General features: G+C 42.2%; 5 protein-coding genes across 14 annotated transcripts; 3 read left to right on the top strand and 2 right to left on the bottom strand.

Annotated features, from left to right (window-relative positions):
* The first annotated feature begins 4,913 nt into the window (after window positions 1-4,913).
* On the top strand, window positions 4,914-24,450 carry LOC141766075 (1-phosphatidylinositol 4,5-bisphosphate phosphodiesterase zeta-1-like). Of its 3 annotated transcripts, none has more exons than XM_074632559.1 (12): window positions 4,914-5,030; window positions 6,067-6,262; window positions 8,163-8,364; window positions 10,813-10,957; window positions 11,250-11,402; window positions 12,972-13,154; window positions 13,273-13,429; window positions 14,992-15,108; window positions 17,442-17,614; window positions 19,929-20,055; window positions 23,839-23,988; window positions 24,229-24,450. In XM_074632559.1, the coding sequence occupies exons 2-12, from the start codon at window positions 6,073-6,075 to the stop codon at window positions 24,309-24,311; spliced, it is 1,680 nt and encodes a 559-aa protein (XP_074488660.1). In that variant the 5' UTR covers window positions 4,914-5,030; window positions 6,067-6,072; the 3' UTR covers window positions 24,312-24,450. The 3 variants fall into 3 exon arrangements, with proteins under 3 accessions (XP_074488660.1, XP_074488659.1, XP_074488661.1); XM_074632558.1 differs by having other exon boundaries at window positions 14,992-15,153; XM_074632560.1 differs by lacking the exon at window positions 4,914-5,030 and having other exon boundaries at window positions 6,129-6,262; window positions 8,167-8,364; window positions 14,992-15,153.
* pik3c2g (phosphatidylinositol-4-phosphate 3-kinase catalytic subunit type 2 gamma) lies at window positions 24,429-46,949 on the bottom strand. 2 transcript variants are annotated; one of them, XM_074632524.1, is made up of 33 exons: window positions 46,875-46,949; window positions 43,326-43,850; window positions 43,131-43,210; window positions 42,552-42,709; window positions 41,392-41,506; window positions 41,173-41,284; window positions 40,130-40,200; window positions 39,907-39,970; window positions 39,568-39,693; window positions 39,237-39,267; window positions 38,042-38,225; window positions 37,780-37,902; window positions 37,354-37,482; window positions 36,741-36,855; window positions 36,519-36,652; window positions 35,897-36,085; window positions 34,097-34,190; window positions 33,819-33,913; window positions 33,401-33,581; window positions 33,181-33,288; window positions 32,989-33,081; window positions 32,237-32,366; window positions 32,000-32,136; window positions 31,733-31,902; window positions 30,933-31,089; window positions 30,710-30,819; window positions 30,434-30,602; window positions 28,395-28,513; window positions 28,188-28,284; window positions 28,036-28,099; window positions 27,763-27,842; window positions 27,496-27,621; window positions 24,429-25,918 (listed from the first exon to the last, which is right to left on the bottom strand). In XM_074632524.1, exons 2-33 carry the CDS (start codon window positions 43,776-43,778, stop codon window positions 25,766-25,768), a joined length of 4,167 nt encoding a protein of 1,388 aa, XP_074488625.1. In that variant the 5' UTR covers window positions 43,779-43,850; window positions 46,875-46,949; the 3' UTR covers window positions 24,429-25,765. The 2 variants fall into 2 exon arrangements, with proteins under 2 accessions (XP_074488625.1, XP_074488623.1); XM_074632522.1 differs by lacking the exon at window positions 46,875-46,949 and adding an exon at window positions 44,240-44,441.
* Window positions 40,083-46,799, top strand: LOC141766077 (small integral membrane protein 29-like). 4 transcript variants are annotated; one of them, XM_074632566.1, is made up of 5 exons: window positions 40,083-40,238; window positions 45,064-45,251; window positions 45,334-45,359; window positions 45,444-45,549; window positions 45,654-46,311. In XM_074632566.1, exons 2-5 carry the CDS (start codon window positions 45,129-45,131, stop codon window positions 45,705-45,707), a joined length of 309 nt encoding a protein of 102 aa, XP_074488667.1. In that variant the 5' UTR covers window positions 40,083-40,238; window positions 45,064-45,128; the 3' UTR covers window positions 45,708-46,311. The 4 variants fall into 4 exon arrangements, with proteins under 4 accessions (XP_074488667.1, XP_074488663.1, XP_074488665.1 ...); XM_074632562.1 differs by having other exon boundaries at window positions 44,724-45,251; window positions 45,654-46,310; XM_074632564.1 differs by lacking the exon at window positions 40,083-40,238 and adding an exon at window positions 44,415-44,833 and having other exon boundaries at window positions 45,654-46,799.
* Window positions 46,833-47,810, top strand: LOC141766076 (protein Bouncer-like). Its single transcript, XM_074632561.1, has 2 exons — window positions 46,833-46,985; window positions 47,087-47,810. The coding sequence occupies exons 1-2, from the start codon at window positions 46,963-46,965 to the stop codon at window positions 47,547-47,549; spliced, it is 486 nt and encodes a 161-aa protein (XP_074488662.1). The 5' UTR covers window positions 46,833-46,962; the 3' UTR covers window positions 47,550-47,810.
* Window positions 47,811-50,145: 2,335 nt separating this feature from the next.
* Window positions 50,146-168,423, bottom strand: reln (reelin). Of its 4 annotated transcripts, none has more exons than XM_074632567.1 (65): window positions 167,450-168,423; window positions 142,119-142,226; window positions 122,733-122,871; window positions 108,378-108,448; window positions 99,247-99,279; window positions 98,980-99,058; window positions 98,722-98,818; window positions 96,356-96,407; window positions 95,091-95,199; window positions 94,354-94,594; window positions 93,908-94,053; window positions 91,843-91,994; window positions 91,576-91,691; window positions 90,436-90,644; window positions 89,806-89,934; window positions 88,861-88,970; window positions 88,555-88,621; window positions 88,064-88,297; window positions 86,277-86,438; window positions 84,581-84,817; window positions 83,478-83,670; window positions 82,566-82,678; window positions 79,462-79,599; window positions 79,126-79,312; window positions 78,087-78,292; window positions 77,762-77,933; window positions 77,321-77,527; window positions 76,991-77,226; window positions 76,015-76,172; window positions 75,698-75,905; window positions 75,512-75,588; window positions 74,194-74,352; window positions 73,879-74,073; window positions 71,645-71,918; window positions 71,404-71,544; window positions 71,110-71,287; window positions 70,897-70,981; window positions 70,615-70,797; window positions 69,537-69,705; window positions 69,274-69,379; window positions 68,926-69,152; window positions 68,603-68,826; window positions 67,642-67,792; window positions 67,286-67,544; window positions 66,898-67,147; window positions 66,056-66,224; window positions 65,727-65,867; window positions 65,037-65,214; window positions 63,425-63,618; window positions 63,079-63,329; window positions 62,836-62,990; window positions 62,289-62,503; window positions 61,912-62,089; window positions 60,796-60,971; window positions 60,607-60,713; window positions 60,271-60,513; window positions 59,987-60,162; window positions 59,808-59,881; window positions 58,949-59,110; window positions 58,628-58,785; window positions 58,122-58,347; window positions 57,783-57,980; window positions 57,407-57,505; window positions 54,777-54,903; window positions 50,146-51,556 (listed from the first exon to the last, which is right to left on the bottom strand). In XM_074632567.1, exons 1-64 carry the CDS (start codon window positions 167,700-167,702, stop codon window positions 54,783-54,785), a joined length of 10,461 nt encoding a protein of 3,486 aa, XP_074488668.1. In that variant the 5' UTR covers window positions 167,703-168,423; the 3' UTR covers window positions 50,146-51,556; window positions 54,777-54,782. The 4 variants fall into 4 exon arrangements, with proteins under 4 accessions (XP_074488668.1, XP_074488669.1, XP_074488670.1 ...); XM_074632568.1 differs by having other exon boundaries at window positions 58,128-58,347; XM_074632569.1 differs by lacking the exon at window positions 54,777-54,903 and having other exon boundaries at window positions 167,450-168,422.
* Between the last annotated feature and the right edge of the window lie 39,329 nt (window positions 168,424-207,752).

Below are 207,752 nucleotides of genomic sequence, written 5' to 3'. Positions count from 1 at the left end.
GCAACACACCAGCACTGTCAGAGAATGACGACTCTGATGCCTCAACAACATGCATGCTGCTAGATGGTGATTTTCACCAACAGATGGCCATTTGCTCAGGGCTACAGCAATATCTCTGGAATGGAATAGCAAGAATACTAAGCAGCCATGAATTTTGATTCATCTTCTGGAAAGAGCAGATTTCACAGCCTTCTTATTATGTATTATTTATTTATTATTATTATTTTACAGTTAGAAACATTTTCCCCTTTTTTTGCTGGTTGTGCTTTCATCAGTTTGGGATTTCCTGATGACAAAGTTGTGCTAGAACCCAAAGGAAGAGGGAAGTGGAGGGATCCAAATAAAGCAATTGTTCATAATAATGAGCCCATCACTATTATCTTCCTCACCCAGCTGGCAATTAACTCTGCCAGCATGCAATTTCTGTGTGTGTGTGTGTTAGTGTGTTGGCGTGTCTCTGTGGTGGAGATTGTGTATGTTTGTTTTTGTGGATTATATGGGAATTAGGGCCGCCAATCGATTAAAATATTTAATCGTCATTAATCGCATAATTGTCGATAATTAATCGTGATTAAGCGCAAATAAATCACACATTTTTTTATCTGTTCAAAATATACCTTCAAGGGAGATTTGTATTTATAGTATAGTATTTAATACTCTTATCAAACATGGAATTAGGCAAATGTGCTTTATGCAAATGTATGTATATATTCATTCTTGGAAATCAATTAACAACACAAAACAAGGCAAATATTATCCAGAAATAGGCAACAACAGCTGTCAGTGTGTCAGTGTGCTGACTTGACTATGACTTGCCCCAAACTGCATGTGATTATCATAAAGTGGGCATATCTGTAAAGGGGAGACTCGTGGGTATCCATAGAACCTATTTTCATTCACATATCTTGAGGTCAGAGGTCAAGGGACCCCTTTGAAAATGGCCATGACAGTTTTTCCTCGCTAAAATTTAGCATAAGTTTGGAGAGTTACTTAGCCTCCTTCACGACAAGCTAACATCAAAATGGTATCCTTAGGTTTTCTAGTTTCATATGATACCAGTATCTTCACTCTAGCTTTAAAACTGAGCCCGCTATAGCTCCAAAAGATCGAATAGCGGCTGGGCTAAATCACAAGTTGCGTTAATGCGCTACAGAAATTAGTCGGGTTAAAAGTCATTTGTGTTAAGGCATTATTATCGCGTAAACTTTGACAGCCCTAATGAGAATCCATTCAACTTTACGGCTGCTACACTATTTTAAACTTGACTAAAACTACAGGTGATGAACAGACTGGTTGCAACCCATTCTTCTAACATTCAAGTTAATTATGCACCATATTTGCTGTGGCAAATTAGCTTAGTAGGAACTGTGAAACTACTGCAAATACTGAACATATCTGCAAAAGACTGCCTTGGAGACAGTGTACGCTTTCCCTAACCAAGTGCGTTAGTGGTTTAAACAACATATTGGAAACAGGATGTCTCGGGTCTCAGGTTTCAAAGTCCTGTGCTTTATATGCCTAACCACCCACCTTGACCTCCTCCCACTTCTCTGTGGGATTTCCTCCAAAACATATTCGGCCAAGCCTAGTTACCAGTAAATGAATATATCTTTTTAGTACACAGCAGGGTTGCTAGATGATATGCTATGCTGAAGTGCATATACACATACTGTATGCCAGAGCTCCTCTCCTCTCTAGTTATCCCCTGAAATCAAGCATTACCCCTGGCATTCTGCAGCATGACTCAAAGCTCCAACGGGCCAATGAATACCAAATGAGCCGGTGGAAATCCAGCTGGGAATACATTGTCAAAAGGAAACATGGTCTGCCCCCCACTCCCTTCATTCAAGCACAGAGTCATATTTCAAAAAGGTGCACAAGACTCAGCTCTTCTCGTCTTAAGAATCTGAACAGGTGCGGTTTTGACTCGGCATTAAACCTGATCCTTGGGTTAAAGATAAAACCTTGATCTCTGCACATCGCAATGAAACAAAGTGATTTGATTTTCCCACAATGAGCAGCATGGACGGTGCCGCAGCGTGCTAGTGCATCTGAGCTGCACATGTGTAATGTTGCATCCCCCCCACTCACACACCCACACACGCGAACATGCGTATGGACTGCTGATCTTTTTATTCACCATCGACCCTCCAATATGCACAGATGCACATAAGCACAGAGGCTGACAGCTACATACACAAGCGCACTCTGCTCCCAGATGAGTCCAGCTAACCGACCGTGGAGAGGGAGGTGCAGTGATGCAGAGACGGGGGCCATATACAGGGCTTCATGTTCACTGCCTGTGAATTATCACATCAAACTCGTGTGCCCAATGGTTCTGACATGCCCAAGGCCGAGCCATTACAGTCTGGTGTAGACAGGAATGACTCTGCGGGACTATGACTATTGTTGTGCACCAGTGATTCACACCACACCAATAACATTCAGATTTACACAGACAACCAGGGAGGAAGTTCCTGTCAAACTTGCTAAAACAACCATCACAGAATCAGTGGAAATGTCCTCCATGATGCGTTCACACTTTCATCCACTGTGGTTTTTGACATTTTGGGGAATGTGGACTTTATTCCATGAAATTATTACCCCTGAAATCAATCTCTGGTGCTCTGCAAACTTTCAACATATATTTGCATGATGTATTCAGACAGCAGCTCAGTGCAAACATTGGAGATGCAAGTGCTTCAATTTACCATGCTGTAGCAGGAAATCACAAGCAAGAAGTCATTTTGACCAGATAATATTAAAACAAATTTGCATTTTCATCAAAACAATAATGCTGATTGACCAATGGTGGCCAAGATTTTTGGAAATACCTTCATCCTGTCCAGAATAAAAGGGCATTGGACAAATATGCCTTGTACTAAATTTCAGTTTATGGGCATTTCATTTATCATATTCTAGTCACAACATTTACAGAAGAAACACCGTCAAATTGTGTGTACTACTCTCATTATAATTTGGTAGAAATCACACGGTGCATTTAAGAGTTAAGGCAGTTTATGTCAAATTGGCCACACCTGACAATCAAAATCAGGAAACATTAGAAATGAAAATTAGTTTAGCATGTTAGCATTTGCACTATAAAACAAAATACAGCTGAGGCTGATGGAAATGTCATGAAGTTTACAGGTATTTGGTCATGAACCAAAGTAGTGAGCAGATTGGGATTTTGACCTGTTGATGGTGCTGGATAAAAAGTTACGGGATCACCAAAGTCATCAGGATTCATCCTCTGGGAACCATGGTATCATGGCAACCCATCCAATAGTTGTCAAGACATTTCACTCTGGACCAAAGTGGTGGATCGACCGCCTGCCAGAGCGTCAAACGCCGTCGCCATGTGATACCGCCAGACAAGGCACCCTTTAGCGTCAGTATGAGATGCACCGGGCTTTCCATTAACTACAATGTAAACCCATCCACGACAACATTAAACGCACAGAGAAAGTGCGCCGGGAGTGACTGTGGTGACGTAGTTTAAAGCGCGAAAAGCCACACAGGGAGAGCGGTGGGGGGGCGGATGTTTCCAACAAGGCTTTCATCCCGGAGGCCGCTGTTCGTGTCCCGTGTGCTAAGTTTCACTTTCACGATACAATCAGTTGTTCATTCGTGTCCCGTGTTTTCAATGTTCATTTTCACTTTACAAACAGTAGTTTTAAGCCAAACCATGTTGATTTTTCCTAGACCTAACTATAGTGGTTTTGGTGCCAAAACCTAAAATGACACCAAGGGGCGTGACAAAGTGGCAGGATGTGATGAGTTGAGATGAGAACATGTTGGGCATTGCCATCCCTAGACCCCACCTAGCGTGGCTAACCACCAAATTATAGAAATTAATCTTGGTCATCCAAATATTTTATGTACCAAGTTTGGTAAGGATGGGATGTTGGGAAAAAAAATGTTTTGCAAAATATTCAAAATGGCAGAATATAGCTTTTACACTTTTCAGTTCAGGATTTTTGAGCCAAAATTAGTTTTCAAACATAAAGCAATCAAATTTCACTGAGATCTGTTAAAGCTGCTATTGATAACATTCAGCCACTAATGTCACACTCTCCTTCCTTCGTTCCATTGCATTCACTTCACAACAAGTGGTTGCCAGTTCGTTGCACAACATGCGTCTTATATGGTTGAATGACACTCAGACAGACAGTAATGTAAAGTGATGAATTGCAACATCAGCTATAGTTTTTTCCACACTAACTAGTAACCTGATGACACAGAGATACCACGTGATACCAACGTTGTTTTACTATTGGTTCACAAGCCTTGTTGAAGGTGGGAACCAAACCAAAAGTCTGATATCTTCCATACAGATAAACAAAAACATTCATTTGGACCCATCAACATTTTTTAAATGATTAATTCACAATCATACTATTTTTTTTTTAAGGAAAAATCATACTTTTAATTGGCACGTTTCTAAAAGCTCCGCGGATGTATTTTTTCTTTTTGTAATTATTCTTCTACATAAAAAATGTTATCAATAAGACATTTAAGTCCTTTTTGAGAACAATCAAACAGAATGAAAACACAACCTCCATAGTGGAAATAACTAGTGTTTGTTGACTGGACTTCTGTATATGACTGAGCACTGTGTTATTCTGTAGGTTTACACTTCTAATCACAGTGAGATATAATGTCTTTGTCCAAAAATGTGAAAGGGAAAGACTCTTCACTCCCCCCAGACAGTGTTTTCACCTGGCTGGAACATGAAGGCAACGGTTCTTTCTTCACATACTCTATTCTGTCTGTGTTTTACCAAGTCCACCGCTCATATCTGAAATAATTAGAGACAGACAGACACAGGATAAGTTTCAATCTTCCTCTGCCACATATTATATCATCTTAACTGTTCATGTCCTTAGAATCAGAATGTTTTGTCACTATGGCAACGACTTTGTGTACTTCCCCAGAAACCTGCTGAAAAATCAGATAGTTTTGAGTGTTTTTACATCCTGTTCCTCAATATCTATACTACAGGGACCCAGAGACCATCGATATCTGAGGTAAGCTGTTGTTTACATGATCTCTTATTGAGTTTCCAGGAAACATTTGACTCAGTGCCACTGGAGTTACATGTACTGTAGCTGAATCTCTCCTCGGTGACAAATGGCAAATATTAGAGTCGTGAGAAAGGTTTATCCACATCTTTATGTAAGATTGGTTACTTTTCTTGGGTTAAAAGCCAATTATTAGACATAATACAACACTTTACAGGATCTTCTGATTTAGATACAGTTGCTGCAAATTCATAAAAGCTTAATGAAGATGATAGCAGAGCTGGTTGCTTTGTGTTGCTCACGCTGAGGCAACAGATGCAACGGGAGGCCGGCCCCACTGCAGGGAGCCCAGTGACAACACTGGCTTAGGCATAATGTCTGAACTGTCAAGGGCTGCAGAACAGAGAGATGAAAAGGTATGGAAGGGAGAGAGAGACTCACACAAAGCCAGGGAAAGTCACAGTAACTTTGGTCTCAGTGACGGAGAGGAATGACAAGGAGAGGAGAGGGACTGAAATGAGAAAGTCACACAGACGTTGCCTCAGTATTTGATGGATGTAAGAGATACAGAGAGGAAAGGGAGGGTGCAGCGTGAGAACTTTGTGCAGAGTGAAGACCCTGACTTCTCTTTTATTCTCTCTCATGCTGAGTTTGAAAAAGTAGTATTTCAACAGTGAGCTCAGGTAAAAGCTGGGATACATCTCCGAGTTGACATTTTATTCACTATTTCCTGCATATTTTTAGAGAGCGAGTGATGTGCCGCGTCTTTGAAACAAGTGTTTGAAATATCTACAAGATGACAACGTAAAGAATAATCTGAAGCATTAAAAGGACCTAAATTCATCTCTTTCTTCCTTCTAACACTATCATGACGGATATTCAGCCTTGCAGTGAACACAAGCCTTTAATAAATTATTAGCAGCCACGTACTCCTCTCAGAATTGCATGTTGATTTCATAAAAGTTGGAAGTTTCACAAAGAAACTTAATAACTTCCTAGGGTCGACAACAGGGGATTAAGAGGCTATAATGATTGTGTGCAGGGCGAGATGAAAAGAGGCAAGGCCCCCTCCTCCAGGAGAGCTGAGATCCAGTATCTGCACCAATGCTACGCCTCAGGGCAGACCATTTTGCCGGCCTGCGCCCTCCTCAGGTTCCTCCACAAAGAGCAGATGGAGCTCACAGCAAATGAAGAGACGGCAGAGAGTTTGATTGATAGATATGAGATTGAAGAGACAGGTAAGTGAAGGGAGAGCTGTGTACCATGTCAGGCTGCTTGCTGCTCATTACTATGGGTAAAAACACCCCACTCTACTCTTTAAGGACTAAGGCTTTGTCATGTAATGATGCTAATTTAGTTAAAACAGAAGTCAAGGCTTAAGCTCCAGTGGTGCCAGGCTGACAAAGTGATTTGCTGTAAGCCCACGGGCAGGGGGGGTTGAAATGACAGAAGGAAAATGGAAGAGTCAGGCACGTCAGTGGACTAGTAGGCCAGATGTTGTCTAGGGCTCATTGTACTGCTGGCTAATTCACAGCATCACAAACAACAAGACTGGGAAAACAACACTGCTAGTCTGTCCTCACTTTTTCACTTTATGGAATCAATCTTTGAGAATGAGAGAAGTTTAGAGGAGCAGGTTTTAGCTTTTCTAGCACCTGTAACTACGCAACTCTAATTATAATGCATACTGTACATTTACTTCACCAAATAAATGACCTGAATACAAAAGGTTTTTTATAGGGACAGTGTGTAGGATTTGGCAACATCTAGTGGTGTGGTTGCAGATTGCAACCAACTGAGTACCCCTCCGCTCACTCCACTCCATTTCCAAGAAGTGAGCCGCCGAGGGAAAAACCGTGGTAACGCCATTCGCCTAGCTCAGAGGCCATCCTTATTATAATAACACTACTTTAGGAGCAACGGAAGTCAGACGGCGACTGGCGGTACCACAGTTTTGCACTGCGGCTCACGCTAACGCAGTTTCCTGCGTTTAACACAGTGACCTTCAGGTAACGTAAAAACGTGAAAGTCTCTCTCTAGAGCCAGTGTTTGGTTTGTCCGTTCTGGGCTACTGTAGAAACATGGCGGAGCAACATGGCGGACTCCATGAAGAGGACCCGCTCCCTATTTAGATATAAAGGGCTCAATGTAAGCTAACGAAAACACAACGATTCTTAGTTTCAGGTGATTATACACTGATGAAAATACAGTTATGAATATTATACTCCATTTCTGTGAATAGATCTCAAAATGTTACACACTGCTCCTTTAAATCGTGCCATACTTGCTGAATTCATCCATTATTTAACCAGAATCTGAAAGTTGAATTGTGACAGCAGACAAGGCACAGGTGAAACTGTGTCAACCTGTGCTTTTTCCTGCTATGACAAGCCGAAATGTCTGCTGTGAAAAAGACAAGGTATGAGTCCAGGAAACTGAAGAATGATCCAATTAACACTAGGAAAAAAATCACAAGGAACTTACAGCTGGAACACTCACTGAGACAGGGAAAACAAACCAGACAAAGGAGAGCACACAGACTAAATACACAATGAAAGGAGGGTGATAATGAGGGACAGGGGACAGCAGGGCTAATGAGGAAGAGGTGAAAACAATCAGGGTGGGGCAGACAATCATACAGGTGGGAAACACACAAGGGCAGGATGTGAAGTATCTGAAATGAGAGGCAAAGGTGAGTATACTATTTGTTTTATTTGTATAAAACACAAAATAATAACTGGAAACAAGGACAACATTACCATAGAGGAGAGCCGGGCATGGCAATAATAATAGTAACTCGGTAACCTTTACTAAGTAGCTATATTGTGAGGGAGCTAGTTTACGTTAGGGACTATAATAATATCTCAACAAATGTTGGATGGACTCCATTGACTTTGGTAATCCCCTGACTTTTCATCTGGCATCATCATCACGGTTTATTATAATAAATACCACTAGCATGGCTGTAGACTCATAGCTTTGATTTTAATTTGATTTATTTGAATGTTTTAACACTAGGAACAGTGCTTTTGCTTGAGCTGGATAGTGTAGTCCTCTTTTTTTTGCACTTGGTAGAGTAGGCGATGCAGATTTTGACTGCCACTGACGGTGTTCCTCTGCTCCTTCCTCCTCTTCCAGCCAGAGAAAGCAGGTCCATGACATTTCAAGGATTCCTCCGGTACATGGAGTCCAAAGACTGCTGCGTGTTCGACCAGGCCCACACATCTGTCTATCAATACATGGACCAGCCTCTCACCCATTACTTCATCTCCTCATCCCACAACACTTATCTGACTGGAGATCAGCTAGTGGGAAAGAGCCACCTGGATGCCTATGTTTGGTAGGGAAACAGCTTGTGGTCTGCTTCAGAAAACCACCCCTACTTCCAGAGAAAAATCCCCTATACGTGACGGGAGCATGACGTTTTTACATAACCTGTACGTGCACAGACATAGACGAACTTATACTTGCAAATGAATCAACGTAAACTAATCTTCTGAATCCTTTCTAGTTAATTAATCTGCTGATAAGACCAATTTAAACTTTAAAATTGGGCTCTGATAGAGATCTAAAATGCCCCTCAATACGCTATGACCCTCTCCTCAAGATCTATACAGTACATGTGTGTTATCAGGATTCTCTCATTTCATTGACCCACTCATGTGCTGAGGCACAGTGAAATTGCCGTGGTCCCTTTATGGGACAATGGATGTGATTACAAAAGGGGCTGATGGCAGCAGAAGTGCTGTATTTATGGTCTCTGTGAAGGTGCTGAGCACCCTGGCAGGCTGATAGAGAGAGGGAACCCTCCACACCAGCGGCCTGAATGCTCTGGTTTACTTAGATAATGAAGGAATCATATAGAGAGGAGAACATATAGTGGCCTTTTTGAAATCTAAATACTTCACAGATGGAAGGGAGAAGAAAAGAAAATGACCAAATGTATTTGTTGGAGGGAGAAATAAAAGATTTACCAGAGCCCAAATGTTGTGAGACAAGCACAAAGGATGGGGAAATTTGAAGATGCAATTGATTGATTATAATTTACCACTGACACTTTTAGTTGTAAATGTTTTAGCTTTAAAAATACTTGTATTTATGCTGTGTATTTATGGAAATAATGAACAGCACCAACATATTCATAACGCACACTTGAGAAAAAACTGTGTGAAATGATTGTCTAATTGTGTCCTGGCGGCATAGAGGTGGTAAAGAAATTGTTCAAAATTATTTTTCTTTGCTTTCATTATGAGGGTCGGATTTAAAGATCAATACCGCTCTCATGTCTGTGCGTGAAGGATGGAGCGGGTTGTTGCCGTTGTTAGCTAGCTTAGTATGAAGACACAAGGGATAAACCTACCAAAACACTTAAAAGTCACATATTAACACACTGTTTTGTATCTTGTGTGTTTAAACCATACACAAACAAAAAATACTCTTAAAAAAAGTATTTATGGTAAGCTAATTACAATTATTTGCACCGTCAGAGTGAGAATAAACTCATTTTATACCTTGTAACCACATGTTCTGGATTTAAATCTTACTGATAACCTTTCTTACATGATATTCCCTATCTCTTGCTCCGCATGCTGTTGCTCTCCACAGTCAGCTGTACAATTAAACACTATCATAAAAAAAGATAACGAAACAGACAAAATATAATGATTTTTTAAAAATGAAGTAGTTAAAAATGAATTTACCAGATGATATGCTGTAGATCCTCCAGTCGTATCTTCTCTGAAATGTGGGAGGCAATCACAAAGTGGCTTCATATATGATGCTACATTGCTCACAATGGCAGTGTTTTTACAAAGCAACTCTTACTCTGCAATGCACAACACAAGAGAAAGACATCTGAGAACTGAGGTAAAATGACAACATGCACAGACTCCAGCTGTTGATAAACACACAGCAGGCGCATGCACATTTGTACCATCATAAAACAGCATTAAAGCGGTGGAAAAGGCTGATTTCCCAACAAGCAGAACCATTCCACAGTTAAAATGTCTGGGCTAAGAGGGTGATATAACTTTGCATCAGGGTTGCAAGAGCATGTATCATTGCCTCACCACTGCTGTGAAAATTATATAATTTTTGTCCACTACCAACCAAATATAAAAGTGAACTTTTAGCTAACTATTTTAACTGTTTATCCATAATGTTTTTGGATTCTTGTACCATATTCTTGAATTGTTTCTGAACATCTTTAACGGTTCTAACAACTATTTGATTCATGCTGTTTATCTTTTCTGTTATTTTCTCCCTTACTTGTTGTTGTGTCGCTGTTGCATTTGCCATTTTTTCTCTTCTGTGAAGTGTCTTATTTAACCCATTATGCATGGTGCAACAGGCTATCTAAGTCAGTCTTACATTAGTCACTCATAGGGAAGCTTTATGTAACAGGTACATTTACGTGTCTATAGCAAGTCTGATTTAAAGTTATATTTAAGAAAAAAAACTAGGTCTATTTTTATTCAACTGGCCCCAGATCCACCAGGTAGAAGAAGCTGTTGGAATAAATTATTAGATTAGAATGATACATTATTCACATGTATTATATACATTATATATATACAGTAATTTGTTACATGTCTGGGAGTAGCTATGATAGCTTGATCTTGTGCTTGAAAAGGGAATCTCTCAGTTTGCGCCTCAACGCTTCTCTTCTAATTTCTCACGCAGTACATTATAAGTGCTGATCACAGCCTTGCCACAGCTCAGTGTGTGTGTGTGCATGTGTCTCTGTATGCATACATGTGCTTATGTGTGTGTAATTTGTGTGGTACAGTGCTTTGAGGAAAGGCTGTCGCTGTCTGGAGATTGACTGCTGGGATGGGCCAGATATGGAGCCTGTAGTCTACCATGGCTACACCCTGACCACCAAGATATTATTCAAGGACGTCATCACCACTGTGGAGCAACATGCCTTCGAGGTAACAGCGTATAGTATGTTACATGACGTATATTTCCTCAGGCATCAGTGTTTGCTTCTGCCTCTGTAGCCTCCAGGAGTCCCTACTTCACTGCATTTGCTCTAATTAACAGCATCTCTGATCGTAACGCTTTGCATGCAAGTTGTCTTTGATTCAGGCCATTCTCTGTGATGTGTCGGGAGAATGTAGAGCCTGCAGAGATAGCAGCAGATCCAGGTTGATGCTAATTGCTGGAAATAGGGTTCAAATCATGATTTATTTAATTTTTTTTGATATGATTATTTCTTGACAGGTGTCTGCTTACCCAGTGATCCTGTCGTTAGAAAACCATTGCTCCCAGGAGCAGCAGGAAGTCATAGCCCAGTACCTCGTCTCTATCCTGGGGGAAAAGCTGCTGAGAACTCCCTTGGATCACCCAACCGCTGGAGACCTACCGAGCCCAAATGTAAGCGTGAGAAAAGCGAGTGCTCGACTCTCTGAGGGGTAAATCAGAAGCAGAATCTGTGTTTCACATTGCAGGCAGAGGCATGATGGTAGTGTTTGTATGTATAAATCCTCATCGCCTGTCACAGCAAAGCAAAACAAGGAGAAAATGAGACCTTTTGGTCGTCACAGAGGGCCTCATTAGTCTCTTTCTGAGGCTTCTCGTGCCTCTCTCCTCCGCTGGGACGCTGGGGTAAATGGACGTCCGCTTTCACAAGCCTCTTTAATCTCTCGGAGATTCGCAAAATCGAACGGGATGTTGTTAACCCCGAGAAGTGTCCATCATTTGAAGCATGCTGAGGCACTTGAACTGATTGTTCGTTTTAGATTACCCTGTTTGGGTTCTCCACTGAAAGCCTTGACTGAGCGACTGGCCTGAAAGATGCCGGCACAGTCGCTCCAGTCTATTGGATATGACGAGGAGGATGAAGGCTTTTCTCTCTGAGTGGATGAATATGTGCCGTCTCGCTGGTGTTTCTCTGCCGCCTCAGACTTCTACCGCTTTGGAATTTACTGCAAGAAATGAGTTGTGTTTTATCCTGAGTGTGCATATAAGATTTTCTTCCCCATATCGTTCTTTATCTTTATGACTCAAGAAGTGGGGGCTTACTGTAGATAGGAGCCTCAGCACTAAATGGTTTCATCTTGACTATTAACCCTCAGCAATTCCAACACTCGATCAAGAGTCAAATTCATGCAGCTTCACACCCAAGTTACCATCCAGTTATGAAAGTGTAACCAATATGTGATTCTCGGAACTGTTCATTACCATATACTCCACTCCGACCACTTGGATCGAAGGTTTTAAATCAGTTATTATCTATTTTTACCATAAACATGGGCAAACGTATATACTAAATGACATCAACATAAGCAAAGCCTCAGTTCTAGCTCTGCAGACTGTATCATTTTGCAGTGCCAAAGGAAGCTCTGAAGCTTATAATTTTCATACTATATGGACTCTTATGGGTTGTTAATGTCGGCAGATCTGTAATTATTTTGCATATTTTGCCTGTGCACACAGTGAAGCTGACAGGGTGACTTCCTGCCGTGTGGCTTACCAAGGAGCTGCTTCCAAGTCCAGACCATAATGTTTTCACTTTTAGCATATTGCTGCTCATCTGCATAAAGAGTCCTATAGAGTATTAACAGATTTGGAGCCAGGGCGGTGAAATGTAGCAGCATGTGTGTGATTCAGTACACCTGCTGCTTCTTTATCCTATACCAAACGTGGCTGTGTGTATGTACTGATGAGGCTACTGAGGGAGTCTTTGAAGAATAGAATAATCTTTTTGACAAATCAGGGACAGAGGGGGCGGTTTGTGCAAAGTAAACGTTTTGATGTTTGTTTCCAAAGTTTGAGGATGCAGGAACGGGGACAATTCAGAGTTTGTTTGACTGATGAAACTGTGTGATGGTGCGTGGTGAATGTAGGTGCCCATGATTAAGGTACCTTTGCATTTGTTCTTGTGTGAATTCATACCATGTGTGTGTGTGTGTGTGTGTGTGTGTGTGTTTGTGGGGATGCCAGGACCTGAAGTATAAGATCCTGATCAAGAATAAAAAGCTAAAGCCTCGCGTTAAGATGGAGGGCGGAGCAAGGATAGAGGCGGAGGACAGTGCAGATGAGGGCGACGATGAGGAGGAGGATGATGAGGAGGACGAGGGTCATTCTAAGTTCTGGTCTCCCAGAAAGGCAAGGTCAAAGATGAAAGTAAGTCGGTTAGATTTAAGAGCAGATTCTTGAAAATAGAGACAGATATAAACACTGTACAGGAGCAGTTGTGCTCTCTTTGGTTTGTCTTTCTCTCTACCCTAAATGTAATGAGTAGAAGAGGAAGGTGGCGGTGGCAGAGGCTTTATCTGACCTGATCGTATACACCAGGTCTGTCAAGTTCATCAGCTTCAGTCACTCCAGGGACAATCAGAACTGCTATGAGAACACATCAATGGGAGAGACGAAAGCTCGCAAGCTAGCCAAAGCCTCAGGTAAAATGAAGTAATAAAGAATGTATAATTAATTGCAACTATCACAAAAAAATTTAATTGTGATGAGCCCAGCAGATTCACATGATTTATAATCACATTGAGAAGTCTCTGTAGGCCGTCTTTGCATGAGAAATGCAATTACATCTGGCACCATAAACCTCCATAATAACAAAAGCATATTGAACATGACATATACGACATAGGGGAGTACTTTATAGGGAATAAAGCACAACAGCACAAGCCCAGAAATGTGCCTCCTACTCTCGTTGTTGGGGAAGTGGAAAGAGCCCGCCGAGGTTCGAATCAACTGATAATCAGTTAAACTGTCATCGCGCTGCGGTGCGGCAGTATATTGGAGAAACAGAGTGATGTGGAGAAATGAAATCTGCTTCTGCTGAGGAGGAGTGACACTTTCCAGACGCACACGGCTACATTATGAGCTGGTTGGCTCGAACTGGCAGGGACCGTGAACGGTCTCGGCTATGCTGGAGCTGTAAAAAATTGTGTAGTCTCTTGTCATCCTCGAGCCCTGCAGGGAAACTACACAGCTACTGGATGGTACGAACACACACAGGCTGAAGCTGTGTGCCTTTTTTTTTTAGATACGGGCTTCAAAACCTGATCAGGACACACAGTTTCCAGCTTTTCAGGTTTTAACATTTAACATTAAGCTAAAATAACATAGAAATTGGTGAATAAATGCAACTCATCGATAAAAAGACAAGAATCATATTTGTTAACACTTCATTTTACAGGTCTGCAAATTTCATGGTAATTAGGTGATAATTAGCAAGTAATCTATTTGAAATTTCTTTGGAATTACTGCCAATTACCCCAATACTTACCTCAAAATTGATCAAAAATTACCTAATTATAAGCATTATTTAATAATTATATGCTAAAATAGCATATTATTGTTAAAATAGGGCCCTTAGGCTTGAAAAGCGGCTGTGCACTGCTCTTCATCGGAGGTGGAAAACCAAAACTAATAGAAGACACTTCTGATCAGTTACAAATCTCACCATTGTGTGACTTATTGTCTACATAAATGTAACCTGGTAATGATTTTTTAAGAAATTTCAAAGAAATTATTTGCTGATAAATTAAATGTACTATTATATTATTAAATGTATTAAATAAATTATCAGCTATTGGGAAATAGCAGAATATAATTATTAAATAATGCTTACAATAAAGTCATTTTTGATAAATTTTGAAATAAATATTGCAGTAATTCCAAAGAAATTTCAGATAGGTTACTTGCTAATTATCACCTAATTACCATGACATTTGCGTACCTGTAAAATGAAGTGTTACCCATATATGTAATGTCTAGAACATTGAAAAATTTCATTTTTATAACTGATATTATTAAAAAGTGACCCTGTGGATAAACCTAAATGCTTTCCTGAATCACTGCATCAAACAGCCATTGTGACTAACTCAGACTTAAATGTACAGGATCATAGGAATGACATCTGTGAAGTCTGAATCAGTAATGTGTGTGTGTGTGTCAGAGGAGTTATTTGACCTGCTCTCGGTGCGTCCATCCTCTCACCCAGGTACAGACTTTGTTCACCACACCCAGAGGTTCCTCAGCAGGATTTACCCAGCAGGCTCGAGGACGGCTTCCTCCAACTACAACCCTCAGGAGTTCTGGATCGTCGGCTCACAGCTCGGTGAGTCGCAGAGGGCGAGTATATACCTGTCTGTGTGCACACAAGGTATGCAGTTAAGTCAGACATATGCCCACACGCATACACACTTATTTAGACACGGGAATCTTTATAACTTGGCAAACAATGTTGATTTTCACATCTTTTTTTGAACTGCAAAAATGTATTTACATACAGTACATGCAGTGTTAATCTGGAGTCATGGAAATGATCATAAAGCATTCTATTATTTGGACCAATCTGATACAATCTGAAATACAGGAATTAATAATTTTTTTTTTTTTTTTAAGTGAATAAATTAAATCATTAAATTGATTCAATTATAAGTTATTGAATTTATTCAGATACAATACAATATCAGAGCATTAATATAGCAGCAAACAACTATTTGCTATGTAAAGATATAGAGGAGTAATGTCTACCTGAGCAGAGAATGAAGTCATTCTCCATTTCTCCATGCTTTGTTGACATAGATGGGCCTTTAAGTGCATGTTCGTGCATGTGAGCGGGCCCCACTGGCTAGCTCACAGCCGTTGCTCTGCACTGCTCTAATACGGCGGTTACAGTTAATAACGCCATCCTGACCGACAACGCCGTTGCGGAAGCGTAGTGCTTACCCTCTTTTTCCCCTGCAGGTTAACACTGTTAGCTCTGCCAGCACTGTTGCTGTTGTTTTCACGGTTAGCGCTGTTAGCAAGCCCCCAGGAAGAGCGCCGGTCGTTAATGCCAATTTTTGTAATGGCCAAACGGGGGTACTACAACTTCCGAGTCGAGCCATTTTGGCTTCACACGCCACTGAGCAGCTTTCATAGGAATAAACGGGGCCCTGCCTCCCAATGCTGTATCCAGTTCTCTTAATACATACATGGCTGCAAGCACCATTAGCCGTCGCCGTGTTGAGAGCTGTGCGGAGGCAACAGAAATGCTCCCAATCTCGCATTTAGCACCTTTAAATGGAAAATAAAAAAATGATTATAAACAAAAATAAGGGTAATAAAATCCCCCTGACGTTATTAGTACTTTGTTGCCAATAATGTTTCTAATTTGGTCGAGATTAAAAGACCTGAAAACATCAATTAAAAAAAAGACACGAAAAGAGAATTTATTTGATTCAACAGGAATAAAAAAGTTTTCTCGACACACACTGAGAAACCGCCACAATCAATTACCAGCTTTTGAAAGCGAAGAGAAATGCAATCCGGAAACTGAAACTGTCAAACTTCAAAGGGAACAACCTGGCCAAGTGTCCTGTCGATTAGCAGTGAAAAGAACATTTCATTCCAGTCCACAGCCTGACCACCTCATCTGTGTTTTCCCCAGAGCAAGTCCTCGCCCGGCCCTTATCACACATTTTCTAAATCGATTTGCTCCCCCCCTAAATGTGTTTTTTTTCTCTCTCTTTAAACTACATCCTTGTCTGGGTCACAGCTCAGTTTTATTTTTTTCATTATCATTTCTTTGGAGCCAAGCCAAAGCTCATTATTGAACTTGACTCCATATCACATACCTTTGCTCTGGAGAGTATATGCTTAAAAAAATCATTCATAAACTTTACATCCTCACGCCTTCTGGTAATGATTACCCATGAGTTTAAAGTCACAACCCCGATCTGTCTGGCGCTGTCTCGGCCGGTGGGCCTGTCACTTCTTCTGTCTTTACACATCCTCCTCATCCGTCTCCATCGCTCAGCCAGCCAGCCACTGATTCTGACACGACTCGCTGGCTGAGCAGACGGTCTACGTGCTTCGGTGGCAGCTGTGCGGATGGTGAGTGGCGCTTTTCACAGTTGCAGGAGACTGCGGTACAAAGCAGCAGCCTGGACGGATCAATTACAGTTAGATGAGCAGAACATTCACTGGGACCCTGTGACATACAAGATGCAGAAGGATGCACTGCACCAGTGTTTACAACCCAACCCAGCACAGATGTAGCTCAAACCTGTCAGCAGGATTAAATCTGCTGCTTTCTTTATCTGACAATCTATTCACATGTCTGAAATGTCACCGGAGACATGGTATATATGCAGTACACATGCCAAACACAGAGCTTTGCACTACAGATGCACTGATTGCACAGTTGGAGATTTCCAATGTGTCCCTGATGCAATGTACGCTATTGTTGGGGAAACATTTCAAGTCAATGTATAATTTAGCTCCCTCCTGCAGAATGAACAAGAGCCTTAGAGAACAGAAGGTACGCAGGAGATCATCTCATGCTGCTCGTTTTATTTTAACAAGCTTCAGGCATTCTCAATTTTGTTCCTATAAAAGAAAAAATTGCCACCGCTATAGCTCCTCATTTTCATTGTTCCAACATTGTCCCACGGTTTCTTGCAGTGGCTCTCAATTTCCAGTCTCTTGGCTTGCCTATGGACCTTAATGATGGCCGTTTCCAGGACAACGGGGGCTGTGGATACATCCTGAAGCCGGCGGTGCTCATGTCCAGTCACAGATGCTTCGATCCCGGCTACAGCCATCACGGCCTCAAACCCACACACCTGCTGCTCAAGGTAAGGCTACGGAGCACCTAACGCTGAATAATCCACTCAGGGTGGATTTATGGATTAAGGTGTAATGTTACAGGACTGTGTGTGTGCGTGTGTGTGTCTGTGTATGCGAGAGATTGTGTGGCAGAGCTCGTCTTGCTCTTAGCCTCCAGATAAAAGCTTTCCTGTTGGATGCTGTGAACCAACAATGATGTAAATCTCCCTGAGAGTGTCTCCGTTTAATTAGATTATCTCCTTCAGAAAGTCGAGGGGAAGGAGAGAGAGAGAGGGATGATCTAATGCAATCACACCCGGGGTCCAATTAATAAATCATCCCCTTTTCCATTATTTTAAGCATGTTAGGGGACAGTAATAGCAGTAATGTACTGTATCTAAACCACATGGCAAAGCATGAATGAAGCTGTAGAGAACGCAGTCTTTAGTGTGCCGTCAGGACGACTGGCGCACACTAACTCTTCCAAGTCCAATTACAGAGATACAACAGTTTGCTCTTATGTAGAACATAATGGTGGGACTCTGATAATCTGAGGGCTTTGTACTGCAAAGACAATATGTGGAATTGGCCGGGACCACATGGGACTCACACAGATTTACTGTACTGCGGAGGAGGTAGACGAGGGAACATCATAGTACTATGAACAGCTATGAATCATAATGGAAATCCCTCTTAAAGGGTCGGTTCACCCAAATTACAATAGCTGACCTTTAAACTGGAGTAGGCAGGTTGGAGCAAATATTATTAAAAAAAAGTTGTTTTTATAAAGAACACTATATACTGTATATATACTAGAAAATTTGTGAACCGGCAGCCATGTTGTGATCAATTGAGGAAATACCCATCACCGCCCACTAGTGCACTTTACGAACGATTCTTTTCTCACACACTATGAACATTTTTTAACGTTTATATGCAAACTTTCTCATTTTACAGCTAAACAGTACACAACAAGATGATTCTGAAAACATTTAAGGAGAGAAATAGGCATTACAGTAACAGAATATTGATTCATATTTGATCAGCGCTGCCTAGTTTGACCGTTTAATCAGAGTTCACGCGTGATTGACAGCTGCCTCCGTTGAATGAACAACCAATAGGAACTCAGATTTTTTAAAGTCTGAAAACAGAGCCATGAGGAGGTGCAGAAGTCTAGTTATCTCTCAGAACAATTGAATTACAATATGCTGAAAGGTTATTATGGAATTTTTTGCCAAATGATGCCAAAAATATTCTGAATACTGCCGCTTTAAACTGACTGCAAATGTGTTTTTCAAATGGACCCAGTCGTGGATCTTGGACTATTTTCTCAGTTGATGTAGCTCAGCCAGTATTGTAGCTGATCTAAATATAATCTGTTACAGGTGTAACAGATTATATTTAGATCATAATTAAATTAAAATTGCTAATTAAAGTCCTATCATACAGTTATACTAAAATTCTTTGCTGTTGTCTGATGAAGGAAAATTAATGTTCGTGAGGATGCATAGATTATAGGTTAAAAAAAAGCACACCAGACATTGTCTTCTCAAGGAGTACACACATACACACACACACACTGTACACCTTCCGAGCACAGAGCATGAAATATAAATGTGTTGCGCTCTGTTTTTTTTGGATGCCCTGGGAGAAACCCCTACCTATATTTATTCACATCATCATTCTGTACTATTTGATCACTTCAGGGAAAATCCTTCAATCTTGACTCAGCTCTCAACTCAGTGGAAATCAGAGTCATGAGTAGCATTCAGTGGTGTAACTAAGGTAGGGTTGAGTTTTCAATCAGTAAATTATTCATCTGCTCAGGAAAACAATATTTCCCCTTGAGCTCTCATGAGTCTGTTTAGCATAAAGCTGTCAACTACAAGCAACGGTGTGTTTTTCAATAGTACATCTTTATGAAATGATAAAACTGTTGTATATGTATGGACCGTTGTAACTGTGAACGGGCATAATGCAGGGCGTTTTGTAGCGTGACTTTCGGAGAGGAAAGGGACTGTAATTTTGGGCCGGACACTGTAAAGCTCCATCAGTGCCAAGCGGGGCATGTCGTGATAAGTACATGCAGGTTTGTCTTTGATCAGAGCCGGGGAAGGGAAGGCTCAGTGTGAGCGGACTGCAGATAAGCCTGCCTCTCTCCAGACTAGTGTAATTACAGCCCTCTCCGCCTCTCCCCTCTCTCTTCACGTCTTTTCTCTACTCTTACTAGCTCTCCTGTTTTCTCCTCTATTTTATATTTACCGTTTAACCCTGTTATTAATTACATTCTCATACACCCCCTTTGTGACCATCAGTACTGCATCTGTGTGTGTCTATCTACAGGTGATCAGTGGGTCCAACCTGCCCACCCCCAGGAGTGGCAGAGCTCTGGACCCCTTTGTCAGAGTGGAGATTCATGGGATCCCATCGGACTCCCGCAAAAAAAACACACATACTGTCAAAAACAACTGTAAGTATAATGCAAGACCAACTGGCCTTGTTGAGACATCTGAAGACCCAGCTTTACTTTGTAGCTCTACTTTATCAATCCAAGATGTATTTTGTCAGACAACTCAGCAGTGTTTAACTTTCAATTTTCTAGAAATGAAGAATGACGGAGAAGATTAATTTCTGAGATCTTATCAGAAGCTGAAATGAGTTTTGTGGGCTCGTGGGCTGCATTTGTTCTTTCTGTATTTGGATATTATGACATCTCTTGCATTAAAATGGGGCTGTTGTGGCAATAGCCAAATGCTGTAGAACAAAGTCATCAATATTCAGATAGTACCATAGGAGTAAAAAAGACCAGAGTCTACAACCATGTGAGGCTGACCTTAGGCACAGCGGTGCTCTAAGCTAAATGCTTAATGGATGGTTTGAGTGTTTTGAAGTGGGGTTTGTATGAGGTACTTATCCACAGTAGGTGTATTACTTACAGTGGATGACGGTCGGCACGCCCCCAGTTTGTAGAAACAGGCAGGAGTTAACGCACAGAAGCAAAGCAATATAGTGCTGTGGACGGGGCCGGCAGCAAAAAGCATTTTAGCCACCTAAAAGAAAATCAATATCCGTTTCAGTCTACGCTATATTTGGAATATTTTCCGACGGGGAACTGAACTGAAAGTTTAACTTGTCTATACTGTTTTTGTCAACGGAGTCTGGAGGCTTTGAACAGAGCATAGATAAGTTTCACTGTCAGTTCAGTTCCCCGTCGAAAAGGGCTGTCTGACGGCAATGTAAAGCGGTGAAAATGCATTTCTTTTAGGTGGCTAAAATGTATTTTATTTTTTAACATTGGCATACTAACATGCTCAAAATGACAATGCCTACATTTGCTTGTTAGCACTAGCATTGGGAATGTCATTAGTTTAGCAGATATTTGGTCATAAACCAAAGTATTGGACGAATTAACACTTGAACCCGATCATGGCGTGAAATCAAAAGTGGTCATAATTCATCCTGAGGGCGACATGAATGTCTGTAGGCTACTAAAGTTCATGGTAAATACATTCAAAAGTTGTGAAGACATTTATCTCAAAACCACAGACGTCAACCTCCTGAAAACCATGAATACCTAAACCAATTCCATCCATCCAGGACCAAAGTGGTGGACATGTCGCATTGCCATCCCTACAACCATGTCGCGAGCATGGCTAAAAACATGCCCACCTCTGGTTTTCTACTAACAAATACAGATACAAAGACAAACAACATCTGAGAACATGCCTAGCATCTGTGTACTGTAGGGCAGGGTAAACCTTCAAGTGAAAACATGGAAACCACCTAAACTGGAGGAGTTCTCTATGACAGGAATATTTCATGGTTTCGGGTTTTTTTTTTCTTCTTCCTTTTAAATCTATTTCCCGGTAAGCTGCTGTTGGGCTTCTGAGGAGAAGTGTGCTGATGACTTCCTTCAAAATGTAGACGTGGATTTGCTTTGAAGAGAAGTCTGTCATGCACTATTGCTATGAGTGGAAACATGGAGCTGACAGTCACATCATACAGGATGAAGTGCTACAGTGATTTTAAGCATCAGTTGGATCCTCACACACAGATTTGTGTGTGTTCAGAAGTAGGACTGTGCCATACCACCAATTCATTCATAATAACTAAAGCTAGTTTATTATTGTTTAGAATGAAATATATAAAAATGACTGCTCTTTAATTTACTGCCCAAAACTGTCATCAGACTTTCAAGTGTGGAAGTAAATCCCACAGCTGTCGAGGTCTCTGACAGACCTCTCATATTTCAGCTGGTGTTCACCACAGGACATACAGTATGTCGCATTTGGCTCGGAGCTTTCGTTTTTTTTTTAAATGGCACTATGAAAATTAACTTAATATCAATAACATTGATGGGATACAACACTGTATTGCTGCTGCCGAGATGAGACAAAAAGGGAGAGAAGGAGAAAGAGAGGGAGGGTGGGAGGGATCGTAAGATTCCTGGAGGGAGCTGAGCACTTATGCATGGGCATAAATCATCATTTCGTACGATGAAACCGATAAGGTCACCGTTGAATACTAATTAATGTGGACATAGATGAAAACTTGGATGCAACAGAGGAACTTGAGAAAATGGTTTTGAATCAGAAATGGTTTGAGAACTGCAGCAGAGGTGACTCTTTAGTTATCTACGTGTGCTCTCCTCATTTGTCACTGTGAAACTGCAACAAATAACACTTCATGTCATCATGATAGGGATGCTATTGTGGGTCTGATAATCTTTTATTTACTCTCTACATGGCAATGTCAGTTGTCGGTCAGCTCGCCACTTTGGTACAGACTGATCTGTAAACATTCAGTCCCCGACGGGATGAATTGTTATAACTTTGAAGATTCCCTGACTTCTCTTCTCGTGCCACCAGCAGCTCTTTGAATTTAAATACCTGCAAAACTAATGACATTACCATCAGCCTCAGTTGTGCTTTGTGTTTAGCAATAAGCGGATGTTAGCATGCCAACATACTAAACTAAGATGGTGAACATGGTAAACATTATACGTGGTTAACATCGGCATGTTAGCATTGTCTTTGTGAGCATGTTAGCATGTGGCTCCAAGCACCAAGCCTCACGCGGCTGCTAGCATGGCTGTGGACTGATGGTCTTGTTTAACAATAAGCTGAATGAATGAGTTTTTCAAAGCACAACCTCTCTATTCTGGTGAACATCACTTTACTGTCTTCTGCTGAATGTAGAAGAATGTATTATTTTGAATATCACTTCTCAAAGCAAGTTCTTGCAGAAAGGCTTTTCTAAATACGGGATTGGGAGTATTTCTATTGCCTCTGCAGGGCTCTCAACATGGCGACGACAAGCCGGCGGCTCGCAGCTAACGGTGCTAACGGCTCTAACAGTGGAAAACAACAGCGAAAGTGCTGACAGAGCTAGCAGTGTAAAAATGAGGGGGAACCATAGACTGTATATGTTTTTTTGCAACCATAAGTGACACGAGAGGCTGGAGCCAAGTACAACCAAATGCTGAATAAGACGTTTTTTAGGCAACCAAAATGTTACAATTAACTTTCATGAACTGAAAACACACTGTGAAAGGGTTAAAGGTTGTAAGAAGAAAACACAGACAACTCCCAGACCGGACAACGCCGTGGTAGCGACCTGACAATCACAAAGTAGCCACGCCCTAAAGCATACCCTGCTTTATGGTCTATGTGACTCTAAATGGGACCATAATTTACTCAATGAACATCATGCTGTATTGAAGAAGACTTGAAACTAGCGATTGAGACCATAAACTCATGTTTACAATGTTTACTGAGGTAATAAATCAAGTGAGAAGTAGGGTCATTTTCTCATAGACTTCTATACAATCAGACTTCTTTTTGCAACCAGAGGAGTCGCCCCCTGCTGGCTATTAGAGAGAATACAAGTTTAAGGCTCTTCAGCATTGGCTTCACTTTATAGACCCCAAGGTTGCCCACTGGTCTGAAGTTTGATGCTGAGCTGTTAGCGTAAAGTGGATATTTAAAGCGGTTTTACTGAAAACAGGTGCCTGTCATGGCCGAAAACAATGCTGTGAGAGTGGTGAGAGTGAGCCAAAGGAGTAAATTTGCGGGTCCGTAAAATCAAAACAATGAGTTAAAAGGTGTTTAACGCTCCATAGAGCTGAGGGGAAAAGCAGAGACGAGTAATAATTCTCTGTGGGTTCATCACTGAGATGATATCTTTCGCTTTACCTAAACCTATTGATGCTTATTGATTCTAATGAACTGGTTCATTCTAATTACCTTTACAGTTCTGAATCCTCACTGGGATGCTGACATGAACTTCAGCATCCTCGTCCCCGAGCTCTGCCTCATCCGCTTCTGTGTCCGAGATCAGACGGGCCTCCTCAGCAGCGATTTTGTGGGCCAGTACACGCTGCCCTTCACCAGCCTGAAGAAAGGTGAGCCACAGAGGCAGAAAGAGTGAGAGAGGGTGGGAGTCAGACAAAGGGCTAAATTACATCAGGTGACATTGTGTGACCATCATTGTATTTCCCTTCATTCGCAGTGTCAGCATTACTGAAGGTCGCTCTCTCCTCGAGTTTTTAACAGAAATGCTTCCGTGTATCTATGATGCTCCTGTATTTAGCCTCTATATACATACATTTCTTTTGACGCCCCCCTTCCTTCTCCACCTCCAGGCTACCGCTGGGTGCCTCTCCGGTCCCGAGACGGATGCAGCCTGGATCCAGCCTCCCTCTTCGTCTTTGTTTGGTATTCCTAAAAACAGCTCTCCATATCAGACTCACACACACACACCTCTGCCAACAGATAGAGTAGCGTGGCTGATGCAGCAACAACAACAACAGAAATATATAAATAAATCAAAAGCACCATTTCCTCAGATATAAATACCAGTTTTATTGTCAGAAAATAGACGTGCCTTCTCTCTACTGCGGAGGAAAAAAAGACCAGAAAGTTCCAGCAGGGCTGAAAAAGAACGAAGAATAACTCTCTGCTGGCATCACTCAAGTAGTGGAGAAATCCCTGGAGTGGGATATTAGGTTCTTATCATAGAATTAATAATTGATGCAAAGTGCGATTATTGTGGTAGAGTTGATCACACATAAGACGAACCACGAGACACAGTGTTGTTTTTGGATTAATCATCTATTCCAAAACAATAGATGTAATTCCCCTATTAAGCCTGAACGGGATGAGTGATGCCAGGATGCATTAATAGTCCATGAGCACTACTATGAAAGAGTAGCAGCCAACATTTTCTTCCAAGCCAACCTCCCTGTGATAGACCCAGCAGGGAATAATATAAATAGCATTCACAGAGGTATACATTATTGAACCAAATCCAGCGCAGAGAAGGCTATTTCTATCTTCGTTCATCACTAAATCCTATGAATGAGGCGGAGGAGAGTGCGGGTCAGCAGGCCTGTCAGGAGGAGGATGGCATTAAGATAACATGAAGACCTGAAAGAGAGAGAGTGTGTGTGTGTGTAGGTGCTTTTCAGGGGTATTTGTGAGCCTGTGTTTGAATGCCACTGATGGATGAGACAAAGGATGGAGTGATGGAGAGAGTGTTAACTCAGCGCCTCAGGCCGGAGAGGCAGAGTTGTCATCCTGCTCACACACTCCCCCTCTCCCCCTTCTCCCTCGCCGTCCTGCCTCCCGCCTCCCAATTCCACTGGTCAAGGACATCCAGCTGACACAGCCCAAAGGGACAAACACACTCAGTCTGAGCAGGTATCAGACAGGCAGCCCCTAACAGCACTGCATCCCCCCCTCTTTAATCCGTCACATCGACAGTCTCGACCACACGCACACTTGCAAGGACTGTTTTGAAGTTTAAGTACTAACAAAAGTGCAAGTTTGATAATAAAAGTACTTTCCTTCATCCGTCACCGAAGCCACATCCAAAAATCTGACTAATTAGCAAAATGTCCTTCACTTGATTGACATTTTAAAAATAAAAGGTAAAATGACGCTTCACACAGTAAACAGTCTCCTTCCCTGAGTCTTTAAATCAGGCTTGTAACGTCATTCACTGCCAGCTTATGTAGCTCTGCAGCGAGGTTAAGTTGCATCTGATAAATAGGTATAAATGAGAGTGCACAGTTCCTCTTGTCTCATTCATACAGTCTGAAAAAATCTTTGGATTGATTGTTTCCCTCAGTGTGGCTGCACCCCCTGCTGGCAGCAGACTCACAGTGCAGCTCTGTGAGGTCAGATTGCACAGTTCCCGAGGGGAAACCAGGTCTCCTTGTCAAGCAGCACCTCCTCCAGTCTTATGTTGGTCGCAGCCACAAACGTCTTCTTGCTCTTCACTGTCACTTCCAGCACCATCCCATACAGCAGCGGGACATAATTGTACTCCAGCTGTGAATACGAGGCAGATATTTTAGCAATCAAACAGCTCGACATTCAGAACATCCAGTAATTTGAGGACATTTCTGCCGTACAGTTTGGCTTTTTTATCTGAAATTTCTGTCATTCCCAGCCTCCCCCTTCCCGTTTCCTTCCATTTGGCTCTGCAAAGGTTTCACATTGCAACATAAAAAGATTGTAAGAGGCTGTGAAATATGTGAGAGGCTACTGGTCAGAGTCTTCAGGGTTCAACACTCAAAGATCAGACTCATAGGCTCCCCGCGGTGTGTGAGGAGCAGTGCCGCAGGCAGAGCGCATATTAAATATTCACTCTAACTTGTGAGTAATAATGACTTTTGAAACTTTGACTGACAGCACTTCATCTCAAGAGGGACTGGATGTACGAAAAAAGGGGGAACAAAATCCACATTCTTAGATTATAATGAAAGAGCATTAATAAATGTGATTAATGTTTTAAGTTATGTTGGGCTATTGTGAGGATCCCTCCTCCCTCCTTCCTCTGTTGCTCGTCCTGAGGGGAATTTTTCCTCCTCCGATATCAGGGGTCTGTTGGAGGGTATGCTGTAGGAAAAGTTTGTAAATCCTTTTGAGGCAAACTTGTGATTTTGGGCTATATAAATACAACGGACTTCACAATGTCAGTATATACGACAGAAAGTATTTGTTTTACAACAACCTAATTGTTACATTTTGTATTATTTACTGCACTACTGTAGTAGGCTACTGGGGCAGATTCATTTTAGTACAAGATAACATGTTTTCTCATTTCATTTACTAAATACTAAAAGGAAGTAGTCGGTATCACTTCACCAGCTGTGTGTCTCAAATACTCGCTGTCTTGATAACCAGCTGTACACGGATCACAGAGAGATGTGCCGAGGCTTTTCAGGTCAGGTAGAATCTAATGTCAACATTATCTCTGTTGATCCGGTTGATTTGTTTGCTTCCTTGGCTGCAGAAGGCTGTTTGGATGCCAGTTTGTTTCATATGTGGCAACGGGTTGTCGAAACGGGCCGTGGACGGGATCACACCGGCAAAAACCAAAACAGACGTTCTGGACCGGAAAGGAAATTTCAAAAGGAGAACATGCTGGCTGTAGCGTTGTTGTCGGAGAAGCCAGTATTTCAATTCAGCATGTTTCCTTAATCTCTGATGACAAATCATGGTCATTTTATGATTTATTACAGTAAATATATTACATATTGGTCCTTTAAAGTTGCTAAATGCAAGATTGGGAGCATTTCTATTGCCTCCACACGGCTCTCAACATGGCGACGGTTGAACTGGCGGCTCATAGCTAACAGTGAAAACAAAGGCAACACTTCTAACAGTGTTATCCTGGGGGAACCGGAGAGTGGGTGTTATGCTCTTCTAGATAGCGTATAGAGCACCTTTAAGTTTGAAACTTACTGCATGTGCTAAATAGCCTATCTGAAATCTACATGACCTGGCCCATTAACAAGCATATGAACACATTACCGTCTTTAACCAGTAATCTAATGGAAAACCAGAGGATGTTGTGACTGTGCTAAATCATGAATAGAGGTTAGAAAGGATGGAAGTTGTACCAGTTCATTGAAGGTGGGGTTGTCATGATTGCGGACCACCTTCGTCCTCTTCTTGTAGAGCTGCTGAGGGTCCGGTCTCAGACGCGTGACCACGTAGGCATCAGGGTGCGAGCCGTTTGGATGCTTCTGTTGAAAAGAGAAAGAGGGCCAGAAGGGACCGCCCTGCACTTGAGCACACAGCATACAGTATTTATAAAAGAGAACACATTTTCTATGTATGATTTTAATTCTAGAAACAATGCAATAATAAGAGTGAAGCAAACTCACGACGTTCTTCAGGTGTTTTACCAAGACCGAGAGCTTGCTGTTAGAGTAAGAGATGTTGAGCTGGATCTGAGGACGGTTTCCTGTAATAAATCAGCTCATCAGTGCCAGCAAATCACCGCATAACAGGTCTTATATATGGACTATCATCAGAAGTTTCTCAAGACATAGCACAAAGTCAGTCTTCACATTCTAAATACTGCCTTTAGCATGACATTTATTTTCCTACATAATCTTTTTTTTAATTCACCCATTTATCTTAGAGCAGGAAATTACCTGTCACCACACTTTCTTGGACTGTGGCGGGGCCATCCAGGAACAAGCTGCACACAAATTCATTCTGCAAGTGACAGAGCGAGGCAAGTTATAGCCAGGTATAAGACGAGATCACAGAGAGAAATCTACCAGTGACAAGAAGAGGAACTTACTCCCTTGCATGGTCCCTCAAAAAGCTGCTTCAGGTATTTATTCAGCAGAGACATCTTCCTGCCGTTGGTGAATGACATATTATACCACCGAGGAAACCTATATTAAGACATGCATCAAATTATGTCATTATTGTGGAAGACAAAAAGCAGTGTTTCAAAATAAAAGAGCCATGTGATTGGAGTTGTATGTGTTTTTTCTTCACTCACTGAGGCAGCATAGTTTCAATGAAATGTTTCTGCAGTTCCTTATGGATCATCTCAAACTGCGCAAATGTCTTCTCACTGTTCAGAAAACCGTCATGAATGTTTACTCTCAGGTCGTAGATCTGCAAATCAAACAAAACTAATTCATTAGTTTGTCGTGTGAATATGTGAGGAGACACTGTTGATAAAGCAGGGTTCCACATTGAAGCGCCCGGGCAGGTGGGAGCGTCTTCGCACACTTAAAATCACTTGGAAGAAGGCAGCTGAAGGGAAAGTTTACCCTTAAGGATCGGTAAAGCATCCCATTATTACAGTTTTCATGGACTGTCTTGAGTTAAGAACGTTAGATATACACAAGTGAATTAAACTCTAACAGCGTGATAACCCAGGAATATTTACCAGCCGCGACAGTGACGCTAGTATTGTTTTCACCTTGTGAGTCTGTGTGTGTGTGTCATCATGGCAAAATGTGGTCCTGGAGACACCTACTGTAGTGTGAACTACCACAGAAGACGTTTTGTGTACTTTACCAGGTGTTTCTATCTGTGGACAGATTTTGTCACGTCATGAAACATTCACGAAACTTTACAGGTGTGCAGTTGAGATCAAAATGAAGGCTGAATTCGAAGATGGGTGTGTTCCAAGCAAATGAGCCCCTGCTTTAAGCCCCTGGCCCAACTTGGCGTCGCGGCTGGTGTAATTCCATTGCAAGATGGTCTCTATTTAATTAGAATTTTATTTTTTTACCTGTGAAAATGTTCCCTCAGGTCTCTCTCAAGGTGTTTGATTGCCATAACCATGAGCTTTTACAGTGCTTTCTATTATAGAAGTCAATCCTAAACAAGTAACTCCTTTAACATAGTTTTACTGTTAAATACTTCCTCTGTCTGATGTTTTTTATTTCTGAAATGTATGTAGAACGTGGGAAATAATGAATTTGTGTGCTTATATGAAAATAAATGAATTCAAATTTCATACTTTGAATGTAAATAAGGTGCCAGAGTGCATAAAAAAGCATCAAAATAGACTAATAGAGCTTCTTTATTAAAAAAAAGAAAATGCCAGGTAGGATCCTTGAACCCCTTGACTGAGATCTGGGCTAAGCCCCGAATGTCCTCAAATACTAGAAACGCCCCTGCATGATTTATGGGCCTTTTAATGTTTATTCATTTTATCTGAGAAATATTATTGTTGTGTTTGTTACCTTATTATTAATATTACACAACTACATAATTTAAGAAACAGTCAGAGACGGCGGGACTATTGCAGTTATATTTGGTGCGGAACTTGACCTGAGCACACTGAGTTTTAAATAGATCCATACACGCCTCTCAGGTGTGCAAACAACTACAGAGTAAAATTAGTCACTGATTTGTTCAATATATTACAATTATTAATGTTTGTTCATTAACTGGCCCCAGGCCTCCTGTCATTTAGCATCCCTGGCTTATACTGTGCTAACAAAACAAGCTCTACTAACACTTAGAAGCAGTGGAAACTTTCCCACATGTTTATATTTAATGTTTACTGATCAACTGGGAAATCTTTTATTTATACTACCTTTATGTAAATACCTGAGTGCATGATACTTGTGAATTTGAGGAACTGGGCAAATCTCTGTGCTTCTGCTGACTGACAAGGCGCTCTATCTCTGCCTCAAAATAGTTAAAGCTGACATCAGGAAGCCTAATCTGATCAAAGAGCAGCGAAATGCCAACAAACATCAGTAACGCTCTTCACTCGACTCTGGGGAGTAAAGGAAAGACTTTCCAAACACAGCACTGCTGCCTCGGAGGCCATAAGTGACAGCAGACCCAACACAGTCAGATGAGTGCCAGAGGTTATTCCTCTTAGAATAATATGTGTGAACCTGCCGTCAGCTCCAGGTGTTTCATCAGCTCCCCTGGCTACTAGGATCTAACACAAAGCTCTGTGGTGCATAAAGCAACATTTCTCAGCGGCGTTTCATTATGAAAAAGAACACTGAGGCTGACATTTTCTGTCTGAATAAGCACAGCACAAAGAGCAACATGCAGCCTCACCACATCTTTTCCCCTGACGGTGTATCCCTGAATGACAGCTTCTTGGATGTTGGTGCTGGGAGCGGGGATGCCGTCCCGTGTTCGTGGATCTTGTTTCTTCCCTTGAGCCATGCTGTGTGTCAGGAAGTTAAACTTGACTGCAACACAGCCCATGCTTTCCTTGATCTTCCTACATCAGGAAGGATACGAGCCGTTACGACAGGAATCAGATTAATAGAGCGGAAGGAAGTTTAGTTAGAGAGAGATTGTGTGTTTGTGTGTTGCACATTCAATTACTTTGTAAAGTAGGATGTGGCCTCCAGGTCTGTGTCATGAGGTCTGAGGTTTTTCTGGACGTACTGCAGGTCATTACAGTCCTTCAGTTCTGGCATTCTTGCATTTAACATCTGAAAAACACATGCACACCATGAATGTAAGGGTGTTTTATATAACATTATCTATTCTCAGATATAGCTAGGAGGTTTTTACTGTGATGATGTTATTCAGTAAAAAGTCTTACCAGCTCCAGCAAGCTGAGTATCAGTGCAGAGCGCTTTCTGATGATGTTGTAAGCTTCACAGCAGAGCTCCACAAAGCGATGCAAGCGCTGAGGCTTCTGCCCCCCGCCTGTGATGAAGTGCTGCATCTCAGATGTAAAGATGAATGGTGATCGGTCCCTATTGCAAGAAAAGAGAGGGGGAAGGATCTTGTTAATTCACAGTATTGTCGTTGACTTTATAATTCTCATTATAGCTCAAGTTGTTGATGTACAATTTATTATTTTAATAATAAATAATTATTTATTTGTTACATTTTGTTTTACAAAGTTAGGGAAGCAATGTTTAAGTAAAGCTAGATGTTGTCTTACACATAAAGGAATGATCCCAGTCACTTATACACAGTGAGGCATGCAGCTTATTAATTAAACACTGGTATCGGATCAGTATTTCATATCGGACAAAATGAAAAGTCCAGGTATCGCTATTGGTATCGGGACCAAAAAAGTCGGATCGGTGCATCCCTAATCAAAGTTAGAAATGACAGTATCATGACAACATTAGATGCTTTTTCTTCCCGGTTAAAATATTTTTGCTTTAAATTGAGGTAAAAAAATTACAATAATAAATAAAAAAATATAATATATATATATCGATACTGGACTGTATATGTTCAGTATCGTATATGTACAGAACCAATTTTTTCATAGTTTTTGAACAACCTTAACAATACACAACACAAAAACAGCGGAGGTCACAACTTTACAAACATGATACAAAAAAGAAAAACAACACTGAAATATATATTTTTTTATTGACTTGCCTTTTAAAGCTTCCGAACTTCTGTGCGTTGCCCATAATCTTGCCAAAGTCGATGTGAAACATGTGTCCGCTGTGTTTCAACATGATGTTGTCATTGTGGCGGTCACAGATCCCCAGGATGAAGGTGGCCACACACCACCCTGCACACGAGTGTATGAAGTTCAACACAGCCTGCGTGTACACAGTAGGAGAGTGTTACACAATGCAACAAGCAAAAGTGAATGTTCAAGCATGATAAGTTATCAAACGATTTTGCAGTGGTCGTCACCTTCTCATAGTCCTCCTTGGTTTTGTTCCACATGTGGAACCATTTCTCCAGCGTGTCTTCTCGAAGGGTGCCACCCAGACCCCACTCCTGCTGAATCTTCCCGAGGGTCACTGCCTCTGGAACCACTTCCACCAGGCCTGACAACCACATAGAATATATGTGGAAAAACATGAATTCACAGCTGCAGAGATATAAAACAATGGAAATATGAATGTGCATTCAGAAACACAAACTGACCCTGATCTTTGCCCGTAGAGAGACACCTGTAGGTGATCATTTGCAGGTCCAGCCCCTCCTGGAGCCAAACCCTGTCCATCTCACGGACTATCTGAAGCACCAGCATGTCCTGACGCAGGTTATCTCCTGTCTGAACAACACATTAATGAAACGGTTTACTAAAAAGGTTGCTTAATGACCCAGCAAGGCAGCCTAATGTCACAAGTATTGTCTTTGTGTGGAGCCATTTGTGCTTGCTGTTCTGTAACTGAGCTTTTATTTCCCCTTGTAGTTGGCCTCTAACTTCATCTCAAACCATTCCCTGTCATGTCTGTCGCAGTATAGCGCTGCTCTGATAGCATGTTGTCGGCAGCTGTGTTGTTAATATTTGTATTTGCTTTGCAACAAAGTGCTCCTCTAATGCAACTACTGACACTGCAAAATGTATTGTTATTTTCTGCTGATTTCTGACAGCCGGACATTTTTGAGAATGAAACCTACCTAAACAGAGCAGAACAGATAACAGCCTTATATGGTAATTGATTATGCTGATGATGAAATCTCACGTATAAGCACCTCCTTATGAACAGGTGACATTTATCAGGCTGAAACAAACACTTTATGAGTTTGTCCAGTTTGGTGAATCTGACTTGGAAAACCTGTGAGAGCATACCTCAAAGATAAAAGTAAGAGACATTGAGGATAATAATAATGTTTAAATGTTCTTGCACAAGGCCCAGTGTGGATCAATAAAGCAACATATTATTACCAACCTTGCAGATGACGCTGATGTTCTTGGCCAGAGGGTCAGAGCAGATGAACGAGATCCCCAGAGGAGCAGCATTGGAGTTGTAGAACTTACAGGCCTGTAGGTGACATATCAGAGGAGTAAACACTACTAAATGGTACACAACTAGCGTGCATATTAGACTACAGTGATGATATAAAACGTGTAATGTTCTTACATCCACGTCCAACGCCTTCACACGGACTGCAGGATCCAGTGGCAGACAACAGCTGACCCCATCACTGAAGAACTCCTCAATCTTCAACTTTTCTATGTTCAAAACATTCTGCAGAGAAACGCATGAAATGAAAGAAAGAAAATAAAATACATGACTTGCAGTTAGTTATAACAACGGAGGATTACGAATACATGGGCAGATGAGAGATGCGTTTACAGACCTTACGTCGAGCCTTATCGGCAGTGCGGACCTTCTCAGCCACCTGTACGAGCACAGATACCAGGCGGGTTTCGAGCTCCAGCTCCTGCCTCAGCGCCCGGCCACAACAGTGCCGCAGGGCAGCCTGAACCTTACTGAACCAACTCTGATAGTATTGGTCAGTGAGGGAATCTTCCAGCAGCCTGCCAGCATGCAAAACATCAAGAAATGATGCAACTTTACTGTGCACACTTCAGTGAAAACACTGAGCATCAAAACACACAACACAACCTCACAGTCATTCCTTTTTGCAACATTACTGCTGTTTACATCATCACGAACAACTCTTCTTTATTTGTAAAACGAGAGATATGCTTCCATGCAAACTGTTGTTATGTTATCAACATTTTCAAGTGAATGAAACAACAGTAGTGTCTCACCAGTAGAGTTGCTGGGCGATCCGTATGTTCTTCAGTGATCTCTCCAGCAGCATCATCACCAGAGGTCCATCCAGCTCCCACTCACTCTTCAGAGCCTGCAGGACCGAACGACTAATCAAACTAACATCCAACCACTGAGGAATCTACAGAGTGTGCCACCTATTCTCATATTTACACGCTTTAAACCATTTAAAATAATAGTTTGGTCACAGATTCAGTAAGGATGATGAACAGTACAGTGTACAGTAATGGTTAGTGATGTGTGTTATTGTGCTCACCTGGACCAACTGTGGCAGAAACACCTCCAGCTCTCTGTCTGGTATCTGTTCAAAGTACTGAACTGCAGCCCGCCGCACAGTCTGATCATGAAAACTGAAAAAGATAAATTATAAATCACCAAACCAGACTAATGGATGCCTGAATGATGGTCGTCATCACAGATGTAATGTTGGGTTACTGGTTCTGCTTGTCTTGTCGAGTTTATGGTCCCTACAAAACCACATTCAAAGAATGAACTATTACAAGAAAACATCACAGAGAGCATCATACAGTACTTTATGAGAGTGTTTAAGTAGCTAAAAAAAGTACTTGAGTACTGTGTTTGATGCATGTATATAAAACGCAGAAATGATTGTTGAGTGTGGCCAGCAAAGAGTGCACCTTCTCCGAAAACTGAACTCCTTTTTAAAAAAAATTCTATTGTGATTTTTAACAAGTGGTACAATACTGTATGATATATTCTGTGACATATTATGTACACAAAAAAAAACAAGAAAAATAGAATGGAACATAGTGATAATAGAACAACATACAAAAGCATTTGGTTATCAATAACTGCAGTTATCCAGCTAACTTTGCTTCTTCTGTACTTGTGTTTACTTGCTTTGTTTTGTCTTGTCTCACTACCTCCATGTAAAGTGTTCTTGGGTTTCTTGAATGGTGCTATATAAATGCAAGTTCTTATTATTTAAAAATGTTCAAATACATGAAAAGACTATATAAAAAGGAAAAGAATAGTAGGCTATTGGATATGTATTTGTAAAAAATATATTTTTTTAAAAACTTTAACCTTTTTACAGATCAGATGGCAAATTGGATTTTTTCTCTTTAATATAGTGAAAAAAAGGTATTAGAAGTCTTTGTGGAGCCCCTTAATGAGTATTTTATATTCTCTAACTTAAGAAAGTACAGTATGTCTTTGATCCAGTGAGTAAAGGTAGGTGAGTGCACATCTTTCCATTTAAGAAAAATGAGGCATCTGGCAAGTAAAGGTAGCACCAGCGATACAGTCAGCTTCAGTCTTACATGGTACGCAGGGGTCTGGAGGGGCACCAAAGACTATGACTAGACTAGAATATGAATGGGCACAGGTCAATAGTTTTATTCTGGCATTCTGAGATTGTTTGAAAGATGAGACCAACATTCTTGAAGCACAGGACCAGAACATTTGGGCATTAGTAGTGGGAGATAAGTTGCAATGATTACACGTCCGGGAAGAATTTATATACATTTTCTGTTTTGTCCAGTGGGTGCAATGCAGGATTCAGTTTGTCTATTTTAATATTTTTTTAATCAATCTTTTATTGAGTCTTTTTTTTTTTAATTAGTCGGTTTCCCAGCTTGTCAGTGAAGGACATAAACAGCTGGAGGGAAACTCTGTTCCTTTTGTGGGAAATCAATGATCATATTCTGCTGCCTTCAGGACGTACTGTAGCTGTGCTCTACCTGCCTGTAAAACTAATCATCCTTTACCCCCTTTTGCCATCAGCCTCCTCTGTTCTTTATAGGTATTTTATGCCCTTGTACAGCTTTCTTCTGTTTAATTTGAGATATTTATTAATATAGTTATTACTAATTCCACACATAGCTTTTTAAGCTTATAACCTGATAGTGTGTTGAAAACATCACACAATATTCTGCATTAACTCCTTACAGGATGCAGATATCCTGCTGCAATAATGGCAAGGTTATAATTGTACCAAAACGCATAACAAGCCTTTCTCCATGTGTTGTGTGTTATCTATTTCTGTTGCAGCTTTGCATAATGACTGTGTCCATGTTTCTGTATGTGAACCTACCTGTCACTGAGCAGGAAGAGGGCCTCCTCGGGTAGATGGATGGGCCAGTTCTCTACAACAGTGTAGATTTCTGTCAGGTCTTCAGGCTGCCACTGGAGGGCTCCACCAAGAAGCAAGTGGAGGAAAGTACTTTGTTTGTCACTGCAGTGACGCTTACTCCAGAGGAAAGCCCTCTCATTTTTATCTAGTCTGAGAAAATATCAGGAATGTGTTCAGGGATACAGAGGAAACAAGGGAATAGAAATCTCTGTTCAGAAATGAAAAGATTATTCATGTCCAAAACTTTAAACACAGCACATAAACATATAACAGTTCATAATATTAGGGCGGCTGTGGCTCAGAGGGTAGAGCAGGTCGTCCACCAATCGGAAGGGCGGTGGTTCGATACAGGTTCGTCACATGTTGATGTGTCCTTGAGCAAGATACTTAACCCGAAGGCATAGCCATCGGTGTGTGAATGTGTATTTAGATTAGACCCTGATGGGCAAAGTTGGCACCTTAGCAGCCTCTGGCATCAGTGTGTGAATGCTGACATGTAGTGTAAAGCGCTTTGAGTGGTCGGAAGACTAGAAAAGCGCTATATAAATGCAAGTCCATTTACCATAATGTGTGTTCTACTCACAAGCAGAGGCAGTGCTTCTTAGAGACTATCAACATTTTCTTCTGCAGCTCCTCACAAGGCTCAGTGAACATGATCGAACCGGGGAGGGCGATGGGCCTCTCATACTTCCACTCTATCTGCTCTTGAAACTCGAGCTGGAGAAAGATGGGAAGATGAATGATTGAGCGGGTTAATGTGGTGTCTTTTGGTCAACAGGGGGCAGAGTTGTCCAGCGTTACTGACCTGCAGTATGACCCCGATGGCTTGTCTGTGGCTGTCATACAGAGCCGGGGAGGGAGGAGCAGGCAGCTCGTTCATTGCGGACAAACTGAGCAGAACAGTCCCCATTACCAGGGTCCTAGACACACACAGAGTGCACATGCAGTACATCATGTTACTAATTATAGCATTTTGCCTAAGAGTTCAGGAAATTGTCAAAAAGATTTTTTTTTTATAAAATGTACATGAAGTACTGTAAAATAAACTAATATATTAGAAGTGGGGTTGATGCATGCAGTGATGCATTTCTCTTTTTATAAACGCTTTAAACACTCAAAAAATGAATTAAAGGAGCACTTCACAAATTTTTCAAATGGAGCCTTGCGGTATTTCAGGCAGGCACGGGTGTAATTTTATAATCACATGTTTCAGACAACCTCCAATCATTTATGTCCACGACTTGTTGTCTCACAACAGGTTGTCCATAATTAACATTTGGTATTCATTCAGCGAGCAAGCAACAACAACACTGAGCTATTATTAGGATTTTAACTGCCTCCGCCTGTATTATCATATAGTCAAATGTGATTTTTGAATTTTAATCCAGTCGATGGTGTAAACGTTGTGGACAACCTACCGGTCGTTGTAGAGAGGTAGAACAGCCCAGCCTAAAAGCTCGGAGCTTTTTCCTCGCTTGGAGCCCTTGAGGCGAAATGTCAACATGCTCTCATACGGCAGCTGATTTACTGGAACAGGGAACACCATCCTTAAATCAAAAACATACAGGCATAAACATGTTTTTTTTTTCTGTTATCTCTTTTTACTTTACTCTTTTTTTTTCTGTATTTCATGTATTGAAATGAACTGATATAGATTATTTCTCATACACACACTTATGATGGAACAAAAAGTACACAGAAACAGCCTGGATCAGACGGATATTAAAGAAGTGAGGACGGTAAGCAGTCTTAAAGATAACTCTGCTGAATCCACTTTCACTTCTTTATCAATGATAATTCTTGTGAACCAGGAAAGAGGAAGTTTTGGGGGATTTTGCCCTTACATGCGGTTACACTGGATCTTGTTTCCGTATGACAAGGCGGTGCTGATGTTTTCAGAAACGCCAGTGTCACAGATATTTGTTAGTCCGTACGTCAGCTCACAAGAAACAGAGAAGGACTCATAACTAAATGGAGAGGGAAGAGAAAGCAGTAAAACCCGATGTTCTTATCAGGGATGTGGTCAACATTTGTATCTGTGTGCACATGTATCATGTATCAAAATGTGTGTGTGTTTGTGAGCGACTATAAATGCACAACACATACTTGTTCATCCAGTCGAGTGGTAATTGGTAGAGAGCAGAAATATTGAACTGGAGGATTTCTGAGTTGTTCTCGACGTCGAGTACTTGCAGGTCTCTGGTTACCTCCTGACCTCTGAAGTCTGACTGGAAGTTGGCGTAAAAGATCTGCAGCACTTTGAGCAGTGCCTTGTTGAGCATGAGCATGGCTGCAATACAGAGAATAAACATCCAGCTTTACAATAGATATTACGATAATATCGTTAACGTAAATTATTTTGGCCACAAAAATCATGTTGTGAAAATTGGATATTACAGCCTTATGGTACACAAACACTTAATAAATAGTTTATAACACTATAAGGACACATATATAGAAATAAGGAGATTTTTAATTGTATTATTGATGTACTGTATTTGTCAACAACTTTTCCTATGAAGACATTTCAAATGATTACAACTGGGCTTTACTATATTGCTATTCATGATCTGTTTATACACCAGCCTCCTCTTATGGTCACCCACAGGAGGAGCTAAAGTTTTTGACAAATATGTTAATAAACACTTTTATCTGCTTACAACGACATTAGAGTGTTTCATAAACCATTTATTAAATGTTAAAATTAAGTGTTAATTTTTGAGGGCAACATATAGTGGATATTTCACAATCAAAATCTTAAAAGGTCCCATATTGTAGAAAGATCTCCATGTCTTTTTTTATTATAACGCAGGTGTAGGTGCTATTGAAAGTATTAAAACGCTCAGTCCACGGAGAAATGCACACAGCCTGTATTCAGAAACTTTGTTTTTAAATGAGCCGTCAGGACTTCCGTAAGGTTGTGATGTCACAACTGTACAGTCACCGGTAGACGTGCCGCTAAACTTTACCAAACGCTGACCAATCAGAGCAGACTGGGCTTTTTCGGGAGGGGGGCTTAAAGAGAAAGGCACTAAAATGGAGCGTTTCAGACAGAGGGTGAATACAGTTATATTCAGACAGATAATATGAAAAATATGTGGTTTTTGAACATTAAAGCAAGTAAACATGTTCTAGTAGAAACCCAAAAAACAAGTCTGAACCTGAAAACGAGCATGATAGGTCTCCTTTAAAATACAATGGGTAACCCAGTTTGGTTATCAAATAAAAAAGCCGGAAGTACCACGAATAATCTAAAACACACTCACAACAATGGCATTGTAGTTGAGTATCAGTTACTCACCAGATTCACACTCAGACATCTCATCATGACTCTGTAAAAAAGAGATGAGGAAACACAGCTTTGTATTGTTGATCAGAGGTGTGAGGATTGAACATTTTTTGGTGCACTGTGTCACAATACCTCAGCAAAGGCATGCAGGGCTCAACAATAATAACAATAAGCTTGCACAGAGCAAATGAAATGCCACGTCATGCTAGTAAATCTAGCAACTCACCTGCCCTAAAAATAATTAAACACATTGTTTTTTTCCGGAGCTGATGATGGAGGTAGCTAAGGAGTAAGCCTTCTTATACTGTATATTGTATTGTTGTTTTTTAATGTGACATCCTACCAGAGGTATGGGGTTGATTCTGTTGAGCCTGCCAATGGCATCCTCCAGCTCCTGACACGAGAGCCCACACAGGAGATTGCTGATGGTGCGAACATGACCCACGAGCACATTAACGCTCATCCCCGACTGCAGACACGATGAGATCAGATCCAAATAATAAGATAATTATCACAAAATCAGCTTAGGATACATCACTCTTACTGATGCATCTAAATCAGGGTATCCTGAGGAGATGAACCCCTCAGTATACAGTTAAAACAAATGCAATGAATCACAATCAAATACTGTTATATATATATGATATGTGTGTGAGAGAAATAAATGTCCCAGTTTACTGACCTTACTTCTCATTAACTGCGTCACCTCTCTGTTGTAGCCATCGAGGACATTGTGCTGGCTCAACCTGAGAGAGGAGGAAAGGTTAAATACACACACACACACACAGATGCCAAACTGGTTGGGAACCATAAAGCAAAGCTACCTTTCCGTATGTTTTCTACAAACAGACACCGGCTGACACATGACGCACTGGACACTTTACAAAGCTGATGAGGGAACTTACTTGCAGGTGTTGAAGACGCAGACAGGACGCAGGAGCTGGTAGAGTTCGCATGAGCTTCTGTCGTCCTCCACCTCAGAGGAGAAACACAGGTCGAAATACTCATTGCTGGGTAGGATTGTGGCAATTTATTGTGTAAAGTTTTTTTTTAATAACTATTAGGGCTGTCAAAGTTAACGTGATAAGAACACGTTAATGCAAAATTGTTGCAATCTTTAGGTTGTGGTGGGCTCAGTTTTAAAGCTAGAGAGCTAAGAGATATTGGAATCATATTAAACTAGAAAACCTAAGGGATCTATTGGTACGAGGAAAAAACTGGCATGGCCATTTTCAAAGGGGTCGCTTGACATGAAAATGGGTTCTATGGGTACACACAAGTCTCCCCTTTACAGACATGCCCACTGACACACTGACAGCTGTTGTTGCCTGTTGGGCTTGAGTTATCCATGTTATGATTTGAGCATATTTCTTATGCTAAATGCAGTACCTGTGAGGGTTTCTGGACAATATTTGTCATTGTTTTGTGTTGTTAATTGATTTCCAATAATAAATATATACATACATTTGCATAAAGCAGCATATTGGCCCACTTCCATGTTGAAAAGAGTATTAAATACTTGACAAATCTCCCTTTATTTTGAACAGATAAACAATGAGCTATTCGTTTGTGAATAATCACGATTAACTATGGAGAATCATGTGTTTAATCACCCTAATAACTATATAATATAAATGAATAATATAAAGCATGTAGAATCATTAAATGGCAGTGAAAATGACTATAAATCTAAGGAAGCCTCAGGTTCACCTTTAATCTATTTCTGCTAAATGCCAGCAGCCATGACGTGATGTGTAAACAGAACAAAGTCAAGAAGTCAGGGTGGAGGTTTTTACAGCTACAATAACCCTGATGATAACAAGCTGGCCAGCAGCCAGGGCACAGGTGTATGTGAAAGCAGCATTTCAAGAGTGAAGACAGGCCACCCCTTCTTGGTAAATAATCTACAGCGTAGGTGGGGACAGAGAAGGAGTTTGAACTGACTTACATCCCGGCACAGACGGTGTCTGAGGTTGTTCTTGTGGAGCAGTCGGAGGGGGATGACTCGTTTTAACACGTAGTAGATCTGAATAGTCTCGTGCATACCCAGCAGTTCGTCACTAAGGACAGATCACAACATTAAAACAATGAATGTGGAAACACACCCCGTTTGAATAGAACACCACGGCTCAGAGATAAAATGTTAATTACAGCATGAGTGACTTACTTTTGGAGATACTCATCAGAGTCGCACAGTTTTAAATAAGGCTGCCCACTTGTGCTGGGAGGGAGGTCCAGCAGCTGGAAGATTTCATCTATCAGACTCTTCACTGTCCTGTTCACTGGATGAAAGGGTCAGAGGTCAGAGTCCACACACTTCTGCCAACAACTGCAGTGATTGAAGAATGAGCGAGTATTTCCCTTTTCTTTTTTTTTTACTTTATGTTTTAAGATTTAAAAAAATAGTTTCAGGACCTTGGAAGCTCCAGAAATGAAGGGACATTTCCCCCAATAGGTATTTCTACTTAAGATACTTTAAAGGGCCAGTGTGTAACATTTAGGGAAATCTATTGGCAGAAATGGAATATAATATTAATAAGTATGTTTTCTTTAGTGTATAATCACCTGAAAATAAGAATCGTGGTGTTTTCGTTACCTTAGAATGAGATGTTTATATCTACATACGGAGCGGGTCCTCTTCATGGAGCCGGCCGCCATGTTTCTATAATAGCCCAGAACGGACAAACCAAACAGTGGCTTGAGATAGGGCCATTCATGTTTTCGCATTAACCACCGTAGTTCTCCTACACGCTTGGCACATGGGAGAGGTTTCTGTTGGTTGCAATCTGCAACCTCACTGCTAGATGCTGCCAAATCCAACACACTGCACCTTTAAGTAAACTTTGCCAGCAATAATATGTGTTTTTTACATTGTGGTATTGCTACCTATTTACTTAAACGACCAGTGTGTAGGATTTAGTGGCATCTAGAGGTGAGGTTGCAGATTGCATCGCTAGAGCCAGTGTTTGGTTTGTCCGTTCTGGGCTACTGTAGAAATATGGAGGAGCCATGAAGAGGACCCGCTCCCTTGATATGAAGGGCTCATTCTAAGCTAACAAAAACACGATTCTTTCAGGTGATTATACACTAATGAAAACATTAAGAATATTATATTCCATTTCTGCTAACAGGTCTCCCTAAATCTTACACACTGGACCTTTAAGTAAATAATCTGAATTCTTGTGCAACCACTGCAAACATCAATGAAAAAGCGCAACTACAAACAACACACACTGTACAGTAGTAGAGGGGCTAATGGGGCTTAAATCTCCTAATTCTCATCAAATGTATTGTAAGTGATTGTAGTAGTGTGTTGGTTAATGTTACCTGTGGTGGGGAAAGGGAGCTGGTGGTTGCCCCACTCAGTGGCCACGCTGACAGTCACCTCCACCTGCTGCAGCAGGGCAGGGTGGATCTGTAACACTCGACTCCATACCACACCTGAGTTATTAACGCTGTCTGCATGCCTGTACCGTGACATCAGCCTGCCACAGATGGTAAAGAAAAACAGGTTACCAGAGTGAAAATGAAAGTATGATCACAAATATGTTCTATACTTAAACTTCATGTGAACGTGAACTCATCGTGAAATCGCATTTCTGTCAGTTCATGAAAATAAGTCACCATGTGAAGATTATTTTTAACTACAACTGCAAATGACCCAGCAGTAAAAAGCTACATATACATACATACATACATACATACATGCATACATATATACAGTGTATATACAGTATATACACTGTATATATATATGTTTTATCTGTCATTTTGAGAGTTATGGTGTCCTAAGGGTGGATTCTTTTAACAAAACCTTTCAAATTCATTACACAGTATTATATAGTTAAAGTCATATTGAAAGATTAACTACTGTAAATCTGCAGGAACTAATTTTCATGCTCTCACTTGGACGTTGCATCACAAAAAGAAGTCAGCGTCTTGGTGCTGCCTTGTGGAGTGTCTGTTAGTTCGATGGTAAATGGGTCCTGATGTGAAAAAAAGAAGACAAATTGCACGCTAAAGCGTTTCCTCTGACTTTTCCCATTTTAATTTGGGTCATTTGATTCAATCACAAAGGAGCTTCTTGTCTTTGATACTCACATGATTGTCTGTTTCTGTGGCGGAACGCATCAGTCTGTAAGTGGGTTGAATGAGGTCAGTGGAAAACTGCTTCATGCTGCTTCTGAGGGGTTTTCGTGGCCTGGGGGGAACCGGAGGGGGTATGATACCTTCTCTACCTGAGAAACTCGCACTGGGAACCCTGGGTCTGCGTGGAGGCGGAGGGTGACGGGGTGGGGGAGGCCCATTTGTGCTTTGGTGATCTGTATTCCCAGGATCTCCTCCCACTTGACCCCAGAGGTGACCTTGGGGTTTGGGTTCAGTTGGGGATATGATCCCAGCCAAGCTGGTCTCGTACACATTTTCTTCAGTAGAGGGGTCAATGGTCTCGTAAAGGTTCATTCCAGACAGATCCTCAGTGAAAGGCGAGGGGAGGTCAGAGATGATTGCATCTTGTCTCTGGATTGTTCCATTTCTCCTCTGAGTGGGATCCATCACATTTTAGAAAGTCATACACCTCCTGTTTCAGCACGTCCTCACTTCATAGCAGAATGGAAGAATGCAGACCTGTTAACAAAATAAACAGAATTAGGATAACATTAGTGTATGAGACTTACTGCAGGCAGGACAAGTGAGCTGTTTTATGTCTGGAGTCTAACTGAACCGGTCTGTTAACGCTGGTCTAATAATTAACAAGCTTTCAAATCTTAACAGGAAATCCACCGGTGCGCGCCACTAGAACTATGACACACTTGTGTAAAGTGAATCATAAGACATAAGTCTTCAAAACCACCATTATCTTAACATTAGTTAACCGAAATTAAAATTCTCTGCCAAAACTGTATACCTCAATAAAAAAAATAGACTTTTCACATTACTAAGGATCTCACATTCACAGTTGACAAACTTTATCTTATTGCAAACTATTCTGAGCTTTTCTTTTGTTGACAACTTACCATCAGAGCTCTGTAAACTGTGTCCCTGTTCACCCATCCTGTGGTGACGAGGCGAATGAGACCATGCACAGCTAGTTAGACCTGTACAAGGTTTGGAAAGCTTCCCATCTGTGTTTCCTCACCCCTCCCACTGTCCCTCCTGTCCTCCACTTCCTCCTCCTCCTCCTCCTCCTCCCCTTCCTCCTGCAGCCCACAACAACTTTCCCTCTGCTGGAAGAAAGACAACATTACATGTGTGTACTGTATATTATGTAGTTTGTTAAATTCACAAAACAATCCAGATACATTTAAAGCTTTTCTTACATATTTTGACCCTCATTAAAGCAATAACCACAATAAATCTTACCATACCAGTGTGCAGTATCTACTCCTACTGGGAAATGACAATGCATTTTTGATTAAAAACAACTGCTGGACTACTTATAATGTATGTAATAAACACATCTATCCAGTTCAACCAAAACAACATCCACTCCTCACTCAGGAATGCCAGTGGGCAGGTTGAGGTATGCGAGCACCGTGTTTTCTCGTGAAGGGAAACGAAAGCAGCTATTAGGAAATGTGTGTTCACGTACTCTACATATGACACATAAGGTAAGATTGTTTCTTTATATCTGAGGATTGTTTAGGACGTTATTCTTTTTACTATCAGGTCATTTGAAACACTCCTCTGTACTGATTCTCAGATTATAAATCTCTCAGTAAACTGTGCATGCTGTTTGACTCTCTAGCAATAATTAGGAGTCTTCCTAGGGTTTAGAAAGCCCAACATGGCCTTTCAGTGGGAATGACAGCAACGGCCCTCCCCTGAATGTGTCACAAAGGTGTCAGCTGAGGTGCACAGAGCAGAGGGGTGTACCATGTGAGGGACGAGATCAAGCAGAAAGAAATGCTTTCCAACAACACAACTCCCCACATTTCACCCTTGAAACCCAAACCTGCTGGATCTCCTGGTTTCTACGCTCTCATCCCCATTGTGTTACTCATACTGATTGGATGTGCGGTGGCAGTGGTAAGAACAGCTTTGTATATTTCATTTCACATGACTGCATCTTAGGTTTATCTTTAAGTTGTTATCTTTGTGTTCTCTTCAGGTTTGTTATTTCAGGAGGAGGTCAAGGTGAGTTCTGTGGTTTATGCATCACTTTCAGATCCATTTGGTGTCTTTTATGCTCTGTCATCATTTGGTTTCTTATGTATGCAGATTAGACGAGCTGCGCCATCGGCTGATTCCTCTGTACAACTACGACCCCGCAGAGGAACAAGATGAGTGGGTCGACACCAGCAGGGAGGAGGAGGAGGAGCTGGCTGTGAGCAAACCACTAAAACTTACACAATATACCTACATTTTTATATCATATACATGGGTAGTAAGGAACATTTTAATTTATCGAGAATATGTTTTTCTTTACAGGAACCTTTGTTTAAAGTGGGAAAGCTCTCCTTTTCATCAGTCTATGGAACATGAACAGAAAGCCAAGAAAGAAAAAAAGATGTGGCCGATTAGAGGATGATTTCTCCCTTTAGATTTTGATGCTTTACAAATAGAAACTGGCCACTTCATAGAGTGTAAATCCAACATATGGGTGGCTTTCAACAGCTACTAGGACCACAATTTCTTTCCTCATGACATCCCCCAGGTTGGGATCGCCAAAGCTTCAGAGGGGATCGCAAGGCCTTCTTGATTTTCCTCAAAAAGTAGTCCCGGCACTAAAATGACCAGGAACTTCTTGGTGGAAACTTGGCTTGGCTTATATCTCAGCATTTCGTTTATTTCTGTGAATAAAACTAAATTAAATTGTTATTTTTAATGTTTGGATTATTATGTAAGATATAAACTTAAAAATTCGAAAAAGCATGTTGAAAAAAATCCTGTGCCTCTGTGTCCTCCGGTGTTCTCAATGGCATCTGCAAGATCTCACAGAGGAGATTTCTGAAGAGAAGAGATTTTCTGCAAGATTTCAGAGATTGTGATTGGCCAAAGTCTTTTTTATCAAAGATTTTCTAAAGCCTGAAAACAGAGCCATGAGGAGGTGCAGAAGTCGAGTTTTCTCTCAGAACACTTGAATTACAAATGCTGGAAGGTTTTGCCCAATGATGCCAAAAACATTCTGCCTACTGCAGGTTTAAGTATGTATGATTGTTAAAAAAATAATTAAATAATACATACAGAGAATTGTATTGAAAGTTCTTATCCATCTCTGATATAATATTCACAGGAAATAATCTGCTCAAAGTTCACCCAAATTGCTCGTTTAACACAAACCTCCTGCAGTTATTATGTTCACTATTTGGGGTAATTGTACAGTTTACCAGTTGTTCTGTACTGTTATTGTTATGCATTGAATATAATATGAAACATAAATGAAATGTGTCACTTAGTCAGTTTACTTAATGATAGAAAATGGGTCTCTTAAGGTCCCTTAACTACTGATCTATGCAGAGCAGCAGACAGTCTTTTGCCTCAGTTAAGATTTTATTTTTAAAGAGTGTACAAAGTGTTTTGAAGGATAAAGCAAGATGTTATTTTTGAGCAATAAACTGAAAGCTAAAATCCAATTCAAAAGCTATTTATTTTGTGTGTGTATTTCTAAAGTTATTCATGGGTTAAGCTAAACGAGCTTCAGAGACGCACCTGTTTCTGCTTGGTAATCAGTAGGATTGCTTTTATTTGGCGGTTCCTCAGGTCAACACATCTTCTTGTTCTCTTCACATACGGAAAGATGGGAACACAAAGAAAGAACAGGTGAACATTTTGAACCCCCCCCAAAAAAACTTCTGAATGTGACTAATTATATGAAAGTATGTTTTCAGTCTGTTTCATTTGTGTGTTTGGATTTACATTAGTCTGGACGTCCATCTGTTGAGGTTCCTGTTGGCCACAGCTCTGGTCCTCCCCGCTCTGAGTCTGGACAGCCTGCTGTGTTACTTCTGTCCTCTGAACCACTTAAGAAGGTCCTACAACATCACCACCAACTGTCTGCCTGGTGAGCGCTGCGCCATCTCCAGAGGCTACTACGGCTCCTTCCAGGCCCTGTCTTCTCAGGGCTGCTTGGACGCTGAACTCTGTGACTCCTATAAGATCACCTCTTATTGGGGGCTCAAGTTCAACGTCAGCCATACCTGCTGCTGCACAGACAAATGTAACGGCCAGCCAAAGTCTGACACCAGCCTGAAGAGGCTACTGGGGATGATTAAAGGCAAAATAGATCGCACTAACATCACTAATACTCTCAGTGAGGAGCCTTGGGATTCATGTGCAAATTACACATCATCAACGAGCACCGTATCACCTGCCACTGCATCATAGAAGAGCTTGTAGGAGGCTGGGGAGAGGCCTGTTAGCCACAGGCACTTTAACTCAGTCTCCAAAAGGTCAACATTTGGTCAAATGTTTGTGATTATTAGTATTTTTGCTAAATGAATGCATCATGGTCAGTGTTTTGTGTGATTCCATTTTTGCTGCAGAGAGAAAAAGGTGGATTTATCAGCCATCCTTCTGGTATAATAGAGTATTTCTGTGGTTACTGATGAATGCAGCAAAATAAAAGCACCATGATTAAGCCTCCCACTTGGGTGTAGTTCCTTTGTGTAGATTTTACAAGCAGGTGTGCTGGGAGGTGTGGCCTGTGCAGGAAGATCTGGGGTCGGTGGTGAGATTAGAGTTCGGATCAGGTTAAACTCTGAAAAGTTTTGACTGGAATTAAAATCTTTAATGCGCAGGTGAGTCTTCATAATACTTTTTTTTGTAAGTTGCATGCTGAAATTGTTTCTGCCATCACTTCCTCACTTTGAATTTGGCAATCAGTGGAGATCACTGACACCTGTTTATAAGAAGTTAACTTTCTGAATTTGTCTGGCTTCAGTGAACAGAAAGATGACGAGTGATAAAAGACGACATTGATTTTACATGTCAAAGTTAATATATTATTCATGTGGAGTTATGCAAAGCCAATCAAAACTGAACATCTTTTGTGACTCTGGAGGAGCTTTGAGAAGTGATGTGACTTAGTCTTGGCTCTGAGACCACAAATGTTTAACGTCTGCAGACTGGGGAAGTGTAAAATGAAATACTGGCATTTACAAGGCAGAAAGGGTCTAGATGAGTTGCATTATGGGAAGTGTAGAACCCAGTGTCTTTTAAATCCCTGTCTTTGTGGAAGTGCATTACTAAACCGCTGTTCTCTTTAAGTTTTGTGATTTTTAATTTGCTGTTATTGCCACAATATGAGGTCATTAAAGGTCAGTAAAACGCCTCTCTTCAACTTGCAGGCCGAATGTGTTGCAGCTCCTTCACGTTGCCGTGTTGTGGCTCTACCTTCTCCTCCCCTCGGTGCTCTGTGACAACCTGCGCTGCTTCTTCAGCCCCGTCCGGGAGAATGAGAAAACAGATAAGCTCGGTGTGACACTGTGCCCGATCGGTGAGCTGTGCTTCAAGGGAGAAGGTCGCCACGGCAACCACAGCACCCTGTCGGCCAGGGGCTGCATGGCGCAGAAGGACTGCAGCCAGGTGCACCAAATCCACAACAAAGGAGCCATCTACCACATGAGCTATGACTGCTGTGCTTGGCCGTACTGTAACTCCTGCCCAGGACTCACAGCCAAATACCTCTACATCATGGTAACACTTGTGACTGTAGCTGTGATGGCCGGCAGCTTGTGACTAAAGACACCTGATGTTGCGAGCATCTTTAAGGGTTCATGTCAAAAGGAAGATTTTAGATATTTTAAGTTTCTATCCTAAGTGAGCAGTGCTCAGCGGCATCTCTGCAGCCTCAGCATGGAGTAATGCAGATGGCCTGTAGCAGTATGTGGTGAACGCCCAGTCTGAAGACACTGAGGTGTGCACCAAGATGATGCCAGAGATTTCAACATGTTCTTTTACAATATCTTTAAAAAAAGTGTTTTATAATGTTTTAATGTTTATAAATAAAAAATTGAATAATAAGTTATATTAGTCTCTTTTGGATATTTTCAGGCACTTTTCTTTGTCACACCAACACACACAAGACAGAGCTGGTGATATGTTTCTTATTGTCAACAAATATGTTTCCATATCCCTATGAAGCCTTGAGTTTGGCCTTTTGGCCGACGCCATCTTGGTTATTTGCAACCAGAAGTGAAACAAGAGGGTGGAGCTAAGTACACTAACTAACCAAATGCTGAAAAAGACATTTTTAGGATGGTTATAACTAACTTTCATGAACTGAAAACACACTGTGAAAGGGTTAAAGTTGTAAGACGAAAACACAGACAACTCCCAGACCAGACAACGCTGTGGTAGCGATCTGTCAATCACAAGGTAGCCACGCCCTAAAGCATCCCCTGCTTTATGGTCTATTTGACTAAATGGGACCATAATTTACTAAATGAACATCATGCTGTATTGAAGAAGACTTGAAACTAGCGATTGAGACCATAAACTCATGTTTACAATGTTTACTGAGGTAATAAATCAAGTGAGAAGTAGGTTCATATCTCATAGACTTCTATACAATCAGACTTCTTTTTGTAACCAGAGGAGTCGCCCCCTGCTGGTTGTTACAAAGAATGCAAGTTTAAGGCACTTTCTGGGTGACGATCCTTTATCACACTGAACACAGGCACTGTAGTTTATTTTGAGTTGATCCCACATACAACTATCCTGCTGCTGTAAATACTCACTAGAGCACCAAATGTGTATTAATTTGTGGCTGAAAATAGTCCTTAAATTCAATGAAATGGTGCACATCTTCGGTAGAATCCAATGGGCTTGTGGCTGAGAGCCACGGACAGGTAAGAGAAGTCGGAAAGTATCGAGAGACAGACCAACTCATTGAGATTTGTTGACAATAAGCAAAGTAATAAGAAATACCAGGCTTGTCTTTTAAGAGTAAAAGAGAGCAGCTCAAGCAATGTGTACAGTATGAGGTTTGGACAGTTCTTTATTTCCCTTTTATAAGGCTGCTGGGTCTCCCCATAGTGGATATACATATATATACAGGAGATTGCTATACTGGAGTTACACTGAGGGCAGAGGGTCCATATTACACAGACTTCAAAAAACAACACTAATAGAGCCTCACCTCCAGGTATCAGAAATCAGCAGAGAGAGAGAGAGAGGGGGGGGGGGATGGGAACGGGGGGGAAACAGCACATGAGAAGAGGGAAGAGAAAGAAGAGGGGAGATGATGCAGTCTGACTCGACTGCCTAATAACTTAACACTAGAAAATAACATACAGATTTCACGCACAGTGCATCTTAAATAGGTTACGTGAAGAACCATTTACCATAAATATCTGTATTTTCGGGAACCAACATATATAAAAAATGATTTAAAAAAAAAAAAAAAAAAAATGTTCAGTCTTTAATTTTTTTTCTCCTTTTCCCGTCGTGCAAATCGTTCTTTCGTTCCTTCTTCCTGTGGAGGCCGGGCGCTTTTTTTCCACCCTGCCCACATCCGTTCCAGATAAACGAGGAAAAGGAAACAGAACCCAGCACCCCCCCTCCCCCTTAAAAGCATATGAATTAGTAGAAAACGAACAAACGAATGAACAGAACACCACAGTCAACTCATCACAAAAAGAACCCACAGACACACAGAACAGCAAGAACACAGTACTCGTTTTTTTTTTTCTTTTTTGAGCTTCTTCATCACCGCTATTCCTTTTTAATGGTCAGTATCATCGTCGCGGTCTTTCTCCTGGCCTACTGGTTCGGCGGCAGCGGAGTGGTCCTCCCCCCGACGGCTCAGTGGAACTGGGAGGCAACTCTCCAATCGGCTGGTCAGTTCAGCAGTGATATATTATCTCTCAATTTCACAGTGTGGTAGGAAAAAGGAGGATGAGGAGGAGGAGGAAGGGGAGTGACGGGGAGGTAAGCCAGAGGGAGGGTTATCGGAGGGGAACAGGAACCACAGCAACAATTAGAAAACAACTAGAAACCCCGACCGTCCATGAAAAAAAGTAAACAAATGGCCGCTTCACTCCTTTTCTTCTGAGTTTCATTCCCGCCGACCCGTGTGGTTGGGAAGGCCATGATTGGCTGGCGTAAGCTTGATTGGATGGCCTGTGTTTGTGGCGGAGGGTAAGGAGAGATGAGTGAGGGAAGTCTAAGGCTGACTGGAATCCGCTGGTGGACGGGACTCGACAGGGCGATATGTCGTCAGGAGCAAAAGGATGGGCGTGGCGGGTCAATGTGTGATTGGCAGGTCAGAGGGCGAATCCCTTCTTGGTGGGGTTCAGGCACGCTGTTGCAGTGCCCGCCTCTTGCGGCTGTAGTAGTGACGCGCGCCGGTCTGTCTGGCAAAGTTCATCATGTAGTTTTGTTTACGGGTGCTGCAGGGATACAAAGACAGTGAAAGAGGAGGGGGGAGGAAGAGGAGGAGCGTAAACGTTAGTGACCGAGTAAAGAGCACTACAAATCCACACATCCACATGCACACACTCTCATCCATGCACGCAAACGCACAAATGGCTGAATGCAGCGTTCGTACTCACTCACATCCACGGTCATGCTGGCGTTTTCTAGCCATAACCTCAAACACTCAACACCTCATGGCTCGGAGAGAATGGGTGGCGCTACTCTACACAACTGGATTTGATTACGATCTGCACGAATGAGATGCAGCTAGATGGTGAACATGGCGGTAGAACTATCGAAGACCAAATGTCACAGGACAAGACATGGGACACAGAGTCTACAAACATACTACCACAGACGCTACGGGGGGAGGAGGGGAACTCTGACACTGAGTGTTTGAGGTCAGAGATATCAGCCGTCACTGAGAGAAAAGAAAAATAAGTAAACCAAGGCCATACAAGTGCAGGGTTGTGAGCAGAGAAGGGGGGTTGGTTTTTGAAACTAAGAGACACAGAGGAAAGCTGCGGAAGATCGCTGTTGCTTAGCCTGTTCATTGCCTCTTCCATCCAGCAGGGCGGTGCCAGTGAGCCAGGAGTGCAGCCAGGGCAGGCAGGGGCCTCTGCGAAGCGGGGGGTGATCGGGAGGGGTGGGGGAGGGGAGGGTGTGTGTGTGTGTGATGGTTGATGCTGTGGAGGTGGATTGCGAAGGCGGATGGGAGGGATGGCTGCTAAACTGCATGTGTTTGAGAGTTTGTGTATTTGTTCTGGTTTCTCATCAGAAACCAGAGGGTAGTGGTGAGGAGGAGGGAGCTCCTGGCTCAGTCATGTTGTTGTTGTTGTCCACAGACAGACAGCCATGAGTGAAATAGGGATGGAGAGCTGTCGCAACAGTCGATCCGTAAAGCCATGCAAGGAGCTGGATGGAGGAGGTTAGTCAGATGAAACTCTCCCACCAAAATGGGCCTTCATTTGAAATGTGAGATGCCCTGCATTGAAACTGATGTTGGTAGATGAATGAAAAAAAAAAAGTATTTCAGTGCTTGGGCTGGAGAGTGATAAATGCTGGACCCTCAAACAGCAATCGTTTTCAAGTGGGATCACTGAACTGTGCGTGTCGGCTTGTAAATTAGCAGCTTGGTCAAAAACACTACAACAGTTTGCAACAAAACAAACAGATAAAGGATATAGTGATGGATTACATCACACATATACAACACAAACACAGTACCATTGACATTTGTATTATGTAAATTATTATATTAAAATGTCTTTTGTGTAAATGGCACATTCAAAATCAACGCCATTTTATCAGCGATTTGTTTTCACCTGGTGACATTGTGTTGAACCCTTTTAGAGGATGCAATGTCATTTCAAAACTGTAAAAGAAAACCACTCAAGATTTCACTGCTCGGTTTATGCCTCAGTTCACTGTGTAGTTGTGGATATTGTTTTGTCTCTTAAAGCTGGAGTGCGGGACTTTAACATTTAAATGAACGTCTGTTGCATTCAAGCCCTTACCAAACGAGGTCACACGATGTTTATTAAGCTTATCGCCACCACGGAAGGCTCTATATTTTGTAGTATACCGGAGTTGTGGTGTCTGTGGCGACTTTCCCACGCTGGAAATTATGTTTTTTTACGTCAACCAGCCAGAGCTAAAGAGGGCAGGATGTGGGGAGAGACTTTCCTCTATATCTGAATGTACAAAAGTATAAACCATAGAAATAGATTAGGAGTAGAACGGACATTTGCCATGGTCATTTATAGGTTAAAAAAATGCTGATTGTTGTTAGTTGTTATGGTGACAAAACACATCAGTGTGTCACAGAGCCGAATCGACGTCTGTTAAGACAATTCACACTTTCTTTCTTACTTACTTTAAAAGGGACTGGCGTCATGGCGGAACTATCGCACACACAGAAGTCAGCCTGCTACAATGGTTGCAATTGCAACGGTACACATAAAAATGAGCGCTGCTCTGACCATCCCGCTATGTTGATTTGAATGGGAATGTCCATTCTACTCCCATTCTATATCTATGGTATAACCACTGTAAGCTTTACAAGATATTTATTTATTTATTTTACATGATTTCTATAACAACCTTTAGTCCCCCTGGCATGTTTGTAATTGTAGACTCAAGTTGTATACACACGAGGCATTGTAAACTCGTTGTATAATTGTCTCAATAAAGTTGGTAAAAAAAAAATGGATGTGTAAAGAGAACTGGATACAGCGTTGGAAGTGGGCTCCCGTTCATTCCTATGAGAGTTACTTGACTTTCGAGTGATAAAATTCCCCGGATCTTCCGGCGTTTTTTGCATCCATTGGGCCCATAGAGCAGGCACAGTAGCGCTTCCTTTAACTCCGCCTCCCATCCCTCGCTCCAGCCTCAGTCTGGGGCTCATTCACATGAAAAAATCTGGATTCAGCTATTAGTGTATTTTACAACTTTTAGGACCTAATGATTTAAATAAGGGTTATTCAAGTGTTCGTACTGGGATGCTGATTTACCTAAAAAAAAAATTATCCTCTGATATAAAGACGTCTCTTTCCCAATGTAAGTCTATGGGAAAAAGTCTTTTTTGGGCCCAATGGCATTATGTGACTGATACGGAAGTTGTAATTCCGCAGTTTGGCCAATGAAAGATTAGCTTCAAAGCCTGATGCTCTTCCTGAGGGCTTGTGAGAGCACATAGCGATGGAGCAGCAGCTTATATGACAGAAGCTATGGCGGAAAATCCTAAGTTACTGTAGTGGATGCTCCAGATAAAAAAGATACTCAGTCGGCGTTCAGAAGGAAGGATTAAAGTCAAAATAAGAAGGCGATCGACAGCGAGGACAAACTCTCCTGGGGGGCGGGGGGAGATGCAGTGTTAGTGTAATTACACTCACTGCCAGAAGGGGGAGACAAAAGTTCCTCACTCCAGCTTTAAGATCTGTGTGTTGGATCATTTTGTCAGCGAGCCTCCACCTGGACACCGTGAGCAGCTGGCCTGCTTGTTGACCTGCCTGGGGGCTTGAGTTAAGGCGAGGGCATGAAGATGACCGTGGTGATGATGAGGAGGGCCGGATGTGTCGGTGAAAAGTGTGGGAGGGTGTGCACAGTGTAACAGGGAGAAGAGAGGGGTTGGGAGGAGGGTGAGGGAGGAGGGGGCGGGGGAGGGCTGCATTCGGGAACAGGCGGAGAACTTACCTCACACTACAGCCATGCCAGAGGGAGCAGAATACAGAAGAGAGCAGAGGTTAGAGCGCGAGAGGGGAGAAGCAGGAGGAGGGGACTGCTGTCTCGCAGAAAGGTCTGGGGGGGTAGGAGCCCCGGCCTGGGGAGGCAGGGGCCCAAAGCGGGGGAGAAGGGAGGAGAGAGAAGAGGCATAAAGATAGTCAGAGGTTCAAGGAAGAAGAAGTGAGGAGGAAAGAATATAGAAGAAGTGAGGAGACAGCAGAGAAATGTAATGAAGATGAAGGGAAAGTGAGAGATAACCAGAGGTAGAAGAGAAGAGCAAGATATACAGCAGTTATCCATCCGTTGTATGCCAGAATGGGAAGAGGAAAAGAGAAAAAGGGAAAGAGCAAGTTTTGAGGAAGGAAAGGAGAAGGAGGAGGAGGAGGAGGAGGAGGAGGAGGATGAAGTCAGGTAGGATACGATGCGGCACAAGCAGAGGAGTGAGCATGACCACATGATCAAACACATCAGTGACATTAAGCAGCAGGGAGGAAAGGCGTGTGGAGCAAAAAAGAAAGAGATTGAGCAAGGGGTAGGAGTGAGAGGAAGAAATGTGTGAAGGAGTGGAGGAGTGGTGAACAGAGAGAAATAAACAACAGAGCAAAGTGTGAGGATCACGGTCACTCTTTTCAGCAGACACTGTTGAAAACCGTGCGAGAGCGAGGGGGAGGGAGCGGGAGAGGTCACGACCACGTAGACCGGGGACAGCTCAGGTTAGGCATTGAATGTGTGTGTTTGTGTGTGTGTGTGTGCAACATGAAATATTAGAGTGCCGTACGTGGTTGTTGTATGTATGCAGCATTTGAAATGCATTGGGTACTCATCTGAATGAACAATCGGAGGGAACATTGCTCTGATACCCACAGCAACATGCAGAAAATGCATTCGAAATGCTTTATGATCAGAATATGCTAGCTGAGTATAGACCATGTTCATGATATCTTCAGTGCCCTGCAGAATCTCCAGCTTTGCCACTTTGATTTGAAAACTCCTCCACATAAATTTTTTTTTTTTTTTACTGATCCTGGTTACGGACTAAAATGTAACATGAATGTAAAAAGAGAAAGAAAGAGAGAAAGAATCAGTGAATCAGAGCGGGGTGTCCGAAAGTTCCAAATTAAGGATGAATAAGGATTTTTTTTTATTCCCAGCAGAATGTAATGTGGGACTATTTTTGAATTTGAAATGAATGTGAAAATGAAAACCAGTCAGACTTTGGGCCTGTCTGATAACACTAAGTTCACAGTAGGAAAAAGACACGCTGTCATAGATGTGACGCCACCTTCACAGTTTCTGTATTGTATATAGTATATCAGTGTTCTGTGTCATGCCTTATAGTGGCCACTAGGGGACAGGCGGGCTAACTGTAAATGAGTGAATACTGTAACTTATGAATGAATATGTGAATGGGTGCTTCACATCTAATGAGTGCTTCAGTATGAAAACAAATGGCAACATTTTAAAGAATGTTTGAAAGACTTCAATTAATTAAATAATTTAACTATATATATTCACGGCCTTTCAAAGTGAATGATATACTTTCAAGACTTTGCTGTCAAAGTTAAATTCGTTTGAATGCCACTAATTTCTTTAACGCATTATTGCAACGTGCGATTTTTAGGTTGTAGCGGGCTCAGTTTTAAAGCTAGAGAGAAGTTATTGGTATCATATGAAACTGGAAAAGGAAACAAGATAAGGAATCCATTGGTACCAACCATAGAAAAAAAACAGGAAAAACTGGCATGGCCATTTTCAAAGGGGTCCCTTGACCTCTGACCTCAAGATATGTGAATGAAAATGGGTTCTATGGGTACCCACGAGTCTCCCCTTTACAGACATGCCCTCTTTATGATAATCTCATGCAGTTTGGGGCAAGTCATAGTCAAGTCAGCACACTGACACACAGCTGTTGTTGCCTGTTGGGCTTGAGTTTGCCATGTTATGATTTGAGCAGTTTCTTTATGCTAAATGCAGTACCTGTGAGGGTTTCTAGACAATATTTGTCTTTGTTTTGTTTTATTAATTGATTTCCAATGATAAATATATACATACATTTGCATAAAGCAGCATATTTGCCCACTCATGTTGATAAGAGTATTAAATACTTGACAAATCTCTCTTAAAGGTTAATTTTGAACAGATAAAAAATGTGCGATTAATTTGCGATTAATCACGATTAACTACAGACAATCATGCAATTCATCGCATTTATATATTTTGATTGATTGACAGCCCTACTCTTTAGACATTTCAGTGAAAAAATACATTCTTGACCAGTTATTTGTATGGGAGATGCATGGGTTCTACAAGACACCGAAAATATGATGATCTGACAGCAGGAGTTGATCTGTCGTACACAGAGCAGCCATCCACAAACACAACTCTTCACAGCAAAGCACACTGCAGTCACTTTTCTACTCTGACACCAGAAGCCGTGATGAGCTCACAGTATATATGTGTGTGTAGACTGTATCCCTGTGTTTGTGAGTAGACCGTTTCAACAGGTGAGGCTGAGGCAGAGGTAGAGACGGGGGGCAGATCGGGGCTCTTTTGGGGGCCAGTCTGGGGTGCCGGGGGCCGGCTGGGAATTGGGTACTCACAGAACTACTTCCACATGGTCCAACGCCCACTGGTCATGTCCTGCACCGTCTTGGCGCGGCTGCCACCATCGCAGCATCACCCCTTTAACTCTCGCCTCTCTGGAGAGACCATGGGAAACATTGTAGGGTCAGTGAGGGTTAACAAGTATGTCAATGATTATAGTCGCTTCAAACCAGCCTAATGAAGATTACTTACTAGCTGATGGTCTATTAGAAAGTGACAACTCCAATATCTTTTATCAATGACTAACATTTAGTTAGTAAAAGATTAATTCTCATTAATAAAGCGATTGTTTACACCTTATAAAACCTTTATAAACGGTGCCTTATTAAAAAAACAGTATGTTTAAACTGAGTGTCTCTGTGCGTCACTCACAGTGGAATATTGTAGGAGACTCTCTGGGCCTTTATGAAGTCTTTGGGCTGGTGCTGGGCGATTACGTGCCAGCTGACTCCGTTGTTGACGCTGTACTGCAGCAAGACGGCCCGGTCAACTGTGTCAGCCTGATCCAGAGCTATGTTACAGCTGTCTGTCTGAGCCACGCTGCCGATCTGCAGCACAAACATGATCTTACTGTAGGGAGACAGAGAAGGAAAGAAAAAGAGAAAACATTAAAGGTTGATAATACCGATCCTGATGTGCGGAAAAACTAATCTGAGGTAGGTAGGTGAACGTTTACATAATTAGTTTATGTACAGTATGTTTGAGCTGTACCTGTACCTAGCTCTTGTGAGGTCCAGCGGTTTGGTAACTGCCTGCCTCATCTTACAGCCATTGAAGTAGAGTGAGTCTCCGTGGGCATGCGGTGAGAGCTGCCCACAGCCGCTGCCCACTCCGCCACCCTGGATCAACTGCCAGCTCTCCAGAGACACACTGCCGGACTCAAAGTTGTCCTTGATGGAGCTGGGCAGGTCACTGCTGGAGAGGGAGCAGTCGTCACCTGTTGAGGTGAGAGGAAGCAGAGGGGAGGTGATGAAACTGGATGAAATGAAGATCACAGGCCAGTCGATGGTGGGGTTGACATACAACGGTGCAATGAAAGCATACAGCAACTGTGTAAGGTTTCAGCTACTGTGACGGGTTTACTTTCTTCACTTGCATCATTTTACTTCACAAAGAAGCTCCACTACTTAGCGCATTTCTTCTTATGAACAGTACCAAGGATAAAGAACTCTGCGTGCATCTAGAAGTTTGAATATAATATGCTGATTGTGGCCCACCATGGTATCCTTCATCACAGATGCAGACCACTCCGTTTGTACAGTAGCCGTGGCCGCTGCAGAGCCCCGGGCAGGCCTCGCCGATGTAAACGTGGTCCACGCCCCAGCTCTGACGCTCTCCCGTCCCCTCCTTTTGAATCCAGCGGAACTGGGTAGCCCTGGAAATATACAACAAATCACAGAAGCATTACGCAGCTTCAAATGGCAACAGAGAGAACTGCTGCCTGTTCTTCTGCTGATATGTATAAAAGTATGAATTGAGACCAAAAATGCCCCATCGTGAAGTCATGATATGTGTCAGTGCTATCTTTGTGCCCCTACCCTGAGGAGACGTGGTCTGGCAGCTGCACAGTGACCCTGGTCCATGTTGAGCTGTTGACTGGACTGTAGATCGTGGACTCGTGGAACTGGAAGGGAGAGCAGCCCACGTTGTTGACTGAGGAGGGGAGGCACTCTGACTGTACCAGCTGCCACGAGTCAGACCTGAAGGGAGAGAGTCAGAGCTGAAACCTGTCCATGTAAAAGTAGATTCTACAGTGTGAAAGAAAAATAATAATATTAAGTAAGGTTTAAATGGTGGGTGTAGAGTCAGGCTAGTGGTTTATGCTATTGAGGCTATTGACCTGACATTTAACACTGATGTTTTAGATCATGTCTTGGCACCAGCTGCTCTGACTGTGAAGTCAGCTTATGATAAATGTCTATTTCCACAATGGCTGGAAAAATGTTCATGCCTTGTCTAGATTTTGACGGTTAACTGTTGGAATAGGAAATATACACCAGCAAATAAAAAAATGAGCCTAAACATGCAAGGTATTCATTTCAAACAGTTGTTTTTTAACCGTATTAAAGGGTTTTCCTTTATTAGGACTAGTGGTGCAACGGTTCAACAAGCCCACGGTTCAGTTTGTATTGCGGTTTACTATCATTGATTGATAGTAATGAATGATATTTCTATATTATATGAAGCAAAAACACTGATTTTATACATGAAATAAGGCAGGTTATTTAATGGTCAGTAGGGCTATGTTTAAATAATTGCCTCTTTTATGTGTCTGGCAACTCATTAAATAATTAGCAGGCCTGTATGTAATAGTGGTGCAACAGCCCAAGCCCACGATTCGGTTAGCTACGGTTTGGTTTTGCATCCCTAATTAGGACCTCTCTCTGTCTTTCTTACCTCGCATCCTTCCTGTACTGCAGCAGGACAGAATGATGGTCTCCACAGGTGTCTGCCTCACAACCGACAACAATCTGCATCAACAAGACAGAGGTACAGTAAAGCATTAACGCCTCCATGTACCAGACAACAGACAGCTTTTAATATAGCAGGTTTGTGACTCTCTTGCAGTACTGTACCTTGAACTGTAGAATATATCCAGGCTGCACTATGAGTTCTCTAGTGGCCAGGATGTTGTGTGTCTTGTCTTGGTTCTTGTTTGGCCAGTACAGGTGGAAGGAGGGGTTTCCACAGAAGCCGGCTGTGCGCACAGCATTAGGGTAGAAACTCCAGCTTTCCTCATGAGAAACACCCTCTGGTGACATGAACAGAGAAGAGGAGGAAGAGTTGAAGTGATTTCCAGAACATGAAATCATTTGTCAAGGCAGGTGAGCTGTCAGGGTCAGGTTACATCAACACACACCATCATCAAAGGTGTCAAGCAGAGTGGGTGGGTTGATGTCCGACCCCCCCACCAGGATGTTGTCTACGGCCCACTGGGCTCTCTCCAGGCTGGGGGTGGCGAGGCCAGAGGAAATGGTAAATGGTTGCCACCAGCGCAGACGAGTAGCATTGGTCAGAGCTCCCTCTGGGAGGACGATATAATCTCTCCTCACTGACACGTACTTCAGATAGTCCATCTCATGCAGCAGCGTCCAGGACACGCCTGAGGAACACATATGGAAAGAATGAGAAAATGAAAGAAAAGAAAAAAATCAAAATGCACAATACACTGTATGCACGCATGTTGTTAGCGCACCTCCATCCGTAGAGTAGTCCAGCAGCACTCCCTCTCTACGACAAGTTGGACGGTGGCACATTGTCATGTTATCTTCACTCCCAATCCTGGCCCAGTACTCCACAAACCTATCCACAAAAACACAGTTCAACATGCATGTAGAGTAGCACAATATTTAAAGATAAACAGAGACAGAAGTTGAGTACTAACTTTGCTCCGCGGAGGTCCAGATCTGCAGTGACAGCCTGTCTGGCGTCAGCCCCTCCAAAGTAAAGGGCCGTCCCCTCTACCAAGACACCGCAGTCTGTACAGGGCCGACCGCCCTCCAGCACCTGCCACTGAGGGCCTGCTGATCCCTCCCAGTCAAAACGCTCCTTCAGAGACGCCTACAGAAAAAACACACATCTCTGAATCACGAACCATCTCGGATAGCTAAATTCTACTGTTTTCTTTTGTATTCTTAAAGGGGAGACACTTCAGACAAAATTGTTTTTCATGGACTGGTTAATTTTGAGATTTTGGGCTATTTTGCTTCCATAACATGTCTTATTTCAGACGAGTGGAAAGAAAACATCCAAAATACACATTTAGGTGTTTATTTTACCACTTTGTCTATTTGCGTCTGTAGATTTCTCCTAAATTCACCAAAAGTTAGCTTTAGATAATGCCTCATTTTCATATTTAAACATACAGTTTCAGAAAATGGTGATATCTATTAGTTAAAGATGTTTATCCTATTCACCTGTAGTGTCTTGCAAAATGTATGACATTTTACAAAACATATCTTTAAAGGCCGTTTTCTCAAAATTAGGTTTTTCTCTGAGCCAGAAATCCCCACTTTAGTAGCATTTACATAAACCAAACTTTCCAGTTTCAGTCCTATCTATATTCTGAAGGTTTCTACCGAGGTGTTTGTTCATATATCATTCATAGCCGGATTTATTGAATATTTTATTAAAAAAACATGGCAAAAATTAATTTTATAGCTGTTGACAGTATTTATGGAGTGATAAAAAGAGATATCCAAAATTCCCTCAGTAAAAACCTTTGACTCTAATATGTTAACAAAATGAAACAAGAATTTTGAACCTCACTTTATCCAATGTTCAGATTTCTGTTCTGGAAATATATGCATATTAGCACACATGTGATAAGGTAATGCCTCAGTTATTTGCAATTTTTAAACATAACAATTCAGAAAACTTGTAAAATAATTGTCTTAATGTAAGTAATCAACTGTGGAGGTTTCATTGCTATATCTATTAAGGTTTTTTTCCCCGGTCACCTGGGGTATTTCCCCTTAACTGAGTGGGAGCCAGATTCTACCTTTAGAGCAGTGCTGGCGTAGCAGTTTGGTCCAGTGAATCCTGGGTCACAGAGACAGCGCTGATCAAGACAATCTCCATGTCCCCCACAGTGGCCGTCACACGCCGGCCCGATGTAAAAGTTCTCCACACCCCACTGAATGTCTGAGTGCTGCTGGAAAAACCGGAACCGCACCGCACTGGGAAAAAGACAGGATAGGTTAGTCAAACTACATGCATACTATTTCCATAATTCATACGACAACAGTTTTAAAAATGTATATGATGACAATAATTTCGTCTATCAATAATTTAGGTCAAGCATGCCTTGATGTTCCAATTAAATATGAAGCAGTGCTGTATGTTTTGTGAGGGTAGATACGAGGGAGGATGACTCACGTGTCAGCCAGGCTGTCAGGCAGCGGATAGACGGCCCTCTTCCAGCTTTCAGCAGGGAAGAAGACTGACGGCTGGGAGATCTGACCTCCGCAGCGGGGGTCAGCAGGCAGGCACTGGGGCACCAGGTACTTCCAGGTCACTCCAAAGTCCACTGAATACTGAACGTGGATTTGTCGGTCTGCATGACGCTCTGGCACACTGCAGCCTACTGCAATCTAAACCCACACACAGATATTAACAAGGTCACCATCATAGAAAATAGGCCACATTGAGACAATTATAAAGTCAGCCTAGTATAACCACGGTTTGCTGTTTAGCAGATTGTTTAGGTCACTAATTTTATCTTTTATAATGTGTTTCTCGATGCTTTTAATGTTTTCTGTAAAGCGCTTTGAGTTGCCTTGTTGCTGAAATGTGCTATATAAATGAACTTGCCTTGCCTTCTGACTTAATACCATATAAAAGTGCAATACTTTAGACTACAATGAACATCACACAACACAAATAAATATTTATATTGCCTATGTATTTTAGGCTCATTAGTTACCTTGAACTGCATGACCCAGTTCTTGTCAGGAATAATATCATGTGTGACAGCGTACACCTCTCTCCCATCAGCATTGCCACACACCATCACTCCATCAGGAGAACTGCAGAAACGCTGCACTGAGCAGTCCTCTGAGAACAACCAATGATCGCTCACTGAGAAAACAAAGACAAGAGAAGCAAAAATGAGATAGTTATAAGACCAAGAGGTCTCTGTTTGATTGAGGCATTGATTCAGAAATACCAATAGGTGTTTCCTCCTGCTCGCTCAGCTGCCCTATCCTCCCTGAGGTCCCATCAGCAGGAGCTCTCTCATGGTTAGGCAGCGCCACCCCTCCAAATGTGTCAGATATCTGCGCTCGTGGGTCCGAGCCTGCGATGAGGACGTTATCCAGAGCCCAGTCACTGTGGTCTGCTCCCTCATGTTGAGGCTGCCACCAGCGCACACGCACTCCTTCCTGACGGGCAGCAGGGGGCAGCAGCACATTCACAAACCTGAACACAACATAAACATAAACATAAAGAAAGTCACAGATATCCTGCAGGACACATAGTTATTATGTCCATGTATCGATGGGGAAAACACTCACCCAGGCTTGGTGTACAGATCATAGAAGATCTCTGTCAGTAGGTGCCAGTTGATTCCTCCATTCAGACTGTACTCCAGCAGCACACCCTGGTTACGGTTACTAGGTGGGATCATGCAGCCGTACATGAAGTAGAACTGGATGAACTCAGCGTTGGTCAGGTTCAGGTCCACTGTCACCAGCTGACGGCTGCAAGTCTGTGCACACACACATAGAGAAATGTAGTCTGAGTCAATCAGAGGCTCAGCCAGTACAGGCCTGTGATGGATGGATGCATCGGTCTCTCTTTCCATTTCTCTATTCACAGTAGGGCTGTCAAAGTTAACTCGATAATAACGCATTAACGCACATTTTTTTAATGCCACTAATTTCTTTAACGCATTAATGCAAATTGCAATTTTTAAGGTTGTAGTGGGCTCAGTTTTAAAGCTAGAGTGAATCATTAGTGAATGGCATCATATGAAACTAGAAAACTGAAGGAATCCATTGGTACCAACCATGTCGTACTAGTTTGTCATGAAGGAGGTTAAATAACGCTCCAAAGGTAATTTTGGTGAGGCATGGCCCCTTGACCTCTGACCTCAAGATATGTGAATGTAAATGGGTTCTATGGGTACCCACGAGTCTCCCCTTACCTGTGAGGGTTCCTGGACAATATCTGTCATTGTTTTGTGTTGTTAATTGATTCCAGTAATAAATATATACATACATTTGCATAGAGCAAGCATATTTGTCCACTCCCATGTTGATAAGAGTATTAATACTTGACAAATCTCCCTTTAGGATACATTTTGAACAGATACAATTGTGCGATTAATTTGCGATTAATCATGATTAAATATTTTAATCGATTGACAGCCCTGAGTTACAGCATTCTCTATTTAACTGTCTCATCCTTCTTAAAACAAATCCAAAAGTGTCAAATATGTATGCTATTTTTATTACAGAGAATATTACTGAAACATAACCAGAATCATAAAATTGACTTAGGTAAAGTTTGACCTGTAACCAAAGTGGTAATTTGTCTTGATACAGCTTAATGCAACACTTTTAACAGCTGCTCTTTAGAGGTTTCTCTGGCAGGGTGTCCGTCCACATTAAGCTCAGCCTGTCAATTGGTATTCATTTCCGACAATGCCCTAAGTGCCTCGGGAAAACTTAAGCTGACAAAAGGGCTGACACCAGATTGATACTCGAAGCAGCAGATTTCAGATCATGTTAGATGTCTCTCTTTTCTAACTATCTCTGTATCATCTTTTTGCCACATTCATCAGCACATGTCAGTGTTTTTGTAGTCTTTATTGTTCTTTCTGTCCCTACTTTGCATAGATTGGCAGGTGGGTTAATGCACAGCTAATATTCACATGAAGATATCATAACCCAGTGGAGAACAAAACGACTGGAGGATTTAAAAAAAGAGAACATGTGAGAGGAAAACTAGATCATTTGAATCTGTACAAACCAGTGCATTTAGTAAATGCCCCAGAGGATATGTGAAAACTGTATTTCAGAATATGAATGCATTTAATTACATTTATCCTCCACCAAATACCTGGTTGGGGAGCATTTCACGATAGAAAAGAACCAAACAACGAGGGTGTAGACGTATATTTACCCCACTGAAGTGCAGAGCAGCTCCAGAGGCCACGGCTCCACACACAGTGCTGAGTTTCCCACCGGTGAGTACGTGCCAGTGGCTGAGCGACGGAGCTCGACTGAAGCTGTCCTTCAGCTGGGAGGGCAGAGGAACCACAGGCTCATCGCAGTACTCTCCACCCCACTCGGTGTCACACCTGGGGAGGATGGTGGAGTCAGATACAAATAATCAGACTCAAAGACAAACTGGCTAAACTTTGTTTGTTCTGTTGGTAAGACTGTTGATAAGGCAATACACTCTTCTGTGAACTGTAAATTTGTATTATATGACATTGTTTATTACAAATGTATAATTATAATTCTTATACTTTGTATAAACTCTGATGTGGAGAGTTGTGTTTTGCAAGTTTCAATTGTTAAAAGCACAATAAAAACAGTGCTGCCCCCGGTCACGGGGGCAGCACTGTTTTTAGCCTGAGGCGTTCCCAGGCTAGACGATATATATATTCTCTCCAGCTTGTTCTGGGTCTACCCCGGGGCCTCTTACTAGTTGGACGTGCCCGGAAAACCTCTAAAGGGAGGCGTCCAGGAGGCACCTGATTAGATGCCCGAACCACCTCAGCGGGCCCCTTTCAACACAAAGGAGTCTCGGCTCTACTCCGAGCTCCCTCCGGATGTCTGAGCTCCTCATCCTATCGCCATTACTTACACACAGGAGCTCTGTTGGCAGCGTCCGTGTCCGGAGCACATATCTGGGCAGCCATCTCCAATGTAGAGGTTGTCCAGAGCCCAGGTCTGCTGCTTGTCAAAGGGAGCCTGCTGGAACCAACGGAACCGTGTGGCTGGAGACCTAAACACATAAATTAAAGCCACTCACTGATACATCTCACAGGTTAAGTTAACATAAATGATATACAGTAGCGAGGAATTAAACTGTAAATCCTGACACTGGCACTTTATGCTTATTAAATGAGTATACTGCAGAATCAGGATATGCTACACAAGTTTGTCCATGTGTGAGTTCAGGGCAGTGCTGACCTGGCGTATGATGGGATGGGCAGGGTAACACGGCCCCACTTGTTGTAAATGTCGGACACCAGCAGCCTCTGCAGGGTGTAGGAGGAGCAGTCGGGGCTTGTAGGCAGACAGTCTCTGACCACAGGCTGCCAGGTCAGACCCAGATCCAGAGAATACTCCAGCTCTACGGCTGCAGACGAAACACACGTGTCAACATTATGTATGTTCCAGAAACTGCATAATCAACTTCAAACATAAACAGCTTTACAGTCTGCTTCTTTTAACTAATTGATTTAGCTGTATTTCACTAAAGATGACTGTTTTCGTGAGAAACAACTAGAAAACGTTCAAATCACAAACTTGAAAAGTAAATATTTTTTCAAAATACTGCTACTCATTGACCACTGCTCGCCTCTTTTCCATGCAAACATTAATATTAGATCAATGTTATCAACAATATAAGAGCTGCAATAATTAATTGATTAGTTGATGGACAAAAAAAGTATAAAAAACGTATAATTTGCGACTATTTTGATAATCAATTAATTATTTCAGTAATTTTTCAAGAAAAAAATGCCACATATTTGCTGGTTCCAGCTTCTTAAATGTGAGAATTTGATGCTTTCTTTGTCATATACAATAGTAGGATGAACATGTTTGGGTCTTGGACTGTTGACTGAATATAACAAGCTATCCAAATAGTTCACCTTAGGCTGTGGGATATTTTAATGGGCATCTTTCCCTATTTTCTGACGTTTTATAGAAAAAACAATGAATCAATTAATAATGAAAATAATTGTCAGTTCCAGCCCTTTTCAGTATTGACTACCAATCACAACTTCTTCACACTTGTTATTGCTTACAGTAGCAGGAGTTGGTGACAGAGCAGGAGGCAGAAAAGTCAAACTGGATGAAGGCGTCTTGACCCAGACTGATGTCAGTGGTGACGGCGTAGCGAGTGTTGGACTTCTCTATGAATGCGAAAGCAGGTCCATCAGAGCCACAAACAGGCATTCGGGTTCCTCCAGGGTGGAGGAGCCATGAGCGCCCGTCGATTGAGGAGAAATCATCTTCCAAAGGCCCCCAGCCGCTGGCACTGCCACCTACGACCACCTAGGGATAAGAGACATGTTTGCAAATTAATGTGAAGAAGGCAGAGAAAGTGGATTTGTCAGAGGGATGAAAAAATGAAGGATAACAGCGATGATGTTTCAATGGATGGATGGTTGGATGGATCCTCACTTACTGTACCTGATCAATGACCCATGGGCTGTAAAAGTGTCCATTCTCAGAGGGCTGCCACCAGCGGAGGCGAGTTGAAGACGTGCGGGCTCGCAGCGGGATCTCCAGGGCCACCAGGCGAGCCTGATTACTGCTGTTGCTGAAGAGAAATTCCTGCAGGAGGCCCCACGTAAGACCTCCGTCCACAGAGAACTGCAGCAGAACCGGCTGGGAGCGAGGATCTGGAGCCGCCTTACCACAGCCAAGACGTAGGAAGAACTGTACAAACCTGCAGAGTACAGACATTAACACATGAGATTATCACTGAAGGCTGTAATTAAATACCTGTTAAGTGCTTTTCTTTGTTTGTGTGTCTGTAGTTATACCTGGCATTTGCCAGATCCATGTCATTGGTGACCAACATGCGCAGGCCGTCCTCGCTGAAGAACAGGTGGTTCCCGCTGGACATGATACCACACTTCCTGGATGGTTTACCACCACTCAGTAGTCTGAAACGCTCAGCATCCACAGCTCCCCCTAGAGACACAAGAACGTACACAAAACACACACAGAAATCAACAAAACAGTAAACACACGATCATAAATCCACCATATACTGTATTAACAAAACGGGGAAACTGAAGGCCGAATAGGACTTTTATTTACTGAGCACTAATCAAAGTAATGTTAAAAAATGCAATTCAAAATACAAATAAAAACATCAGCAATCATTTTTTCTTTTTTACTAATTCTCTTGTTTTTATCATTCTTAATGGTCCCTGTTTTTAATTTCACTAATGTATTTTAGCATCTACTGTCCTTGTATTGTCTAATGTTATTGCCTATCTGCCCATGTTTGATTGTGTTGCATTTTTCTTTTCTTTTGTAAAGTCATTTGAGCTACATCTATTGAAAAGTGCTCTACTGTATAAATATATTATTATTATTATTATTATTATTATTGTTATTATTTTAAAAAATCATTTGTCAGATGGAGATCATAGCCTTAACTCTAGTTAAATATTTAAAAACTAATATATTCTAAGGCATAATAAGTGTGAAAGAATTTAGCCTGAAATTCTGGAAATTCCAGCAGCATGCATCACATTTTATTTCTGTAAAGCACTGTAAAATAAGCTGAATCCAAGCTATTGTAAACATGCAATGACCACATGATAACTCTCAATGCAATACCCCCACAGATTAGGATTCTCTCTGAAATCTGAACTCTGACTGATCAATAAATACTACACAGATACATAATCCATTAAATGCCCTCACACACATACATTCTCGATAAATGAACTGCCTACTTCCTGATGGCTTTTTGTCTGTATGGGGGTGTACCTTCAAAGTCCTCCTTGAGGAAGTCAGGGTTGGGGGTGTCGGGCACAGAGCAGTCAGATCCAGAGTAGCTAGGGTCACACACACAGTGGCTGCCACCCACACAAGTGCCGTGACCATTACACATATCCTGACACTGTGGGCCAATGTAGATGTTGTCTAATGCCCATGTTGGAGGAGCAGAACCAGTTGAAAAGAAACCCTGATACCAACGGAACCTCACTGACCTGTAGGGAGGTCAAATGCAAGGATTAGAGAGATAGACTTATACTATCGACAGATAAGAATCATGTGCATCTGCTGCACAGGATGTATCCAGTCCTTACCCGCAGAGGCGAAGCTTGCCAAAGTGAATGACCTCCCTCCTCCAGCCCTGAGTCGTACCAGGGAAATAGATGCTGGCAGGGTGGAGCTCTGTGGAGCACAGTGAGGAGGGCTGGGACCCACCGGCACACAGGGGCACCAGAAGGTGCCACGTGGCACCAAAGTCCCGTGAGAACTCAAGACGCACTGGGTGGGCGGAGGAGCTCTCAGCTGTGCAGCCCACATTAATCTGGAGAGACATAAACATACACAACGTCGGCGAAGATGACGAGCTATGATTTATGTTTTGAATGAGTAGGTGTTATTATTGTTGCTTTGGAGAAGAAGTCATCAAGGCTGTGTTTGTGTACCTCAAACTGGATGATAGTGTTCTCATTTACGTCAATGTCCCTCGTGGTAATGGAGTGCTCGCCAAGTTCGCTGGAGACAAACACCATGGCTGACTCATCCTCCTCTCTGCACCAGTCAGACACACACACACTCAAAGATTAGTCAAGGGGAAAAACATCTTCTTGCAAGTTTTTATCACCATTGAGCTCACAGATTATACAAAATCAGAAACACTATCAAGACACTATCCTTGTCAACATTCAACGCCAAATGTTTTTCTTACAGTCCAGTCTTCTGGTAGGGGCAGTAGAGGCCAGTGTTCCCCCCGGGGAAGAACAGCCAGTTGGACTCATTGGGGCCTTCCTCAAAGCTGTCGATCACCACCGGTGGGTTGTGTAAGGAACTGCCATCAATGATGAGATCATCTATGACCCACACCTCCTCCTTCTTACCTGAAGGGTATAATATAGTGGAGATTATTACACGCTGATTCTACTGGTTTTGGATGCATGAAATAAAGTGAATGTAAAGACGAAACAGACAAGAGAGCATTTTAGTGTGCAACCACACAATGGGCCTCATGCAGGAAGCCATATACAAACACATTTCCTCTTATTTTTGTATTTATTTTTCGTTATCCACGATTTGTTCTTATTTTGTTAGTACCCATTCATGTCTGGGATTCATCATTGTTGTCTTATTTTTGTTCTTATCTTAGGTAAGAGAAAGGAAATATCTCGTTTACACAGTCCACAAATTGTTTGTCCAATGCAAAGAAACACATTTTTAAATTTGAGGAACATAAAAAACTCAATCAAATTTAGATTGTTATGTTTTAGAGTAATTATAATGATTGGATTATTAAATTTGGGATAAAACATCCACCGTGCTACAGAAATACTATTGGTCCATTTATCCCAATTAAAACTATAAAAACCCTTGGATAATATTGCGTGGCTTACATACTGCTCTTTCGATGCTTTTCGAATTTCCTCTAAATGCCAGAAATGATGATCTGGAAAAACTCATGTTTACTTTGTTTAAATTTAAGTTTTAACAGTACCACTAACTAACTAACTAACTAACTAACTAACTAACTAACTAACTAACTAACTTATCTTATCTAAGATAATCTAAGTTAATTTTTTTTCTCCAATTCTTGGGCATGTGAGTATTTGCACATGGCAAAACACCTGTGTTTAGGAGGCATTACCTACAGTATGCTAATACCTAATTTAACAAGAACGTTTGGTGCATCTGGAGTTGACATTTCTTATTTTTTCTCTTAACAGAAAATGAATGTCAAATATATGAGAAATTTAAGAGAATGTTGCTGTACGAGGCACAATGTGTCCACTCACCGCTGTTGTAAGGCTGCCAGAGTCTGAAGCGAGTGGCGTTGGTCTGAGCGCTGGCTGGCAGCGGCAGGTGGAGGAACAGCGTGTCAGTGGAAGCTGGGAAGTAGAACTCATCCAGCATCAGCCAGCTGATTCCTCCGTTCACAGAGTACTGCAGTAGCACTGAATGGGAGCGCTCCGGTACACCTAGAAAAGCACCACAAGATAAGCTATTACAACAACATCCTGAGAAGAAAGCAATAATACGATCAAAAATACAGAAGAAGAAGAAAAGTTATGTAGAACCTTTAGTGATGAATTTGAAGGAAAACTGGATGTAGAGAGTGTTGGTGCAGTCCAGATCCCGTGACACTAGCATTCGCAGACCATCCTGCAAACAAACAGACAGGGATTACATTGTTTGTAGAGTCAGTGATCTAAAGATATCAAGTGTTTATGTGATTTAACTGCATTATTATTGCTCTGGATGTTTTCTGCATGGTGTTTAGGATCCCGTACCCCTTTGAAGATGAGGGCAGTGCCAGATTTCAGAGGCTCTCCGCTCAGAGTTCCCCTCTCTGCTCCGTACACCTCAGGCCACGTCTCCTGCTGCAGGTTCTCATTAAAGTCTTCTCTCAGTACAGATGGCAGCGCGGCCAAAGGCACACAGTGTGCACCTCCATAACCCTTGTCACACCTGTGTGAGAATGGGAGAATAAGTATGGGTAAATAACATGTGTATGTTGGCAGAAAATAAGTGTAAAAATTACCAAAAAAATGCATCAGCTGTGAGGAGATGCCAGCTTTACTTACAGACAGCGTCCATTGTCACACAGACCATGTCCAGAGCACATCCAGGGGCAGCCAGGGGCAAGTAAGACGTTATCCAGAGCCCATCCTTCTGCCCCTGGGGTGAAGTGGGTTTGGATCCAACGGAACCGAGTTCTGGGGGAACTGAGGGATTCAGAAGCAAGTTATAAAGAAACTCATGTACTTTCAGAAAATATACCAATACTGTTTACTTATTTTGGGTATAAAGTTCGAAAGCACTTACTTAGCAGCACTGGGCAGGTAGACGGTGATCCTCCTCCAGTGTTTGTACTGGGTCGATGTATATATGGAGCTCTGAGTATAACCAGCACAGCCGATGGCTGGGGGCACACACTCCGGGGTGATGAGAGACCAGTGATGGCCGCAGTCTGTGGAGTACTCCAGTCGCACACCATGAGAGAAGGAGGTGGACTTACTACAGCCCATACTCAGCTCAAATTGCAGGAACGACGAGCCTGACACCTCGAAGTCCCAGCTCTCTGCATATCTTGGCTTCTCTGCAGACACAGTGTAAAAGACACGTCACATGGTTTGGTATTTACTATAATCTGATTCTAGTATCCACACTGGGTTACAGTGATTTAACATTATTTTCTTATTTTATTTTATTAACTTGTTTGTGTCTGCTTAGATTTGAAAGTTTGGTTCAGCCAAATTATTTGGCCCCTCCATAGCTGTGATGAAATAGGCTCCGAGATCTACTACGTATGTTGATCCTAAAAATATTTTGGCATTGCTGAATTGTGAAGACTTTCTGGCAAAAGTTATGTGCTTTTATTACGGAGAATATCGATCAGAGTTTTGTGTTGCTTTGGAGGAAGGTGTTGTTTGGTCTCCTGGAAAATAATACACAGTCATGTGTACACAATTATTCTCATTATTATAATGGCCATATTCCATATCCATAAGCGTAAATTCACAGGTAAAAAACCATGCTTTATTGCCGTTAGCAATGAGTTCAGACAATATATTCTTAAAATAAAAAGCAATTCAAACCATAACAGCTTGTACTGTATGAAGAATTTTTATATAGATCTTTATCAGTGTTAATTTTGGCAGGTGTTTTAGATTTAGTCTTAGTCTTAAAACGAAAATGCTTATAAGTTTTAGTCACATTTTATTCATTTTAATCCTTCATAGATTTAGTCTAGTTTTGTCGACGACAACTCAAAACGTTTTAGTCACCAAAAAGTAATTTGAATTTAGTCAAAATATTTTCTCTCTTAATTTTGTCAGGTATATATATTTTTTAATTTAATCTTAGTCTTGTTTAGTCATCATATTATATTAAGCATTTCTGTCATTTCAGTCAAAAAAATTACAAAAAAATGACTGAAAATGTAAGTTATCTTTATTATAAGAAATAAGGGTTAAAAAAAATGTTTCATGAAATGAAAAGTGTACACCCAAAACACAAAGTCAATACAAGTCCAAATGCAAGTGAAAATACAGCCTTGGAATAATAGGTATAGGAGTTATGTGTGAAATGTGTGCATGTTTCAGCGCATATGAGAACAGCCATGGAGTGTTACAATCAGTGCTTTATGTGCTCGCGCAGGGACGCGGGAGCTTTATGTTTATAGATGTGGTGCCAAATTGATCTGGCTTTGCATGCTTAATGAATGAGCCCTGTTGTAATGTAATATTTGTGTAAAGTAAATCCGCTCACAGCTTGATGCGAGCATAAATAACAGGCAGGATGTTCATTCAGGTCCGCTCTCATTAATAATGCAGGACCCACGGCGCCACAGTACATGGGTGATTCAATTTCAGCCTTTTGTGTGGGTAATAATGTGATGTCACTGTGCAGCCATTTATGTGGTTTGTTGAGTGTGTGAATATACAGTTATGTGTCGGTTTACTAGATGTGCATATGCAGGGATGTGTATATGGTTCTGCAACCTCCTGCTTCACATTCACTTCAACACATTCACACTGGGCTGCTTGCTGCAAACACTGCAGCTTCACTGAAGCAGTGGGGTGTTAAGTGTCTTACTCAGCGGCCACTTGACAGTGATTGTTGAGGGAGTTACTCCTTCACTTTCCATGCACACACTTTCTGAGCCAGTCGAGGCATTACAACTGACAACCCCATAGTCATAAGCCCTCTTCGCTAAATGCATATGCCAGTGGGCAACCTCTGGGTCTGAAGTCTGAAGTGAAACTGTTTTGAAAGTGCCTTAAATTTGCATTCTTCTACTTCTCTCTTGATTTATTACCTCAGTAAACGTAAATGAGTTTATGGTTCATTTTGGTCAGCATTTGGTTGTATTTTGCTCCATCTTCTTGTGTCACTGTGACGGTCAAAAACCAAGATGACGATTGCCAAAATGCAGAAATCAAGGCTTCAAAACGGCAGTCCGCCTACCAATGGGTGACGTCACAGTGACTACATCCACTTCTTATATACTGTCTATGGTATGTGCTTAAGAACAGTAATGTGTTTGTGTGACTCACTATCAATGGCCTCGGAGTTGAAGGTAAGTGCTGTGTCCAGAGACAAACAGTCCACAGTCACCTCCCCACCCTGAATTCGGTACCAGTTGTGCCTCAGAGGCGTCGTGCCGTCAAACTTGTCATGGAAACCTGTTCTAGAGCTGTCGTTCATACCGATGAAGACATCATCCAAAGCCCACTGGGCAGAGTGTTTCCCTATAAGGACGGAGAGAGACAAGTAAAACAAAACTAAAGCTGTGATATCAAAAAGATATTGTAATATTGTAATTTTTCTGTGCTTTCCTGTAGTATTGTTCACACTAATCATGCACTAACCTTGTTGTGGCTGCCACCACCGAAATACTGTGATAGGGGTTTTGGCTGCAGGTGGCAGCTCGATTGTCACCACTTGGGGCTCCAGGAAGGAACTAAAGTCCAGCTCCCGAACAAACTGCCACTGGACACCATTGTTGGTAGAGAACTGGATAAGGACACCTAGAATCACAGAACAAAGAGCAGAGTGGACACAACTTTTAGATGGGTAATCATTTTTCATAGATACAGTTACAGAACTAAGTACATTTAGCAAGAAGAGACAATAGAATAAACTGCAAAGCAAGGTTGCCATCAAGAAGTTTCTTCTGCTGGTGGTCACACACTCTGCAGCCTGCAGTTCAGTGTGCCTGCCAGTTTAATCTAAAAAACATGTTGAAAAAACCCCAAAACTTTAGGATTTGTCTCACTGCAACAATATTTACTGCTGCATATATTTACTGATGCACGTTGGATGTAATGAATGAAATGTAGAGGAGGAAAATGAAACTAGGAGCATCTGTCTCCACACTATATCTGTTGAGTGATTGATGGTTATTTATTTGTGCTTTAGATCATAACCACCATGAAACAATCAGAAAATAACTTATTTTTCTCTCATTCACAGCAGCGCCACGCTGTCTGTCTCTTCTATTGCTCTCTCTCTTTTTCTCTGTCTTCTTTTAAATGAGTCAGGAAGCCGAAAGCAGAGCCTTAAATTTACTTTTAATGTTATCAAGCAAAGAGAAATGCTCTCCCCTCGTCCTAAACGGTCCTAAATCGATACTAGAGTACTTCCTTGTTTAAGAATGAAGTTGTACACGACTTGAAGCAGCGGCGTTGTGTGTGTGTTTAGACCCTGGTCCCTGCTGTCGAAAAGCAATGAGTTCCTCAAAAGGTTCCTAGTTCTGGGGAAAAGTTCCTGCGGTCCAAAAGGGGCTCAATAGAATCAAATAACAGTCCAGAAGCCCTGATTATTACAGATAAAGTGTTTAGGAGGCTGGCAGTGTTTTATCTGACATTGCAGAAACGATCAGACTGAGCCTTCAGCCCTGCTGCAGGCTAGAGATCCACCATCCACTGACTGGGGAACAGACAACACTAGACTTTGATTCTCCATTAGAGAAACACTCTGACAGTCATGACCAGATCTGTACCTACACAGCTTTGGCTGGATCACAGGGCGGATCAAAGACAAAGAGTGAGGAGGAACAAATGGAGACTTGCCAGTGGTGAACTGATCAGATCAGATCAGATGTAGAGCTGCTTGCTACAGACTGCACTGTTAAGGAACAGCCACATGAATGCAGCAGAGGGCCTCAATACAGCATGTGATGCTTACCTTCGTTGCGGGACCGAGGCCTGGTGCAAGTGGGCCCCAAACTCTTGCTGCCGATTCGGATGTAGAATTGGACCAACCTGTGTGTAAACAGTGACAACTAAATTTAAATTTCACATCAAACAAACAGCCACCGATGTAACTGGTAAGCACTCAGATGAGAGATTTATAGGTGTGACTTCCACTCACCGTGTGTTTGTGGTGTCTAGAGGCACTGTGCGTGCTTCTCTCCTCCCAGGACTACTGAAGTAAAGAGCTTTGCCCTCACCGATGATGCCACAACCGCCTCCAACTTGTCCCCCGCTTAGGCTCTGCCAGAGTGGGCTCAGCTTCCCCTCAAAGCCCTCAGTCAGCTCTGTGGGACTGGCTACAGATGGTACACAACTATCCTGCTCCACTATGTGGAGAAAAAACAGGGAATCACAAGATATAAAACATAAAGATACATGGAAAATATTTTATTGCTTTCAGTTTCATCCTTTTCCCTTCCTTATCTGTAACTATACCTGTGTATCCCATATCACAGAAGCAGACTCCGGAGATGCAATCTCCGTGTCCCCCACAGTGGTTTGGACAAGGCTCAGAGATGTAGACCCCATCCAAGGCGAATGGTGGGGCATCTCTGTACATGCTGCTCTCCTGGAACCAACGGAACCTGGTTTTACTGGGAAAACGAGGTAGATGTGAATCAGGGAATGAGAGAAATACAAATATAATACCAATCAACTGTTTTAATTGCATATTCTGGGGCAAATTCACAAAGAACGGATTGTGGCCGCTGATAGCACCGTGAATTGCGCATCATTTGCAACCGCTATCTGCTCCATCTCAAGGTCTGATGGGAGTCAGCCTGATCAAGAGGACTTGTCAGAGTGCCACTTCCACCCAAACCTCCCGAAGGCAATTAAGAGAGAGGAAAGGGAAAAATGTAAGCCCAGGATTTGGGAAGGGAGGGGAGAAATAATTTGTGTATTCGTTTACATATATATCTCGTTTTTTTTGCATGTTTTTCCAAAAATGACATTTAGAGGAGCTTTAGTCATTTATTTTTCATGACACAGCTGTCATTGCATCCTGTCACTGCATCCCAAAATAAATGAGTTTGAGCAGACGACCCTCATAAATACATTTCAGTTACCACCAAATCTCTGAAGATAATTTCCCTGTAACTGCGTGTGGCTATCTGCGTGTGCGCTGATCTTTGTGAATTGGACTGTTTTTGTTATGATGCCCATTTGCATAGAAAGCAGCCGAATTTGTGCCAAATGTCTGCATATTACCTCATTTAAATACGTGCAAATAGCACAGGAGCGCCGAGACGCTATTTGCTTGGCAGTGTAGTTAAAGGTGCATTTAGAATTACACGGTTTCTTTTTGTCGCACAATCTTTTTTGTGAATTTGCCTCTCTGTGTCTAAAGAAAATTAATAAAATCACTATTACAACTTAGCAGATCCAATTGCATGCCTGTTACCATAGCTACCTGGCTGCAACATTGCGTGGTATGACCACAGTGACCCTGGTCCACTGCTCATAGTCTCCAGTGTTGTAGAGGGTGGGCTCTCTAAGTTCACGACCACTGCCCTCACAGACACCTGACCCAGGGGTTCCTGGGTAACAGCCCTCTCTCACCAGCGCCCAGGAACGACCGGCATCATGAGAGTATTGCAGCATGACTGGAGCAGACGCGCTGAACTCTGACTCACAGCCTACGTTCAACTAGTGGGGGACAGAAAATTAAAGATCAATTTAATCCTGATAAAGTGGTTTTGTGTGCCTGTCTTTCTAGTTTTTACACTCTCCATGTGAGTACCTTAAACTGAAGGGTGTATCCAGGGCGCAGGGCCAGGTCCCTGGTGACGGCCACCCTGTCTCCATCGGAGCGCCCGAACACCATGGCAGAGGGCGTTGAGGCGCAGAAGCTGTTGTTGCTTTCCTTCTCCATGCCTTCATTACCCAGCATCAGCCACACACTCATCTGGTTCAGAGGGTAGTCGAATGCTGGCTTCTCGTAAAAGTTCTGTAGACAGAAGACAGCCAAGTTTATTGCAGTGTTTTGGGTTAACAGGTACCTGTGTCTGCAGCAGATCATATTTCTCATAAGATAAAGGGTACACTTCTGGAAAGATTCAAGATTCTATAGCTGTTCTATCTCAGACACACTTTCCGTTACAACAAAAGAAGCAATATCTCAAGATGAAGCTGCTGCACGAGGTCAGAGCGCAAATGACAAGTTAAAGGATTGATTCCTGACCTGTGGTAGAGTTGGATTGGCCATGGGAATGATGTGTTTCTCCCTCTCTGACAAAATGATGACATCATCAATTGCCCACTGGTCATAGCCATCCCCAGAGTGAAGAGGCTGCCACCAACGAAACCTTGTGGAGGGTGTCTTAGAGGCCAAGGGAAGCTCATAGTGGACAAAGCTGAGAAAGGAAGAAGAGACAGTTTATTGACGTTTCTCTTTCAAAATATACATCATCATATTGACTACAAGAAACAGAAAAAGCAGATTTTGTGCACTGGTAAAGATGCCAAATTTTTGTTTCCCCCGTTTCTTCCTCCCGCAGATTTCTCACCGAGGTTTGGTGAAGTCAGTGAAGTACATCTCAGCGATGAGGCCCCAGTTGATGCCTCCATCGTTGCTGTACTGCAACAGCACTCCTTCCTCCCTGCTGTCTGCCTGGTTACACTCCACCAAGTCTCCGCCCACCCGTAGGTAGAACTGCACAAACTCCGCCCATTCAGTGTCCAGGTCCCAGCTCAGAAGCTGCCTCAGCCCAGCCTGACAACAACACACATATTCATACATATTAAGGAGGGATGATCAACTAAGAGCTGCATAACATACTGTAAAGTGCATTATCTTTTTATAAACATGTGTTCCACTTATACTGTATCCTGGCCACTTTACAGCAACTGAAATATTGTTTGCTCATATTGGGGGGCAATAAACTCTCAAATAGGAGAGTCTGTTTCCTGGTAACAGCTGTAAAAAGTAAATTTCCAGCTATGTGTACTCAAATCAAAAAGTGCTGAGGTTGCTAGAATACAGAGCTGACTGAAAATTGTGTGCACCCTCCATCCAGTCAGAATCAATTATTCTATAGAGCCATGGTATGATTAAATAAAATCTATATGTTTTCAGGGTAGAGGTAATTCAGAGGTCAAAGGTCAGCCGTTTTTGGCAGTAAAAACTAGAAAGTAATCAAAGATCGCATACCGTTCCTCTGCCAAGTTTGCACAATTCTCTAAATTGGTTATTTTGATAACAAAAAATGTTTTGACATTTGTAATCTGGATCTGGATTTGCACCAAAATGCAGAGGGACGATGACAGGATTCATGTGCCTGATTTTTTTCCTAGACGTAAGTGCCATAGTTTATGGAAAAATATGAAATTGTTAAAAATTGCTGCAATCTTGCTATGTTAAGAAATTGTTTAAAGTGTTCCTGCATCTGCACCAGGATCTTGATTCGCACCAAAAACTTGGCATAGTTTTCCACCAAACTTTAATCTGTTGACTTCAACCGTGTTGGACACTCCGATAACTAACAGAAAGACGAAGAAGCAAAAAACACGACATTCTTGAAGAAGGCAGTTTTAGAGTTGTTTTACCTTGCTGAAGTACAGGGACGATCCAGATGAGACCACCCCACAGCCTACGTCAGGGTTGACCACCTCTCCACCAATCACCTCCTGCCATGTGGCCAGCGTTGCATCCTGGGACTCAAAGTCAGAGAGTACACTGGAGGAGAGCGGGGAGGAGGGCTGGCAGTCTGTTCCAGAGAAACCATCATCACACCTACGAGAGAACACAATGGCTGAACTTCTTATCTTTGCTATCAGTTCATTTCTGCTTTAATATCAATCCCACAAACGTCCATCAAAAGATATTTATGGGCCTCCGTGTTGAGTGATATTAACAAAGTGATAATGTGTGTGTAAGCTGACCTGCAGTGTCCGTGGTCACACCAGCCGTGTCCGTGGCACATGTTAGGACACTGCTGGCCGATGTAGATGTCATCCAGGGCCCACTCGTCCTGCTCTCCATAGTAGTTCTGGATCCAGCGGAACCGTGTGGCACTGGACCTGAAAACAGAAGGTACAGACCATGGTTATAATAGTTTTGAATTTTTTATTTCATTTTAGTTTATTTTTAAATTTTCAGAAAGGTTTTGTTTTAACTTTTATATATTAAGTTTTATTTTGTTTTTTGTTAGGGCCAAGTATGTAGCTACATATATATACAAAATACTGTGTGGGAATGGCCATAATGTTTAATGTTTATTCTTCATGCTTCTTTAGTGTCCAGTGTGAAGCACCATCTCCTGGAATGTCAAGTCCGTTCAATTTCTGTGGTTCAATGTCACAAGAGTTGACGGGAATTCATGCTGTCTCCTTTTTTCAGTTGTGAGCAGTGGGCAACCTCGGGGTCTGAGGCGTGGCTACCTTGTGATTGACAGGTCGCTACCACGACGTTGTCCAGTCTGGAGTTGTCTGTGTTTTTGTCTTACAACTTTAACCCTTTTACAGTGTGTTTTCAGTTCATCAAAGTTAATTTATAACCTTTTTGGTCACCTAAAATGTCTTATTCAATGTTTGGTTGTACTTAGCTCCAGCCTCTCCTGTCACTTCTGTTTGCAAATAAGATAAGATGGCAATGGCCAAAAACCAAGACGGCGACGGCCAAAATGCAGAACTCGAGGCTTCAAAACAGCAGTCCACAAACCAATGGGTGACGTCACGGTGACTACTCATATGCAGTCTATGGTTGTGATATATTATAGCTAAAAAACTATGACTGAAATGAATTTACGTTAATTTTATTTTTTTACCCATGCAATATTGTTTCAGTTTAGTTTGAGTTTTTCTAAAAAGGATATAGATATAGTTTTTAGTTTCAGTTTACTAACAATATATTTCACTGCTTATTTTCGTTTTAGTTTCAGTTTTACTTTACTCTAATAACCCTGGTACACACACAAAAATAGTTTAATTAGATTCATACCATAGAAGCTGAACAAAATGTACATAGTGCAATACTGTAACAGACTGCTGAATTCTAACCGATAAAAAAAGTAATAAAATGTTATAAATGCGCTACATGATCTCAGAATCCAACAGAGGCTGCTTGCATGTCAACCACATCATCATGTTATTCTCACTAATCTACTGGAGATAGAGATTTGTGGATTTAGTGTCTGGCAGGTAAAGATTAACCTTATCACATGTGTGTATGTCTGTTTTCCTATGTGTGTGTATGTGTGTGTGTGTGTGTGTGTGTGTGGGTTTAGCTTTTGTGTGAAATGAATGTCAGAGAGAGGGCAACATCATCATCATCATCACATCATCTCTGTTAAAGGCAGGCTGTGGATGTGAATGTATGTGCAGTGTGGGAACATGTTTGTGCATGTGAGTGCCTTCCGGTGTTTGCAGCTCAGTGCATGTACAGTACAGCGATGAGAAATGGTCGTAGAAGCGTAGATAGTCAGGTATATTGGGGGTTTTATAGTACGGATGCTTCTCGGCCCGCTGCTTCGGTGACCCGTATCAACTCAGACCACCTCCTGATCATACAGAACTGGCCCCGACTGTTTTATTATCATTTACTGCCATGACCCTGTGACCTCTCATCACACCCTGCAGGAGATTAGACCACCTTTATTTAGGAGCTGGGTGGCAGAATGAAATGGAGGTGGAGGTCACGGTGCTGCGTGTGGAAGGTTTATGTGATTGTTTGAGTTGATATATGTGTGAGCTAGGGCTGTAACAGTACATGTATTCCTCAGGAACTGCTCAGCACAGGATGCCTGGTTCAGTATGGGACTTGTTTCTGTTCTGTTTGTCCTTTAAACTGAATCATTACAGTCTTATTATCTTTATTCAATGCAATTACAGTCTTTGTATTGGCACACGCAGAACACAAACTCCAAAGTTTGAGTTCATCCAGCAAAGCTTTGGCAGTATGTCGGCTGTTGACTGAGCTCATGGAGAGGATAGCATCACTGGTATCGCAAACATAGATGAGAAGCCAGAGCTGGAGGAACTACTATATCATTTTTCCAGACAAAGAGTAGAGAACCAGACAAAAAGAGTGTGCACCTCATTTGTGTTGGCATCTCTCAAGTGTGTCTGTTTAAAACAGACTGAGTCACAAACCCCTCTGTCCACAACATGCATGTTTAAGGCTTGACCATACTCAGTTGATTCAAAAGTGTTGTGCCCTTTCTATGTTATTCCTTCAAGAGTGCACAGTTTTGTAATTGAGTTGGAGCGAAACTGATATACTGCTTTTTGTGTTCTTTTAGAATACCAGATTAAGCAGTGTTGATATTTTTCAAAATGAATAGAAAGAAATGTTATCTCTTGTTTTGCCAAGTTTTGAGAGAGGAAGAGAGAGAGAGAGAGAGCGAGAGAGAGAGAGAGAGAGAGAGTATTTGAGTGTTTTTCATTAAAGGGTTGCAAAAGAAATTTCATTGTTATGGTGCATTAAACCTTGGTGCAATGTGTTCCTGAAAAAGTACAACTTAATTATAAACTCTAACTAGAAACACCAAGATAAAGTTATACAACAGCTGTGTACTATCTGTCCTTCTATATGGTGCTGAGTGCTGGAGAATGACTGAAAGAGACATAGGCAAGCTTTCCAGCTTTCACAATACCCGCTTCATAAAGATCATGAGGATATTCTGGTCTAGGAAGATTACAAACCACGAACTACACAAAACAACAGGGTGCTTGGACATGGAAACAATATTGATAAGAAGACGATGGAGATGGCTTGGACATGTTTTAAAGCAGAATTGGATGTGAAACAGTTTGTGCACATGCCCGTAGCTGTGTATGGATGTGTGTGAGGGGTGTGTGTCTACGTATGTATGTGTGAACATTAACAGTAATAGGTGCTGACGCTTCCTAGCGTCCTCCTTTGCAGCTTTAGGTTACTGTATCTCAGGTGAATTATGCTTGTAAACTACAAAAGCCAGGATGAAAGATCAGATCAGTGGGCACTTTGTGACTCTTGTCTTCTGTGTCTACAGATGTGAGGTTCTTACCATGTCTTCTGAGGCAGAGACAAAGTGATGCGTCTCCAGTCCTTGAACTCTGATGGGTGGTAGACACTGGGAGCTGTAAACTCAGAGCAGCTTGGCATGCCAGGCAGACAGGCCTGGGTGAGAGAAACATTAAAATACACTGTTTATTGTCTGCCCATTTTGGTGGGGAGGCGTTGCTTAATGTTGATTACTCAGAATTCATAAAAAAGTTTGTTATTTATCATTGTGGATTTTGTTTTGTAGCTAAATTCTTCAGAAGCAGCATGATATACTGCAGACACACCCCGGTGCTGCATTAGCCCCACAGTGTGTGCATATGAAAGGCTAAGGCAGGATTACAGTATCTCTGACCTTGAACACTGGAACACAAGCAAGGATTAAAAGTACGGGACATTCAGAGAGTTACATTCTGCACTTGCCAGATGACTGCATTGCCATGCACATGGGAGAATTAGAGAAAATTCACTGATGGAGGACTCATTACGCCCTATTCAATTCCAAAGGCAATAAAAATCTTGGCAGATACTTTGGTGCCTTATGAATATTTATGAGCCAGTTGTGATCACAGAAAATCTTTGTTGAATCATGGGAAGATAATCTGCTTGCTGATTCAAGTATTGCCATGTATCTGCTAATAGTAGGATGATAAAAAGTAATTGCGATGATTTCTCATCTGAAACAAAGTGCCACATTTAAAGACTCTCATTATTTACATATTATTACGGAGGCTGTAATGGGTAAATCAATATTCATGTTCATGAATAAATGATGTGTTTCCTTGTCTCTCTCCAGGATGACTTCTACAGGGTTTAGTCATAAACAAAAGGTGTGAGCCTGGCTGTGAAAACCAAAGGGATATTGGATGTTAACAATCACTTAACACGGGGAACAAAGTTGTTTCACGCTCCTTACCTCTTTGACCAGGTGCCAGGTGAGGCCGTGATTGGTGGAGAACTCAAGGCGGACCTGGGTGTCAATGTGGGGGGAAGGCTCGCGGCCACAGCCCATGACCAGCGAGAACTGTAGACTGTAGGAGGCTCCGATCTGCATGGACTGAGTTTCCACATAACGAATACTGGAGCCGGGGCTGGGCTCGCCAGAGAAACTGGAGTAGAACATGGAGGAAGAGAGGATACCAGAGTATATGTTACATGCTGTGGTGCACACTCAATACACTTAATACTACGTGTAGAATTGTTGTTTTGTTGGCATAATTTTTGGTATGTAGGAATGAAGACAATCCTGGAGAAAATAAAAACAAAAACAAGTTGCAAATTACTGTTGTAAATAGTAATGATAATAGTAACTATAGGTGGGAATCACGATACGATATTATCACGATAGTTAAGTCACGATTATTGCGATTTTAAACAATTTGCAATATGCTGAGTATTGTGATAATATACATTGTGATTTATTCCCTTTTTTCAACTGCAAATTCTACAGCTTGTCAACATCTGTTTTATCTAATAAGATACAGTTTTCACTCTGTAATCTCAGAGTTTTCATTCACTTATCTTGAGGTCAGAGGTCAAAGGACCCCTTTGAAAATGACTGTGCCAGTTTTTCCTCTGCAAAATGTAATGTAACTTTGGGACGTTATTTAGCGTTCTTCCCGACAAGCTAACATGACGTGGTAGGTACCAATGTATTCCTCAGGTTTTCTAGTTTCATATGATACTACTATCTTCACTCTTGTTTTAAAACTGCTACAACCCCTGAAAGACAGAATAGCGGCTTTCGGATTGTTAAGAGGTTAATAGTTTATATAATAAAAGATCGATACCTGGCATCCGTGTATCGATGCAATATTGCCACTCAAAAATCTATGCTGTAGCGATTTTTTCCCCCACCCCTAAAAGTAACTAAGAATTGACAAATGTTTAACTATTCAATCGTGTTTGGACCCAGTGGACAAACTGTCATTAAATAAAAAACAAAAGCATTCAAATGTTACAATATAACCAAATAATGACCAATACAGTATTTGTATCAGAGCAATAAGTCTCCTATACCTGAGAGTCCAGTCATGCTGGCAGTAGGGCTGGACATGGCCAAGATAGAAACCAAGACTCTGGGTGACGTCCAGCACGTTGCTGAAGTCGAGACTTATGGTGTTGAACAGCACAGAGGTCATGCTGATTTCATCCAGGGCCCACACATCATGACTACGACCTGAATGGTACGGCTGCCACCAGCGGAACTGCACGCCAAACTTACGAGCACCGGCTGGGAGTTCAACTGACACAATCCTGGTTGGGGGAAAGAGATTATTAGAAAAGTATTTACAAAAGCATGCACGATAAATACCAGATGCTGGACAGAAAAACATGTAAAAGATGGAAAAATAGAGTCCGAACACTAGATACTGCTCCCATGAACATTTAATTGATTACCACTGGTGACGTTTAGCCGTATCTAGTGTGCGGACACTATTTTTCCAAAAGAGATCATCAAACTGAGCTTTGCTGACACTTCTGGAAGGTTAGCTTGACATAAGTAGTGCACGCGCCACAGTCACAACCGCACAAATGTGAGAATAGATGACATGTATTTGGGGATTGCATCCAAAATGGCAAACATTTTAGCTGGAATTAATCACACAAGCTGACTGAACTGTGACTCAGACTCTGACTTGGATCTAAAGCCTGCATAATCACAGTCTGCCTGGACAATTTTAAATACATTCTGACACAATGCAGATGGTCAATATAACCAGGCTTTATGAACACAGCATCTTACATCACTCTTTAGTTTCTTACAGCCCACTCTGTTCGCCACAAAGACCTTTTTTTCTCTTTGTCAAGACTCATTCCTGTATCTTGGTGTTTTGTTAAAAACATACATTTTTATAACAACATGAAGGTGTATAAATAGCACAACATTACAAGGATTTTAGGCTTTTTGCATGTCATTTGTATGCCATTTTTCACGTGTCATTTGTACATCACCCAGCAAAACTACAGTAACGTCCGCAGTTAGGTTTAGGCAACCAAACCACTTAGTTAGGTTTAGGAAAAACGTCACGGTGGGGCTTAAAATAAGTACGTAAACTAAGTAAAATACGTACAGAAACAACGTAACATAACTACGGAAATCACATCACTAAAAAACATGTGACAACATCACTAACGTCACTTAAAAAATAAAACTGATTAAAAGTTGTGTGTTTGTTGGATCCATGCCCCTCCCTACCCGCCCGCCATAAGTGGTCTTTCTTGCTTGTTAGTCAACGTCGCTAGCTCTAAGCGTAGCATATTTACAGATGCGTTTACATTGCAGTCAGTACAGACTCCATGGCATACAAATGACACGCCAAAAGGAAAAAAGCTGTTCTTATTACACGCTAAATGCCCTGCGCATTATCGTATCATTCATAGGCCTTCACGTGAACGGGCTGTCGATAGAGTAAGAACCTGCACTTGCACCTGCAGGTCAGATAGTTGTGGAGTCCCTGACTCAGTAGCCCCCGTTGACCTTTCTAGTGGTGATGAAGAGCTCTGAGACCCGGCCTGCACAGCTGGAACCCAGCCCACTTTGTCTTCATTACACACATAGATGGCTCTAACGGACTCAATGGGTCCCAGTGGCTTACACCTCCGGCACGCCATTAGCAGTGCAATGTGTGTGTTAATGGAGTCATAGTGTCTCTGTGGAACCATAAGCACATAGTGTGTGTGTGCTCATACACAGTCTAAACATAGGTGGTACCTTGGCTCATGGAAGCCTTGGTAAGCGTAGTGCTGCAGCAGCGTCCATGTGATGCCGTTGTCTGAGGAGTAATGTAGCAGGACTCCCTCTCCTGGCTGGTCTGGGGCAGGACAGGAGCTCAGGGTGCTGCGGCTGCCCAGGCGAAGCGTAAACTGGAGGTACCTGCAAAGAGCGGAAGCAAGAACATGAAAGAAAATTAAAGCAAGAAGGGCCAGTTAGAGAGAGAAGGGGAGTACAATAGCAGTTGGGAGTGTAAACAAAAAGTAAATGACACAGAAAGAGAGAAAAGGGCAGGTTGATAAATGAGAAGAAGGAAAAGTAAGGTGACCAAGTGCTCAGGAAGGAGAGGTGAGGAGGGAGGGGGGGTAAAAGGGTAGACAAACAGACAGTCATACGGAGTAGGGAGGTGGGAGGGAGGTGGCAGGATGATGGATGAGATGATTAAATGAATAAGGACAAAATTAGATGAAAAGAGGTGGAGGGAAAGAAAGAGTGTAAATGAGAGTCAGAGTTCACATCCATGTACCCATGTTAACTCGACATAGTTCTAATGTAGAAGTTTTCGTCCTTTTATGTGTTCCTCTATGTTTTGTCAGACATATTATTGTCTATACTAATGTAATATTTATTATAATACCCACCATCTATCATGGGCTGCCAGTCACCCCCCCAGCTCTCTCTGTCCTTGGCTGAGCTGTGCTTTCAGTAGCGATGCAGTTTCCTCTCTCAGGCAGCTGTTCACTCAATCAGCCAGGAAACTGGCATTAAATATGGCCATCAGGTGGCACACTGAGAGCCGCAACAGGCATAATCAATCTAACACAGATGCCATATCTAAGTTCACCGTTCCCTCTCTATCTTTCTCTCTCACATTTTCATCCTCTGCTCTCATCTGCTTTCCTCCCCACGATCACAATCCATCTCCCAGCGTAGGAACGCGGAGTATGAGGGAAAGAGGGATTGAAGAAGGAGGAGAGAAGAAAGCTGACTGGCTGGAACATTTGCAGTATCAATCAGAAGTAAAGACACCTGATGAAGACATGCCACAGTTTTACAAAGTAATCTGCTGGTGGCAAAATCAGCAGAATCGAAATCTGCGTGGGAGCATGCGTGTCCACAAGATCCGTCCTTTCCATGCTTCCCATTTATTGTCTATGTTATCAGCCGTGCAATGCATTCTGGTAGCCCGGCGGCGCAATTTGAGAGACAGAATGTTAAGTTGGCTGTTCCTCATCAACATAAAGTTGAGGTCTAGGCTACTTTATGCAAATCAGGAAATCAGGAATTGGAAACTCCCAAGAAACTTTTAAACTATGGATCTAAAATACAGATATTTCTTGCATAAAATGTTTTCAGACGCTCATTTCTGTGAACTATGTTTGTAATATAAGAGAAAAAAAGTTTCCAAATGAGCTGCCCTGTTGGTGGCTGCAACCCATGAGGGAAGCATTCATCCAATCAGGTGCCTGGTGTCTAGTGGCAGCCCATCAAGCGTCCAATGCTGAGAAGCAAGGCGATCCAAAGAAAGGAGGTTAGATTTATTAGAAGACTAACGTTTCTATGTCAACTCTTCATCAGAGTCAAACCGATCTGAGACTCACATTTATGATCCTTTGCGTCCAAAAACGCCCCTGTGGACACGTACCATAAGGCTGAGCATGTATATGTTTGTACAAGCATATGCATGTGAGTTCCCTCATGTCTCTGCTTGCATCTGTATGTGTATGAAACAAGTTTGTTTTTGTTTTTACATTCATGATCCTGTTCTCTATCAGCACTTTGATTACCTGGCCTGGGAACTGTCTAGTGGAGCGGTAACCAAGTGTCTCCTGCTGTCCCTGTTGAAGACCAAGGCCTTGCCGCTGGCCAGCACCCCACAGCCAAAGCTGACCTCAGCCCCACGAAGGGAGGAGAAGCTGTGATAGGAGGAGAGGCGTGGGCTGGAGAAACCCTCTGACAGGAAAGCTGGGAAGGTCTGGGAGGCAAGCTCACAAGCTGGACCGCTGAAGCCTGGGTCACATCTGGGAGAGGAGGAGAGTGAGAGGAGAGGAGAGGAGAGAAAGGAGGGGAAGACATGAGACATTAAAAAGAGTGAAGGATATAAACGAGAAAAAGAAGACAGAGATAATGAAAATCCATTAATAAATCATAACCATAATACAATTTGATTAATTCTGAATGGTGATTGGTGCTGTAAGGCATTAGGTGGATAATGAGCAGACTCATTTTGAAGGAGAGACATTGGATTTATTTGGTTTAATAAAAAGCAGATCCTTACTTGCAGCCTGTGCGAGAACAATGTCCTCTCCCAGAGCAGTAACGAAGGCAGGCGGGACCGAGATACACTGAAGCAAAACACAGGCGTGGAAATTACATTTTCTTTTACTGCAAAGAGTCATTTTTTGCTCACTTAGCTGAGCTGTGATAAAAAAGTTTGTAACCCTAAACATATCCTGGATTTAGTAGGTTGAGACCTGAAAGGAGGAGATTTTGGGGCTCATTTGTCGGGTCCAACTAAACAAGAAAACAACGGCTTTTCATGACACTGTGAGTATACCATGTGACCTGTATGTATAGCACTAACCATTGTCTATGGCCCACATGTTACCCGTTCCAGTGCCGGACTGTTTCCAGCGGAAACGTGTTATCTCTGTCAGGGCAGCGTTGGGCAGAGGGATGGAGATTCTGGTCCACCTGGAGGGACAAAATACAATATGTATATATCCACAGAGACTGACTGACAATATACAAAGGGCTATCAAAATTAACACGATAATAATTATATAATAATAATAATAACATGCAAATTCTTTTTAATACACTAATTTCTTTAACGCATTAATGCAACCGATCTTTTGGAGGCTGTAGCGGGCTTTTAAAGCTAGAGTGAAGATACTGGCATCATATGAAACCAAAAAACCTAAGGAATCCATCGGTACCAACCATGTCATACTAGCTTGTCATGAAGGAAGTTAAATAACGCTCCAAACTCGCGCTAAATTTTGGCAAGGAAAAACTGGCATTGCCATTTTCAAAGGGGTCCCTTGACCTCTGACCTCAAGATATGTGAATGAAAATGGGTTCTATGGGTACCCACGAGTCTCCCCTTTACAGACATGCCCACTTTATGATAATCACATGCAGTTTGGGGCAAGTCATAGTCAAGTCAGCACACTGACACACTGACAGCTGTTGTGCCTGTTGGGCTGCAGTTTGCCATATTATGATTTGAGCATATTCTTTATGCTAAATGCAGTACCTGTGAGGGTTTCTGGACAATATTATCATTGTTCTGTTTTGTTAATTGATTTCGAATAATAAATATATACATACATTTACATAAAGCAGCATATTTGCCCACTCCCATGTTGATAAGAGTATTAAATACTTGACAAACTTCCCTTTAAGGTACATTTTGAACAGATAAAAAATGTGCGATTAATCACGATTAACTATTTTAATCAATTGACAGCCCTAGGACATACATAAAGGCCCAGTCACACATACAGATGTGCAGACTCATTCATACCCGCTGTAGTTGTCAGAGGAGTAGATGGTGCTGTGAGGTAGATGGGGTCCAGCACAGAGCTCTGGCAGACACTCAGTGTGGAGCAAAGACCAGGAGCGACCGTGGTTGGTGGAAAACTCCAGAGTCACGCTATTGAAAAACAACAGAGAACATCTTATCTCAACATTTTAATTTTCAAACTAAAATATTGTAAACGACTGAAGAGCTCTGAATTTAGATTAGATAAAAAAGAGTAATAATTTCTTCCGCGATTCCACTGCAAAGTCTGTCCCTTCTACTTTTATTAAAAAAGCACTCCCCAATTTAATACGTGAAGCTTCAAATGGCTGCAAGAGTAGTGATTTAAATACCCAGAAGAAATGTAACACGATCTTAACAAACTCCTTGAACTAATTTCTTATTCTTAGAGACCAATTGCGTTCAGATTTCTCCAGATGTTGCTGTTTAGAAAACATTAAAGCATTGTGTCCTTAAGTCCCCTGTGTGCTCTATTTACTATTCTTGACACCAAAATAACTGAGTGAATCAAGGGTGTCTCACTTGGCGTGTGGAGGTCTCCTTTGTTGCTTAAAAAGCAGCGATATTTTCACATAAAAGAGCTGCCTAACCTAGTTTTAAAATGTGTCACACCTGTTGGCAGGCTGGTAGGAGCCACAGCCAAGGTTGATGGAGAACTGAGCCACGTGTGTGTGGGTGCCAGGCAGCACAGGGAGCAGCTGCATGAAGTCCACGGCCCATACATGGCGGTTGGCACCACCATGTGACCGCTGCTCCAGGCAGAACTGGGTGACTGGTGTTTGTAGCTCAGTGGGCACCGCCACCGATACCACCGCAGGAGTCTGAGATAGGAGAAACAGAGGATAGGATGAACAGATCAGACCAGAGGGAAGACACTAATTAGGAAATAGAGAAAACCCGCCAATTTTGGACAATCACAATACCCTAAAGCTCAAGATGATGTCTTTAAATTGCTTTATTTGTTTGACCAACAATCCAAAACCCAAAGATATTCAGTTTACTATCAAAGAAAAGGATGCAAATCCTCATAGATGAGAAGCTGGAAGTAAACATTCAGCATCTTTGCTTAAAAATAACATAAATGATGAATCAACTGTCAAAATATCTGCAGATTATTAATCTATTAATCATCTAATACGCCTTAATACGCCTTCATGAGCTTTCAGATCTTCTACTGCTGGGTTTAACTATGCTCCAAAATGATGGAATACCCATCAAAAGCTATAAGATGTGGGCTCTGTGAACATTTTTAAACAACAGCTGAAAACGTATTTATTTAATTTGTCTTATAATTAATGTAATTCTAATTATTATTATTTAATCCTCTCATTTTATTATTTCTAATGGTCTGTTTTTATTTCACTTATATTTTTTTACATCTCCTGACTAATTTTATTACCCTTGTTCAAATGTGTTGCATTTTTCTTTTCTTTTGTAAAGCACTTTGAGCTACATCTAGTGTATGAAAAGTGCTCTATAAATGAAGTTATCATTATAATTATTAATCTGAACAACACTTGTTGTGATCTAGAGTATGTTGTCGAGAAACATGCTGCCACTTTAATAAAAGTTTGAACATATTACATGATAGGATAGTTGGACTAACGCTTCAATATAACTGTGACGGTATTAAAATCAATTTACTAGTATGTAGTAAAGTGATCACTTCAGGCTAAAATAACTAGAAGGTTTTGATAGAGATTACATATTTATTTGTGTGTGAACATGTGTGTGAAGATGTGTGTGTCTCACCCTGTAAGAAGAGTAAGGAAGGGTGTCGAGCGCCACACGTTCCCTCCTGCCTTCAGACCTTCCAAACAGGATCACATCGTTCTCATGAGACTCTCCTGGATCACAGTCGCCACCACCTGAACACAAACACACCTCATTATGTTTATGTAATATAAGATACATGTGGAAAAAGCATTGTTGAAGGCACCACAAAGAGCATGTACTGTACATAACAATGTATGGAGTAAATCTCCAAATACATGTATTATGGACGGCGGATATCCATACCCATGGTAAAGTAGAAGCGAAGGTTTCCATAAGACGTGGTGTCGAGGTAGGGGGTGCACATTCTCCTCCGGCCCTCTTTCTCAAACACTAGTGCTGAGCCTGACTCGATCTCTCCACACTGGGTCCCGTAGACAGCTCCCTCTATGTCCCAGCTGAGTAAAGGAAACACAGACAGGGAGGGCTGCTTTAGTAAGAAAATGCTATATAAATGTATTTATTCAAAATAACCTGAAATTTATGTGGCAGTATTTCAACATTATTAATAAAAAAATAAGACAAGCCATTCAAGCAATCACACCACGAGATATATTACCCTGAAAAACTTTAATAATTCGTAGCTCATATTTTTCACAGTCAGATGGTTTATGGCCTGAATATAGATTAAAAATACAGTAACAACAATTAATTCTTGAAAGTAAGTTTAGTTAAAGAAGGAAAATAAGCCTGAAAATAATAACGTAATGTGTGCAATTTTAAACCCTTAACCTGAAGCAAAATATTAACCCCAATGAGACTTTATCGTCATAACAGCACACAAAAATCATAGGATGCAAACACTTGTGTTTATGGATTGCCTCTTTAACATAGCATCTCCCTCTGGAGTATTACTGAAGTCAGTAAACTGTTGCCATAATTCACACCTTGCCAGTAAACAAACACATAATGCCAGGAATAGAGCATAAATCACCTGGAAGAGGATTTACACGTACAGTACGGATACATATTTCTGCACAGTGGAGAGAGGATCCTCATTAGCACAGACAGAAGTTAACTCAGTGTGTCAGCCCTCTCCTGTGTTCCTCTACCTCCACTCCCTCTTTCTCTTTCTCTCCCCTCTCCTTCCCCCCCCTGTTCTTCTTTATTTTCTGCCATGTGGCGTATAAGCTGGTGTGTTTCTGTCACAGCCAGTATTGGGTTAAATGACACTTAGTGGAGAGAGTAGCATTAAAACAAGCAAAAACTCTCACTGCCTACCTAACACATGTGTCAGCCCATGACGCCTGATGGGTGAGAGCTAGCATGCAGTGCAGCATGTTGGCATGCTGCAGGAAGGTGTGAGGGTGTGGGGCGGTCGGAGAAATACCCTCCTGTTTCAGATCTTTCTTCTGACAGGCCTGCTGCATGAGGTCTGTTAATTACTCTCTGGCAGTAACACTATCCATCATCTCTCCTCTTTTATCTCTCGGCCTCTTGCGGTGCCTCTCACAGTGTTTCCTTGCTGTCTGCTGTCCAGCGTGTGTTTGAAAGCATATGAGTGTGAGTGTGTCTCTCACTCTGAACAGATGGACTGCTGTCTCTGTAGCAGTCAGAGGCATGGCATTCACCTGTGTCAGCCCCCATGCTTGACTTAAACATGTACATCACGCTGCATGTCGCATCACTTGACATATGACAGGTGTCAAAGCATGTATAGAACATGTATACACACACAGAGAAATATCAGAGTACTGATATTCTACCAAAATAATCTCTCTCTGTTAACCCTCTCTTTCCCAGCTATTATGTGGGCGGGTGCTAAAATAAAATGTATCATCCAACACTAACCCTACACTCATTAAGGATGCTGTTTTCTTGGGTTATTTTGGTTTTGATTTCAGTCTCAGCTTCTTCTCGGTTACTTTTAAAGTTGGCTCCGTTATATATTTTGTTCTTTTAACAACATAAAAGACTATTGCCTCAGGTCTGGCAACCAAATACGGTTTGACTATATTAGCATCATGGCTGTGGATCAAACTCCCCCTCAGTATCAGGTCAGCCGAGTCAGAGGCACATTTTAAAAAGCTTTTAAAAACCTGTAAATCTGTATAGATTGGCATTTTAATAATGCAGTACTTCTGTGTTTTCTGTTGTTTGCAAATTTAGTTTTAAATATCTAGTTTGACCTTTCTCTGTAATTGTTTTGTTGTATTTTATGGTGTTTTTATGTGCACTTGTGAAGCATTTTGTAACTGTGTTTTGACAGGTGCAATAGAAATAAAGATTACTTACTCATTAAAGATATATTTAGATACAATGATCCAGTAAACGGAGTGGGGGAAGAAATGAGACCATGATCTAGACTTACTTCGAGGGTGGGCTTTCAAAGTCTTCCTCCCAGTAGCTCCTTCCCTCTTCACGATGAAGGTCAATGTCTCTGGTGGAGGCAAAGCTGTGGCCAACTCCCTCCCCACCATGGAAATACAGGGCATTGCCCTCCGACTGACAGGCATGCTGGCCAATAAGAACACAGGTGTTAACACATGCAACAGGTAACCACTTTTGCAAAGCAGTGTCTTAAAAAAACACTTGTCAATTGAAACACCTTTCATATGGGAATGTTCTTCCCTTGCTCTAAGGCTGAAAGCACCACATGATTATGGTATTTACTCTGCTTTAACATGCAGCGGAGCATAAGTTTAAAATCTGTCTTTCAAGCAACAGCAAGTTTCTCTATTCATCTGACTGGTCATTAGGCTTTCTATCATATTTCTTTGTGAATGAAATCCATGTGTAAAGTAGGAATCAGTGTACCTTGACGGTAGCTCCAGGGAAGAAGAGCCAGTTGGCAGTGTTTGGAGGGTCCAAGTTGTCCTCCATGAGGGGGGCTCTGTGGGCAGCATTGACCAGCAGCACGTTGTCAAGCCCCCAGCAGGACTCGTAGCCTTCGGGGCCTTGGGGGGCCTCCTGAGACCAGCGGAGGCGAACGCCATCAGCCTTGGAGCGATGCGGCAGGGGAAGCAGGTGGACGACGGTGCTGCTGTTGGTCGGGGCTCTAGAGGAGAAACATATAACATGAGGGTCTTGTGTGTGGTGTTTATGTAATTAAGTGTTACATGTTTATGCATTAAATAATCATCATTAACCATTAAAGTGAGGCTGAAATAGCCACATATGGAGAGACACTGAATGTCCGTATGGTGGAGTGAAACTGAGAGAGGAAAGCATGTTTCAGAATGAGTCCAAGTGAATTAGTAGTTGATTTATGAGTTGGTTTCTGTTTACACAAAAGCAAAACATGCACTTACTGCAGCTAAATATTGTAGTTAGAAGACTGTATCGTTACATTATGCCTGTCTGAGAGCTGACTAAACAGAGGGAGGCAGGGATAGAGGGATGAAAAACAGGGGGATCATAGAGAAACAAACAGGAGAGGAATGACAAATTGAGAGGGGGAGGTGTGAATGAGGCAAAAAGAGAGGGCGGGTGTTCATAACAGATGGAAGGACTGTGGGATGGATGAGGAAGGAGGAAGAAGAGGAGAGAGAGACCTGATCTTCTCCAGTGTGATCCAGTCATCTGAGGTGTTGCCGTTGCCACTTAGGCTGTATGACACAGTGATGCTGGGGTCTGAGTAACTGAACCGGCAGGAGCCTGAGCCTGGGGAATATAAACGCACACACAGGACAGACATATATGACAGTTAACACTCCTGTTGAGGGAACAGATTCAGAAAATGTTGGCTAGTTTCCTTTTTTTTCAACGATTGAATTTTATCAGCGGGGCAATGATCCTTAGTATGCCCTGAGGGGCAGCCAGGCCTAGCGTGGTGGCTTCTTCTGACTGATTGCTCCTACATTCCCCCCGTAGCCAAGTGGAAAATGATGTCTAAATGGTGTCATTGTGGAACTATGTGATCAGCAGCTTAACAGGGCTGAGAGGAGTTAGGAGGGGTTGGGCAGAGGTGGTTTGAGGAGCTGATGTAGGACCAAAGCCAACTGCAGTACAGATAGATAATGTTAGTCCATAATCTTGTGCTGTTTGCAGTTTGTCTGGGATCAGACTATTTTTGCGCCTTTAAAATGCGGGTTTGTGTGGGTGCTGTGGGAGCTGGCAGGGTCAAAGGTTGCTAATGGATGTAGCAGGCTAACCCCCACGTCCCCACCTGTCCCCTGACGGTGTGCAGCGTCCACGTCCTGCAGCGCTGCTCCATCCCATCCCCACTGAACACAGCTGTGCATTAACCTGCAACCACTGCTCTACTGAACTGCTCCATACACAACCCTACTGCATCACAAACTCATATTAATGACCTGCAAACGAGAGCGCAGCCAGACAGAACGAGAGATGAGAAAAGAAAGAGAAAGAGTCATGCAGGACAGGACGGGGTCGAGAGGGGTTGTTGTTACAGTATGTACTCTTATTTCCTCCCAGTCACGTTCCCATGAGAACCGGTGGATGCATGTAATGGACATGAAAAATACAACACCTCTGAAAACTCTACCATGGCCTTCTGGGTGTCTTTCCAGAATATTGTAAATCATTCATTATTGTGATAGGAGATGCAGAGAAAGAGAAAGAAACACAGAAATATACTGCGTACCAGTTGGCTTACTGACATGTAACAGAACAAAACATGTCTATTTCTTGAGGATGACAAAGGGACCTCGTATTCCTGGCTGCAAAACACTGTTGCACACAGAGGCTAAGATAGTTGAACAGGGTTGAAAAGGTCTCATACATAAGCCTGTTACTGTATACCTGTACATCTGTCTTCATGTATTGTTTGCAATGTGTGTAGAGATTTAATACTCACCCAGGGCAAACTGCAGGACTGAGGCTGTGGTAGTGTTGAGAGGTACGGTGGTCTGGGGAAGATACACAAGGCAGTTTAGGATATCATCCTCAAAGAATCAAAATCACAAATCAATATGATTTGCTGCACTCAAATTTTTTCAACTTAATTCACGAGTGGAATATTTTTTTTATGTATTTTATGTCGTAGAACAAAACGTTAAAATTTCTTAAGCTTGTGTTAACCATAGACCTTATTTCAGGCTTCTTAAACTGAGAACCCATTGACTTCCAGACGAGGGAACAAGGAAGTGCTAAATTGCTAACTCATTTCTGACTCATTCCTGTAGCACTCTATACATTTCCACATCACTGCAGAAAGGTGACTTCAGAACTTCAACCACTGGAGATGAGTAAAACATATATAAAACACAAATGGGCTACATGTTATCTATAGAGATAGTGGGAGAGAGTGTGTACAAGAGAAGCAAATGATAGGCTGTGTCTACATGAATGTATGTCCTCATTGTTGATGATTATGGTATTTGAGACTATCTGTTTGTGTGTAAACGTTTCTGTGTTTCTGGATGTGCAAGCTTGTGGCACTTGACAGAAGAGCTGCCAGGCAGCGGCATCAAACATCTGGAACGGTGACAGACAAAGCAACTGTTTATCAGAGAAGTAAATAGAATGATGAGGCACTAAACACGTCTCTGCTGCTGACTGGCTTTCATCTCTTACAGCAGAATAAACAGGCGGAAATCAACTTTGTAAAGACAGAAAACGGGCATGAAATGGCTTGATAAGCAATTATGAGTTGGCATAATTTGTGTGTGTGTATGTGCCAAGGCAGTGTCAGGCAGTATCTTGATACTACTATACTTTACTGTAAAATGAACATGATATGATCTTCAGTCCTTTGTGCTTCTTCTGGTTTCATTTTCATTTTTAATTGTAACATAATGCATGCCAATCTTAAAGGTGCTAAATGCGAGATTGGGAGCATTTCTATTGCCTCCACACGACTCAACACGGCGATGGCTGAGCCGGCGGCTCGCAGCTAATAGAGCTAACAGTGTTAACCTCGGGGGGGACCGGAGGGTGGATGCAACGCTTCCGCAACGGCGCCGATGGTCGGGGCTGCGTTATCAGCTGTAACCGCCAAATGAGAGCAGTGCAGAGTGGCGGCCATGAGCTAGCCAGTGGGGCACGCTCACATGCACAAACATGCACTAAAAGAACGCTGTTATATTCAAGTTATATGCAAAGTTTTAAAACCGGCTGACGCAAATAATAAAATTAAACAAACAAATCATTGGACACATAAAGTTTCTCGTGTAAATGTACAAGAAGAAGAAGCGATATCAATTCTTCTATTTCCACACATTTTAAGCATCTCCATGTTTTCTTTTAGTTGTTTTTTGTCAGCCCGTTCTCATTCCCAGGGTGTCACATACCGAGGCTTTGTCACGGCTGTTTGTGTGTGATACCGCCACACAAGGCACCCTTAAGCGGCGGTATGAAACGCACCAGATTTTAAATGAACTACAATGTAAACTTATCCGCAGCAACAGTAAACGCTCAGGGAAAGTGCTGTGGTGGTGATGAAGTTTAAAACGCAAAAGAGACACACAGTGCGAGTGGGAGGGGAGGGGAGCTGGCTGGGTCCAACAAACGCAGGGCTTTCATCCAGGAGACAGCTGTTCATGTCCCGTACGTTAAGTTTCACTTTCACTTCACAATCAGCTGTTTGTTTGTCTCCAGCGTTCACGTCAGGTCACATTTTCACTGTAGAAATGTAGTAGTTTTAAGCACAACCATGATGATTTTTCCTAAACTTAAGCAAGTGTTTTTGTTTAGTTCACAACGTTAAGCACGGGGTCTGACAAAGTGACGCTCAGGGTTCTGACAAAGCGTTAGTATGTGACGAGTTGCAATGAGAATGTGTTGTTTTTGTTTGAGGTAGCGCCACATGGTCGGATACATTTGGGTATGTTTAGTCATGCCGAGCCTAACACATGTAAACAGACCAAACACATGTGTGGTTTTGTTTCATCTAAGCTTGCTTTTGCTAACTAGATGCACATACATATTGAGGATTTCTTACTAATATTTTAGTTATTCATTTCCAATAGCTAGATTAGGCCAGGCAAATCCCCAGCCCTGTACCACAATCACCTTCTTTGTCATAACGGCACATTAGTGTAGACGTTTGTGGAGAGTTTATAGAGATGCAGATGTTTGAACATGGGATTCTACTGTGGTCACAGCCAGTGAGCTGTAATTTACTGTAGTTGTGGTTGTGGCTACAGAGTGGTTGCCTTGGATGTATGGTCAATGGGCTGTAAAATGTACAGCGGTGGCGGTGTGGTCAAACATGGCAGTTACCAGCTCTCGTTCTCCGAAGGGCTCGCAGAAAGTGACCGCTCTGCCATGCATCAGTACACCACACTGCTCTCCCACCTCACAGTTACTACAGTCAGACCTGAGGAGAGGGGAGGAGAGGAGAGGAGAGGAGAGGAGAGGAGAGGAGAGGAGAAGAAACAGAGGTTTAACAAAAGCAAGAAGCATCGAGAAAGAGCACCAAAGATTTAGAAAGCGATTGCACCCTACGATTACAAGAGGAGTCGTAACCTTTTCACCTACCAGATGCTTGGGTCCAGCTCCCCTTGGAGGTTGGAGTCAAAGTCGTCACGCAGCACAGCGTGTTTGCCATGGAGCTCCACTACACAACACACACACACACACACACACACACACACACACACAGACACACACACACACACACCATATGCTCACAGTTAGACACAGTCTGTTTGATACCATGTATTTTCATGTCGTACAGTAATTACCTGTGTGATTATATTATCAAAAAGAAAAGAAATGACAGCGTGCAATGAAATGCAGACTCACCAAGACTAGGTCTCAAAGGAGACTCGGTTGGAGCTGAAACAGACAGAGAAGAACAGAGTAAATATTGTGAGTTATTCAGTGGCAACATCTTGTATGTACAGGTATAGTCTGATGATGTCTGTCTGATGCCAGTCGTGGGCGTAATGTGCAGGTAGTTAGTTTTCGTAGACAGATAAAGAGCTGTAGAAGTGCCAGTATGAACCTTCATGTTTATATGCAAACAAAAGTAAATGAACAGACTACACCGACTTTTCCTATCGGTGCAGTTTTGCATTGTTATGATTGCATGGAAAAAGTGTGTATTAGTCAGTAAGTGCAGGGAAAAGGGCCCATTCTTAAATCATCTCTGAGTGAAACAAACTTTCTGTGTGTGTCCTGGCCGGCCACGGCTGCAGTCTCCTGGCTGCTGCTGTTAATTCCTTTCAGTAATGAAAGGCCGGGCGGCCATGATTAACGGTTCAATGCCAATTAACCGCCATCCATCCCAGAGGCGCCTGTGTGCTGTAATCTGTGGCCACTGCCGAGCGAACACTCAACCGTCAATCTCTCCCAGGGGATACGCAGCTCCGAGAGGAGGAGGGAGGTGAATGGAGCGGGGTAGTGAATGTTAAGACTTAATGAGTCAAAACAATCACTTTATGGACACTTTATAGAATACAGTCTGCATCAAGGTTACTTTTTAATTGGTTTTTATTTTATTTTAGTTTTGACTTTTCAATTGCATTTTAGTTTAGTTAGTTTTCAGAGTGCGTTTGCTAGTTTTAGTTTAGTTTCAGTTTTTCAGAAAGGTTTGCTTTTAGTTTTACAGTAGTTTGTTTTAGTTAGGGCCAGCTATTATGTCTGAGAAGTATGTAGCTACATACAGATACAAAATACATGGTTGGAGAACTGTGTATGAATGGCCTTAATGTTTAATCTTTGCAATACTTTAGTGAAGCAATTGCAGCAAAGCACCATCTCCTGGAATGTCAAGTCTGTTCAGTTTCTGTGGTTCAATGTCACGAGAGTTGACGGAAATTCATGTTGTCTCCATTTTTCGGTAGTGATATCCATCCATCCATTATCTGTAACTGCTCGTCCTATTCAGGGTCAGCTAACATTTGGTGAAGGGCAGGTTAGGTCAGGACAGGTCGCCAGACTATCACAGGGCTGACAACCATTCACACTCACATTCATACCTATGGGCAATTTAGAGTCAACAATTAACCTAACCTGTCTTTGGACTGTGGGAGGAAGCCAAAGAACCCGGAGAAAACCCACGTTAACACATGCTAATACATGTAATCTCCACAAAGCAGGGCCACAAGCCGGGTTTGAACCTGCAACCCTCTTGCCATAGTTGTGTGCCGCTCCGGTAGTCATATATTACAGCTAAAAAACTGAAAAGAATTTATGTTCATTGTCATTTTATCCATTTTTTAACCTGGCAATATGTTAAAGGATGTAGTTTTTATTTAGTTTCAGTTTACTAAAAATATTTTTCACGGCATATTTTCGTTTTAGTTTCCGTTTTAGTTTACCATAATAACCCTGGTCTGCATCCACATTTTAGAAAAATACCGTAAAGTTGCAGAGTATGTGTGCCAGAAACGATAGAGGAGCTAGTACAGAGTGAGCTTTAAAACTTAATGAATCAAACTGATGACATTTTGATTGATTCGTTTGGTAGAAACTGTGCTTTATTAGCTGGTGCAAACAGAAAAGAGACGTGCAAGGTGTGACAAGTAACGTAGTCTGGTGGATGTCATTTCCTAAAGTCAGATATGCACCAGGAGAGAATCGAACTCCAGAACTTCCCTGTCGTATATTCAGATAAGATTCAGCCATTGAGATCATGAAGTAAAATGTAATTTGCATTCCTTTGTTATAACTTGCTAAGCAAATTTCCAGAGTTTACGTTGCTCGCCCGTATTAGAGAATTTGAGTTAACCTTGTTTCATGATCAGTCACTGTTAAGTGGCACAGTGGCTTTAACCTCAGTGAAAAAGTCAGCCTTCATTCCCTTTGAGCGTCTTTACTCTACTCTGGTGAGTGGAGTTTATTTTAAAAGACAGCCTTACTTCAGACAGAAGAGAAGGATAATCTGCCACAGTATTCTCCATCCAGGATGAGCCTGCCCACCTGATAAAACACACTGAGATAACACAGTGAGGACTCAATCCAAAGTTTCGTTTCAAGTTATTTAAGACTTCCTTTCAAACGTTACAGCAGTTCTAAAATTTCCTCTGAGAGAGGAGCTTACATTAGAGAAAGCCCACCTCATAAACAACGGAAACCTGAATCAAGAGAGGGAGGGATTATCAAAAAAAGATTTCTTACTATCGTAATGGCTCTGCTTGGAGATGTCTTTACTCGGAGCTCAAGCCTAACTTATGTCAGCTGCCCTAATTTCTTCCCATTGGATCCAAATGCCGGGCACTTAGAAATGGATTTACTATTCACAGATTGCTGGTAAAGTTTCGTGCTGACTGCAGAAGTTGGAGTCTTAGAGGCCTGTGTGACAGAGCTGGGCGGTTCAGTGGCTGCTGCTCCGGTGGGCCCAGATGCTCAGCTCCATGGCTGGAGCTCGGGCTCAGCGATGAAGCCCATTAAAAGCAGATCAAAGGCCCTTCTTCCTCCTACTCTGTCTTTCTCTCTCTCTCTCTTCCTCACTCGCTAATCCTCCAATGTCTGCTGATTCAAAACATGTTTAGAGGAGCTATCAATCCCAGCATGTGCAACTCACACGTTTCTTGCACCTTATTAACATTCCTATTAAACCGTAATAAAAATTGCAGTTGTGTGCTCAGTTTACATGTATTCAACCTGAGAAGAGCATGTACTAAAAACCCGATTCCTGGTAATCCACACACTCAAACTGACATACAATAATAAATGCTTGGTTTGTATTCCGCTCTCTCTTAAACAAACCCGTCTAAATCGCTCTCAGTCTTTCTAGAGAGGCCATTTGGCTGGAGAAAGGCCCAAAAGATTTTTTTTTTTGGGTGGATAATCCCTTCAAGCTTCCAAAAAAGGGCCTCATTTACAGTTTTCTTTCTCCATGCTTCATCACGCTCTCCTGCTGTCTCTCTCGCTCTCCTTCTATCACAATCTCTCCCTCCTGCCCACCCCTCCATCCGTCTCTCTCTCTCTGCCTAACCCTCTGCGCATCGGGAGCAGACAGTGGCGCTCATTTCACTTGGATTAATCCCCTCTCACTTTCTTAAAGACTTCAATTACTGCCTCCTCTATTTGCGGCTCATCTCTGCTAATGCCTGTATCTCCCTGGCCAGGGCTTATACTCACAAGCATGCAGACGCACACACATAGACGCAGACGGCTTTTCCTTCCACAGCTGACCCAACCCTCTCTGTTATTTCATGCACACATATGCACACATACAGGATAAACAGGAGCAACGAAAAGGAGGGGATTCTCAATAAACTACGCTGGGACTAAAATGGGTTGGGTGCTGATGAGCAGGGTTGGGGTGATCCAAGGGGGGACTAAATGAGCATAAGCTTTGGCAGACTCAGACATCTCGGCACAAAGAGCGCAGGGCACAAGTCATGTTAAATCTTCTCCCCCTCTTCCAGCTCTAATCTCCTCTCCCTCCTCTCTTTCTCCCCAACCCTGTAAACTCTTCCAATCTCCCTTGTTCTCCTCTCGTTTGCTCTTTTCCCCCCTTCGTCTGACTCACATCCTTGACGACGTGAACCGCGTTTGAAGTCGAGTTCCTCCCGTCTAACTGGCGGTTGCAATTACTGACTCACCAGGGCGCAGGATGCTGTTGTTTTTCCTTTTTACAATGACTAGAAAGAAATGGTTCTCCAAAGTCAGATTGCAGCCACTTCACTCCACTCAGCGAAAACCAGGGGCCTTTGTGTGGGCTTCAATTGGCATCATTACAATAATCATAGGTGAGTGCAGAGGAGACCAGCAAAGAAGAAAGACTCACTACTATTTTCCAATATCTATGTTACCTTTTCTAGCTGTGTTTCTAAATAAAGCTGGAATCCAAGGTAGAGACATATTTTTCTTCACAATAGTGCGAATTAAGGAGTCGAACCAAGAGTCTCAAAACACGAGGACAGGCTTATTTCACATTCAACTTTTGCTCTTTGGCAAACATCTCCTGGCTGTCAATGTGTTGGAAATGGGGGTGTAACACAATGCACATTTTTCCACATATCACCCCTCGCTTGCTGAAGTTGGGTAATTAAGGTAATTCCGGCAAAAATTACACAAACAAAAAAGCAAAAGAGGAAAAATCGTAACTGCAGAAGAGCAGAAAAGAAGACTGGGAGGAGAGAAAGGAGTAAAACTGGAGAAAAGAGGGCAGTCAGGATGCAAGAGGGGAAGAGATATAGACTAGATAGCGAGGTCTCAAGGTTTCTAGCTGGTGAACGATGACGGATGGCAGGCGAGCCGGCGTTCAGCCAGGCGAGCAGGCTGGCTGGCAGACTGGGTGGGTGGCGGGCGAGGAGGTGGGAGAGGGGAGGCCACCCGTCCCTCCTCTGTTGCGCTGTGATCAGGCGTCCCTCAGGGAGCAGTGGCCTCTTTGAGTTATATGTCCCTTTAATAATCCATCTGGGGTGCAGTGCACTCGGCCAGGCCCATAAAGACCTGATTTATTCCCTCTGTGGAAATGAGAGGAGCTGGGCAGAACGCAGGGACTGCTGGCCCTGCTGTCAGGAGATAGAGCTGATGGACGGCCTGCAGCGCCATTGAACACCCACAACCACTCCACCCTCGAGCATGGAGCACCCTCTCCTAGCCCACCCCTACCTCTCCTCATTCTCCGCCCTGGCTCCTCTCATATGGGCTTAATAAGTATTTTTATGGTCGCTCAGTAGGAGCGGAAATGTACTTCTGTTTCATCCGCCAGCCTGTCTGTTCGCATACTTCCAGTCGTTTAAAACTCTGGCGGTAATTTGCATTTTGCCGCATCATGCTTTAAAGCATCTCCAGGAGCCTGTCCAAACAATTTGGCAATGTGCTGATTGGTGCCACGAACTACTCCGTAGTGCTGTGCATTTCATTCGGTTGCAGCACCATTTGTCAGACACCCATTAGTTTTGTCTTCTGAATCCGAAAGTAAGAACAAAATATGGGTATTTTTCGGTGCTGGTTGTTGAATAAAGTAATGGGGTGTCGATCAGAGCAAACTGGGAGGAACTGAATGAAGGAATGGGGGAAAGAAGGGTGCTGGCACAGCAGAAAGGAGCTGCGAGAGTACAAGGAGGAGCTCTGTGTCTGGCAGCCCTGTCTCCTGAAAATTATGTTCCCATACATGTAAATTGCATTCCCAATTACGTTCGGAAGGAAACGTGTTTTTGTCGCAGATTTCGTTTGTCTTTTACGTATCAGAAATATCTTTGTCTCTGCGGACGGCCACAGCGAGTGACGTAGTATAACGAGTGACATGCAGAGCAGATGATGTAGTATATCAAGCGAATTGTGAATGAAAATATGTTGAATAAAAACAGGTATAACAAGGAAGAAAGTGCACTACTGGCGGGCAGGAGGGCAGGTGGATGGGTCCAACAAATAACAGGCTTTCTCCGAGGAGATCGGTGTTAGTGTCCTCTGTGAAACGTAGTCATTTCTTGCGTTTTTGTTTTGTTTTTAAGTCATTTTAAGCCAAACCATGATGTTTTCTTTTAATAAATCTATCCAAGTAGTTTTGTTGTGTTTCCATTTACAATGTTAATCACATGTTTAAAACTGTGACCGTAATCCGGGAGGAAATACGTTTCCCTAAAAACGTATTTTGGTTATGCAGTAGTAGTTGTATGGGAACGTAATTTGTGGGAGTCAGGGTTGGTCTGGGACCAGGTATCCCCCAACACTGCTAGACAGATAAAATGCAGCTGTTGCTTATGTCTGAGGAGGCTTTTAGGGGCACCAGAGTGGAAACATTACAACATCACCTGTCTCTGTGAACTTGCAGGGAAGTTTTCTGTTACTGAGAAGCAAAGTGCTGCATGTCAGATGTACCTCAGTGAGTGAAAGGCTTATACCTCTCCTCTTCTTTCTTTATCCTTAAATCTCTTATTTACATTAGAATTTATATCTCTTTATCATGCTAAGCTCAAATTCACACTCCAATGTCACCTTCTATTTCTATCTCGCTGGCTAATCTGCCCAGTTGTTCTTAAAGTCCTCACCCCGGCTGATCACCCCTGATTGCCTTCTTATTTGAGCAGCCTGCCCTCTGTTTCTCTCCCTCCATCGCTTCCTTTCTCTGTTCCTCCTTCCCTCCCGCTCCTCCATGGATCATAACCCTGCTTTAGATAGCTTTCATTTCTGCAGCTCTTCAAAGCTCGAGTCTTAAGCATATGAACTTCTGAAGTGGCTTGAGCTGGCCCCGTATCTTTTCTTCCACTTTGAATGCTAATGCCTAGATTTGAAGTAACTTTGCTCAAAGCAGCTTGCACTCTCTTTGCCACTCTGCGGCTGAATTTGGGACGGTAGCCTATTTGATCCCGCCGGAAGGGAAAAGTCTACAGGCCTCTGCCTCACCCGCTGGAAAGTCAGACTTTGCTGAGGGAACTGAGACAATAAACATGATTTCTGTATAGTTTTTCACCATAGCAGTTTCTTCTGAGTCGGTATCTGCGTACTTCTCTACTCAGTTATACAGTTTTGGCTGCAGCACAGCACAGTTTGTTTAATGTCAAAGTCATTTTCAAGTTTCATTTTTATGTCAAGAGCCCTGCACATTCCAGTTTCATGATTTTTGTAATCTGCACAGCTCTTTTGAAGTTGCAGGTTTTGGTTTGGAAAGAGGAAGAGGAGCTGACTACGGTGAGTTAGATCAGCGGAGCGGAGAGAAATGATGTTTGTCTCCGTTCGGACAATTCACCAGAGACCAGAAATGATCAGAACCATTTCTGTTTCCTCCTCTCCTCTCATCTCTCCTCTGTCCTATCGCCTTCTGTTGCCCACGGCATGTTCATTTCTAATTTGTAATTCAGATTTGCTGGCGTAGCTCAGCGACAGAAAAAGCATTGCGTTATTGGCCGTCAAAGGAGTTAGCCTACAACAAAGTCGGCCACCCGCTCACATCTACTCTTTCCCCACTTTTCTGTTGTTAATGATGTTTAATCACCCCACTACCTCTCTCTAACACTCAAATCACCTGCAATTTATGACCTTCAAGTTTCTCATTACTGTTATCTCTTCATCCCACCATCTTTGTCCTTCTATCCTCCCATCTGTCCTTCAACAATTAGACAGAAATTGTCATTACTGACACAAGTAATTTATAGCTTTACATTCTTCAGCTTTCGCTCCTATGTATCCCTTACCACTGTCATCACTGTCTCTCCCACCTGACCTACCTCTCATACCTGTACATCTTCTCTACAGAAAACATTTTTTTAGATTACCTCACTGTTCAGGCTGTTCTCATACACCGTTCGTAGCTATATACCTATGAAAAGTGACGCACTGTAATTCGCATATCCCATGAAATCAATTGGTATGTAATCCACATAATTGTGAACCAGGAAGTATAAAGAGCAACAAACGCTGTGTGGGAGGAGGTCGGGTTGGATGGGTGGGTTAAAAAACACAGGACTTTCACCCAGGAGGCCTGCGTTTGTACCCCGTGTGAAACCAGAAGTCAACGTTGATTTATTTGTCACGTAACTTCCGTACTTAAGTTAGGCCACTTCAGTTGTTACTTTGACCCAAACCACAATCTTTTCGTTGCCTAAACCTAACCAAGTTGATCTTTTATTTTTATTAAAAGATAAATAGCAGTGTGTGTATCAACTCGCTGTAAGAGAGAAGAGAGATCAGAAAGCGCAGCTGGTATCCGTGTATCAATGCTGTGGAAAATGAGTATTGAAACGATTGGCGGAAGAAGTATTACTGACACTGAAATATTCATTATCGCTATGTATCGATACTTTGATATTTTTGACAACACTAGCCTAAACCTAACCAAGTTTTTTCCTGTGAAGATGGAACTTTATTTTGAAAATACAGTATGCATGTAACGAGTGGAAATTGAAACGTGTTGCTGGATATTCGTAGGAAAACTAACAAAAAATGAGGAATAACTTTTTGTAAGATATCATACGAACTGTTGTTTGAGGTTAGTTTCTCTGTCTGCTCCCATTCACAACTTGTCCCCTCCAAGGCCTTGTAAGGTCTAAATCTCTGCTTTCCAGCTTGTCTGCTGTGAGTAGTTGTGCGTTAGTGTGATACTGCATGGCCTTGGCACTCAACAACTAAGTGACTGTTGCTGGCTGCAGATATTTAATGTGCAGAAGGAGAAGACTGGGGCAGTGTGTCAGCGGTGGTGAGAGGATGAGCTCTCGGGCAAGGAGACAGAGGAGAAGAGCCTTGTCGCTTGCTCTCTGTCTCTCTTCCAGGCCTGACTGAGGGCTCCGTGCCCCGTCTTCTCCAAGTGGCATTGAGCCATGAAGTTGAGCACTCAGTCCTCAGAGACTCGCCACAGAAGTTGTTTTTTCTAATAAAAAATAAGTATATCTTAAAGCTGAAATGTTGTTGTTTTCTCCCCCGAAACAGTTAGCGAAAAGACCCCAGCAGCGGTTAGTGTACGTCTCCACTTTCGGCGTTAAAGTCACATTTGATCTACAAGGAGGAGTTCTCGAGTGAGGAGGAGGCTTCTTTCCTGTAAACAAGCAATTATACACACTCAGCATGCAGAGTGGGACTGCACTGTCTGTCAATAGCTACTTAAGGCTGTCACAGAAAGTGGATGTAAGAAGTGTCGGCCATAAAGCGTAAATCTCCGGCAGAGAGAGAGAGAGAGAGGGGAAAAAAAAGCTGAGTTTAGCATAAGCTGAAATTAAGCTGGCAATATAGGACATCCAAATATCTCTGGCTCTGGCTGCATCATTAGGCAGAAAGAGCGCCAGGAAGTGCTGCAATGCCACTGTCATGAAGAAGCAGCATATCAACCATATTGTGTCATCCATATTCTGACAATCTGTGCATATGATGGGCAGTAATGGGAAGTGAGAAGGGGGTACGGTATGTATATATGTCGGTGCACATGTGTGCTTCAACATGTATGTCTATTCACGTGTGAATATCTGCCTGCAAGTGCAGTATATGCACATGATTCTGTCATAAAGGGTGGAGGGGGGAGAGATGATGATGATGCTACTCACCTCCTTGCTCACAAAGCTGTTGGGCCAGAGCATCCTTGAAAAGTATCTGTCCTCGATGTGTTGCTGTGGCTCTGAGAGAAAGATAGAGAGAAGGAGAAAAAGAGCATTAACGCAAAAAAAACACTTAGGAGAAAGTTAACTGATATGTCCTTAATATATGAAGATCAATCCAGCACAGATGGCATCATTTCACACTAAACAAACAGAATGTGTTCAAGCATCCTCCATAAAAGAGGACATTTTCTGAAGTTCATTATGATGTGACTTTGATGTAAAAACAACAAGAAAAACAAGCTTATCTGACGCTACATTTACACATGTGGGATATGATAATAAGACACACATACACTGTCTTATCACTCATCTCATTGTGTAAGTCGGTAACTAGTGAGCAAAGTTGGAGGTCCTGTTACTATGACTGCACAGAGGACAATTGTCATCTTATTATCCGAGTATTGACAGGTATATTTCCTCAACAACATCATTTTTGTGCTCATATGGTATAAAATAGAGCGTGGGTTATCATATATCTTCCAATATCCTCAGTTCCCTGCTCTAACATACTGCACTCTTGCATGCCAGTGTAAATCTAACTGGATGTTGCGTGCTGAATGTATGGAATGTAATATGAATTTCCTATCCGGTGGCCATGAAATGCATTATTCATTTGAAAATGGAGAGATCTTTTAAAGTCTAAGAGGGTGAAATGACATGTGCAGTGGGATCTTTTACAGCACGGACACTGAGACATGCTCTACTGTACTGTAGCCGTGCAGAAAGAGATCTGCTCTCATTTGCAATAGCAGAATTATATAGATGCACACTAATGAAGCTGATCTCAAGTACTGAACTGTCATCCCTACCAATTATAATAACAACAACAACCACAATAATACTAATAATAAAAATAATACAGCAGTTGTTATGTATACAGTCTCCAGTCTGTATTTATATAAGGGGTGTAAGAAATTATGGAAAATATCAAGCATCGTGATATTATGTTTTGTGATTCTGTATCGATTCTCAAAAACACTGTGTGATTTTTAATTAAGAGTTTACATCCAAAGATTGTTACAGGACTGTGATAAATGCAAATGCAGACCCCACTGTTCTGATTCAACTCTGATTTATGCATCTGGTAGTGTGTTCCTTATTCTATGAGTTTTCGTAAAAATTAGATTTTTAAAAAATCGCAATATATCGCATGGCTTACAGTATCGCAATACAGCAATATATTGAATCGTAACCCCTGTATCATGATACGTATCTTGCCAATACACAGCCCTCATGAATGTGTATAATGTATATATAAAAACAGTGGATAATAGTTAGAGAATAAAGTGTGAAAGACATAAAAATATAATCTCATATCTCGGACACAGGGGGAAGGTGGAAAGAGTGTGGAAGAAGCTGCAATTTCAGAGAGTCCTTGAAATGAGTTATCGGAAAAAAAAAATGAAAAAAAAGTTTTACAGCCCCAGAGCTCCTTGTAGTCGGTGGCAGCAGCTAAATGGGTTGTGTAGTGGCCCCATGAAGGAAAGTTTTGTGCAAGGGGAGACAAAACTAAATTTTTTAGATGGCTAGTAAAAGCTGTATTACACCACTCCGACAGTATAACCTGCATTTCCCCCACATAATGCACAGAGGGAAACAATTGGAACGAGATTGAGGTCAAAAACATAAAGAGGATAAATTTCGCAGACGTGACGTGTTTCCTCGCTGACTGCTTGCAGTATTGTCCATCAAGGAGAGGAGAGCAGCAGGAGAGCAAAATTCTCATGTCGTAATTTGGCTTTTTGCTATTAATTATGAACATCATCTGTGGCTTGTAAATCAGAGCGGGCTCACACTAAAGGACACACTGACACGGAACTATGCGCGCCACCCACATACAGTGAGAAAGTCCCTTCGAGGAGCACTTTGTGGAAATAAAAGGCCTCATTTCTCAGCCTCTGCCATGTAAGGACACACTTGTGTGCCTCACATTGTTGTCTCAGTGTTCAGGGTGTTCCCAGGATCCAGAAACATTACACAACATTTCCTTTTTATCAAAGTCAAACCAATAAAGTAGAGCTCTGAGTAACGTCTCAGTGATTTCAAATTCACTGTACGTCAAGCTCTGTGGAGGCGATCCAGACAGTTATGCTTGTACAGTACTGTATGCGTGTGCTGTGCCACACCCGTTACATGCAGATGAGAGGATTAAAAATAAGCAAAAAATGACACAATATACTGAATCATTCCATTTTGCAGACCTTCTCTTGCTTCGTTCCTCTTTCCTTCTCTAAGGTCCCATGTGGATTTTGCCCCGCACCTATCAACTCTACCCCACCCAGGCCCACCGTGCAGACTCAGGCCTTTTATGGGTGCCAAGGCATTTACACGTTCATCTCAGCTCATGAATAATGAACAGGCCCCTCATCAATTAGTAAAGAGCTCTTGTGGCTTTGCAGGGCTGGGGAGAAAACACACTTAATTACACTCATATTTCAGAATTGGGTGGAAACTAATTTGAGTTTGGTATTTATGAATAAAATATGGCGCGTAACGAAACAGCGGGTGGGGATGTAGGAACAAGGCCCTTAAATATTTACTAAACACAGTCTCAGCTCAAGCTCACTAAACAGATTCTGTTAAGTGCCAGGGGATCATGGGGCTCTATCAAAGAGCACATTCAACCTAACACACATCTTTTACATACACACATCTGTGACAGTAAGAGTTACCAAATGATGCAAATACTCCACAGTAAAAGTCAGTGCAAAAGTATGATCAACAAAATGTACTTAAAGTGTCAAAAGTTAAAGTACTTATTATGCAACAGAATGGCCCCTGTCGAAGTTATATTATTATATAATACATTTTTGGATTCTCATTACTGATGCATGAACGTGTAAGTGACATTTTAGTGCTGTAGTTGGTTACGACGTACATCATAATTTACATGGAGGCTCCGTACACAAAGTCAAAGTAGAGGGGGAGAAAAAAGTGATCTCTTAAATATATAATGCAACAATATCAGATACAAGACAGGCCGACCAAGAGTAAAATAAATCATTCACTGTTACTTTAACTTGTTTACCGATTTGGTGTTCTCTCTTCCAGATAATCCAGCCATGTAACTAGCTATTCATGAAATTAAATTGCACACTTAAGGATCCTCCTTACCCCGGGAATATGCACAAACATTAATGGTTTGTGATAGTGGCATTTAACAATGTAACGGGACATGTAACAGAAATAATCCTGGCCAGTCGTACTGTAAGACACAGAACAGCGCATCGCCCATTGCAAATAAATAGAATATATTCCAAGGATGTAATCTATGAAATCAAACTTCAGGATATTCTCTTACGAATGATTAAAATCAGAGTGACAAAAAATTATTTATTAAAAAGGCATATGAAAAAGTAGTCGATTAGGCTGCTGCAGAAGTAAAGAAGATATATCGTTATTATATCGGTCTTTGAAAATCCACTATTGGTTTCCCTCTAAAATCTAAAATCTTAATTTGAAAAGCAATTTATAAATGTAGTGGAGTAAAAAGAATCCTCAAGAAAAAGTACAACGACAAAAGTACAGTACTTCAGTGAATGCACTTTGTTACATTCTATCACTGCGATGTGAAAGCTGTGTCGTGTTTTTGACGTGACGGAGGTCTTTTTAAAATGCAATTATGCAGAAATGTCTTTGAAACTTCCAGAAGCACTTGTCTGTTTCTAATGATGTTGTTTTCTTTCTCTCCGATAAATACAAAGGCATCTACTAAACAATGACAGAAGAGATCAATTCAGTGGGGAAGAGTCTTTTTCCTTTGAAAGTGTTCGTTCGAGTGGTCTGTGTGACTTAATAACGTGTATGTCATTAAAGCAGTAGCCAGGAGAGGGCATTTAGTCTGAGCCGGAGAGTGTGTGATCGGCGCAGCGCGACGCCAGCGTCTCTCCTGCGGTCACACTCCGGCGGTTCCTCAGCGTGTGTCTCTCATTACCGTCTCCACTCTGGGAGCCACACACACACACACATACACACACGAAGAACAGCACTGATACACACAAAACATTTATTGAACATCTAAATGTTAATTTGACTTTCTTTGGGGGGAAAAAAGCAATTAAGGGCCTAAACGTGTTGACAATTTTTTTCTCTTCTCTCCTCTACTCTGATTCAAACGAGGGATCATTCATCTTGTGAAAATAAGTGTCATCCTCTCCCCTCTCATTAGTCTGGAGGAGCAAATCTGAGAGATGGGAAGGAGAGAGGGATTGAGGAAGATGAAGGAAAAGAGGAGGATTGAGTGAGAAATATGGATAAATGGAGGGGGGTTGGGATTTGGTCAGTGGAGATAGAGATGGGGGTTAGATGGCCTTGTCTTTCAAAGTCCACAATCTGCTGTCAAATAGCGAGGCATACGAGTAAAGGCAGAGATCCAGTCCACACACACACAGACACACACACACACACACGCACTCCAAGCCACATATGAGCTTTAACATGTATGCAGATGGACAGGCTGTCACTCAAAGAGCTCCCAAAAGGGCCTGGAGTGGGTAATTACCAAGCATGTCTTCCATGTTAGATTACATGTTGCTGTCGGCCATAAGTATCCCTCAGGAGCCAGCTTGACAGCTCCCTGCTAACCACACACACACACACACATACACACACACACACACACACACACAGCGGGGAACACTGACGGCTGATTTACCCTAAAGCCATATATATGCAGTTAAATATAGCGACTGCTATCTTAAAGACATGAATATGCACTGAATACTGACCACACAAACAAACGTTTGTAACAGTTTTTGCTAGGGCTGTCAATTTGTTTTAAAATATTTAATCACAATCAATCGCATCATTGTCCATAGTTAATCGTGATTAATCGCAAATTAATCTCACATTTTTGTATCTGTTTAAAATGTACCTTAAAGGGAGATTTGTCAAGTACTTAATACTCTTATCAACATGGGAGTGTACAATATGCTTACTTTATGCAAATATATGTATATATTTATTATTGGAAATTAATTAAGAACACAAAACAATGACAAATATTGTCCAGAAACCCTCACAGGTACCTCACTGGATTCTTTAGGTTTTTAGTTTCATATGATGACAGTATCCTCCTCTAGCTTTTGAGCTATAGAGTGCGGTCTAGACAAAAATTGAATTGAATCTAGCTTTAAAACTGAGCCTGCTACAACCTCTGAAAGATACAAATAGCAGTCAGGCTAAATCGCAAGTTGCGTTAATGTGTTAAAGAAATTAGTGGCGTTAAAATGAATTTGCGTTAACACGCTATCATCGTGTTAACTTTGACAGCCCTAGTTTTTACACATAGTGAAAAAAAATGTTTTTCTCTCTCCACACAAACTATTACATCCGAGGGTGGAGAACAAACACTTTGCCTCCTCGTTAGACGACTCTCCCATCCCGTTCTCCTCAAATCCCAATTAAAAGCCAATTTTCTCTCCCAGCTCACTGGGCTTGTTGGTAATCATGATTAATATGAGGAGTTTCAGTGGGGTGCAGTTCCAGTCGCCAGCGCTGATTTGGTGCATTTGGACCTGGCTCTTAAAATAATACACCCTAATTGGTTGATTTATCTTCCACGTTGAGGACCAGCTGTGGTTATGGCACAGCAATCAGGGACAACGGGTAAAAGAATGGAGAGAGAAGGGAAGACAGGACAATGAGAGAGGCAGACTATGAGGGAAAACAAGAATCCACTGTTTCTCCAGAGAATCACTAAAGCAGCTTTGAGGGAATGTAAAGTAGTTTCTTGATTTCAACCCAGCCTTGATATTTTCATACCAATCAGAGTCTGAGAAGGTGTGACTGGCTTCGTGGAATCACATTACTTCGCCCCCACCCGCGCCCCCCCCCCCCCCCCCTCCACTTCTCCCTCTGCCCCTAAATTAATTAATTGAAAAAGGCTCTTGGAGAACATGCAAATTTAATGAAGCTCCACAGAGGAGGGATTTGGGAGTTGTTTGGCAAATTACCTGCTTGTTAGCACAGGGTCGTAGAGAGTTACGGCTCTGAATACAGCCAGAAGAAGCGCAGTTACTGCTCAGTATACAGCCAGGAGAAGAGCAATTGACCTTGACTACTGTTAGCGAGTAATAATTAGGGGGATTAGGAAAACAACAGCAGTTAGGAGTAAATATGTGATGAAGAAAAAAAAAGAGCTGGTTCTGAAAAAGCTGTTGATTTTCTGTCTTCAAGAACGACTTCAAAAAATGTATATCTGAGAAAATCAGCATTTTAAAAACCTTCCTCACTTTCCCAGTGAGGGTCAGACTAGGACAAGAGGGGGAGAAAGACAAGAATCCATATTGACACAGAGTCAACAACAGAGAGAGGAATCCTCGCAACAAGGCATGTCTGTAATTTATCTTGTCAGTCACATCCAAGCACATTTGCAGGAACAGACAGCGCAGAATGTGAACCAATCATTTCTCACAAAATACATCTGGAGCAACAGACCCCGTCTCCCCTGAGCATGGTTCATTTTGCTGCATTTATAATCAAGCTCCACGCTCTATTTCATCTAAAATTGATAAGGAGGTCAACGTCCCAGCAGGTGGGATGGTGACCTCCTGATGAGACGGTGTGATGTTGGCGCAACACAGATGTGATGTGAGCAATTTGTGGCAGTATTGATCAGAGCACTGCTGTGTTCTATGCATGCACATGTGTGTGTCTCTGTGTACACGGGTATATGTGTATAATTACAGGGGTCATGGACCGTCCCTTGGGAAATAAGACAAGGATGCAGAGACCTTTTGGGTAAACAGCAACAGGAGCCCAGATGAGGAGCGCATAGGGTTGACCCTAAAAGTTTGATTCACTGTTAAATTCAGAAAAACAGACACGTTTAAAAGTTTAAGGTAAAAAAAAGGGGGCAATATGAGAGATATAAGAGTTGCTGTCTTATATGTGAATGTGTGATGGATGAAAATTGGAATTATATGGGCGGACTATGTCTGATTTGTAGCTCTGGTCGGTTTGCGGAGAAAAAAAGTGGATCGGATTTATGTGCTCTGTCATGCTTCACATTTCTCTCCCATATTTCTATATCTACGATGCCAGAATGGGATTACCTTGAACCAATCACTCATGCTCCCTGGCCCAGTGTCTCCAGTGAATCTGTCACACAGCCACAGGCTACTATGGCGCTTTAATGATGAGCCGAGCTCATTAACCAGTGATTTTATGTTAAAACAGACGGAAAGATTGACTTGAATAGTAGGAAATCAATGGAGGAGGCTAATACCAGGAGAAATTAGGTGCTGGGTGGGATAGGTCATCTGTCAGCCTGATGTCTGAACTCTGACCTTTGACCTCTGATTAATATAACAAGCTGTCTATCATTCTGCTCGTTGGAATCACCAGACTGGATGAGATTAAGGACACATTATTGTCATGAAATGGAAATTTAAATTGATCACTTTATTCATTCATTCATTATCTGTAACTAAGCTTATCCTATTCAGGGTTGCAGGAGGGCTGGAGCCGATCCCAGCTGACATTGGACAGGTCGCCAGACTATCACAGGGCTGACACATAGAGACGGACAACCATTCACGCTCACATTCACACTTACAGACAATTTAGAGTCAACAATTAACCTAACCTGCATGTCTTTGGACTGTTGGAGGAAGCCGGAGAAGCCGGAGAAAACCCACGCTAACACGGGGAGAACATGCAAACTCCACACAGACGGACGACAGTGCTAACCATCGCACCACCGTGCAGCCTGATCACGTTATTTATGATTGAGGTTTCATGTTTCCAAAAGGGACACATGCACCTGAAGATTTTGCGAGAATATAAATATTTACTGTTTTCAGTAAACTGGGCTCTGACTTTTTAGCAGCACGAATGACAGCTGCCTGCTACGGCCATCGTTATTAAAGCACATGGAGGCTCAGAGCGATGCCTTTTCTTCAAAAGCAGCCAAACCAGACTGCATTCACATGCAGCAGAGGACTGTAGTAAACCACATACTATGCAACACCGTGGCAAATGTTGCACAAACTTGCTCATACAGGACCTGCCTTCTTTGAACAGACGACAGCATCAGCAACACACGACAACAGCTCGGCATAATTACAGCACAGGAACCATTCCTTTTCAATTACAGCTAACAAGACAAGAGAGCGTTTGAGTGCCCACCTGCCCTTCCTCACTCGATTTCTCCTCCTATAACTGCTCCTACAAGTGCCTTCAATCTGTCTAGGGCTTTGAACCGCAGCAGAGATGTAGAAAATGAACAAATTGTAATAGTAGTAGTAAATAAGTGTTTGCAAACAAATGCATATAAACACACACATACGCAGCACGCAATGACATAAAGGAACAGTGTGCCATTAGATACGCAGATATCTGTCTCCTCAGGGGAACACTTTGGAAAAGAGGGCTCACATGGAGTAATTAAAGCAATCTCCAACCAGGAAACTGTCTGAGTCCCACAGGGAGACAGTACAAAACACTACAGCTCAAAAACACATCTCACACACACACATACCAACACACAAGGATACGAAGGCTGCATGTGTGCATACAGCATCCACATACATCCATGTAGCACCCATACACAAGCAAGAGTTATGCACAGTGCTAAGAGAGCTTTAATATGTTTCTACTGTTGTTACATATAAAACCCCATACACACACACACACACACACACACACACACACACCACACCGACTGCCTCGAGGCTGTAAGTGAAGCAGAATAAAGGCAAAGAAAGGACGAGACACACCAGTGCATCTTTGCGTTCGCCAGAGGAAGCTATTAACCATTCTCACCTCTGCTAAGTGCAGCAAAGCATTCACTACATTATGTAGTGGTGTGGACTGTCATGTCTGAGCAACAAGAATAAAAAGTAGGGCACAACTGTGTTTTTATGCAATCATTAAAGCGTGAGTTTGTTTGCATTTTGTGTGTAAAAAAAAAAGGTTTGCTCCCGGCTAACAGTATAGCTTCACTATGATAGTTGTATTTATAACTTCTGAAAGTGTGTCGTATTAAGGCTGCAACTAATGGTCAGTTTTATTACCAGTAAATCTATTGGTTATTTTATTTTATTAATTAATTACTAAAGGATAACTTTGGTGTTTTTCAACCTTAACCCTATTTTCCCATGTTTTTGTGCCTAAGATTACATTAAGTACAGTAATGATGGAGAACGCTGCAGCCGCCAGCCGTTAAACAAGCTGTAATGTAATCGTTTGGGGCAACCTGGCTCTGTCAGTTTACGTCCACTAAAAGTGTTTTTGTCACTCACATTGTTATTATAAGTGTCTGACAACATCATGGAAAGGACCCTACAAAGAAATTAAATATCTTCTCTCCTGTGACTTGTTACCGAAAGAGACAATGGTGGAAACGTGAGTGAGAGTGGAGAGAGGAGTGCCACGGGACACCAAAGTTTGTAGTGTTGGAGTACAGGAAGCATGGCTTAGTGTTATCTAAAATATTTTCAGTGTCATGGCTGAATATTTGGATGATTTAGACAATGTGGAGGCGACGCGAGATTTCAGAGCAGATCAAGCGAAAGGTAAGAATAGGGTTTTATTTCTCTGTAGGGTCCTTTTCTATAATGTTGTCACACACTTATAATAACAATGTGAGCCTGTCAGTGGCAAAAACAAGCACTTTTAGTGGACGTAAACTGACGGTACCAGGTTGCCCCAAATGATTACATTACAGCCTGTTTAGCGGCTGGCGGTTACAGCGTTCTCCCTCAATACTGGATCAGTTTCAGAAAGTGTTGTCCCCATTAGTCACTTTGACACAAAAACATGGGAGAAAAGAGTCCAGGTTGAAAAATACAAAAGTAATCCTTTAAGTCTGTAAAGTGTAAAACAATATAAATAAAATTGCCCATTACAATCCCTGATCCAAAAGTAACATATTCATATTGTTTTATATACATTTTTTTTGTGATATGAAACAACAAAGCATCTTGTTCTTGTATCTAAGAAGCTGGAATCAGTAAATGTTTGTTTGCATTTTTGCTCGATAAAGGAATGAAATAATCAATCAATTACAAAACTGTTGCTGATTAATTTTCTGTTGATCCACTACTTTGTGATTGGTGTTTACTTATGGATGTATGTGTATGTGTCCTGTTCCTCCTCCTCCTCCTCCTCCTCCTCCTCCTCCTCATCCTCCTCCTCCTCCTACTCCTTCACTCCTCTCCTCCTTCTCCTCCTCTCTTCTTCTCCTTCTCCTCCTCTCCTCCCCTCTTCCAAGGCCTCCCCTCTTTCTTTAGGTGGCAATTTACAGCCACCCAGAAAATGAGTTCTTCTGGATGCCCACGTCACTGCACTTCATCACACTCCTGCCGCTAGTGATCTGTTACCAGGAACACTCCCACAATATCGCCCATAAAACTGCTCACAGGCCCCATATTAATGCAGTGGTGGACCAGCTCCAGCCCTTTGAAGGACATGGGATGTCTGTGCCTTTAATTTAAACACTCATGGACACTGCCTGTGGTCCTTGTATCAATCAGGGCAGGAGTATGGGCAAGGGCAGGACTCTTATTATTTATATTTGTACGGTCAAGATGATGTTTCATCCATATGTTTTATTACCTTGTTTAACTTTTAAAGTGATTTGCTATATAGTACAGTAAATGCTATAAAACTGCACATCTTGGGTGAGTTCTTGGGATGCACTGATTTATCGGCCGAACATCGGCTGCATTGTAGTCCCGCAGACCCGCCGTGGGTCTGTCCAGCCTGAACAGCTGAAGCAGTGAGGCCCGAGGCTGCACCAGCAGAGCGGAGCTCTTCATCCGCTCCCCAGCGGCGTTCTGCTGCTACTAGTCCACTAGTTAATCGATTGCGGAAGGCGTCGTTCTCTCGAACGGATGAAAAATGCTAAAATGGGTCACAAAATATACTTAGGCACCCGCTAATATACGGGCGGCCCGCCCAAGTAAAGTCTCTGTGTGGGAAACACTGGTTATGTTTCTAATCACTTTATACATTTCATTTGTTTAAAAAAATATATATTTTAGTTGGGCTATGTAAGTATTGAATCATTATTCTCATTCTCATTATTATTTGAAAAATAAAGGAATATGTTTAATGTGAAAGAAGATGATATTAAAGGTTGTATGATTGAATTTGTGCTCATTCAAAGAGAATACTGAAATGCTGAATGACTTTAAAACAGCTCAGTTATTTATTTATTTTTATAATGAAGATGTATTTGTTTCCCTGGCACAAAAGGGGAATAAATAACAGCAAAAACAAAATTAACAAAAACATCGGCATCGGCCAAATTGTTATTTTAAACATTGTATCGGTATCGGCCCAGAATTTTGCAATCGGTGCATCCCTTGTGAGTTAATTTATAAAAAACAAAACAAGAAGAAAATATGACGGAACGAAATTGACAGTCGTCCGATCACATCTCGACCTCAACAGTAATAATACTGACAATTCAGTGCTGGAAAAAAATTATATGGCACCTAAGGTGGCCCTGTCTTTGGTCACAAAAGCCTCGCCTGTTGAATTCTTCCCAGCGTCACGTCACTGAACCCAGGGAGGGCAGCTCTGGAGACGAGGATATACTGGTGGAGATGGGAGCTGTGAACTGAAACAGGGTGCAGTAAGAGTGTGTGTGTGTGTTTGCGTGTGTGTGAAAGGAGCAGTCTCCAGCCAGCTGGAGTGTGACTGGCTGACTTTGATAAGGTCAGCCGCAGGGGCCCCTATTGTCATACAGTCGTGGCCCCCTGCCAGCCACACTGTCATCAGCGCTGGCACACTGCTGCTCCGTGGTTTACACTCACACGCAAACACACAGCGCATGCATGGACAGCACACAAATACTGAGGAAACACACAATCCTCGTAAGCTGACACACGCTCAACAGTAAATGTGTTTGCTGGCAGACAAAAAAAGCCAGTAAATCTGTTTGGCTCCGTGGATATTGTCTATATGGCAGCTCCACTTCAGCAAATTCCCCAGCTGAATCCTTTTCTGTCAGTCTGTCCATAACAGTCTCTGTCTCATAGTCTATTGTGTCCCTCCAGGAATTCATTGAGTGATTTTTGTGGGCACTGCCAAAATGTTTAATTTAGTTGTGGTTGCTATGAAACATTGATGTGCAATTTGCAATGTCTTTCAAGTTTTGAAAGACGATGACTGGTAATAAAAGAGAGAAAAAAAAGAAGGGATTAGTTTGCAGCTTGATTTGACTATCTAAGCATTATAGTTATATGATGATAATAATGATGTTTTCATTTTAAAAACACATTTGGCTGTCCTTGATGTAAAAGTGTGAGAATTGCCCTAGTCTAATGTATTAATATTACAACATCTGTGGGTGAATTTGTCACAGATCTTTGTAATGTGGTGCTGCACTGCTGTGAATTTGCATGGGGCAGAGTTACTGGTGTCCTCCCTTTTCCTCTACGCTTCTCCAGCAACAGCTGCTAATTGCATTTTGAGTGATTATCAGCATGAGGCTGTAAATCACCAGCCAAAGAACTAGAGGGAAAGAGAGTTAGAGGATGTTTCCAACAGATAGAGATGGAGAAAATGATGAAGAGCAAGACATAACAGAGGACGGGGGAATGAAAATGAGAAAAGGGAAAGACCAAGGTTGTTCTCAAATGTATGAAGCGAGTTGTTTTCCTACTTGGACCAATCAACCAACATGTAGGCTTCAGGAAAACATAGCGAGTCGAGCCCCAGTTTTGCTTTCCGCACGGACATGAGCTGACACAGAATTGCGACGAGGAACCAATCGGATTTTTTATACTCCTTGAGAGTTTCTCCTCGCGGCAAACATATATTCTCCCATACTGCAGGGGGCTGTTTATCGAAAACTCACATTTACAGCATGGTTTCAGCCTGGTTTCCACCCATCTGCGTTCTCATAGTTAAAAAATGTCAAATGTGCAGGAACAGGCGAAAACCCACCGCAAAGGGGCGTGTCTGTCTAATGATGTGATGTCTCTTTGGCCGTGCAGACACTCACGACCCCCGCGGATGTGTCAAGCATAAATAAGGCACAACATTTATACAACCAGACAGAAAGAAAGCTACATCACCTGTGCAGTGAGCAACTGGTTGCTGCCCCAGAGTTTGTTGCAGTGGGCTAATAATCCCAATTAAGACCCTAATAGAAGCCACTGCTCCTTACTAATGCTTATGCGTAATGTCACAGAAGAAGATCGTCATGTGAACCACAGTTTGTCATTATCACACCCATCCTCAGGGGATGGGTGGATCTGTTCAACCACTCAAATACTTTCCAACTAGAAGAGGGACCGAGCCCAGTGATGAGAGGATGGGGATATTTCCGTTAATTCACACACGCACACATTCACACCTGCCACTGCACAGGCCATGTCAAGCAAGGTATTGAGGATATTACCACACACACACACGCTATCTCTGTCCCCAGTTTAACCTCTTTCCAGTCATCATGGATGACCTTTTCACATCCTTTCGTTGACAAGAGAAAACACCGCCCATGATGTCAGCTGATAAGCCTCACTCAGGCTTACTGGGTCAATATGGAGCCACACAACATCAACGGATATTATTGTTACAGTTTACGACTTCCATGTCTGGCAGCTGTAAAGGTCGTCGTCAGCATCACAACTTCTCATCTGTCTTATTCTCTCTTAGCCGTTCTCTTTTACACACACTACTGTGGTGCCTATTCGTGGCGTGGCCGTGTGGCGTGCGTGCCCGTTTGGAATGGGCCGAATGAATGGCTACTGGTATTGCTTCTCACAGCATTGTTGGGGGACGTGGCAAGAAGAGTCCGGTGGCAATGTTAGCATATCCAGCATTAAAGATGAACTGCAGTCAATGAGCCCACGGTCTGTGGTCCGCTGCGGACGACATGCTCGACTCAATCCACAGAGCCTGGCAGCCCCGCCCCCGCTGCTGCACAGAGCGTTATCGTTTGTTTATTCAAAGTTATTAACATTGAACGTGTCGCGTGTCCAAATTGCAGCAACTTCGACACTGCACGCCCTTGGGTCTCCAGCAATAAACCTGCCAAGTGTGAAGTAGAGCAGATGAGATATGCGAAGGACAGGGATTGCTGCTTGCAGCCTCGTCGAGAACAGCTCATCGCTCGTTGACTCCAGGGATGTGAAGAAGAGTTTGTTTGTAACATTAGTATATCCAGCATCCGGCAGCAAAAGTGACCTGCAGTCAATAAACTGCAGCCTGTAAAGGCCCGCCAAGTGTGAAGTAGATTGGATGAATGGTTCTCGAGATATGCAAAGGACATACACACATACCCACATACGGACAGACAGATATTCCTTGCTTTACAGTTAGATACACTCACACATGACTTACAGGAAGTTGACGCAGCCGGTGCCGGGCGGTGGGGCGATCCAGACGAAGCTGAAGCTGGTGGAGGGCTGGTGGCTGACATGGGAAGCGACCACACTGCAAACAAACTGGGTTCCACCAAACTGCCGCTCTGGCATCACACCTGGAGGAGGGAGGAGAAGAGAGGACCAAAAAGAAAATTACCTGGCGTCGCCTGGATTTGAAATGTTATGTGTGATCCAATAATTTAATTAGTACCAAACATTTCCCAAAGCCTACCATGGTCTTTTAGATTTTTCTCTGACTTCCAAGTAGCAGCTGGTTTCCATTTATTTTACTACAGTATTAAAATCAACTAGCAAAGACATAAAACCCGTATTATACAGGTTAGAGTCATTTATCACAGTACATGAACATGTCATGTCTGCTTTTATCTTTATAAAAGTTACATTATCACTGTGTGCTAAGCCCATTTATAAGATAGTGTTTTTATAGTGGTGTGCCTTCATAAAATCCATTGTCAGAAAGCCACACCCAAAGACAAACAATTAATAAAACATGGATGTGTTGTAAATGATTATATTTAATTTATGGTCTCTTGAACTAAAAACACACACTGCTTTTTGGTTGCCAACTCTCACCGGTTTCCAAACAGCAGCAGACTTTAAAAATGTATCCACACTCCACTACATTGCTGCACACTCATAGAAGTACTTTCACAAAAATAAAACACACAACAATGATGATGTTCGCTGTGATGGATTACCAATTCTGTTCAGGTTGGTTTATACAGTAATGAAATGAAAAGTCACATTAGAATAATAAATGGTATTCTGTGCACGATGATTTGCAGCGTAGTCAAACCTATAGGCATGTATGCAATTAAAATACTGCAATAATATTTGGTAAGACAGAGTGCACGAAAAGTGCAAAGCATTATAAAGCACTTCTTAGAGACTAATCAGCATAAGTGTGAAACTAATGCATAAAGTGACCAGTGGATTTAACCAGATACACTAGGAGAGAGCCTCAAGGGCCTACCTAAAGTCTTGAGTTTTGCACATATCCACCTTATCCCATCCGTCCTTCTTTCCATTTGCTTTTCATTTCTTCCCTCGTTTGATCTCACGCCATTTTACTGATATTTTTTCCATCCACTGGCATCCTTCAGTTTTATTTTTCTTCTTCATTGCTTCCTGCCTCACACTCACTTCTCATCCACCGTCTCTCCTTTGCTCTTTTTTTCCTCTCTACTTCTCTCCTTTCATCATTTATTTTTTTCTCAACCCTCTCCTTCTTTTTTCTCCCCTCCCTGTGAGCTGACACTACATAACGGTGCTCTTATTAATGAGGGTCCGTGTCCGGCTATGATTGCACCGATGGAATGACATCATGTCACACAATCTTTCCTTCATATCGCAGAGGGCAAGGACAGGACGCCGCCGGACTCATCAATCACTGTGCAGTTATACAGAACACTTTAATAATTTACTGTAACCAAACGGCTTTGTAGCGTCGGCGAAGAGGCGTCTGTAACCAAACTATCACGAATGCAAACACAACTCCAGGATGGATTTGCACAGACAAGTGTGCATCTCCCAGACAGATAATCTGGGCATTTGTGATAGTTTTACAACAAAAGTCAACATAGTGTGTGGTCCAGTGCTCACGGAGCAAACACATTCAGACACTTTAAAAATGTATGTGATGTCCCATCTGTGTACAATATGAAGATGTGCTCTGAGCTGCAGCGCTCTGGTGGCTGGTCTCTGCTCTTTATAACCTGCAAACACAATCCTCTCCTCTCCTCTCCTCTCCTCTCCCCTCCTCTCCTCTCCTCAATCATAACTCGGCTCACTAAAAACATAATCAGCAATGATTAATAACATCGAAGTTAATATCCCCTGAATCAATGTGCAAATCAATATGTAAAGATCGTGTCTGCGTGTGTGTCTGCGTGGGTGGTTCAAAACTAATTATTTAAAGAGAAATAATTCCGCCCATCTCTGACAGTAATAAATTTGACCTCACAGATTGCATCCATAAATACACACAATGTCGACAGCACCGTAAATGTTTCTGTTTAACTCGGCCAGATGTTTGAGTGTATTTGTGTGTGTGCTCGTTTGTATGAAATTTATGTTGATGTGTGTGTGTGTGTGTGTGTGTGCCTCGGTACAAACAGACTCATTGCTGTCGGATGAAAAACTAAGAAAAACAAGCTTGTTTTTAAATCGAGCACCGTGCATCTATTTGTTCACCCTGTGGGGTTTTCAAAGGTTTTCTTGTAAATGTTCTCATCATGTAGAGAAACTCCTTAACTAGACTTCAAACTGAATAATCATCAAAGCATCGTGATTTAAAAGGTTTTACATGACAACGGCGTATTGTGCCATTATGTGTGAGGGCATGCAGCGTGTGGTGTGTCAGATTTACGAGATGTCGAGCGAAGCCGCCTTTTACATTGCTAAGGAGCTGCTGGTGTGTAATAACAGACTGAGATGTAATCACCCACTAATAGTACTGCTGTTCTCCAATCACCTCTCGGCTGCAACCTCTCCGTGTAATGACCACGATTTACTCTTAAGCAAACACACACACACACACACACACACACACACACAATCACATGGGAACACACATATAAACACACATAACTGTCTTGGGTTATTGCAATGTTGTTTGCCTGAGCAAGATCTCCTCAGCACCCTATCTTTACCGGCGACACACGGAAAAGCAGAAATTGCTTCTGTGCTGTTCTTACGTAGCACTCAGGCAAGCATGCATTGACATACCCATACATCATTCTCTCTTTTTAACCCCCTCTGACACAAAAGAGCACCATTTCCAGGACAATTTCCTCGCTGTTATGTGCCACGTATTTACCGCCGCAACCAAGGCCGTCAAGACAACAGTTTTGGCACTAAATGTCCAATTTTGTGGCAGGAGAAGAGAAGGGGAAGCGCTGTGAGTCTTTCTCGCCACATTGCCGTGGTGCAATTTGAGAATCCCTGCAGATGTGCATAATACAAGCTTAGCTCTCGTGGCAGTGGAAACACTATCTGGAAAGCTGCAAAGACAAACAGAGAGAAAGTGTGGTGATGGCGTTGAGCAGCAGAAGGAGACAGCACACGGGTTGTGGACAGAAGGACAGAAACAATGAATCACTCATTCAAAAAGGAATACAGCGCTGTCACTCATCATTGAGTTTAAGAAAAAGGTGGGCAGGGCACCAACAACAACTTAAGTGTTGGACAGAGTGTTTTTTTATTTACAGTGATGACAAACTCTTGCAATACTAATTAATTTACCACAAGCTACTGTAACTTTAATAGGAAAATGAACTAATACTGGATGTGAAGTGAAAACAAACACTGAAAAATGAGCATAACATTGCGAGAAAATTAGGAAAATAAAGAAAATAGCAGCAGACAAAGAGAGAAAGGTAGAGAGAGGGAGGAACTGAGGATATGGCTAAAGAGAAGCAGCGAGCAGTTGGGCTAGGGTGAAGATGAAAAGGCAGACTGATGCACTCCAGGACACAGCAGCGCTGGGAATCGACACCGCTCACAGAATTTCTATTCCCACTTGAAAAATACACTCAGGCGTAAAAATGCAAATAACGAAACTAGTCCCTTTCATGTCCGGGTGTGGAGAGAGAGAGAGAGAGAGAGAGAGAGAGAGAGAGAGAGAGAGAGAGAGAGAAAAAAATCACTATTATTCAACGAGATCCAAATCCCAAATGTTCCAGTAAAGCAACAAGCTGTAGTGAACCTGGACAGAAGAAACAGAGAACTCTAACATTCCTGGCTCGGTCCGGGGAGATGAGCAGAGAAATATAAAGACAGGCTCTTTCGTCAGTGTGAAATGAAAATATACGTATAACAAAGGCCTTCCTCCGTCCTTATATGCCGGGGTCACGCCGACTTTAAAAACTGTTCATTGATTTCTTCTTCCCTCAGTTGACCTGTGAGTTCATTTTTATGATATCTCTATATCAATATTATATTGATATCGTGATATGAAACTAGATAACATCTTAGATTTTGGATATGGAAATATCGTATAATGGCATAAGTGTTGTCATTTCCTGGTTTTACAGGCTGCATTACAGTAAAGTGATGTAGTTTTCTGAACTTACCAGACTCTTCTAGCTGTTCTATTATTTGCTTTTACCCACTTAGTCATTATATAATGGGATTTTTTATCAAAAATCCCATTGTGTAAATATTTTGTAAAAGCACCAATAGTCAACTCTACAATATCGTCATTGAGGTATTTGGCCAAAAATATTGTGAAATTTGATTTTCTCTTAATATATTGCGATTTATTACCTTTTTTCAACTGCAAATTATGTAGTTTGTCAACATCTGTTTTATCTAATAAGATACAGTCTCACTCTGTTTATCTCAGAGTTTTCATTCGCATATATTGAGGTCAGAGGTCAAGGGACCCCTTTAAAAATGGCTATGCCAGTTTTCCACGCCAAAATTTAGTGTAACTTTGCAGCGTTATTTAGCAGTCTTCCCGACAAGCTAATAAGACATGGTTTCCTAGTGTTGCGGTAGTCAGTGTTACCGGTGTTACACGGTGGTCGGGCACACACCAATTATATTACGTACCCACCGTCCCCACCGTCATTTTGCTTTTTTTACAGAAATAAAACCCATTTGGTTCATTTTGGCGTATCAGCGCCGTGTTATCAATACAAAGTCGGACGACGGACGCTACGAACTGACAGTGAATGCATCTACTCCATACGGAGTCTCAGCTCAGAGTAGCAGGTGTCATATTTCACACACACACACACACACACACACACACACACACACACACACACACACACACACACACACACACAGGACGAGAGAGAGTTGACAGACAAGACGATGCAAAGCGAAAAGCAAAAGCGCCTATTTGGCAATATTTCAGATTTAAACCCAACGCTATAAGGGCACCCTAACGTTAATGAGGCAATCGCCGTGCGGAGGACGGAGCGGTCAAAGCTGGTGTGCGCTGCAGAGCAGCGTAGGGTGGAAACCTGTGGCCCCGCAGCGAAAGCATGACCAGAGAGGCCAGACACACAGCCAACCGACGTTAAAGATCAAAGTAAGCGCGCTACACATATTGACCGTCATCTTTTCTTGTAAAATATTACTGGTGTAATCGGTAACACCGGTGTTGTCACGAGTTTATTAACCAGTGGGAAAATTTCTTCACCGTCACATCCCTATTTCATATGATACCAGGATCTTCACTCTAGCTTTAAGACTGAGCCCACTTCAACCTCTGAAAGACAGAATAGCGGCCGGATTGTTAAGGGGTAGTTTAAATAATAAAAGATTGACACTTGACGTCAGTGTATCGATACAATATTGCCACACAAAATATTGTGATACTATGCTGTATCGATTTTTTCCCCCACCCCTAGTGACAAATCTTATCTTTGCTTTAAGGGCTTGTTTTCTTTTCTGTTTTGTGCTTTGTTCATCTCCTCTTTTCTCATTCTTTCTCTAATCACAGTACTCGATGCAGTCGTGTCAAAACACACAGTAATTGGGTGATTGATAGGAAGAGCTTGCTACATTTTGCCGTTCAACCTCTTACCGCAAAATGAAAGAAACATTTAAAAACGTTTAGTTTTTAGTGGGCGCATTTTACGCTTCATCAACTGTGATTGTTTGTTCTCCACATTTGGACTCGTTAGCAAACAATCAGCCGCACGCAGAACTCACCTAATGAGCTGACAATGACACAAGTTGTAGCCGCAGTACAAATACCACCGGTGATGCTTTCATGCTGCACGTTAGATAAGTATCAGCAAAGGCCACTTCTAATTCAATAAGCAGCCACGGGGGGATCTTGGAGGACTGTTGCAACCATACATCCACAGTCAAATGCACACATGCATATATGCACGCTCGCAGTTCTTTCACATGCAGATTGGGCACTTATGAGCTGTCAGCAGTGATTAATGGCGAGGGAAGATGACCTGCTAACTCCCACGGTGTGACTGGGCAGAGCATGTTTCATAAATATAAACCCCCACACACATATGCATGCACACACACATGCATATACATGCACTCATGGGCATGCCCACACACAAACTCTCAGACACAGGAAATGGGTGTGTCAGGATTTTAAGGGTCATATGTTAGTTGTAGGGCTGTCACCCCGACATCAATCTCTGCTGGTAATTGTAGTGAATATTTTAAGCGTCCCATAAAAAAGGAAGTGGGAAGTTGTCGCCTCTTATGTATTCATATTCAGTCCACCCATGTCTCTTCAGTAACAAAGACTTCTCCACATTTTTCCCCTCTGTCTGGTTTCTCTTCTTTTTAATATGTAAACACTTCAGTTCACATCTGTCTGCGTCCTCTTTAACATCTCTCTGTTTGGACACAGTGTTTTTTTTATCCGTCTTTGTATCTCACTTTGCAAAGCTAATGAGCTTTTCCACAGCCAAGCTCGAAACAAGTCAAATAGATGGAGTGAGAATTCTCCCCGATGGAGCAGATGGGCAATCGGTGGCTCAGCCTGGCAGCGACTTCACACTGTAGGACCAGCAGGAGCCGGTCTAACTGGCATCAGAGCTGATAGTTAGGTTTTGTGGCAGAGTTGCGAGGATTCGAGAGGCAACCATTCAAATTGATATGCACATTTACGAGAATCATTCAGAGTTTATACACACCATTTGACATCTGGTCAGTACCAAATAGCTACTGGATTTTGCACTCATTTCAGAATTGTCCTTCAGCAATGTCTGGCTTGGGAAGCCACAGAAAACTATTAGTTTGACTGACCCGTGTGTGTGTGTGTGTGGCTGTGATTCGACTGTATGCATTCCTGATAAATGGTTTTCTAAGATGATTTCTAGACAGTTAAACATGTTTTTCCTGCTAGATTTCTGCTCGACAACTAGATGCACTTCAGTCCTAAAGGTGAAAGGAATCTGGGTGCTTGTTGCTTCTTTTCTACCAACAGTTCATCTCTCCTCTCTGCAGCTCAATTGTTATTAATGAATTCATGTTTAATGAATTCCAAGCACATACAGCACAACCATAAGCACACGTGCACTTTCATGACCCTGTACGCCTGCACACACATATACATAAGCAACCACAAACAGAATATTAAAATGCATGTGTATGCATAGCAGTTTGCTCGGAGCGATAATGAAATGAAATAAATCCCTATGAAGTAGCGTAATGTGCTCTAAGGAGATTAGGATATTTGATTTTTGTCTTCGGAATTTATATTTGTCACCACTCACTGTATGCTTTTTGATTAAACACAGAGAAGTGGGTCTCATTTAAAGAGTGCAGATTAATGTTTATGATGCACATCTTTTGTCCTCCAGGCCTGTGTGTGTGTGTGTGTGTGTGTGTGTGTGTGTGTGCATGCTCAGACAAACAGATAATAGCCTTATAAGCAGTGATCATTCTCCCACTTGCTAAGACTTAGAAATCCAATGTATACCACCCCAGATAATTTGGAGAGCAGGCCCATTAAAGGCTCATATTTCATGTGGTAATTCTTAAAACCTGTCATAAACCTACTGGAGCATTAACATGTGTTATTAAAAGCCTGTGAATGTATGGGAATCTGTCAAAAGCCAGAATAATGCCTCTGTCAACATGTTTCAAGAGAAGGCCACACAATGGCGACATAAATGATACATCACAACAGTACTGACAGCCCGAGTAGGGACCCCATACGCTTTGTGCTGCTGAATGATCCCATGCTATGTGTGTGTGTGCGTTTGTGTGCGCCCGTTTGTATTGCATTCACCGCCTCGTCTCAACGCCATCCTCAGCTGGTCAGCCGGGCCGCTGCGGGGTCTCGCGGCGCATGACAACCTCACTCTCTGATCTGCTGATTGGCTGAAACGAGCATCCATCTCAGCACCTGCCAATCACGCTACCATGGAGACAGGTTGGCAGCGTTGCGGTAATGGCAGGGGTCCGGCACGGCGTTGCCAGGAGGAAGCTGTGTGTTAATATGGGTGGTGAAAGATGCCAGTGGCCAGGGGGAAACGGGGTAAGAGACTCTGTGGGAAAATGTGAGGGGGAGAGGTTTGCCATATGAATGAAAGAGAGTTTAACTGGCAGTAAAGGACACCTGGAGGTCTGCTGAGCTCTATACGTGTGTAGGTGAGTATATGAGAGACTCATTGTGCATATGTTTATGTTTACGTTATTATGTTTTTCCATGTGTGCACAGCACGCTCAATTGAATGTTCTGTGAAAGAAGCCATTTGTGTGTAGATAAAAACGTACGTGGCCCTAAGCACCAGACCAATTTTTGTCCATATGCATACATTCACAGAACAATTGCTCTTTCATTTGGGCTTCCATTGTATCTCACAGCATCCATCATCCATCATCCATAAACTCCTGAAGGCAAGGCCGTACACACAAACACACCCACACAACACACAAACATACAGAGCTAGGGCTTATTGTAGGAGCTGCCAGTACGGCTCTAACCAGCTGAATGAGAGAAAGTACTGTACACAACATACTGTATATGGTCATACGTGAACAATTACTTAATACGCTACAACGTTAATAATTACTTCTTCTTCCGTAATGTGCCCTATGCACCGTTGCATCTATCAAAACCAATAACTGAATAATACCTCAAAATATGAAGAAAATAAACATTTAGTTCATCGCTTGAGGCTACGTACTGCTTCCTTTCAATGATCAAGAGCTACAAGCCACACAAGCGTGAATGATGAATGGAATACAGGAACACTACTGGAGCATAATATACCCCCCTGAACTAATGTGTCATAATTGAAATGAATGTTGTTCTGAATCAAACAAGTGTTGTGTGTTTTTGGAGCCCCACCCTGTATGATAGATGAGGCTTCTACGTCTCTGCACAGCCCTGCAATCCATCTCAAAGGCACTCTCACATACTCGCAAACACATACAGTATAGTATACCCAAATGCACGGGTACATTCATGCACACAATATACTGTAACAGTTACATGTAAATTCCATGTTGTTACAAATTGTCTTATTTCATAGACTACGTTTACATGCACAAAATATTCAATTTTATCCCCTTTATTCTGAAAAAAACAATATTCCTATTACGCTGTTTACATGGCTAATGAATATTCCACTAATATCCCTGTTTACATGCAGCCGCGCATACTCCGATTAACGTTAATGGTGGCGGACGTGTTCGACCAAGTGAACACAGCATCCCTCTTTCATTCCTTCAACCACCTTCTTGAAAAGGCCAGCATTGCGATATTTGCGCATATCCAAAAACCTGTTGATCTTTCATGATGGTTAAAAGTAGGTGTGTTTCTCCTCTCGACCAGAAATGTGGGCATGCATATCAGCAAACTCTCGGCTAGTTGGTTTTATGTACAACGCACAGAGCTGGCTGTAAACAGGCAAGAGGCCATGGGTCGCAAACTGCTGTAAAAACCCCAATTTAGATGCATATTCTGAATGCGTTGTATCCATGTCCAAAGAATGCTCCTAAAACCAGAATAATATCGACATATTAAACATAGTCAATGTTTTGGCCATCATTTCTATCAGTAATAGTGACATTTTACTCACTTAAAGGGATAGCTCAGGTGTTCTGAAGTGGGGTTGTATGAGGTACTTATGCATAGTACAGTAGGTGTATTTCCCAGCATCGAGAAACAGACCAGAGCACCGGCACCAGACCAAAGTCATACAGTGCTGTGGACGAGGACGGCAGAAAAACATATTTTAGCCAACTAAAAGAAAGGCTCACCTAAAACAATTGATATCTGTTTAAGTATATGCTATATTTAGAATATTTTCCAACAGGGAACTGAACTGAAAGTTCTGAACTGAAAGAACTGAAACGTATCTATACTGATTTTGTCATCTGAGCCTGCTGGCTTTGGAGAGAGCATAGATAAGTTTCACTTTCAGTTCAGTTCCCCATCGGACAGGAGAAGGAAAGGGCTGTCTGATGGCAAGATAAAGCAGTGAAAATATTCTAAATATTTATAGCGTACACTTGAACAGATATAAATTTATTTAGGTGAGCTTTTCTTTTAGGTGGCTAAAATATGTTTTTTCTGCTGGCCCCGTCCACAGCACTGTATTGCTTTGCTTCGGCGTCGGTGCTCCTGTCTGTTTTTCCAAACTGGGGGCACCCCAACCGTCATCTACTAAAAATAGAAACTAGTAATACACCTACTATGGATAAGTGCCTCATACCACTCCACAAACCCCCCAAACTATCCCTTTAAGTAACTGGTGAGAATACCACCACACTGCATTGCTTAACTAACCTGGAGTTTTATTTAAAACCTGTGTGATCACCAGACTTTTCAGGTTTCTTGCCGGGTCGGATTTGTTTTTAGTGATGTTGTCAATTTCCCAGAACTCAACACTTAATTTGGTGAGCACAATGTTATTAATACTGATAGGAACGATGGCCAAAACTACGAAAATGAGACCCAGGTTGTATAAAAACGTAATTTCCCTTTATGTTTATGATATAGTCAAGCTGAGAAACAGGGGCCTGTTTAAAACTGGGTTCAGTCCCAGACTCAAGATGTGTGTGTGTGTGTGTGTGTGTTATGTAAATCATCAGGGTGAAATGTTGCTGAAAGGCCTACAGTAATTGGAGTGACATAGCCGAGTCTGCTGAGTGCTAGTGGTGTGAGGCCTTTGGAGTAGCACCCAGTGGAGGACAGCCAGCTACGAGCCCCAGGAGCAGCTTACCACACTGGGTGGCAAAGTCACCAAACTCCCCTTCCCCCACTTTCAGGTCCTTGAGCACCCGTTTCTTCTTCCACCCTTCCATCCATCCATCCATACGTCCATACATCCATCCATCAGTGAAGCCCATGAGCGGCTGGCTTCTGTGGGTGTGTGTCATTGTAGCTTGGCAGGCACACACCACAGCTTTAACGGCAGGCGCCAGGGCTAATTTGATTTTTAATTCAACACGACTCCTCGGCTAATAGTTTGAGCTGGGGATTAATTAATCTGATTTGACTTGTGCTAATTTCTTGCACCCACGTCCCTGCTCCCCACCCGTCAATGCAGCAAACAAACAAACTGGCGAGGCCTTGGTCTCGCAGGCTCTGTCCTGACACACATGTTGAGTATGAGAGATAGAGACCTGGGGCGACAGGTGAGGAGCCAGTGGAGAGCCTCGGGGAAGCAAGGCATGGTGCCTGTGCTGCCTTTGCATATGTGTGTACATAGTATGTGTGTGTGTACCTAGATGTGTTTATGGAGGAGGCTGGAGCTGAGCCTGGTCTGACAGAGGAGCGCTGGGAGGCAGTGAACTAATCACGGCAACAGCCTGTCTCTCGTAAGGAGGGCGAAACACAGAGAAGGTCACCAACTATTTTCGCTGCCAAAATATGGGTCAAATTGGATCTGGGTGAGTTGTTCACAGATAACTAGTATGTAATGTAAAAAAAAAATGGGCTAGGCAGTGGAGCATCCCTGTTCTTCTCTGAGGCTTTCAGAGGGTGTCGGGCCAGATCCAGGCAGGGCCCTACAGGGAGGAACCAGTAGAACCACTAAGCTTCCTCATCTCACAGAGTCAGAGAGAGCACTTCCACTTTTTCTAATACTCTCTGCAAGGGAACTTTAAAAATGAATAGACCTCAGAGTGCAGCCCGGATGGCGTGCACTTTGTGGAGAACGCTTTGTAAAATCACTTTCTCGCAGTTTGCACACAAAAACCCACAGATGCCCACACACTTGCAAGGTGCATGTGGAGGTATAGAGTATAAGGAGTTTTACATCACAACACAACAAAGATGCATTTCAAAGTCAGCCTGCCTCTTTGTTGAAATGATGCAAACCCACTAGTGTTCACAGAAATGTGTCAAACTGAGCAGTCTTTGAGTCAAAGCTCTCTCTGACTTTATTCTATCTTTATTTCTCTCTCCTCTCTCGTTCTCTCTGGCATGTAACCAACCTCTCTGCATGGCAGAAAATAACATTGCTCTGCTCAAGAGAGACCACACATGGGAGAAACAGCCTACGCCTGCTGCTCTCTCCCGCAGGATACAAAATAAAGAATAAAATAAAAAAAAAAACTGGCCAACATCTCACACACCACTTTGAAATCTCTATCACAGTCAGTCCAGCTCCTGCATTCCCCCATTTCTGCTCTCTCGGTCACCCTGGACCTTTTTTACCATACATTTAGATGCAGAAAATACAGTGAAGAAATGAAAAAGCACTCAAATGCTCAGCATGTGCACACAAATACATGTGTGCTCCCACAGAAAGCAGATATAAACACACACCTTCACTCCCAGACACAAATGGATGCACATATGCATGAGCATAGGCACACATACTGAACACCGCATACTGTACAAATGTAAGCACACCTAGTGAAGCCGTGGGAGTTCAAAGAAAGGACTATGTTTTCCAAGAGAGCTAGTGTACACTTAGTGAACCAGTAAATTCCCAGCAGCAGAGCTCCAGCAGGTCTGCTGTGCCATCACACCTGAGACGCAAGATCTACGCTGTTGGGATGTATGTCCAACACTAATGCACTACTTCACAAGTCTGCTGTTGGTCTACCTTACATCAATAATGGATTAGGTTGTATTCTGTTTGAATTCTTTCAAGGAGCGGTAGCTTCTGGCTTCTAAGGCCCCGATCGGACAGAGTGCATTCTAGCAACCTAGGGCCGCTTTTTGTAATTGTTTTCAATGAGAGTGAAGCATTTTGTGCGCTGCTGAGCGCCTGGCGTTTCTGGTGTTCTGTGCGCCTCGCGTTTTTACAGGAGCACCCTGAATGCCTCGTGAAAAAATTCAACACATAGCGGAAAAGCGCCAGATGTCATCAGCGTTTTTTCTCATTGTGGTGACTTTTGCTGAATACCTGGAGATATATGACATTATCAACTGTAGTTACCATGATCTGAACAGAAAACAACAGAAGGCAAATTAGTGCGGTACTTGAGATTTCTGGAGAAGTTGTTTAGATATATTTAAACTGCACTCTTAACCAGGTTCTGACATTGTATGTAGAATGCTTTAGAACCGTAAACACTGAGTCAGTGGTACCAGAAAGTAAAAATATATCATGTAACCTTAATCCATGACTATTTTTAATTTAAGAATTGCTTTTTAAAATGATATTTCTTAATATACTGCCATGGTGGCAGGTGAGATTTTTACCCGCCACAGCCAACACTTACCCTGTATTTGGTATTTGGTAGGTGGCAGGTGCTAATTCCATTCTCTGCTATTAATGGCAGCATACAGTTCAGGGTTTGTGTTCAGCTTACATTAGCACTCTTTCGTTGGTTGCCTAAAGGGCTGAACGATTTTGAAAAAATAAATCTAATTACGATTATTTTGACTGATATTGTGATTGCGAAATGATTTGCGATATTAGAGGGAATGATCATTTTTACATCAATACTCTCATTTTCATTGAAAATCATATTAAAATGATTATGATGTAATTTTTGCGGGGGTTCTGTACCAAACAAAGATGTTTTCTTAAGTCTGTAGAATATGATGTGTAGGCCAGGACATCTTCAGCACCACAATATTTCATTTAAAATGGTATTTTGACACACATTTGGCCTTTAACAAATATTGCAAGTATTTCAAATCCTGCGATAAAATTTCGATTAATTGTGCAGCCCTAGTTGCCTAGCAACAATTTAAAGACGCAGCAAAAAACAAATGCTCTGTATGATCTGGCAACAAAAAGGCAGTGCGGTGCGCCTCGCTGCATAACGCGCTCTGAGTGATCAGGGCCTAAGGAGGCTTTGCGCATAGAAAGAAGCTATATGACTTGTGATGCATAACCACCCAAGCATTCCTCTCGACTCTGAGAGCACCCAAATGTTTAGCCACCTGTTAGCAGCTTCACAGCATTGTGAGTTTGGTGGGGGAGGACGTGCCGGGCAACACGAGGGGACAGAGCAGAGTTCTCAGTCTGGGCGTGACGGGTGGGAAAGTCCTGTGCCAGCAAAGCGGGGAGATTTACAGCGAGCCGACCCGGTCCATCTCGAGTTCTGATCTAACACTGTGCCGCAGAGAACACAAATCACCTCCCATACATAACCCTGCCCCTGACAACTCATTTCATCTTCTGCACTAATGAATTCATCATCAGGAGGGATCTGCCTTTGGGTGCCTCAGCCCTGAGCAGGGAAGGAGTAATGGCTCAGATAAGTCATCATCATCATTATCAACATCATCACCGCCAGCACCACCTTGCCTCTTTTCAGCCCACAAGTTCAGGAGCAACAGTTTGGGACTGTGCGGTGTCCTTGACGGAGCTGCAACAGGGTGGAACTTTGGCAGTGTCCAAGGTTGTTACAAGGTTGGATGTCAGAGCGAATGTGTCACAGATGTGCATCCTACGTGTGAGAATCAGTGCGATTGTGTGTATGTCAATGGAATTTGAATGTGTTGTGGTATGAGTGGATAAATCAGCGAGTGTGAGAGCTCTTATGGTAGCGAGCGAGTGTGTACGTGTGTGTCTGTGTGTGTGCATAAAGGAGTCTAAGCGGCGCAGTCAGGGAGCTGTCAGCAGAGAGCCAGGGAGCAGGTTGATCACAGGGCTGCAGTGCGTTTGAAGTCTCCCAGGGACTGACAGCTTCTCTCCCCATGGGAACCCCTTTCCCTCACCCCTTCTCTCCTCCCTGCACCACCCTTTCTCTATATCATTCCGCTTTATCCTCCATCTCTCCCTACACAGAAGCTCCATCTCAGTTTTTCTCCTCATCCCATTGATGGAAGAGGTATGCGGAAGCACACTTGTGCTCTCCTGGGACTGTTAGTGCTTCCAAAACAAGGCTTTGTTCAGTGGGAATCACACCTGTGAGTGTGTGTCTCTGTAAATACCGACATGATGAGCTGCCATCTCTCATAGTCTGACATTCTGGCTGACATTCAATCCGGCTCGGTGGCAGGAGGGCACAGACAGCCGACCTTCAGCCTTGAGATGGATGAGTGTGTGGACATCAGGATTTGAATGCATAATTGTGCATAATGAGACCATTCATGATGGTGTATTTCCATATGTTTCTATTTCTGCACGAGTCCTGTTAAATGTGTGTATGGTATGATTACACTTTTGGCTGCGCACCCTTCCTGGCCCCCTCCTCCACAGGTCAAGGTGCAGCGGGATTTCATCTCTAATCGGGCTGTGTGTTAGCATGAGCCCATCCGTCATGGGGACAGAGTGTCGGCTGGATGTCCCTGTCACTAAGCTGTCCATTTTGTCAGACCGCCAGATCCATCATATTGAGATGGGGACTGATCCTTGCTAGCAGAAGCCAACCGCCCGCAAATACATACAAATATGCAAATTAACGACAAAATAAACATCACCCTGCAAACGAGCCATCCATCAATGACCAGTTTCTCAGCAGCTCAGCATTGGCACGGCAACACCAATCAGCCACTCCGTCAGAGGGAGTGATGGAACGCCATCCTCTCATCTTCTCTCCCCCTCTTTATATCAGTCACATACTGTCTCCTTTTCATTGGTCCCTCTATGTCATTTTTCATGCACACTTTCTCCAATTTTCTCCTCTCACACTCATTCCCTTAATCTCAGACACTTTGTCAGCCACATGTTGGCATTTCCACCTATCCATTTCCCTCTCCTGTCTATTTCCCAAGCTCTCTCCTTCCTTCAAGTGGCTTTTCTTCATCATTGTAATTATAAAATATCTGGAGACATTTAGAATGAATACTTGTTCTGTCTTTGTGTTTGAATGGATAATGATGTGATGGGAAACATTTTGCCATCAGGGGAGCAATACAAATCAAGCCACATGTGATATTTCTTTCCATACAGGCCCTGGTGTTTGGGGTCCAATACATACCTCATCATTGCTGTGCGACATACAACAGCGAACTGTTCTCATTTAAACCCCGACCGAATAAATCAAAATTATCACAATGTACAAAAGTCATTGTTTTCATCATAAAATCTTTGTTACCGCCAACTTGAAAGCTGTGTGAGTTCCTTTCAGAAAGCCAAGACGCTGGGATGGAAAGAAAGACTTCTTAATGGAATAAAAGTCAAAGGAGGGAAAAACACGAAGCAGAAGTTGGAAGTCTCCTGCAGCTGAGTCAGTCCAGAGTCCAGACTCATGTTGCTTTTCTGGCATAGTGCGTGTATCGACATCCCCTCCGCGCATGTTACACACAAACGTAGAGTCTAAAAGTTTCCCTCTAAAACAGCAATCAGGCTGTCAAACTATACTACACAATTTAAATGAATCACCTTACGCACTATACCTCGTCCATTAACTGTATGTTGTGACTGAATGAATCCCACAGTGACATGTTGAGTCTTTCCTGCCAGCGCCTCACACTTCGAAACAGAATAATTGTTGTGGCTGTGTCTCAGCCAGACTGGTTTATCAGGCCCCTTAAGGGCACATTTACAAAACACCACAGTCAATTTACACTCCTGTGTTCTGCCTCTCTCAAGTGGCGCTGGCTCCCAAACATAACATTGTTTTTAGCTCCAGTTTGTCTGATTCTGCACTAGCCATAGCAAAGCAATTACAGCATCATAAAGATTTGTGGTTAGCCACCCGGCGGCTCGTGGGGGAATCCCTGCCTTTAGGTCGCGGAGGAATGAGCCTTGGGCAACCGGAGCCGCAGCTCAGCCCAGAAGCCGAAGATACGGCATTCCTCAGACGACCCTGATTGCAACCCCAATTGCTCCATTATAGTTTGGCTAATTTGACAATGAGTGGGTGTTCTTGGCGACGCAGTAAAAAGTCAGTCCGTCAAAGCTTCCCATTTTTATTGCTAATCTAGTGAGGAGTGCATTGTTATTCAGAGGGAGTGGAAGCCAATAAAATGCTCCCTTCACATTGTCTCCATGTGGTGGTGTCTGTGTGCATGAAGGTGTCTACATAAGTGCATGTGACAAACCAAAAACAGAAAAACCCAAAGACAAAGAAAGAAGAGGACCAGTGATAGAGCGTGTGCATTTGCATGCAGTGTGGTCATGCATTGGTTTTATGAGGTTTTCCGTAAAAAGCAGTGGAGGGTGACACAGAAGGCCGAGGGGAATTCTCTCTTTGGAGGCCGGCGTGCAGTCGTCCTGTCTGCAACTGCTCTAACCACAGCAACCACAAGACATCCCCACACAGAGTGTACAAACACTAACCTCTCTATCTCCACAGCACCCTGCCTTTATCCGTTTCGTTCGTCTTCATTTTTCTCTGTTTCAAATCATTCACGCTCACCATATGTCCGTCTTTGTCTTTCTCTCCACAGACATCAACCCAGCAGAAACAAAAGATCTACCAACTTAAAAGTCTTCTTGCTTAGCATTATCTTTTGATTTCAAATCTCAAAAAACTAATTTACCACTAATCTTCTCCCTGTGTGTGCGATCTTGCGGTGGCGGTGCAGCGAGGTTTCATTTTTCCCGTGCTGGAGTTCATGTTGGTTCCCGCACTGATACATCTGTCAGCCACATGTTACCCCAGCCAGCCGCCGCTCTAGCAGCTGTACACAGCTGGAGTGTGTGCGTATGTGCTTTTGAGTGAGAGTGGATGGGTATTTCTTTATTAAATTACATGGGTGTGTATGCATGTTGCCGTCCATTTGTGTCTGTGTCCCCTACATGCCTCCATTGAGGGGGATTAGAGCCACACCCTATCTTTGACCCTCAACGCTAAATACTGGGCTCGTAAAACTCCCTTGCAAAGTTGCGTGACCCTGACAGATTCTTTTATATTTGTCACAACAACAATGGACATAAAGTGGTTTCTCATTCTATTATTGTTCCACTGCATTATCTTCAAAGTATTTTGCTCAAACACTGGCTCTCTTATGCTCAGCAATGTCACTGGGTTTCCATGAGCTCATTGAAACTCTCTCTCTCTCTCTGGGAGCATCCTTCTTCAGCCCTCCCAAGGCTAAAGAGCCTACCCAGATGATACCCTTCCATGGACCGTGGTCTGCAGACCAGCCAGGCTCTGTATGGTATCTCGTGAAAATCCCATCTACCTAATAACTGTGCAGACAAATGATGTAAAGGAAGAAAAACTGTAATTTAGACAGCAGTCCCACCAATAAGAGGGCTATTGTTCTAATGAATCCCCCCTCTGTTTCCCCTTAATGACAACATTGATTCTGTGTAGCTCCATGGAGTCATGAAGCCCTCATGGGAGAGGATCCAGGAGAATCAGAGCAGAGCGGACACAGTGCAGAGAGCTCTTCAGCTGAGGACAGACTGAGTGACTGACTGCTGCTGTGAAACCTGGACGGCATCGCTGCTTAGCAGATTACACACACTGTAACGGAAGGCTTTGTGGACTTTTTTTTAAACACACACCATGCAGAAACTCACAGCTCCACAAGCTGCTTCTGCCTATCAGTCTGTGCAGCCCTTCTCTTAAAACTTTTTAAATTAATGAGAGTGAAGCAAAGGTGACGCAATCCTTGCTTGGATGCCTCCCCAGTAAGCGGGGCTGCCAAGAGTGAAGAGCGGCCCTGGCCTGGGTGAAGTCAGCGCCTGAAGAACAGTGGAGTTAGTCAGGATAAGTGAGCCCGCTGGGCAGCAGTTCTGGGCCAGTAGCCCTGTTCTCTGAGGAGTTCTTTATGGCCGATCCATCACCCCGAGAGAGCCCCCCACCGCTGCACACAGGGGCTCCATCCGCACACACTTCATCTGAGTCTATAAATCCTCTTTGTACTGTACTTGTCAAAACAATTTTAGGGCTAAACATAGCTTTAGATATAACACACAGCTACACATGCAGACGATGCCAAAACAAACTGACAATGTTAAGAAAACTGGAATGCTAATACATCATGAAGAGTTTTTTATAGCAAACCAAAAATAAAATAAAATAGTACCAAATTCTTAAATTGTTTCCCAAAAAACATTATCCATGAATAACTTCTTACTATTGTAATGATACAGTATGAAACCAAATGCAATGAAGCTGCACCACTGCACCTTCTCCGCAGCTCAACATCTGACCAGCTGACCTAATGACTATTAATATTCTCTTCTTTGTTATTTGAGGTTTGGTTTTGTCTCTCAGAGGCCTCACATACTTTCGCTGCTTTGTTCTCTAACGTCTTATCCTCATATCATATTCAGTTTTCTGTTTTTCTTCCCTCAAGCTTCAATGAAAAACGCATCTGGCCAAACCCCTGGTCACATCATCCCCACTCCTCATCCATCACGGCCTGTCACAACACGAGTCGGGAAGTGGTCTTATGCTCATTCTGGGAACGGATGTGGATTACTGAGCTGGGTCGTGCTCACTGTGATACTATTTAGATTATCTAAGAGTTTGTTGTGCTAAAATGCAAAGCTAAACTGAGCCTTTAATGAAGAGCTTGTATTGGCACGAAGAGCGTGGGTGAGGACACCACTCTAAACAGTGGTATCTAATGAAGACTTACCAAAGCCGAAGGCCGCTGGAGCAGGGATGGGAGCCGACTGGACTGGCGTGGAGGTGTAGAGGCCAGTCACCAGCAAACCATCGAAGGATACGCTGGTAGAGATGGTTACTGAAGAGACAGAAAGAACAAAGATGTTTAACATTGGTGTTACTGCAATTCAACATCCAACTGGTTATGTCATAAATTGTTGCAATTGCAATTGTTTCACAAATGTAAATTCTGAAATATGATATATTATCCTCACGTTTTAGTGACACTTTATTGTTAACTCACAAGAGGACTGGAAGACGAACTGCAATTTACCGCTGATAAGGTGTCAGAGATCGCAAGTACTAAGTTACGTTCACACTTCGTTTGCAAGCTACACAGATAATTAGTCGGTGTGATGAACATGCGTGTGGACAGGAAGTCTGGAAGTGTATGCACACTACAGCTCCCTAACATCCTGCTGCTAATGAGCTCAGGTGTTAACAAATGGATATGTAAAGCGACCATTTACTGGGAGGCCAAATGAGACCAAACGCCCTGCAGGAGGAGAGGAGAGGAGAGCGCACAGATGTGTAAGCAGGTGTTAAAGCAAAAGCAACAATGTCAAGCACACACACGCACACACACACAGGTGCCTGCTAAATAGAGGTTTGAGTCACTTTTTAGTTGAACAAAAACAATATGATCACCTCACTGTTTGTCTCACAGCCAACGGCTCAAGAACGTAATCTAGCTCATCCTGAACAAATCACAGTGCTTTAATCAGAGCCTGTCCCTATTGACAACCATATTAGAAGAGACTGGTGAGATAATTGGCTGTAACCCTGATAGCTTCGCTAAGCCTCTATTCATCGCAGGTCACCACAAACAGCAGCGGAGCAGACAACTGCCAGAGGTCTATTATCCAGCTGTACAGATCTACAGCTTAGTGTATCCAGCAGCAAGTTAACTATTGATCTACCCAGTAAACAAAGGCCCTGAGTGGCGGGACCACAGAGCCAGCTACATCACTGGAGGGAAAGAGCTCAGCCACTGGACTGCTTCCAGCCAGACAGATCAGAGCACAGGGGAACAGTCTGTGGCTCAAAGGAGAACACACTCCCACAAAAATACACTTTTACATTTTGAGGAAAACAATCCTTTTCAGCGGGGAAACATGAAGGCATTGTTATTCCCTGACCCTGGAATCCCCCCTGCTTTTTGGGGTGAAAAGTGAATGAGGAGTCACCCGCGGCATTGCTGTGTTTTTCGTAAGAATAGCAACATTGTCGGTTTGGTCTCGGGGCGTTCATTCTTCTGGGCTGTTTCAATGTGGGAATCTGGGCAGAGCAGACTCCTGTGTGGCCCAGTCTCCCTGCCTGTCTGCCTCGGTGGCTCCATTAACACGTCCTCACACACAAGTCGCCCAGCGTTTGTGTCTGCATGTGTGTGTTCTGCATGTGTCTGTGTATATTGGATGTGCTACACCCTGTCTAAAGAGCACAGTTCAGCCCATCTCTCTCCTCCATATCAAAGCCTCAATAATTCAACCCCCTGATATGACTTGTTATTATATCCAGACATGTCCTCCTCTCTTTCTCCTGTTGTGGTTTTTACAGAGGAATCCAGCTGTAGCACTAATGCTGTATTTAACATGCTCTTTGCTCCACTACAGTATACAACAGTACATAACGTGTTAAGGCTGCTCTGTCTGAATCTTTAAAAAATACCCACTTAAAGGAACAGTGTGTAACATTTCAGGGGATCTATAAGCAGAAATGGAAAATAATATCCATAACTATGATTCTATTAGTGCATAATCACCTGAAACTAAGAACTGTTGTGTTTTCGCTAGCTTAGAATGAGCCCTTCATATCTACATAGGGAGCGGGTCCTCTTCACGGAGTCCGCCCTGTTGCACAGAACAGTCAAACCAAACATTGGCTCTAGAGAGAGCTGATCGCATTTTTACGTTGCATGAAGGCCACTGTAGTTCTCCAACACGCTTGTGAAACTGCGGTAACGTGAGCCGCAGAGTGCAAAACCGTGGTACTGCCAGCCGGCGTCCGTTGCGCCAAAAGAAGTGTTATTATGGTAAGGATGGCCTCTGAGCGAGGCAAACGGCGTTACCAGTTTTGTTCTCGGCAGCTCACGTTACGGCAGTCTTGAAAAGGGAGGAGTGAGCGAAGGGTTACTCAGTTGGTTGCAATCTGCAACCACACCACTACATGCCGCCAAATCCTACACACTGTACCTTTAAGCGATAGGATCCAAGCATATAGTTTATGCTTCAATTAAACTATGTAGTCTGTGTTTTTTTGTTTCTGGAAACTTGCAAACTTCCAAAACACAAAATGAAACATGGTAACAGGGTAAACAGGATAAACATGCAACTACAGCATCTGCTTGGTTTCTGTATCTGAAATAAACAGAGCTACTTGAACATTAGCAAAGAATAGTGTACTCTCTGCGCTCGATAGCTTTATCTCAATTGACGTAACATTGTAAAAGGTAAGTTGCTTCTAAATAGGGATGTCATGAGAAAAAAAATTCCCTGATAATGCGACATTGTGATCAACAAATCTGTGTTGATATCAGCAGGAGGAGAGCTACTAACGTTAGCTGTTAGCAGCCGGAGGGCAGCACAGTCCTGCTTGGCTAAATTATGGCGCTAACAGCTAACGTCCCGAGGTTGCATTGAGTTATGATGCGATTAAGCTCTATTCAGTAAAAATGAGTATTGGGCGAAGGTAAATTATGACGTTATCATGATGTGTTGAAATGTACTCTTGTAAAATTAAGTTTTGTCTAGAAACTTGAGGTAGATCATCAGGGATTAAGAATAAATTCTCAAAAACCAGTACACAAATGGTAATAAAGGAGTGTTTGGTGAAATACATGGGATATATTGTTTTGTTTTTTATTATGTTATCGAATTTGGTATCGAGAATTGTGGAATTTCCTTGGTATTGGTATTGACTGCTAAATTTCCGGTATCGTATGTTTGCAGTTGATTTTGGTGAAAATAAAATATTCTACAATTTAAATAATAATAATAAGTCTCTTTTGTGTGAATGGCTCTGGGTATAATTTCTCTGTATTCAGCTGTGAGCTGCAAGATTCTATCAGCATGTACAGCGTGTACGAGAAGCTGTATTGTGAGAAAGACACATATTTTGCTTGGCAACAGAAAACATTATCATATCCAATCCATGTTGCTCAGTGCACCTCTAACACTGCAATACCAACAGAATGCAGGGAAAAGGCCTTTCCATTCAAACAAGCAATTATCATGTCCACGCTGAGCATACATGGGCTCCTCTTTTATGCTATTTTTGCTTCCCTGAATACATCACCTATTCAACAAATCCATTCCAGGTTGTGGTGAGACAGGTTATCAGTGTTTACATGATGCTGTATTGATCCAAGGCCATGGCATGATGCAGTATTTAATGGAGTAATGGACTGGGTTTAATGCACTAAGTTGGACCAGGCTTCACCAGCCTCCGTACACACAATACGCTCATTTCTGCATTTCCACTGACCTGCAAGGTTTCACACACTCCATTACTTGCCACAGACACTTGCATACGAGCTACACACACACACACAAAAGATTTTTTCTGCCTCCACCATGATATTTCTCTCTTTATCCACCGCTTACACCTTTCTCCCAGCCTCTTTCCCTCAGCCTCACTCCCGTTTGAGGAATCATGGTAAAAATGCCCTCTCCTGCACTTTCCCCATCTACTCCCTTCTCATGCATTTTCTGCTCCCTCGCAGCAGTGTGCCTGCACTCTGTTTGATGTGGAAGTTGGGGGGAGAAAGAGTGGAGGGGAGGCAAAGCTAGGGGCACAAGGTTACAATCGAAAAACAAGAACAGGGGCGAGGAGGGATGGAGAGATAGGTAGTAGTGGAGTGGCCCACGGAGAGCAGCGCTACCTGATCAATACAAATGCAAGATCTAAATTATTTAGACAGGCCTCTAACACCCCTCTCTCCCTCGCCTGTGGAACGCAACAGACGGATGAGCCAATCAGATGAGATGAGATCAGATCAGATCCAATCACCTGTGGGGGTACTTCACACACACACACACACACACTCACATGCACACACACAGATCTAAAGAAGGAGGCTGGCGGCCTTTGATGGTAGCCTTTAAAATTCTTGTCCATACTTCATTTCTGAGTACTGTTCACTTGGCCGAGGGGGATGAGAAGCCACGAGGAGGGAATGGGGGTGAACTTTATTACCAACACTCTCATCCAACACATTAGCAGGTTCTCTGTGTATGTGAGCATGTGTGTACACACTGCGTGTGATTTGTTCATGTGTAAACACACCAGGTGTTAGCACAGTTCATCCAAACATCTGGACTGAATTTTAGGTTTTTCCAACCACAAGACTTGAAAGAGGCTGATAGCTTCACTACGGAACATGAAAGGTGGAAAGAGATTTTTAGATAAAGACACACATAAAACTGCATTACAGGCCATTTTCAAATAACAGGAGGCGTTTAGTAACAATAACTGTGTATCTGAAATGTATTCTGGATATGATGCAGAACCTCTGGTTTACGAATCAAGACCACACATGCACAAATGCACACATTGATACTGTATACTTTAAAGGCCTTTACACACCGGGGGGTGTGACGAATAAACAACAAGAAAATGCTAAATACTTGCTTGCGAATATTATATGTCTAGGGCTTTTATTTTGAAAGGTAAGAACGGAAGGAATGGATCTGGTCTGTAGCCGCAGCCGGTGTGTAACGGCCTTAATTCTGTGGAAATACTGTATATTATAGTATGTTAACTCGATTGATTAACCTGATTGCCAGATTAGTATTGGGCGTAGGAATGCTAATTTGGATTTTTTTTTTCTAACCGATAACCGGCCGTTGTTAACCAATTATTTACCGTTAACTGACAAGATAAGTGCGTTTCATGCAGCGGTGCTGTTTTTAATGCCTAACAAGCCACCCAGCTGCAACGAAAAGCAGATGCACAAATAGGTTAAATCCATCATTTCTCACCAGCTGCAGTGTGTGAGCACAACAGACAACTGAGTCCCCAGTTGTCTGTTTTGCGCATACACTCCCGTCCGGGAGCGTTAGCAGCCACGATGCTGCGTGTATTGTCGTGGACACAAGCAGCCACTTCTGTCTGCACCGCACATTTAGTTTAGCTGCGAGGTGGTCAGTGTAACATTAGCGAGTGTCCGACAGACCGTGTATGTTTGTGCTACGTGTGAGCTGTAGCATTGCTGGTGGCTTCGTGCTTGCCGTTGTCACACACCTATGGTCTGTCAGCGCGGCGTGACGTTAGCGCGTGCCCGACAGACCGTGTGTGTGTGGCGGCGGTGAGTGCGGGGTTATCAGTAACGTTAAAGCTGTGAACATAGCAGTGCAGTTTGTGTACAGTTTATTTGTCGGTGAATAAATGTTACAACTTCTCAAGACCCAAGCCAAGCTCTCGTGTCTTCAACACCGGCTCAGACTCACTTAAGGTAGGCTTTTAAGGTGGACCAGCTTTTCTCTTTAAAGTGACAAGCCGCTCTTCTGAGATTTGCTCAGCTTTTTATTTCATTTTTAATATTTCTTTTAACCGTTTATCCAATAGCATTAATCGTTTAAAATTCTTAATGTCGGTTAACCATTACACGGTTAATTATTAACATCCCTAATTGGGGGATGGGTTGGGTGGAAGAGCCAGAGCTCTCTCCAGCAGTCAGGTGCACCTTGTCTCCTGACCTACAGGCCTCTTTTGCTCTTGATCCCTCCCTCCCACTTCAGCTCCACATCAGGACCTCTACATGCTCCTGGACAAGTCTGGTGTCTGTAGTTGCAAGTGCACCTAACTTAGGTCTCGCAAAAGCGCTCATTACACTTTATGCATAGCACTCACACCCACATGCACACACTCATACTTTATACTTGAACACACCACAGAGCACATCCCTTTGGACCTCAGCCGGCATGTAATATTGATGATGCGATGTGGTATGCCTCATTACAGACACACACAACCGTGCTCCTACTCAACTATTGATGGGCCTTGGGCTTTCTTCACTTCTATGGATCCACCAGGAGTAATGTTAAGGCACAAAGTACCAGCACACCGCAACAAAAACACACACACACACTTTGCTGACAAGTCTCTCAGAGCTCAAGCAGACACACACAAAATACACACAGTGACGACTAATCAGTAAGTGAAAATTAATCTTCTGTGACAGTCTATTGAGTAAAAATAAGATCAGAAATAATTGACGGTAAATTGGAAAGATATTTTCCATCAGTATGCTACTTGTTGTCTTTTAATTAGTTTGATTAATATTTCAGCTAGGATTTCTAAACTTCTTCTGACCACCTGGCAATCAAGAACAACAGGATTGCATTAGTTCCTGGTATTACCTGAGTTCATCCCCTCACTGTGAATGCTGTAAAAGCATCCTAAACATGGGACAAACAAGGTACTGAAGGAAGACAGGGAATAGATGTTTAACATTTTATAAGATACTAGAGTACGGTTTTACACTAGTCCCAAAGATATTGCCTTTAGAAATGAATTCTCGCTACAGAGAATCTTTTTTCCTGATTATTTCTTTCTTTACAGTACACGCAGTGAGGGAGCAGCCATGAGTGATAGATGGTTTTGTCCAATTCCTCGAACAAGAACCAGCTCTATTAAACAGTGAAAAACAGACTCAAGTGTTTCCCACTGTGTGCTGGGTCACCAATAATATTAGGAACATGAAAAATAGGGCCCAGTGGCATCCTAAAAGCGATGGTAATGTCTCGCTTCAGGTACAGCAAAGCATGGCCGGCACTGTGGTTGGCAACGCTTGGTGGTATGAGCTCATTCTTAGAAAACAACACGGCGAGGGACTACGCTGGAGCTGGACAGGAAGTCTGGGAGCTCTGAGATTCAAGTCGCAGCCTAGTCCACTTGCATTTTAAGTCCCTCTATGGTTGGCATGGTCTGAACAGCTCCTTTCTGCTCTTTGTGTACAAACACACCCACCAGTCTTCACCACACCCACATTCATAACCTTTACTTTACTTAAACAAGTCTCGGGAAAACATTTGGAAAGTCCCCAAGACTGGAAAGACATGGCTACACAAGGAGGTTCTGAAAAGATTTGTCTTATACCACAGACAGAAAATATTATAGTCTGCACTGTTGCATAATTACAGCATAAGGTAGTACAAGCCACACAGTGAGGCAAATCATTTTGAAATGCAAAACACTGCAAAAGAGATACTGTAACAGAAAATATTATCAATGAAATCCCCATATTTTTTTTCTTCCAGTGAACCAGGAGGACGCCCTTTTTGTTTCCAAATGGATGGAGGTTTTCCTGGCAACAATCTGGATAAAGATAGCCGACCATCTGACCCATATCCCACTGGCAGACACACACGTGCCCCAGAGAGGACCAGGAAATGGAGGCCAGACCATGGGGAAGCTATAGTTCCATCTGTTTCCGTGGTCATGCCAGTGTCGGGGTGCCACTTCACTCTGAGCTTCCTGAAATGGTTCAAACTGTCAGTCACCTGAGTATGATACCATGAAGGATATAAGGCCGCTATTTCCTCTGATAAGGAAGGGGAAGACTGGTCCTTTAAAGGACAAGAAGATGCAAACAAACTGAATCTCGTTAAGTATGAATGTCCCTCTACAGTTTGAGAAGATTGTGTGGGAAGTGTGTTTCTGCACATATATGTGTCATGTGGTGTTCCAGTCAGGTCTTAGAGGCATCATTCCATTGCGTAACCTTCTGGCACCATCCTGGCCTGCTGGCACTGCCATCTGCCGCTGTGAAACACTAGATCACAGACAACCTATCAGCCACTGAGCTTCTACAGGTCTGCTTAACTGCAAACATCTCCAACATTTTTTTGCATGAAAGCAATTCATCTCTCGGGACCAGTTTACAGGTCATTTCACGATCACTGCCAGAGATTACAATGTGCAGCCTATACTTGTTTTTGGTCCAATTTGTTGAGGTTCTCCTCTATTCACTGAGGAGGGGAGCTGAAGCCTTCCTGCCTGCCTAATTTGGCTTCACCCCTGCAACAGCCGTGGAGAGAAACAGGAGCGAAGAGGCAGTTCTGTCACAAACATCCTGTTCCTCACACATAATCTGTTTCAGAATCACACTTCATTGTGCTGCTCTCATACCATGCAATGTATGCGTGTGTGTCTGTTTACATTGATATGAGCCTGTGTGTCACATGCTTGAACACGAGCAAGCGCAGGTGTGTAAGTTATTCTTCAAGAAGCTTATAGTTTATATCTTCTAGTCTCCAGAGTATAGTAGTTTTTATGCTTTAGGGACATTTTCTTTCCTTTTGTTATGATTTCTGGGGTAGCACCATTTGCATACAATCTGCAAGTAATCTAACAATTTTATTATTCTGCACACAGTGTACTATATATGTTTTGATTCTTGGTGATGTGCCAAAAGGTCGACATTTGATTTTCAAGGAAGATACAGCCCCACTGGGAAGGCATATACAGTATCTACTAATCAATAAGGCCAAATCAGTTATGACAGGACATTTCTTCATAGTTTCTAACTGATCATTGCATGTTAAGAAGAAAGCACATCACGCTGTGACAACTCAAAGACTATTCTCTTTACCAGTGAGTGGTTTTGATAGCAAATTATCTTTCTGGGCTTTTAACCATATTCATTGGTTCATTGTACAGAGGCCTCAAACAGCATGCAAATTAGGGCTGAGCATTGGCAAGAATCTAGAGATATGATATGTAACTTGATACAGGGGTAACAATTCAATATATTGCGATGTATTGCAATACTGTAAGTAAGGAATATATTGTGATTTATTATATTGTGCCCAGTCCTTACTGCAGCGGCACGGGTTCGAATCCAACCCCAAGGCCCCTTTGCTGCATGTCATCCCCTGTCTCTTTCCCCCGTTCATGTCTATACTATCATTATCAAATAAAGGCAAAAGCCAAATAAATGAATCAATAATTTTAGGAAAACTGTCATGGTATAGAAATAAACCATTTCAGAATAGGCAAAAATAACACATTTATACTGCATGCAAAAACTGCATGTGATTATCATAAAGTGGGCATGCCTGTAAAGGGGAGACTCGTTGGTACCCATAGAATCCATTTTCATTCACATATCTTGAGGTCAGAGGTCAAGGGACCCCTGTGAATATCGCCATGCCAGTTTTTCCTCACCAAAATTTAGCGTAACTTTGTATCATTATTCAGCCTCCTTCACGACATGCTATTATGATATGGTTGGTACCAATGGATTCCTTCAGTTTAACATCACTCTAGCTTTAAAACTGAACCCGTTACAACCTCCGAAAAATCGAATAGCGGCCGGGCCCGACTGCGGGCCGTCAAATTTTTAAGAGGTTAATTAAAAATCAATAGTGTTTTGGAGAATCGCTACAGTATCGCACAATATAATATCGCAATACTTGTGTATTGATATTTTCTTACACCCCTAACGCAGATCCCATCTAAGTACCGATCTCTGCAAAGAGACTCTGAATGGGTTTTTGGTGAAGTCTTGATAGAATGAGAGGACAAAAGACAACTGGATAAGAAAAAATCAGTGAGCAACAGAATCCTGCATAATTACTCATTAAAGCATCACATTTACAGATCATTCAGCATAAAGGGAATATCATTCAGCATGCGATGCATAATTGGTGGTTGCTGTAAAGGGTTACATTGTAATAAGGTTCAGGAACACCATGATTCTTTCCCTCTGTCGCTTGGTGACTGCCAGGACTGGAGAGTGAGCTGTCCTTATGATCAACACCATGTGTTCTGCAGACAGAGAAAAGGCTTCAGCCTTCCAACCCCCGATAAGCAAAGCATCTTCCTTTACTTATCAGAGCCATACTGAACACCCTAACACGCAATTAAAAGCCAAGTTATTTAACATTATAACATAAACTATGTTAATCTAAACTATAGCAGGTTACAGAGGAAAGCCACTGTGTACGGCTTCGCCTTCCCGAGACAAAATCAAAGGAATGTAGGAAAACACTCAAAGCCCAGTCAGCCTCAAAAACTGGGTTAAAACCCAAACCACAACTCCTAACACGGGGCAGAGACACACAACACACACACACACTATAACAATAAATATATATGTTATAAAATCTATGGTAAACTCAACGACACTAAACATATAAATCCACACATCATCATCACATGCACTTAAACAGAAAAATACAAACATAGACAAACACACAGAGCCAAGCAGCAGGCCAGCTGTGAAAGTACGCACTAACAAAACTCAGACGCTGGACATGGACCAACACTGTTGCATAACTCCCTTTCCATCTCACCTGCTCCGTCGGGAGCTGCCCTGATAGGAAACAGGAAGAAGGCAATGAGGGCCAAGCTGTCAACCGCAGCCTGTATAACCCCACTGGCTGCTATGTCCCTCTCAGGGACACCAGGATACTTAGCCTAAGTGACCTTCACCCCCTTCCCACAGCTGGTGTGTCCCCAACCTCCCATCTCCCAGAACCCCAACAGCCCACCCAAAACTGCTTCACAACTGAACGAGCCATGACCCGAAGGCATCTGTCACAGCAAGGCCTTGAGACTTTAGACAAGGATGAGCAGGGCGTTTATTGCACAGACACTGAGGGGCAGAAGATCATGTCAACAAAAGGGCCATCTTTTCAGTCCAGTTTGACCTACCTGGTCACATTAGTCATATCCTTTGAACAACCACTTAAAACTAGAGGATGGGGGAAAAAACGATACAGCACAGTATTGCGATATTTTGTGTGGCAATATTTTATCGATACACGGGCGTCAAGTATTGATCTTTTATTACATAAACTATTAACCTCTTAACAATCCGACAGCCAGCCAGCGGGCGCGGATGCTATTCTGTCTTTCAGAGGTTGTAGCATGCTCAGTCTTAAAGCAAGATTAAGATTAAGATACTTAGCTTGTCGGGGGAGAATGCTAAATCACGCTCCAAAGTCACGCAAAATTTGGTGAGGAAAAACTGGCATGGCCATTTTCAAACGGGTCCCTTGACCTCTGACCTCAAGATATGTGAATGAAAACTCTGAGATGAACAGAGTGAAAAATGTATCTTATTAAATTAAATAGATGTTGACAAACTGCATCATTTGCAGTAGAAAAGAGGTTATAAATAGCAAAATATTGCAATATATCTTATCGCAATACTCAATGTTTAAAATGGCAATAATATCATATTGTGAATTAAGTATTGTGATAATATTGTGGGGCCTCTGGTGATTCCCTCCCCTACTCAAAACCCACATCATTTTGAACTAAACAAAGCAGTTCTTTAACATGGCAAGCAGAGAGAGGATCAGTATGCTTCTTCACAATAACACACCTGCAGAACAAATTTATTAAACAATCTTGCTCTGGCCAATGCCGGCACTTACCTCATCACTGGAGGTCTGCAGCACAATGGCCAAGGTGCTAAGAATGTAAAGCATCCAAAATCTCCCTGCACTGATGATTTGAAAATGTATCCCACAGGCTATGATATCCAATATCTTATATGAGAGTGAGAACCAAATCACCTCTGTCATTATATCTCTGCTCTACCCAGTGTGCATGCTAATACAGCAATAAAGGAAGTAATGTGAAGATCCAAGGAAGGGAGGAAGATAGAACTTTTGATAACGAAAGGTTGTTTTTCACTCTTTGACCTATAGATGCTGTAGAACTTCTGAAACCAATATCTCAATCTTCATCATTTAATGAAATCCATTACAAATCAAAAGCACAACAACATTTGGCTGGCACTTCCTGTGTAATCTCTATAAACAGATTCTGCATTCATATGTAGAATCTGTTGGCAACTGGACAAGATTTTGGTAACGGAAATGTTCCGGTTTCCGTTTGTAGTCTGAGTAGTATTGACCAATACCATTGGAGCAGGCTTTAGTTCAATGCAGGTTAACAGTCCGTGGGGAGCGCAAAAGAGGCGGAACGCATTGGCCAAAATGCAATCTCGGAATCCATCGGCTATCGTCTGACGATTTAGCTTCTTATTGATTTAAAATTATTGTAGCTTGTAAACTGAGCTGTTTCAAATTTTAGTCAATTTAGCATTTAGTAACTTTATATACTATGATAAGAATCAAAAGGTCAAAACCATTATTGAAGTTGTAGCCACTGCAGAGATGGCAGGTGTACAGTAGAGGAGAAAACAGCTTGAAACCCTGCCCACCTGTACCGGAGGACAAATATAGAAGGAATCTAGTCCATCATTGTTTTAGTTGAGATGGGCTGTTTTTCGGTGACACACAACATACACCTCTCCCCACATACAAGGAGACGGATAGACCAAACGTAATAAATGTCAATATCTTGGAGTCATGTATTATTAAAGTGACTCACAGTGCTTCTATTGAATTATTTCCAACAGAGATGAAATAGCCCGAACAAATTTGATATTGTATTTAAAAAATATATATATTGTACTTAAAAAAATCCCTCAAAAAACAGTCCTGCTTTTTGTGTTTTCGCTGAATTTCCATCCCTGTATTTCCAACTTTGCATATTCCGGGCTAACTAAGGTTTATGAGATGAAAGAGAATAAGTGAGTAAGTTAGCACCAGGTGCACCTGCCCTCCTCTTAGCCATTCTCATGGGCTGACACTTCAAACTGCAGTTTTTATCAGAGTATCAACCTGGACTTTTGAACTGTTTCAGCCTCGTGAAAGGTAAAAGACATGGTGCTCTCTTTATGTTTGACAGCAGTTGTTATAGTGTTCCAAAAAACTAGTCAGCTTTTCCTACATGCGGTATGCATGGATTTTCAACAGTCGTGGCTTCTAAGAAGAAGAGGAACAACAATGAAGCGGGAGTTGTTTCACATGGATATCGTTATCACCAAAGAATGGAAATTAGCACGTGAAATAAAATATATCTTTCCATGTTTTTAAGCTGACACACAATGATTAGTCTGCAAACGAGTCCATCTACCTGTGCCTGTGATATAGTAACATCTGTACCTAGTTTTGAACGCCTACTGCCCAGAAGCATCTGGACACATCTCCCTTTTGCAAAACCAGACAGCTGCTGTGCCTATTAGCGCCTACTACTGTATGCACATGCATATATACTGCATGTGCACATACAATAGGAGCACATAGACATAGCACAAACTCAGACTCAAGCTGCCTGCAGTATTACAGGCTGACCACGTTCCCACTAGCAAAGATATAATAGCTCCAATATGAATAATGGAACCGTCACAGCACATATGGGTTCACTTTACATCCCCACTCTGTCCGTTGTTTTCATCATCTCTTCCACACCCTCTTTACCCTCTCCTTCCTGCTTTACAGCACTTATTTTAATCTACACAGTCAGGAGACTATAGACTATAATGTGAATCATTATTAAAAATAATCAGGTACAATGTAATGCATTACATGATCATATAAATTGTGTCAATAGATCAACTTATTCAGAACAATTCAGGTGATGTAAAATTGTGTAAAATAACCCTGAATATAAATGAGCCATGGACCATGTCATTTTTGTCTCATTTAGTTTTCCACAGAAAACATCTACAGGTCTCTCATTGATCCTAAAAATACACAATTGCGCAAAGACGGAGTTGAAAGACAACACGATAAGTATTCTTTAGCAAGTAAATTTGAATTCAGTCCTCAATCTTCAAGCAATCCTTGAGAGTTTGGCAAATTCTTTAAAGAGCTGAAAGACGTCCTGGGAGCTGGAAAGGAAGGCAGGATATTGTGCCTCACTATTTCGCTCTCCGCTCCCTGCTCTTTCTTGGCGTGAAAATTACAGATTATGGCCAACTAAGTGAAAAAGTACTGACATTAGTCAAAGTCTGATGTGCCTCCATAGCTTTTGGGTATGAATGTTTGGGTGGAAGGAGAGTGACACAGTGGTGTGGGGGGGGGGCGTCATAGAGCAGAGGGGAAAGATTGATTTCTAATTAACAAGCTGGTTGCAGTAATGAAAGACTAGATGGTCTCTACTGGCAGTGGATCAATGGGGAGCGTTTCCCTTGACATCCAGTCTTAATCACACCAGCTCAGCTTGGTAAGAATGCACTCATTGCTGTAATTAACACTGTCACGCTCCCTCCATCACCCCTCTCTCATCCCCACCTCTTTTCTGTCTTCACCTCTACCTCAGACCTCCACTTTCACTCCATAGCAAGGATCACTCAATGACTCTATCACTTTGTATCCTCTGCTGTCAAGACAAGTGCACATAAACAAATGTGTTGAGTCACTGTCAAAGACATTGTGATGATCTTGTTTAAAATTTGGCCATTCACAGCCACAAGTACACAGTCAACTTCAACTGGCTACAAATGTCCGTTAGGCTTACCACAGTAGTCAGTGTTAGTAGTTAGGTTCAGGCAGGCGCCGATTACATTTCTTGCCCACCACCCCCGACGTCGTTTTGTTTTTTTGTAGAAATAAAACCCATTAAGTTAATTTTCACGTCGTTATCTATACATATTCGGATGACGGATACTATAATCCGAAAGTTAAAGTTCACTCACACGAGACGAGAGAGAGTTGACGAGACAAGACGATGGCGGAGGATTTGGTGTCAAAGCGAAATTCAAATATAAGCAAATAAATATGGCAATATTTTGGATTTAAACCCAACGCTATAAGGAAACCATAAGATTAATAAGGCAACTGCAGGGTGGAAACCTGCGGCCACGCAGCAAAAGCTTGACCAGAGAGGTCAGACACACAGCCATCCAATGGTAAAGATCAAGTAATCGCTCTATTGATATTGTGCGTCTTTTCTTGTAAAATGTCCGGTGTAATCGGTAACACCGGTGTTGTCACAAGTTTATTAACCGGTGGGAAAAAGCCCTCAGCATCACATCCCTAATATCCGCTAGAGGTATACTACTTTTAGGGTTTCTTAATGACTTTTTGGTTCTTCTGATACCTACTGCATCCAAACAAAAGATACCTACTCTGCCTTTCATGTGACTTAAAAACAAACACTGTATCCTGGCAATTTCACTGACAGATCAAAAACCGTGCAATAAATAAACACGACTGTTTCTATCTATTGCCACTGACAGCCATCTCCCGAGGTGGCTGATGTAAATGCTGAGGTGTGATTAAGAGCTGGTCTCATTTCATATTCTTGGTCCCTGTGAAAGTGAGCTCTGAGCGGCAGGTGACAGACACATGTTCCCGGCTCCACGCTCATTTTTGAAGAAAAAGTGAAGCCGAAGACAGAAATCGGCCAAAAGAGAGAGGAGCACCGTCCTTTACATGGGATGGACACAGTCAGGCTCCCTAGTGAGGCTGGAAGGTGAAGTCTCACTTCTTCTTCTTCTTCTCCTTCACTGTTCTGAATTTCAGTTGCCAATCACTCCCTGAAACGCAATCAAACACCTGGTCCACTGAGGTGTAAGACATGCTGCTCCTCTGGGTACTCCTTGGTAAAAAGGGACATTTATTTATTGATGCATGTGAACGGGTAGAGGTAAGCTTGCCGTTCGGAAATCGCAAATGTACTAAGCTTTATTTTGCTGGGAGAATCTCTGTGGATGCTCTAATCCTGAGTCAGAGCTCACTGATGACACATAGACCTGTGGGGGCTGGAGGTATGAGGTTTGATATGTGGGATTTCACGACAGAGCATTAGGGGAATGAAGTATTTTCAGGGGCCCTGTAAACACTAACCCCCTCACCCGTGCTGTCACTTTCGGCAGCAATACGTGTGAGCTTGTGCATGTGCGCGGATGTGTAATCTGCCTCTGCCAGCCTGCCGTGTCTCTGCGGGCAGAGCGGGCCTGGTTGTTTGAAGGAGGCTGGAGCTGAATGGGGGGTAGAGCCGGGGCTAATCCGCCTGTGCCACGCGCCGTGTGCCCAGCACCCAGCCAGTTGCACCACGCCGCCTCCTCTGTAGTGGGTCCATTGGAGCTCTGAATGCTATCAGCACAGACGACACACTGCCCCCCAAGCAGGGATTACAGCTCTCTCAATGAAGCCGCCAGGAGGAGGATCCAGAGCAAGAGGAGGAGAAGGAGGAGGAGGAGGTACACAATCCTCCAACAGGAGCTCCATTCTCTAAAAGGAAGAGGCCATCGGCAAAGCTGACACGCTAATCAACAGCGGCTGGGAAACCACCCCATGAGAACAACACGTCCAGCACGAAGGATGGGGAGGAGGGAAGAAAGGTTTTAAAAGGATCCATCACTTTTCAAAATCCGGCTTAGAGCCACTTGGTACTCCTTAAGGAGAATGAACACTGGTCCATTGTTGTGAGGTAGATTGGGATGGGAACATTAGCATGAGTTTGCATAGACGCACAGAGCTCTTAATGTTATATGTAAACCTGGTGTTGGGGCTTTCTGGGATAAAAAAGAAATGTAATTATGTTTACAACCTGTTTGTAAGTTGAAAGTAAACTTCAAAGAGGCAGAGGAAAGGGGGGAACTGTAATGTGCTAATAAAAAATAATTCAAATAGACTGCAGAAAGGTGCTTCTCATGTGTTTTCTATTGGGAAACTGGTTGGGATTCATCCTCACACCCTCAGGGTCTAGAGTATGTTGTGTGGGCTCTGTGAGCTGGTGTTCTGTTTCTCACTAAGGTTTACCATAGGGACGGATACATACGGTATACAATAACTGAAATACAGAATTACTCATTAAACTTGAGCAACAACAGGAATGTGAGTAAGTAACCAACAAGAATGCTACTAAATGCTTTGTGCTTCAGGCGGGGGAAAACTAATAATGCCACCATATTTCGGGCGGTTTACATGTTGCTAAAGTTGTGCCAGGAGTGGAGTCTTTGTTGGTGCTGCTGCTGTCTAAAACTTAAACCTCCAGACACCAGAAAGGGACACAAGGGAAACACAGCGAGTAAGCACATACTAGGACAGCAGGAGCCTAGCATCTGCACACCCCGGCTTGTATTATCAACAGAGAGGCACTCCAAATCAGGCAAACCCCCAAAAGGCAAGCACACACTCCAACATCCTGAAAATACTTACGCCCACTCGTCTGCCCACTCATGAAAGTTACTGAAAACACAACTCGCATTTGCTTGTTAAGAGCTATCTTGTTTTGGCTGGAAAAATGAATCCGCTGAGGAAATTGAAAATAAAAAATGTAAGAGCTCCTTGCCGCATGCCCAGATACGACTGGCATAGGCACACACCTCTGCCTGGCAGGGATCCACTCACTGCCTTAATTTTTAGCTCTTTCTACCACACCTGGCACCACGCTGGCATCACTCTGGCACCAGCCTGGCAAAGGCTAACAATGTCACCGTTATCTGAGGCGATTCTCCGTGCTCTGATGCAGTGAATCAATTTTCCACAAATGTAGCGAATAGGTGGCATCTGGGCCATCTCCACTATCACAGCTTCAAATTCTCCAGAGCTGCTGCAGCTCACTGGCTCTTTAGGAGAAAATGCAAACGCACACACGGATCAAATGTGTGCGTCACTGCGAGTTTGTTGAAGCATCATTACAATGTCCTCTGACACAGCCATTTAGCACCTGACAGGAGGAAAATAGTAACCTCCTGTTCATGTTATCATGTCATATCCTGTTGTAACATCGACACAAAGAATCGTAATAGCCCGCTGATCGGGACATTTGTGTTTAGCCAGCGTAACATCTGACCTGTCTCTATGTCATGATGGATCACCCACTAAGAGCTGAGTGCTGTGTGCATGGCCAAGCGTGCATGTGTGACAAAGGAAAGATTCCCAATGAATATCCATTCTCATTTCTCGCCCATCTGCTCCTTCATATAAAGGAAACTGGCATATCTCGGTGAATACAATGCTCTTTAAATGGTTCATCATTCAACGTCTATGAAGACAGAACACCCAAACACACCCGGAAAGCCCATACAAACAGTAATACACTTGACACACTTCTCTCCACTCAGTGAAGTGACCTATTCAGACAAAGCAGCAGGAGGCAGAGAGGCTGAAGAGCTGGGAAGCTAATGAATGCACGGGTTTGGACCACTTGAAAGTGCTAGTGCTATCTGCGTGTTGCTTTTGCTTTGCTCACAAGAGAGCCATATTAAACCATTAGCCCCTATCCCCCCTGTACTCCTTCCTCACTCTTACCTCTTTTTTCAGTGTCCCTGGTCCCCTAAACTGGATGTCTGCATGAAAACTAGGCCAGTCTTTTGATGGTTCACTGACCAATGCTTGCTGCACCGTAAGAAATACTTAAGAGTTTCCTTGGTCTTTTAAATAGATAAATATGAAATGCTACAGCTACTGTAGGCTGAACAGAGATGTAAGGAGACTGGTGGACAGGAAAAGTAGGGCCACCAGCCCAATCTAATCACTCCGTAGGAACAGAGCTCCGAGCAATGCAGCACTGACAAGAAGTGGTCAGAGGTCAGAAAGCACGGTACCCTCAGAGGTTAAGTGCTGCAGAAGGCGATGATGACATCCGACGGGCTGCTGAAGTCACAGCAGATTGATGCCATTTTGGTATTCAATCTAAAGACAGGGACGACTGTGAGTTTGTGAAGACTTAGGGGCCTTTCACGTGCCGCATTTTGGCACACAAGCGTTCCCAATCACCTATTTTACAGGCAGCTGCGCCTGAGATAAAAATAGTTTAACTTTTGGAATGCTGCAGCGCGCACCGTGTATCTTTTCTTTCTTCTGTACATATCCGGTAAGTATATGAAGGACGAGTTAATCATTTTAGTGCAGGGCTATCCAGAGCTTTACTATCTGTCCCATGGACTCTTTAACTCATATTTTATTCACTCCGTCCAAAGACATCACAACATCCCGTTGAAAGGTCAGCCAAATTGACACAGAAATTGAGTAGTAAAGCTACTGTGAGGGAGTTGCGGTGCTGAAAATCAATTTATCTTTGTTTTGACTTTGTTTAGTTTAGTCAGTGAGGCTTACTGCCAAATGATCTCAACTTCATCATCATCGTTATAGCAACCCGCAGGTTTTGGTTGCTTAGTAAAGGCAGGCGCGACAGGAGCACAACCTCCCAACCCCCCTTGGATAAAAGGATGAAAAGCGGCACGGCTGGCGTTTTCCACACATTTTTAGATGCAACATGTGAACGGCCCCTTAAAGATGGGCCAAGTGATTGTTGTCTCACTGTGGCTCTACTGATATGACCTGGTATATGGAGAGATAATACCTGCTTTCCTACAGCCTCACCAGGGCCTTGTGTCTGTGACCTTCACTTCGACATGAGTGACTTGTTCCACAGACATCGGTCAACAGCATGCTCACAGAAAAAAACTCCCCCCAACCACGACAAGTAATCAACTTTGCAGATAGATAATGGCCTCTTTCCCATTGCAAGGCACATTGAGTTGTTTTCTGTTGGTTGGCAGGAGAGCTGCTGAAGTAATTCACAATGTCTAATCTGATAGGTTATCATGGGAAGAGCTGATGGCATTTTGTGGGGATGAATTTATCTCCAAGTTCCCATTAAGAATGTCATTTAGTGGCAACGTCCAAATCTCCTTGAAATGTTGATTGTTTCTCGGGCCTCTTCAATCATTTGCACATGAAAAGGTCCATGGAACAGGGATTGCTGTAGAGACCATTGACAGATTAGCAATGGCCATTTCAGCCTGTACTGTCAACCCGTTCTCTAAGCAGCTCGCTTTGTTTTACCCTCCGTCACTTTCCCTCGCAACACTGTTTCTCCTCGTGTTTTTCTATTGTGACACTGTGGTAGGGACACGCTGCTGAAGCCCATTGAATATTGTTCGGCTTTCAATAGTGTGTAGGAACAATGAATATAGTGAGAGGGAGAGCCACGCTGCCTACCTGAACCTGCATGCCTCAGCAGGGGCTTGTGTGAGTGGCTCATTCAGTGCTTTACACTGACATCAATAACCTTGCATATAAAAACTCTACACTGTATGCAAATACACATTCTGTGAATACAAGTACTTACTTAAAGTGGCAGTAGGCAGTATATTTTTAGCATCATTGGGCAAAAATTCCATAATAACCTTTCAGCATATTGTAATTCAAGTGTTCTGAGAGATAACTAGACTTCTGCTCCTCCTCATGGCTCTGTTTTCACGCTTTAAAAAAATAAAATAAATAAAATCTAGCCCGTGACTTGAGACTTTGACCAATCACAATCACTTGGCGTTCCTTCACTAGATTTCACAATGGTGGCGGCGTCACAAACTTTCTCATTTTACAGCTAAACCGTGCACTACAAGATGATTCTGAAAACATTTGAGGTGAGAAATAGGCATTAACGTAACATAATATTGATTCATGTTTGATCAGCGGAGCCTAGTTTGACCGTTTGGTCGGAGTTCGTGAGTGATTGACAGCCGGCTCTCATAGATGGCAGCTGGACAATGGACCTCAGATCAGCTCTGACTGCTTGTTTTCCTCCGGTCTGTGAAATCTTGCAGATGCTGTTAGGAGCACTGGAGGACACTGGAGGACACAGAGGCTCATGATTTTTTTCAGGTTACCTGTTTCATGTACTACTGTCAGGATAAAGCGACCGTTTTATAAAAATAACTTTCTTTAATCATATTTGCTCCAATCTCACTTCAGCTTTAAGCTTTTCAAATACCATGAACATAAAATCAACAGATTTGGTGTCAGTTACCCATACAAATAGAATAAGAGTAGAACGGACATTGAACTGTTTTCCGTGGTCATTTGACAAGTACACAAGAAAATGGTGATTATTGTCAGTTGTTATGGTGACAACAGAACACAAGTCAGTGGGGCCGTGAAGTATGGTCACAGCTTACGAGTAGCTTGTCTCTCTCCGGAGCGGTGGGGAGTGAGGCGGAGGGGCCGATACACTAAGCGCTGCCGTTGGCCACCAGCCCGTTGTTCGGCTCTGTAGCCAGTGTAGCATTAAAGCATGGCAGAATTAGCAAGCTAGCTAACTAGCCAGCTGTTCGCTAGTTAGTTAGTTAGCTAGCTAATTCCATTCCTATGCCTTAATGCTACACTGGTAGCATTACTGGCGATAGCAATGTGCTTTCCTCCGCTGTGAGTAAATGAAGCATTAAGTTGTTCAATTGTACTCATTTATTCTGGCTCTCTATGCTTCGTAACGTGACTACTACATTGGTCGTTTGAGTTGTTACTGCAAAACCTCACCTCAGTTAGTCTGCGACTTGCCGTAAGTCGTTTATCTTTATATTAGGGCTGTCAATCGATTCAAATATTTAAACGCGATGATCCGCATGATTGTCCATGATTAATCACACATTTTGTATCTGTTCAAAATGTACCTTAAAGAGAGATTTGTCAAGTAATTAATACTCTCTACTCTCTACTATTATCAACATGGGAGTGGGCAAATATGATTGCTTTATGCAAATGTATGTATATTTATTAGTGGGAATCAATTAACAACACAAAACAATGACAAATATTGTTCAGAAACAGGTTCTGCATTTAGCATAAAAAAATATGCTTAAATCATGACATAGCAAACTGCAGCCCAACAGGCAACAACAGCTGTCAGTGTGTCAGTGTGCTGACTTGATTATCATAAAGTGGGCATGTCTGTAAAGGGGAGATTCGTGGGTACCCAGAGAACCCATTTTGATTCACATATCTTGAGGTCAGAGGTCAAAGGACCCCTTTGAAAATAGCCATGGCAGTTTTTCCTCACCAAAATTTAGCGCAAGTTTGGAGCGTTATTCAACCTCCTTCGTGACAAGCTAGTATGACATGATTGATACCAATGGTTTCTTTAGGTTTTCTAGTTTCATATGGTCCCAGTATCTTCACTTAAGCTTTAAAACTGGCCTTGTACACTTAAAAATGTCCTCTGCTCTGACCATCCTGCTGCGTTGATTTGAATGGGTATGTCCGTTCTACTCCTTTTCCATTTCTATGCTGCCGCCAGACACAACACCGGGTTCTATACAAACAAACACGCAGTGAACTTGAAACCGCTGTCATGATAAACACAATTGTAGCTTTAATCACAAGTGCACACGCATCACTACAAACTATGATGAAATCGACAGAAAAAATGGTACAAATTCCTCAACACACAAAGGCACTCAATCAATCTCACTGGCCCAATTTCTTCTCATGCACCTCCATTTCTCTGGCTATTCTCTACTGACTTGCAGAGGACACAGCGCTGTCATTCCTCCATTCCCTCACAGATCTTTTCTATCGTGCTTTCAAAATCATACTGCATAACACGATAGATTGATGTCCCTTCTGCTTATGATTTGAATCCAATGTGCTTTACTGGAAAGGCCATGTTTTCCAATACTAAAACAGTCTGTTTGGAGGAATTTTGCCTACTTCCTGTTCTCCCACTGCTGTGTCATCATCCCTTCTTGAGAACTGTGAAAATGAACATGCAATGTTTCCAAAAAAGAGGGACAAGAAACAACAAGAATGAAAAACAGTGCTGTCTGATTGACTGTGTTTGGAAACAGGGCTCTGGCTTTTGTGTTGCTTCCTATAAACATGCGGTTGCTGTATGGAGAACATCTCGCATTCCCACAGCAGTTAAAAGAGGTCAGAGACTAAATGTAAAAAATGCTTTGACATTATTGAAATAAAGAACTGCTTCCTGACTGAGTGTAGCAAAAGTGGTTCAAAAGGGTCGTTTGATTATTTAGAGGACAGGCTCGAATCCCAGCGTGACCTTACTTCGTTTTGCTGCTCACTCTCTTCTGAAAGATAAGGCTGCATGTGGGCAGTACGGGAGTGTGCGTGAGTGACACTTGGTCTCCATTTGTCTGGTACAAGGATTGACCTTAGAGTCTGAATGCAAGCACACAAATCTTTTCATTTCCCGTTCTCGTTCTGTTTCCCAGCGGTTCAGAGTGTCCCTAAAGTATTTCTGTCTCCTTTTTGTCCACTATGACCCTGCCAATACACCCACCCTCTCAAACATTTCACACAGAGAGTAACGCAACCTCTCTTGGTCATTTCATTCTGATAGCTAAACACAGTAATCTCGTCTACGACACACACACACGGAGTACGCTGCCCACACATGGTCTTATCACTCAAAAGCAACAGAGAAGCGAGAGGCAGTGAGGTCAGGTCAGAAACCCAATTACTGTACGACAAATCGGCCACACAGAATCTTCCTCTGACTCGGCACCGAATACCGAGGTGGGTTTTAGAGACACTCGGCTCCTGTCTCTTTTATAAAGGGTCATCTATCTCTTTTCTTTTTCTAACTTTCCCTCCCTCCACGAACAACCTCTCCTTCGCGCTCTTTCTTTAGTTTTCTTTTCTACAGCCCTTCAACAACCACACAGCCAGCATCTCTAATGCCTTCCACCCACCATTTCCACATGCAGCTCTTTCAGTGGTTAGATCACACGTTGCTTTTAGAAGATTAAACCAAATGTAATCCAAAACTAAAGCCCAGAGAGCACATAAAAAGCAATGGGGAAAAAACAATTGAGATCAAACCAAATAATAAAAGAAGCATGCTTGAATACAACAGCTCATTTGCAGAAAAAATGGCACTTCCCTTGCTCTTTCCTTCACACCACCAGAAGATGTGATTTACTGTTTACTCATTCGGCTTTCAGCAGAGCAGGCAGATACATGTCCACCTTCAATCTAACACCTGTATATATATATATATATAGCCCTCAAAACACCCAATTCCTGCCACAATGAGCCTGCAGTGACTGTGGTAGGAACATGTAAACCATCAAGGTTTGAGAAGATGAGAGAGAGGTGGAAAAGAGAGACTAGGGATTGCTCCTGATTGCAGACAGCCAGCCACGTTTCACTTGCTCACTTGCCATTTATCCTTCCATCCCCATGCAAACTAAGTCAAAACCCCGGAAATTTAACAATGAGGTGCCATCATGTGCCAAAACATGGGACGGAGAAAAAAAGTGAGCAGCTTGGAACCCTGTCATTTTTCCGTGCAAGCCCCGCTGCTGGTATCTTATCTGCTCAATCCTCTCATCGTCATTTAAATCTCCCCCTACTCCATCCGATCCCAGCCGTGGCCCTATTTAAATCTCTCCCTCCTCCCAGTCCACCACATTTCTAATGCTAATTATTTAAACCTCTCCGTGCGCTCTATCCCTCCCATCCACCAGCTAGTTATTCAAATCTCTCCCCGCCCGCTCTCCCTACAAGCCCGGTCCCAGTTAAAAGGTGCTTGACTGAAGGGTTGATCCGGGCTGTTATTTTCAGACAGAGGATAATACTGCTGCTTCTTCTTCCAGACTTCTCTCCTTTCCTGCTCTGTTTTCCTGGCCTTCTCATATCCTTTTCTTTCTGTATACAATTACACAAACTCTGCAGCACATATCCTTTTTGAAATCAAGAGGTTTATTTGTCATGATAATGGATTGCAGTTGTTAACAGCGCACGTACATTGTAATAAATCCACTGTTTGCCATATCAAATTAGGTGAAAAACAACAAAGACAGGATTAGGAAAAGATATAGGCAATGTACACAAAATGTGTGTATACTTAGGAAGTTAGATAGAATCAGTTATATACATGAAATGTGTATATGTTTAACTCTTAGAGAGGAAAACAGCTGCATGGGAATGTGACCTTAGTAGGTCTTTGGCGGCCTGTGCGGGTCACTGTCCCCAGTGTTAAGTGAGTGGCGAGAGTGAGTGACTGAGCAACGATGACACAGTTTGGGAGGTCAGAGGGGATAATTTTTCCAGGACCAGGTGCCAGCATATCAGTGTGGGAAAGGGGACATTGATCTCTTACATGTTACTCATGGTTTACTGGTTTCTAAATCTTTATTTCTATCAGTCAGAGCTTTCTATGCTCCGTTTGTCCGTTCGCACTTGCCGTTTATGCACTCGCTCTCTCTCATTCAGTTGGAGGAATCTCGCTGTTAGTCCTGTGGAGAAGCCACCTACACATGGAGCATCAGGATCACAGCTCAGTAAAACACCAAAGCTGCTCACAGCACTGAACAGGAGTCCCACTCAGCATCACTACTTATTACAGTTACATAAATGCTGGTTTCCAACAACAGCCACCCCACACAAACTGCACACTCCCATATGCACACCATGCCACAGCGGTATACCTCATGTGTGAAGCAAAGCACCTGCAAGTAAAATGTGTTCACCGTACACACGTGTGTGTGTGGAATTCATGAAGTTGTTTTTTTTATATCTTTAATGTGAAATGTATTTTATGCATAATAACAATTTCAGCAAGAAAACATCTACAATTTCAAAGTGAATTTCTTTCACGAGAAGAAAACTATTTAAAATGAATAATAAAAAAAAAAAAAAAATCAGATCAATATTAATAAATTGCTAAAACAATATATCTCATTCTCTTCAACATGCAGCAAAAAAAAAAGAAAAGTGGACGTCGAGGGGGTGTGCTCACCTTGGTACTCCTGTCCAGGGGTGTACGCGATGGGGTTGCCCGTAATTTGGAGGGTGAGTAGCACCTCTCCCCCACCTTCTGCCACCCCGGCTCCCTCCAGCTCCCCGTGGTGGGTGCACAGGAAGAAGAAGGGGTTGAAACGGGGGTAGAAGCTTGCGGGGGGCGCCCCGAAATCCACGCTGCTGCTCCCCAAGACAAGGGCTAGCAGGGCACAGCCTAAGGCACCCCCGAGAGAGGCCGGCGCCATGGCCATCTGCCCTCACCAGGCGAGGGGCTGAGGGAGTGACGGTGGGTGAAGAGTTGAGGAGAGTGATGAGTGGGAGAGCGAGGAAGGCACAGGTAGAGTTCCAGAGAGAGGACAGCTTTTGGAGTCCACAAATGAGTCGAAAGTCCAAAAGTGCGTGCGTGAGAGTGTCTGTATGTGCAATATTTATGTGTGTGAGTGTGTGGGCTTGGCCGTCAGGAAAACTGTACAGCTCTGTTCTTCTGCTTCCTCTCCCCTGTCCTACCTTCACTCTCTGGGAGTTCAGAGCTTCGCCTGTGCTGTCCTGCTCCGGCGTTTAAATACCTCACCCCCTCCCTCTGTTTCCCTCTCTCCTCCCACCCTCCCTCCCTCCCTCCCTCTCTCTGTCTCTCTTTCGCTCTAACACCAGCTCCACGCGTGCTGTATGCGCTCTACGAGACGGCCTCCCTCCTCTCTCTCTCATCCAGCTCTTCTCTCCTCCCTCTTCTCTGCCAGTCTATCACTCTGCCTTTTTCCTTAATCTCTTCCTCCCCCCCTCTCCTCTCCTCTCTCCTTCTCTTTACCTCTCACTAAACCACTGTGTTACTCCACATTGCACTCTTGTATCCCTCTCCTGAGACCTTGGCTGTCTTATATATGCATCTGTTAGTTTCTTCATCCCTAACCAGCCTACTGACATATCCCTTTCACTCTCCCTCTCTTTCCTTTGTCTTTTTGCCCGTCCACCAGATTGTCTCCTCCTCTCCCACCCACTATCACACCTCCTTTCTCCCTCCCTCTTCCGCTCTCTTCACCTCCCTCTTCTTCCCTGTGTCTCCATGCTGCTCTCCCACTTAGTCCCCCTCCCTTCTTTAGATCTCCCTCTTTTTCCAAACCCGTACCTCTCCGTCTCTCCTCTCGTCCTCAGCAGCACTCAGATTTGTTTTTCTCCGTCTCTACTGTTGCTTTTTTTCATGGGTTTTCCATCAGAATCTCCTTTTCCACAGGATTCTCCAACTTTTTTCTCCCTGTCAGAGCGGCGTGCGCTGCCTCTTTGCTCTAGATTAACCCACCACTACGATGCAGACACCAGCCATAATGCTGCTTTCTCTCCCCCACCAGCCTCTGCTCCAGCTCACCAAATGATGGATAAGTATTTCAACACTCTGCACACACACACACACACACATCTTGTTCCCTCCTTTTTCATACGGAAATAAATACAAACAACATGAATCTGCTGCACCTCACACTTTTCAGCCACACACTCCCTCAATGTCTCTTCCTCATCCATCTCTTGCTCTGTGTGTAAGTGATACCCCCCCCCTCTATCGAAGATCCTCTCAGCAGACAAGACACTGCTATATAATGTGGTTCTGCAGAGAAAACCACATTAAATAAATTATCACAGTAAAGGGGGGGAACTTAAAGAACTTGCTGTTAACACCGCTGAGCGTCTCCTCTGGCGTTTCTCTTTAGCTGCCTGCTGGGTTTGTGTGGTTAAGTGCCTATTATAGACATAAACACTCCCAAGCCAGCAAGCTGCACACACACACTCACAGCCACTTCATGTCCAAACAGCCTGACTGACCCACAGCAGGAGCACACAGCCAGGCCGGCATGGCCAGATGCTTTCACAGTTTAAACTCTGAATCACACACACACATAACACACACATGTCCATATGCACATTCACGGATTGGATGATGTACCATATACTGTATCTCTGCCTATTTTTTTTGTTTCTCTCTGCTTTGGTATTTTGAATGATTTATATTTTTTTCTCAAGCGAAGTCATTCACCTGCCAGGCCAGCTGCTGCACCCGGACCAGCTTCAGTCAGCATGTTTATCCATACTGCAGTCCAGATATTCAAGAAGGCAGGACAAAAAGGCAAATATTATGCGACTTTAAAGAGCTTCACAGCCTCACTTTGTAGATTTGTTATTATGGTGGCCAGTCTGATCTATGTTAATTTACAAATTACTGTCGGAACTGTCAGAAAAGTCATAACCGTGAGGCTGAACTACAAAAATTCTTCAAATACAGTCTTGTAGGGTTGGGGGGAAAAATTCCACTCCCCTATGTAACGCGTTTTTATTTTTTACAATTTTGAAATTGATTTTGAAATGCCAGAATCAATATAATGGCTTCATTTGAGTCTATGTGGAGGTAGAAAGAAGTTATTGTTTTTACTGTTGTAGTCTGAGTGACGTGACGTCAGATCCGTTTCAAGACCAAAACAAAACCAAAGCGAGGAAGCAGAAAACGACGGAGGGTCCGCCGTCGGCGGGGATACATCCGGCAGCCTCACATTTTGAATCCAAAGTATGGTAAACAATACATATACAGTAAAGTATGGAAACACTTTGGGTTAAACACATTGCCAGGAAAAGCTATGGCCAAAGCTGCATGCTAACTCTTCATGAACATCAAGCCAACCGTCACTCTCATCTCTGTAGTCAAATGCGGCCCATGCTAAATGCATTCAAATGGCCCCAATGGAGCTGACCATGGATGTATAAAGACAACGGATCATAGCGACGGACTTGGCGAAGTTAGCGGAAATATACACGTGTGACTACTATTTTCAAAATAAGGTGTTAACAAAGGGTATATACAACACACATACATGAAATCAGATTATTTGAATTATATTCACCAGAAGTATAAAACATGTTACATGTCCCTAATAAATAAAAATGTTTTAAAAAAACTAATTTGTGAGAGAAATGTCTTTATTCTTTGATTTTTTTGGTTGCTAGAATTTTTTTTATAAATAATTCCTGACATTGACTGATATATTTGACTTCAGGACATCTCTGACAACCTAAATACTGAAAATCAAACATTTTTACTGTATTAATTTAAAGATTTCCCAAAGTAAAAGTCACTAGAAGTGTATGATTTAACTTTTTCCCATGGTCTAGTGTTAAAAAAAGTTATAAATCAATAAATCGTAATACTTGTAGAATCGCAATACTTAAAAATCGCAATACATATCAAATAGGTACCCAAGTATCGTGATAGTATCGAATCGGGGGATAAGCTTATTATCCCAGCCCTACAGTCTTACTACTGTCTTCATTAAATGCCTGCTCAGTGCTCTCCTCGTCATACTTAGTCTTGCACCATTCAGTCTCCACTGAGTACACTTTATGCCTGATGAGATCATGTGTTTAAGTTTTCAGTTCTTCAGTTTTTCATCCATGGACATAACATACAGCAACAACTCTCTTCCAAAAACTTAAAAAGCTTAAAGAACCATGTCATCACAGTTACTCAAAAGAGAAAGCAACGATTTTCCTCAAATACAGTCCACAGTAATACTGTGACCAAACCCCTGCTGCTTCTGTTGCCCATGGGACAACACAACATCAGAGAGCTAAATAAATGATGTAGAAAGCGTGACAGCTGCTTCACGAGGACCAGGTGTGTTGTAATGTTTGTTTTAGTATGCCAATTTAAGACAATGTCAAGGGTGTGCACCATAGCACTGTGAGAACAGCAGTGGGAAAGAAAGTACAGCAAAGAAACAGTGTATGGTCGAACTGAAGGCAGTAACTTTTCAGAAACACTGTGCGTCCTCCCCAGTTGCTCTACGAGGTCAGATAGGTGGACCATTCTGCTGAGACTGGAGAGTGAGGTCCGAGGTTATCTCAGTCCTCCTCTGTTGTTCCTCTCAACCAGTCCGCCGCCACCCTCCAGCTCCTCAATGCCTTAATTAAGCACTTTTAATTAATCTAACTGCATTAACTCACCGGTGAGACTTCTTAAAGAGCTTAAGTCCTTACAGTATGTGCAGCTTTGATAGCATTCTACTCTGTAAATGTTGCCAAACTGTAGTTAAAGCCTTGAGCCCACACTGAAGAAATATACCTCTTAACTTTAAAGTTTTGACCTGGATTCAGCATTAAACTTGTGTTTTTTTTAATAACAAGTGAACAAGAAGTTTCTTTTGAATCCAATAAAAGCAAGAGACATTTCAACACAGGTGAGCTGATCAAGATAACGTCACTTTTCTGAAAACAACAATGTTTTTGATGTTCAAGCCCAAAGTGAGGTACCAAATAGCCATAGAAATCCTCTTTGCTAGTCGATGGGGCCTTGCACAAATGCATTGCGGCATCTGTTCTCACAGATAAAATCAAGGTGGAAGAAAGGTGAAATCCAATCACAAGAAGTCAATTGAAGCACATCCCAATCCATCTCAAATGGACAAAACACAATATATCTGGCTTAAAGACACTTGGGATACTAGTTTCAGGGTGACAAATGTAAAATATGCAGTGTTTACTCTTTGGTGAATGTCCAGTTTGCGCCATACTTTAAAGGCCATATTGGATGTGACAATCCTGAAGTGGTTTTCTTATTAATATTCCACTGACAGTGTGACAGTTATTCATGACATTACACGACAAAATGAACCTGACCTGCCAGAGAAGCAGTCATTTGGAACTGTTTGGAAAAGGGCAGGCACTTTCAACAAATACTTGGCAGGTGATTGGATAAACCCATCTGTCAATCAAACTCTTGCCGGAGCCAGTCGGGAGAAGAGTGAAAACATGAAAAGCCTTCAGCGCCGTTCTTTGCTCTTCTTTCAACGAAGAAATACATTCCAGTTCTGATATGACTGATGCTATTGCGGCTCCTCACAGGACGCTGATCAGTCCGTGCTCTGACTTGCCGGACACAAACGCATTACTTGAAGCCTGACAAGATAGAATTTTGCTTGATCTTGTGACATCGCGAGATTCCAGCTGCCGTGCAAGGTAACTACAAAACAAAATGCACTAAAGCTTGCAGACAGCCTATTATATACCTAAAATAGTAAGATAGTCCCTATGATAGGATACCATATGAAATCTAATTAGCCATGTCTCCATCTAAATGTAGCATAAATTCTAATCAAATTTTTTTTAAAAAGCAAAACAAAATGAAAATTTAAGTGCATTTTCATCCAGTACTGTTATATTAGGAGTTGGTTCATCGAGATAAGCAGTAGGTGGTGCTAATTCTCCAGTCAGGTGCCATTAAAACAGAAGAAGGGGGCGCAACCAGATGATGTAATTAAAAGAGTGCCAGTCAATCCCCAAATGGTGAAATAAAATGCAGAAAACATGATGTAAATGTGGCATTTATGTTTGTTTCATGTATTAATTAATTTGAGGAAGGTTACAGTCTCCTCATCGCTCCACACAGAACTTATTCTTTTGTCTCCCGTTATGTTTTGTCTCTCCTGTGGAGTTGAAGCATCAGTGGACGTTTAGGTCACGTGTTTTATGTACATCATGACTAAGTCTGTTTCCATCGCACTCTCTCGGATTTTGCTTTTATCGATACGCCAACTTTTCCACCTCAGCCAAGTGTAAAAACGTATTTAGCGATTAAAAAGCAAGTGATTTCTTCAAATTTTCAGTAAAAATTAAAAATGCACATAAAAACAGATGGAAATGCACCTCTTGTTGAGTAGCTACAAAGGAAACTTGTCACTCTGCAATAAGAAGAGAAACTGAGGCTGAGCAAAGTGATGATACCCGGTAATCAGAACGCGCTCCAGTCCCCTTTTCAAAAGTAGAAACCACATCCCTTTTTGCCAGTTAACTGGCACTGACCTCCGTGCAGCATGGCAGAGGCATGAAACCCAAAACAGTCCAACAATATTTCAACATTTCAGGGCAAATCTCCCCCACCATTGGCCCGTTGCCACTTCCAGGTCTTTAACAACCTCTGTGGCCTTTGCCAGAGTCAGTTAAAAAGGCTTTTCAGGCTTGGATAGCCCTTTTTTATCAGCAGTAAGGTATCAGCAGGCCAGAAGGACTGAATCTCCTGAGTTTGAACAAGCAAAAAGTCTAAGGAGTAATTTAAGACACCAAGAAAAAGTACTTTTGGTTGGTCTCAGAGAGGTTTTGGTAAAGCATCGACGACGGGTCAGAATGGGGCGCAGGGCTTTCATAAGAGATTAAACAGGTTCACTGGAACACATGTAAAATCGGACTGGTACAGTGACAACCAACACAGCTCATTATTTTAATTAGCCAAACTTATTTAGAGAAAACATCTTCATTCATTTCATTGAGACTACTGAATTGACACAACAGAGTTTGCAGACACAAAAAACTCAGGGTTGTCTAGCAAGAAGCTGATCCTGGCTCAGTTTTTTTCCACGGTTCAGCCCGTGGACTGATTGCACTGGTCAATTGATTACGTACAAGCACATATTTAGATTAATTATTAAAAGGTTAATACATTTGTAGCCCAGTGTTTTTTATTTTCTACCTAGGGATATTTTCATTTGAACACGGCCTTTGTCTGTTAATGCAAGTTTTACAGGTTTCACTTCTACACGCCAACAGTAGCACTACTAATAGTATTTAATGCTACCACCTCCATCTGACAGAGCCATAAGGTGGAATCAGATTAATAAGAATGTGAGTCTGTGTCAAACACAATCCCGGTCTGATAATGGAAAAAAAATGTGCCATCTATAGGTCACCAAAGACGGTAATTGTGTCATAGTTCATCATTATAAAATATGTGTGTGTGCATATATGTGTGTTTGTGTGTGACCTTCTGCAGCCTTCTCTGACCGGAGCTGCTAGCAGAGATCGGGTCACAGCACAGAGTTCACCGTCTGTTCCACACACCCCTGCTGAATACACACACAAACTGCTCAGTGTTCAAACACACACACACACAAATACATTTGCCCAAAATGAAGACCCTTGACACGGTGAGCAAGATCTCAGCGCGCTAAGACCGAATGAACGCCAGCTCAAGTGTTTCTGATGCACAAGTGGCAGAAAGAGAGAGAGAGGAGTGTTGGCCAATAGAGCCATCTGTTTTACCTGTAGCAGTCTGTATTAACAGCAACACACTTCCCTACACCTGATGGCCTCTGTGTTTCCTTCATGTAGGTCCTGTCCTACATCCATCCCTACAACACCATGGCCAATCTGCAGCCCCTTCCCCTACAGAGACACTAATACACACTTAAACACACGCACACACACACAGTGTGCGACTGGGGGCTATCGTTCTCCATTATGAAAACTAGGTCGGGGAGGCGTGGGTGATGGGAGTGGGGCAGTAATTATTTTTATCATTATTAATTTCCACCTCAAGGTTGCGCCAGGGCTTTTTTGTCCGCTTCAATCTTCATTTCAGACCCCCTGCATCCACACACACACACACCGCCACCATCACTACCACTGTCTTTGAAAAGGCTGCGTGCCAAACAAGGCAGAACAGAGGGTGGGGGCACAAAAGAGGAAAGAGCTCAAAGGGACGGAAAGAGTGCGATGGCAAGGGAGAGAGGGGAAAGCAGAGGCAGAGGGAGGCAGGAGGGGTTGGATGTGTCGCTTCATCACTCACTGGACCCTAATTTACACTAACAGGTTGTTTACTCGATATGGCAAATGATAATAAAAGCCTGGGTGTTGGAGGAGGGGAGAAGGCAAGAAAAGAGAAAAAGAGAAAGAGAGGCCCTGCGGGAGCACTTCAGCTGTGATGGCTTGCACACTCCAATTAGTCCCATGAAAAGCTTGTCCCCCCTGAAAGGAGTCAAAGGAGGGGTGCCTTACTCAATGTGTAAATAAAACCAGCCAGGATCACCCCAAAAACTCAACGCCCCGTCACAGAGGACGGACTGCAGTCACAAACATCGAGGCTCTCCCTGGGCCAGCACACAGGGAACAACTACGATGGTAGTCGGGTCTCAACATCGGGCACACAAAATGAAAAAGACACTTGAGTGTCTTGAGACCATACTGTAAATGCCGCATTTTTTTTTTTACCTTTTGTATGTGCTTTTACCTTTTGTATGTGCTGTTTAGTTACAAACACTGAATATAGTTCTACAGTACACATTACAGGAGGATTGGACAGACACTAGAAACTAGGGCTGTCCTTGACCAAAGAAATTCTTATTTGACTAACACACAATGATTTTGTCGACTGATTGATTAGTTGATTAATTTGACAGATCTGTGAAACTGAGATTCTCCACAAAGAATCACACAAAAGCACCACTCTAAATCTCTTTAATCTTTTCAGAGATGTGCTCATAAGTTTCTAGGAAATAAGTCATTCAGCATGAAAAAAGCATAAAAATGAATAATGGACTAAAGACTGACCAAAACAATAGATTAGTCGACTATTCGACTAAGAGGAGGCAGCCGTACCTAAAATCCAAAAGTTTTTCCAGATGTTCTAATTGCAAATATAAGATCTGACTGAACACAACACGACCCAAGAAAAATAAGATACAGTTATAACGAGCAAGTTTGCTGACACAAAAGTCCACGTCTGTGTTTTTCCGTTTCCTTAGCCCCAGTTTAAGTCACTACACATACTGTAGGAGAGCTCTTTTTCCATGTGCACTGTTGCCACAGAATAAAAAAACATGAAATGCCACTACTCCAGAAGACAAACACTGTATTTTTTATTCCTTAACTACAGAAGCACAGTGTTGAATGGCACCAGTTATCTGTTTGTAACCAGAAGTTCTCCGAACAATGGTTCAAAGTCAGATACCGAGAAGATAAACAACACAAGCCTTCCACAGTAATTGAAGTATTAATCCACTTCTGCTCCAAAAAAAAAACTGTGGGTTCATGGGTGTCCTTTTCTTTTGGTCCATTTAAGCTCTGCTCCAGTTGCTGCGGTGTCTAGTCGGGGTTTGGTCTATTTCTTCTATGCATGGATGGTTAGTCCTGTGATAATGTCCAGCCCAAACCACCTGATGTTTTCCAAATGTTTCACTTCATTTTGTATAATGTATTCAGACTTCTTTGGTGCAACTGCTAAAATAATTATAATTGTTAATCATGTATTGTAATTGTTCAGTAATCGAGTGACTGATTCATGATTGCAGTTGAAACGAGTGATTTAATTATACTTAACACTTCTTAGAAATAGTCAAGCGTGCACATGACAAAGTGAACATTGCTTGTTGTGCTCTTTCTGTGAGCAGCAGGTCGGTTCTTGAGCTTTGAGCTCAGATATTTGATGTTTTTACGTTCACATCTTTAAAAGCAGAGCTGCTACACGTGAGCGGGTGATAAGAGGGCCCTGTCCTGTCTCCAATACCTTCAGGATTAGGCCGAGAGCCTCTGGAAGTGCCTCCACTGACACCTTGACAAATGAAGCTGTCCCGTACACCAAGTGGAGTATTATCCTTTGAAAAACAGTCGGATCAACATTCCCCACATACTGTGGTCATCCTCTCTCACATTCACTACTCTGCAGACCCAAATCTGTTGTTTGGACAAAGCAATATAAACTGTCTGAGCGCTAAGTTGTTGGGTAGTAACTTGTCTTAGTGAAACCGTCACTTCTTGCCAGACACAATTAGATAACGATTAAACAGTGTAGCATGTGTGGCTGTGTGTCTGAGAATTTAGCAAAACAGAATTAATCTTGACAAGAGGACAAGTGAGTCAGTTGTTTTTACCTTCCAGTTTTAGGCCACATTAAACTGCTGACCACATTTGAAAAGCTGCAGACCTGATCTAAATGTAAACTAAGTGAAGCCCCTTGAAGAAAAAACAAAATAGTTAAGATGTTATTTCATTCCTCAATATAGAAACTAGGGATGTTAATAATTAACCGTTTAACCAAACACAGACACATTTTGTCGGACACTCTCTACAGCTGCGCCGGGCGACAGAGTATCGTTACGCCGGGCAGACACACAGCTGACAATCTGCTAAACTAAACTAAATGATGCGGTGGTGGTGGCGGACTTTTACTGGGAAAGTGGGTGCATGTGTCTAATAATACACGCAGCACCGTGGCTGCTACAGTAACTCTCCTGGACAGGTGAACTGGGGACTCAGTTGTCTGCTGTGCTCATACACTGCAGCTGGCGCACCGCTGCATAAGACCATGAGATGTACTAATCTTGTCGGTTAACGGTTAAAGCTGAAGTAGGTGAGATTGGAGCAAATATGATTAAAAAAATATATTTTTATGAAACGGTCGCTATATCGTGACAGTAGCACATGAAACAGGTAACCTGACAAAAATCATGTGCCTCTGTGTCCTCCGGTGCTCCTAACGGCATCTGCAGGATTTCACAGACTGGAGGAAAACAAGCAGTAAGAGCTGATCTGAGGTCCGCTGTCCAGCTGCTGTCTATGAGAGCCGGCTGTCAATCACTCGCAAACTCCGAGCAAACGGTCAAATTAGGCAGCGCTGATCAAATATGAATCAATATTATGTTACGTTAATGCCTATTTCTCGCCCTAAATGTTTTCAAAATCATCTTGTAGTGCACGATTTAGCTGTAAAATTAGAAAGTTTGTGACGCCGCCGCCATTGTGAAATCTGTTGAAGGAACGCCAAGTTCTGGTCAGATGACCGGAGCACAGCCAATAGGAACGCTCTCTCAATGAAATGACCTGTGATTGGTCAAAGTCTCCCATCACTGGCTAGATTTTTGAAAGCCTGAAAACAGAGCCATGAGGAGGAGCAGAAGTCTAGTTATCTGTCAGAACACTTGAATTACAATATGCTGAAAGGTTATTATGGAATTTTTGCCCAATGATGCCATAAATATACTAACTACTGCCACTTTAATAATCGGTTAACGAGGGTCGGTTATCAGTTAAAAACGTTTTTAAAAATTAGCATCCCTAATGGAGACAATGTTTTCTAGTTGTAAGGACATTTATCAGGATATCATCATCAACCATTGTTTATTCAGGGAAAATTGACTGAGCATTAAAATCTTTTACAGCAATGCCCTGAAAACACATTCATATGGGCTAAAAGGATATACAATATATATGAAGATATGCAAACAACTCTACATGTTTTAAGATGTGTCTTTCATGATTTCAGATTCACGTTTTTCCCCCCAAACTAATTATGTCTTATATGTATATTCCTAATGAGTTGAAACTGGTCATGTGTACTGTTGAGCTACTACTAGCCAGAACTGAAGTGTGCACTCCAGTTGTTACGTTTGCAATTGGCCTGTGAAACCAGCAGCGTGCCAAGACCATTTGTTACTGAGGTGAGTTATACCCTGGAGCTGCTTGGCACAGATCATTTATTTTTGCTTTGCACGACTAAAAACATGTTGATGAAACACACATGTATTGTTTTGAAGAAGAGAAAAATGTCTTGGCTGATGATTTTGTCTCTGACATGGCTTTCAGCTTTTTACTGCCCACGATTTTGAGGGAACACCTGTCGTGGCCGATCAGAATTCAACATTGGCCTTTGCCACCCCTGACACATTTCTCGGTTTTGGCTTGAAGTTTATTTTTAAAGGAAATATAAGGCAATGCTTTAATAATCAATCATACAGGCAGAACTAATTTTTACCACTCAGCCCATTGGCCTTGTGCCGTATATCATAGCACAGCCAATATGTCAGTGTAGACCTCGATCTCGAATATTGTTATTACACTATAGTTTCATCAGTAACATTTTAACTTTGTCAGACAGGTTTTTAAGTTTCTGTGAATAAGAAAGGTTCCATAAACCAGCTAAATTTGATTACATAAAATATCTCTCTCCTACCTAAATTACTGTGATATTTTTTTGTCTTTCAAAAAAATAACAATGTACAGTAATATAATTACGTGTTTTCAAATTTGAAATTAACAGTTTGATTGTCATCGGTCGGCACACGTCTTGAATAATCTACAGTAGCCAACAGTAAAAACAGTAAGATACATTAATTCCTTTTACAAAATGGGTAGCTCAAATCAAGCAATCTGATTGGCTCATAGCCGTGATGTAATACCCACATATCACTGCTATGATGTCTAATTGCTTTGTTCTTAGAGTATCACTCCGCGTCTGAGAAAAAAACATTATTGTTTTATTATTACAGCGGGTGGCTGTGGCTCAGAGGTAGAGCGGGTCACCCACCAATCAGAAGGTCGGTTCGATCCCCAGCTCCTCCAGTCACATGTCGAAGTGTCCTTGAGCAAAATACTTAACCCAAAATTGCTCCTGAAGGCTGTGCCATCGGTGTGTGAATGAGTATTTAGATCAGATCCTGATGGGTACCTTGTATAGCAGCCGCTGCCATCAGTGTATGAATGTGTGTGAATTGGTAAATGCTGACATGTAGTGTAAAGCGCTCTGAGTGGTCGGAAGACTAGAGAGGCGCTATATAAATGCAGTCCATTTACCATTTACCATTAATAAAAAACTATTTTCACATCGGGGCGAACAGCGGCCCTTAATCACAACATACCACGGCCTGTCGTGGGCTATTGCTTAAATGTATAAGCTGCCAAAAGATAAGTGCCATGATAAGAGTATGGGAAAGAATTGGGACACAGCTACAGTATGTTATGTACAGTATGTATAGTACACACTTACACAATATCCCTCCCCTGCTGTCTTCCTTGCCAGACAGAAGAAAGTGCATATTTCGGCATTCAAGCGTGGCTCCGTTCCATTGAACAGATAAATAAGTAGAGGTTAAAGTGGCAGTAGGCAGTATATTTTTGGCATCATTGGGCAAAAAGTCGATAATAACCTTTCAGCATATTGTAATTCAAGTGTTCTGAGAGAAAACTAGACTTCTGCTCCTCCTCATGGCTCTGTTTTCAGGCTTTAAAGAATCTAGCCCGTGATGGGAGACTTTGACCAATCACAGGTCATTTCATTGAGAGAGCGTTCCTATTGGCTTTGCTCCGGTCATGTGACTGGAACTTGGCGTTTCTTCAACAGATTTCACCATGGCTGCTGCGTCACAAACTTTCTCTTTTTACAGCTAAACTGTGCACTACGTGATGATTCTGAAAACATTTCAAATAGGCATTAACGTAACATAATATTGATTCATATTTTATAAGTGCGGCCTAGTTTGACCGTTTGGTCGGAGTTTGCGAGTGATTGACAGGTGGCTCTCATATACAGCAGATGGACAGCAGACCTCAGATCAGCTCTGACTGCTTGTTTTCCTCCGGTCTGTGAAATCTTGCAGATGCCGTTAGGAGCACCGGAGGACACAGAGGCACATGATTTTTTTCAGGTTACCTGTTTCATGTACTACTGTCAGGTTATAGCGACCGTTTTATAAAAATAACTTTTTTTTCAATCTCGCCTACTTCAGCTTTAAACGAGTACAGGTGCACATTGTTGTCCCAATGGACTGGTCCTAGCTGCGCCTGCCCTGTGAGCCACACTTTATTCCACAATGCTGAACCCATCAATGACAAATACTGCGGTTCTAACAGACATCATTGTCTGCAGTGGCTACAGCAGCTGTGTGTCTGTACATGTCAGTTTAAATGGTGGAGGCACTTCATAGCCTGGCCAATTTAAGTGTGATGCATTTTTCAATAGCTGTGAGTCATAGTTCTTTCTGAGTTCAGAGCATGGCAAAGAAGTGCATCGCTCAGGGCTGCCTGCGTCCACAGACTGTTGGCCTCGTACTTCTTTTGCATTTGCTAGACAGACAAATCTGTTCTCCAAACTCCTAGTTTTCAGTTCAGCTCCCAGTTCACTGCCATCACAGCCACTCTCCTCCCATCCTGCAGTCATGGTAACGGAGCTGTGAAAGAACAAGCTGAGGGATATGAGACATGGGAGATGACAGACACATGGCCACATTGTGACAGAGACAGACGGAGTGAGTGCTGAGTGGTTTGACACCACAGACAGCCATTTCCCCATCCTAACATCCAGCATGCAGGCAATTAGAGAGGACAGGAGGCAGAAGTTATGTGGGACACAGCAGAGTTGAGAAAAACAGGAATGCTAGTGTTTGAGTGGCCTTCGAGAGCAGAGTGAGTGGAAGTAACCGCTGAAAACATGTTTTATTGTTTAGAGGCGCATCCATGTATTTTCAGTCCTGAGGTATCATTTTCCCAGCTGACATGGGACTAGTTTCCTGTGCAAAAGCAATCAATGAGCTGACCTACTGACATGAACTTTACAGCTCCAAATCCCCTCAGTTATTCTTTCTGCATTCAAGAGAACATAAGCTATGAGCGTGGCTGAAAATCAATGAGATAAATGATAGAGAAATGTCCTAACATCTGAAATCCTACACGCACACTCACAAAAAAAAACTTCTGCGTTCACAAAAAACTCTTATAGCCTAATAGATACAATATTGATTTTAGTGTGGTTGGTGCAAATGTCCATGAACTTGTAAAAAACAAAAAGACAAAGACAAAACAGCTCTGCTGTGTCCTGCATAATCTGAGCTGTTTTCAGGCATTGTGCTCAGCAACAGCCTGGGAGAGGTTGCTTTTTCTTGTGTGTGCAATAGATGCCCAGCATGTCTGGCACACACATAATAAAACAGATCCATCCCAAAAGATACCATTCATCCCTAGACACCAGCTCAGGCTCTCACTTCATACAAGATAGAGGGTGCATAAACACACATGCAGTGATAGCAGCGATGAAATGCTCATAAACACTGATAAGATACACACAAACTCTCACTCACACAACGCTAACACACTTGGAAAAAAACACAGGCAGTAGTAATAGAGGTGTAAATGTGCATGCACACACGCACATATTTGCACTTGCAGATATGCAGAGGGAGGAGGGGAAGGGGGCACTGAGGCCATGGAACATACAACAAAAAGCAAGCAGACAGCCTTGAGCTATGAGCTCAGCTAAATAAATAAATAAATAAATAAATAAGTGAAAATCTCATTTTAAACCAGTAGCTTCACACCTCCCCTTGGAGCCCACTCCTCCTCCTCCTCTTCCTCCCTGCTCTCCTCCTTCTCCTCCTCCTCTTCATATCCCTGATCAAGGTTTCATTCTGGAGAATCACAAAGACTGGCTACCCAGCATTCATCGCTTCAACTCCATCCATCCCACCTATCGTGGGGCCTCCAGAGACATGGACCAGGAGCGCTGCACTGACTGTGTTTTCTGCTTTCCTTTTATTCCCAGAATGAATTCTGGCAGTGCCAGACCACAGCAGGATCTGACACCTGGCAATCAAACTGCAGAGGGGGCAGGGTCCACATTGTACTGTATGTGTTTGTGTGAATCTACTGTTACAAATTCAATTGGCTCCCCATTTCATATTCCACAGTTTATTATGTTGAACTTTGAGGCTGGTAGGATGAAGCCAATTAGAGGAAGACATGGATGTCATGGGAGCTTATAAATTCCACACCGAAAGACCACCGTCGGAACACAACCTTCTTGTTTACCATCTAGGTTTAGCTCCACGGGCTAAATGCTGCAGCCCACCACCTCATTTAAGCCGAGTTTTAGCCGAATCCATATTGTGCTACATTGTGTAAACAAGCAGAGATAAGTAGTGGCTGTGGGCATGTGGATTCTGTGGGTGTGGATGCTGGAGAGACACAACAGATCACGGCTGTTTTTGGCATGTAAACCCCACACAGATGGATGAACATCCTGCCCTGGGCCGGGTAAACCAAATGGATTTGGTCAGACATGACACAACATCTCTTAAACAGACCACACAATCGTACTCTCGAAACACACCAACAGAGGAAGAAAACGTACGGACAAGGAGAGGGGGGGCGTTAGTGGCGACCAAGTGAAACAGATGATACAGATGATAATATGCCCTTCATCTTTTTGGCAACGAATAGAAGGAGGGAGGCCTTTGCCCTTAATTATAAGGGTCAGTGGACCGAGAGCTGGTGGTCCCACATGGCGGGGATCAACAAGTCAAACAAATGCACAGACACACACAGACATCTAGTTGATTTAAAGGGAGTTAATCAAAGATGAGCCCCTGCTTAATAAAGTAAAACCTACCAAAATGCAAATACAGCACCGACACACACACACACACACAGGCATATTCAGTGATAGCATTTTATCAGTCAAGAGAAAAAACAAACACGAAAAAGAGATGAGTAAAAGAGAACATCTCGGTGGAATTTGTTTCCTGACTTTATATTCAGTCATCAATAAAAAAGGACGATGTGCACTTGCGTGTCAGATCATAAAAACCAAGGACAATAGCTGTTCCACTACAGTGTACCAATGACAAAGAGAATGGAGCCTCATGCACACCTGCTCCACCATCATCATGATGGCTAGAGACTGTAATTAACAGCGAGGTGCAGATACACATTACCATGAACATGCAGACACACACACAGCCACACCTTGACACAAAATAAAATGGCCCGCTGAAACCTTCACTGTAGGTCCTTCAGCACAGTGCTCCACACACTCATTGATTCAATTACAGGTCAGAGGTCACAAGACAGTCCCATCCTACCACAATATACAATAGGACCTCCCCCACTCCCCATCCTCCCAGCATTTCCCTCATTCATTTATCCTCCTCTCTTCACACCCTTCTGCTCAGCTGTCATCTCTCACTTCGTCTCCTCTAAATGGCTATTGACTGTGCTCACAGAGCTTTCCTTCTTTGTCTGTCTCCATCACAAATGTGTCTGCCAATCACAGGCTTATGTTCTTTGTATATTCACTTCCCTGCTCTGACCAATCCTATATCTAAGGGCGCTTTCACAAGCCATAGTCCGTTTGGCTAGTCCGAATCAGAGTGAAATTTATACTTTTGGTTCGTTTTCTACTCAATCTGGTTCGGTTTCACAGTGCACAAATTAAAGCAGACAACGTGATAATAATATGCTGTGGGGCGCGTACAAGGAGCGAATTTATCTTTTTCATCTCGAGAGCTGCCACTTCTACGCAGGGTATTTGCGGACTTTGAAATATATCGCACAAATCCCTTCTCCTCCAGTTCATCTCCTATGAATTTATAATAAATGTTGCTATTTTTGTGGACTTTATTTAGCGTATTCTGTATATTCTCTTTGGCCCCGTTGTCAAGCAAACATCAGACTTCTGCAGAAGTCCAGGTCAGTCCTCTCCCACTCATGTTAACCTGTCGTTTACCTTTGTCCATCTCAACAAATGCTCGCACAGGCAGCCTGCGTTTTGGTTCGCTTGGAAACGGTCTGACACCTCCTCTAAAAGCGATCTCGTACTAGTTGTTTTGGTCCGCACCAAAGTACGATTACTGCGTTCACAACCGCCCAAACAAACCACACCAGGAGTTAAACCGCACTAGAGTTAGATCAAAACGGACTAAATGTTGGCTTGTGAAAGCGCCCTAACAGCTAAGTAGTGTGCTATCTTTTTTTTTATATCTAAAACCTCTTTCCATTAATTTGCTCTCCTCTTCTGGTATTCCATACCGTTCCAAGTGTTGTTGTTGCAGTTTCTCGACTAATCTATTTTCTCTGTGGTTGGCCTCTTCTCAATCATTGCCCTCTCTCCAAGCTTTCTCTCCTACGCTCATCCACTGTTACTCACTCAATTTCTCTCCTACTCTCTCCTTTATTCTTCCCTTATTCCCTCTCCCCTTCACATGGTACGTCTCTAGCTCTTGCCCTGAGGGAAGCTCTCCCTTTCAACTCGCTGGACCTGGAGAGAAGAAAAATCTATTCCTCTCCCTCTGTGTCACTGCACTGTATTTGTCTCTGGTAACTAGCCAGGGAGGTCGATCCTGTGTGTGGCAGTCACTGTGTTACTGTGTCACTGTGTCAACATATGGCTGGCTTTGTGATGCAGGGCACGGTAACATTACTCATCTTCACTCAAGTATTTGTTGGGCATTCAGCAGTGTTGTTTATATTGGTATGGGGCAAAGTATTTAGTATATTTGAGCTAACACAAAATCTGCTCTACTATACATTAGGGCTGTCAATCGATTAAAATATTTAAGCGCGATTAAATGCATGATTATCCATAGTTAATCACGATTAATCGCAAATTAATCGATCACATTTTTTTATCTGTTCAAAATGTACCTTAAAGGGAGATTTGTCAAGTATTTAATAGTCATATAAACATGGAAGTAGGCAAATATGCTTGATTTATGATATGCATATGCCAGTTTCTCATCGCCTATCCTCCTTCGCAACAAGCTAGTATGACAAAGGATTCCTTAGGTTTTCTAATTTGATATGATAGCAGTATCTTCACTCTAGCTTTAAAACTGAGCCTGCCATGCTAATGCGTTAAAGAAATGAGTGGCGTTTAAACAAATTTGCGTTAACACGTTATTATCGCATTAACTTTGACAGCCCTACTATACAGTATATACATTAATGTGGCCTAATGAAAATAAGAAAAAAAGTAAAAACACTCATTACAAAATCCAAATAACTGGTAGAGAGACCACAGAAACAGGGAGGAGGGGAGCCATGAGGGCCAAAGGAAAGTTACAGATATATACAGTATACATATTTCTGCTAGACTGCGCCATTAATAGACATACTGGTGCGTTCGGGAGAGTAAAAACATTGACCTCATTGAAAATTTTGTTTTTGAAAGGCTTAACGCCAGCGAATACAGATTGAAGCAGAATACTTCATTAGATAAAAACATGTTTGGAAATGATTATATCTATCTTTTTTTAATACATTTTTGATTTTTGGACTGAGACAATTACAAAGACCAGGATGACTGAGCGCCATGTCACTCGCTGAGTGTTTGTCTGAGATAAAGGGGGGAAGAGAAGGTGGAAGGTGGACTATTGTGCGCAATGTTTATGTAAGTTATTAATAAGCTAATAATTCGAATGTCAATGTTATGAATGAAGCTTCAAACTATTCGGTGCAGCCCTGGAAAACACCCACTAGGATGATACTGATGTTGCGGGCATGCAGATGTATTGACGTGCCAGCTTTGCCAGTCTGGGAGATCTCCCCGCGTTGACTTTCCACCAGTCCGCCTGCTTTGTCGACATGGCGGCCTCTCCCAGCGCCCTCAGGTTGCGAATGCAAGTCATTGAAACATGCTTTAAAAATACACTGTTCTACTTATATCTAGAATGTAATAGGAGATCACGTTGTTTATATTTCAGATCTTTATTTGATAGTTGATTGATTAAATTTTATGTGCTTGATCAAATTCTAAACGACCAACTAATACATCGTCATATACAGTATATATACGTACTGCATATATATATATATATATATATATATATATAAATCCCTCGTACAGACAACCAGACACCCCACACAGACACAAGGCCATGCCTCATTAATCTATCACTCCAACAAGCACCCCCCCTACACCCTTGCTCCTCGCCCTCACTACGCATTTGCTACTTGTCCTACACGAGCGCGCCAGATTTACTACCTCTCTGCTCACCGGCAGAGGTTAGGTTGATATACAGTGAGTAGTGAAAGAGAAAGAAAAGAGAGGAAAGAAAAAGAGGAAGAGATGAGAACTGAGATTTTAGCACTTCATGCCCTCAGCACCTCTGCTGATGAGTTTTGCTCTCCTGGCATCAGTCTAGTAAAGAGCGTTGGAAACTCATCACCTCTCTGGGCAACAGCAAAGGTAATTATGACTAATGAAGTGCAGACTTTTACGGCCAAACATGGGCCTAACTGCATTTTGTGTTCATAATGGCATACAGAGAGACACACTCTGCTGCACTGCATAAACATTACCCAGACGCAGAATCAAGGTCACCTCAGCAGATTAGCACAGCCTGTAAATGAGTTCAATTAAACAAGTTGCTAATGACTGTGAGCTAATGACCGAGTCCTACACTGGCAGTTTACACAAAGCAAAGCCTCTGTATATCCTACACTGTGTGACAATCAGCCCATCTACAGGTACATCTACGGATTGTTCGTGCTGCTAAAAATACATTATAAATGTCTATCTGCTCCGAGATTTCATCCATTAAAATAATTCTAACAAATCATTTACTTGACATGCTTTGTAGCGCTCAACTAATCCCTGGGGATTAATGAGAGCAGATTTTGTAAAAGAAAATAATATTCAGCTAAAAACGAAATCAATCATGGAAGTGGTAAAACACACAATGGAGTAATTTCACTCTACACAATGAAATAAGAGGACACATTTTGATCAGCTAAAATCTAGTTGCAATAATTAAACATGAGTAATGAGCTCCTCCATAATTAACCTGCTCCCCAAGCTACGCTCTTCTCTATTAGAGAGAAGATCAAGAGAGCACCACAGACGGAGAGATATGAAATGTTCACACAACAGCGAGTGAGATCAAACCCATTTGCTTGGACCAGGGTGGAAACTTTCCGTACAATTAAATTGCAATTTCCAATCACGAACTGGGAGTGGGGATCTCATCATCAGCAGAAGCTGATGGATTATGGTTATGAGCCTGAGCGTTGCTGTCACCGGGCCAGGCTAGGCTCGCTCACCCCCACCTCCCCTCTGCTCGCCATCATTTACGCCAAGCTATTTAACAAGCGATTATGCCATCTCGTTGCATTTGACGTCACGGTAGGTTGTTTGACCAGGAACAGCACATGGGCAGTCAGGTCAGGAAGAGCCCGGCGGCAATTAAAGAATCACCATCATCTTCTCTGAAGCAAAACATAAACAGATTATAGAAGCACTCGAGTGGAGAGGCTGTTTTATTTTAGGAGAGATAAGAAAGTGAAATAATGTGTTCACATATTAATCAGCGAGGGCCTGCACAACCAGAAATAAAACCTCACATACACAAGGGAAACAAGCACATAATGAGAAGCTAAAGGTCAATCCAGACCCTTGAACAGAGGAGGGCAAATTGTAGCTCCTCTGCAATCTGGTCCTCTGCCAGGAAGATTTAAATCTTGTATTTCCTTCTCTTATATTTTCTCTTACCAGTAAAAACCTAATGTCTGAATAAATTTAAAGGACTATCGGTCTAAAATGGGCTAACGCACAGACGAAGACTTGGAGTGGAGGTATGGCAAGAAGAATTCAAATATTAAACACGTTTTATTACACAACTTTTTTGAATACTCGATTCTGATTGTTGTTGTAAAACTGTTGAAGTATCAGACTGTGAAAATCCGTATTTAGAAAGACTACACACCCAAAAGCCGCGTAAGTGACGTCTCTTTCGCCGAAGCTGTGATGCCTGTGTGTTTCGGACTGGGATGTCGTGACAAGAGCAAAGGGTCTTGCTCGTTCTTTTGCTTCCCGGGTGATAAAAAGACCAGGAGTCTCTGGATAAAACACATCCGCTAAGATAATGTTTCATTTTCTGCATGGAACATAGCTAAGTTAGCTAGCTAGCGTTGGTGATGTAAATTGTGCAAGACGAGAGATGTTCGAGAGAGACTTTCTTGACTTGCAAAGTTATGTTTTAAATTGACAAACATCATATGTGTGATTCATGGCACAATTCATATTTGTCTCTCGCCGTTGACTACCGTACATATTTTTTCCGAAATAAGGTCCCATGGGGTTCATTAGAAGTGGAGGGACTTCGCCTCTTTACACTGTTGTTGCCCCCCCCAATGATCTGTGCAAATAATAGGCTGACTGACAACCTTTGTCATAGAAAATCATGAGGTGTTTGGCATCTCTTCCTTCTAATCAATGCATTGTGGTAGCAGATGAACTTATCCCTCACAGTTTGAGTTTCATGGCTGTTGTGGTGCCAGGTTTCAATAATATACCCCTTCGGGGAGATAAAAAGTAGTCCAGTGGCTCAGTGAGGAGGCTCTCTATGTGCAGTTTTGGGTCTCAGCCAACACTATACCCCTACTAGAGGTCTAACTCTATAAACAGCTGGCCTCCTTCCCTCAACAGACAAACCACCACGGTCCCAAAGTCCCTCATATGGGGGAAATGTTTAGTAGGAGTATGAATGAAAACCACAGATCCAACATATTTTATCTGTACAAGACATATAATATGTTGTTAAGACAAATATAAACTAGCATAGGTAGAGATTTTTCAGTGAACTTTCAATGACTGATCAACAATGGACTGTATTTGGAGGAACAGGAAGAGTCACCCTGTGCTCTTGTCCTCTATGCTTCCTTCTTTGGTTGCTTATTGAGGCCAAGGCAGGGTTGCTGTACACTGGCTCAGCGGCGAGCCTCTCTGAAGGAGCAGTAAAACTAACCACCAGTGGGAGGTTAAGCTACTCCAGTGTCACTCTGACAACCCACAGTGATGCCGACACACTTCCTTTGCCAAGTTCTGCGGCTGGATCCTGACAAGGACAAAAATGTTTCCCAACTCGTCCGTTGGGGTCCGAGTCTCACGCCATGGATGAACAAGCTGAATAAATCATACAAGTATGACTGAGAGCGTAGAGCCAGAAAGCCTGAAGGAACAACAGAGTGGATTCTGAGCTTCTTTCATATTAGCAGACTGCCGGCCGCATGGCTGGGGGAGCTGAGCCCTTCGAAGCGCAGGCTGTTGTGAGAGAAACACTGAATTATGCATCTGAGAAGGGTGGGGAGATTGGCTGCTGGCTCCAATACCACCCCCTCCTCCTTTACCTCCTTTCCCATTCACTGACAGATAGATGAGGGCATCTAGATGAAGTTTCACAGGAGGTCAGCGCTGCAGACTCAGGATTGATAGACACTGTGGGGCGTGTCCCTCTTTCTCCTGTTTTCTGCACCATTTCACAGAATTGGGGGAAATGCCACTCTCCGCCCTCTCATCCGACAGGGGGGGCGGGTGGGGAAGGTCCTGTCGCCTCTGGCGAAGACGTATGCTCGGTGACACATTGATGACACATGTGGGCCTCTGAAATCGGCAGAGGGTGGTTATGAGTCCTGCTGCATCGATTCTCAGGGATGAGGACCATCTCCTGCCACACCTACATTGAGCAATGGGGTCAGAAGGTCGCAATTTTAACTGCCTTCCCTCTGCTTAAAAAAATCAATTCCTTATTAGAACTTCATCGCCATCAGCGAGGGAATGGAACGACGTTAAAATGAAGACAGAAGACATTCACCTTTGTCATATATGATTATAGATGCTATCTGGTTTCCCTCCTGTTGTTATGAAGGAATTTCAGTGGTTCAGTCCCTCTTTCATTAGCTGGGCCCGTACTGTTCCTCCTCCTCATTTGAACCTTTTTGCTCCTTGTCTCTTGACACTTCATTGCCAGGCTGTTGGTTCTATTTCTGTCCATTGCCACAGGCTATACATTCTGCATATTGTGCATGTACAGATGAAACCCACATATGAAACACCTGCTTTTAACGCACACTGTAAAATATTACATTCACCATGAGGGCTTTTTTTCCCACAGCAATGTGGTGCTATGTGGTTTCTTGGGAGAAATCGCTTCTAAAGCCTGGTGAATAATTGAGAGGGTAACGTTACCTGCTGGTGTAGCTCAAAGACACCTGTGATTGCTTTCCTGTCTTTAATTGATCATTGTTTGTCCACCCGGATGCCGTGTAAAAAACGGTGTAAATCACATTTCTGATGTCCTACAATGCTGTCTGTGAGAAAAGCACCTCTGGCTAAATGGGGTTCACGGAGAGACGGTGTTATAGATGAGGGCAAGTCCCTTAATGGATCCTCTCGACTGTCATAACCACCCAAGGCCTGTGGCAGAAACATCCTCCTGCTGTCAATTTGACTCCTGAAACTGGAGCAGTGGGCCCCTCCCTGTCCCTGTCCTCTAGACTACCTCGCTCGCCCTGACGAATGGCTGTCAGTCAGTGATAAACTGGCCAAGGCTACAAGAGACCACAAACACGCAATAAAAGCAACCAGCATTAGAGAGCCATATAACAGTATAATACCCTTCATTGCCACCAATGCACAGTTTAAGATACAAAGATGCTAGGGCTGTGAATCAATTGAAATATTTAATTGCGATAAATCGCATGATTGTCCATGATTGATCGCAATTATCGCAAATTAATCGCACATTTTTTATCTGTTCAAAATGTAACTTAAAGGAAGATTTGTCAAGTATTTATTAATCTTATCGACATCAGAGTGGGCAAATATGCTTACTTGTCTGTAAAGGGGAGACTCGCGGGTACCCATAGAACCCATTTTCATTCGCATATCTTGAGGTCAGAGGTCAAGGGACCCCTTTGAAAATGGTCACACCAGCTTTCCCTCGCCAAAATTTAGCGCAAGTTTGGAGCGTTATTTAACCTCCTTCTAGTTTCATATGATACCAGTATCTTCACTCTAATCTTATGAATTTGCGTTAACGCGTTATTATCGCGTTAACTTTGACAACCCTAAAAAATACGAAAAAAAGATGCACAGCTTTTTGATCCAGACAATCTTACACATTTATCAAGACAATTCGCTAAAAGGCCTCCCAATGCATTAATATTAAAAATAAAACTATGGAATTGGTGACTGATCACACATTTATTCATCCCTATATTGATCCATCAATTCATTCATTTGTATGTGTACGTGGGCATTAACCTCCCATTTGAGATTATGCAAGGTCGTGAAGGAGGGGCATCGGGGTACTATACCTTACGTCAATTTTCCCGATTATTTATGAGCTACTACAAGCTGTGGCCAATCTGCAGACACAAACAACTAAATGAGTGCATAAATATAGATGACATGCTCCAGGCTTATGGCAGGAATATACGACCCCCTCAGGCTATAGGTCCATTTCTGCTTCTCCCCCCACCTTGAGCTCAGAGATGCGTATACGTATGGAACAGAGATGGAGGGGGGAAGGCGGTGAAGCTTTTTTTTTTTTTCTCAGAGAGTCAGATTTATGATCTGGATAACTAGATGAGGGCAGATCAGCCTGTCGCATCCACAATGGTACGGTATATTTTTCATAGAGAGCCTACTGCACTATAGCTGTTGAATCCATTACCTGATTTCTGCTTTGCTTGCCTCATGTAGCTCGTCTCTTGTTTGACATACAATAGCGTCAGCTCATGCATGGCGTGCAGTCATCATGAAAATATGTTCCATAATGTTCAGCATCTTGCCAGGGCATAAATCACCTTAGCTCATGGTACGAAACATTAAAGAAAGGGTGTAAAAAGAGAGAGAGAGATGAATGCAAGCATGTAACATGCAAACATACACTATGCAGAAATACACTCTGCTTTCCCCTATTTTTCAAACTCATGGCAAACACACTCCCACTCTCCACCTGCTTTTTCCTATCACAGTAGCCTGCTGGTTGCTGGAGCCCTGATAAATCCCATCATATGCAGAGATGTGGTCCAGACTTGATGTGTGCCAGTGAGTCTTTCTTGACAAAAGGTCGTTACCATTTCTAAACACTGACCTTGACCTGGCTGCTGTTTGAAGAGCTGTGGGGCAGGCTCTGTGGCTCAGGTGAGAGGGGAGGGGAGAGTAAATGACTGGAGGGAGCTATAACGGGTTTTCCTGATGTATAACAAACTCCCACAAGGCAAGAGACTATAAAGTACCGTCTACCTTTGTGATTCATATCATTCCAGGTATTCACTGAATAAGATTATCTCCTCGTGCTTGAGATGAAACATCTGCATCAACCTGACTTGCTCATTCTGTCCACCTTTTTGTGCTCCTTTTCCTCTTGGGGGGGGTTTTGTCCAATATATGAATGTGTGTATTTTGCGGTCAATGCTGCGTTCAAAGAACACCTCACCAAATCACTCTATATTTCTCCATCTCCTTTTGTCCTCCACCCACGCCCTTCCCCACTTCTCCATATCAGAGGCCACGGGGCTTTTTTATCCCCTTCTCTCTCCTCGTCTCGCATCATCTCGTGACTTGGGGTGTTGTGTCCTGCTAAAAGTTTACCAGTTCGTATCGTTGAGAAATGACTGATGCTACATTTTTCATGCGCAGCATTAAAAATTCAAAAGATCCGTTCCCCTTCTTCATTCTGAGACTCAAGGAAAAAAAACAAGTCTCAATAATGGATGAGAGAAAGGTTTGCTAAGAAAAGAGAGCCGGTGTGGTGCGATTGAGCTGAGGGGAGAGAGAGGGAGTGAGAAGGGGGATGGAGAGGGGATGATGTACGGATGGACACGGCGAGAAAGATGGAGACGGACTGAGGGGAAAAGGAGTTGTTGACCAGTGGTTTGGATAGACGGGGAGAGGAAGAAGGAGCGTATGGTGATCTGACCTGGTGTGGTGAAACATTTCTCTTCCACGTGCAGCCTTTGTCCATGGGTGTACACAGCTGGCTGCTCCTGGTGCTCTGCTCTTCGTCAGTCACGCACAGCAAACGCAGCCTGTTCTGTCTCACAATGCCAAACATTCAATACACACATATGTACAAACACACACATACACAGAAACACAAAGAGCTCTCATCAACTCACTGCCACAGGGCATATATTTGTTTCTATGAAAGATCACTCATTGCTCAAGAGCTTGTTTGTCACAGGAAAAATGTTAAACTAGCTGAAATTGCCCATTTTTAACATTCCTGATGGCTCAACGCAGCTATTGTTTGAGCTCTGTTGGACAGTGGTAGCAAGTCGAGGATGGAGACACTTAACCACACATCATGTAGAGGACTGACCAACCACAAAAGTTGTTTCGTAGGATTTCATGTCTGTGCTAGCGCAGATTATCACAGGCAATAAAATATCATTAGTATCAAAACAAAAACATCTACGATGAAGGTTTCAAGTGCCATCTCCATTTCTCTTCACTGACAAAAAGTAAATATGCACATGTAGGCTTCATTGGCAGGCATTTGATTTGCCAAAGTCTGCAAAAGACATCCCTAGAAAATATCATGGTTGCATCAACAGCAAAAGAACAACTCCCAATCACATGGTGCATTGACAAAGAAAATAAAAAAATGCTACACAAGAGTGAAGAGTGAAGGAACAGAGAGACAATATTAGACTCATACATTAAACTGTCACTGAAAAAAGGTCTTAAGTGCATCCAATATATTAGGACCGTTTGAGGCACATATACAATGTATGCCTATGGAGATAAGCATTATTTTATAAAGTCCCTCTTGTACTCTGCCAACAAAACAGAGCCGCTGGGGTGACAAGGCCTCTCTCAGGATGCCATCTAGTGGTACATCATAAGACATACAGGGCACAAAGGAGGTCTGCTCACTGTAAAGGCTTCAAGTAAATAGTTTATTTCTCTTTTTCTCTTTTCATTACAACACTTCGATCTACAAGATCTTCCTCAGGCAAGTGCGAAAGAGAAAGTATTTTATGTTTTGGATGTGCACACTTGGTCCCTCTTACGTCATAACACATACATACCTTGTGCTTGGTTATTTAGCAAGACATTTTGGGAATTGCACCTTCCAAGATATTAAACAAGCTTCACTGAAAGGAAATTTTATAAATTTAGGCAAAAACTGTGGAAAATTTCAATTCTGGCTACAATATATACTGATGAAAACGGTCACTTCAGCTTCATGATGCTGATTTTCTGTACCACTTGAAAGCTCTCAGCCTGTAATATTGTCATCAAACTCCTCAGGGTAGGTCAATTAAAAACCAGGTCAGTGTGCATATTTTAAGTATGTCCTATAAAAAGACATGCCCTTGTATTAAAGTGGATTTATAATGATCAGCCAGGACCAGTAAAGAACAATGACTTCACAAATGTACCCTTATCCTTTTTCAAGACATACAAATGCAAGCTTCAAATTCAAATCTGCAACAACATAATCACGCTAACACTTGCACAACCAAACTGCACCGTCACAGGCGTGCACACGCTCACAGATGTTACAGAGCTCATTAGTACGGTGCTCGGCGTTATCAGTCTAATGAGTGCAATATAAACATTTTGATCAGAGGGAAACAGTAGAGCGTCAGTAGAGGCAGAGACAGAACAGACTTCCCATCCTGCCAAAATATCCCAGAAGACCATGTAAAACATTGCAGACCCATCAACACATTGTACACTGGTGCATGTCATGATATGAACATCGTCAGTCTATTAAAGTATAAGGCTGACGATGTTCTAGATGTTTCTTAATAACAATAGGGCTGTCCTTGACCAAAGAAATTCTTAGTCATCGATTAAAGAAATCTTAGCTGACTTATCTACTAAGAGGGGGCAGCCCTAGTCAACAGATCTAGGGCTAACAATTAACAATTATTTTCATTGTTGATTAAATTGTTGATTATTGTCTTGAATAATCTATTAGTTTTTTGTTTTATAAAATGTCAGAAAATGGTGAAAAATGTCGATCAGTGTTTCCTAAAGCCCAAGATGACGTCCTGAAATGTCTTGTTTTGTCCACAACTCAAAGATATTTAGTTTACTGTCATAGAGGAGTAAAGAAACCAGAAAATATTCACTTTTAAGAAGCTGGAATCAAGCTTATAAATCATTAAACAAAACAGTTGGTGATTAATTTAATAGTTGACTAATCAAAACAATTAATTAATTGGTTGTCAATTATTAAACAAATCCCATGAAAAGACCAAAACCAACAATGTGTTAGTCCGTCCCTCAAAACTTTCCGACCTACCTACTCTCTCTGTGACTCTCAGCCCCGAGCCCATTCATTTCAACAGAAGATCTTTAAAAATTGTGACAGACATAAACTTAAAAAAAGAAGAAAAAAAAAAGGCTAACTTATTTCCTAAAACAGCTGGGCACTGTAATTTACTCAAGCAGGAGTAAATTGTGATTTCTTTGGGGACTATTTTCAGCGGCGTATGTGGGGCGTTAGTGAGTATTTACTGCAGCAGGACAGTGCAGTTTGAGAATCAACTAAAAATAACATTTCTCAATTTGTCAACAAATGCCAAGACTTTTCCAGGAACAGTTTTCCTAAAAGATATGCTAACTAAACTATTTGTCAATTCAGGCTTTCAAAACATTGTAGATAATTCTACTAAACCATAGACATACAAAGACGTTGAGACACACACACACACACACACACAGACACACATTCCCACTCTATAATCAACAAATTCCGACACCAGCCAACATCAGACAACACACACACTCCCGCCACTATTCAACAACCCCTCTCATTGTGTTGATTTTGCTCCCTCTCCAGCTTTCATTTGGGTGTTTTATCTTTTGTTTACTGGTGGGTTTTATTCTCAGTGGCTCGGGGAAGCAAAGTGTTGGCAGAAGCTCAGTTTGATCTGCGGTCGTGGTTGAAAAGCGCCAGTGGGGGAAAACAAGGGCATTTTGGAAATATAAAAACACTGCCATGTAATTACAATGAAAATACATAAATATGAGTCCTCCTGACAGCGAGGGAAAGTGCCAGTGTCAGCATTGTGATGGTAAACAGTCTGCGAGGGAGTGTTTGTGTGACTCAATGGGGGTCACCTCTACAATAGACGAGCCCGAGTTTCAACTGGGAAATCAAAAGTCTGGAAACTTCCTCACAATCCAACCAGCCCTTTCAGGCGTTGAGGCTGTGAGTCGGCACACAGCGGGCTGGTGGTGATTTAGCATCAACAACGCCACAAGACAATTTTGATGTGGAGGGGAAAAATGAAAAAGACAGATGACAAGGATTTGCCAAAGAATATGAATGAAAGGTTTGACTCATAGAGCAGATAAAAGCTGATTTGATTACTATAAATAAAAGAGATGACCATCAACACTGTAGATTTCATCATTTATTTTCTATGAAAATACGAGATCTTTTATTCCATCCTCTGTCGTTTTACTTAAGATATGTATTAACTGTTAATATTTTAGCACTCTCATCCCAACCGTTTGGCCCACTTAGGGTATTACTGGTATTTATCATTGTATTTATTATTATTATTTTATTTTTTTCCTAATCTCATGTAATTTAACACATGGCAAAGGAAGCTTTTAAGTGTATGTATGTCTGTGAAGCAAAAGACAAATTTCCATGCAAGTGGACAATAAAGATGTCTATTCTGAAGTTACAAATGAAAAACTTTCAATTGGAAATTAAGGCTCGAAGGTCAGACCAAATTTCTACATGATGATAATTATTCCCATTTATCTCAATTAGGGCTTCACAATTAATCTAATATTAATCACAATCACGATTTTGGCTTCCCACAATTAAATGAACGTGATCGACTGCAATATTGACGTTTAAAATGTGTGCTCCGCATATAGAGAACTCTGCTGCATATCAAATCAAGATCGGATCGGGCCAATGCTGACTCAAATAGCTGGATCGGGTATCGGTGACAATGGGGCCGATCTATTCAATTCAATTCTATATGTATATACTATATACATTTTAGACTGGTTTAAGTTTTGACCAAGTTTTGTTGCTGCATTAAAAAGTTTTACACTTGAACTGTAATTCCTGTTAATTTGGAAGATTTTTTACCAAGTTGTTGGTGTACGATTTATTATTTTAATAATAAATAACAATTCAATGACTTACGTATATGTATTTATTTGTTACATTTTGTTTTACAAAGTCAGGAAAGCAACGTTTAAGCAACGTCAAGCATGATGTTGCCTTACACATAACAGAATGATCCCAGTCACTCCCACACAGTGAGGCATACAGTTTATTAATTAAACACTTATCAGCTGATACCCAAAGCCCAAGTATCGCTATCTGTATCAAACGGATCAGTTTTAAAGGTAGAGTGAAGATACTAATTCATCGTGAAGGAGAATGAATAACTCTCCAAACTTGTGCAAAATTTAGGCAACGAAAAGCTGGCATGGCATTTTTAAAGGGGTCCCTTGACCTCTGACCTCAAGATATGTGAATGAAAATGGGTTCTATGGGTACCCACAAGTCTCCCCTTTACAGACATGCCCACTTTATGATAATCACATGCAGTTTGGGGCAAATCATAGTCAAGTCAGCACACTGACACAATGACAGCTGTTGTTGCCTGTTGGGCTGCAGTTTGCCATGTTATGATTTGAGCGTATTTTCTATGCTAAATTTGTACCTGTGAGGGTTTCTGGACAATATTTGTCATTGTTTTGTGTTCTTAATTGATTTCCAATGATAAATATATACATACATTTGCATAAAACAAGCATCTTTGTCGGCTCCCAAGTTGATAAGAGTATTAAATACTTGACAAATCTCCCTTTAAAGGTACATTTTGAATGTAAAAAAAATGTGTGATTAATTTGCGATTAATCGCAATTAACTATGGACAATCATGCGATTAATCACGATTAAATATTTGATCAATTGACAGCCCTAATTTTTATTGGAAACATGTATATTCAAAGATGCATCAACAATATATGCAGTGCAAAAACATGTTTTCCTCCATATTCCTTTAGTTTTACTCATGCTGGATGAACTTCTGGTTAAATGTTAAATGTTGTTTTGGCTGTTCTCAGTTTAATTACATGGGATTCCAACAACTCGTTGAACATTGCGGTATATGGGTAAATTTACTTTGCCAATTCAAAAGATTTAATTTACTGTCCAGATTCTAAATGTCTGTCCAGCATAGCGAAATACATTTGATGTCCTCCTAGTGAATGAAATACAAATCAACAGATGGTCAAACCCACATAGTTCTGCCATCCACCATCACAGAAAAACAAATTGAGTCTTAGCACAGAGTTTATGCGGTGGAGTGAGTTGTGATTGCATGGCAGCAACACATCATAAACAGGCGCTATTCCCAGCATGAAGAAGATAAGAGACACTTTTGCCCACATTAAAAAAAGTAAACAACAGTGGAGAAACTTCGAAACACGTAATCACTCAGTTCTGATAGAAGAGACGCGTCTGGGAAACGGAGAAAGAGCAGCAGACTGAGGGAGAGAGAGAAGAGGGGAGACGCTTATCGAGAGTGGCGCCATTTAAGGTCGACATTTCAAAAAGGACTGTGTGCTGTCCCAAATCACTACTCGACAACTAGTCACAACTGTTATGTGCACACATGAAGACAATCATTTACACAACATGCACAAACACACAGTGTGCCCGGAAAACAACAACCTCCCGACGACCCATGCTTATCTCAACACACCCAGGCTTTCTCTCTTTGGCATTCACTCACTCTCTCTCGCTCAAACATACACACAGTGACACACACACACTACACACACAAGCCTATCTTTCATCCCAAAAATTCATGGAGGCAAATCTCTCTCATCCTCTACCAACCATTCTTTCTCTTCAACTCTCGCAGGCACCGTTCCCTCTTCTGTCCCAGCATTGCCTCGAAAATCTCCCTGTTTTTTCTGGTAAACATTGACCAATTCGCTGTCACAGCACACTCTGCATCCTTTCTTTTCTCTGGCCTCGTCTCAGTCCGGTGGCTTTTTTCTCATGAAATAATCTAGTGAACTGAGGAAGCCCCAAGCAAGTGTGACAATGCTTTTCTCAGTCGCCAAAATCAGGCGAGTCTAGCTCAGTATCCATTCTGCAGCACAGGTTTGCAAGGTTACAACTTAGACAGATGAATATGGCACATACATCAAAATGGCACATACGGGTACTTCACAAAAAGTCAAGGCCACGTCCCATTTTGGGGGGATAGACAACCAAAGATCCCATAGACTTCAATGCAATTTGACGTATGTTTGGATTGTAATTTTGACAAATTCGTATGCATTCATCTCTTGTTATACAAAAATGTGTTTTATACACATGTCTAATAATTATTTTGTGATCTTGCCTGAACCTGAGTGTTCGCAATAACTTAATAAAATGAAGGTTGATCGGTGTCATGTCCTTTCAGTCTTCCCCCGTCCAACACAGTGGCCGGATATTACTCATCCAGACATCTATACATATTTGATTGAATTGTTGAAGTGAAGTGTTGTAAATAATCAACCTGTTAATAGCCAACTATTTGATCTATAGGCTGAGATTTCATTGGAGAGAACAGTCTGCTATTACATTAATGTATGACTGTAGCAGCCTCCCACTCAAGCTAACGCTAGCTGGCCATGCTAGTCACTGTCACCAGCATCATTTAGTGATTTACCACATCCATCCATTATCTGTAACCGCTTATCCTGTTCGGGCTCGCGGGGGCTGGAGCAGATCCCAGCTGACATTGGGTGAAGGTAGGGCACACCCTGGACAGGTCGCCAGTCTATCACAGTGCTGACACATAGAGACAGACAACCATTCATGCTCACATTCACACCTACGGGCAATTTAGAGTCCACAATTAACATAACCTGCATGGGAGGAACCCGGAGAAAACCCACGCTAACACGGGGAGAACATGCAAACTCCAAAACCCAAAAGAGCACCAAGCTGGATTCAAACCTGCGAGCCTCTTACTGTGAGGAGACAGTGCTAACCACTGCACCATCGTGCAGCCCTGATTTATCACACTGACAGTGAATATTCACGTATTGTATGTGCCTTAAATCTCAGTGTGAAAACCTTGGTTAACCCACCACACAACAATCATTTTCTCTCCCGTGACAGCAAGTTTCTTTCCCCCAAGCACAGCCTCGGCGATGACGCGACACTGGTGGTCTGGTCTATAGCTTGGAGCCATAAGGCCCATCAATTATATCTTTTTTAGGACACAGCAGGGGAACAAATTGGAGATCAGCATTTTGGGAATTATTGTTAGTGCAACTAACTACACAGCAACTCTTCGGCATGGCGTTATTACTATTACCGGTTTGTTTAAAGTAGAAGTTTGGAGACATGTTTCAACTTCTTCTCTTTACGCTGTTACCACTTAAGAAGGACACAGGATTGTTTCCCCTTAAAGGGGGCGTGGTCATGCGAGCCTACTCTGGATGACGTATTGGTCTGATGTATAGTGACTCAGAATCAACTTCAACTGGTTACACCGTCATTATCCGCTCTGTGTCACTGGTCATCATCGTGCAACACAACAGGAAAGCTAAAGCTGACTCCCAAATACTTTCTTTATTCCGTTTTGATATCGTTCTGCACAGCACCAGGCTTAGTGAGGGTTGTGGCCCAGAGGGCACGGAGCATGAGAAGCATGACCTTTACTGTATATCTGGGCCTTGACTCTCACAGGGATCAGACAATAGTTAACAAGAGATTAGTGACATTATAAGTCATCTTTCAGAGCATTTGTCCTTTTTTGTACAACAAAAAGCTAGAGTTAACATGTCGGGTACATTATATTTATAGCAGCAAAGAATATTATTTGAAATCTTTGGTGCAGTACTATACATTTGTGAGTCATCCTTAGATCCTCTCCTCTAGCCAGCCTGTACCACAGTCTAATGTTAGGCTATACTGACCCCTGGTGGTCAGATGTAGTACTACAATCAAGCCAATATTATGTTCCTGCATTACAGGAGGCCGCAGTTTCAGGAAAGCATTTCTAGAAAGAGACAGAGAGATGCAAGAAAACTGAATAGAAATAACATTTATTTGACATTTGACTGGCTGATAACAGAAAATTGAATTCTAAAAATGTAAAGCTGCCAATTGTACACTACTTTTAGATCCCTTCTGAAATGTGGATATACGATGTAGGTCGGTTATAAAACAGTGAGATAGCACCATCTCCAGGTAAATGAGAGAACTATCATTTCTACAAAAATAAGAAAAAACTCATCATTATTTCTTCAACTCATTTAGCAATGACATTTATATTAAATCAGCATCTTCATGCAGGAACAAATTAGCTATGTACTAGATAGTAGTTATGCCTACACTGAAATACTTGACATTTGGGCTGAAACAATTGGTTGATTAATCGATTAGTCGATTGACAAAAAATTAATCCACAACTAAAAATGTCAAAGATTCTCTGATTCCCGCTTCTCAAATGTGAATATTTGCTACTATTATTTGTTTTTTTTAAGATATTAAACTGAATATTTACACGTTGTGGGGTGTCGGTCAGACGTACTGTATGAAGATGTCAACTTGGTCATCTATTTTGTGAATGAATGAATGAATGAATGAATGAATGAATGAATGAATGAAAGACTTTATTTCGAACATATAATAACTAAAAACAGATACAAAATAATAACAAACAAAACAAGAGTTATAGTGTCCGAAAAGGAGTAGGTAGAAGAAAAACTTATATTACCCTACCCCTTTCTCACTTCTCCTCTATTAACTCATATATCATAGAATGATAATATAATATAAAAACTATCTCAGATTTATTTACATCCCAAGTTGAATATATGAACAGCATCCCACATTTATTTACAACCCACAAATACATCCGCAGTTAAAAAGTATATAACCAACCTTTAACACAACTCTTCTTCAACCATGTACCTCCCAAAAATATCTTTCTTGTATAGCTTTTTAAATTGATTTATATTTGTGCTCCCCTTCAACCCATCACCTAACCCATTCCACAAATCCACCCCACAAACTGAAATACACATACTCTTCTTTTTTTGACATTTTATAGACCAAAAAATGAATACATTAAACAAGAAAATAACCAATAGATGAATCAATAATGAAAATAATCATTAATTGAAGCCTTAATTGTGATGTTACAATTACTCACTGCCTTTTCCACCAGTTTCACAAACAGTGGAAATAAGCCACCAGCAATAAGTACAATCTGTTCACATTTTTTATCCTTGAATTGATGTCAGTATTGTTATATAAATATTATATCAACATGCCAGCAAGAGATAGCAGAGCAAGTAAGGTAAGGCACATGTTTTTAATAGCCTATAGGCTATTTAGTATAATTAGACTAAATAATAATAAAAGTATACTTTTGTCTCCACATTATTATTATTATTATTAAGTCAAATTAAATAAGTTCAAAGTTATAAACGTCTGTACTGAGTGGACTAATGCAAACTAAGAGTCTTGCTGACACGTCAGCAGAAAATAGGAAAACATATTTCACAATCCATCCATGATATTACTTTTGTCTTTTTCTTTTGCACAGTACTACTGTACAAGAAAGAGGTCGTGGACGTGAAGAAAAATATGAAGAACCCAAATGAGATGAGGAAGATTGTGGTCATGAAAGAGAGACAGCAAGAAGGAGTTTACACCAGTTTAACAACAAAAGTGAGTCAGGTTTAGGTAAGCGAACGGTTAGCCAGGTTCAGGACTAGCTAACGTCGCCTGCTGAGTATAAATAAAGTAAATAAATAAAAAATGGCTATTGAAATTTAATTCTCGACATTTATTTGTTACAACTTGTTCCTCGGCTACCTAACCTCAATTTTCATCAAAAACATTAGCTAGCACTTTTTCTTAGTGCTACAAGCCAAACTGTGCAGGTTTGGCAACACTTACCTCATTTTTGGATTCCTAAAAAAAGACTCTTCTTTACATGGCTGGAACAAAAAAAATGTCCTTTATGCTTGTGTATCATTATGAACTATATTTAAGTAGCGTCATTACATTGTTCCCAAGCTGCCACTGTGGTTGTATCATAACGTTTCTCCTGGTCCTTCTCTGTGTTCCAAATCGCATACTTTTTCTTTTTCCTGCTCTTATAAAGTACATACTACTGTTGCATGCAGTATGCACACAATTGGGATATACAGTACTACTTTGTCATAACATTGCACCTTGAACTTTGACCCTCTTGCTCATATATCTTCTGTGCAGAGGATTGTGGGTCAGAATAGCCAGAAGAAATACTGCATTTGACATACTATGTTTTGGGATACACCAAATCTTTTCTGGCATACTAAATAGTATGGTAGTATGAGTATTGGAGCGCACAGCTGGTTGTATTCCTCTGAGCAGTGAATATATGAGCAAGAGGGTCAAAGTGTGCGCAATGTTATGATGAAGTAGTATGTACTGCATAAAATGGGACAATGTTATAATAAAGTTGTATGTCCCAATACTGCATGCAACAGTACCTACTTTGTAAGGGCAGCCGCAGTACATACTGAAGTAAAAAGAAAAAGTATGTGATTTGGAACGCAGCATTAGACTGACCCTAGCACTGCTTCATGTGATGTGTGTTCACATACAGTAGGCTAGCTAGGCTACAGTGCAGTAAACCTATAATGCAGTTCAGTACAACCGGTGGTGGAAGAAGTACTCAGATAATTTACTCAAGTAAAAGTAGCTATAGGTACCACAGTGTAAAAATACTCTGTATATACTGAAGTAAAAGTACATACTGTATCTATTAGCATCAAAATATACTTAAAGGTCCCATATTATGCTCATTTTCAGGATCATACTTGTATATTGTGTTTCTACTAGAACATGTTTACATGCTGTAATGTTAAAAAAAACTTTATTTTCCTCATACTGTCGGCCTGAATATGTCTGTATTTACCCTCTGTCTGAAACGCTCCGTTTTAGTGCATTTCGATGGAATTGCGACAAAATTGCAACAGAATTGCAACAGAATTGCGTTGCTAGGCAACAGCTTGGGTCCATGTGTTCTTCCTGTCAGCTGGTGACATTCACATACACTGCAACCAGGAATAAACTAGGACACATTTAGATTGTTTATGTTTAAATCTGTGTAAAGGGTCTAAATATTGTATATGTGTGACATCACAAATGGACAGGAATACCGACAGCTTGTTTCAAATGCGGAGTTTATGAATACGGGCTGTGTGTATTTCCCCGTGGAATGAGTGTTTCGATACTTTCACAGTATTTATGTAGGACTTAAGCCTTATAATATGGGACCTGTAATGTACCAAAAGTAGAAGTAGCCTACTCATTATGCAGAATGGCCTATTTCAGAATAATATATGCATATTATATCACTGAGTTATAATTAGTGATGCATTAATGTGTAAGCATCACTAATGTTGGAAGCTGGTAATTCAACTACTTTACATACTGCCAGGTAGCTTATCATTTATGCATCAGGGACATTTTTGGCTTTTTAATTGTTAGTTTTTCGATCACTTTGGCTGTGTTAATGCAGCAGAGATATATCTTTAACTCTGTGTTATTGTATTTTTTCATAGTGTAAAGTAGTTGGTATGTACATTGATATAGAGATAGTGTTTTTCGAACCTAAATCATGGCTTTTGTGTGAGTGATGCACGTTTTTTGTGATCTATGTAAATTGCTGCTGTAACACCTCAATTTCCCATTGGGGATCAATAAAGTACATCTATCTATCTATCTAAGGCATACATTTTGGCATGGGTGTGAGTTGTTTTGTTTTGTTTTTCTTCGAATTTTAGAAGTTCAACCTCATCTTCTATAATAAGTATAATAAACCGTGTAGCCCAAATACAGACACTCAGACCCTTAAGGACAAAAATGTCCCCACTGAAACCCATTAAAACCACAGTGTTTGATCTCACAGTCATTATAGCATAAAATCATGCATTCTATTATAGCAGGCTTTCAAAGCCATTTTCTCATGTTTGCCCTATGGGGGTAAATACATGCTATTTTCCTGCTTTCCACTATGGGTTATTGCTGCTCAATTATAAAGCACTGCAATGTATAATGCAACCCCCACCCCCTCCAGCATTTAGTATACAGAAAATAATTAAATTTTTGTGTTGTTGTTTGTTTGTTTTTTTGTTGTTGTTTTTTCATTTGAAAAAACAGTGGCATTATGCAAACAAACTGGCATTTAAAGGGTTAAAATTCTGAAAATTAATGCATTTTTTGGTAGTTATGATCAGGACTGAAGTTACTTAAAAGATTCAAGTGGAAAAAAATTATATATAATTTGATATTTTTGTCCTCTACAAGGACATCAGAGCAATTTTTTTTAAAGGGATGCACAAGGGTTAACCATAATAATATATCATAATTTATTAAGTGGTTTATATTTTGTAGAAATAATCTAAATCTGCAAAGTAACTAATGTTGTCAAATCAATTTAATGGAGTAAAAAGTACAACATTGGCTACAAAAATGTAAGGGAGTAGAAGTATAAAGTAGCATAACATGGAAATACTCAAGTAAAATACAAGTACCTCAAAATTGTACTTAAGTACAGTACTTGACGAAATATCCTTAGTTACATTTTACCACTGAGTACAACACCATCATATTGTATGACCTTCAAATAACCATGGCGTTGAATCAACACCTCTCTGACCAACAAAACTGAACATACGTTTCATATAAAGTAATTGCAGAGCTGTTGTATTGGATTGTATGAGATAGTACAGGTGTAATTAAAACACTGATAGTGTCAGTTTTCATTATTTCTCTAATTAAATACGTGAAAATTGACATGTCCAAGCCTCATTATGCTGCCTGTTCTCTCAAACACTGATGCAGGTGCACATCATCTCTCATTATACAGCAAAACAATGTAGCCTACTATTTATTTTACCTTTTAAATCTGATATTCAAAAATCTATTTTCTATTCTAATTCTAATTCTCAGTCTGTGTGGTATGATATATGTATAGATGTATGGTGATATTGACGGTGTAGCGATTGATAGCACTGATGACATGAGCCTAAAAGTCAGTAAATCCTCTGAGCGCTAATCCATGAGTAACTGGCATCATGCAGAGTATCAAGGGGGCAAAATAAGGACAATGCATCTGACACAGAAACGAGACTGAAGTGCTACAGAGCAGCATCTGCATGGTTATCCTGCAATATGGTGAAACATGATGAGGATTTGATGCATTTAACCCATGATAAGTCCTTAAAGTCATAACCAGTTATAATAGCACTGGTCCAAAAGTGGAAAAAGTATACTTGTTGGTTTGTTTGTAACTGAGCAGTAGGCCTATACCTAAATATAATAATAATAAATAAATAAAAATAATATCTATACTGTATAATGACTGGGAAATATCATTATCATTATTACTACTCAGGTGTAATTCATACTGTGCAATATTTTCAGGTGGAATTTCATTTAACTCTCACTGTGCAATATAATTTTCCACTTGTGCAATTTTGTTAAGTCGGTTTATTTTCAATACAGTATATACTGCTCCTATTTTTATACTTTCTTCTATTTAAATGGTTCATATTTTGTTACACTTTGATTAGCTCTTTTTTTTTACTGTGTTAGCTGATGCATCTTGTTTTTTGCACTATCCCCTTTGCTGCTGTACACTGCAAATTTCCCCACTGCGGGACTAATAAAGGAATATCTTATCTTATCTTATCTTATCTTATTTACTTCTGCAAACAACAACTATTCGCTGCTTGCAGTGTATTCAGCCCTGTGCTTTTTTCAGGCCACCATGTGCAGTTTGCATGAAGTGTTACATAACCTCCATGGCATTCATTCATTCATTCATTCATTCTCACTGTGCAATATCATTTTCCACTTGTGCAATTTTGTTAATAGTCGGTTTCATGTCAATACTGTATATGCTGCTCCTATTTTTATACTTCCTTCTATTTAAATGGTTAATATTGTGTTACACTTTGTTTAACTCTTTTTTTTTACTGTGTTAGCTGATGCATCTTGTTTTTTGCACTATCCCCTTTGCTGCTGTACACTGCAAATTTGCCTACAAATAAAGGAGTATCTTATCTTATTTTATCTCATTTACTGAACTGCAAACAACAAATATTCGCTGCTTGCAGTGTATTCAGCCCTGTGCTTTTTTTCAGGCCACCATGT

This window comes from Sebastes fasciatus, chromosome 4 (assembly GCF_043250625.1).
Source record: "Sebastes fasciatus isolate fSebFas1 chromosome 4, fSebFas1.pri, whole genome shotgun sequence".
Lineage (NCBI taxonomy): Eukaryota > Metazoa > Chordata > Actinopteri > Perciformes > Sebastidae > Sebastes > Sebastes fasciatus.
Note: the sequence above shows the minus strand (reverse complement) of the source record. Positions and strands in the feature narration are given on the sequence as shown.

Bases quoted from the DNA above. Each gene is read 5' to 3' on its own strand.
- LOC141766077 (XM_074632564.1), top strand. From the start codon at position 45,129: ATGCTTTCCAACAACACAACTCCCCACATTTCACCCTTGAAACCCAAA. The intron at 45,252-45,333 runs GTAAGAACAGCT...TGTTCTCTTCAG, and splicing joins TTGGATGTGCGGTGGCAGTG to GTTTGTTATTTCAGGAGGAG. The intron at 45,360-45,443 runs GTGAGTTCTGTG...TTATGTATGCAG, and splicing joins TATTTCAGGAGGAGGTCAAG to ATTAGACGAGCTGCGCCATC.
- LOC141766075 (XM_074632558.1), top strand. From the start codon at position 6,073: ATGAAAAGAGGCAAGGCCCCCTCCTCCAGGAGAGCTGAGATCCAGTAT. The intron at 17,615-19,928 runs GTAAGGCTACGG...GTCTATCTACAG, and splicing joins CCACACACCTGCTGCTCAAG to GTGATCAGTGGGTCCAACCT. The intron at 23,989-24,228 runs GTGAGCCACAGA...CTCCACCTCCAG, and splicing joins CTTCACCAGCCTGAAGAAAG to GCTACCGCTGGGTGCCTCTC.
- LOC141766076 (XM_074632561.1), top strand. From the start codon at position 46,963: ATGGGAACACAAAGAAAGAACAG. The intron at 46,986-47,086 runs GTGAACATTTTG...GATTTACATTAG, and splicing joins GGAACACAAAGAAAGAACAG to TCTGGACGTCCATCTGTTGA.
- pik3c2g (XM_074632524.1), bottom strand. From the start codon at position 43,778: ATGGATCCCACTCAGAGGAGAAATGGAACAATCCAGAGACAAGATGCA. The intron at 34,191-35,896 runs GTAGGTTCACAT...TATCTTTTTCAG, and splicing joins CTCTTCCTGCTCAGTGACAG to TTTTCATGATCAGACTGTGC. The intron at 31,903-31,999 runs GTGACGACCACT...GTGTACACGCAG, and splicing joins CCAAGGAGGACTATGAGAAG to GCTGTGTTGAACTTCATACA.
- reln (XM_074632567.1), bottom strand. From the start codon at position 167,702: ATGGCCATGGCGCCGGCCTCTCTCGGGGGTGCCTTAGGCTGTGCCCTG. The intron at 71,288-71,403 runs GTAAGTAAAGCT...ATTCTCACACAG, and splicing joins TGTGACAATGGACGCTGTCT to GTGTGACAAGGGTTATGGAG. The intron at 59,882-59,986 runs GTACAGTACTGC...TTGTTGATGCAG, and splicing joins GATATATTCTACAGTTCAAG to ATTGTTGTCGGTTGTGAGGC.